The 288,358-nt window shown below is 39.9% G+C and overlaps 1 protein-coding gene, 3 non-coding genes and 2 pseudogenes across 4 annotated transcripts; 2 read left to right on the top strand and 4 right to left on the bottom strand.

Moving 5' to 3' along the window:
• Window positions 1-20,974: 20,974 nt before the first annotated feature.
• On the bottom strand, window positions 20,975-21,081 carry LOC123455496. The gene has a single exon (XR_006633957.1). It is a non-coding gene; the product is annotated as a U6 spliceosomal RNA (small nuclear RNA).
• A 15,577-nt stretch (window positions 21,082-36,658) lies between these two features.
• Tafa4 (TAFA chemokine like family member 4) lies at window positions 36,659-227,836 on the top strand. The gene is made up of 5 exons (XM_012951341.2): window positions 36,659-36,720; window positions 44,066-44,181; window positions 169,023-169,178; window positions 203,162-203,286; window positions 227,690-227,836. The coding sequence occupies exons 1-5, from the start codon at window positions 36,707-36,709 to the stop codon at window positions 227,834-227,836; spliced, it is 558 nt and encodes a 185-aa protein (XP_012806795.2). The 5' UTR covers window positions 36,659-36,706.
• On the bottom strand, window positions 134,894-134,994 carry LOC123455413 (annotated as a pseudogene).
• On the bottom strand, window positions 137,315-137,417 carry LOC123455375. The gene has a single exon (XR_006633864.1). It is a non-coding gene; the product is annotated as a U6 spliceosomal RNA (small nuclear RNA).
• On the top strand, window positions 175,038-178,016 carry LOC123455314 (annotated as a pseudogene).
• A 10,131-nt stretch (window positions 227,837-237,967) lies between the features above and the next one.
• Window positions 237,968-238,074, bottom strand: LOC123455388. The gene has a single exon (XR_006633877.1). It is a non-coding gene; the product is annotated as a U6 spliceosomal RNA (small nuclear RNA).
• Between the last annotated feature and the right edge of the window lie 50,284 nt (window positions 238,075-288,358).

Consider the following 288,358-nt stretch of genomic DNA (forward strand, 5'->3'; position numbering starts at 1 on the left):
AAGGGTAGTGGTGATTACAGAGATGCTGTATAGATGACAAAGTTACCAAGAATAAGTGACAGGTGTGTACTCATGACATGTAGACCACACCCTGTAAGGCTCAGGGAAATTAATGGAAGAGGAGGATGAGAAATGGGGCTATAGAATGCTATCTTCTGTATATAGCACGTCCGCTACACTCATGGACTTATGGCAGATGGTGTTTCCTGTAATGATTGAACCTATCAATATCGATATCTCATCATAGGTGAAGGAGTGGACCACAAGCCCCACATCTTCCAGAGTAAATAGTGGAAGTTGATTTCTGGGAGAGAAGAAATCATATGCTTTACTGGTGTAGCCACCAGAGGATTGCCCATTCTCTAGTAAATAACTTCCCATCCATGATTATGTGAGCAATCCTAGTTTAAATCAGTGGGACAAAAAACATAAACAATGCATAAGAACCTGGAAATCTCAGTAGATTCCCTTTGGACTCCAACCCATGTCTATAACACTCAGATGTGGCAATGCCACTTCTGCCCTAGAAGAATATGAGTGCACGGGTAGAAAGAGACCAGTAATTATGAGAAGGCTTTAAGAAGTAAACACTACAGCGCAGTTAGTGTCATGCAGCTGGGGACACATGGGTAATGCTAAAAATAGAGACACCAGGGGCTGCAGAGACGGCTCAATGGTTAAAGGCACTTGTATGCAAACCCTCCTGTTCTGGGTTTGATTCTCTAGTACCCACATAAGCCAGAGGTACAAAGTGGCCTGTGCATCTGGAGAGCATTTGCAGTGGCTGGAGGCCCTACTGCATCCATTTGTCTTTCTCTACTTACAAATAAATAAACAAATGAAAATATTTAAAAAACCAGAAATAGCTTATTAAGGAAAAGAAAGACACTCCCCAGAATGGAAACAGCTTGGAGAATCGGGCAGGGTTAGAAGCTTCTCTGGTGCCCGCACGCCGGCACGGCGACTCTATTTATGTAGAGTCCCGACTTCTCTGGCACTTTGTTATATTGTGGGATTTTTCCTCACACATTTTCTGTTTTGTTACATATATGCTGAGTGGGGAAGGCTTTCAGTCTTCCTCTGCCATTAGTTTCTTTCATATGTTAATCTTAAAAATTATTTATTTGTGATCTGGGCATAGTGGCGCACACCTTTAATCCCAGCTCTCAGGAGGCAGAGATAGAAGGATTGCTGTGAGTTCGAGGCCACCCTGAGATTACATTGTGAATTCCAGGTCAGCCTGAGCTAGAGTGAGACCCTACCTTGAAAAACAACAACAAAAAAATTATTTGTGTATGTGTGTGTATACATGTGTGTGAGAGCAGGTGTACATGCCATGGCACATATATGGAGGTCAGAGGACAACTTTTGGGTCCATCTTTGTCATTCCACCTCATTCATGTCAGGGTTTCCCTCCATCTTACTGGGCTGTTCTTTCTGCTATGCTTACTGAGAGCTTCTGGAAATCCTTCTGTCTCAGCTTCCCAGCTCCCTTTTAGAGTGCTCAGATTACAGAAGCCTACCATGGCTTCCATGGCTTTACATGGGATCTGAGGATCAAACTCACTCACATTAATCTTGATGGATCTCTCTATGCTGCTCTCCTGGCACAAGAGAGTATGTTTTAAAGCATCATATTGCTCAGGAAAGCATTTGGAAAATGTGGGGACTGCTGAAAGCCTCTTTCATCCTATAGTCTCTTGGACTTAAGTTATATAAACTCCAGAACAAATAAGGCTCTGGGTGGCATAGATAAAATCTACCAAGTACAATCTTGCCCATTCTTAAATGTTCTAATAGAACTTGCTGCAATTGTCAAAATGTTTTAAATCTCTATGTTTATCTACAATAGCCATTAAGCCAACCTCCCTTTTTGGGCTCTGAAATTATTGCTATTATGACTAAGGTGTTAAATTTTAAGCATACTTTATTTTTTTGGTGTGTGTGCATTGTGAACATGTGTGTCTCTGTGTGTGTGTGGCATAGCGATGTGATATGGATATGGCATACACACATATGTGTACAGGTATATATACTCCGTGCATATATTGTGGAGCTAGAGGAGATCATTAGGTGTCTTATTTTCACTCCTCTACCTGTCTTCTTGAGATAAAGTCTCTCACTGACCCAGAGCTGTTGCTATTTTCACTGCAGTCAGCAAGCCTCAGAAATTCTCTGGTCTCTACCCCATCAGACTGGGGTTACAGATATGTGTGGTCATGTCCAGCTATTTATGTGGGTGCTGGAGAAGAGTGGAACTGAGAAGTTCGCAGGCCCTTACGCTTACCTAATAGGCACTCTTAACTGTTGAGCCATCTCCCCAGCCCTTAAGTTTAATTCATTTAGTTTTTAGTTAGTAATACAAGTAGTGGCTATTGTGGTATTGGACAGTATAGGCGGAAAGCATGTGCCATTGTAAAAGGTACAGCCGTTTATATCTTACTAGAGCAGAGATTTTAAGCAGGGGACACAGGAGGGATCAGAAGTACAGTCTGATTTGTTCACTGTGAGGCCCAGAACTCTTTAACTGAAAATGGGGAGATAAAGAAGCAAATGAAAACAAGACGGTGTCATTAAGATTTATCAGTCGTTGCCCCTCCTGGTTGTAGGCTCCTGTCTGGCTGCTCTAGCTGGGGCCTCCTGTCAACTGATGCAGTCCTATGGGGCAGTTCTTTGTAAAGTAAATTGATGGCTATGTAAATACAGCCATTAACCTTAAGCACCTCAGACAGCTCCTTGGGCGCTGCAGTTTTCTTGTCCTTGAAAAGGCTGCTTGATGGATGCCAAGATAGGGAAAAAAAAAAAAAAATTCTCCCCCTTTATCACTGGCTGAAGCAGTGAGCCTTTAATATTATAGGTCAAAGGAGCCCATGAAGTTGAAGGCATACTTGGTGTGAATATATGTACAAATTATTTCATTTCATTTTTTAAAATGTGTGTTGTGTACATGCATGTATGAATGCATGGGAGCACATGTGTGATTGCAGATGCATGTGCGTGTGTGTATGTGTGCATGTGGAGGCCGGAGGCCAATGTTAGGTGTCACTCCTCAGGCATCATCTGCCTCCTTTGAGACAAGGCCTCTAATTGTCCTGGAGCTCACCAGTTAGTCTAGTTAGGCTGACGAGTCAGCTCCCAAGTGTCCTCTGTTATACCTTCCCAGCACAAGGATTACAAGTGCTACCACCGTGCCTGGCCTTTTTCATGGGTTCTGGGGATTCAGACTCAGGTCTTCATGCTTGTGGAGCAAGCACTTTACCTATTGAGTCATCTTTCCAGCTCCTCACCTGGCTCTGTGCAAATTATTTATTTACTTACCTATTGAAAATATTTTTATTGTTTGAGAAAGAGGGAGAAAGCACAAGAGAGAGGGAGGGGGAGGGCATGGGCACACCACCGCCTCGTGCTGTTGCAGATGCACATGCCACTTTGTGAGACTGGTTTTATGTGGGTACTGGGGAACTGAACCCTAGTTGGTAGGCTTTGCAAACAAGAACCTTCAACCACTGAGCCATCACCCCCACTTCCAATTTTTCTTTTCATTTAAAAATTTTTCAATGTAGGGTCTTGCTTTCACCCGGGCTGACCTGGAATTCACTATGTAGTCTTAGGTTGTCTTTGAACTCATAGTGATCCTCCCACTTCTGCCTCCCAAGTGCTGGGATTAAACTGCCCAGCCCAAATTAGTTTTTTAAAATATACAAATCAAATTATAATTTGAAAGCTCTGGTAAAAGGAAGTTTGTGGGAAACATTAAAGCAAATTGGGTTTTATAATTCTTCAGTTTGGTATATGCATTAAAAAATTCAGCATAGGTCATAATTAAATTGTTTATCTTTATTTTTTTGAAAGACACTTTGGAGTAGGGATGAGAGAAGGGAAGGATTATGTTGAAAATCCATTGGATTGTAGGAAAAGCAGAAACTGTATTAGAAGTTGGGTCAAAAGTTAATGTCTTCAGCGGTCCGGTTTTCTCTCCAGTATCATCTGGGGCCTCCATGGGGAGTGTGGTCTACACAAAATGGAGATATTCAACAGGGAAGGTGGGAGAGATGCTGTTTTCCTGTGCCATATATCTTCCTTAGTCCTGGAGTCTTGACTAGGCACAGGCAGATGCCCTGTAGAGTCAGGGCTGTCCTATAGCTTTTGTTACACAAGAATAGCCCTGTGATTTTTAGATGTGTTGAGTGGCATTCCTGGGAAAGCTTCTAAAAGTGAAAGTGGGGCCCCTTCCCCATCTTCCTCTGAAGCTGATGGACTATGAGATGACTCCAAGGGTGAAGGGCAGATGAGAAGATGGGGTGAGAAGAGAAGCAGCTTGTGCTGGTACACAGGTACCAAGAAGCCACCTTTGCTAAAAACCTGACTCCTCACTTGGCTCCACAGGTGCTAACAGCAGGAGGAGAGCCTGGCACCTCTGCCTTCCTTTGTGCCTGTGCCTAGGCTGAAGGCACAGAGAGGTTATTGTCCATAGCCTTTCCTCTTGAGTTATAGATTCAGTAATGAATTCCAGAGCAGCAAAATTTTGCAGGACAAGCCCCTTACCCCAATATGTGGACGATTATCCATGAGAATCAAGCTGCACCCTGGGACAGTGTTGGGCAGCCCCCTGAGGACCCAGGGGTCCACAGAAAAGAAGCAAACATCTTGTAGAAACCTGATTAGTGCTCTCAAAAATTAAGGTAGCTATCAGAGTAATGAATTATAGGACCATTTTTCAGGACCTGAGCTGAGATAGTGATGGATCAATACTGAGGGGCACCATATCGTTTCCAGGACTGCTTAGTTAGGCATACCTCTTGTCCTCTAAGCCTAAACCTCATGTTAATATCCTAAAGACGGGCTCGTGGCTGCTGGGCCCTTTTATTTTTTTCTCTTTCCAAGGTGACGGCACTAGTACATTTCCTCTTTCTGCTTTTCATAATTATTTGTCTCTTTAATTAGTGTACTGGGGACAGGTGACTGAGCTTATCTTGTTGGGGCTGCTTGAACTTGGCTTTTGCCTTAAAAACTCTGGTAACAGAAAAGGAAGGAAAGAAAAAGAAGAGGCTAGGGAGATAGTTCAGGGGGTAAAGTGCAAGCATTAAGACCTAAGTTTGATCTCCAGATGCCACTTGAAAATGATGGGCATGGTGGTGCACACCTATAATCCTAGCACTAAGGATGTGGAGGCAGGCACATTCCAGCTAGTTCAGCCTACCTGGTGAGCTCCAGGCCAGTGACACACCCTGCCTCAACAAAACAAAACAAACGAACACCCAAAACACTAGATGGCACTCCTAAGAAGCAACACCTAAAACTGTCCTCTGGACTCTGTGTATGCACACATGCGCATATGCACCCCCTACATGCAGGCCCACATATGTGAACATGTTATTCATACACACAAATAAAAATGGTACCTGATTTGGCCTGCTTACCCTGAGATTCAAGTTTTGTAAAAAGCCATTTTGTGTAGATGTCTTTGGTTATTTTGTTACTTTCACTGGGCTGAAATGATACCAGCAGAATGCAATGAGTAAGGGTTAGGTCCCTCTCCTTCATGAGCTATTGAGACCAGAGTACTCTTTGGAGTGTTAGATGTATCTGACTTTTGTTCTATGAAACTCAAGTTCTAGGCAAAGAAAGTGCACAATAGGTTTGGAACTGGAGGGCTGGATTCCATATAGGTGCAGAGTGGAGTCATTTCTGGGGAGGATCAAACGGAGATCTTTAGTGGTTCAGGGCCGGAACTGAAGAACAGAGGGCTGGCATGTGGTTGATGGGTAGATTGCTTGCCTATGGATAAGGCCCTGGGTTTGATGCCCAGACTGGAAATTAAAAAAAAAAGATTAACGATTTTTTTTTTTTAAAAAGAAGTGAAGAATGCCACCAAGGGTATTAGATGCCATCAGAGAATTCTCTGAATTGCCAATATGGAAGTTAGTTACAACTCATTCTCAAATAAATTGAAGTCTTATCCGTTTGATATGTTTTGACAGGAAATGTATATTTACTGCCCGAAAATGACTGCAATTGCTGAGCTGCGAGCCACAGTATTTCATAAATGATTAACATTAGACGGAGGCAGAAGGAACCTCACACCTTTCCTTAAACAGCATTCCACAGGAAAGAATTTCTTGCCACTGCAAGGTATTTACTCTATTTCCCAAAGTACACATTTGCCCCTGTAGGTTTTGAACTTGTCTGTCAAAAACTGTTATTGCTTTTGCAGATAGAGAAATAGTCACTTACAATCTAAAGAGATGAGGAGGCAAATTCCACTTATCTTGGTCGATTCAATATTTATTAAATGGGGAAAGAAAGTTCTCTAACACATTTTTTCTTTCTTTTGTATATATCTCAAGTTAATGTTTGGCACAGAGTGGAATTCTGGGTAAAATTTTTAATCTAATATGGATTTTGTATTCAATTAGCTTTCAGTCTGGTGAGGAAATTAGCTCCAATGGAGTTAGAATGAAGCCTATTCCATACAGAAGAAAGCTCATAGAGTGGGCAGGGTTGTGACCATTCATCCTCCATCACCATTTTGAGAGTTAAACTTTCTTTCCAGCTAATTACTACCTCAATTATTTTATATCAGTACATTCCCAATAGTGACCTTAATTGTTTATGTTTTAATGATATAGTAATGGCTCAAAAACCAAAAGATGACTCTACAATTTGTTTTTAAATTTAATTCTAATTTATTTATTTTCAAGGAGAAGGAGAGAGAGAGAGAGAGACGGATGGACGGACAGATGGGGGAAGAGGATGAGAGCAAGGAAATGGCACACCAGAGCCTCTTGCCATTGCACATGAACTCCAGATGCATGCACCACTTTGTGCATCTGGCTTTACATGGATACTGGGGAATTGAACTGGGACTGTAGGATTTGGTAGCAAGTGCTTTTAACCACTGAGCAATCTCTCCCAGTTTACTGTTTAATTTTAAAGTATTTTTTTATATTTATTTGAGAGAGAGAGAATGAATGAATAAGAATGAGTACGCCAGGTCCTCCAGCCACTGCAAATGAACTCCAGTCACATGTGACACCTTGTGCATCTGGCTTATGTGGGACCTGGGGAGTTGAACCTGGGTCATTTGGCTTTGCAGGCAAGTGCCTTAAATGCTAAGCCATCTCTCTAGCCCAAAAAATACCTTTAAACACTGAGAAATCTCTCCAGCCCCTGGCTGTTGCACTTTAATTTTTTGTGATAGAATCTGTCACTGAACCTGGAGTTTTCAATTTTTAGTCAGGCTGGCTGACCAGAGAGCTCCAGTGATTCTTCTGTTCTGCATGCCCCTGCTTCAGCATTGGGGTGACAGATATGCATGGTTACAGCAGGCTTTTTATATGGGTGTTAAGAATCAAACTCAAGTCATCATAATTGTGTAGCAAATGCTCTTACCTGCTGAGCTAATTCCTTGGTCCATTTTGTCTTTTTTGTAGCAAGGATCTTGTTATCATGTCTTGATTGCCATTCAATCAGAAAATGTTATAAATTCTCAGAGCCTAGACACAGATTTTGAGCTTTGGAAAGTTGTAATTTGGACCCAGTGTTAGTCATGGTAGTGTCTGAGAGCTCGCTGTCTGAGGGATGAAACAGTGATTGATTGAATAGCACCATTGGCAATGCGATGATGGAAACTTCATGGAGCAGGGGTTTTCCAAGTTCTTCAGAAAATGGCTATAGTAAATATTTTAGGTTCTGCAGCTGTGGGGTCTCTACTGTAGCCATTCAATCCTGCCAGTGTGGTGGAAAAAACACAAAGGACAATATGTAAATAAATGAATCTGGCCACATTTCAATCAAATTTGATTTATGGGCAGTAAAAATTTGGATTTCCTATACTTTACATGTGGCAGTAAATATTCTTTTGCATGTTTCTCCAACCATGGGAAAATGTAAAAATTACTCTTAGTGTGCAAGTTATTTTAAAGCAGGCAAAGGGGCTAGTTTGTTGTTTGTGCATATAAATCCTCTCCTGGACTGTATAGAACAAGAATGATGACCACTTGACTTGTTCCACCAGCTACTGCACCGATCCAGGGTCTCCTGACCCCAGACTTTATACATTTTCACTCTGGCTCTGTGGTTTTAACCACATTATTATTAAATATATATTTAAAATATTTATTTGAGAAGAGAGAGAGAGAATATGAATGGATATGCCAGAACCTCCTGCCACTGCAAATAAACTCCAGATGCCTGCATCACTTTGTGCATCTGGCTTTATGTGGCTACTGGGGAATCAAACCTGGGTTTTCAGGCTTTGCAAGCACATACCTTTAGCAGCTGAGCCATCTTTCTAGCCCCTTAAATATATTCTTACTGGAACAGATTTTTAAAAAATTTGGTCTTAAATCTAAAACCATCCTATGTATGCAACAGTGAGTTTGATTTTCTGGATTAATGAAATACAGGTGAAATGCATCAGTATTTAGCTTTTAAAACTATGGATTCCTAACATGGAAAATAATTAAACTTTTTTTTTTTTGCCTAAGATTATGTTACAGACACAACACTCTTTTGGAATTCAAAGAAATTCAAGCATACTGTTTAAATAGGTGGTGTTTATTTCTTAAGTATTGGAACTGAGTGAATTTTTATATATGCACACACCTTAAATCCAGGAGTCAGATAGGAGGCAGAATTTACAGCATCTAGATGGTCCCTTATCCCCTCTCCTACTCATACCAACTCCTCTCCAGTGGCCTCTCCAAGATTGGTGACTGCTGTTTTCTGTGGTGGTTTGGTCACTCTGTGGTATTCTGTGTATAAGTAGGCTACTTGTATCCATTCCTACATTGAATAGGATTTTGGCTACTATGCACAAAGAAAGCTGCTGTGACATTCTTATGCATATTTTTGGCAGACATAAGCATGTGTTTCTGTGCATATCTCTTTCTTTTCAGATGTTGTATGAGTCAGGGCTATATTTCACCATCACTAATAGTACAGAGAAAACATAGTCACCACTTATATAGTGCTTATCATGTGCTAAGCACTCTTCCAGATCTCTAACCATATTATCCCATTTAATTGGGATGAGTAGGGTTATTATGTTCATTTCAGAGGGGGTTATAAGAATAGAGAGATGAAGTATCTTGTCAAGCTCACACAAGTAACAGCAAGCAGGGCTTCTCTCGTGGATGGCTTTTGCCAGGCATGGTGGTGCACTTCTTTTAATTTTTTCTCAATTTTTATTAATGTTTTCCATGATTATAAAAAATATCTCATGGTAATACCCTCCCCCTGCCCCCTTTGAAATTCCATTTTCCATTATATCCCTTCCCATCTCATGGCTCAGGGAAATTTTGTGGAAGAGGGGGCAGAAAGAATGTCAGAGCCACATGTTGGGTCATGATATGCAGAGACATTTATCTTACCCATAACTGTGGGCTAATTCCACAATGCACGACCCATATACCTCAACAAGAAGGGGCCAATGGGGAGGGGCTAGGTCATGGATGAGCCTAATAATGGTACCAAACTGACTGTATTTACTGAATACAAAACTAATTAATAATATATATATATATATGTATATATATAGATATATATAAGCATGGTTGAGCATGAACTTCTAAGGAAATGGGATGAGTCCTTAGGACATATGTCTAGGAGTGCTATAGCTGGGTCATATGGTGGATCAATCTTTACCTGTTTTAGGAACCTCCACACTGATTTCCACAATGGCTGGACCAGATTGCATTCCCACCAACAATGTAGAAGGGTTCCTCTGTTTCCACATCCCTGCCAGCATTTATGATCATTTGTTATCATGATGGTAGCCAATCTGACAGGAGTGAGATGGAATCTAAATGTAGTTTTAATCTGCATTCCCCTGATGTAGAACATTTTTTTAGATGCTTATATGCCATCTGTATTTCTTCTTTTGAGAACTCTCTATTTAGCTCCATAGCCTATTTTTAATTGGATCGTTTGATTTCTTATTATTTAACTTTTTGAGTTCTTTGTATATCCTAGATATTAATCCTTTATCAGATGTATAGCTGGCAAAGATTTTTTCCCATTCTGTAGGTTGCCTTTTTGCTTTATTCACAGTGTCCTTTGCAGTACAAAATCTTCGTAATTTCATGAGGTCCCAGTGGTTAATCTGTGGTTTTATTGCCTGAGCAATTGGGGTTTTATTCAGAAAGTCTTTGCCAGGACCAATATTTTGACGGGTTTCCCCTAGTTTTTCCTGTAGCAGTTTCAGAGTTTCAGGTCTGATGTTAAGGTCTTTAATCCATTTGGACTTAATTCTTGTGCATGGAGAGAGACAAGAATCTATTTTCATTCTTCTACAGATACATATCCAGTTTTCCCAACACCATTTACTGAAGAGGCTGTCTTTTCTCCAATGAGTATTTTTTTGGCATTTTCACCAAATATCAGGTGGCTATACCTACCTGGACTTACATCTGGGTCCTCTATTCTATTCCATTGATCTACATGTCTGCTTTTGTGCCAGTACCATGCTGTTTTTGTTACTATGACTCTGTAGTATAGATTAAAATCAGGTATGGTGATACCACCAGCCTTTTTTTTGTTGCTCAGTATTATTTTAGATATTTGAGGTTTTTTGTGATTCCAAATGAATTTTTGGATTTTTTTTTCAATTTCCGTGAAGAATGCCATTGGAATTTTGATGGGGATTGCATTAAATGTGTAGATTGCTTTTGGTAAGATTGCCATTTTCACAATATTGATTCTTCTGATCCAGGAACAATGGATGTTTTTCCATTTCCTAGTGTCTTCTGCAGTTTCTTGCTTGAGTGTTTTATAGTTTTCATTGTAGAGATCCTTTACATCCTTGGTAAGGTTTATTCCAAGGTACTTTATTTTCTTTGATGCAATTATGAATGGGAGTGATTCTCTGATTTCATTCTCTGTATGTTTGTTGTTAGCATACAGGAAGGCTACTGATTTCTATGTATTTATTTTGTATCCTACTACATGGCTGTAGGTGTTTATCAACTCTAACAGTTTGCTGGTAGAGCCTTTAGGGTCCTTTATATATAGAATCATGTCATCTGCAAATAATGATAACTTGATCACTTCCTCTCAAATTTGTATCCCTTTTATGTGTGTCTCTTGCCTTATTGCTATGGCTAAGACTAACAGTACTATGTTAAATAAAAGTGGGGACAGTGGAAACCCTTGTCTTGTTCCTGATTTTAGTGGAAAAGCTTCCAGTTTTTCCCCATTTAGTAATATGTTGGCTGTAGGCTTGTCACAAATAGCCTTTATTATATTGAGATATGTTCCTTCTATTCCCAGTGGTGCACTCCTTTTTAAAAAAATATTAAAAAAATTTTCTTGAGTTAGGGTCTCACTCTAGTCCAGGCTGACCTGGAATTCACTAGGTAACTTCAGGGTGGCCTTGAACTCATAGTGATCCTCCTACCTCTGCCTCCCAAGTACTGGGAGTAAAGGCATGTGCTACCATGCCTGGCTTTTATTTTTATTTTTATTTTTTAAATTTAAATATAATTTAATTTAATTTATTTAATTGAGAGCAACAGACAGAGAGGGTAAGAGGCAGAGAGACAGAGAGAGAGAGAGAGAGAGAGAGAGAGAGAGAGAGAGAGAGAGAGGAGAGAATGAGTGTACCAGGGCTTCCAGCCACTGCAAACAAACTCCAGATGCATGCACCCCCTTGTGCATCTGGCTAATGTGGGTCATGGGGAACCTAGCCTCAAACCAGGTCCTTAGGATTCACAGGCAAGCGCTTAACCACTAAGCCATCTCTTCAGCCCAGCTTTTATTTTTTTATTGACAACTTCCATAATTATAGACAATTACCCTTCCTCACTCTACTTTCCCTTTTGCAACTCCACTCTCCATCATATCCCCTCCCCCTCTCAATCAGTCTCTCTTTTATTTTGATGTCATGATCTTTTCCTCCTACTATGAGGGTCTTGTGTAAGTAGTGTCAGGCATTGTGAGGTCATTGATATCCAGGCCATTTTGTGTCTGCAGGAGCATGCTATAAGGAGTCCTCCCCTTCCTTTGGCTCTTATATTCTTTCTGCCACCTCCTCCACAATGGGCCCTGAGCCTTGAAAGTTGTGATAGAGATGTTTCAGTGCTGAGCACTCCTCTGTCACTTTTTCTCAGTGCACCATGGTGCCTTTTGAGTCACCTCAACGTATCACCATCTGAAAAGAGAAGATTATCTAACCAAAATTGAGTGTAGCATTAATACATAGGTATGAACATTAAGAGAAGTGCTTACTGGGCAGTATGGTGAGCATAGTATATACATTTAGCCAGACACCAGCAGACATAATGCCCCTAAGACTCATGACTACCCCTGTCATAGGTTTTCTGTATCAGGCATGCATTCCCTCCTATGGGACAGGCCTCCATTTCAATTAGAGAGCAGTTGGATTCCCCCATAGCAGATATGCCACTATTGCACCCATTGGTTCATTTGGCCTGGCTGACCAAATTTAAGGTTTGCAGTGTCCACTACTGAGTATCTCCACTGGTGATTTCTCTCTCTCCCATTGAACTGCAGGCAGCATAGCTTTTTCCAGCTTTTTGTCAGCTGGTCTGCATGGAGGAGGCTTTCAGCTCAGTTCCAGCAGGATTTCTCAGTGACCTTGCAGCCCAAATATGTGGAGTTTCTGTAATATGGTGCATGCCTTTAATCCCAGTGCTTGGAAGGCAGAGGTAGGAGGATCACTATGAATTTGTGGCCACTCTGAAACTACATAGTGAATTCCAAGTCAGCATGGGCTTGAGTGAGACCTTACCTAAAACACTAACTACCTAACTACTTAACTAACTAACTAACTAATTAACTAACATAACAGAGCTTGGATTTCTTTCAATCTCTGTCTTTCTGTTCTACCCTGCCTTTAATTGAGACCATCTTTTGAACATTGATCATATTAGGAGCAAATAAATGTTCCAAATGTTCCTTTCATAGGATCACATGCCAGGGAAAAGAGAAATGAGGAACACACACTAATGTCAATTGAACTGTAATTGGAACTCAGATGGTCTAGCTTCAAAGATTCTGCTCTTAACTGTTGTACTAAGTAAAATGAACTCTTCTCAGTCTTCTGCTACTATTCTCAGCCCATCTTCCCCTAGTCTTAGCTCCTTTGCTACCTAGGCTATTAGTGATGCCTCTCTTATATCCCCCTTTCTGATTCCTCATCAGTTTTATTTAGCTACCCTTTTTGACCACCAGGTGTGAAAGGGGCAGAATTAGGTGGCCTTTAGAAACTTGGCTGTGGAGCTGTTTGCCTGGGTTTCTGTGTTAGCTTCAATCCTAGCACTGTGTACCTCTGATGGGTGATTATAACCCTTAGGCATCCTCATCTGTAAGAGAAAGGGAATAGAAGATGAGAAGGAGACAGGGATGTGGGCATCTCACTTAGTACCATGTTTGGTGCAGAAAGCTTTCATTAGGTATAAGCAACCATTGTGTAGATTATTTTGGTGGTTTCTACTCCAAATAAGTGGTGTTAGTACAGTTTAATGGAATGATCTGAAAGTCTCCCTTTGCTCATTCCTGTGGGAGTAAGAGATCCCAAATAAACCCCTAGGGTTGGGCTCTAAAAGTGTAACCTGGCTAGAGAAGTTTGGAAGTAGTTCCTATCCCTAGCACCTTCAGTCATACCAACTCCTGGCATTCTGGGGAAACACCTTGTACCCCAGTAGGACTTAGAGTTTCTTCCTTCCATTTCATTATTCTCTAGGAGCCCCAGATACAACATTCCTAAGATGTTGGAAACAAGGTTCAGGCTCTACCCAGAAGAAAAACTGAGGCTGATCTCTTGGGACTTAAAAGAACAGGCATGTCATGAGTTCAACCACCTTGAGATGACAGAGTTAATTCCAGGTCAGCCTGGACCAGAGTGAGACCCTACCTCGAAAAACAAAACAACAACAACAACAACAAAAGAACAGGCATGAGTCCTGGAGAACTTGAATAGAAGCCAGCTGCACCTCAGGCATGGCAGTTTGCAGCTGAAGCTGTTATTAATTCTCTTTGAATGCAGCAACACTCGCAGATGATGAAGAGCTGATTAACAGCCTGCTGCTAACCTGCTCGTCTGGTCCCAAACACTGAAAATCCAGCAGGCTGGGAGTGGGAGAGACTAGGGATGTGCATTTTGTAGAAAAAATCAAGACAAAAACCCAACATAGTGTCGCTCATCCCATTTTACATTCACGCTTACTGTTTTGCATTTAATTAGTGGGCAGTGGTTAAGTCGAGCATCTCACATTTTGGTTGTGTCCTTGAGCTGTTGTGGGTGGGAGGCAGGCAGGCTTTCAATCACGGCTTTCCCTGCTCTCCCCAACTTTTTTTCTTTGATGTATGATTCTGCAAGCAAATAAAAAGCCCTCAATTTGATGGGACTGTTTACAGTAAAAGGGGATTTTGTTTTTCACATTTTTTCCCCTTGTTGTTTCATGATTAAAGGGTACCTGGGAGATGTAGGAAAGCAAAATTGACTCATAACCTTTAGGAGTGAGTATTAATTTATCTTTGTCTTAGAAAGTGGGAAACAGTCAACAGAAGTATAATACAATGGGCTCTTCCCAATAAGCAGTGACAGTTTCAAGTGAAAAATGGGATAAAGGTGCGGGAAACATTCTGTGAGCTGGACCCAAAGAATGAATGAGAAGGATCAGTGATTCTCTCAAACATAGTGGATGAAACATTGATCCAAGAGGCCCTATGGGAGGGGAATGATGCCCCAGAGGCACGGTGTACAGAATTGAAATGATTTCACAGTGCTTGGGCTGATGATCTAGGTACCAGAGCCCACTGTGAAAACGTGTTACTACTAATAAGGGCTTTGAGCCTAGGCAGCTGCACCTGCAAGCATGTACAATTCACCCCATGCACTTGCCCAAGTAAAGTTTGCAGTGCTTTGTTTTTGTTTTACCTTTTCTGAGACCCTCATAGAATTGAACACTCTCTCTCTAGTTGGATGCAGGTCAACTTGTAGATTGGTGTTTGGTTTATTTAAAAGCCAAGTAGTAGCTGGTGGAGCTCAGCACATAGAAAAGTAAAATATCTGTTGATTGGGTGAGGATTTTGCAATGCAGAGACATGTTCTCTATTAGGAATCCCCCCAACATACAATGTAGCTTCTCTTTCTAGCTTGCTGTATGTGTTTCGCGTTGGCTAAACCCTGTATATAGGTCTATTTCTTTATCTCTGACATGAAGTTGGTCATCCCATCTCCTGTGTGTGTGTGAGAGAGGAGAGAGAATTCCGTTCTCCATCATATTAAACATTTGTTTTAGAATAAGCCTTTTTATTTTTATTTATTTGAGAGAGAGAAAGAAAGAGGCAGCTAGAAAGAGAGAAAGAGAGAATATGTGTGCCAGGGCCTCTAGCCATTATAAATGAACTCCAGACACATGCACCACCTTGTGCATCTGCCTTATATGGGTTCTGGGGAATTGAACCCTAGGTTCCTTAGGCTTTGTAGGTAAGGACCGTAATTGCCAAGCCATTCCTCCAGTCCCAAGGGTTAGTATTTTTAATTTACCTATAGAGAATTTTATTTTGATAATTTTCAAAAAATAGTTATCTGGTTGTATTTTTTTCTGATTATACTTCTGACTTTTCAGAATGGTTGATTTTTATCCTAGCTCCAAGACATTCACACATTTGAGTGGAATGATAGTGATATCAGTTTCCAAGTTACCACTGAGAAGATGAACAGGAGAGTACTGTGCCGTAATGCCACTGATAGCATTCTACATTGCCATAGTCAGAACAAGTCAATCATCTAGAGGAATTTTCAGTGGGTTCCTTAGGTTATTTATTTCATGTGTAGTCTATATTTCTTTATGCATTTGTCTTAGAGCTTTATGAAAAACAGCAAAATGCCTTGCTGGGTTCTAGAAATTGTATCTGTACTGGGTTTTTGATCACCAGTGTCAGCGAGTATGGAAAAAGGGGAAGAGAATTGCCTGGGATGAGTTATTTTTAGTGAATCTATGCTGAGTACAAGACACCATTGGTTCTATAATGCTCTGCCTGAGGTGTTCCCTAATAGTGCATTCTAGGACTTTGTCTGGAATTGATGTGATACTTACTAATCAATGACTGGCAGAACTTGAATTTTTTTCCCTTTTTTATTTGCTGGGACATCCCCTATTCTGGATTCCTCAGGGTTTCCACTAAAGTTCTGGCTGCTTCAGACTTTCTGCTTCAAGGTGGCTGGGGTTTAATTCATCAGGGCCAGGAGCCCCAGCCTTCTTTAGAGGGCAGACTCTCTGACTACTGTGGCCTCTGTTTTGAACCTCAGTTCCCTCTAGCTGCTGTCCTTGCTGCCTTCTATGGAAAATGTCTTGCCTGATGAATACAGACACAGATTGCGGTTGTAACAATTCTACTTGCAGTCATCCGGTAGCTTCACACTGTTCTCCAGCCAGGAGCCCCATGCCTTCTTGTTGGTCTCTTGCTCTGAGCATAACAAAAATAGCCCTTTTGTCATCCTCATTTTCTGCCGGGATTATCTCATTTCAGTCTTTTGCCTTCCTGACACTTCTGAAGCTGGGCGCTTTTTCATTTGAGGACCGAGGTATTATCCAAGCAGATGACTTTAAAAGAGCCAGCTAGATGGAAAGCTATTATATTGAGGGTGACAGTGAGTACATATCTTTCCCTATATCTTCTCTTTTGAAAAAGAGCACTAATTTCGTAGGCTATGTTGAGAATTAGAGGAGGATCAATTTCTCTAAACTTTCTCTCATCTCCACTGCCCCCTCTATTAGCTACAATCATTTTAGTGAAACTCTTTCATGGTGGTTATAATGAACTACTGAAGTGGGATTTTAGTTGGCAGTGAATTCTGTCCAAGATGCAAGGGTTTCTCAATAGTCAGTCTCCAAGCATCTCAGGTCCATCACCAAGGAACATGGCTAGCTCTGGTTAACACTGATTTATCAGAACCCTACAGCTTGGGATTCATAGAAGGACTCTGACTTCAGACCTTCCCAGGTTTAACTTGAGACCATTAGGTCCTTTCCAAATAGTTAACCTCTGTGTGTTTGAATGCCTTTTAAGGAAGTCTCTATCTCAGAAGGCTATAAGACTCAAATTACATTTTAAACACAGTTTTGATGGTAGTTGTTGAATAAAATCTCTCTAATAGCTGCTGTTATTTGCATCTCAAATCCCACAAGGCCAAAAGACTCCAAATAATTGAAATTACAGAGCACTCAATTGCTAAGACTTTCAGTTGAAATGCCCAGTGAAGGAACTATGACGTCAGCACTTTCTTTTCTAGTCTATCAATTAGTGTATCATGGTACAGAGTGTGAGAAGGCAGCAGAGTGGCAGCGCCAGTTGTTGCAATTTGGAGGAGGGATACTTGCCCCTTTGAGGAGCATCCTGTCAGCTGCCTGCTTTCATATCTGGGTGTTGTGTACCTAGGTTATGTGATGTTACTTGCTCACATTAACACATGATCTTTCTCGTCCTTGGTTTGAGATTCTACCTTACCTGCTTTGCCTTGTTTGTTCTGAAGTGTTCTGGGTCCGCAGGAATTTGGGGGTTTTCACTGGCTTAGACCAGTGAAGCTGGAATTATAACTTGGCATGAGGATGCACATTCAAGAGATAGAGAGAACATTAGTTTGCTTGGAAGCCTATTGGAAGCGTAGATGCTATATTTGGTATAGAATTTATCACCATCTGAAAAGGAATCACTGCCGAGCTTCTCCTCCTGAGCAATCAGAGCCCCTGGTCATAGCAGTTGTCTTTTCAGCCCCACCTCAGAGAAGATTACCCTGGTTCACAATCTTTGTGCCTCGGGGCCTTTTCTCAACGTTAGTGCTGTTCTTCCATATGCTCCGGGGCATTCTCATATTACACGCTCTGACTCAGTATCTAACTTCCATTGTCAACTTATCTTCTCTGCCCACTAACTTTCTTCATCACTCATTCTCTTAATTCCTGCTTTTTTTTTTTTTAAAAGTTCCATTTATTTATTTATTTAAGAAGGGAGAGTTGGGGGAGGGGGAAGGAAGGAAGAAAATGGGCATGCCAGGGCCTCTAGCTACTGCAACTGAATTCTAGACACGTGTGCCACCTTGTGCATCTGGCTTACATGGGTACTGGGGAATTGAGCCTGTGTCCTAAGCATCTCTCCAGCCCTAGAGAGGAAGGGAGAGAGAGAGTCAGTTGGGCTTGCCAGGCCCTCCAGCTACAGCAAAGGAACTCCAGATGTGTGTGCCCCCTTGTGCATCTGACTAATGTGGGTCCTGGGGAATCAAGCCTCGAACCATGGTCCTTAGGCTTCACAGGGAAGCACTTAACCGCTAAGCCATCTTTCCAGCCCTAGTTCCTATTTTTAAATCAATACCTGAAATACAAATTTTTCATAGCTATGGGATCTATGAACACTCTCCTGGTCTACGTACTATAGTGTCCCAGTGCCTAACACATAGAAATATTTGGTGAGTGAATGACTTAAAATTCAATGCAGGGAAAGTCACTCTGAAGGAAGAAGCTTACATTCTACATTTGTCTGTGTGTAGTATACACAGCTGGTACCTCATTCCACAGCTCTTTAGTCCCGCTGATTTTAACAAGCTACAATGGCCAGTTCTGAGCAAGATGATTTGTCTCCTATAGTTCTGCTGTGTCTCTTACATTCACCAAGCATCTTCTCACCTTCCTCACAGGGCCTTCTCTTATATAGTGGTGTGCTAACCCAGGAAGAAGGAGAGTTGAAAGACAACTTCCTACAATCTGGAAGTGAAAGCTCCTGAGGGAAACTTTCAGCTTTTGGTGGGGAGGAGCTAGTGAATAAAACCCCACTGGTGGGTGTGGTGGTTTGAGTCAGGTGTCCCCCATAAACTTAGGTGTTCTGAATGCTAGGTTCCCAGCTGATGGATATTTGGGAATTAATGCCTCCTGGAGGGAGTGTATATGTTGGGGGCGGGCTTATTGGTGTTATAGCCAGTTTCCCCATGCCAGTGTTTGGTACACTCTCTTGTTGCCATGGTCCGCCTTCTGTTGGCCAGGGGGTGATGTCCACCCTCTGCTCATGTCATCATTTTCCCTGCCATCGTGGAGCTTCCTCTCAAGCCTGTAAGCCAAATTAAACCTCTTTTTTTCCAGAAGCTGCTCTTAGTTGGGTGATTTCTACCGGCACTGTGAACCGGACTGCAACAGCGGGCCATCCTGGGAGTCATTGTCTGTGTCTCTTTCTCCTCCTTGGAAGCCTTAGTAGAAATCTAGCTGCCTTGCTCACACCAGCAACCTTAACCAAGCATTTGTCTCTCACATCCTTCCCTCAGGCTCCACGTGGGGCGAGGGACATACCACGTCCCCAGTCATGCTAACAACGTTACTTTATTGTTGCTTGCCCTTCATCTTAGACTGCAGACACTTGCAGGCTTTTTCTGACCTTCTTTGCTAACATTGACTTACTTCCTTACTTTCCCTATTTCAGGACAACATGGAGTTTTTTGTTCTTGAATTTCTGGCTGTTGTCATCCTGTAGATCTTAGAAACTTCACCTTCCCTTTCTCATAGCTGTTCACTCAGCAGCCTACTGGCCTCAGATGCTCCAGGTTTCCTCCTTGAGGACAGCCATGGAGTCAAGCTCACGATTGCTTTCCTAGGACCATACGTATGTATAGCACTGCCTCTCTGATTGTACGCTTTCTTTCCAAAGTGCTTGCTTTGAAATAGACTTTCTGAAGGACCTCTCTGGGGATAATGAGACCATTTCTTCATTTCTGCACTTGCAAGTTGGAATACATTATAGTATAGTGGCTGTAAGAGATATTTTAAAAAATGATGGAACTTTTATGTACAGGATATATTGTGTGTTTAAACCTTCTAAAAACCATTCTACAACAGTTTCCTAATGCTTTTGTGACTAGTTTATGCTTTACCTAGAAGTCATTGCATCATCTGTCAGTTGACTTTGAAACTTCTGGCAGAATGGATGGGTTTAGGTTATGTGAATGGGGGGCAAGAGGGAAAGGGCAGCGTGGAGATTGCACATCAAAGGCTTTCAATTCCTAGGATGGAGACTCTTTAACCTGTTCTGTGCTTAATTTACTGTGGGTCTCTGGAGATTTGGCAAAGCATAGGAATTCTTTCAGATTTATTATTAGTATTTTATATTTGTTTTTTTTTTTTCTTATTTTTCTTTAAGGTAGGGTTTCACTCTAGCTCAAGCTGACCAGAAATTCATTACGTAGTTTCAGGGTGACCTTCAACTCATGGCAACCCTCCTACTTCTGCCTCCTGAGTGCTGGAATTAAAGGCATGCATCACCACATCTGGCTGTTTCTTTGATTTTGAGACAAGATGTTACACTGAAGCTTAGGCTGGCCAGGAACACACTGTGTAGCTAAGACTGGCCTCAAACTCACCACTCTGTCTGTCTTGCAGAATTATCTTTTAAATAAAATTCATTGAATTAGAGAGGAAGCCAGCTGTATAGAAATGTAGTGAAAAAAGTATTGAAACATTTTGTGTGTAGAATATGTGTGCTTTGGTATTCATACATTAAAGAACACAGTCTATTTACAGACTCATCACTGTGAGCATAGGGCTCTTAAAAGACACAGATGTTAAGATATTTATAATAAGCTATAATGACATTGAAAATACCTATGATTTCTGTTTGTTAAGGACTATAGGAACTGCTCAATGCCCATGGGGATTGTTGCTCATCTCCCTATTTTTATTATTATTATTTTTATTACTTTTGTTTTCAGTGTATACAGTTAAGTTGGTACCATCGTTAGCCTCCTCCCAGTCCTCCCCCCTCCACAGGGACCCTCCTCGTTGGGGAATATGGGTTGTGCATTGTGGGGTTAGCCATAAGTTATGGGTATGAGGTAATATCTTTGTGTATCATGACCCAACATGTGGCTCTGACATTCTTTCCGCCCCCTCTTCCGCAAATTTCCCTGAGCCATGTTGGGTTCATTTTAGGTCTGCTTCAGTAATGAGGTCTTAGGAGCCTCTGTGTCAAAAATATGGAATGTTTCATGAATTTGCATGTCAACCTTGTGCAGGGGCCATGCTAATCTTCTCTGTATCATTCCTGTTTTAGTATATGTACTGCTGAAGTGAGCACCCTATTTTTTTTCTTATTCTATTTCATGGACCTTCAAATCCTACCCAAAGACCTCAGATTTAGGTTATTCTTGGATTGGCAATTGCTTTTATTTTATTTATTTATTTTGCTTTTTCGGTGCTGGGAATGGAGCCCAAGGCCATGACACTCCACTCTTGAGCCACATCTGTAGCCTCTGGCAGCTGTTTCAGAGCCAATGCTTGAGCCTCTGTTTGCTGGAGGGTAGGTGACCCTAGGTCCACCATCTGGCTCCCTGGAGGGGTTTGGGAAATGGGGACTGAGTGAAAGCTTTGGGACCTTTTCTCTCAGGACTCCCGCCCTTGGGTTTTTTCCTTTCTTTCTTTTTTCCCTCTTTTCTTTCAGCTATTATAGAAATGGCCATTGATTTGGAGAAGCAATGATGTCTGAAATCACTAGTTAGATTGAAAATACTTTGGAAAGTGATGTTACTAACTTGGTTGATCAGGTTTTCCAAAGTAGTATCTGTTTGCTGATGACTGCCACTGTGGACAATGTGGTAGGATGACATTCAGTGCTTCACTGACCACTAAGGTTTTAGTTGGTTCTTGTGCTCCTCTACAGAGATCTACATACACACGCACACGCAGAGAAGAGCAAAGGCAGAAAGCCAGAAGACAAGATGATACCTAAAAATGTTCATTCAGAAAACTAGATGATCTAGATATTAACGAGAAAGCAATTGTGGTTAGAGTTAAAGAGGGAGGGAGGCTTGAACATGTCAGTCACAGACTTCCACTTTTGCATAGTGGAAAGGTAGGGCTGCCCAGTGCCTAAGAAGGAAGATTTAGGAGCATGGGTTCATACCCCAGATCCTTCACTTGGTAGCTGATCTTGGGCAAGTCACATTACTGTCTTGTGTCTAAATTTCCTTCTTTGTGAAATGCAGACCATGATCTCACCTGTCTCACAGTGTGTGTGCCGGCGGGGGGTGGGGGGTGGTGGGGGGTGGGTGGGTGGAGGATGAAATGTGGTAATGAGGAGGAAGCTCTAGGAGCCCAGCCAGGCATTCTTTGGGCTCCAGAAGTGTCAGGACTGTTTTACAAATCTGAAGCAAGTACCCCAAAGCTTCCTGGGGCTGTAGAGATACTCTGTGACTGTGCTGCTCTGTGCAACAATGTTCCCCATCCACTGCTTTTGAGCATGTGACCTGTGCCTAGTGTATCTGATAAACTTGATTCTAAGTTACACTTGGAGTCCACTTAAATTTAAAGGTCTATGCAAAGCTAATCGCTTCCCATTGGTGGCATAGATGGAACTGCTCTGGTGTTACATGTGTGGGTTCAGTATCAATGTGTGGGACTCAGTTTCCCTTTTATGAAATGGGACACTTAAAAACATTTTAACAATTATTTATTTATTTGAGAGTGACGGATAGTCAGAGGGAGAAAGAAGCAGATAGAGATAGATAGAGAATGGGCACGCCAGGGCCTCCAGCCACTGTAAATGAATTCCAGACGCATGCACCCCCTTGTGCATCTGGCTAATGTGAGTCCTGGGGAGTCGAGCCTCGAACCGGGTCCTTAGGCTTCACAGGCAAGCGCTTAACCACTAAGCCATCTCTCCAGCCCTGAAATGGGATACTTCTATTTACATGTGATTACAAAACTCACTCTAGGGAGGCAAGAAAAAGTGACTTTTTGTGTCTGTGAATGTTTGTTCGCATGTAATTTGATGCATATGTGTGTGCATACATACGTGCACATATATGTGGAGGCCAGTGGTCAGCACTGGGTGTCTTCCCCAGTGGCTCTCTGCCTTGCTTTTTTGAGACAGTATTTTCCTCTGAACTTGCAGCTCAGAGATTCAGGTAGACCAGCCAGATAGCAAGCCTCAGGGATCCTCCTATGGCTGCCTCTTCAGAGCTAAGCTAAATTGCAGGTACACACTGCTGGGCCTGACTTTTTGTTATATTCATACTGGGCATAAACTCAGGTCCTTATGGTTTTATGGAAACCCACTGGGCTACCTTTACAGGCTCTACAGTTTTTTTTTTTTTTTGTTGTTGTTGTTTTTTTGGTTTTCTGAGGTAGGGTCTTACTCTAGCCTAGGCTGACCGGGGATTCGCTATATAGTCTTAGGGTGGCCTCGAACTCAACGACAATCCTACTCCTGCCTCCTGAGTGCTGGGATTAAAGGTGTGAGCCACCACGCCCACCTCTCCCTATAGGTTTTTAAAAAGCTAGTGAAATTCTTGTGGAATTTAATAGAAGGCATGCACAGGTAGGGTAAGGGAAGTGTTGGAACTGAAAATAGAATGACCTTCAGAGACATGGGTTGTGTTTTTCCATCTCATCTTTACTTTTTCGGTATCTGAGTCAATCTTGTCTCTGTGAAGTTGGCTTCTTTGTTGCCCTGCATGTGGTAAAGGAGAGATGGCCACCCCATTCTCCCCAAATTTATGCCTTCTCCCTCTCCACAGCTTAATTCAATTCTAAGTTCCAGTAAGAGGAAACATGTGGACTGTGTTGAGTAACACATGGGTGGCTGAACACACTAGCAAATCTTCTGCTATGCACCTGCTGAAGTCAAAGTTCACGGAGGAAACTCACTGTAGTTGTGAACTGGGTTAACATGGAAGAAGGTGTCTTTGCTTAGAAATTTTGTTGTAAGGTAGAAACTATAATAAATCAGATTTGTTAGGAAAAGGATACTAGACCAGACTAAGGTTTTTTTTTTTTTCTTTTCAAACTCATTCATTCTTTGTGTCAACAAATTTTTTTTTTATTATTTATTTATTTGAGAGCGATAGACACAGAGAGAAAGATAGATAGAGGGAGAGAGAGAGAATGGGCGCGCCAGGGCTTCCAGCCTCTGCAAACGAACTCCAGACGCGTGCACCCCCTTGTGCATCTGGCTAACGTGGGACCTGGGGAACCGAGCCTCGAACCGGGGTCCTTAGGCTTCACAGGCAAGTGCTTAACCGCTAAGCCATCTCTCCAGCCCAACAAATATTTTTTGAATGTTCAGTACCTCTATTAGACAGGGTGGTACCTTTATTAGGGCCAGAAGTGAGATATTTGATCTTTGCCTTTGTAAGCTTTAAGTCTTTTGGGAGAAAACCTGCAAGAACATAAAAATGAAATTCTGAAGGATGAGTGGGAATTGACTAGGTGGAAAAGGACAGAATAATGTATGTGGCTTTGATAAGAAGGACTGACCTGTACAAAAATCCCGTGGCAGGAACACTATAGCATGTAATGTTCACATTTCATTGCTTTTCTTCCTTCTTGTCTAATGACCAAATGTGTTTTTAGGTAAGTCTTCTATTTTAATTAAATTTTAAAGATATCATAAATCATAAAAATGACTTTGTATCTTATGTAGTTATTTTATATCACATAGCAGATTATGATAATCTTAGTTTTCACATGTGATTTTGTCACATTGCATTTATTACCTTAAGACTATAAACTAATGTCTAGAGAAAGGATATTGTTCACATTTTTTTTTTTTTTTTTTTTTTTAGTTTTCTGAGGTAGGGTCTCACTCTAGCTCAGGCTGACCTGGAACTCACTATGTGTGTAGTCTTGGCCTGAGTAAGTGAATTACTTATTTTCTCCCGTGTTAAATAAGTATTTAAAGAAAACCAACAAATACTCTGCCACCTTTGCCTTCTAGGGTTGTTCTGCGGACTGAATGACAGGAGAAGTACAGACTGGAGTATACAACTGCTTCACTATTATAATGACAGCGGATGCTTTAGTTCTCTTCTCTGAACTTAAACAAGATGTAAAAATATGTTAGGACTTTTCAGTATTATCAAGGGCCAGTAAATGTTTCTCTGTGTCATATATAACATGTAGATCTTAATTTCATGGAATGTGATTGGTTATTGATTACTGCTCACCAAGACTGATCTCTGTTGATGGTGTCGAACGTGTGTGTCCTTGGGACCTTCCTGTCTTGTCTCCTGTTCACTGTGTCCTCTAGTTCCCAACACAACAATATGTGGTTTTCTGCTTCCTGTCCTTATTAACCTTCAACCAAACCTTACTGTTGCCTCTCCTATCTGTCATAGTCTCTGTTTTTCAGGCTATTAGTTACTGATGTGAAACGTTGCATGTACTTCCTGTGTTGTATAGTCTTGAAAGCATTTTTCTTTTTATTATTTGGAAACAATGCTTGACTCTGAGGTAACCATGTCAAGGTGGAAATTTTTAGTTATAGTCAACAAGTAGGATGGGCACACAAAAGGAGAGAGACAGTGGGGAGAATTATGATAAACTGAATTTTGAACCTATGAGTACATATGATATCTTGTTGTATTTATATCTACTTCCATTAGAACATATTTGAGAAAGCTTTCAAAAGTACTCAATGAAATGAAAGATAAGGAGAAAAAAGGACAAATAAGCATAAGATAGAAGATGAATGGTATAAGGTCCTAGTAACTTACCTAAAATGGACTATCAGTTTGGACCTGATCTTTCTGGTAGCCAAAGTGAAGAAAGAACATGATGCGAAATGCCCATGAAACAAAAGCTAGTTTCCTGGTGCCCATTTTATTACTTTGCCCCCATTTGGAGGGTCTGAGATGTTTAGCAGGGCATATGAAAGGACCTTGGCATAGAAGCCTGGCCTTAGTGGTACCATCTTCACAGACAGCTGGCTAAATCCATCTCCTTGGTCTATTAGGACCTTAGTTGTGGTGGCTTGAATGTAATATGTCCTGGCTGGTGGTACTGCTGAAGATGGTTGAAGAATGTTTAGGAGGAGGACACTTGTTGAAGGAAGTATTTCAGTAGGGGTGAGACTTGAAGTGTTATAGCCAGGATCCATATCTTGGTCTCTCTCTCTCTCTCTCTCTCTGTACTTCTGTTGCCTGGTGAAATAATGTGACCACCTTCTGGCTTAGGCCTGCTATGCCTCCCTCCCATCATGGACTCGACCCTTCAAGTAAGCCAAATTAAACCCTCTTCTTTTCCTAAACTGGTTCTCATGAGGCATTTTGTCACAGCAAGAAGGTGTGCATGTTAGTGTTTGTCAATCAAGTCGTCAATAAAGTATTTTGCTAATTTTTCTTCTCTTGAGGTCTGTGGACTTACTTGTGTGGTAGGTAGGTTTCCTACAGAATTAGTGAAGTGACGGATGGGAGAGTGCCAAATCCATAGTGACTTGCTTCTCCAGTTACTCAAGCACATATGCACCCATTCAGGCATGTGCTCATTCACTCATGCATACACATTATGCACTTACTCGCTCACATGTGAACCTATGCATTCTCTCACAACTCATCCACACACTCACTCACTTCTTCACTTACCCAAGACAGTTCTGACTTTGGAACCTCAGTTTTTCTGTGGCCCTGCTGTCACTATCCTGCTGTTTGCTTTGGACTTCTTCAGCCGTCTCCCAGTTCTGCCCTTCTGCTCCTCATGTCATAGTCCTTACTCTATCCAGAAGCCAGAAGGTTCTTGTGCAAACACAAGTAACTTCCTGTTTCTCTCCTGCCGAAGAGTCCATGCCACATTTGCAATCAAATTCCATCCCTGTGATGGTCTAAGGCTCATATGTGACCTGCTACCAGACATTTTTTAAAAATATTTTTTGTTCATTTATTTATTTATTTGAGAGTGACAGACAGAGAGAAAGACAGATAGAGGGAGAGAGAGAGAATGGGCACGCCAGGGCTTCCAGCCACTGCAAATGAACTCCAGATGCGTGTGCCCCCTTGTGCATCTGGCTAACGTGGGACCTGGGGAACCGAGCCTCGAACCGGGGTCCTTAGGCTTCACAGGCAAGCGCTTAACCGCTAAGCCATCTCTCCAGCCCACTACCAGACATTTTGACATCTTCTCCTTCCTTGATGTTTTGCTCACTCCCCTCCAGCAACCCTGGCCACCTCTCTGTTCCTGGAAACAGTACTGTTGCTTTTTCTTCCTCTAGTGATTACATATAGTTAACTAAGATACTTTTCAGATCCTCAAGCGTCAAGTCCCAGTAGCCTCTTTCCCTCTACTCCCAGACAGACTCCACCACACTTTACTTTTTTCCTCTGTGACTCTCTCAGCATGCACTTACCATATTCAGCCCATTGACCAGGTAGTTTGTCCCTTTGTGCTGAATGTGAGTTTCAGGACACCAGGACTTTGTCTCTGCTGAGTGAACAGGAGACACAATAAGAACTGGCCAAAAATGTGAAGGGAACAGTGCAGAAATGGCCATTAACCATGGAGATGGAAGACCGAGCTCTTCTGCGTGACTTCCAGTACAGCTTAACTTGCTTTGCTTTCCTGTTCCCTGCCTCCACCAAGTCAAGTTAAACCAAAATGAATGCTCCCATAAAGAGATGACCCTCTTTGGAGGGTCAAAGAAATCAACCAATAAACAGACCCTAACCTTTCCAAAATGCCTCTCTTCCTGTCTCTTTGCCTTCATTCTCTCCTGGCTGATCTTTCTATGACTTAAGTCTTCATTTTTATGATCTGAGAAGATACCCTGTTCCCTGGGCTGCTGCATGAATGTGCATCATCTTCAGTTACACCATCACTTCAGAATAGATAAGAATTTGTCTGATTCTTAAACTTCTGGTATGTCCCTGTGTAGTGATTGAATTGCATATGCTTCCAGTACTCACTGGGTGTCTTGAACATGTTTTAATAGTTTAGCAGTTTTGAGATTGTGGCTGGTGTTTTAGAAGAATCAAGTGAGAAATCACAAATAGTGAATCCTGTTATGCTTGTATTTGTTATAGGTAGGGTTCCATAGAAAAAAAATATCACTTCATTTAGAACCTGTTGCTATATTTTAATTTAGTTTTTTTTATTTTACAAGTCTTTTTTTCCCTTTCTTCTTTTTACTTGTTTATTTGACAGAGAAAGAGGGAGGGGAGAGAGAGAGAGAGAACGGGCGCGCCAGGGCCTCCAGCCACTGCAAATGAACTCCAGAGGCATGCGTCCCCTTGTGCATCTGGCTAATGTGGGTCCTGGGGAATTGAACCTGGGTCCTTTGGCTTTGAAGGCCAATGCCTTAACCACTAAGCCATCCCTAGAGTCCTTAATTTAGTTTTTTTTTTTTTGGTTTTTCAAGGTAGGGTCTCACACTTGTCCAGGCTGACCTGGAATTCGCTCTGTCGTCTCAGGGTGGCCTTGAACTCACAGCGATCCTCCTACCTCTGCCTCCCGAGTGCTGGGATTAAAGGCGTGCGCCACCGCGCCTGGCAAATTTAGTTTTTTTTTTTTGTGACACTACTTCATAGTGTTATTTAAGTTGCATCATGTATTCACTTAAGAATTGTTTATCTTGTTTATAAACATAGATTTACTAAAAATTATGTTATACATTTGCTTTAATAAAAACATTAACATTAGCTGTCAATAAACTTTGTTCTTTGCCCACAAGAGGGCACTGTTGTCTAACAAAAGATAATTTTAATGTTAAAAATTTAATAAAGGTTTAGATTAAGCTTTTAAGAACCATTTATCCCACTAATGGATTTAGGTGGCCAGTATTATCTGTGATGGTCTCTGTTTTGCTCTGCCATTTTGTCATGGCTGAAATTAGTGTGAAGATCTGTCCATGAGGTACCTGATTTCCAAGCTGAGTCTCATTATACTGTCCTTAAAATACTTGGTGCATCAGTTGTTATGGCTGGAAGGCACTGTGCTCTCAGCTAGTAGAATTGCTTTAATTAACAGGTGAGGAATTGTGGGGGGGGGGCTTTGTGTCCTTTGGGAGGGAAATTGTAGGTGTTCACTTATTCCTGTATTAACAAAGCATAGTTAAGTCCTATGATATGTAGGGCAATTGCGCTCCAGGTTTAGGTGGCTGAGAAATAAGACAGGGCCACATGCTTTTTTTTTTTTTTAATATCAGAAGATCTGCCTTCCCTTGGTAAGGATCACAGTAGTAGAGGTGCTGTTACTGACATTTATTACAACTTTAATGTTGTGAATCTTCCTTATGTATACATTAGATCATTCCACATGAACACTTTTTAGAATGAAGTTTAACACTCCTCAGCTCATGGATCACTTTCAATGCATTATGTTGGTTATTTATTATGTTAAATAAAATTCTAACCACTCTGTTTTGATTATTTGAAAAATGAAAAAGGATAGGAAAATCTCCAATTAAAAATTAGTCTAATTAAAAGAACCAACACTCTGCAATAAGGTTAATTGGGCCTTGAGAGACCTATGAGTAAACTGCCATTATGGGTCATATTTGCTCAGCCCCAGACCTGGCTAATTTCACTCAGACAGCAAGCTGTGAAGCCAGGCTGGGTACAGCTGAATTGTATGAGTGGTTTTTTTTTTTTTTTTTTTCAAGGTAGGGTCTCACTCTGGTCCAGGCTGACCTGGAATTAACTCTGTCATCTCAGGGTGGCCTTGAACTCATGGCAATCCTCCTACCTCTGCCTCCTGAGTGCTGGGATTAAAGGCGTGTACCACCACGCCCGGCTGGGTTTTATTTTTTATGTAACTTGATAGGTGGTTTTCTCTGTTTTATGTGTTTTGGCCCCTCAGTAAAACATTGTTACTTGGCAATAATTGCTTTTGTACTTTTCATGATCACTTGAAGGCTATATATTTTTTCCTCTTCATTAAGAAAATACATTGTTTGACCATATCTCCATTAGAAAGGAATGTCACTGCCCTGAGGTGAAAATATTGGGGAGTTTGAAGGAATTTCTTATATGTTAAAATGACAGAACATGAACTGTATAGGAACATAGCATGTGTATGTAATTAGCTTGAATTCTCTACCACCAGAAGAGCCTTCTTTTTTAAAAAAAATAAATAAAAATAAAATATATTTGACAGAGAAAGAGGGGAGAGACAGAGAGAGAGAGCATGCATGAATGGGCATGCCAGGGCCTCCAGCCACTGCAAATGAACTCCAGATGCATGTGCCCCCTTGTGCATCTGGCTAATGTGGGTCCTGGGAATCGAACCTGGGTCCTTTGACTTTGCAGGCAAACACGGTACCTGCTAAGCCATCCCTCCAGCCCCAGAAGAGCCTTCTTAAAGAATACCATCCCCTCATTTATTTCTTTTTGATTTTTAAAAATATTTATTTATGAGAGAGAGAGAGAGAGAGAGGGAGAGGGAGGAAGAGAGAGGGAGAATGGATGTGCCAGGCCTCTAGCCATTGCAAACGAACTCTAGAAGCATGCGCCACCTTGTGCGTCTGGCTTGTGGGTCCTGGGGAATTGAACCTGGGTCCTTAGGCTTCACAGGCAAGTACCTTAACTGCTAGGCCATCTCTCTAGCCTTTTTTTCCAGCCCCTTTTTAAAAAATTTTAACTTTTTTCTTGATGACCTCTATACATATAGACAATTTACCATGATCACAGTCTTCTCTCACCACTCTTCCTTTTCCCTCTCCCCAATTCTCCCTCCATACTCCCTTATTTAGATCAGAAGGTACTGATAATGTGTGGAATTAAAATGGCATTCATACAATTCTTTAATTTTTAATAGGTACAGTTATAGTCTTTAATAGCTCATTTTACAATATACCTTAGCATGTTGTAAAATGGTCCAGCAGTAAATTCTTCATTGTTGATTTTAAGTAATCAATACAAAAGCAATTTATGACATGTATATACCACATATTGGCTGCTTTAACATAGGGCTATGACCACTCTGAAAGACAAGGTAATTCCACATATTGTGTGATAACCAGAAATGATAGCTTGACTATCCTGCTTGAAATACATTGGTATAAATGTTGGTAACCTATTAAAGTCGATTTACTTCTATCAGCATATTCTTTATTGTAAGAAGCTTGTTAATGCCTGTTTTCTTTCAAAATAAATTTGTGTGAAAGAGGTTTCATGTATACTTTGGTGGAATAGGAGTGTGTGAATTTCTAAAGACAAGTTCATATAGTTGTGTTATTTAACTAACTGGAAATGGAAACATCCTTCCTCATTTCTGACTGGAGGAGTGATGAGTTGTTCTGAGTAGGCAAATTCCATTTTACAATGTCTGCTGGTTATTGGGAAAGACTTCACTTTCAAAGTCTGTCTTTTCAACTTTGTATGTACTCATAAGACCCTTTTGGGCTCTGAAAACCCAGCTTGCATATATGTGAAACATTTTTCCATTTGTTTCATCTTCTGCTTTGAATTGAAATGATGGTAGAAAAGTGATTTACCATGGATTGAAACTCTTCCAAGTGTTGCCTGTTCACAGCTTTGACTGGAAGAATTATTCCTGCTTGTATCATGATACCCAAGGGGCTGAGAATAGAAGTTACCACACCATCCCATTAAATCCCAGCTCTGGATATCAGGGCTGAACTGGTGGTGATTCTGTAAATAGCTAATGATCCCATCTTCTCTACTGTAGAGCTGATGCAAAATCCCTTGGAGACCTTCTCCACTAGTGGCCAGGCAGGAAAGGCAACTTGGACGGCTCTAAAGCCACATTTTGCCTTGCTGAATTATTGTAAACATGCTTTTGAATTGTACTGTGTTAAGAAGTGAATGTAAGTTGCCAGGCATGGTGGCACATGCCTTTTAACCTCAGCATTCAGGAGGCAGACTAGGAGGATCACCATGAGTTTGAGGCCACTCTGAGACTACATAGTGAATTCCAGATCAGCCTGGGCTAGAATGAGACCCTACCTTAAAAATAAATAAATAAATAAATAAAAAGATGTGAATGTGAATGCATGTACAGACCAAAACATCTGTTTTTTTTTTTTTCCTTCTGTTTTGGTGTTGAATTCCTTCACAGAGGCCAACAGAAGTAATTTAGCCTTCATATATGATGTTTTGGCTCTGGTATATTTCCACTCTGGTATGTTTCCACCTGTTTGGAATGATGATAGCATAAAGCCTCAAGACCTGTGTGATTCTTGTGTGTTTGGCCTCAATAGGGGAAATGACATTAGCTACCTTTTAATGTGTGGCAAACCAGAAACCTGCAGTGCTGTCCTTTGCTAGCTTTTCAAGATGAGACAAAGTTAATTTAGAGATGAACCTTCACAGACTCAGTCTCTGGACCTGCCGATAGCTTTGGTCCAGCTGTCTACAGATTCAGCACAGACTGAGCCCTTAACTTCAGTTCATGATCACCATCTTCAGTTCCTGAAGGATGAATTTAATTTCAGCCTGCCTAACAAAAGCTGGGAAAGGAACTGACACTTTTGATAATATTTCTACTAGAATTCAGACATGTTGTATCTTGGTGCAATGGCTAGAATTAGAATCCTGGCTCAGCCACTAGCCTTTTCATACCATAAGGGATATAAATAAGCCCTCATTTAAAAAATATTTTAGAGCCGGGCATGGTGGCGCATGCCTTTAATCCCAGCACTTGGGTGGCAGAGATAGGAGCACCGTGAGTTCAAGGCCACCCTGAGACTCCATAGTGAATTCCAGGTCAGCCTGAGCTAGAGTGAGACCCTACCTCAAAAAAAACCAAAAACTTTTTAAAAAAATTTTTATTTATTTGAGAGAGAGAGAAAGATGGAGGGAGGGAAGGAGAGAATGGGCAGGATAGGACTTCCAGCTGCTGCATACAAACTCCAGATTTGTGCACCACTTTGTGCATTTGGCTTACTTGGGTCCTGGGGTATCAAATGTGGGTCCTTTGGCTTTGCAGGCAAGCACCTTAATCACTAAGCCACCTCTCCAGCCCAATAGGGTTAGGGCCTTGGAACTTACAGTGATCCTCCTACCTCTGCCTTCCTAGTGCTGGGATTAAAGGCATATGCCACCATGCCTGGCTAATATTTTTAATAACAAGTCAAAAGCAGGAATTGTAAGTGCTGACTCAATATTGTACTTTATTTTAAAAAGTATTTATTTATTTATTTTAAAATGAGACAGAAAGAGAAAGAGAGACAATGAGAGAAAAGAGAGAAAATGGGTATGCAAGTGCCTATATCCCCTACAAAATAACTTTATACATGTGCCACTTTATGCATCTGGCCTTATGTGTATTCTGGAAAATCTAACCTGGGCTGTCAGGTTTTCAAAGCAAAGGTCTTTGACCACTGAGAAATCTCCCTATCTCCTAAGTATTGTACTTTAATCCATACTCTATATTTCAATATCTTTGTTACAGTAATGCCTTTTATGGGTCTTTGAGTGTGTCAACAGTTCATTCTGAGAATGACTGTGTATATAGTTTTCCTTGTTTAAGATCCAGTGTAGGATCCCAGCTACATTTGGCTGGTATGTGTTGCTTTTTTATTTGGAATAGTGTGATTTGACATAGAATTATTTAGTTGCAAATGCTCCAACTATCTGAGTTTCTGATTTTTTTCCCCCACTCAAATGCAGCTGTGAAGCAATCTCTCTTCCCATTAAAAAAGCCATTGGTATATTTCCTCATCATAAATTTTTTTCTAGGATGAAAAAATCATGATGCTATATGGATTGACAAGTGCATGGGTGTGTGACAGAAAAGGTAGAAGAAGTGTTCTGATGGTGCTTATATCTACAGCAGATGACTATGTTCTGAAAGAATAATTCTCTTGGGATTTCACCCCCTAACAGAGAAGGCAGGTAGATCAAGAGACATGAAAGGCACAGCTTCTCTTATTTCCTTGATAAGAAATCAAGGGTAGGTAGTATTCTGTGCCATATAACACAGAACTAAATTAAACTTCTGAAGAAGGGTCTCTTCTGCCTGGCAAACTCAGAGTTTCTTAGTATCTTCAAACATAAACAGACATTCTGCTATTTTGTAGTAAAAAAGTGACTTGTCTCCTTAAAATGTTACAATATCAGGTCAAAGATGAAACATGTAGCCCATCCAAATGTTATCTTTGTTGTTTTTTGTTGTTTTATTTTATTCTGAGAGTGAGCAATCATGTTTTTCAAAACTTTTTTTTTTAAGTCTAGGTGTGGATGGCTTTTGTCATCATTGAGAATTCTGAAACCTCTTTAAAAATAAATGATTTTTGAAGTTGTCTGACAGGAACATTGAGTGGTAGAGTTGGGAAGTGCAGAGAGAGGTGAAATGACAGCAAGTGAATGTTTTGGGTACTGTGCACAAACGTGTGGGCGAGCTTCAACATGGTTTCAGTTAGAAGTGAGTGAGAAGAGTTAAGCTTCCCCCCCCCCAGCAAGTGCATAAGGTGTATTCTGCAAACTGAACTGAATGAATTACTGTTCACCCTAAAATTAAAATTTTGGACCCTTTTTATGGCATACAGAGTATTTTACTGCGTATTTCTTCACTGTTGGAAGTGTTTTTTAATGAGTTGAATAAAAGAATGTCCAGTAGTTTCTTTTGTGTGGAGAAAACAAGATAAATATTAGGCAGGAAAGGTCACTTTTGTTTACAGTATGTGGGAGTTCATTATGATGGGTCCTGATAGATTATGCTATGTAGTTCTTTCCCAAAGCAGGTCATGGCATGCCCTTAGGTGGACATGAGAACATAGATACTTCATAAAGTTGGAGGACCTGGGAGATGAATGTTTTCACGTCACTTCCTACTTCCCACCCCCAGCAACTCATATTTATAACACTGTCCAGAACCCTTTCCATCTGTGGAATGTATTCTTCCAGGCACACCTTTTCTTTCCTGTGGCCTCAAACAATGGGTCTCATGACTTATCACCTGAAAGGTTCCCCAGTCATCTGGAAAGTTTATGCTTGAATTATCATCTAGAGAAGATAGAGGTGTCAGTTGGATTTGGAGGTGGGTTTGGTAATGGGTTCATATAGATTCTGAAGGAGTAAGACTGTATTTCAAAAATCGTTTTAGATGGCTCAGTGGGTAAAGAGCTTGCTGTGCAATCATAAGGACTTGAGTTTGGATCCCCAGAACGCACATGAAGTGTTGGGCATGGTGGCCTATAACTTTGACTCCAGCTGTGAAGAAGTGGAGGCAAGGGGTCTCTGAGACTGAATGGCTGGCGAGACTGACTGAACTAGAACATTCGGGGTTCAGGGGGAGATCTCGTCTCAAAGAATAAGATGGAGAACAAATCTGGAGGCAAAACAGACACTGACTGCTGGACACACACACACACGCAACCACACACACAGGGCTGCATATATACAGGGGTATACATGCACAGACACACACCATACCCATGTGAAAAAGAAAACAAAGATTTAGGTATTTTCAATATAAAATTTGTAAAATATCAACAACTGTTATTAAAGTAGATGATTATTTTTCTCTGACATATTTTACTTTACAGCATGAACAGAGATGTATTCTAGGTTCTATTTTGTTCTTAAGTTGGTTTGGCATCATCATTTGATTATTTTTCTGCAATGCTGAGGACCAAAGCTTGCCTGGCACATGCTAGGAAAGCACTCACCACTGAGCTTTTCCTTGGGTCTTGGAACCATTCAGTTTCTTCTCTTAAAAATGATTAGGTGTAAAAGTTCTTCTTATTTGGTGCATTTTGGGAGGGTGTTGAGTGACAGCTATGTATTCAGAAGTAGTCTTTACATTTTGGTGCAATGAATTATGTTGGAAAGACTTTTTTCCCTCTATTTTTCATTGTTCTGTCTCCATGTTTCTCTACCTCAAGTTGTGTAACAAGGAACCTGAAGATAGTGTGGCATCATCCATAGGTGTCAGTCCCCCAAATTTAGGAATTTAGGGCTCTCTATCTGCTGTTCTGTGAGCTTGGCCAAGTTGTGTGTCATCCTTGGAACTGATTTTCACCCAATGGACAGTGAAATGAAGAAAGTGACATTATACACTTTGAATAGTTTGGGGTCCTTGGCTAAAATCTGAATGCTTTTGCTGCTGAGAACACTTATCTGTTTTTAAAAAATATATATTTGTTTATTTGACAGAGAATTGGGGGAGAGAGAGAGAATGGGTGCGCCAGGACCTCTAGCCACTGAAAACAAATCTCCAGATGTGTGTGCCCCTTGTGCATCTGGCTAATGTGGGTCCTGGGGAATCGAACCTGTATTCTTTGGCTTTGTGGGCAAATGCCTTAACTGCTAAGCCATCCCTCCAAGCCCAACACTTCTGTTTAAAATATATATTGTGTCAGGCTGAGGAAATGGATCAGGGGATAAAAATGCTGCACAAGCTTGATGACCAGATTTTGGATCCCCAAAATCTATGTAAAGCTGGACACAAGTAATGCACACATCTGGAACCCTAATACACCTATGGCAATGGGAAGTGGAGAGCGGAGAATCCCAAAGATTGCCTGCCAGCTAGTCTGGCAGTTGCAACAGAACAACTAGCCAGAGGGACAGAAGCAGCAAAGGCAGACAAAGACACCATAAGATTTTCCTCTTAATATACATGCACGCGCGCGCGCGTGCGCACACACACACACACACACACACACACACACACACACACATATATGTGTATGTATTTGTGTAGTATTAACTAATATGTGGCTGGGTTATGACATAGAAGTCTGCATTTCCCCCGCCCCCAGTACTTTGCCCTTTCACTAAAGCAGAAGTGTTGGCTGTCTGCTTCTTGATTAGAACATTAGGCATCATTGTGCTACTGGAAATATGTTTAATTTCAGCATTAAAATGCTAATTATTTCCTGTTTTTCTTTTCCCTTAAAAATAGGCCTTCCAAGCTACGCTAGGTTTTTGGGGCTGCAGAAATGGTCCTTGGTCTCAACGACAAATGGGCATGTGGAGTCTTTCTGAACTACATTCAGGTATAATTGTATTTCACTGGAGCCACATCTTATGAAGTCTCTAAGGTAAAATGATTTTAATAGATACCAAGTATCTGAGAGTTGATGAACTTTTTTCTTTTCTAACATTTAAAAATAATTTGGGTAACTATTATTTTAAATTTAACACTGTAAATGTTTGATGAACATTATCAAATTATCTTAGTTCATAGTTTTACTAAGCTAACCCTTTCTGAATATGCTATGCTAGAAAGACTTTCATTCAGTTATTGCCAACAGTGATCATTATTTTAAAGAGCTATGCTGATTTTGTTGGTTTGAAGCCCTTTATTTTATAAACTTATTAGAAATATCAAATTCTGTTTTAAAAATATTTTTATTTATTTGTGAGCAGAGGGATAGAAATAGAGATAGAGGTTGAGAGAGAAAGAGAGAATTTGAATGAGACTATGGGCTTCTTGCCATTGAAAATAAGCTGTAGACCCATGTGCCACTTTGTGCATCTAGCTTTACATGGATACCAGGGAATCAAACTGGGCTGGCAGGCTTTGCAAGCAAGTGCCTTTAATTACTGAACCATTCCCCAGCTCAGTTTCTTCTTTTGCTGTACCATATAGTTATTATCTTTAAGTTAGAGTAGGAGACTAGCATAAACATAGAAAAGTAATTAGAAAAGATAACTTTTTGAAATGGGTATGTTACCGAATGACATTTCCACTCAGTCATGAAGGGACACACTATTCTATTGCTTTTCCAGAGCAGTGCCTGGGGTGCAGGTTGGTAGTGTTGGGAGGGACACTGACTAGTTGCGAGAGTTCGTATCTGACGCCTCTAAAGAACATACATCGGTGACTGTGGCATGGTTCCTTTGCCCTTCAGATGGGTCTTCTCTTGAAGATGACTTCCACAGCCAATTCAGCATGGGGCATGTAATTGTTTGTGAAGATGGGTAACAGTGGACACTGAGGCACACTGCCTGGTCCCCTTTAGGAATGAAGGATTTCCCTCAGCAATTGGGAGTTCTGCCATAATATGGTTCACAGCCTATTTTTTGCTCTCAAAATTCCCCTCAACTAAAAGATTGTTCTTCCTCCAAATGCCCCTCTCTTCAGGGGCAGCTCATAGCCAATGGCTGATGAACATGACAGTTTAAGGCCTGGCTCCTCACTCTGACTTAGGAGCACAGTGAGGGTATTTCTGTGCTGTAACTGATCATAGGATTGTGTGAGTGTTTGCTCCCTCCATATGGCCTTCTTTCCTCTATCCTTTTTGCTACCCTCTCCAACACACTCCTTAATAAACCCCTTACAATGTCTGCCTCAGGGTTGGCTTCCTGGGGACTCAACCTTTATAACTCAGACCATTCCAAACATGGTCTCTAAATTTGGTGAAAGCTATGAAGACAGTTTCGGTATGGGACACCAAAAGGTAGATGTAAGCTATATTTCACTTGTAGGTTTGCTAGGGGACAGTATAGCTTACTTGGGGTTAGAAACTCTAAGATGGGTGGGGTGTTGTGAGAAGAAGCAGAGGAGACAAACCCCCAGTAAAGAACATTGTTTAATGTTGCTTAGCTGAGGATGGAAGAGCTGAGAAATCAATAGGGACCGAGGCATGTGGAAACTAGACTGAGAATAAGAAGGTGACTGTCAGGTCAAGGTTGAATCATGTGCTATTAACCAGGAGAGCAAACGCTCCAGGGTCTCAGAAATGTTGCTCCATCTCAGTGCGCAGTGGATATGGGGCCTAGCTAGAGAGAGGTGGTCTGAAGGTCCTTCTGTGGCCACCGATTGGAGAGAGCAGTAGGAGCAGTGCTGTTGCCTTGGATGATGTTTCTTTCCTTCACGTCCATTTTCAGGGATCAAAATCCCAAGATTAACTTATGTTTAGAAACACTGAAATCAAGTACACAGATTGAATGCCTGCTTGAACCTCTGCCGACCAATCTATGGAGAACCTTTTGTGAATGAACTCTTGAATCATGCATGATAGGCAGAATCCTATGTTGGCCCCAAGACTTGCGCGTCTAGTGTACATCCAGTGAAGTTTCTTTCCCTTGGATGTGGGTGGGACCATGGTTACTGTTGAGTTTCTCCTTTGAGCAGCCTTATAGTCACAGGGCAAAGGCAAGGGATTTTGAAGAGATAATGGAAGTCCTAGGTATCTTTGTTTTTAATTCATCAGAGTGAGCTTGTTCTTGGTCCAGTGGACTTAATCAGATGAGTCTTAAAATGAAACTGGGCTTTTCCTGGAGAAACAGATTTGAACTGTGGCAGTGTTGGAGGGTCCATGTGTTACAGATGTGAAGAGTTCCTCAGAAGCCCACAGCATTCTCAACTTACATAGAAACATCACTCCTCTGTGCACTGAAGGACCTATGTGAGTTTTAATTTCTCAGAGCACATCTTCATCTCCTTCACCTCCACGTGCACACATGAAGAGATGGAAGCCTTGGATTTGAAAGGACACAAGAAGAATACTATGTAGACTTTCTCCAAGTTTGAGGTGCTGTTATTCAAATCAATTATGTGATTTAAGGGAAAAAATAGGTTCAAAATTTCATATTTGAGTAATTAAAATTTTTTCATTTTATTTTATTTGCAAGGAGAGAGTGAGAGGGTGAGCCAGGGCCTCTAGTTACTTCAAATGAACTACAAGCTTATGTGCTATTTTGTACATCTAGCTTTACATGGGTAGTGGGAAATTGAATGCAGGTTGTTAGTGTTTGCAAGCAAGCACCTTACTCATTGAGCCACTTCTCCAGTCTCATATTTGATTAATTTTTAATGGAATACTCTTACTCACAGTGTTTTATAATTCTAGTTGTAGGGTTGGGGATGTAGCTTGGTTGATAGAGTGCTTGCCTATCATGCACTAGGCTGTGGGTTTGATCCCTAGCAGTAAATAAAATTGAGAGTGATACCAACACTTATGAGGGGGAAACAAGGGAGATCAGAAGTTCAAGGCCAACCTTGAAAACATAGTGAGTTTGAGGCTAGCCTGGGCCACATAAGATTCTGCCTTTAAAAAAAAAGAATTATAGCTGTTAACCCCAATATCAGCAATTGACCTAGTTGTTACAAAGGCTTTTTCCTCTTGCCCAAGGGTAGAAACATTCATATGGTTACAAGGTGAGCAGGCTGGTCCTCAGACACTGGCAAGTGGTGGGGAGTGTGGAGACGTGTCTTGAGACAACTCCTGCCACTCAGTCTGTTATTGCACAAATGTAAGCCTGGGGTGCCAGGAGTAATTTTCGAGAAGCTTGATTCTAATATGCAGTCTGTACATTTTATAGGTGGTAACAAATTGATGTTAAGAATAGTGCAGACCCAACAAAAAACATGCAGGCTGGACCAAGTTCGTTGGCTTCTAATTGATAGCAGTTAGTGGTCCAAACTGATTCCTTGAAGCTTCAGAACAAATTATCTAATTTAGCAGTCCAAAACAGCTTTAAAACAGTTTAAGAGGCCAAAGGAGGCCCATGCATTGTGCCATCTTTAAGATGGACTTCTTCAAAGATGATATTAGAGTCTCGTGTTGGTCTGACTGGTTCAAAGGCACATTCAATTGCAGATCAATGAACAAGCAACATGACATTTTCTTAAGTTATACCTGATAAATTGTAAGAGCCTTGGGAAGAGGGCTGGGATAGAGCATGTGCCTGGAATATGGTATTTGGAGTACCATGGGGTTGTGATATGGTTGCCCAGAAACATGGAATACTGGCTTTGGTAGAGATAGGCCTTTCTGGGTGGGCTGACAGCTGACTTTCTTAAGGGATTTCCTCAGAAGTTTCTCCCAAAGTGTTACTGCATTAGTTACCTTCTCATTGCTGGGACAGAATACCTGAGAATAATCAGTTTAAAGGAGGAAGGATTTATTTCAGTTTACAGTTCCAGGTTATAGTCCATCATGGCTGGGAAGGACAGGAGCTTAAAGCAGAGCTGGCTACATTCGGCACAGTGAAGAAGCGGAGACCAATGCAGGCTAGCTTTCCTCCTCCTTTAAAATACGATTTTTTTTTTTTTTTTTGAGAGGGATAGAGACAGACAGACAGAGACAAACAAAGAGATAGTGAATATGGATATGTCAGGGCCTCTTGCTTCTGCAAATGAGCTCCAGATGCATGTACCACTTTGGGCATTTGGCTTTATATGGATACTGGGGAATTGAACCCGGGCCATCAGGCTTTACAAGAAAGTGCCTAAACTGCTGAGCCATCTCTCCAGACCCACTTCTTTCTTTTTTATATAGCCCAGGACCTCTACCCATGGAGTGGTGCTACCCACAGTAAAGGTGGGTCTTTATAACTCTATTAATTGAATCAAGACAGTCCCTCACAGGTATGCCCAGAGACTAAACTAATCTAGATAATCCCTCACAGGTTATTCTAGGTCCTGATTGTCGATATAAACCATACATTTCCCCAATGTGTTATGTTTCTATTCTTTCCCCATGAGGGTTGGTATGTTATGTATATAGTTGCCCCTCTATATCTGTGGGTTCTGCAACCTTGGACTGACCAATTGATTAAGGATATTTGAAATAAAATTGCAGGTGTACTGAGCATTGACTTTTTAATTGCTATATTGCTTGGGAAATAATGACAACTCTCTTGTTGTTTTTAATATTATATTAGCAAACATCTAAAGATGACTGAAAGCATATAGGAATATGCAAGTGTAGAGGTTTAGGCAAATGGTGCACCATTTTGTGTAAGGAATTTGAACATCTTCAGATTTGGGTATCTTGGGGCATCCCAGAATCAATCCCCAGAGTATCAAGGCAAGGCTGTATATAAAAGGAAAGTTCTGTTGGCCCACTGTAGTAACTGACACCATGAGCTATGTGCCAGGTAGACCCTGATATAATAGAATGATAGAATTTCAAATTCCAAGTGCTATGACTTTTGTTTCAAAAGCCAATTAAAACTTAATTTTTAAAAATATGTTTTACTTAATTCCCTGATAATATTAAGGTCATAAAATTAAGAGCTAAGTGGATATCCATTTCTTTAAACGTTATTTATTTATTTATTTATTTATATTTGAGAGAGAGAGAGAGAGAGAGAGAGAGAGAGAGAGAGAGAGAGAGAAATAAAGAATTGGTGTGCCAGGGTCTTGGCCTTTGCAATCCAACTCCAGACACTTTTGCCACCTAGTGGGCATCTGCAACCTTGCGCTTGCCTCACCTTTGTGCATCTGGCTAACGTGGGAACTGGAGAGTAGAGCATTGGTCCTTAGGCTTTGCAGGCAAGCACTTTAACTGCTGAGCCATCATTCCAGCCCTGAATTTTTTTAAATTAGTTTTCTATTCAGCTATACAGGCAGTTTGGTACCATTATTAGGCTCATCCATGACCTACCCCCTCCTGATTGGCCCCTCCTTGTTGAGGCATATGGGTTGTGCATTGTGGAGTTAGCCCACAGTTATTGGTATAATAAATGTCTCTGCATATTATGACCAAACATGTGGCTCTAGCATTCTTTCTGCCCCCTCTTATGCAAAATTTCCCTGAGCCATATTGGGTTCATTTTTGGTCTGCTTCAGTGATGAGGTGTTGGGGGTCTCTGAAGCCCTGAATTTTTGATACTATCCTGTTAGTTTACTTTTTATGTTAGAATTAAGTATGACTGCATTGTAAATTGAATTGTCTTAGAGCAACTCTTTTTAAAAAAGAATATTTAGGAGAGTGAGAAAGAGGAAGACACACAGAGAGAGTATGGGTGTGCCAGTGCTTCCTGCCACTGCAAACAAACTCCAGACACATGTGTCACTTAGTGCACATGGGTGCTGGACAATTGAACTTGGGTCCTTAGACTTTACTGGAAAGTACCTCAACTGCTGAGCCATCTCTCCAGCCCCTTTTAAATTTTTTTAAAGAAATTATTTCAGGGCTGGAGAGATGGCTTAGTGGTTAAGACGTTTGGCTGTGAAGCCTAAGGACGTAGGTTTGATTCTCCAGGTTCCACATAAGCCAGATGGCACATGGTGGTGCATGGATCTGGAGTTCGTTTACAGTGGCTATAGGCCCTGGCGCACCTATTCTCTCTCTCTCTTTTTAAAAATTTTGTTTATTTTTATTTGAGAGTGACAGACAGAAAGAGAAAGAGGCAGATAGAGAGAGAGAATGGGCACGCCAGGGTCTCCAGCCAGTGCAAATGAACTCCAGATGCATGTGCCCCCTTGTGCATCTGGCTAACGTGGTCCTGGGGAATCGAGCATTGAACCAGGGTCCTCAGGCTTCACAGGCAAGCGCTTAACCACTAAGCCATCTCTGTAGCCCTGTTCTCACTCTTTCTCTTTCTGTGTCTCAAATAAACAAAAAATAAATAAATAAAAATTATTTCAGGTATCTTTTAAAAATTTATTTATTTTACAGAGAGAAAGATGCAGAGAAAGAGAGAGGGAGAAAGAGAGAGAGGGAGAAAGAGAGAGAGGGAGAGAGGGAGAGAGGGAGAGAGACAGAGGGAGGATGGGTGCTCCAGGGCCATCAGCTGCTGCAAACGAGCTCCAGATGCATGTGCCACCTTGTGCATCTGACTTACATGGGTCCTGGGGAATCTAACCTGGGTCTTTTGGCTTTGCAGGCAAGTGCCTTAAACACTAAGCCACAGTTACAGCCCTTTAAAAAAATCATTTATTCATTTGATAGAGAGAGAGAGGGAGAGAGGGGAAAAGAGAGGGAGAGGGAGAGGGAGAGGGAGAGAGAGAGGCAGAGAGCAACTTTTTTTATATTGTCCATCCAAAGAGAATTTTTTATTTTTACTTTTGCTTTTGTGATAGAGTCTTAATCTCTGCAGCTCACACTGGTCTTGCACTTGGGGGATTACTCCTTGTCTCAGCCTCTTGAGTGCTGTGATTGCAGACATGAGCTCCCATGCCTGGCTCAAGATCACTTACTTTATTTTCAACTGTCCTGCCTCTGTTTCCCACCAAACTTTGGAACTGGTGTGCTGAACTGCGATTCTCATCTTCTTGGGTCTTACTATGTAGGTGGAGAAAGTGGAAGCCCTTGAGCCACTTGTGCACAATTTCTGTAGCATCTTTCAGCCTCAGAAAGCCTGTATACTGTATTTAAACCCACGGTCTACATTTAAAGACACAAGAAACTATGACTGCCATACTTCATCAGGGCAGCTTTAGCTGTCCCTTGGAGACCCATAAGTAGAATTTTCACTTAGGTGTGGTACTATCTTGGAATTATAATTATATTATAATAGGTGTTTATTGAGGACTGAGTGAATGCCCAGTACAAATTGGAGTTTGATCGGCCTTTAGTTTTCTTGGAGGGGAATGAAGTCAAGTATGGACCATCTCCCCAGGAAGTCATCTTGCTTCCCAGGCCCAGGTTTGCTGGGAAGCCAGGCTTTCCTCCTCACCCTCACTGACTAGAGCCTGTTTCTTCCCAGGATGAGAGTCTGTGCTAAGTCTGTGGTACTGTCACACTGGCTCTTTCTGGCCTACGTGTTACTGGTGTGCTGCAAGCTGATGTCTGCCTCAAGCCAGCACCTCCGGGGACATGCAGGTAAGTCTTTTAAGCTCAGTATGCACTGCTGAGATCAATTAATGAGACTCTTTCCAAAGTCCGAGTGCACACGTTGGACAGAGGTCATTGGCAGGCACTTTGGATGGTGTGTAAATACTCAGAGGCAGCTGGAGCTGCTCGGAGCCATGAGCGTGGTTCAATGACGCCAACAACTCGCGCTGGAGGAGCGCCGCCCCGCGCCTCCCAGCTTGTTTTCCAGGTGGACTACGTTTGCAGTGCTCTTTATCCAAGGATGACAGAAAGGTAGCATCTCTCAATATGCGTGTGTGTGTGTGCGTATTTGTGCACCTACTCTTGTAGCTTCTTAGATACAGAAACATACTTTACTGATAAATTTCAGTTGACAGAGGGCTATAGTGAAAGGACCTGTTAGGTAATTTATGACTCTGTTAAGGTATATGGGGTGAAGATGCTGAGTGATTCCCATGATTAATGAGTTAAAAGAAAATAGCAGTGGTAACTTTTGCAAGAGACCCAGGGACCCACAGTAGAATGTGTCTGAAGTTTGTTTATTTACTTATTTATGTGTGTGTGTATGTATGTGTGAGAGAGAGAGAGAGGGAGGGAGAGAGAGAGAGAGATGGAGAGAGAGAATGGGTGCTCCAGGGCCTCCAGCCACTGCAAATGAACTTCAGATGCATGCACCAGTTTGTGCATCTGGCTTACGTGGGTCTTGGGGAATTGAACCGAGGTCTTCTGGCTTTGCAGGCAAGCGCCTTCACTGCGATGCCATCTCCCCAGCCTGTGTGTCTGACACTTTAGCGGTGGGTGGGGAAGAAGCAGGTGGCGAGTTCTAGTGGTTAGCCCGCTCTCTCCTTACACAGCCCAGGACCACGCACTTGCCACCTCAGTGAAGGTGGGTCTCCCCACCTCCATTAACCTAATCAAGATAACCTCTCGTACACATGCCTAGAGGTTAAGCTGAAGATGTCACATATGCCTAAAAGATAATTTTAGAAAGCACTGCACAGGTATGAATTGCCTTAGAAATAATCAGAATGGGCTGGGCATGATGGTGCACACCTTTAATCCCAGCACTCAGGAGGCAGAGGTAGGAGGATCGCTGTGAGTTCAAGGCCACCATGAGAATACATTGTTAATTCCAGGTCAGCCTGGACCAGAGTGAGACCCTACCTCAAAAAACCAAAAAAAAAAAAAAAAAAAAAAGAAATAATCAGAATGGCTACCTCTAAAAATAATCAGCAAATATAACCCTTAAATCATGTGCATTTCAGAAGTATAAGTCCTCTCTCCAATGACCTGTATGTCTGGAAAAGTTCATGAAGTAATCCACATCTAGATAGATAACACGTCAAGCTTTTTACTTCCTTACCCTGAGGTGTTAAGGGTAGCTCTAATTTTAGGCTCAAAATAATTTCTTAAATCTTTAACAACTCAATTTTCCTTCCCCAAGTGACAATTTGAAGATGAGAAAAATAATGATTGAAGTTGGAAAAATCAGCATAAAATCAATACTGTTTGGCTGCTTGTAGAGTGCTCTTAGCTAGCTGGTTAATGTGCCACGTCTTTTTGATGAGTTTGTTTAGGGGGACAGAGTGTTTCAAGTTATTAGTCATGTCTTTGTCATATGCATCTCTCTTCTCAAGGAGATTAAGAGTCATGCGAGTCACCTAGCAAAGCATTTTAGTGGGGATGTCACCGGCAGCAGATTTCCAGTGTTCAAGAACTACGCTGGAGGGAGGTGTGTTGAGAAGTGATTAAAATATGAAGGAAACTGGGTGTGGTGGCTATAATTCTTACACCAGGGGAGGTGGTGACAGGAAGATCAGGGGTTCAAAGTTATCTTTGGCTGTATAAGGAGTTTGAGATCAGCCGGAGTTACAGGAGACCTTGTCTCAAAAAACCAAAAACCAAAGTAAAACAAACTTGAAGGAAACAGAGGCCACCACCATTTTTATCTATGACTGAAGCAGTTACATTCTCATTGCTGGGACAAAACACCAGACCTGAAGCAGCTTATGGAAGGATTCAAGGAGAAGGGGAAGTGTGGTAAGATCAGAGAGCCAAGCATCTCATCTGCACATAGCAGCAGGGAGGAGACAGAGTGAAAAGACTGGCACTGGCAAGCGGGGTTGGGGCATCAAACCCCAAGGCCCACTTCAGGAACACCTCTCCAGAAAGGACCCCTTGTCTAAGGCTCCCCCAGCTGGACATGACGTATGAAGCTAAATCATAAACACTTTGGGGAACATTTCAAATTCAAACCACCATAATGACATTCTTTGGTTCATACATACCTTCAAATTTATGATGTAGAGAAGTCTATCACTAGATCTATTTGTTTTAATTTTTAAAAATATAGTTATTTCTTTCTGAGCAGAGAAAGGGGGTGGAGAGAGAGAATATGAGCATACCAGAGCCTCTTGCCACTGCAGATAAATCTAGATGCATGTACTTAATGCATCTAACTTTATATGGGTACTGGGAAATTGAACTCTGACCAGCAGGCTTTGCAAGCAAGCACCTTTAACTACTGAGTCATCTCCCCAACCTATAAATCTATTCTTAAAAATATTTTTATTTATTTGAGAGAAAGAGGGAGGGAGGGAGAGAGAGAGGGGGGGGGGATAGGGAGAGGGGGGGAGAGGGAGAGAGGGGGAATGAGAATGAGAATATGGGCATGCCAATGCCTTTAGCCACTGCAAATGAACTCCAGATGCATGTACCACCTTGTGCATCTGGTTTACATGGGTCCTGGGGAATTGAACCTTGGTCCTTTGACTTTGCAGGCAAGTGCCTTAAGTGCTGAGTCATCTCTCCAACCCATAAATCTATTTTTAAATGACAGTTTTTATATATTTATATGGTGTATTTTGAACACAATCCCCTATTACCTGCTTTTGTCCCCTGTCCCCCTTCTTTCCACTGAGTACCTCTTCTACTTTGATTCTTTTTTTCTTCCTCTCATCTCTGTGTGTGTGTGGTATGTGAACATGTATGTACAGCTGCACTCAGGCTAGAGAAGAATGTCAGGTATACTTTCTCTTTCTCTCTTCTGTGTATTTTCTTGAGACAGAGTCTATTCCTGGACATGGAGCTGTTTTTATTTATATGTATGTATGTATGTATTTATTTATGAGTCCAGTTAATATTCTCCAGTCTCTGCTGTCCACAGGGCTGGGGTTACAGATGTGCATGGCCATGCGCAGCTGCTTGTGTGGGTCCTGGGGAATCAAACTCGGGGGTCTCAGGCCCTCTCTGACCTTCAAGTTTGCAGCAAGAGCTCTCACCTGCTGAGCCGTTTCTGCATCCCAACAGTCCTGTTTTTAAATCTTTGGAATTTTAATGACTGCCTCTCCACATGTTATCAGTCGTTAAAGGAATCCGGGCTAATTCCTGCCTACAGAGGCTCTGTTTTGACTTGTATCTCTTTTTGATTCAAATTCAAGATATCGATGGACTATTTCATTTGTTGTCTGTTTTTCTATTGGCTTTATTCCTTGTTTAATTTTTGATTTGTGAAAGCTCTTCTAGAGGATTAGAACTATTCTTGATGTTCTTTTCTGCTTCTCTTCCCATCATTCTGTGAGTTTTTTCCTTTTTATTTTTTATTTTTTGGTTTTCAAGGCAGGGTCTCACTGTAGCTCAGGCTGACCTGGAATTCACTGTGTAGTCTTAGAGTGTTCTTGAACTCATGGCTATCCTCCTACCTCTTGTTCTGTGAATTTTTTCTAAAGACCATCAGGAGAAGTAAATCCCTGGTCCTTACAGTGGGATCATGGCATTTTCTTCCTGGTGTTGCACACAGCTGATGGAGAATTCAGGGATTAGAGCAAGTAGGGGCTGATCACATCTTCACCTCCCTGTGGGTGTATTGTGGAATGTCTGGCATTGGGAGTGAGTTGCAAAGAGTATATTCCATGGGAGTATCCAGAAAAGCTCCTGACAGTGTCTCTAGGGCTTTGTACCTGTGAGAAGAGCTATGGCCTCAGGGAAGCCTAGTTAGAACTTTTCAGGTTTTTCTAGTGGCTTAGATTAGGAGAGTATCTTGTCAATCATTGTGTATAACTAGAGATATTTTATAACCCTTTGTCCACCAAGCTGGCCTTTAAGACAGACAGAAGAAGATGGAAGGATTAAAATGACTTTGGGCAATGGGCATTGTTAGTTGTGGGTGAAAAATCTAATTTTAGCTGAACCATAAAAAAGTAGGTGGTGGGGTGAATATGGACAAAGTACATGATATACATGCATGAAAATGTATTAATAAAACTCATAATTGTATATAACAAATATATGCTGAAAACTAGAAGAATAAAAAACCCTGAAGGCAAACAACACTATGAACTTCCACAAAGGACTAGCAGTCATGTTCAACCTTAGGCCATGTATCTGAGCCCAACACACAAATTATAAACTTACTTAGAACATTATGTGTGTGTGTCTGTGTGTCTGTGTGTGTCCTCTTTGGAATTGGATCTTAACCAATCGTTTTTTTGTTTTTCTTTTGCCCTGTAAGTAACATGTTTTGTCCAAAAGAGGGCAGCAAACACAGCACAATGGCACCATGGCTGGCTTGAAGTGTCCACTGGAACTTTTAAAGGGTCTTTTTGAAAATTTTGCCTGTTTAGCCATGGTGAAATTGGATCACAAAGCACCCTATAGTCTTGAACTTTATGCCTGGGAATATATGGGTACTTGAAATTAGATGTTCCCTTTAAAGATGGGCATAGCTACTTTTTGATGGAGGGGAGGAAGTTGGGAACTAGGGTGCCCCTATTGCCCATGTTCGTTTTTGTTTTATTTATTATTATTTTTTTACTTTCTGAGGTAGAGTTTCACTGTAGCTCAGGGTGACAGAATTCACTATGTAGTCTCAGGCTGGCCTTGAACTTATAGCAATCCTCCTACCCCTGCCTCCCGAGTGCTGGAATTAAAGGTGCACCACCACACCTGGCCCATGTTTGTTTTAGTAGTTCCATCTCTCCGGAAAGCTTTGTGACTTACACTATTTTACCAAATGCCAACATGCATGGTGACTACATAGCATATTCTGTTTGTGTGGAAAGATCTAGAAAAATGGGAGCACATGAGGCAAAGAGGAAAGCAAATATTAGATTCAGCCGCATCCTGGTGCTCTGAACTTGTCCAGGTCATGTAACCTGTATGAATATGTTTCATTGTTTATAAAATGAAAAATGAAATGATAATCACACCTAAATCACATCAGCATATTAGAATGACTAAGGAAAAGCAGGTGAAGGGGTTAGCATATAGTAAACACTCTTAAGTGGAAGCCATTTTCATAATTAGAGGCAACCAGATGAGTCTAAAAATCATGCATCCAGGGTGGTTGAATGTTGTGGTTATGTTTGAAGACATATGACCTGTGCCTTCAGGGTTTAAAGATTTATGATCTAAAAGGGAAAGAAGGTTGTTTATAATTGCACTCAAAAGCTAATAAAACAGGAAAGAGGAGTCCTACTTTTTCTCGTGTGTATGTGTGTGGGGGAGGGTGTGAGAGCACATATGTTCATATGTGTGTGGGTGTACACGAGTGTGTGTATGTGTGTGTGGGTGTACGTGAGTGTGTGAGTGCATGTGGAGGGCAGAGAACACTTCATTGTTATTTTCAGGAACACTGTTCACCTCTTTTTGAAAAGGGTCTTTCATTGGTCTGGAGTGTCTAGCCAGCAAGTGCCGAGGATCCACCTGTTTCTTTCTGTCTGTCTTATGCCAAGATTACAAGTATATTACCACAGTAGCTTTGTTTTTGCATGGGTTCTGGGAATGAACTCAGGTCTTCAGGCTTACTTGGCAAGCACTTTACTAAGTTAACTATCTTCCCAGCTCTGAGAGTAGCTTTATTTTAAGTTGAACTCCAACTTCAACTTTAGGAAGAGGAGAGAAGGATTCACTAAACTGTAAAGCAGGGTGACCTTGTGTGAGGTCTGCTGTAGAGAGGGCACCTCGTTCATCCTGGAATTGGGTAGATGCAAAGAATTGTGAATGGTCTGTGATCTAGCTTCAGTCTTGCAGGTGCTGGCCTATGTGGCCTTCATGGTTAGGGAAAAAGGGTGTTAGGTGACTCTTGGTCCTCCCTGGAACCTCTTTGGGATGCAGTCTCTTCTGTGTAAAATGGAGATACTCAAAGAAAATAAAAATAATTCTTGTGGTGTTTACGGAGTCAGTTAGCTGATGCCTGGAAAGTGCTGGGGACTGTGTTGCCTAATAAGTAACACAGTACATTCTAGTCTTCACTGAGTGCTGCTTTGTAGCTCTGGATAGGCATTCTGTTGCTTTCTCTAAAAGGGACAATATGCATGTTGTGATTATGTGTTTTTGTATCTTGAGATAATATGTTGCATGTGTATGGGTGTTCATCTGTGCGTTTGTGAGTTTATATGCATGTAGGCACATGTTGGTGCACATCTGTTTGAAAGACAGAGGTTGACTTCAGGTTTCTTCTTTGATCTCTTTCCATTTCTTTACTGAGGCAGGATCACTCACTTGAATCCCGAGCTCTCCAATTTGACTTGTTCAGCTAGCCAGCTTGTCCCAGGGATTCTCTGCCTCTGCTCCACAAGTTCTGGGATTTCAGTTTGGTTAATTATGCTCATCCAGCATTTATATGGGTTCTGAACTCCAGTCCTCACGCTTGTGACACTTGTGACCACTGAGACATCTCCGAGACATCTTGTGTTATTTTTAATTTAGGATGAATTCTTTGAAAAGGATTTGTTGCATTTAAAATCTGGGCCTCCCTTTTTGTTCCCCGCTTCCTTGCAAATACTCTGTCTTGCAAATACTCAACTTGCAAGTCGAGTGAATTAACTGTTTTAGTTTTCATTTTTCCTATGGGACCTCTGCTTCTTCCAAGGTGATAATTGAATGGTGACATAACATCTATTACATGAGTTTTTTTGGGGGTGGGGAGCGGGTGAGGCTTCACTGAGATGCATTACTTTCAATAATGATAAAACAAAAAAATGATAAAACTGTATGTGTAGACTGCTATTTTTTCTTGGTGATAGCAACATCACTTTCCTGCACTGCCTAAGTTCTGACACTAGGAGGTAGGCCACGCTTAGAATAGCTGAACAGAGCCATACCTATGCTTCTGAATGTTCCGTGGCCACTTTAAGATCAGAAAGAAACAGATGGAATTAATTATACCAACATGTTTTGTTTAATCCCATGGATTGAAATAATTATCATGTAGACATGTGATCAATGTCACTTTTCAAGTAATCAATAACCAGATGCGACTAGAGGCTAATATAATAAATAACATTTGCTAATGAATTGGTTCTTAACATTGCTTTAAGTATTAGAATTACAAAGTATCTGTATCTTCATGGGTGTGTTATAGAGTATATTGTTTGTTCCTCTTCTTTTCATCTGATTTCTCCCATGTTTTATTTAGTTCTTACTCATCTTTGCCTCCTTCTCCTGTCTTTTTTTTGTCTTTATTAATTATGCACTTTACTGTATGAATAAATCGTGTGCTGGTTCCATTCCCCTCATGTTACCTCTTATATTTCCCTCCTTCTCTTTTTCTTTCTCTTTCTCTTTCTCTTTCTCTTTCTCTTTCTCTTTCTCTTTCTCTTTCTCTTTCTCTTTCTCTTTCTCTTTCTCTTTCTCTTTCTCTTTCTCTTTCTCTTTCTCTTTCTCTTTCTCTTTCTCTTTCTCTTTCTCTTTCTCTTTCTCTTTCTCTTTCCCTTCCCTTCCCTTCTCCCTCCCTCCCTCCCTCCCTCCCTCCCTCCCTCCTTCCCTCCTTCCTTCCTTCTCCTCTTCCTCTTCCTTTTATTCTTCTTCTCCTCCACCTCCTTCTTCCTTTTTTTTTTTTTTTTTTTCCCCGAGGTAGCGTCTCTCTCTAGCACAGGCTGACCTGGAGTTCACTATGTAGTCTCAGGGTGGCCTCGAACTCACAGCCATCTTCCTACCTCTGCCTCCTGAGTACTGGGACTAAAGGCATGCGCCACCACACTTGCCTTTTTCTTTTCTTTCTTTTTCTTTTTCTTTTTTTCTTTTTTCTTTTCTTTTCTTTTTTTTTTTTTTTTTGAGGTAGGGTCTCACTCTAGCCCAGGCTGACTTGGAATTTACTATGTAGTTTTAGCGTGGCCTTCATCTCACAGTGATTCTCTTACCTCTGCCTCTGTTGGATTAATGGCATGTATATCATACCTGGCTCCTCCTTCCTTTCTCTCCCTTCCTCCCTTCCTTCCTTCCTTCCATATTTCTCTAAATAACAGCTAAATTTAGAAAAAGTGCCAGGTAAGTTGAGTTTGTAACCTCTAACTAAGTCATAGACAGGGGAGAGATGGCTCTTTTTCCTGATGAGCTATGTGGCCATTCTCTGCAATAGCATATTTTAAAGGAAGAGTCAAGGTAAAATTGTGAGTATATGTGTTAGGAGGTCAGCCTTTATGTCTACAAGTTATTATTTTGACCAATAATGGACAATTGTCCAATGGAATGAAGCCTGTTGATACAGTCTTAATACAACTTTTCCACAAATTTCCCTGCCTTCCTTCTTTCTGCCCTGCTCCTATGGGCAGCATCTTTGATTAGTGTAGATACATTTTTGTGTGGGTACCTCCACAGCAGCATACTAGTATATGAAGAGGAAAAGTGGGGTGGTTTAGAAAGTGTGTGGTTATGCAATGATGGGTGCCTCCATAGGATGGCACATACCTCATCTTCTTGTGGCAGAGGGTTCACACTGGCAAACAGAAGCCACATAACTGTATTGTCTCTGAATCTTGCAAGTTGCAATCCAAGAAACTGTTTTATTTAGTATTGGCCATTATAGGGACCTGTTACTAAAGATGGACAACCACTGATTCAGAAGAAGAAAGACAAGGGAGTTATGGGGGTTGGACTCTAATTCTTGTCAATCTACTGTATGACCCATGTGGTGATAGGTCACCATTTTCAGTGGCACCAAAACCCCCTCCAGAGGATAGGAGGGTTCTCTTCAGTAGGGACTGCTGTCTCCACCTCTCCAGGATTTTGAGAGATTCTGTTGATGGTTTTTGTGTCCTACATAGTTTTACTCTGGTGTAAACTTAAAAAGAAATCTGTGTATATGTATCTGATACGTGTGTGTTCATGTGTGTAAGTACAGGTGGATGTGTACTATGGCATGTGTGTGGAGGTCAGGAGACAAGGCCAGGTTGTTTTGAGGAAGGTTTTTTGTTGTTTGATGCTACCTACATCAGGCAACCTGGCTCATGACCTTCTGAGGAGTCTCCCGTGTCTGCCTTCCATTTCATTGTAGGCATGCTGGGATTATGGTGCTTGCCACTTTGTAGGTTCTGGGGATTCACACTTAGGTCATTGCACTTGTGCAGCAAGTGCTTTACTACGGAGCCATTGCCCCAGCCTCCGGTATCATCTTGATGGGCTTGTGATGAATTCACATTAAATGCGAAGGAACACATTTGAGGTGTATTAAAATTCACCTTTTATTTCCTCTGTTGCAAGTTCATGTCCAGTGCTATTGGCAAGTCTGGCTTTGTGAAATGGCAGCCAAATGAACATGCTTTATTTCGTCATTTTCCACAGGAAGGAAGGACGGTTGTCTTCCTTTGGAGAGGAAATTTCTGCAGTTCCTTACCAAGTGAGCTTTCTAGCTTTCCTACTGGGAAGAGCATCCTTTCCTCCTCCCCATTTGTCTTTGAGACCTAGCAGGCTGTGGCCTTTGAAGAGTTCTCAGAGTAGCTAGAAGACGCTCCTTCCCCTAGGAGTCTCTGCTTTTGTCCTTCAAGCCTCACACTTAAGCTCATCTCAACAAAGCCTCTAATTTGGGGTTTGAAAAATCCTGGGTCAATAACTCATCTGTATGTCAGAGCTCTGCAAGGAATGCGTACTCTCTTTCTGTGTAAGGAAAGTAAAACCACCGGCAGAAGGCAACAGGTAGGTGGAGGTGGGGCAGGAAGGAAAACAAGGCTTTGTGTTTTCCTAAGTGTTGCTGAGATGTTTTAGATATTTTGGCCCATATGGTAGTCTCAAAATAGGATGCTGAAAATAGTATTATTGAAGAGGCATTTAATAACACATTTAAAATGATGAATTGATTGTGGGAAGACTCTGAAGTAGTTAAAAACAATTCGTGTCAGGTGCCAATGATAGTTATGCTTAGGAAATCCCTGAAATCAGGAAACTGAGGCTGGATAGAAAGATAGGGCAGGGGTCCCTCATTTTGGAGCCTGGTTGAAGCCAGAAGAGTTCTTCCTTTCCAGCTGTTAACCTACACTTTCCCATGAATATCGCCAGTCCCCCCACCCTCCAGTAAAAGACATTAGAAACACCTTGTGCAACCCTGGTGGTTCCTGGCTTTAGCTTCTCAGATTGTAACCTCATCCCAGGCACCACAAGAGTCACTCTATAATCACAATTATCACAAAAGAACGAGAAGGGAAAATATTGTACCCTTTTGATATGTGACTTGAAAGCCACCGAAATAATATATATGGCTAATATAGTAATGTGTGTGGCTAATTCCCCTTTAAACTAACACTTGTACGTATCCTATGAGAAGCCATTATTCACGTTTTAGTATGTTTTATTCCTTTCCTGTGAAATTCTCCCATGAGGATCTTGAGTATATCATACTTTCTCTGATTCTCTCAGAGAAGTCCACACTCATGCTCTGTTTTCTTTTACCTCTGGTATTTAAAGTTTATATTAAAATATCTTTAATAAATCCCCCTAACTATGTTATATACTGGCTAAACCTGAAATTCTTTTCTGCACAGAGGCCACAAAACCTATGTTGACCTGCGTTTAGGCCCCTAAAATGTTAAACTCCTCAGCCTGCTAAAGGTGACAATATAGAGCTGAACCTCTGTCTCCTCAATGCTGATGGTAGCAGTAGCCAAGTTAAGAGGAATGCAGCACCTGAATGTGCTGGATGCCTTCATATGGGCTCTGTTTTCCTGCTTCTCACCTGCTATGGAGGAAGCAAAGAGATCCCAGAGCTAGAAGTGAAAGCCATCGAGACATTTATTTCAGGAAAAATTGAATATGGGTGTGACGGTTAACCTCCAGTTGTAAACTTGGTGGGGTTTAGAATCACCATGGAAACAAATCTCTGGTCATGTCTGTGAGGAATTTTCTAGATTAGTAGTTGAGGTGCGAGGATTGACCATAACTGTAGGTGGCACAATCCTGTGGCTGGGTGTCTGAACTGTGTAAAAAGGAGAAAGCTAACTAGCATTCAGCATTCATTGTGCCTGCTTCCTCCATGCTGCTGTGAGGCTGGTTTCCTGCCCCTGCCATGATGGACTCCACCCTCTAAGGCCATAAGCCAGATCTGACTTTTATCCCAATAGCAAGAAGCTGAGTGGTGCATTAAGCATGAAAGGAAGTAAATGCCCAGCATTGTTTTAGCAGGTCTGAGGTCCCCACTGACACTGCGTGTCTACCTTCCAGGGCTGTGGTAAAAATCAGCAATGCAGGGGAGTGGAGGCTTGGAATAATTTGAATTTGGTTGTATGGAAAGAAGTACAATGTTAAGGTGTTTGTCTTTTCTCTAGCACTTTGGAATGTCTAATTTTTCTTTGGGTGGATTTGTTATTTGGAAAACATTTGTAAGGAATGGCGAGGGACCTTTCTTTTAAGAGGAGTTCTGTACATCTGGTTGATTTTAGCTAGAGAAGGGAAAATGTTGCTCTTTTCTGTTCCCCACACTGTGTAGTCCTCTGGTCAATTTGCAGGCTTTCGAGTAAATACATGCTAGTGCAGGGGTCAGTGATTGCTTATTAGGGACCACTGTATGTTTGAGTTGTTGCTATCCAAACATATCTCATAGGAAATAATGTCCCTGTGTAAAGGGAGAAAGGAGCAGCAATCATTACTGATAACTTTGCTACTTGTTGTGATTTTAGGATACTATCTAGAAGGTGGAAGCGTTCATAAAGTTGAGGCAGGGAGTAGGCAGAGAGTGAAGTATGAAAAAGCTTAGTGCAAAGGCTGCAAAGTTAGCATATGAAAGAATCCAGCTGCCAAAGGTAACCCAACCACTGGTGCAGAGTCAAGACACTCTGAAGTGTCTGAAGGTGACCTTATTATAGTACTAAAACACACACTGGGTGGAGATTTAAGGATTATTATAATACTAAAGCACACACCCCTGGGTGGAGATTTAAGATGCTAGTGGGACTGAAGAGATGGCTCAGAGGTGAAGGTACTTGTTTACAAAGGCTGCCAGTTCCCCAGCACCCATATAAAGTCAAGTACACAAGGTGGTACATATGTCTGGAGTTTATTTGCAGTGGCAAGAGCTCTTGGCATGCTCATTATCTCTTGTTCTCTCTGCTCAGGTTTGATGTAGATGCAGCCAAGGGAACTTTAGTTCATAATCAAAATGGCTAGGGCAGTATTTTGGTTTTACAAGCTGTGTGTGTCCACATATGCATGTGTCCATCTGTCTTCTCCCGGAGAAACAAATGTTATGTTTGATCTCTCCAGGCAGAAGCAAGGTCTAGCCTCGTTCTTGCTTCGTGTTGTATTGCTCTTGTGTTTGCTTGCTAAAGAGCTTGATTTCAGACTCCTGGGGTATAGTGTATCAGAATGACTGAGTTGTTTCTGCAAGTAGGTAAAACCCAAATTTGTACCCTAGTAATTTCAGAATTTGTGATTATCCTGAAATGATAGGGCTAGCATTTACCCACGTGCTGTCTGTTAAAAGAGATTTTCTAAACAAATAAACTGCATACATACATTTGCCTAAAAGTTGTTGAATTGATCTCAGGAAATCATTAAGTGTGTTGGGAAGCATTTATTTAACATAACATCAAATGTTTGTGTCTTTGCTATGGAGAGACCTGGCTCTATGACCTTTGGCAAAGTTATTTCGTCTCTTTGAAACTCAGATTATTATTTTTTTTTTTTCCTGTAAATGGTTATAACAATGGCCCTTATCTCAAAGTGATTTTTAGGAGGTGAAATTGTCACATGATTCTATGTGGTGCCATGGAAGGAGATATTCTAAAGAGAACTCTTGAAACAGGGACCCTAAAACAGTGAGTCACAAAGAGCCCCGGTAAGGAAAGACTAAGAGGCCCCGGGCCAGAGCCACAGCCAGAGAAGGGGCCTCCCGGGAAGAGTCCTACAGCTTTGCCTGCGCATCCCACAGCGCAGTGGCCACGTGCGCATTTCCTGGTCTTTGTTTTTTCTTTTCTATAAAATTCTAACATTGTTTCAGGAAAAGTGGAAAGTGGGAATTTTGTCTCCTTGCTTTGGCTAACTATAGATCCATTTTCTTTTACTAATTTCTGTTTCCTAATTTCCTTAAAATGTATGAAAACTAAGCAGCAGGCAGGCTAATGAGACAAAATAAAAGGATTTGATCTCTATAAGTTAATGCAGTTTTTTAGCTTTATATTTAATGGCTTAAATTAATTTATAACTGACATAAATAAACTATACACTCTATATACTCTCTATATATGTATAAAAAATTGTGTTTTAGCATATGCTGAAATCCTGAGATGATCACCATGATCAAAATACATTCACCTTCCAAATTTCTTTGCATCCTTTAGTAATCCATCCTGTTTGAAATATGTGAAGTTTTTTTTTTTAATTTGATTTATTAGTTTTCTTTTCAGTAAATACATATGTGAAGTTTTTCTGGTTTGGGCTCTTATCTACAAAGCTCCTGTGAACATTTTGTGTAGATGTTAATATGAACCTCTGTATCACTTCTCTTGGGTAGCTACCTAGGGAGCAAAGTGGACTGATTCACATGGTAGATATACTTTTTTTCCCAAGGTGGGTTGCCAACACAGTACCATCAACAGTGTGAGAGTTCCGGGTTCTTCTCATTCTTGCTAGCCCTAGGTATGGTCTGTGTCTTTGTTTTAGCAATTTTACTAGGTGTCTAGTGATACCACATGTCAGATTTAATTTGTATTTTTATGACAACTAATAGTGCTGCATGTCTTTGCTTATTTACCATCTGTATATATCCTTTTGCGAGGTGTCTATCCATCTACTTTGGGGCATGATATTTTTCCCAGTAGGAGAAGGGCTTGTGGGGGCATGGGCCAGTGTTCAGGGAAGGAGTCAGGTTGGCTAGGGGAGAGGGGAGATGGGTAAGAATGGGGAGCTCTGAGACTCTAGGTCTCATTTTAGGTCTAACAAGGAGAATGTAGGGTCTCAACTCCCTCTTGCATATCTCATTTTCTTATTTTCTTCAGATGGAGACTATTACTAAATCTGGAGTTTAAATTTTACATGAGCCCCAGAGATCCTCCAGTCTCTGCTCCCCACAGGATTAGGTATGCATGGCCACACCCAGCTGTTTTTGGGGGTGCTGAGGAATCAAACTCAGGTGGACTCCTTAAGCACTTATGCTTGTGTGAGAAGTGATATTAACTGCTGAGTCATCTTTCCAGCCTGCTTAATACCCATTTCAAAATAATATTTTAATGTGTCTGTATAGCTGAACAATGAGAATGTTAACCTGAAAGCTGGCAGCTGTCTTTCTTCTCAGACTCGGACATAGAGAGATCACTAGGACAAATTACTTATTCTCTCTGCATCAGTTTCTGCAGTTGTAAGACACAAAAGTTAGGGTTCATCATTGAATTTACATCATGTGAGTTTTAGAACACTAGGTGTGGAGGAAGATTTTTTAAAAATACGTTTTGTAAAAAATATTTTTTTATTTATTAAAGAGAGAAAGAAAGGGGGAGATACCAGGCACTCCAGGGCTTCTAACCATTACACATGATCTCCAGATGCACTTGCCTCCTAGTGCATCTGGCTTACGTGGCTACTGGGGAATTGAACCTGGGCACACAGGCTTTGTAGGCAAGTGCCTTAATTACTAAGCCATTTCTCCAGCCCTGAAGATTCCTTTTAAAAAATATTTTAAAAGTTTATTTATTAGATAGGGAGAGAAAGAGAGGGAGAGAGAGGGGGAGAGAGGGGGAGGGAGGGGGAAGGGGAGAGGGAAAGGGAGAGGGAGAGGGAGGGAGATTGAGAATGAGACAGAGAATCAAAGAGGTGGGAGAGAGAGAGAATGAGAAATGTGAATGGGCACACCAGGGCCTTTAGCCACTGCCAACGAACTCCAGACACATGTGCCACTTTATGCATATGGCTTTACATGGGTATTTGGGAATCAAACCTGGGTCGTTTGGCTTTGCAGACCAAGCACTTTAACCACTAACTTATCTTTTCAGCTTGGAGGGAGAATTTTATAGGTCTATGAAGCCATGTTGGTATGAATAATTGACTAATTGAATAAAATTCTAATCTATATAATACCATTTTCAAGCATGTGTTAATGGCATTTTGATGGAAAATACAAAGTGACTTAATAGGACTTTTCACTTCCTACTAATGCTGTGGGGATTTATGCTTACATGCTATAATCCAAGCGTAGAATAATGTAATTCTGTCTGATTGGAGCTCTAATGTGGATTTTATTCTTAGTAGTGAAGTGTATTCTCTTTTCAGCAGGAAAACCTCTAGCTAAATGATCCTCTGTTAGGATTTTGTTAATTCTTCAGTTTTAATGAGGCCATGATGAAGCCATTTGTTCAGCAGTTATAGCCAGTGCTAGTTTTGATAGCTATGAGAAGCCAGTTGGGTCAGATGGTTCTCCCTCAAGGAGGTAAATGGCTCCATCCTGCTCCCAGGTGGCAGATGGACATCTTCATTATGCTTATCAGGTTGCTGATGGTTCAGAAAGTTGCATGGGTGGTGGATAGAGTATTCTACCATACAATTAGAAAAAGATATTTGTAGCCCAAACTCCTTTGGAAGGGTCGATTTAGACTTCTTTTATGACTACTTTGTCAATGGTATCCCAGAATACCCAGGTACATGCTAATCAGCTGGTGAATTAGTGTAACTATACATGTGCTCCCTGTAAATGTAAGTAAGTGTAAGTACACATGTGTACAAATCATTTGGGTTTTCAATGTAGAATTTTTATATTTTGTTATATATAGATTTTATATATTTACATTTTATTATATATATTATAGCAGGTTATATTCTTTGATCCCCTCACCCTTGTTTCTGTTACCTTGGGGCCCTCGTCAGTGGGGTTATGGTATTCACTTGTGGTAACTTGAAATTTTTTTTTTTTTTAAATTTAATTTATTAGTTTTCATTTCAGTGAATACAGGCAGTTTGGTACCATTATTTAGGCTCATCTGTGATCTACCCCCTCCCATTAGACCCTCCTTGTTAATGAAAATGGGTCGTGCATTGTGGAGTTAGCCCCCAGTTATTAGTATGATAAATGTCTCTGCAAATCATGACCCAACATGTAACTCTGACATTCTTTCCGCCCCCTCTTCCACAAGATTTCCCTGAGCCATGTTGGGTTCATTTTTGGTCTGCTTCAGTGCTGAGGTGTTGGGGGCCTCTGAGGCTTTGGCTCTCTGATTTGGTAGGAGTTGATTTTTCTCTGCGTTGATCTCCTTCCCCTTTGTGCTGGTATCCGGTTCACAGGAAAACATCACCCTTGCTTATTTCGCCAGTTGTCCTTAGTTTCAGTTGGGCCCCTTTTGAGGTATGTTGGGGCAGCTCTCTTCTTAGGATCTGCATCTATCTGGAAAAGAGAAGCAGATTCTCCAACGGAGAGTAAGTTAGCACCCGGAAAATTGAGATAACACTTGTTTGATAGACAGTTTGATAGGTGTAGGCCCTCTTATACCCCGTGATTGATGGTAGCTTGATATTGTAGAGTGGGCTTGTGTTTGGGAATGGTTCTGACCTGTTTCCCAGCTCCAGCTGAGGGTCTAGTACCACTGAGTGGATCAGTTAGCCAAATCAAGAGCAATTGATTCCTCACCATGGCTGTGTACCACTATTGCACTTGTGTGGGCATCACATCCGGTTATTTGTTGCTAATTAGGTTAAACAATGTGTTGCTTGGACAGATCTTGGTCATTTCCCCCAGTTGCCTATGTAGCACCTTCTGGCACTAGACACGCTGACTGTCTGGGGACTAACTCTCTCCTGGCTTCCAGCCATGTCATTCCATTTTACGTGTCAGCTGTGTATGGAGTCTTCAGCAATAGGGTCTTATCACTGGCCTTTGGTGGGTCATCAGTAACTTGAAATTTTTAATGAAATCAATTTCCTTTGCAATCTACAGAATTTATTCATTGACAGGATGCGTTGTGAGAAGTTTGAAGGTTTCACTTTGACATTAAAAAGAGGTGGATTTCTTTGTTTATAGCTCCATGCTAGGTTACCTGCCCTCAGCAAGTCCCCTAACTCAGTAGGTGATGCAGTGGCCCAAGCATTAAGTTAGTACTTAATTATAACTGGACCAAGTTCCTCACAGGGAAGTGATGATGGTCCTTTCAGAAGTTTCTGTCATGACCTCAAGACAGCAGTGGTGAGCAGCTACCAAAAAGAAGAGGAGACACATGTTAACTACGTGCCAGACTTTGCAGTGTCATTGTTACAGGCGTGAATTGGAGTCCAGCGGAATCTGTTGAAATCTCTAGGTTTCAGGTGTCCTGGGACAAAGAACTGTGCCAGGTGGATATGGTTAGTAATAGAAACAGGTAATTTATTAAGACTGAGAGAGAAACTCACACGAATGGAAATGGGCTATTGAGCTGGGATAGAACTAAGACTCAGCAGCCCCATGCTGCAAGTTCTGACCTCTTGCAAGTCATTTACATAGTATCCACTGTTTCTTGCATTTGTATGTCATAGAATTTTTCGCACATGTTGTATTATTACCTTTAGCTCATATAGAATTTGTCCAGTCCTCAGCCAACTGACCTCTTTGAAAAGTTAGTCTTGATGCCCCAATTTATTTCTTTCTCTTGCCACATTGGGACTTACAGCTTGATCATAAACAACATGGGGTACATAAGTGAAGCTATTTTGAAACCGTTTAATTGCTCCATGACTTCCCAGGAAATCAGATCTCCCTTCATCTTTCCAATCTATATTTCCAGCAGGTGGAAATTTCACAGAGGTCACAGGTAGCTTGCCTTTCTGCTGCCTCCCGATGTCCTTCTCTCAACTTTTATGAAGGGAGAAGGAAGCGAATATTTTCAGAGTCCCAAGGTTGTAGCATTTTCTCTGAAGGCGTTGTGCTGGGCCCAGAGTGGGACCCTTCACGGGAGTTTAAGTCTGCTGTCCTTCACTCTCTGTGTGCCTTGCATAGCTGCTGGTACCTTGGGAGTTTGTATGGCACAGATACTCGTGTCTCTGCTGGCTTTCATTATTGTGTTAAAAGCTATCTGTGCTATTCTTTCTTCCAGGGAACTTATTTCTGAAGGATAAGCATAGGTCTCTTATTTTTATTCCATGAAATAAGATTTTTTTTTTTATTGGTAAGAATAAACAAATATTGAATAAATGTCTGCCAAAGTGCATTTTTTTCAACATATATGTGGGAAAGTGTGTTCAAGTTAGTAAACAATTCACTAAGATTCCACTTGGCTCAGAACATTCCACAGGAACCAGTTCATTATGGAAATTTTGTCATTCTTTTACTAATGGAGACCTAGGTGGCTTCAATTCCCTGCCTTCCCCCAAACCAAAACAACAAAGACCCTGGGTGACCTTCCACACATCTCTCCCTGGATGGACCTCTTTAAGAATTTCTTTGGGACATACAGACAGGAAAGACTGCTGAACTCTGAGGAGGATTTAATGTTACAAAATTCTGGCAGATGGCTGACCACAATGGTCATCCCACATAACAATTCCAGAAGCTGTGTGTGAGATTTCTTCTTTGAAAGAAAAAACTTGGGAAGGCAAATGTTTTTGAAAATAATTTTTGTGCTTTATTTAATTTTAGGGTCATACTGCAATGTTTAACACATGCAATTAACATTAATTTAGAGATCTAGGTGCTGGGTAAGTCTTGTGGACCTGCAAGATATTTAAAAAAATTTTTTTTAAAGCTGGGTGTGGTGGCACACACATTTAATCTCAACACTCCAGGAGGCAGAGGTAGGAGGCCACCCTGAGATTACATAGTAAATTCCAGGTCAGCCTGAGCTACAGTGAGACCCTACCTCGAACCCCCCCCCCCAAAAAAAACCCAGCAACAACAAAAAGAACCAAAAAAAAAAAACCCCACATAGGATTCAATTATTGCCATTATGTATTATGCACAAAAGTTTAGATTCATAACCTAAGTTTTATTTTTTATTATGAATATATTTTGCATGGACGCATTGTGTGTTAGTATCATTGTTTCCCTCCTCCCTTCCCCCATTCCTCTGGGAGCCCTCCTCAGTGGGGTTGCTGGTATTCTCCATGGGTTTGTGGGCTATGAGTTGTAAGAGCAGCTTTCAGTCACTGGGGAGGGAAGCAATGCTTCTGGGTATGCTGTCCCAACCCGTGGCTCTTACAATCTTTCCACCTCCTCTTCTACAAAACTCCCTAAACCATGGTGGGTATATTTTAAGTCTACTTCAGTGGTAGGCTGTCAGGAGCCTCAGGCATTTCTGCTTTGGTAAGTGTTGAGTATCCTGAGCATCTGCCTCCTTCACCCTGGCGCTGATTATCAGACTCACCATGGAAGCAGCACTCTTTGCTCATTTCACCAGTTCCTCTGTGGTTTCACCTGGGCCTTGGCCGAAGTGTGAGAGGTAGTTTATCTCCTCTGGTCTTGTTACTTTCTGAAAAAGAAAAATACATTCTCCAGTGGAGAATGAAGTGAGCACAGGTAAAATGGGATAAGCATTGTTAATTTAGGGACATGTTGATGGATGTCACCCCTCTTTTGGCCAAAGACTTGTGGGAGCTTGTCATTGGAGACTGTGTGTCACCATTGTACTAGAGTGTACAGCTTGTCAGGCTGGTTGATTCTGAGTATCCTTGACCCCTGCTTGTTCACACTGTTGTTGTATACTTTCCTCTTGTAGCTAATGGAGCACTTTCCACCACTTAATGGGCTAACTATTTGAGGACTGGCTCCCTTCCAAATTCCAGCTGGGTCTCTCAGTGTTCTGTGTCAGAAGCACATGGTGTCTTCAGTAACAGGGTCTTACCTTTTTCTTCAGGTGGGTAATTGAGTGCTTTGATAGAAGTCTGTCTTGTTTTGGGGCATAACCTAAGTTTTCTAAGTCCTAATGTGAGGCATGTGAGTGGCAGATTTTTTTGGTGCTTGTACTTGTAATATTAGCCTCTTCTTTCAGGAGCATTCCAAGTATCCACACTTTTGGGTGGTTCTTTCTTGTGAGACCTGCTTCATGAGCTGCAGTCTTGGCACCTCTCTTGCTTCAGGGATGCAATTCAATCCAAGGTTGGCACGTGGTTGGGAACTTCTCAGCCTAAATTATTTCCATTATTTCCTGTGCCTCAGTCCATTAAACAACTTGGTCAAAAGGCCAGGAAGACAAATGACATTCTGGAAATATTATTAGCATTTTGTGTTGAGTGTTAACTACTGTACATTTACAGCAGATTAAGTTTTGCTCTTTCTATTTTTTTATGGACTATTTATTATGACAAGGATTTTGAGACTGAGTTCTGTTAAATAATAAATAGAACCAGCAAGGTCATTTTCTACTGACCAAAGGAAAATTTTACAGCAAAAGATATGAATTAAGAACAGATTAAGCGTCTCTAGGGAATAGAGAGTGAAGTTCAAATTTTCTATAGCTGTCAAGCTGATAACTGCAGTGAAATGTAAGTATTACTAGTGATTGTCACTCTGTATTTCTTCCCACCAAAATTTTGGTTAAGGTATAGCTTGAATCAGAGGTCTCAGAGCGAGAGCTCATGGATAAATTAGGTCTATTGATATTTTTTTTTATATCTCAGTTATATGATTAAAGTTTTAAAACACTTATTAAAAAGTTAATTGTACAAAATTATGGGCTCCATTGGAATATTTTCAAGTGTATATGTATGTGGAAGATTCGAGAACAACCATGGACCTTCATCCTCAGGAGCACTGGACACCTCCTTTTAGACATAGTCTTTTCATTGGTCCAGAGCTTTCCAATTAGGCTAAACTGGATGGCCAGGAAGCTCTTGTCTCATCTTCCTAGTCCTGCCGCCATGCCCAGCATTTTTACGCATGTATTAGGGATGAACTCAGTCTTCAAACATTTTATCCACTGAACTATTTCCCTAGCTCCAATGCTTTTATACATGCATATCACATACTTTGTTGGGGAGCTCTCTTTTGAATTGGCTGCATTGCTTAAAAAATGACAAAATTTCACATAAAAATCTAGATTTTGAGCAACCCTGGGTTCTTTTATTTTACAGCTTTTGCTGTAGTTTACTGCTGGTTGCTTCCCCCAGATGGGGCTATTTTCATTCTCTGTATCACCTACAGGTCTGCTTCCCTCATTTTTGTTGACTCCCTTGACCTGACAGTAGAAGCTACTGAGTTGAAAAGCTTTGACTGAAGGTAAAAATAATAGAAGGTTTTATTTCTTTTCTTTTCTCTCTCTCTCTCTCTCTTTTTGTTTGTTTTTTTGAGGTGGGGTCTCACTCTAGCCCAGGCTGACCTGGAATTCACTATGTAGTCTCAGGGTGGCCTTGAACTCATGGTAATCCTACCTTTGCCTTCCAAGTGCTGGGATTAAAGGCATGCACCACCATGCCTGGCATTTCTTGTCTTTTTTTTTTTTTAAATATTTTATTTTTCTTTATTTATTTGAAAGAGAGAAATAGGCAGGAGGGAGAGAGAAAGGGAGGGAGGGAGAGAGAACATGTACCAGGGCCTCCAGTGACTGCAAAGGAACTCCAGATGCATAAGGTCCCTTGTACATATGGTTTACGTGGGTCCTAGGGAATTGAACCTGGGTCCTTTGACTTTGCAGGCAAGTGCCTTAAACACTAAGCTATTTCTTCAGCCTTGTAAGATTTTATTTCAAGTTTCCTGTGTCTTTATCACTTTATAGCACAGTGATAAAAAAATATAGGCTCTTGGGCTGGAGAGATGGCTTAGTGGTTAAGGTGCATGCCTATGAAGCCTAAGGACTCAGGTTCGATTCTCCAGGTCCCACGTGGAGCAGATAGATGCACATGGTGGCATATATATCTGGAATTTGTTTGCAGTGTCTAGAGGCATTGGCATACCCATTCTCTCTCTCTTGTCTCTAATAAATAAATAATTAAATGAAAATAAAATCTTAAAAAAAATAGGCTCTTGTATCAAACTTGGGAATGGAGTGCTAGGAGTGCTAAAGGTGAGTCGTGTGAATATGGAAGCTACTTAACCTCTCTGAATGTCATCTTTCTGATTCACGTGAGGACAGCAGTGATATCTACTGGGCATGCTTTCTGTGTGGATTACGTTTGCATCTAAACAGATACATGTATGTTAAACTCAGACACATAGAAACCATATCCCACGTAGAATACTCAGCAACTCTTACCTGAGGTCAAAAAAGAATTTTCAATTCAGTTAGTAAATGTGATGGTTAGTTTTGGTTATCATATTGTTGGGCTCTTGAATTACCTATCTCTGTACTTACCTGGGAGGACATTTCCAGAGAGGGTTAATTAACTGAGGAGGAACAAAGGAGGAAGATCTATCAGCATTCTTCTCTCTGGTTCCTGGCCATGGAGGAAAAAGTGTGGCCACTTGCCTCATGCTCATGCCACCATGAGGGATTGTATCTCCTCAAACAACAAAGCAAAATAAATATTTTGTCCCCTTAAGTTGTTTTTGTTAGGTGTTTTGTCACAGCAATAAGAAAAGTAACTAATATAGACAATGAAAGGATGATTTTTTCTTTCCATCCAGCTGAGAAAAGGTAAGAAACATTTTTTCTTTACATAGGCAATCATTAAAATAGCAGGTGCATTGGGTTGATAGCTTTGTCAATCCCCATTTTATCATTAATAGTGACAAAAGGGAAAATTTGAAAGCTAATAGATACTATTCTGCCTTGATATCATCCAAAACAGAGACATGAAGGGATTCTGTGTATATAAAATATGCCAAATATTTCCACAGAGTGTTTCACTCATGAGCACTTTCACAGGAAATAGATCACTTAAAGTGATGGCTTCCTTGTTCCTCAGAGGAAAGAAAAGGGGAATCTCTCTCATTGTAGACTGCCCCTCATTGGAGGTATTGATGAAGAGCCAGAAATCATATTTAAATTATTGGATGAAAGGATATGATGGAGATAAATTGTTCTATTGTTATTATATCTTCTCTTAACTAGGGCCAGAACTTAATGTATTGAATCTCTTCAGCTCATATGACTTGACCTCACTCCCTCTTTTCCTTTTTTTTAAAAAATTTTTGTTTATTTTTATTTATTTATTTGAAAGTGACAGGCAGAGAGAGAAAGAAGCAGATATCTATATCTATATCTATATCTATATCTATATCTATATCTATATCTATATCTATATCTATATATATCTATATATATATATATATATATAGAGGGAGAGAATGGGTACGCCAGGGCCTCCAACCACTGCAAATGAACTCCAGATGCTCCCCCTTGTACATTTGGCTGACGTGGGTCCTGGGGAACCGAGCCTAGAACCAGGGTCCTTAGGCTTCACAGGCAAGCGCTTAACTGCTAAGCCATCTCTCTAGCCCCTCTTTTCCTTTTTTTTCTTTTTAAAGGATGTTATCTTCTAAAGCTATTTTGTGGTGACACAAGATGCTTTCTCTGAGGGTTCTTAATCTCAGGAGCTATATTCAACAAAAGCTAACATTTAAGTTTGCATTTCAGAGTGTATTTCTAGTTAATATACTTTAAAAAATATTTATTTATTTATTTATTAGAGCAAGAGAGAAAGAGGCAGACAGAGAGACGAGAGGGGGTGGGGGGTGGGGGGTAGGTGCACCAGGGCTTCCAGCCTTTGCAAATGAACTCCAGATGCATGTGCCACCTTGTGCATCTGGCTTACATGGGTCCTGGGGAATCAAACCTGGGTCCTTTGGCTTTGCAGGCCAACACCTTAGCCACTAAGCCATCTCTCCAGCCCTCTAGTTAATATATTTAAAAAATAATTTTATTTCTTTGCAGTGGGTTGGGGGTGGGGGAGAGACAGATAGACAGAGATACTGAGAAGGGTATGCCAGGGTTTCTTGCTGCTGTAACCAACTTGATGTCTGTGCCACTTTGTGCATTTGGCTTTATAAGGAACTGGGTAATCAAACCCAGGCTGGCAGGCTTTGCTAGCACTTTTACCACTGAGCCATCTCTCCAGCCCTGTTAACTTCTATGTGGTGATAAATTAGTATAGCAGTTTTAATTTTTTAAAAGCCATTTTTAATTTCAGAGATTGGAAATGATTTTGATGGCAATTAAGAACATTATCTGAATGACTCAGGATTGCCAGCCATGGGTCCTTATTAGTTCTCATCTCATGCATAGCCTTACTTCCTGCTTGGTAGCTGCGTACCTCGGGATATGTTTTGCCATGTTTTCAAGGCTCTGTGTTTGCTTAGTGTGTTGAATGAATCCATAAGCCATGGGATCCTTTAGTAGGAGGGACTCTGGGTCTTTAGCTCTGCCATCTTCTTTGACACAGTGTCACCTATGTAGCTTTGCATTTTCCAACATGGCCATTTGGCAGTATTTTGAGACTTTTCATGATTGGCAGAGCTCATTGAAGGCTAGCATAGACATTCTAGCTGAATACTGTGAACATGTTAAGAATACCATAACACTCACGAACACTAAGTCTAGAAAAGAAGAATGTTAGGGGCTGGAGAAATGGCTCCCTAGATAGGAGCACTTGCCACAAATATGAGGGGATATGAGACCCTCTGAGTTCAATTCCCCAGGACCCACATAAATATCTGGGCATGCATTTATATGTCTGTAATCCCAGTCCTGTGAGGAGCAGAGATTGGAAAATTGAATGAATTTTGTCAGATATTTTGTAGAGAATGGAAATCACTGAGTGTCATGAAAATCACAGTTCCATGTTGAGAGACTTTGAAGGAAGGATGCAGATGAGTGATAGAAACCTACATGATGTTCTCCTATGCCTGTGAGCTCATCTGCATACGCACCTGCATACATACACATGCACACACACAGACTACATACGCAAAAAAGGAAGACAGTGATTAATATGATGACATAAACCCATTCATAGTTTATGGAGGCAGATTATCTACCTTCCATGCTGTCCTATTTGATGTCCCCCTGATCATAGAGGTTTGTTTTGCTATTTCTCATGTTTGTACTGAGGCACACACACTTGATCCTGTGACCTGCTCAGCCAAGGATGCTAAGCCAGCAGGTGACAAATCTGAGGTTCCAGGATTAGCAGCTTCCGTCTAGAGCCCATCAACTTCTGTTTTGTGCCCCAGCACTTTACTGATGATGTGTTTGTTTCTGTATAGTTCTGACTTGGGTTGAATGGTTTTCCCTGTAATGATGGGCACTAGAAGTAAAAGTGGTACTTGTGATATGCATTATCATACTCAGCATCTTCCTCTCAGGGGGTGAGTTTAAAGATCATTTGGGGGTGACTACTACACATAGAGCTTACAAAGTCATAGGTCCTTTATCCTAACATGCTGCCTGATGGATGAATATAGATGGAAGGCATGGTCTGAGTACAGGTCACGAGTAGTTTTTGGCAGACTCTGGAAGTTTTCTCCAAGAAGGAACAGTCAGACAAGGCAAGTGTGTTTAGGAACATCTTAATGTTAGGAGAGTGATGTGAAAAGCTGCCACAGCGACTTGTCTTATTTCTTTGGATCCTATTACCATGGCTTTCTTACACATTGGACTGAAATCTTCTGACACTGAGACAAAATATAACTTTCCTCCCTTAAGTTGCTTATGTCAGATATTTTGTCACAGTGACATGAAAAGTAGTGAGTACACTGATATATTAGACATGGACTTTCAGAATTGCCCTTTTCTATTAGTTAATCCATGGGATAAATTATGACAAGTTACCCTTCTTTAAAAATACCGAAACATGGGGACTGGATAGATGGCTTAGAGGTTAAGGCATTTGCCTGTAAAGCCAAAGGATCCCGGTTCGATTTTCCGGGACCCACATAAGCCAGATTCACAAGAGAGTGCACACATCTGGAGTTTGTTTGCAGTGCCTGGAGGACCTGGCAAGCCCATTCTCTCCCCCGCCTTCTCTGCCTCTTTCTCTCTCTTAAACAAACAAATAAACAAACAAACAAATAAATAAAATATACCAAAATAAAATAAATAAATAAAAAATACCAAAACAGATAACAATGCCTCAAGTATGTAACTCAGTTTTTTCCCTAGGCATAACCACTGTAGTAGACAGCTTCAGGTCACTGAGATGAATTTCCAGACCAGGCACAGGTATGGTAGGAAGGGATTTATTGGAGCTTACAGATCCAGGGGAAGTTCCATAATGTCAGAAGAATCTGGCCTGCTTTTTATAGGGCTAAGCATAGAGAGAAAAAAAAGAAAAAAAAAAAAGCCACAGTACACAACACACTTCAGGAACTCCAGGTACTTTGTATATGTTTAGATTAGAATGTCAAATCCATCACCACACTTTAGGGCTGGACCCTAAGATCTACCCAGTGACACCTCCTCCAGCCAGGTGGTTGGAAGTCCAGGAAGTTATAATAAACTCCTGAATCTGTTGGGGGCATTTATTCAAACTACCACAACCACAGATCTGTTTGGTATGTCAGTTGGTTAGAACTACTGTTATCTGCTTAGTATATAGTATGCAATTTATCCAGGTGAGTCTATTTTTCCTCTGAACAAGCAGTGTGGAGGGACGAAATACAGAGCTGGTAAAACCATCAAAGACCCACATTCTGGCTTCCTTTCTTCCTTTCTGTGGCAAGGTGTCTATAGGTAAGATAGGAATGAGCAAAGGGAAGTGGGTACATGGTAGGCGAGTCTGGCCATTTTTTGTTAGGAAAATAATAACTTTCTGGAAGCCATGTTCACAAAACCAGTTTATATCCATTAGTCAAAAGAGGTCACACAAGTATTGTGGGAAAACTTTTTTTTCTTTCAAGATTTATTTTTATTTATTTATTAGAGACAGAAAGAGGGAGAGAGAGAAAAAAAAAGAATGGTTGTGCCAAGGCTTCTAGCCACTGCAACCAAACTCCAGATGCATGTGCCACCTTGTGCATCTGGCTTACATGAGACCTGAAGAATCAAACCTGGATCCTTAGGCTTCATAGGCAAGTGCCTTAACCACTAAGCCATCTCTCCAGCCTGGAAAAATAAAAAAAGCTATTCTACTCATATACCAAAGTTTTGCCAATTTTAACTATTTTGCATATATGTTAACCTATGTTGTATTGTTCCTTTTTTTGGTAAATCAGAAGTTACAGTTCATAATTGAACTCTGACTGTTGGCTACCTGAGAAACATGTTGAGTTTTTTTTTAAAACTATTTGTACTTATTTTTTTTTATCAAACTCATAATTATTTGCCTTCCTGCTATATTTTTTTAATTTAATTTCATTATTTTAGTGTTTATTGTTTCATATTAAATGTTTTCAGTTGTACCCCATGAATGATGCCTCATATATACTAGGTACTCAGTAACTATTTGTTCAGTCAGTGAATGAGTTCCTTATATGAGAAAGGCATTAGGCCTTATTTACTTCTGTCTCACCAGGAATATAATGTACAATAATAATGACAAAAACAGCTGACAATGATACTTGTTACACTCAAGGAACTGTTTTGAGTGTATTGCAAATGCTAATTTATTTAAAGAGCTTTTGATGTGTAGGTCCCATTATTTTCTTTCTTTTTTTTTAATTTTTAAATTTTTATTAACATTTTCCATGATTATAAAAAAAAAATCCCATAGTAATTCTCTCCCTCCCCCCTGACACTTTCCCCTTTGAAATTCCATCCCATTATTTTCTCCATGTTTAGAGATGAGGAAACTGAGGCATAGTGATTGAGAAGCTAGCCCAGAGTCCTGCTGGCAGAAGTACACGAACTTGAGCAGTCTCTATACTCTTAATCAGCCTATCAGTTTGCCTCCGCCTCTAGTGGGCACTCAGTAAATTGAGATGACTAGCTCAGAGAGGGTTTCATTGTGGAAAACAGATGGTAAGAGACTGGAGGGAGGTGCATAGGGGTGCTTCCTGTGTTGTATAAATGAAAAGTAGGTTAGGAATTGGCAATAGAATAGGCCCAGCCCCTTCTTCCTCCCAGTCCAACTTCAAGGAGAGATGGGATTTATCTGGCATTTCAGAAGAACTTTATTCTGATAGGCAGGAGTTGGGAAATGTGGGGCACCTCATGGATATTAACAAAAAAAATGATATCATGTATTTAAAATATTTCTTAAAATAGACTTAAAGGTAAAAGAAGGAGGAGGTTTATCACTGCTACACTTATATTCAAAACATAAGAGACTTGTGCTTATTAACACAGTTTATTTTTAGAGTTCTAACAGGGAAAAGTTTTCTCAATTTTGTAGTAGATAATCATAATAATCAAGGCTAATAGAGATGAAAATACTGTGACACTCCAACTTTGCATCTGTTTGACATTGAAAACTAGGGCATCATTCACTTATTTGGAAATTATGTTGCTTTGTACATTATTATCATATTCTTGCAAAAGACTCAGATGAATTCCATTTGAATCTTTGCATTTCTATTGAACAACCCTTGGTTTTCCCAAGGAGGGAACCGAGTTTATTAAAGAGGAATTATTTCACAACACTGCTGGCGAACACTCAGGGGCTTTAGATCAAAAAGGATTAACTGGGCTGCTCTTGAATTTGAGATGAAGTGGTGTTCACAGAACTCTAAGATCTCAGTGTTGCTTTCTAGAAAGATGATGCTAACATCAAAATAGTAAAAACAGTGCTTTAGAAACTTCGTTAATGAATTTAAATGACTAATGATTCAGGACTAGCAAACCTGAAAAACATACATTGTGTGTTAAATTTTATACTGATACAAAGCCTTTTCATTTATTTATATTACATTTATTTATATTATATTATTTTACTCAAGAGAGTCAGAGAAAGAGGCAGAAGAGGGAGAGAGAGAATGGGTGTGCCAGGGCCTCCAGCTGCTGCAAATGAGCTTCAGGTGCATGCTCCCCCTTGTGCATCTGGCTTATGTAGGTCCTGTGGAATCGAACCAGGGTTGTTTGGCCTTGTAGGCAAAAGCCTTAACTGTTAAGCCATCTCTCCAGCCCCCTTTTTTATTCAAAGCTTTTTATACCAATCCATGGGCAGCCATTGAACTGGAGAGAGGTGAGAGTTAGATCATTGTGGCCCTTGCTGAAAGCACTGGTGAAGACACCTTGGCTCTGTAGCCAGGGAAGCTTCTGTTTTTCCCTGGGATTAGGTAGACTCATTATTTTGTATGCTTATTAAAGATTACTTAAAAAAAAATCCAGCTCAAAGAAAAGGAAAAAGAAAAAAAAAAATGAACTATTCCAAGAGACAAGGAATGGGAGCTGTCAGTCTTTTGGGGCCTTACATGGTATCACTTCCATAATACATTATTCAGAGCTACTACAGAACCAGTTCAGATTCAAGGGAGGAGATATTAGATCTCATCTGCCACCAGAGAAGTGTCAAAGCATTTGTGACCAGCTTTAATCTCCACAGAGTTAGCACCTTTATGTCAATGTATGGTTAAAACAATTTGTAGGAGGTCTGAGAAGGAAATGTAGTGGTTTAAGCCAAAATTTTCCAATAATCACTAAAGAAAAATCTATACTGGAAAACTATACATGTTTGAATTATTATCAGCAGGAATATTTTATGTGTGTAAAATAGACTTTATTGGACTCTGTTTATGCATATGAGATGTTCCTGGCCTGGCTAGCTGGACTCAAATGGTCGCTCCCTCTCCAAAAAAAAAAAAAAAAAAGAAAGGATAGCTTATGGTAGGTGTGGGACATCTATTTATTTAAGGGAGAAATTTTATTTTTATTTTCCTCCTAGGTATTTTGTGTTTAAATTGGCATGCTCCTTGGTGAACCTGCCTAATGAATTAAGTGGGTTTTTGTTGGGTGAGCTAATGAGGTGGCAAGGAGACTGTTGGCTTCCCTCCACTCATCATGAGCTGTACGTGGTCCTACCCCCAATCATCCATGTGTCAGGATATGGTAGAGGGCTGGGGACCTGGCTTTGGGGCAAACAGTGGCACAGTGTAGGCCTCAGTTCTTCTATGGATGGCAGCAGAAACTATCGCAGAGTTGCTGATGCTGGATATGAAGAATATTAAATGGCACAGGGTATGGTGGATGAGTGGAGGAAGTAATGCAATTAAACATGCCAGCCCAATTTGACTCTTTATTCATTTTTTCTGTATGTATATGTGTGTGGCATGTATGCATATTTGTATGTGTATATGTATAAGTTTACATGCACATCTGTGTGTGTGCACACATGCATGCATGTGGAGGCCAGGGTTGATGTCGGGTATCTTCTATTGCTCTCCACCTTCGTTTTAAGACAGGTTCTCTCATGAAGCAGAGGCCTCAGTTACTCAGCTAGAAAACCTAGCCCACAAGCCCCTGTGATTGTTCTATCTCTACTTTCATAGCTCTGGGATCATAGGCATATGCCAGCATTCCTGGCATCTTGTGTAGGTAGGTACTGGGATCTGAACTTGGGGCCTCATATTTGTGTGGCAAGCACTTAACCCACTGAGCTATCTCCCCAGTCCTTACTTTTACTTTTTTCCCCACTATGTAGTCTCAAGGTGGCCTTGAATTCACTGCGACCCTTCTACCTTTGCCCCCTGACTGCTGGTATTAAAGGCAGGCACCACCACTCCCAGTGAACATTTTGACACCTCACCGTTTCTTTCTTTCTTTCTTTCTTTTTTTTTTTCCCCCAAGGTAGGGTCTCACTGTAGCCCAGGCTGACCTGGAATTCACTAGGTAGTCTCAGGGTGGCCTTAAACTCATGACAATCCTCCTATCTCTGCCTACTAATTGCTGGGATTAAAGGCATGCACCACCATACCTGGCTGATGCCCCCCTTTTAAAATTTATTGATTTTTAATAAAAGGTTGTACACATAGACCCCCTCTCCCCAGCCCCAGTTCTGCTGAAGGTCTTAAGTGGGGTTATTGGTATAAATTGTTGGTACCAAGAGGCCTCAGTCAGTCTCTGCAGTGATGGGGGAAATACAGCGCCTCAGGTTATTCCCACCCACGTTGAGGCTCTTATAATCTTTCCACCCTCTCTTCTGCAATGTTCCCTTAATAGCAGAGGAAGGTGGAGTGTGGGGGAGGGGATACCCAAAACTAATGGCAACATAAATCAATTCCATAGGAACCTTCTTCCAGATACCACTCTACAAGTCATTTTGACTTTATTTATTTAATTTATTTTTTATTGACAACTTCTATACTTACAGACAGTAAACTATGATATTTCCTCCCCCTCCCGTCCCCTTCCCCACTTACCCCTTCACAACTCTGCTCTGTATCATATCCCCTCCCTTTCTCTATTAGTCTCTTTTTAAATTTGATGTCATCATCTTTTTTTTCCTATTAACTTTTTTTTGAGGTAGGGTTCCACTCTAGTCCAGGCTGACCTGGAACTTACTATGTAGTCTCAGGGTGGTCTCAAACTGACGGTGATCCTCCTACCTCTAGCCTCCCAAGTGCTGCGATTAAAGGAATGTGCCACCATGCCTGGATTCTATTGACTCTTGATCCATATTCAGTACCATTGTCAGAGAGGTGAATTGGCCTGCCTGTGGTCCATAGAAAAGCAGTGCGTACAATGAAAAGGCTGCTGCCAGCTTTTCTGTTATTGATTGAAGACACGTGCTTCCTAGGGAGAAAGACAAGTAGGTCACAGGAAACTCCAGTTACCTGTTGTTTTCAAAGAACTGAAAAAGAGCGAGATTATTGTGTTTTATTGGCTGACATTGGGCTGAGAGCAAAAGGAAGAATCTGTCTGACTTGTTTCCTCTTATCCAATGCCTAGAATTAGAGCCATGTGTGGGGTAGAGCCTCAAAATGTGTTGGATATATTAGGACTCCATGTGTTTCACTTAAGTATGGAGAAAACAGGTCTCCACAAATGCAGCCAGACAGTATCATCTGGCATCTAAGGCACAGGCAATGGAGCCAGACTCTGTGTTCAAATCTTGGCTCTGCTATTTCATATGTATTGTGGAGATATCTCAACTATAAAGTGGAGCTAATAATACCAAGCTCTTTTAAAGTATAGTTGTGAGTGTGAAATCTACATTATACATCAGATATAGTAATGGCTATATTAATGGTAGCTATTAGCAGCAGAGTGTATCTTCTCTAGGACCAGTTGTAGTGTGAGTTCTTCACAAAAAGTAGGAACAACAACATTTGATGAATCAACTATGCATGGATTTCATTTAACCTTTGGGGGTCAAGTTCAAAGTAGATACTGACCCTACGGGTGTTGAATGTTTCTACAACATGCTGTGTACCTGGGGAATTAACATGGCCTTCATGACCAAATGATTTCACGCATCCTGTGCACCAATCTGCTAATTCAGAGCAGGTGGCCTTTGAGAAGCAGACCTACCGTCAATTCCTCTAGCAAATCAGCTGGAGGGGACAATGCAGGGTGACAGTCATGCACTGGTGATTTACCTCTTAGGTAGGTGGCTTTGTACTACCAGAGAAGAATAAGGCAAGAACATGGCAATTGTGAAACTGCAGTCTTCATGTACATGAAGAGTCATCCTTGGTGCGTGTGCATGCATCTCTTTAGGATCACCTTCTATTTGGACTTTAATAGATGAAAGCCTTGCATGATGTTGTGTTTTTATAGTAATTACAGTGCCATTATGTTGATAGCAGAAGTGGGGAATGTAAGGCAGGGTACGTTCAGGTTTGGAAAGTAACTTCATTTCATTCTGTATTTTAAAAACTAATAGCAATTTAACAGTGGCAGCTGGTAGTTTATTTAGCGATGGGCAGGGACAATAGACCCAGAGTGGCATATGGCCCAGCTCTTGGCTCCCAAGGGGAAACCACAGACCTTCCTTATTGGCTGTTAAACTAGTCCTTCTTCTGATGGGAAAGTAGTTTTGCTACTGTGATTCTTTGACATGGGGAAGTGTTAGGACTTTATTTTCTTTTTCCATTATCATATTGGGTATTATTTGTGTGTGTCATCAGGCAGTTTCTGTGTCTAGTTATTGATGGAAACTAAGGACGTGTTTTAATTCAATCTTTGTTATTTTAGTGTTTAAAATATTTTCATTTATTTAACAGAGAAAGACACAGAGAAAGATAAGGAGAGAGAGTGAAGGAAAGAATATGAATGTGCCAGAGCCTTTTGCCACTGCAAATGAACTGTAGACACATGCATTACTTTATGTATCTGGCTTTACATGGGTATTGGAGAATGAAACCTGGGCTGTTAGACTTTGCAAGCAAGCCCCTTTAACCACTGAACCATATCTCTAGCTCTTAATTCATTTTTTAAACTTTTATATTTATTTATTTATTAGAGAGAGAGAGGAAGGAAGGATGAGAATGGGCATGCCGGGGCCTCTAACCACTGCAAATGAACTCAAGATGCATGCATCCCTTGTGCATCTGACTTACGTGGATCCTGGGGAATTGATCTGAGTTCCTTTGGCTTTGCAGGTAAATGCCTTAACCACTAAGCCATCTCTCCAGACCCCCTTAATTTTTTTTTTTAATTTTTAATTTATTTATTTGAGAGTGACAGACATGGAGAGAAAGACAGATAGAGGGAGAGAGAGAGAATGGGCGCACCAGGGCTTCCAGCCTTTGCAAACGAACTCCAGACGCGTGCGCCCCCTTGTGCATCTGGCTAACGTGGGACCTGGGGAACCGAGCCTTGAACCGGGGTCCTTAGGCTTCACAGGCAAGCGCTTAACCGCTAAGCCATCTCTCCAGCCCCCCCTTAATTTATTTTAATGGCACATTTAATTTATTTTTTGATTGACTTTCAAATAATTATCTGAACCCCAGTGAGTGGCAAGACCTTGCTTTCTGCCTAGGGAATACTTATCCATCCACTTTTGCCAGAGGGCCTGTCTGCCTCACTGTCTACAACTTTTCTTGAGACTTTAGCTGGAGGGATCAAATTGGAAGGAAAAAAAATACACAATGGCCTTTATATAATAACTTCCATCTGGAAGTCATGGGAAATTCAGAAGAAAGTAAAAAATAATTTTGCTTCTTTCTACAGCTACATAAGAAATCTATATAATGATGGAGCCATTTCTCAGTGGTTAAATGGGCTTTTCTGCAAAGTCTTCTGTCACTAGTTTGCCAGGACTGTGGGACATGTGTCTGGAGTTCATTTGCAGTGGCAGGAGGCCCTAGTATGCCCTATTCTCCCTCCCTCCCTCACAAAATAAATACATTATTTTGAAACATATGTATAAGGGCTGGAGAGATGGCTCCGCACTTAAGGTGCTTGTCTGCAAAGCCTAATGGCCTAAGTTCAATTCTCCAGTACCTACGTGGATCCTGATGCATAAAGTGGTACATGTGTCTGGAGTTCATTTTCAGTGGCTAGAAGCCTTCATATGACCATTCTCTGTCTGTCTGCTTTTTCTCTCTCTGCTTACAAATAAGTATATGGAGCCAGTTTGCCCTTTTATTTTATTTATTTGGGGGGGGGGGAGGGAAAGAAGGGTGTGTGTGTGTGGGGGGGGGGAGAATGGGCATGCCAGGGCCTTTAGACACCATAAACTAACCCCAGATGCATGTGCCACCTTGTGCATCTCTGGCTTATGTGGGTCCTGGGGAATTGAACCTGGGTCCTTTGGCTTTTCAGGCCAGCTTCTTAACTGCTAAGCCATCTCTCCAGCCCAATATTCTTTTCTTTTTTCTTTTTCTTTATTTATTTAAGAGAGTGAGAAATAGGCACGGGGAAGGAGAGAGAGAATGAGTGTGCTAGGGCCTCTAGCCACTGCTAATGAATTTCAGATGTGTGTGCCCTCTTGTACATCTGGCTTATGTGGGTACAGGGGAGTTGAATCTGGGTCCTTTGGTTTTGTAGGCAAGTGCCTTAACCACTAAACCAGCCCCTTCCTTTATTTTTAAAATATTTTTATTTATTTGTAAGCAGAGAAAAACAGGGTAAAGAGACAGACAGAATGGGCACACCAGGGCCTCCAGCTACTGCAAATGAACTCCAGACACATGCACCACTCTTGTGTATCCAACTCTACGTGGGTACTGGGGAATTGAACCCAGGGCATTAGGCTTTGAAGACACGCACCTTCACTGCTGAGCCATCTCTCCAGCCCAAGTGCTTCATTTTCATGGTGGGTCCAACAGTGGCCTCTCAGTCCCCTCCAACTCAGTGTCTTATGACTTCTGTAGATGATGGTCTGTCATTTGGAAATTCTTCTCACTTTGTACAGTTTTTTTCTTGAGATTTTCCTCTTTCATTGTTTCCCCAAACCTCTAGCACCTCTGTTGTAGCAATATTCTGTGGTGAGGATCACTGGATTTTAAAGTTAACTCACCTGATGGATTAGCAGAGGTGGGAAAGAGAAGCCTCAGGGCAGGAATGGAAGCCTGGAATTTGAATAATTTTTTTAAGAAGCAGGGAACACTTAGTATGAAAAGGTATTAATGAACTTGAATAGGTGCTAACTTTAACATTCCATGACTGTTGGAAGCATTTGCATCTAAATGGTATTATCAAATGTTTACTACTTGCTTAATTATTAATATTTGATAGGCTTTATCACCAATTTAATCATGAATTAGTTTTTTTAGATTGTTTCAGTGCTCCCAAATGGCGTTGGACATATTTTTCTACCACAGTAATTTACCATGAATGAGCTTTGCCATACCCAAAAGAGAAGGGCTCATTTCCCCACCCCACTCAAGCCTCTGCTTAAACCTAGCTTCTTTGGTCCCTTTTTGTTAAGCATCCTCCCCTCCTGTCACTTTTTAATTTTTAAAATATTTTTTCTTTGGATGTATGTGTATGTTCACACCAGTCTCTTGCCACTGCAAATGAACACCAGATACATTCACCACTTTTTGTGTCATGCTTTATTTGGGTGGTGGGAATTGAACCCAAGCCACCAAGATTTACAAACAAGTACCTTTAGCCACTGAGCAGACTCAGCCCTTTTTATTTTTTGGGACAGGGTTTCATGTATCTTAGGCTGGACAAAAATTCACATGTAATGGAGGATGACCTTGAACTTCTGATCCTCCTGCCTATGTGTCCCAAGTGCTGATATAACAGGCATGCACTACCATACCCAATTTATGCCGTACTGGGGATCAAACAGGGCTTTATGCTACATAAGCACTCTGTCAACTGAATTACAACCCTCACCTCAACTGTCACTTTCATGGCTGCACTTTGGTCGACCATCCTGGTGATGGGAGGAATCAGGGTAAAGTTTTTGGTAGGAGATACAGGACTTCTTGATGGGGAATTCCTTCCATTCCAATCCATAGTAATTTCCCAAGCTACTAAACACATGGACTATGTAGCCCTTTGTTTGTGTAGTGTATGTTCACCTGTCTGTTTACCCTGTAGTTTCTTACTGTCGAACACCTGATAATGTTGTATGTAATGGAAGCTACAGACCTCTTAGGAGTGTTTCTTGGTAATAATATTGCCTGTGATAGGGTAACAATACTTTTCATGCACTACTGGCATAATGTGAAAGGGCAACTTGAAAGGTATGTTGTAAGCATCATTCAAAAATTTTAAAGGGATATGTGAAGATAACCAAGCTGGAAGCTCTGCACTGAAGTTTCTAGAAGCAAAGATGTGGCTGAGAAGAGTTTGCAGAGACTGGCTTTGATCCAGAGGAAGCCAGGAGATGCCACTGCTGACTTGAGAAGTCATGTAGATTTCTTTAGCATTTCTAAGCATTCTTGCCCCTAGTGACCTAATTATGTCATCTGCCAGCAGCTCAACTTTGTACCTATACAACACTGCCATGTAGCTTCTATGCTTTGTGGTGAAATTTCTTATCAATTTGTTCCTCTTTCTGTTCTACTCAAGCTGTTAACTTGAATGGTGTACCTCAAATAGAGAAATTATAATTATATAATTTTGAGGTTTATTTTTTTCATGGCATTTATTACTTATCACAAAAGAAAGACATTTGTTTCCATGGCATACCTTTACCTCATTCATTTACCCATTCAAGAAATGTTTGGATAGTGGGTGTGTATCAGGTGCTGTTCACATTCTGGGAAGCGGGAAAAAGTCAACATTGAATGATGTGAGGAAAAAAATAGAGTCAGGACTTGGGGGTGCGGGCAGGAAAGGTATGGGGGAAGTAGTTCTCTCAGATAGGGTCATAAGAGAAGAGTTAGCTGAACAGAGATCATTTCATAAAGATATGAGGGTAACAGACACAGTGTTCCAGATGGCCACCTCGCAAGTGCAAAGCCAGTAAGGAGAAAGGAAAGGAAGAGATGGTAAGGGCCAAGGTTCAGGGGAACAAATACTATGCATCCCACCCCGGGACACTGCCTATCGTGTGGACTTTGGCTTCTTCTCTGAGTGACATGAGAGATAGGGAATTGAGGAACAGAAGCATGGGGACTAGGTTTTCTAGAGTGAAAAACTTGCCCAGTGGTCTTTTCCTTTGGCTTCTTTATCTGTTATATATCCACTAAGGTGAGGTTGATACTGTGTAATTAAAATACAATTTATTGGCTAACTGGACACTTCAGTGCAGGTGTTACGTCTTAGAAAACCATGAAAGAAAGTGTGAAGTTTTATACTAGATAATAAGGGAAGGTGTGCCTGAAAAGTATAAGAAAAACAAGTTTAGATATTAAAGGATAAGATAAGGCACATGTGAAATGTCCCAATGATAATAGTCCACAGGGTAACTGCTGTTAGAGCCTGGCTGATTAGAGGACTGAATCCTGTTTCTGCTCTTGCTGGCTTTATGACCTTGAACTCTGAAGCCAGAGTTCCACAATTCTTTGTGAACAGTCATGATATTTGGAAACCCATTGCTATGTAAAGCATTTTTTTCAATGCCTTATGGTAGGAGGAATAACAGTTTCTCAGAGACCTACATTAGAAGCCCTAAAACCTGTGAATATGTTAACTTATATGGTGAAATGGGTTTTTGTATATGTGACTAAGGACCTCAAAATAGGGAAGTGATCTTAGATCATTCTGTTAGGCCCACCATGATTACAATAGTCCTTGCAAGTGAAAGAAGGATGTAGGAAAGTCAAGTCAGAGGAAAAGATGTGGCAATAGAAACCTAGGTGGGAGTGGTATGATGATTGGCTTTGTAGATGGAAAGGACCACCAGACACATCTATATTTTATTTTTATTTATTTATTTATTTGACGGGGAAAGAGGGGGAGAGAGAGGAAGAAAGAAAGAGTGGGCCCACCAGGGGCTTCCAGCCACTGCAAACGAACTCCAGATACGTACGCCCCCTTGTGCATCTGGCTAACATGAATCCTGGGGAATTGAACCAGGGTCCTTTGGCTTTGCAGGCAAATGCCTTAACCACTAAGCCATCCCTCCAGCCCAAGCCACATCTATAGAAGCTGGGAAATGTGAGGAAATGGGTTCTTCCATAGAACTTCTAGAAAGAGTTCAGCCTTGCTGCTAACTCAATTTTAGCCTACTCACTTTTGGTTTTGTAATACAATACGTTTATGTTGTTTGAAGCCAACAGATTTATGGTATTCCTTATGGCAGCAAGTAGAAGTGACTGTTATATATATGTGATATATAAATATATATAATATGAAAATATTATATGTAGCTATAACAATTTTCTTTTTTCCTCCCTAAAAGTCCTTTATTCACCATAAACTTTATTTATTTTATTTATAACTTCCATGATTATAAAAACTATTCCATAGTAATGCCCTCCCACCCCCACTTTCCCATTTCAAACTCCATTCTCCATAATATCCCCTCCCCCTCTAAATTAGTCTCTCTCTTATTTTAATGTCATCATCTTTTCCTCCTATTATGATGGTCTTATGTAGGTACTGTCAGCCACTGTGAGGTCATGGATATCCAGGCCATTTTGTGTCTTGGGGGAGCACGTTGTAAGGAGTCCTACCTTTCCTTTGACTCTTACATTCTTTCTGCCACCTCTTCTGCAATAGATCCTGAGCCTTGGAAGGTGTGGTAGAGATACTGCAGTGCTGAGCACTCCAGTCACTTCTTTCCAGCACCATGCTGCCTTCTGAGTCATCCCAGGGTCAGTGCCATCTGAAAAGAGAAGATTCTCTTCCAAAAGTGAGAGTAGCATTAATATATATGTGTGAACATTAAGAGAAGTGCTTACTGGGCAGTTTGGTAAGCATAGTATATACATTTAGCCAGATAGCAGCAGACGTTACACCCCTAGGGCTCATGTCTACCTCTGTTTTAAGTTTTCAGTATCAGGGATGTATTCCTTCCCATGGAGTGGGCCTCCAGTCCAATTAGAGGGCAGTTGGTTTGCACCATGATAGACATGCCACTATTGCACCTGTTGGCTCATTCAGCCTGGCTGGCAAAATTTAAGATTTGCAGTGTCCACTGTTGAGTATCTTCACTGGTGATTTTTCTCTCTCCCATTGAACTACATGTAGAATGGCTTCTTCCAGCTCTCTTGTCAGCTGGTCTACATGGATGAGGTTATCAGTTCCAGTAGGATTTCTCAGTGGCCTTGCAGCCCAAATATGTGGAGTCTTCAGAAACAGGGGTCTTACCATCTATTCCTGATGGGAAACCAAGGGCCTTGGCAATGGTCTATAATGTTTTGGGGCATCAGGGCCTCCCTGGCCAAAACCACACTGGAAAGTATCCTATTCCTGGCACTGAAAATTTTTTAGCAACAATCTATGGCTCCTGAGTATTCCATTGTCCAAAAGAGTAGGTTTCCATATGATTTATTTATATCCTCTTAGATTTTGATTAGCCCTCCCTCCACCTTTCTATTGCTCAATCTCTTCCTCTGACCTCACTTGGGCTTTTTCACCCCCACTAATCTATTCTTCTACTTACGTATATACAATACCATCTTATTAAGTACTCCATTCCCTTCATTTCTCTTTCCTTTATATCTCTTTTCTAGCTTACTGGCCATTGCTACTGAGTTTTCTTCCTACTCACACAGAAGTCCAGTCATCTGTAGCTAGGATCCACACATGAGAGAGAACATGTGATGTTTGGCTTTCTGGGTCTGGATTACCTTATTTAGTATAATCCTTTCCAGACCCATCCACTTTCCTGCTAATTTCATAACTTCATTTTTCTCTACTGCTGAGTAGAACTCCATTGTATAAATGTGCCTTATCTTCATTATTATTATAATTATTTTTTAAATAATTTGAGGCAATTGTATACTATGTTAATCAACTTTTCATCCCTATGACAAATATCCAAGAGAAGTAGTTGAAGTAGGAAAGATTTGCGTAGGCTCACCTTTTCAGAGGTTTCTGAATCCATTGATTATGGATTCTGGATCCATTGATTATGTCCTGAGGTGCAGCAGCTAGCAGGGCCCTGAGACGGGAGGAGCTGCGCACCTCACTGTGGCCAGGAAGCAGAGAGCCTCTAGGGAGGGGCAAGTCAGGGCCAAAGTATATCCTTCAAAGCCACACCTCTAATGATGTACTTTTTCCAGCTAGGCCCCATCTGTTAATATCCCATTCAGCTGTGAACTCGTCAGTGCATTAATCCATTCATAAAGTCAGCATTCTCATGGTCCATTCACCTCTCCATAGCACCACCATCTGGAGAGTAAGTCATCAATATATGAGTCTTTAAAAAAATTATTTATTTATGGGGGGGGGGAGAGAGGGGGAGGAAGGGAGGGAGGATGGGTATGAATGGGCACACCAAGGGCCTCCAGCCACTGCAAATGAACTCCAGATGCATGCACCTCCTTGTGCATCTGGCTTATGTGGGTCCTGTGGAATCGAACATGGGTCCTTTGGCTTTGTAGACAAATGCCTTAGCTGCTAAACCATCTTCTCCAGTCCAGTCTATGAGTCTTTTGAGGGGAAACTTCATATCCAAATTACAGCACTCAGCCTGTGTGGGCTGGCACTGCTTTACTGGTACATGGTGTGATGGTTGCTTTGTTCTACTTGGGTCCCATTTCTGAGGAATGGAGCCCTTTGGCAAGGGAACCTACAAACCCTTCTTATAGTTCCTTTTCAATTCATAAAATAAAATCAGTAAAATGACAAAGGAAACTGCATTGAAATACATTTTACAAGTAATAAAAAGAAGTATGTGATTCCAAAAGATTGTATGGCCACATCATGACTACTGTAATGCTGAAACAGTGATAAATGAAAATGACATTTTGGCATGTTTTGCAATAGCTTGCATGTGAGAACAGAGTATCTGTAATGTTCTTTTGGTGACAGAAGTACAGGATCTTCTGCAAGTACTGTTATGTTTCATTGTCTGTACTCAGAAAATGCTAGGTTGCATTTAGTGTAAGTGGAACAAAATGGAACCTTTTCCTCACACTATCTCAATACTTGTGGAGACCTTGGGACTCCAGGTATGAATACTACGGAGTGGACTTTTATAAAAATACATGGAAGCATATTGAATCCTTGAGATCCTAATACTTACATTAAGAGCTGGTAGTTGTATTTTATGAATTCTTAAAGGTTGCAGAGGTGATAATATACCTGTTGGAAATAGCAAATGATAGTTCATTAATTGATTCATTTGGGAAAGCTCAAAGCCTTTTTAGGGAACATATCTGATTTTATTTGTGCTGCACAGCTATTTTGTAAATTTAACTTTCCAAGAGAGAAGCTAGCAAAAACAAACAAAAAATGAAGATGAAAAAGGGCAGAAGAAAGGAAGAAGGCAAAAAGAAGGCAATTGTAGGGAATTATAGGGAGGTGAAAAAGTAAAAATAAATTAAATAAATAAAGTTTTAAGAAAATAATAAAATTCCCTCTTTGAGGTAATTTTAGTTTTTTTTTTTTTTTTTTAAATTGAGACAGGCTATCATGTAGCTGAGACCTGAGGATAGTCTTAAACTCACTATGTAGCTGAGTTTGGCCTTGAACTCCTGATCACCACCCCTCAAGTGCTGGGTTTGTAGGCATATACTACCCATCCTGGCCTTCAAAGTAAATTTTAATAATTAATAATGGTTTAGACTACTTTACTGAATAACAATGCTTAAGAGGTTGAGAAAATTATCCTGACCTTTGTTTCTAGCAGTACATATAAGTGAACTTCAGTCAGAGTTCGTAGTAATTTATAAGATTGCATATTAGTGTTCATTTGGTGAAAATTTTAAGCTTAAATATGCCATGTTGATTTATAGATGGTAGGCATGAAAATGTTTATTGTTTTTATTTTTTAATTATTTATTTATTTTATCAATTAGTTTTGTACTCAGTGAATACAGTCAATTTGTTACCATGACTAGGCTCATCCATTACCTACTTCTTCCCCTTGGCCCCTCCTTGTTGAGGTATATAGGTCATACATTCCGTAGTTAGCCCACAGTTATGGGTAGGATAAATGTCTGCATATCATGACCCAACATGTGACTCTGGCATTCTTTCTGCCCCCTCTTCTGCAAAATTTCCCTGAGCCATGTTGGGTTCATTTTTGGTCTGCTTCAGTGATGAGGTGTTGGGGGCTTCTGGGTCTCTGGTTCTCCGATTTGGTAGGAGTTGATTTTTCTCTGTGTTGATGTCCTTTACCCTTATGCTGGTACCTGGTTCACCAAGAAAACAGCACCCTTGCTTGTTTTGCCAATTTTTCTTAGTTTCAGCTGGGGGCCTTAGAGGTATGATGGGGTGGCTCTCTCTTTAGGTTCTACATCTATCTGAAAAAGAGAAGCAGATTCTCCAACGGAGAGTAAGTTAGCACCAGACAAATGAGATAACCCTTACTTTTTTTTATAGAGAATTTAATAGGTGTAGGCCCTCTTGTAGCCATGATTGATGGTAGCTTGATAATGGAGAACAGGCTTATGTTTGGATATGGTTCTGACTTGTTTCCCAGCTCCAGCTATGAGTCCCATACTACTGAGGGGATCAGTTAGCTGAATCAAGAGCAACTGGTTTCCCACCATGGCTGTGTGCCACTATTGCATTTGTGTGAGTATCACGACAGGTTATTTGTTGCTAAGTAGGTTAGACCATGAGTTGCTTGCACAGATATTTGTCATTTTCCCCCAGTCACCCATGTAGCACCTTCTGGCACTAGACGCGCTGACTGTCTGGGGACTGACTCTCTTCCAGCTTCCAGCCATGCCATTCCATTTTATGTGTCAACTGCATAAGGTGTCTTCAGCAGTAGGGTCTTATCACTAACCTTTGGTGGGTCATCAAGTACTCTGACAGAAATCTGTCTTTCTTTTACGAAACCTTGTAGGTCACTCTGATCAAAAGCTCATTGTGGATGATAGCCACATGCTGGTACTGGGAGTTACAGGTCAGTGCCCACTAAGAAAAGGAAGAAAAAATAACTAATATAAAAGAGTTGGGGGGGGGAGGGAGGGAGAGAGGAGGGAAGGAAGGAGGGAGAGAGGAGCTGTAGAAGTTAAGGTCAGTCTTCATCATACCCTCTCCAGTGTCTTGTGGCTCAGGTGTTGCCTCTAAAGGCCTGTTGAAGGTTCAGCCATTTGGTCTGCCTTTTAGGTTGTAGAATTTTATGGTACCATTGCCATTTGGGTCTAGATTTGTGTTTCCCACCCCCTCCATTGCCCTCAACTCCCTCCCCATCCATCCTATTGTCTAGTCCATGAGATGCTTGCTGGGTATGGAAGGCATCTTGGGTAGATTCAGGCTAGGTGCTATAGGTGAGTGAGACTGTGTGGCGATTTTTTTTCTGTGACTGGGTAAATACACTGAGAATGATCTGTTCCAGGTTCAACCATTTTTCCTCAAATTTCATTGTGTCATTCTTTTTTACTGCTGTATAGAATCCCATTGTGTAGATATACCACATCTTAGTTATCCATTCTTCTAGTGATGGACATCTGGGTTGATTTCAGCTCATAGGTATTACCAATTGAGCCGCGACAGTCATGGTTGAGCAAATCTCTCTGGCCTGTGGTTTGATGGTTGTAGGGTAGATGCCCAGTAAGGGAATGACTGTGTCTGTTGGTATCTCTATAGTCATCCTTTTCAGGAGTTTCCATATTGATTTCCAAAGTCGTTGTACCATCTTACATTCCCACAAACCGTGGATGAGTGTTCCAAATTCTCCATCCTTGCCAGCATTTATTTTCATTTGAGTTTTTGACATTTGCTATCCTTACTGGGGTAAGGTGGAATCTCATAGTTGTTTTAATTTGCATTTCCCTGATGATTAGGGATGATGGATATTTTCTTAAGTGCATGTTTGCCATTTGTATTTCTTCCTCTGTGAACTGCCTGTTCAGCTCTTTGCCCCATTTTGTGATTGGGCTGTTTGACATTTTACTGTTTAGATTTTTGAGTTCTTTGTAGATTCTAGAGATTAGGCCTCTGTCAGTTGGATAACCAGCAAATATTTTCTCTCATTTTGTGGGTAATCTATTGGCTTTGCTTATTGTATGCTTGTCTGTAAAGAAACTCTTCAGCTTCATGAGATCCCATTGGTTGAGTGACTATTTAAGATCATGAGCTACTGGAGTTTTGTTCAGGAAATCTTTTTCCATTGCTATATCATGGGAAGTACTTCCTATATTTTCTTCCAGTAGTAGTCGAGTTTCTGGTTTTACATTGAGGCCTTTGATCCATTTGGACTCAAGTGTAGTGCATGGTGAAATGTGTGGATCAAGTTTCAATTTCCTGCATATGGTTATCCAGTTTGGCCAGCACCATTTGTTGAAGATGCTGTCTTTTCTCCAGTGTATATTGTTAGGGCCTTTGTCAAATATCAAGTAGCTATAGTTGCTTGACCCAGAGTCTGGGTCCTCAAGTCTATTCCACTGGTCTATACTGTTTTTATGCCAGTACCATGCTGTTTTCATTACTATGGCTTTGTAATATAGCTTTAGATCAGGTATGGTGATGCCATGAGAGGTATTTCTTTTGCTGAGGATATGTTTGGATATGTGAGGCCTTCTGCCTTTCCATATGAAATTTGAGATCATTTTTTTCTATCTCTGTGAAGAACTCTGTTGGGATTTTAATTGGAAGTGCATTAAATCTGTATATTGCCTTTGGTGGGAGTGCCATCTTTACAATGTTAATTATGCCTATCCAGGAGTATGGGAGGTCTTTCCATTTTCTCAAAGTGTTTTTATGTTTTTGTTGTATAGATCTTTCACTTCCTTGATTAATGTTATTCCAAGGTATTTTATTATTTTTTTGTTGCTATTGAAAATGGGACCATGTCCCTTATTTCTTTCTCTGTGTCTTTGTCATTTGCATATAGAAGGCTACTGATTTTTGTGCATTGATTTTGTATCCTGCTACTTTGCTCTAGGAGTTGATCACCTTAAGGACTTTTGGGATGGAGTCTCTCAGGTGTCTTACATATACAATCATGTCATCAGTGAATAGAGCTAAGTTAACTTCTTTCTTTCCAAATTGTACCCCTTTTATTTCCTTCTCCTGTCTTATTGCTTGAGCTAGGACTTTCAGTGCTATATTGAAGAGCAGAGGTGAGAGTGGAGAACCCTGTCTTGTTCCTGATCTTATGGGAATTCCTTCGGTCTCTCCGTTAAGTATTATTTGGGCCTTAGGAGCTTTGTATATTGCCTTTATTATGGTTGAGATATGAGCCAACCATGCCAATTCTCTCTAATGTTTTGATCATGAAGTGATGTTGTATCTTGTCAAAGGCCTTTTCTGCATCTATCAAAATGATCATGCGGTTTTTGTGTTTATCCTTGTTTATGTGGTGTATTACATTGACAGATTTCTGTATGTTGAACCACCCCTGTGTTCCTGGGATGAATCCCACTTGATCAAGGTAGATAATGCTTTTGATGTGTTGTTGGATTTGGTTTGCGAGGATTTTGTTCGGGATCTTTGCATCTAAGTTCATCATGGAAAGATGCTGGTAATTTTCTTTTCTTGTGGCATCTCTGCCTGGTTTTGGAATTAGGGTGATACTAGCTTCATAGAAGGAGTTGGGTAGCTTTCCCTGTTCTCCTATTGTGTGGCACAGTTTGAGGAAGTTTGGTTTGAGTTCTTGCATGAAGGTTTGATAGAATTCAGCTGAGAAGCCATCTGATCTTGGACTCTTCTTTTTGGGTAGGTTTTTTTTTTTATTACTTTTTTAATCTCAATGAGTGTGCTAGGATCATTTAGGAGATTAATCTGCTCTGAGGTTAGCTTTGATAGATGGTATGCATCCAGGAATTTATCCATCTCCTCCACATTATCCAGTTTTGTGGAGTAGAGGTTTTTGAAATAAGTCCTGATGATTCTCCCAATTTCATTTATGTCTGTTATGATCCCTCCTTTTTCATTTTGAATTTTGTTAATTTGAGGCATCTCTTTTGTTTGCTTGGTCAAATTGGCCAGGGGCTTGTCAATCTTGTTTATTTTTTCAAAGAATCAGCTCTTTGCTTTGTCAATTTTCTTAATTGTTTTCTTAGTTTCCAATGATTTAATTTCTGCTCTGATTTTAGTCATTTCTTTCCTGTTGGAACTCTTTGGGTTGGATTTTTCTTGCTTCCAGTGCCTTTAGGTGGATGGTTACGTTATTGACTTGTGATTTCTCTGTCTTTTTTATGAAGGTATTGAGTGCTATGAATTTTCCCCTGAGGACCGCCTTCATTATGTCCCATAAGTTTTGGTGCAATGTGTTCTCATTGTCATTCAATTCTAGAAATTTTGCAATGTTATTTTTTTTATTTCATACACTATCCATTTATTGTTTAAAAGTGTGCTGCTCAGTTTCCAGGTGGCATTGGGATTCTTGGTGGGTCTTTTGTTGTTAATTTCTAAGCAATATAGCATTGTGATCTGATATCATGCAGGGAATTATGTCAATCTTCCTAAATATGTAGAGGCAGGCTTCGTGACCCAGTATATGGTCTTTTAGAGAATGTTTCATTGGCTGCTGAGAAGAATGTGTAATCTGTGGATTTGGGATGGAAGTTCTTCAGATGTCTGTTAGGTCTAAGTGATCTATGGTTTTGTTGAGCTCTCTTACTTCCCTGTTGAGTTTCTCTTTGGGTGATCTATTACTGATAATGTGTATTGAAGTCCCCAATTATGATGGTGTTGGTGCTTATTTCTGTTTTATTGTCAAGTAGGTTTTGGTTTATGAATTGTGGTGCCCCTGTGTTTGGTGCATACAGATTTATGATTGTAATATCTTCTTAATATATAGTTCCCTTGATAAGTAGGAAGTGACCTTCTTTCTCCTTTTTGATTACTTTTGGTTTGAAGTCTATTTTATCTGATATTAATATAGCTACGCTTGCTTGTTTCTTATTCCTGTTTGCCTGGAATATTGTTTTCCACCATTTCACCCTGAGGAGGTGTCTGTCTTTAGTGGTGAGGTGGGTTTCTTGAAGGCAATAGATTGAGGGGTCTAATTTTTTGATCTATCCTGTTAGCTTGTGTCTCTTGATGGGTGAATTAAGGCCATTAATATTTAGGGTAATACCTGTGAGATTTGATTTGATCCCTGCCATATTGTGATGGTATATGTGGTTTGGTATTTTCATGGACTTTGAAGTTTTTTGTGCCTACTCTGAGTTTGGTTATTGTGATCTGTTTCTTGTAGGCATTTTAGGTTGATTATTTGTTTCTTCCCTGTGGAGAATTTCCTGAAATACTCTCTGTAGGTTTGGTTTTGTGTTATTGTGATTGTAAAGCTGAGTTTTGTCATGGAAAGTTTTTCTTTAACGATCTATTATGAGGGATACTTTTGCTGGGTAGAGTAGTCTGGGTTGGAAGCCATACGTTCTTAGACTTTGCAGTATTTCATTCCAGGCCTTTTAGCTTTCAGGGTTTTCATTTAGAAGTCTGAAGTAATTCTGATGGGGTTACCTTTAAAAGTGGTGTGCTGTTTTTCCCTCGCTGCTTTTAGGATTTTCTCTTTGGTGTCAATGTTTAGAGTCTTAATGACAATATGTCTTAGAGAGTTTCTCCTTTGGTCCAGTCTGTTTGGAGTTCTGTTGGCTTCTTGTATCTTGATGGCCCTTCTTTTAAAGAGACTGGGGAAGTTTTCTTCAATTATTTTGTTAAATAAGTTCTCCATGTCTTTGGTCTGAATTTCTTCTCCTTCTGGTATACCAGTGATCCTGTTATTTGGATGTTTAAGTGTATCCCACAATTCCCTCTTGTTCTGTTCACAGAAACTTTTGAACTTACTGAAAATTTTGAATTCTCAAACTGTTTCTTCTATCTTGTCTTCCAGACCTCCACATGACTGACTCTATTCTTGAGAGCTTCTAGAGAGTTTTGGTCTTGTTCAATTAGGTTTGCATTTTGTACTATTTTTCTATGTATAATTTACATCTCTCTGTCAAGCTCCCTTTTCTGATTTTCTTGGTGCTTCTTGGAATTCATCCTTGCATTTCTTTATGTCTTCATTTAGTATTGCCAGCTGATTTTTGAGGTCCTCTTTTTTTTTTTTTTTTCACTCTCCCTCATATCTCCTAACTGTCTTTGAACTCCTTCCATTTTCTTGTCTATTAGGTCTAGTCTAGTGATGGCAGCATCCACATGAGTATTGGTCCTTTTCTTTTTTTAAAATTAATTAAATTATTTATTTGAGTGGGACAGTCAGAGAGAGAGAAAGGTGGGGGGAGAGAGAGAGAGAGAGAGCGAGAGCGAGAGAGCGCGCACCAGGGCTTCAGCCACTGCAAATGAACTCCAGATGTGTGCGCTGCCTGTGCATCTGCCTAATGTGTGTTTTGGGGAATCGAGCCTCAAACTGGGGTGCTTAGGCTTCACAAGCAAATGCTTAACCAGTAAGCCAACTCTCCAGCCCCTTTGTTGCTTTTCTGCAAGTTCTACCAGTAGCTTGGTCTGGGTTGCATTGCTCCTAGGTTCATTTTGGTGTTCTGATCCTAATGACTCTTCTATGTTTTGATTAGAGATTTTCATTGTATGACTGGATGATCTAACTGGATTTTCTTGCATTTGATTTTTCATGTTATTTGTTTTGCACTGTGGTCTGCCCACTGCAGTGTATGGGCATGTAGGTGAGTGGATCAGCCTGGGCCCAAGCACAATTTGAATCTGAAGCAGCCTGAAGTAGTTGCCAAGCAGCCTGGGCTTTGGCTCTCACTTGCCAAAGCCTCCTGAGCTCCTGCCTGGTCCGGGCACCAAAGCTGCCTGAGCTGTCACGTGGTAATGTGCCAAAGCTGCCTGCACTCCTGCTAGGAGGGACACTGAGGCATCAAGCACTGAAGCAGTCCTAACTGTGGTGAGGTGGAACACTGGGACCCAGAAGCAGTCTGTGCTCCCCTGCAATAGGACAATGGTGGTTAGCTGGCTCTGCAGACAGGGAGGGGAAGGCACCTGAGCTAGTGCAAGTGACAGACACAGTCTGAGCTTGCTTGAGAAGTTGCAGTGGGCCTGGGCTCACCAATGAATGTGCTGCGGCTGGAGCAGTAAGTGGGCAAGTGGGCGGGGCAGGCTAAACTTCCACGAGCGGGGATCTGAGTGGTGGTGCCCTTTGGCGGGGAAATTGATCAAAGGGGCCTGAGCTCCAGTGGGCCAGCAGGCGTAGCCTGGCCAGGGCCACTTGTGGGCAGGGGTAGCAGGGCCATCACCCTATGCAGGGAGGCAAGTGGAACTATGCTGGCCTGGGACCCTGTTCCTACAGTAAGTGCGGGAGTTTCTTGAAGCTGGGACTGTGGGTACAGCGGCTGCTTGGGGTGGGGGGCTACCCTCCCGCGGGGGAATCAGCGATTCCCTGTTTTTTCCCCGCCTGCGCCCTGTGCCCCCCCCCCCCCACTGGCAATCTATTTGAGATTGCTCTCCCCTAATAGGCCCGTGAACCCTTAATGTCTTGCCTTTCTTTCCGGGGGATGTGTGGCAGTTAGTCAGTCACCATCTTGGCTGGAAGTCTATACTCTCTTGTTTTTATTTATCTTCATTGTTTAGATTTTTTTTTAAGTCAGTATTTGTTTTCTTTGGATATTTCAGAACAACAAACATAGCAGCCACAAATAAACAAATAGCTTTATAAAGTGGTCCATACTTACCACATAATAAAAGCAAAACGAATACACTTTTATTTTGTTAACATGGGGCTCAGTGGGATTACAAAATTAATAGTAGCTGAGATTTTCAACAGGAAGTTTCCAATGTGGAATTACTGGAGAAGCATTTGCAAATACCTTTTTAAGTGATGGATTTGACAGTACTGTCCTTTAATGGAAGACAGAGAGCTGTTAAGTTAATACCTTGGTTAAAGCATGTCAATATTTTCTCATTTTACTCTTGAATAGAATGTTACCTATGGGCAAAACACCTGAATGAGTGTAGTCATTGCGAATGGTCTTTCATGGCTCCAGTCTTGTTGTCAAGGTTGAAAATTTAGGGTGGCAGTGGTGTTTGTTTGCAGAAATGGGGCTTTGAAGAACCTATGTCCTTTAGAGGGCACATCTTGCAGGACTTGTTTTCTGAACAGAAAGAATAAAAAACAAAGTGGAAGGGGGAGTGTCTTCATGCCTCATACATCTCTAGTCATCATCTCTTATTGATGCTTGCAGGCTGGGTGTATGTCCTGAGCATTATCTCTAATAGCTCCATGTCTGTACCTAAGTTAACAGCATGCTATGCCTTCATAGTAGTTCACAAGATATTGACTTTTGGTCATGTTTTTCAGCATCAGTGAATATATGGTTACATTATTATGGAATTTAAAAAAGATTTTAAATTGTGGGTATTGACTGTTAAAACAACAGCACGATAGTAAGTAAACTTATTTACTGAATCTATTCTCACAGCATAACCAAGTTCATGGGTCCAAATTGGTACCATTATGTGCAGCACCATAAACAGAGTTTATAATTCCCTGGGCTTGCATCTTTGAAATGAAATTTTTTGCTTCCTCCCCCAAAGTGTGAAGTATTAACATTGTTTCACATTTTCTATATATAATAGTAACATTTTATTTATTTTCCTGAGAAAATTATATATCTTTATAGTATACAGTAGAGTATTTTGTTATATACATATGTCTTAGAATGACTACATTGAGCTATTAAACATATACATTATTTCACACAATTACAATCATTTTGTGGTAAGAACATTTAATATCTCTCTTGGGAATTTTTCAAGTATTCATTTTGTTGATATAGCTGTAGTCATCACTAATGTACAGCTGACCTCTTGAATGTATTTTTCCTGTTGAACTGAAATTTTATGTCTGTCCTTTGATCAATGTTTCTTCAATCCCTTCACTGGAAATCTCCATGCTATTCTGTTCCTATGTCTTCAACTCTTTTTATTAAAAATTATTTATTTATTTGAGAAGCAAGAGAGAAAGAGGGATGAATGGAGGGAAAAAGGGAGGGAGGGAGAAAGAGTGTGAATGGGTATGCCAGGGCCTCCAGCCACTGAAAATGAACTCCAGACGCATGTGCATCTGGGTTACATGGGTGCTGGAGACTCGAACCGATGTCCTTTGGCTTTGCAAGCAAATGCCTTAATTGCTAAGCAGTATCGCCAGCCCTCAATTCTTTTTTTTTATTTTGTGTATAAGCAATATCATACAGTATTCACCTTTCTGTGCCTGGCTTACATCGCTTAATAAAATATTCCTTAGGTTCATCCATGTTACTGCAAATGATTGGGTTTTTTAAAATATTTTTTTCTTCTTATCATTAACAACATATTTTGTATGGATATATCATGTGTCGGTACCCTCTTTTCCTTTGTCCCAGCCCCCATTCCAGTGGAGATGCTCCTCAGCAGGGTTGGAGATATTCCCCATGGGGTTGGGGGTTATGTGTTGTAGGAGCAGCAGTCAGTTATTGGGGGGAGGCAATGCCTCTGGGCATGATGACTCAACCTGTGGCTCTTACAATCTTCCCACCCCCACTTCCACAAAACTCCCTTAGCTGTTGTGGGTGAGTTTTATGTCTACTTCAGTGATGAACTCTTAGGAGACTGGATCTCTGCTTTGGTAGGTATTGAGTATCCTCAGGGTCTGTCTCCTGCACCCTGGCGCTGATCATCAGGTTCAGCATGGAAGCAGCACCCTTGCTCATCTCCTCAATTCCTCTATGGTTTCAGCTGTGGCTTGGCTGAAGTGCAAGGGGTAGTTTATCTTCTGGGGTCTTGCTATCTTCTGAAAAAGAACCAATTCTCCAACAGAGTGAAGTCAGTATAGTTTAAATGGGATAAGCATTATTAATTTAGGGAGAATTTGATGTACATAACCCCTTTTAGCCAAAGAGTAGTAAGAGTTTGACACGGAGAGCATAATTTTTGTCTCCATAGGATTATGATCTGGTTCTCAATTCCAGATATGGGTTCCTTTACACTGAGCAGATATCTTAGCCAATCAGAAAGCTATTTGTTAACTACCAAGGCTGTGTGCCAGTATTGCACTGGCAAGTACGTCCTGTCAGGGTGTTTGCTTCTGAGTAGCTTAGACCCCTGATTGCTCACACCATTGTTGGCCACTTTCCCCCAGTAGCTCATGTAGTGCTTTCCAGCACTAGATAGGCCAGTTGGGGACTGGCTCTCTTCTGGATTCTAGCCAGGTCTCTCCATGCTCTGTGTTGGCAGCGTATGGGTCAGCAACAGGGTCTAATCTTTGCTTCAGGCAGGTAATCAAGTGCTTTGAGAGAAGCCTGTCTTGTTTTGGGGACCTTGTAGGTCTCTCCAATCAATAGCTCATTAGGGGTAACAATGGATTTCTGGTCCTGGGAGTTTCAGGCCAGAGACCCCCCCCCCAAAAAAAATTAAGCTTAGGCTTCATCCCACCCTCTATAAGACCCTTCTTTTCAGATGCTTCCCCCTTACTGTTTTTGAAGGTTATATCTTTTAATCTATCTCCAAGGATAAAAGTTTCTATGGTGCCAGTTTATTTTGGATTTAGTTTTGTGTTGTCTGGGCCTTGAGTTGCCTGTCAGATATATCAGCACCTCTAGCTGGTCCAGGTTAGGAACTGCAGATAAGTGAGACCATGTGGTGTTTGCTTTTCTATAATTGTGTGAGTCCCCTGAATATGATTGGTTCCAAGTCTGTTTATTTTTTTCTACAAATTTCATTGCATTGTTTTTTCTTAGTACTGAATAAAATTCCATTGTGTAAATGTGCCACAACTTTGTTATCCATTCTTCCAATGATGGGTACCTGTGTTGATTCCAGTTCTTAGCTATAATGAATTGATCAGGAGAAACATGGTTGAGCAAATATCTCTTTAGTGAAGCATGGAGCATTTAGGATAAATGCCCAGTAAGTGAATAACTGGGTCTGTTGGTATCTGTATGTTCATCCTTTGCAGGAATCTACATATTGGTTTCCATAGTAGTTGTACAAGTTTACATTCCCAAGAACAGTGGATAAGGGTTCCTCTTTCCCCACATCCTTGCCAACATTTGTTGCTAGATTTTTTTTAATGATCGCCATCCTTACTGGAGAAAGGTAGAATCTCATAGTTGTTTTAATTTGTATTTCCCTAATGGTTAGGAATGTTGAACATTTTCTTAAGTGTGTGTTAGCCATTTATATTTCTTCTCTGAGAACTCCATATTCAGTTCTCTGCCCAATTTTTGGAGTGGGTTGTTTGATTTTTTTTTTTTTATTGTTTAGTTTTTGGAGTTCTTTATAGATTCTAGATATTAGGCTTCTGTCAGTGTTATAGCTGGTAAAGATTTTCTACCATTCAGTAGGTAATCTTTTGGCTCTGCTTTTGGTATGTCTGTCTGTGCAAAAGCTTTTTAGCTTCATGAGATCCCATTGATTGTTTAATTTCCTGAGCTTCTGGGGTTTCATTCAGGAAGTCTTTTCCTACTCCTATTTTTTTTTTTTATTCTGTAGGAGAAGAGTTTCAGGTCTTATATTGAGGTCTTCAAGCCACTTGGACTTTGGTTTTTGTGTGTGGAGAGATGAGTGGGTCTAGTTTCATTTTTCTACATATGGTCATCCAATTATACAACACTATTTGTTGAGGATACTGTCTTCAGAAATAGCTGTAGTTATTTAACCTAAGGTTTGGGTCTTCAATTCTGTTCCATTGGTATATGTTTCTGTTCTTATGCCAGTACCACACTATTTTTGTCACTATGGCTTTGTAATATAGCTTTAGATCTGGTGTGGTGATGCCACCAGAGTTGTTTCTTTAGCTGAAGATATGTTTGGATATCTGAAGCCTGCTGCCCTTCCATATAAATTTGAGATCATTTTTCTATCTCTGTGAAGAATGATGCTGGAATTTTCATTGGTATTTCATTAAATCTGTATATTGCTTTTGATAGATTGCCATTGTCATAATATTAATTCTACCCATGGGAGGTCTTTCCATCTTCTCAAGTTCTCCTTGATCTCGTTCTTGAGGGTATTTTTTTTTTTTTTTAATGTTTTCATGATACAGGTCTTTCTCATTCTTGGTTAGTGTATTCCAAGGTATTTAATTTTTTTGTTTCTATTGAAAATGGGACAGCCTCACTGATTTCTTTCTCTGTATATTTGTCCTTTGCATATAGAAAGGGTACTGATTTTTGTATATTGGTTTTGTATCCTGCCAGTTTACTGAAGTAATTAATCTGATCACCACTAGAAGTTCTGAGATAAAGACTTTCAGGTTACTTATGTATAGGATCATGTTATCTGTAAATAGGGCTGGCTTGACTTCTTTTTTTTTCAAATTGTATCCATTTTATTTCTTTTGTGTGTTTTATTGCTTGGGCTAGGACTTCTCATAGTATGTTGAAGAGCAGTGGTGAGAGGGGGAACTCCTGTATTGTTCCTGATCTTGATGGGAACTACTTGAGTCTTTTCCCCCCTAAGTAATATTTCAGCTTTAGGAAGTTTATAGATAGCCTTTATTGTGTTGAGATATAAACCCTCCATGCCTTTTCTCTCCACATGAAGTGGTGGTGTATTTTGTCAGAGGTCTTCTCTGTATCAGTTGAGATGATCATATGGTTCTTGTGATTAAGTTTATTTATGTGGTGTATTACATTGACTGATTTCCATATGTTGAACCATTCTTGCATCCCTCGAAGGAAGCCTACTTGATCAAGGTGGATAATGCTTTTGATATGTTGTTGAATTCAGTTTGTGAGGATTTTGTTCAGGATTTTTGCATCAAAATTCATCAGGGATATAGGCCTATAGTTTTCTTTTCTTGTTGTATCTCTGAAATGACTGGGTTTTAAAAGACTGAATAAATAACATTCCATTATGTATATATATATATCCCAGAGCTAGGGAGGTAGAGGCAGGAGGATTCCCTATGGATCTCTGACTAGGTAGTCTAGCCAAATTGGTGAGTTCTGAGTTCTGTGTGAGACCCTGTTTTATAAAAATAAGATTAAGAATAAGGAAGACACCTGATGTTGACTCTAGCCTCCACATGCCTACACACATATGTGTATACATGTACATGTGCAAAAATGTATTAAAATTGACATTATACCATTCAAACTCACTGTCATTTATACTACTGATAGATAGTAATCAGAATGCCTATAAAGACTTATTACTAGTTGAAACTTGTACCATATCCCATAGTCTGAGAGCATTCCTAAATAATGATCACTGACTTCAGGTTGATTTCATTGACACAGCCATTGACACAATATGGGGCCATGTGACCTGAGTTAGTCAATAGCATCTGAGTGGAAGCAGCACCTGTATCTCCTGAGTTGGAGTTGAGTTGGAGTTGTTGTGTTTTCTTTTTCTTATGTCATGCTGAGTGGAAATGTTTTAAATAGAGTCTACTCTAATGTTTGTCCTAAAATGAGTATGACATGGAGCCAGAAATATTGTTTATCTGCAGTTGGACACTTGGCATAAGTAAGAAGCAAACTTTTGTTGCAACCTACTGAAATTTTGGGCTGCTTTATATTGCTAAACCTATGGTTCTGCCATATTTAGTTACTGTCTCTAAGTTTTCAGAGGAGGAAATGATCACTGAGGGAGTATGCCTTACCTGCTAAGCCACCCCTCCAGCCCTCACTGAGAGAGTATACATGTGGCAGTTGAGTTGAGTTGAGCCATAGGGCAAAATATAGAGTTGACTATTAGATGTGAGATTGATCTTTGCTTTAGGGAGATTTGAGGAATCAGAGGTGTGACAGTAGTATATGGGACTGTTTATGATTTATTCAGGGTACAAAGTACACTAGTATGGCTAATTCAGAGGGTTAGATAGGTGGTAAATTATTTTTACAATATACGTTAGGTCTAGATTGTGAAGACTCGGTGGCAATATGGAGACCTGGAAAAGTTTTGAAAAAGATGAAGATACTAGTCATGTTACATTTTAGAACTACAATGACAGAACAGATTAGAAATGAGTCATGGGCCAACAGGTACTTTCCAGTAGTCTGACCCAGGGAGTTGAAGGCTATAGTCAGATGGAAGCTGTCAAGGAAGGGCCACTTTTAAGGGCTTGCTCATGTAAGTCAACAATTCTTTCTTATGAGAATGTGTTTTTTCCATAGGTTTCTTCTTCACTGAAACTGATTCCTTAATCCCTGTCTTTTTTGCATATATGTGTGCCTGTGTATTGACATGTTTGTATGTGTGTGGATACACATGTCTGTGTGGGTGCTTATGCATGTTTGTTCATGTAGGTGTGGAGGCCAGAGGTCAATGCTGAGCACCTTCTTCAGTTTTCTCCATCTTTATTTTTTGAGACAGAGTTTCTTATTAAACATGGAGCTTACTGACTAGCTATTATATTTATCCAGCAATTCCTAGGGAATCACCTTGTCTCTGTCTTCCTAACACTGGAATTATAGGCACAGGCCACTGTGCCCAATGTTTATGAGGGTGCTGAGATCTGAAGTTGGGTCCTCAGACTTGTGTGGCAAGTGCTTTACTGACTGAGCCATCTCTTCAGCCCTTACTTTTTTTGAGCAGGTTCTTATGTAGTTCTAGCTAGCTTCAACTTCTGAATAGTTGAGGATGACTTTGAATTTCTGATACTCCTGCCTTCACCTTCTGAGTGCTGGAATTATAAGTGTACACCACCATGCCTAGTTTTATGCAGTTCTGAGGATCAAATACAGGATTTTGAGCATGTTAGGTGAGCAATCTATCAACTGGGCTATATATCCCTAGCCCTAATCTCCGTCTTTTCTCAGTAATTTTCAACCACCTCAAACTTGCCTCTATTCTTTTAATATTTTATAGAAATTCTTTGCTGCTTTAACTCAGATATACATATGATAATATACTTATACATATAACTTAAAAATTCCTTCAGCATAGTTTCTTATCATAAGACACAAACAAAAATAAAGAAAATAATCTATGGTTTGATACGTTAATTCTCTGGCAAAGCATCACTAGTGGACAAAGTGAGTTTATGATCATTTACACAGTAACTACACTCCAGGAATCCATCCACTTGTGCGTTAACTTGAAATAACTCATAAGTGGGCATTTCTTTATGTGGGAAGGTTGATATTTTGAAATGATTGTTCTTTATCTTTGCTTCTGATGGATTATAGTTTCTGCTGTATGAGCTCATCAACTTGCTCATGAATTCACAAAGCTTCACGGTACTCGCTATAGAGTCAGTTTTCACGTGCCACAGTGCCAATTCCACTTGCTGACTGCTTTTGCCCCTCATTCGAAGTTTGAGAAATCAGACAGGTAAGCCAGCTTGGTGGTTTGCGCAGTGTGTGCATGACAAATACACACGCACATGTGCTTGTGTATCTGTATTGTTTTGAGGTTTTAAAAGTCTAGTTCAGCCTGTGGATAAGCTGTGCTTGACCCCTCATAGCAAATGAGGGATAGAGACAATGAATAAGCTGATGGGATCAGCTCTTCATACATGTCACTCAGGTGTAAGTACATTGAACACAGGACTTTATGAGGCTCTTTTTCCTAGTTCTGGCTCCTGGAATAGGTTTTAGTATATGTTGTCATGGAGTAGATGTTATAGTTTATTTGGGTTACTATAGTAGAATACCATAGCTGGGCTTGATAGCACATATTTGTGATTCTATCTCTTGGAAGGCCAAGACAGGATCATGAGTTTGAGGCCTATCAGTTAATTTGAATAAACTATTTAATAGATAAATACTATGGGACAAACTTTGGTGAAAGGTTCAGTTTGCTTCACTTTCTGATTACCAGGATATAAGCTGTACAGTGAAACACCATTCAAGTCACTGGCATATTGCTTTTCTACAGTATTCAAAATGTCATATGCTTAAAAATCACCCCAAATTCAGGACATATATACTCAAATTATTGGTTTTGAATTGTTTTCTAGTAGTTATACAATGCTATTTAAAATGTGTAACTAATCATTTCATGGAATGAAAGCATCAAAGGCTATGTTCTTGGATGTTTTTTAAGTACAGACTCATAGTGTCCTAAGTGGGCTAGACCTTGCTTTCTGTTCTTGGTTTAATTATTCAAATAACTTGCAAGAAAAACAAATCAGAGAAATCATATCTCTGGGGGACAGCCATTGTCTTATATGAGACTTTAAAAAATATTTTTATCATATATATATTTAAGATAAAAATATTTTTAATTTTATATTAATTATATATATATATTAAAATATGTGTATATATATGGAGAGACAGAGAGAGACAGAGAGTATTAAAATATGTGTATATATATGGAGAGACAGAGAGAGACAGAGAGAGAGAAAAAATAAGCATGGGCACCCCTGGGCCACCTACCACTGCAAATGAACACTAGGCACATGTGCTATATGTGGGTTCTGGGAAATCAAACCCTGGCTATCAGGTTTTACAAACACCTCTAGCTACTGAGCCATCTCTCCAGCCCCCTTTTATGAGACTTGAGGGAGATAGTCAGTCATACTTCCTTCTAGTACTAAATCTGTTCAATATTAAACATAGAGGTCAGAGAAGAATCAAGATATCATGTGATAAAAATGAATCAAATATTGAACCTCATAAGTCCTTCTTGATACTTCCATCCCAACCCAGAGATTCTTTCTTGGAATTATCAAGGCTAAACAGATCCACATGACTAATTATGGTCTTCATCATTATCCATGAATGAATGAATGAACACATGAATTAATGTCACAATTATGTATAAATCAATCTTGTGCAGGACAGAATTATGAATCAGGTCATGTCAGCCTCTTCTCATTTCACCAATTAAAATCAAGTCCTTTTTCAATTTGGAGGTATGAGTGAAAGCAAGGACTAGTCTCAACTCAATTCTATAAAAACACAAAGTGGAAGATTGCTTTTAAATTATTCATCCATTTATTTCTACTTATCTATCATAGAATGTCACTGACATTAACAGATAGGTGAATGGATCTCACATGCATTTAATCATTAAATTCTGGTAAGTACAAAATATTACCACCATGGCTACAGAAGACACACAAAATAAGTGATCTTTATAGTTTTTCAGTGAAGGACATTATCAATAACGACCTGTTTTGGGGTAGCATCTAAAATATGCTGAAGACATAGGGAACAAGGAAAAACAGTACAGTGCCTAGAGATAAGTAGCCAGTTATGCTTACACTGAAGTAGACCTTCTCATCAGCAGGCTCCCTTGCATTGCATTGCTCTTATCCTAATAGTAAGCTGGAAGCTTGACAGCAAATTTCCAAAGATGAAAGGACCCAGAGCTCCATTTCAAAACCTAGATTGTGAAAATGTGGTAGTTTAAAGGAAAGGCTAACTTCTTTCCTATGTAACCTTTAAAGAATGGGGTTTCTATGTGTGTCAGTGCTGCATAGAAAAATGTAGGTGACGGTTCAGATTTTCCTCTAGGGTTAGAAATCTTGTGCAAGGGCAGTATTCTCATTTTCCTGTCTGTGCCAGACAGTGCTGTGTGCTGTGTGCTGCCCAGAACTCTGTTTTCTCTGCTCATCAACGCGCAGTGCTTGCAGGGCTTACATATTTATGATAACTTCAGCCCATCTGCTGCTCCACCACTATCAGAGAATCAAGAACAATTTTCAACTTAAACAAGTCAGAGCCAGTACACCAAAGCACTTTCCAAGTATTTATTTTCCAATGCACCCAATTTTGTCCTAAACTACTTTGTAGTATTACCCAGTACCATGCTTTTTTAGAATTCTCTTTCTTGCCACAATTTTTTCCAAAAAATTAGCATACTGCCGTTTGTTTCTGGGCTGTAAACATGACAAAGATTCACTTTGACCTTCTGATTTAGCATGTAAATTAAGACACTTGAAGCAGAAGGCCTCCTTGTTTCCTTCTAGTTCACATGTAATGCCAACAGATTGGTGTGAATCAAAATGGAACACTTAGAAGCAGATACTATTTACAAAATGTCAATTAGAGAAGGCAGAGCTTCCTGTCAAAGTTAGCTAAGTGGTATTACCAATTGAACACTTTATTGCTTAATGCCATCATTTGTAACAGAGTAATAGGTAAAATATAATCTCTGGTTTATTATTTTGAAAAACTTTATGAATACAGATGACATTTAACTTGGGGGAAAAAAAACCTCTGAAAAACTTGAAAGTGGCTGGTTTTCACCTCATACCAAACTATAGATTTCTAGACCCTGGGGAAAATATATGTGGGATTTTGTGTAAAGGATTTGAATGATTTCCAGAGGACTAACTACTTCAAGTGCAAACTGTGGGGCTTTCTTTTCATCTGTGAATAGGATATTTAATTACTTATACCAGAAGTTGGTAAGCTATGGCCTTTCAGCCAAATCTAGCCCGATGCATCTTTAGGTTACACCATGACCTGAGAATATTTTCACATTTTGAAACAGTCATATTTTAATTCTTTTCATCCCCAGTGATTTAAGCAAAGGTCTTGCACATGCTAGGCAAGTGCTCTACCATTAAGCTCTATTTGCAGCCCATAAATGGACATATTTTCAATGATTATTTATGCACCAATCAAATATGCTTCACTTTCTAGCTTATTCCACTAAATCTTAAATATATGTTTAGTCTCTTAAGCAAATAATTTGCCAGTTCTGGCCTATGATGGTGATAAGACTGCCTAATTGAATTGCATGATAGTTGTATCTGATAAAAATGCCTTTCTGAGCCATTTTATGTTGTATCAACACATATCTGCAATTAAAAAAGTATCACCATAATTTGTGCTGTGAATAGAGAAGCCTTAAGCAGTGAGAAGTTTTGTAATCCAAGCTTCCCATATAAACACTAAACACCATGAGCAGAAAACAGATTTGAGTAGTCTGTATATTCCCCATAAAGATCTACTTCATAGCCATGAGGTCATGGTCAGCTAGGCAAAGACAAAATAAGACAAAACTAATTCCTCCTAATGTTTTGGCAAAAGAGGTCTCATATGAGAATTACACTTTGAACTCTACATATCAGTCATAGAAAAGAATATTTATTATATGTCTATAAAAATAAAACTGCCTGGGATGGTGGGTGAACTTTTTTTGTGTGTGAGGGGGATTAAATGTAGAAGTCTTCCTGTGACTCTGCAATCATGTGTGTGTGTTTGCATGTGCCAGTACATGTGTACATGTGTGTATGTAGAGGTCAGAGGACAACTTTGGGTGTTGTTCCTCAGGTACCATCTACCGCTTTTTTTTGGGGGGGGGATGTAGGGTCTCTCACTGGACAGGAACTTACCAGATAGGCTAGACTGGCTGGGTAGGGAGCCCCAGGGATGCGCTTGTCTGTACCTTCAAGCCTTGGGATTGCAAGCATGCACCAACACACTGACTTTTTTTAAAACATGGGTTCTGTACTCAGATCCTTATGCTTACAATGCAAGAAGTTTACCCACTGAGTTATCGCACCATCCCTACCCTGCATGCAGTCTTGATGGTGTTATATCCAGTTCTCTGTACCACCAGTGATCACTAAGGAGAACCAAACATGCATGCAAAGGCAAAGAGCTTCATTTTGGGCTTTAGCTTGGACTCTTGACTTCTCCAGCACAGTGGATCCATGCAGGAGCCCCCAGTAGCTGGAGGGCAGGGTTTTTATAGGGATTTGAACAAAGAAGTAGGGGGTGGTTACATGACTGGTTGGTTTAAACCATAACTGTACTTGTATTTTTTGACTGGCTGGGGCAGAGAGGCAAAAGGGACAAGTCTTGGGCATGCCTGGACATGTCTAGGGGCTGACTCAGGTCTCTGCCTAAGCTGAAATTTGAAACTTGGGCCTAGCTGGAGCAGCACCTTACTGAAGTCTGTCATGGCGCCAGTCTGGTTTCTGGGTCTGTCAATGGGTGGTCATGCACATTAACAAGGGTTCTTTTTCACCAGGCAGTTAGAAAACCCAATTAGCTTTGCAATTGTCAAAGGTGACATCTGCTGTCTTCCCCTTAGATGCTTGCCTCTTGTCATGACTTTAGTAACAAAGTGGATGTCCCATCACTTTGATCTCATAGCTCTTCCTTTTCCGTTGCCTCATTTTCATTTGCATGTTGATTTAATGATGACTCTAACCAATTTTCACATTTGTCATTTCTCATTAAATATGTAGAATGTGCACCTCGCGGAAGAGCTTGCTTTTCTTTTTTGTGTTAAGTTTGACACACTTTCAAGTGCTCCCCGATGAGCATCTTCACTAGCAGTTTCCTCCTTCTGGTACAAAGCTTGGACCAATGAGGAAGCAGGAACAGAGCAGATTTGGTATAAGGGTGTGAAAGAGAAACCAAGCTTTCTGAGGTGGGCAATTGGCTCATCACTCTAGGTCTCAGTTTGTTTGTTTGTTTTTCCATAAGTAAAACTGAGGGGCTCTACTAGATCCACTGCCTGTTTCCATCATTTTGAAAATTTGATTCTCTGAGTTGGACTAGAATGGAGTATAAGGAGAACACTTGTTTATTACTCAGCCTGAAAACACCAGCTGTCAATTTTAGCTCTGAAGGTGAGAAAGGTGAGAAGTCCCTAAGTTAGGATATTGGCAAGGCTAGTTCCTTCTGGAGGCTATTGGATATGATCCATTTCTTTGCCTTTTCTAGAACATTGTGACTGCCTTTGTTTTTCACATTTCTTTCAGCTTTGTTTCTCTCTCTCTGCTTCAGTCTCTCTTTCCTGCCTCCTTCTGAGGATCCAGTGACTAAACTGAGATTGCCTGAAGTCCAGGAGTATCTTTCCTTTTCAGTTTCTTAATTGATCACACTTCCAAAGCCACCTACTCTTTCTTTGCATGTGTGTGTGTGTGTGTCTGTATATGTGTGGGTGCATGAGTGTATGTAGGTGAATGACTGTGCATGTCCACTGGGACACCAGAAGTGGATTTGAGGTTTCTTTATTGCTCTCCATCTTATTCTTTGAGCCAGGGTCTCTTGCTAAACCTAGGGCTCACTGTGGTGGTTTGAATATAATATTCCCCTATAGCTTCATGTGTTTAATTACTTCATCCCTAGAAAAGCTGCACTATTTGGGAAAGTTGTGAAACCTTTAGGAGGTGGAGCCTTGCTGGAAGAAGGGTATAACTGGGCCCGACTTGCTGTTTTTATTCTCTCTGTTTCCACTACTTCTATGCTTATGTGATGATGTGATACAGGCTTCCTGTGCCTGCCATGCTTTTCCTGTCATGTGGACTTAATTCTATGGACCTGTAAGCTGCTCAGCTGCTTCTGGCCTGGTATTTGGTTCCAGTAGCAGGAAAGTAATTGGCACACTCACTGTTTTGGCTAGACTAGTTAGTCAGTGATGCCTAGTCTCTCCTGTTACAATGTATCATTTCCAGCATTTATATGGATGCTTGGGATACAAACTCAGGTCTTCATGCATTTGCACCAAGCACTTTATCTGCTGAGCCAACTCTCCCTCCCCTTACAAATCCCCTCTTACTATGCATTGTGGTTTGAATGTTTACACATTTTGGAAATCTACCTATGGAAAGGGAAATGCTAAGGGAGACACTCTTTTTGCCTACCTCTTCTGCTTCATTCACCATTTCCTCCTTAGATGACTTTTTCCTCTTGGCAAGACTGGTGCTGCCACTAGCCTCCTCCTCAAGGGCACTAACCAACTTCTCCTTTGCAAAAACTTTCTTTTTCTTGGACCTAGGGAGAGGGACAGGTGAGTCTTCCATTCCATTTTCTTGAGGAAAATCTTGGGGCTTTTGTTTCTTTGTCTTTTTGGGATTTTCACGTCTACCCGGTTGAGGACTCCTGGGAGGTAGCCAAGGACCGAGGACCAAGCACACCAGGAATGGGCACATGCTACAACCAGCTCTCTGGGCTCTTGATCAAGCTCTCTTGGCACTTCTCTTGTGCCTCACACTCTTCTGGAGTACAATTGCTGTTTTCTGAAGACGCCAGGGCCAGCACAGTCAGTCGCTTTTTCTTTCCTTCTTCAAGCCTTTCTTCTCCTGGTTCTCCAGTTTTCTGGTGATCTCAGCAGCCGTTTCCCCTGCCAGAACCACTTCCTTCATGACATCTAGATTCTTCCGTGGAATCGCTCCAGTCTCCTAGAATGAGAGCTGCTCCTCAGGTTGTTCCCGAAACTTCTCCCCAAATACACTTGTGGGCACCTCAGAGAAGCAATCAATTCCTGATGTGACACTTCATTTGTTTGTCAGGTATCGGAAGATGCGTCCTTTGTTCTTGGCGGCTGAGGTGCCAGTAAGGGCGGGGTGGAAAACAGTCCATATTTTGATGTGTTGCCCCTTGTCTTTAGGGCTCTGGAGACTTCGTCCCTTTGCTGGGCCCTAGGAATCACTCAGACATCAAGACTAGTCATGGTGTTTTTCTTTTGAGGAACATTTATTTCAATCCTTTTTATATTTAAATTTGCTTTTGTTGTTATAAATTGTTTAGATATCTTGGCTATCTTGTGTCAGAGATGTGATTTGTAAATATTTTCTCCTATAAATTGACTTTTCACCATTGACTGTGTCTTTTATTTACCTATTTATTTTACTTCTTTTACTTTTTGGTTTTTTGAGGTAGGGTCTCTAGCTCAGGCTGTCTTGGAATTCACTATGTAGTCTCAGGGTGGCCTTGAACTGTTGGAGATCCTCCTACCTCTGCCTCCCCAGTGCTGGGATTAAGGGTGTGTGTCACCATGCCAGGCTTATTTATTTTTAAATTTGATTTTAGCTTTTGGAGACAGAACCTCACTCTAGCCCAGGTGGTCATGTAACTCACCATGTTTCCCAGGCTGCTCTCAAGCTCACAGTGATCCTGCCACCTCAGACTCTAACGTCTGGAATCTCAAACTCACAGTGATCCTGCCGCCTCAGACTCTAACGTCTGGAATCTCAAGCTCACAGTGATCCTGCCGCCTCAGACTCTAACGTCTGGAATCTCAAGCTCACAGTGATCCTGCCGCCTCAGACTCTAACGTCTGGAATCTCAAGCTCACAGTGATCCTGCCGCCTCAGACTCTAACGTCTGGAATCTCAAGCTCACAGTGATCCTGCCGCCTCAGACTCTAACGTCTGGAATCTCAAGCTCACAGTGATCCTGCCACCTCAGACTCCAACGTCTGGAATCTCAAGCTCACAGTGATCCTGCCACCTCAGACTCTAACGTTTGGAATCTCAAACTCACAGTGATCCTGCCACCTCAGACTCAGACTCTAATGTCTGGAATCTCAGGCATGAGCCACTACGTCTGGCTTAATTGAGCCTTTTTAATGCATGGAAACTTTCAGTTCTGATGTAGTTCAGTTTATTAATTTCTTCTGTTGTCATCTATCCTTTGGTGTCTTATCCAAACATTTGTTGCCGAATCTAATGCCATGAAGCTTTCTTAGAAGAATTTTATAGTCTTGGGCATTATATTTAAGTGCATTTTGAGTTATGTGGTACATAAATTTTTTTAAAAAGTATTGAGAAATATCCTTGCCCTATGTGTTTTGGAATAATGCATTTCAAACTAGAGGTAAGAAGAGGAGAAAAAAAATAGAGGAATATACTATATATACTACAGTAATATGTCATTTCTTTAAATGAGTCCTACAGTTAGGTATTTGTTCCTCTATAGTTTGTCCCCAGTTTTTCTTTTTTTTAGGTTCATCTCTTTGGCATTGATACAAACACACCACTATAGCCGGCATGTAGTTTATTTAAGGTTTACATAACTTAGCCTGGGTTTTATAAACTTTTTTCCATAGCCCCTTATTTTACTCATGTCTCTTTCCAATTAGTAGAAACTTGTTTAATTTGTCTTAAGCAAGGGGAGAATGTGGTAGGACTTGTGACTACAAAACTAATTCTGGTTACAGCTTGAGCATTGAAGAATAGCTCTGGGATTTAGTTTTTCTCTATTTTTGTCTCTTCGTTCTCCAGTTTGTATTTTTATTTTTAGGTTCCATGTGGTGACAAAATGGTGATGATAACTCAAGCCACATTGTACCCATTTGAGTTTGAGAGCCATGGGACTCAGAAGTAAACCCTAGTTAGTTGTGCACCAGACATTTAAATTAGTTCTAGCTGGGTTCATGAATTCATCACCAAACTGTTCATTGTGGCTGGAAGCAAATGCAAGACATTGGCTGCCTCAGGTGTGATTGTCCAAAAACCTGGAAGGTAGTGGCCTATTGGATCCAATGGACATAGCATTGGGAATGGAGTTTGTACTGAAGGGAAACTTGGTTTGTTCCTGGCATGAAAGATAATGGATGCTGAGTGGCCCCAAATTAACAATTGTTAAAATTGTTCCCATCTAGACTGTAATGCAGAATTTTGTAAAAGTCTAGCTAAGATATTTATCTTTTAAAGTCTTTTCTGTTGTATTCCAAGCACAAACTTATATATAATTCATCCATTATTTATTTAAACAAACAGCTAGAGTATTATTTATCTCTCACACCCTATATGCTAAACATGGATTTATCATTTCTTTCGGTCAACTTACAATGTGTGTATATGCATGTGTGGTAGGTGCATGTATATGTAACATGAAAGTGAAAAAGTTCAATGGCTGGGCAAGGGGATGAGAAAATAGATATATAAGCTTTTGTGTTGAGAGTTGGGTGAAACAGCAAGCATGCAATGCACTGACAATTCTGCTGAGTAGTTCCTTTACTTGTGACAGGCTCAGCTGACTAGTTTGCAGGAATAGCAGGTGATCTGAAGCTTAGTTATTCAGGATGCTTTTACACACACATATATGGTTGGCTGGCTATGCGGTGGTGATGGGGTGACTGCTCCATATTCTTCTCATGTAGCAGGTTAGCTTGAGTTTGTTTACTTGGTTATATAAAGGCAAGCCCCAGAGAATGATCCTTTTCCAAATGTTTGGTATTATTTTACTAGTGAAAGCACATCACAAATCCAACCCAGTTTCATTGAGGAAGAAGAATGACTCTACTCAAGCTATAAATCACATGCAAGGACAGAGCTGAAAGGACGAGTTGAAATTGGTGAAATTTGTAAATGACTATAATGAGTTACTTAGAAGACAGTAATGCCAGGCAGTTTGGCAACTAGCTGAAAGTTGGAGATGAGGAAGAAGGAAATATGAAGCATAGATAGGTAATTGTATATATTTTTAACCAGAATACAGAACTAAATCAGTTAGGATGAAATGCAAGAAGCTATTACTCAGCACTCTATATAGGGGTTTGTACCTGTTAGGTATATATTTATTTATTTATTTTCAAATTTTTATTTATTTGAGAAAGAGAGAGGGGAGAAACATACACACACTAGGGCCTGCAGCCACTGCAAATGAACTCCAGACACATGCGCCACATTGTGCATCTGGCTCACATGGGTCTTGGGGAATCAAACCTGGGTCCTTTGGCTTTTCAGGCAAGCTTCTTAACCACTAAGCAATTTCTCCAGCCCTATATTTGTTTCTTAATTAAGTAAATGTTACCTGCTTGTTTCTGACAATGATGGGGCACTGATTGGACGATACATACAATAGGAGAACATCATGCTTTTCATTTCCTTCACACTGAACCTAGTTCCACACTTCTCTATTCCTGGAAATCCTACTTAAAAATAAGTCTTTAAGTCATGTCCTTCCTTCCCTAATACATTTGATAAGTTTCTATTTTGGGACTTAGCCTTTTTGCTTTCATTTACGTAGAGATCAAAATGTTTTGCACTTCTACTGAGAAGATAAACTATAGTGGCATCCATTGATAATCTCACACTCATCTAGTGAATGAAGAAGATACTCTATGAGGATGAGACCAGGTTTCTGTTGTTTCCTTTCAGCATACCCTCTCCTATACAGTAGGTTTTAAATGTAACAATATTGAAAGTGGAAGCCATAGTTCTTTAGATTTGTACGCTGGACTTTCCTTCCTTGAAAAAGATATCCATGGGTTGGAGAAATGGCTTAGCAGTTAAGTGCTGGCCTGTGAAGCCTAAGGACCCCAGTTCAAGGCTTGGTTCCCCAGGACCCATGTAAGCCAGATGCACAAGGGGCCGCACATGTCTGGAGTTTGTTCGCAGTGGCTGAGGCCCTGGCGCACCCATTCTGTCTCTGTCTGTCTCTTTCTCTCCCTGTCTGTCGCTCTCAAATAAATAAAAATGAAACAACAACAACAACAACAACAGAAAGATATCCAGCAGGGCATGGTAGCGCATACCATTGGTCCTAGAACTCCACAGACAGAAGAAAGGTCGATGTGAGTTTGAGGCCAGCCTGGGACTACAAAGTGTCAGCCTGGACTAGAGAGAGACCCTACTTTAAAAGAAAGAAACAAACAAGCAAACAGAAAAAGATACCCAAACCAAGTAAGGTGGTGTGTGCTTCTCATGTTAGCACTCTGGAAGGTTGGAAAATCATCATGAGTTCAAGGCCAGCCTAGGCTATATAATAAGACCTTGTCTCAAAAAAACATCAGAAAACAACATAAAATCCCAAATATCCAATAGAACATCAGAACACTAGACTCTCCATTTTGTCTCCATTCCTTAATTTCTTAGTAAACTCTATATTTGCCAGAATGGTGTTTTATGCTTATTCCCTCTATCCCAATGTTTAGAAACATTGGTAATATATATATATATATATGTCTCCTTGTATTAGTTTTCTATTCAGCAAATACAGGCAGTTTGGTATCATTATTAGGCTCATCCGTGACGTACCCCCTCCCCATTGGCCCCTCCTTGTTGAGGTATATGGGTCATGCATTGTGGAGTTAGCCCACAGTTATTGGTATGATAGGTGTTTCTGCATATCCTGACCCAATATGTGGCTCTGACATTCTTTCTGCCCCCTCTTCCACAAAATTTCCCTGAGCTAAGTTGGGTTCATTTTTGGTCTGCTTCCTTGATGAGGTGTTGGGGACCTCTGGGGCTCTGGCTCTCTGATTTGGTAGGAGTTGATTTTTCTCTGTGTTGGTCTCCTTTCCCCTTGTGCTGGTATCTGGTTCATCAGGAAAACAGCTCCCTTGCTTGTTTCGCCAATTTTCCTTAGTTTCAGCTGGGGCCCTTTTGAGGTATGATGGGGTGGCTTTCTCCTTAGGATCTGCATCTATCTGAAAAAGAGAAGCAGATTCTCCAATGGAGAGTGAGTTAGCACCAGGATAAATGAAATAACCCTTACTTTTTTTTTTTTTTATAGAGAGTTTAATAGGTGTAGGCCCTCTTGTCATGATTGATGGTAGCTTGATATTGGAGAGAGGGCTTATGTTTGGATATGATTCTGACTTGTTTCCCAGCTCCAGCTATGGGTCCCGTACCACTGAGGGGTTCAGTTAACCAAATCACAAGCAGTTGGTTCCCCATCATGGCTATGTGCCACTATTGCACTTGTGTGGGCATCACAACTGGTTATTTGTTGCTAAGTAGGTTAGACCATGAGTTGCTTGCACAGATATTGGTCATTTCCCCCAGTCACTCATGGAACACCTTCTGGCACTAGATACGCTGACTGTCTGGGGACTGACACACTCCTAGCTTCCAGCCATGCCATTCCATTTTACGTGTCAGCTGCATATGGTGTCTTCAGCAATAGGGTCTTACCACTAACCTTTGGTGGGTCATCAAGTACTCTGACAGAAATCTGTCATTCTTTTAGGAAACCTTGTTGGTTTCTCTGATCAAAAGCTCATTGTGGATGGTAGCCCCATGCTGGTACTGGGAGTTACAGGTCAGTGTCCACTAAGAAAATGAGGAAAAATATAACTAATATATATGAGTTAGACAGAGAGAGAGAGGGAAAGGAAGAGGGCGGGAGGGAAGATGTAGAAGGTTTAGGTTAGACTTGATACTACCCTCTCCAGTGTCTTGTGATTCAGGTGTTTACTGTAAGGGCCTGGTGAAGGTTCAACCATTTGGTCTGCCTTTTAGGAAGTAGAATTTTATGGTACCATTGCCGTTTGGGTCTAGATTCGTGTTTCCCACCCCTTAGATGCCCTCCCATCCCTCCCCATCCATCCTAGTATCTAGTCCATGAGGTGCTTGCTGGGTATGTAAGGTATCTTGGGTAAATTCAGGTTAAGTGCTATAGATGAGTGAAACTATGTGGCAGTTTTTTTTCTGTGATTGTGTAAGTTCACTGAGAATGATCTGTTCCAGGTTCAACCAATTTTCCTCAAATTTCTTTGTGTCATTTTTTTCTTATTGCTGTATAGAATTCCATTGTGTAGATATACCACATCTTAGTTATCCATTCTTCTAGTGATGGACATCTAGGTTGATTTCAGCTCATAGGTACTACAAATTGAGCTGCTACAAACATGGTTGAGCAAATCTCTCTGGCCTGTGGTTTGAAGGTTTTAGGGTAGATGACCAGTAAGGGAATAACTGGGTCTGTTGGTATCTCTATAGTCAGCTTTTTCAGGAGACTCCATATTGCTTTCCCAAGTGGTTGTACCATCTTACATTCCCACCAACAGTGGATGAGTGTTCCTACTTCTCCACATCCTTGCCAGCATTTATTTTCTTTTGATTTTTTAAATTTATTTATTTGAGAGCGACAGACATAGAGAGAAAGACAGATAGAGGGGGAGAGAGAGAATGGGTGCGCCAGGGCTTCCAGCCACTGCAAACGTACTCCAGATGCGTGCGCCCGCTTGTGCATCTGGCTAACATGGGACCTGGGGAACCGAGCCTTGAACCGGGGTCCTTAGGCTTCACAGGCAAGTGCTTAACCACTAAGCCATCTCTCCAGCCCTCCTTTGATTTTTTTTTTTTTTTTGATGTTTGCTATCCTTATTGGGGTAAGGTGGAATCTCATAGTTGTTTTAATTTGCATTTCTCTGATGATTAGGGATGATGAACATTTTCTTAAGTGTGTATTTGCCATTTGTGTTTTTTCCTCTGTGAACTGACTGTTCAGCTCTTTGCCCCATTTTGTGATTGGTGTGTTTGACTTCTTACTGTTTAGATTTTTGAGTTCTTTGCAGATTCTAGAGATTAGGCCACTATCAACTGAATAACCCGCAAATATTTTCTCCCATTCTATGGGTAATCTATTGGCTTTGCTTATTGTATGCTTGTCTGTAAGAAACTCTTCAGCTTCATGAGATCCCATTGGTTGAGTAACTGTTTAAGATTGTGAGCTACTGGGGTTTTATTTTGGAAGTCTTTTTCCATTCCTATATCATGGAAAGTACTTCCTATATTTCCTTCCAGTAGTAGTTGAGTTTCTGGTCTTATATTGAGGCCTTTGATCCATTTGGATTTGAGTGTACTGCATGGTGAAATGTGTGGATCAAGTTTCAATTTCCTGCATATGGTTATCCAGTTTGTCCAGCACCATTTGTTGAAGATGCTGTCTTTTCTCCAGTCTATATTGTTAGGGCCTTTGTCAAATATCAAGTAGCTATAGTTGCTGGACCCAAAGTCCGGGTCCTCAAGTCTATTCCACTGGTCTATGCTCCTGTTTCTATGCCAGTACCATGCTGTTTTTATTACTATGGCTTTGTAATATAGCTTTAGATCAGGTATGGTGATGCCACCAGAGGTATTTCTTTTGCTGAGGATATGTTTGGATATGTGAGGCCTTCTGCCTTTCCATATGAAATTTGAGATCATTTTTTCTATCTCTGTGAAGAACACGGTAGGGATTTTAATTGGAATTGCATTAAATCTATATATTGCCTTTGATAGGATTGTCATCTTCCCAATGTTAATTCTGCCCATCCAGGAGCAGGGGAAGTCTTTCCATTTTCTCAAATCCTCCTCAATTTCTTTTTTGACTGTTTTTATGTTTTGATTGTATCGATCTTTCACTTCCTTAGTTAACGTTATTCCAAGGTATTTTATTTTATTTGTTGCTATTGAAATTGGGACTATGTCCCTTATTTCTTTCTCTGTATCTTTTTCATTTGCATATAGAAATGCTACTGATTTTTGTGCATTGATTTTATATCCTGCTCTTTGCTATAGGAGTTAATCACCTTCAGGAGTTTTGGGATGGAGTGTCTTGGGTCTTACATATACAATCATGTCCTCAGTGAATAGAGCTAACTTAACTTGTTTCTTTCCAAATTGTATCCCTTTTATTTCCTTCTCCTGTCTTATTACTTGAGCTAGGACTTCCAGTACTATATTGAAAAGCAGAGGTGAGAGAGGTCCACCCTGTCTTGTTCCTGATCTTACTGGCAATTCCTCCAGTCTCTCTCCATTAAGTATTATTTGGGCCTGTGGAGCTTTGTATATTGCCTTTATTATGTTAAGATATGAACCAACCATGCAAATTCTCTCCAATGTTTTGATCATGAAGTGATGTTGTATTTTGTCAAAGGCCTTTTCTGCATCTATTGAAATGATCATGTGGTTTTTATGTTTAACGTTGTTTATGTGGTGTGTTACATTGACAGATTTCCGTATGTTGAACCACCCTTGTGTTCCTGGGATAAATCCCACTTGGTCAAGGTGGATGATGCTTTTGATGTGTTGTTGGATTTGGTTTGCGAGGATTTTGTTCAGGATCTTTGCATCTAAGTTCATTAGGGAAATAGGCTGGTAGTTTTCTTTTCTTGTGGCATTTCTACCCGGTTTTGGAATAAGGGTGATACTGGCTTCATTAAAGGAGTTGGGTAGCTTTCCCTGTTCTTCAATTGTGTGCCACAGTTTTAGGAAGATTGGTTTGAGTTCTTCTATGAAAATTTGATAGAATTTGGCTGAGAAGCCATCTGTTCCTGGACTCTTCTTTTTGGGGAGATTTTTAATTACTTTTTCAATCTTCATGAGTGTGATGGGTTCACTGAGGTGATTAATCTGCTCTGAGTTTAGCTTTGATAGATGGTATGTGTCTAGGAATTTATCCATCTCCTCCACATTATCCAGTTTTGTGGAGTAGAGGTTTTTGAAATAAGTCCTGATGATTCTCCCAATTTCACTTATGTCTGTTGTGATCTTTCCTTTTTCATTTTGAATTTTGTTAATATGAAGCTTCTCCTTTTTTGCTTGATGAAATGGCCAGGGGTTTGTCAATCTTGTTTGTTTTTTCAAAGAACCAGCTCTTTGTTTTGTTAATTGTCTTAATTGTTTCCTTAGTTTCCAATTCATTACTTTCTGCTCTAATTTTAATTATTTCTTTCCTTCTGGAGCTCTTTGTGTTGGATTTCTCTTGTTTTTCCAGTGCCTTTATGTGGATGTTTATGTTATTGATTTGGGATCTTTCTGTTTTTTTTTTTTTATTTTGTGCTATGAATTTTCCCCTGAGGACCGCCTTCATTGTGTCCTATAAGTTTTGGTATGATGTGTTCTCATTGTCATTCAATTCCAGGAATTTTGCAATTTCCTTTTTTATTTCATCCACTATCCATTTATTGTTTAAAAGTATGATGTTCAGTTTCCATGTGCCATTGGGATTTTTAGTGGGTCTTTTGTTGTTGATTTCTAGCAATATAGCATGGTGATCTGATATCATGCAGGGAATTATTTCAGTTTTCCTAAATATGTGGAGGCAATCTTTGTGATCCAGTATATGGTCTATTTTAGAGAATTTTCCATGGGCTGCTGAGAAGAATGTGTAGTCTGTGTATTTGGGATGGAAAGTTCTGTAGATGTCCATTTGGTCTATGTGCTGTATGTTTTGGTGAGCTCTCTTACTTCCCTGTTGAGTTTCTGTTTGGATGATCTGTCTATTACTGATAATGGTGTTTGAAGTCCCCAGGTATGATAGTGATCGTGGTTATTTCTGTTTTATTGTCAAGTAGGTTTTATTTTATGAACTGTGGTGCCCCTGTATTTGGTACATACAAATTTATGATTGTAATATCTTCTTGATGGTTCGTTTCCTTGATGAGTAGGAAGTGGCCTTCTTTGTCTTTCTTGATTATTTTTGGTTTGAAATCTATATTATCTGATATTAATATAGCTACACCTGCTTGTTTCTTATTCCCGTTTGCTTTTCTTGATTATTTTTGGTTTGAAGTCTAATTTATCTGATATTAATATACCTACACCTGCTTATTTCTCATTCCCATTTGCTTGGAATATTGTTTTCCACCCCTTTACCCTGAGGAGGTGTCTGTCTTTATTGTTGAGGTGGGTTTCTTCAAGGCAACTGATTGAGGGGTCTAATTTTTTGAACTATCCTGTTAGCTTGTGTCTCTTGGTGGGTGAATTAAGACCATTAATATTTAAGGTAATGACTATGAGATTTGATTTGATCCCTGCCATATTGTGGTTGTAGATGTGTGTTTGTGTTTTCATGGGCTTTGAAGTTTTTTGTCCCTACTCTGGGTTTGGTTGTTGTGATCTGCTTCTTATAGGCATTTGAGTTTGGTTATTTGTTTCTTCTTTGTGGAGAATTTCCTGAAATGCTCTCTGTATTATTGGTTTTGTGTTTATATATTTGTAAAGCTGAGTTTTGTCATGGAAAGTTTTTCTTTAACCATCTATTATGATGGATACTTTTGCCAGGTAGAGTAGTTTGGGTTGGAATCCATAGGTTCTTAGACTTTGGAGAGTTTCTCTCCTGGCCCTTCTAGCTTCCAGGGTTTCCATCGAGAAATCTGAAGTAATTCTGATGGGGTTACCTTTGAAAGTAGTGCTCTGTTTTTCCCTAGCAGCTTTTAGGATTTTCTCTTTGGTGTCAATGTTTAGAGTGTTAATGATAATATGTCTTGGAGAGTTTTTCCTTTTGTCTAGTCTGTTTGGAGTTCTGTTGGCTTCTTATAACTTGATGGGCCTTTGTTTTAAGATACTGGGGAAGTTTTCTTCAATTATTTTGTTGAATAAGTTCTCTATGCCTTTGGTCTGAAATTCTTCTCCTTCTGGTATTCCAATGATTCTGATATTAATTAGGACGTTTACATTTATCCCACAATTCCCTCATGTTCTGTTTGCAAGAACTTTTGAACTTACTGAAGTTTTTGAACTCTTGAACTCTTTCTTCCATCTTGTCTTTCAGGTCAGAGTTTCTATCCTCCACATGGCTGACTCTATTCTTGAGAGCTTCTAGAGAATTTTGGACTTGTTTAATTAAGTTTGCATTTTCTACTACTTTTCTTTCTTTTTTTTTTTTGTTTCATCTGGTAAGCATTCAAACCATTATTTTCCCCTTTTTGTCACTTTTCTTTTTTTTCTTTTTTTAATTTTTTAAAAAATTTAATTTATTAGTTTTCATTTCAGTGAATACAGGCAGTTTGGTACCATTATTTAGGCTCATCTGTGATCTACCCCCTCCCATTAGACCCGTATAATTTCCATCCCTCTGTCAAGGTCCCTTTTCATATCATTTTCTGATTTTCTTGATGCTTCTTGGAATTCATCCCTGCTTGTCTTTATGTCTTCATTTAGTATGGCCAGCTGATTTTTGAGGTCCTCCTTTTTTTCACTCTCACTCATAACTCTTCTCTTTGAACTCCTTCCAAACTCTTATTAATTTGTTCTAGCTTAGTGATGGTAGCATCCACAGGATTATCAGTCCTTTGTTGCTTTCCTGCAAGTTCTATCAGTAGGTTGGTCAGGGTTGCATTGCTCTTAGCTTCAATTTGATGATCTGATCCTAATAACTCTTGTGTGTTTTGGTTAGATGCATTCATTGTAGGACTGGTGGTCCAACTGGGTTTTCTTACATTTGATTTTTCATGTTCTTTCTTTTGCGCTGTGGTCTGCCCATGACAGTGTATGTGCAGGTAGGTGGGTGGATCAGCCTGGGCTCTAGAGCAGTGGGAATCTGAGGCAGCCTGGGGCAGTTGTCAGCAGCCTGTGCTTTGGCTCCCTCTTGCAAAAGCTGCCTATCTACTGCCTTACACGGGCACCAAAGTTGCCTGCATTTGCAAGGGATAATGTGCTAAAGCTGCCTGCGTTCGAGCTTGGAGGGGGACTGAGGTACTGAGTCCTGAAGCAGCCCAATCTCTGGCTGGGAACACTGGGACCCAGAAACAGTGTGTGCTCCCCTGCCACATGAGAATGTAGGATGGCGGGCGTGGCAGACAGGTAGGGGAGGGCACCTGAGCTGGTGCAAGTGAAAGACACAGTCTGGGCTTGTGAGGCTGTTGCTGTGGGTCTGTGCGCGCTGAACAGTAATGTGGGCACGTATGCAGAGACGTTTAGGCTTCCGCATGCAGGGATTGATGGGCATGTGATCAGAGCACAGAGGCGGGCACTGCGGTGGCAGGGGCTCGGCGCGGCTGCGGGGGCAACGGCTATCTGGTGTGAGGGGTGGTCTACCCACCGCGAGGGGATCCAGAATTCCCTGTCGACCTAGAAAATCCTTAATGTCTTGCTTTTCTTTTTCCGGGATTAGCAGCGCAGCTAGGCGGTCGCCATTTTGGCCGGAAGTCATGAAGTATATTTTTAACAATTAATTGTGGGCTTGCTATTGAGTCACCAACATTATTTAAAAATAAAGGCTTTGACTGTACAACATAATAGAAAATGGTTTTCTCAGCTGTATGTATCTTTACTTTGTTCTGTTATACATGCCTTTTTAAAGATGCAACCAATTCCTGTGACTTATAAGTCAGCATTAGTGGTATAATTGGATGTTTATTGAGAAACAAGAGTCAGAATTATTGGGTCATATTACACAATGTGGTTGTATCACGTTTTCTGAAGTGTGGAATACAGCTGCAGGTAGGGAAGCCAGCTCTGGGGTTGTTTTTTCTTTTTGCTTTTCTTTTTTCCTTTTTTTTTTTTTTTTCCGAGGTAGGGTCTCACTCTAGCTCAGGCTGACCTGGAATTCATTCTGAAGTGTCAGGGTGGCTTTGAACTCATGGGGTGATCCTCCTGTCTTTGCCTCCCTAGTGCTGGGATTAAAGGTTTGCGCCACCACGCCCAGCCCAGCTCTGGTTTTTACACGTAGGTCTAAGTGGTTCACAAGTGGAATTAGTGCATGTGTTAAATTTGAAAGAAACATGAGTGAAAAGATAGAGTCGTGGAAAGTGAAAGTATATGGATGTATTAAGGAGCAGGAATGTGGTATGGGAAGGCAGAAAGTGAGCTGAAGGTAGGGTCCATCCTTGATTTTTATGTCACTGAGAGTAAATGTGTTATATTTTCATTAGTGTGATACAACACTGAGACAAACAAGGGTAGGGAGACTCCTGGACCCAGAGGTTTCTGTTTGTGCTCCTGGACACTTCACCATAGTGTGACAGAGGAGACTGCTTACCTCATGCCAGCCAGGAAGCAAAGGACTGTAAGGAATTGAGGAACAAGATATACCCTTCCATGGCATGTTCCCAGTGAACTGTTTCCTCTAGCTCATCCCCACCACCTAGTTTCCACCACCTCTCAATAATGCCGTCAGCTTATGCATCCATCAATGGATTCAAAAGTCAGAATGAATCAGAATTGTTGGCTCATATTTAACCACAGGGTTATATCATGAGTCCTTAGGTGTGGAGTGTATATAATTTCCTTTCACCCCAAGTAATTGTCAAAATAAATGTTTTTAATTCATTTACTTTTCATAAACCCAACAGCCTTTAAAACATGAACTTTTGGGGCCATTTTCTACCCAGATCATGACAGGGAAGGTCTTCAGAGGCAGATGCTAGGTTACTAAATGGTTACTTCATAATGAACAGCATGGAGTTAAAATAGGCAAAGTACTATGGTCTTTATATGCCCTGCAGCTTTTAACATTATAAGGGAGGAAATGAAAATAAGCCTCCCTATGTTTGTGATTAGTTCTTCAAGAAAGCTAAGTAGAAGAGGAAAATTATAGAAGATAATGTGTGTCATCTTTTCTTAACATGTGTTCATGGAAATGGCTGCTTAAAGCATGAGTTCCATGCGCCTTTGCAGTTTTGGCAGGAGATACTAGAATTTTTTACATTTTTAGTTTTTTTTTTTTTTTTTTTAAGAGAGAGAGTGAGATAGAGAAACAGAGAGAATTGGTAAGTCGGGGCCTCAGCTACTGCAAACAAACTCTAGACACTTGCACCACCTAGTGGGCATATGTGACCCTGTGCTTGCCTCACCTTTATGTGTCTGGTTTACGTGGGAGCTGGAGAGTCAAACATGGGTTCTTAGACTTTGTAGGCAAGCTTCTTAACTACTAAGCCATCTCTCCAACCTGATATTAGAATTTTTAAGAGCTTCTTTTATTCCAGGGAGAAGAGTTTGGAAAAACAAGGGGCTGCACAGGTCAGGATTCTTGACACTCCTCAGGGAATGAAAGGTGCTTATATCCCAATGATTCTGACAGCCAGCCTACTTTTAAATGAGTCATTTGGAACAGTGTGTATGTGCAGCAGTTTCACAGTTCGAGTGTCTTGACACATTGTTTTGAATACACCATTAACAGCAGCAAGGCTGCATCTTCAGTTATTGTATGGCACAGCAGGTAAAGAGATGGCATTTGCCTAATCTGGAACCTTTTTTTTTGCACCTGTACTTGATTCATTGTTATAGGATGAATTAAACTTGCATGCATGATATGGTTTTTAAAATCCATAACTCAAGCCCAGCAATAAAAATGGCAGGCCCTTAAAAAAGGCTCAAAGCTTCACTCATACCTTTTCAAAGATCATAATTGTGACTCTCCATGAAGTTCAGCTCACTGTTACAGGAGAGAGCATTGGATAATGTTAAAGGTTTTTAATGGTCTTTTGCTCAAATATAAGCTCAGAATTAAAATGTCATTTTTGCCATTTAGCTTTATGACTAATTATTGCATAGGTAGCAATTGGATTTCCGAATTGGGCTGTCTCCCTATGAACCACCAAATAGGATTGCTTATCTGAAATAGTTTACTATAAAACCAAACCCTGAAATGAATTACAAGCAAGCAATTAAAACAGAGGGCATTTTCAGTAGTGCAGTGGCTGTCTGAGCAGTTATTGGCTGTATATTCTCTTAATTATGCAGTTGGCTTGGAATTTAAAAACAATGTTGCATTCTCTTATTCTCCTTGGTAAATTCTGGGGTCATGCCAGTGGACCAATGGACCATCTTCTTTTTCTATATTGGCTCAGACGATCTAATTTGAAGATCTATCTCCCAGGGTGTGGGATTTGGATAAATCAGTTCCTTTGTTCCTGAAATCAGAGGGTGATTAACTGCCTGAATTTGTCTGCCAAAGTTGAGATGCTTTGTGAAGTCAAGAATAATAAAAGCAAAAATACAGGGAAAATGTAATCCCACCATTACTGACAATCTCAGCCTTGATGTCTCTGAAGCAGGGTGCAGCTGTGCAAGGATAATGAAGAGAATGAGAAGGCTTTTCACCTGCGTGTAGATGGCTATCGTTTTAATAGAAATATGAAAGTATCAAACTCATTTCATTTTAGTGCTTGAGTTTCTGCTTGAATTTAAGATGAAAGCTCTGAGTTTCATTAAAAATGGAAGCTAAGTTGTTGCTATTTTCAGAACATTTCTTACCCATAATAAGTGGCATTCTTTTAATCTAGTTAATTTGAAAACATCTTAGATGAAAATTATTGTCACATGCAGAGCAGTAATTGTAAAATGGCATGGGCAACTTTAGGACAATTTAAGAACTTGGAAGATTTTCATCAGCTAAAATCAGGGCAGGAGATAGCATAAATCAGGTTGTTTTGAAACTCTGAAAGCTTTGAGGGGATTATCTGTGTGGTACGAGTACATCATATTTTGAATCTGAAATAGAGAAAGAATGTTATCCTACTGCTAGAAAAAGTGCTTTATATTTTGGTTCTGATGTAGGGGATATAAGCTTTTCTGAATGCATGCTAGAGGACTGGGGATAGCTTTTAAAAATTCTGATACCCTAAGCTGGGTGTGGTGGCACACACCTTTATTTAATCCCAACACTTGGGAGACAGAGGTAGGAGGATCACTGAGAGTTCAAGGCCACCCTGAGACTACAAAGTGAATGCCAGGTCAGCCTGAGCTAGAGTGAAACCCTACCTCGAAAAAACCAAAAGGAAAAAAACAATTCTGATACCCTTGTTACATCCTAGGCCATGAAATTAGAATATGTACTTTCAAGTTTCACAGTTCAACTCTATCTCTTCCAAAAACCTTTCTTGACTTTTGAGGGAGAAAATGATTGTTAATGAATCTTCACATGCAATCACAACTAATTGTTCCCAATCAAAAATACATGTAAGATTAATAATTTTTACAGTTTCCCTCCACTAGTGATGGTAGGCTATTTTGGTTTACTAACCTTATATCCTTGGGAAGTAGTTTTGAATAATGTGGTATCAGCCCAGAATTTCTTTCTGTGAATCAATGAAATGAGCTAGCAAGAATGGATTTCGATGTATGTTTCTAGGAGAGAACAGTCAGATTACTTTATCATGTCAGAAAGTCTAGAAAATGAATATAATCAGGTGGCAGGCTAAAAAATATGGAGTCTGGCTTTTTTCTCTGAAAGTTTCAGGTTTTAGAAATGGAATCTCTGCCTTGGATGGAGAACAGAGGTATACTATAAGCTTGTGGGTCATGCTTGGCCTGTGAGTTCATATCCATGTCTGGAATATTCCATCAAAGTTCTGATTTGCAGCTTCTGGTCTGTAGATCTCAGAAGCTGCTGCTCCTTATATATATTCCACTTGCTTCTGTGTCCCATGGATATGGCTTCCTTTGTCAGTGGCTTTGTAGTCTTTGAAGCTTCTAAGTGATGCTCCATAACAAGAAATCAAGGCATGGTATACCTCCTCATGAAAACAAAGAAAATTCTTTGCTTTTTATTTCCCTTCAAATAATGGTATGTTCAAAAAAGAGTGAAAGTCCTTTGCTATACTAATTTCCTAGGGTTTCAATAAAAATCTACTGTAAACTGGGTCATTTAAGAGAATAAACATTTGTTCTCACAGTTCTAGAAGCCAAAAGTCCAAAATGAAGGTGTTGGCAATGTCTGATTCTCTCCGAAGCTTCTAGGGGGAATACTTGCTTACTTCTTGCAGCTTCTAATAGCCCCAGGCATGTCTTGGCTCACAGGTACAGCAGTTCAGGCCTTGTCTCCTTTCTCATATGTTCGGTTGGTACACACACGTGTCCTCCAGTGGGAGATAGCTTAACATGTGTGCTGTGCAGTCTGATTGTATGAATCATTTCTCAGTGCAGTGTGGGCAGGTAGTTAGCGTGATGGACCAGATGAACTGAGTGCTAATGTGGTAAGAGATGATTACAGCTATAGTGGCCTCATTTCAGTTATTTACTCTTTATTCCTATTTGGTCACATCTCTGTGAGTTTCTTTTCCAGCAATCACATAGGGGCTTGCCATAAATATTTCAAAAGAAAATTTGTATGTTTAGCAAATGGGCATAGATGTCTGAGAGCCATAATAGCCAAAACTTAGTCGTTGACATGTGCTGCACACCTTCATCAGGACTAAAGAGGCTCCTAAGGGGAAAAGGTTGCAAATGTCCCATTTTGCTTTTGTTACTGTGCCATTGTAACACTCTGCGTCCTGGATAGAATAGTCTAGACATGTCTGATTGGAAGCCATCAATTCAAGTGACTTTTATCTCCATATGAGCATGGCAGTGACGTCCTACTTGAGAATTTACTGTACAATTGTGTCAACTTTTCCTGAGGAGATGAGAACAAAATTATATTCACCCCAGGACAGATCAAAGAAACAATTCCATCCAAGTAGCTTAGTGAACCAGTGAGTTTACTGGGGTTACTCACAGGAGTATAGATGAGGGATTGCTTACAAGAATACAGATGACTCAAAGACAGCTGCCTCACTGAAATATCTACCCAGCACTTGTGTAAAGTCACAAAAGCTCTCCCTGAATCTCACTGTTACAACTGGCGTGGCAGTTGTGCAGGTAGAAAAGTCTCCTCTAGCTAGGAGCTGTTACTGCTTACATAACTTGGGATTTTCTGAATCTTGTGAGTTTCAGGATTTTCCTGAGACTTGTGAGTTTAAGAACTTTTTGAGTCTTAACAAGCTTCTTTTAGGCTAGATAGAATGTTTCAATTCAGAGGAAGTTGCTATATAACAAACCCACATCACTTGAATAGTATTCTGAGCCTAGTCCTCTAACTCAAAGATGAAATATTCTTATTTTATTAAACTATCACTATCCTCACCTTCTCCAGTCTGACCATCTGCCATTTACTTAATATATTTTGAACATTTATGTTTAATGTAATTATGGATATATTTGGACTTGGGTTTCTAATCATATTATTTATTTCCTGCTTGTCACCTCTGATTTTTGTTCTTTTGTTTTCACTTTATTACCTTCAATTGAGCTATGTGAATAATTTATAATATCTCATTTTAATTTACCTGTTGTTTTGCCTGTAACTCTGCAATTTTTTAGTGGTAACTCTAAAACTGTACATAACATTATTCATACTTTAGAGTTAGTAATTTGAAACTTTAAGCACATATGTAAGTCCAACAAGCACATAGTTCCTTTGTCTTTTCCTCTTTTATATAGTAGTTTTCTTATATATTGTTTCTACATATTGAATAATCCTACTAGACAATGTTATAATTTTTGTTTTCATAGTTAAACACTTTTTAAAATTAAGATGCAAGCAACATTATATTTACCTAGACTGATGATGTTTTATGTGTTCCTCTGATACAATTTCCCTTTAGCCTGAAGAATACACTTTAGCATTTCTTATGGAGTGAGGTGGCTATTTTTAATTGTACTTTAATTTTGGAGGTGAGCTGTCACTATGGTTCCAGTGGTGTGTATGGGTATGTGTCCTATGTTTTTTTTTTGTTGTTGTTTTCTAGTGAAAAACAGTTGATTTATGTAGTGGATGTTTCTGCAGTGCATACTATGTGCCTCAACAGCAGGTGAAACAGCCAAGGATATAGCAGTGAACAAATGAGGAAAATATTATTTGCCCACTTCAGCATTAAATTGTGTGAGAAGGAAATAGACAGTAAATAAGCAAGTAGAACATGGTTTATCAGATGCCATTCAGAAAAAAAAGGCAGAAGTCAGAGAATGCTCCCTATACTAGCTTCACTAACGTGTATATTTGTCAGTATATGTTAGTCAACTATATCAGTATATTTGTCAACATAAAAATTATATACATTTAAGGTATATAATATAATATATCCACATTGTAAAATGAGTACCCACCATGAAGCCAATTAATACCAATGGCTTCATAGTTTCCATTTTTGTCTGCACATGTGGTGAGGGTACTTAAATTTTAGTTTCAGCATATTTCAAGCAATTAAAACAACATGGTACAGGCATTAAAACAGACACATAGACCAAGGGAACAGAATTAAAGGCCCTGAAGTAAACTCACACCTACACGGTCAACTGATGTTTGTCAAATGTAACAAGAGTGCATGATGGGACAAGTGAAGTTTCAATGGTGCTGGAAAACAGGATAGTCACATGTGTTAGGGGTTTCAAAAGAAACAGGTCCAATAAAATAAATATCTATTACAGAGATTAGATATGCTTATAGAATATGGGCTGGGCAGTCCAATAACAGCTGTTTTCAGAGAAGAATCAGAGGAGTAGTGAGGAGACCAGTGTCACCAGGGTCATGAGGAAGCAGTGGTGAGGAAGGTGGCTCATGAGTCAAGGCTAGGGACTGTAGTTGATGATTTGATTCCTGTTACATATTACTATGTGACGCCCATCTAGGAAAAACTATTTTATTTTTAAATTTTCATCCTGGGACTGGAGAGATGGCTCAGCCATTAAGGTGTTTGCTGGCAAAGCCTAAGGACCTCGATTTGATTCCCCCAGTACCTACATAAAGCTGGATGCACAATGTGGTGCATGCATCTGGAGTTCATTAGCAATAGCTAGAGGCCCTGGAACCCCCCCCCCCTGTATTTCTCTGCTTTCAAACAAATGAGTAAAAATATTAAAAAAAAGAAATGAAAAAAAAATTAACTCTTCTGAAGTTATAACAGGGATCAAAAGGAACTTCTTGAACCTAAAAGGAATGGATGGATCTTGTCTCTTGAAGAACTGTATGCATTTCAGCCTTCTAATTTTGCAAGACTAAATGGAGAAAGAACATTAAATTACATCCTTTGAGTTTTTGGAGTATTTGTGTGCACACATATGTGCATGTTTGTGTGGATGTATGTGTGTGTACAGATGTGTGTGGAAGCCAGAGGATAATCTTGGGTGTTTGTGGTGGTTTGGTTCAGGTGTCCCCCATAAACTTAGGTGTTCTGAATGCTAGGTTCCCAGCTGATGGATATTTGGGAATTAAGGCCTCCTGGAAGGAATGTATTGTTGGGGGTGGGCTTATGGGTATTAAAGCCAGTTTCCTCATGCCAGTGTTTGGCACACCCTCCTGTTGCTGTGGTCTATCTTATGTTGGCCAGGGGGTGATGTTCCCCCTCTGCTCATGCCATTGTTTTCTCCTGCCATCGTGAAGCGTCCCCTCGAGCCTGTAAGCCAAAATTAACCTCTTTTTCCCAGAAGCTACTCTTAGTTGGGTGATTTCTACCAGCAATGTGAACCGAACTGCAACAGTAAAGTGGTATTGAGGAGTGGGATTGCTGCTAGACACCTGACTGTGTGGCTTTGACCTTTTGGAGCTGATTTTCAAGAGGAATGTGGGAGGATTTGAAACCTTGGCCTAAGAGATGCCTTGCAGTGCTGTAAGTACAGCTTGATGGTCTATCCTGGTCAGAGCTGAAAGACCTGAACGCAGTAAGAGCTATGGACTGTGAGGTTTGGTTTATGAGGGTGAGAAAGAGCTTTGCTTGGACTGGGCTAGCAGTTTGTGTGAGAAGCTTGCTCTTGTGCCCATGTTCTGAGAAGTTGTGCAGGGTTGCTTTGCATAGAAATGAACTGGTGTGTGCAGAGGGATATGGCACACACACAAAAAATCTTTGGGTGAACTTTTGAGACTGGGCTAGCTGACCTGTGCTGGGGCAACAAGAAGAATGTAGACTCTTTAGAAGGGGCCTGAGTGCTCAAGGAGTGTCCTGTTCTTCAAAGTCTGCTTTAATCCCCCCTGGATTAACAAATTGGCACCCTACCTGGTATTGTGGAGTATAAGAAATGCTGGAAAGAGGGTCATTGAGTTTGCAACATGGTCTTTTGTTTTGGAAATGGCCATGGGCAGTGTGAAGCGGGTTTGCTGGTTGCCTGCATAGAGACCCCATGGGGCCATGAGGATGAACCGTGGCTTGCAGTGGAGACCCAGTGGAGATGCCGGGACCATGAGATGGCTGCCAAGGAGCTGCCGGCCCCGATGAAGTTTTCCAGGACTGTGAGTAGCCTAGCTGGAGGGGCGGAATTGTAACGCCAGAGACTTGTTGCTGGTTAGAATTATAGGACTTGAAGATTTGTCACTGGCTAGAGTTGCTGGACTTGAAGCTACAGAGTTTGATGTTTGCCCTGGTTGTTTTAAATCTTGTATTGGTTGAATGTTTCTTTGCTTTACCTAATGCTATCTTTTGCAGTGTGAATATTTATTCTGTGCCATTATGGGTGTTTTGAGGTTATATTTTGGTATTACGGCTCAGTTAAAAGATCTTGAACTATGGGGATGTATGAACATCATTGGGATTGATAAAAAACTATGGGGACTTTTAAAGTCAGACTGAATGCATTGTATTTTACATCATGTATGGATATCAGTTTATGAGGGCCGGGGCGGAATGTGGCGGTTTGATTCAGGTGTCCCCCATAAACTTAGGTGTTCTGACTGCTAGGTTCCCAGCTGATGGCTATTTGGGAATTAAGGCCTCCTGGAGGGAGTGTATTGTTGGGGACAGGCTTATGGGTATTAAAGCCAGTTTCCCCTTGCCAGTGTTGGGCACACCCTCCTGTTGCTTGTCCATCTTATGTTGGCCAGGGGGTGATGTCCACCCTCTGCTCATGTCATTGTTTTCTCCTGCCATCATGAAGTTTCCCCTCGAGCCTGTAAGCCAAAATAAACCTCTTTTTCCCAGAGGCTACTCTTAGTTGGGTGATTTCTACCAGCAATGCGAACCGGACTGCAACAGTGTTACTACCCTTCTGTTTTTGAGATAGTCTCTCATTGGCCTAGAGCTCCCCAAGAATGTTAGACTGGATGAATAGCCAGCCACAGCGATCTGCCTGTCTCTGCTTTCCCAGGGCTGGGATTAGATTATAAGAGCATTGCCGCCATGCACACCCTTTTTTAATTTTTAAAAATCTGGGTACTGGGATTTGAATTCAGATCTTCATGCTTGCAAGGCAAGCACTTTATCAAGTGATCTATCTCAGACCTACATCTCTTGATTTTTAAATTATAAAAAAGACTTTTAGGAGCCTAGAGCCAAATGAAATACTTGTGAGTTGGAATTGAGCTCCAACCTCCTGGATTTTGAGCTCTGGTATTATCACACAGCAACTCCATTCTCTAATCTTTAACGAAAATAGTAAATTATGCATAGATGGCTTCAGCTCTCATTATGTTCTTTCTGCCTTGTTTACAGCTGTAGTCAGAGACTGTGCCTTAGCGGATGAAAGTGAAACATTTTATGTGTAAGCGTCATGGTGTGGAGTGATTAGATGTGACCTGGCGAGGAGAATCATGAGGCTTTGGTTTGCAAGTGTCTCAAGGACGAGTCCCATGATGCCACTAGGCACTGGCCCTCCTCCCTTTCTCACTACATGGTGGCCTTTGGACATTCATGTGACTTTATTGACTGAACAGTTTATTATACTTAGCATAGCTTTCTCCACAGGCTGGTGATATAATTATGATTGTTATCGTCTCCTTATCTTTCTTCTCCCTTTTATGATATGAAAACCTCTATTATAAATATGTGACAATGAGGGCATGTGCTTTTCCTTTTTCTCAGCCTAATGGATGAACAGCTGGGAGTTAATGAGCTTTTAATAGTGAGTGTGGGGGGTTAGTTTGTTGCAGTTCCAGTCTCCCTTGAATACTCTAAGGTCTCATTGTTTTTTTTCTTTTTTTGTTTCCCCTTAACATTAGCTTTATTGATACCTACAACATCTGTTTAAAATTCATTCAGCATGGAGTGGATATATTTCTCTTTGGATCACCTTGGCCTCAGCCGACTCTCCTTTAATTATGAGAGTCCCATGGAACTTCACAGGAGATTTTATGTCTTCATTTTTAAAGGACTTCAAAAATGTTATGTAGGATTAAATTTGTATTCTGCTCAGAAATAACTTGCATGAGCTTTCATATATTTTTCTTGACCCTTTCCAGTTTTCTACTCTAGCCTTAAAGGTAAAACAAGACGAAAGCCTTCTCCCACTAATACATTTTCTTGCAATGCTCTTAGCTTTTATTTTCCATTTATCTTTTCATTCTAAATTAAAATTTCCTCAGACCTATCCACTGTAAATCCTAGGTTGCTACATAATTTCCTATGGTTAAAAAGAAAAAAAAAAATTAGGCTGGAGAGATGGCTTAGCGGTTAAGCGCTTGCCTGTGAAGCCTAAGGACCCCGGTTCGAGGCTCGGTTCCCCAGGTCCCACGTTAGCCAGATGCACAAGGGGGCGCACGCGTCTGGAGTTCATTTGCAGAGGCTGGAAGCCCTGGCGCACCCATTCTCTCTCTCTCCCTCTATCTGGCTTTCTCTCTGTGTCTGTCGCTCTCAAATAAAAAAATAAATAAATAAAAATTTAAAAAAAAAGAAGAAAAAAAATTTGATTGGCAATAATAACTATGCACTTTGTAAATCACCACCTCTAGCTTATGAATCACTTTCTTGAATCTGTATTTTTCTCATCTGCTATTCAGTATTACCTTCTGAAATGAGCTGGGCACATATTTTTACCTTTTTATGTAACAGAAACCAAAGTACATGCATTGTTATCCAAGGTTGAATGGCTATTAAAACTAACACAGAGACGCATGGGACACACGTACAAAGGCTGTAATGCAGAAGTTAGCCAGTGATAACCATTTACTTGGGCCCTTTCTGCATTTTCTCCTCCATATTCAAACTCATCTTTACCTTTATATTTTTTAACTAGTTTTCATACCAAACCACACCTTGCTTTACTTATTTTCATAGACTTGATATTAAACATGTGGCAATAGGCCACATGGATCACTCTTCTGCATTGTGAGGATTTATTGGAGTTTATATCTAGTTCCCTCTTAATGCTCCATTATGTTGTTCCTTATTTTTCAGTATCTTTTGTTTCCCCCAAAACAGGGTCTCACTCTAGTCCACGCTGACCTGGAACTTACTCTGTAGTCCTAGATTTGCCTCAAACTCATGATGATCCCCTACCTCAGCCTCCCAAGTTCTGGGACTAAAGCTGCTTACCACCACAGCTGGCTATTTTTCATTATTTCGGAGTACTCCTTTGAGTAGTCCTGTGCATGTATATTGCAAATAAGCCTATAGAACAAACTCCTGGAAGAATTGATGAGTTAAAGGTTATTTAAAATTCTGGAGGTTGGGGAGATGTCTCAACGGTTAAAGATACTTGCTGCACAATCCTATCAACCCAAGTTTGATACCCTGCACTCCTGTAAAGCCATACACACAGCAATGCATTTGTCTATAATTCCAACATGCCTTTGGCAATAGAAGGTAGAACCTGGAGAATCTGGAAGCTTGTGGGCCAACTTGTTTGGCCTTCCTGTTGGCAAAACAGGAAGAGAGATCCTGTCTCAAAAATGGTAGATGGAAGCAAGGCGTGGTGGTGCACACCTTTAATCTCAGCAGTCAGGAGGCAGATGTAGGAGGATTTCTGTGAGTTTGAGGCCACCCTGGGACTACATAGTGAATTCTAGGTCAGCCTGAGCTAGAGTGAGATGCTACCTCAAAAAAGGAGGGGGGCAGAAGGATAGGCTAGGGATATGCCTCAGTGGTTAAATGTACTTCCTGTGCAAGCAGGAGGACCTGAGGAAGCCCAAAGGCCACCTAAAGAGTTTGGTGTGGCCACATATGTCTGTAACTCCAATCCCATTGGGGATCAGAGATGAGAATCTTCAGACACACACACACACACACACACACACACACACACACACACACACACACACAAGGCAAGCTCCAGGGTCTGATAGAGACTATAGCTCAATTAAGACCTGGTGGGAAGAGTGATATAGTAGGATACCTGATGGTCTGCCTGGCCACTGTAGGCAAGCACACCCCACCACAGGTTAGCATATGGGGTACCACATGGGCATATATATGTGCATATACCCCTCCAAACACAAAATAAAAGGTGGGCCGAGCATGGTGCCACACACCTTTAATCCCAGCACTCGGGAGGCGGAGGTAGAGGATCGGCATGAGTTTGAGGCCACCCTGAGACTACATAGTGAATTCCAGGTCAGCCTGGACTAACACGAGACCCTACCTCAACAAAACCAAAAAAAAAAAAAAAAAAAAAAAGGGGAAAGAGAGGGCTGATACCCTGAGGTTGTCATATGACTTCCATGTGCATAGTGTGGCACATGTGTACCCATATACATACAAGTTAAAAATTCTGGTGCATATTTAAAAAATATCCTAGACCTTTTATTATAATATTTATACAACATAACACTTATAAGAAAGAACATAATTTCCTCTCATGACCTCGCCTCATGCTTGCATTCATAAAGCTTTTGTAGTTGTCGTTCTGACTTATTTTAACTTCTTTTTTTTGTTTATTTTTATTTATTTATTTGAGAATGACAGACAGAGAGAGAGGAGAGTGGGTGTGCCAGGGCTTCTAACTACTGCCAATGAACTCCAGACGCATGCACCCCCTTGTGCATCTGGCTAACATGGGTCCTTGGGAATTGAGCCTTGAACCGGGGTCCTTAGGCTTCACAGGCAAGCGCTTAACCACTAAGCCATCTCTCCAGCCTCAAATTTTGTCTTATGTTTATTTATTTGAAAGTGACAGACAGAGAAAGAGAGAGAGAGAGAGAGAGAGAGAGAGAGAGAGAGAGAGAGAGAGAGAGAGAGGGGGGGGGGAATATGGGCATGCCAGGGCCTCCAGCCACTGCAGACAAACTCTAGATGCATGTGCCCCCTTGATCATCTAGCTAACGTGGGTCCTGGGGAATCGAGCCTTGAACTGGGGTCCTTAGGCTTCATAGGGAAGCACTTACCTGCTGAGCCATTTCTCCAGCCCTTAACTTCTTTTTAATATAATACTTTAATATATGAACATACTGTAAGTTGGTCATATTCCCATTGGGGTATACTCTTAAGTCCCCTTTCCACTGCCCCCCCCCATTCCACTGAGGGTTGTACTCAGAGGGGTTATCAATATATACTGTGCAACTGAGTATACCTTCCTACCCTGTGGCTCTTGTATTCTTTCTGTTCCCCTTTTTTTAATGTTCCCTGAGCCAAGAAGGGGCTGTTTTTATCTCCTTTAATGTTGAGCTTTCAGCATTCTCTGATTTTCTGCTTTGATGAATTTTGAGTCTCCTTAATGTGTACTGCCATCTCCCTGGAGGAGGCTGTCAGGCTAGCAATGAGAGCAGCACTCATGTTTAATTGGATGCTTCATCTGTAATGTTTTCTGGCCTCTGGGGATGTGATACAGACAACAAGCCTTGTGCTGGGCAGTCAGCTTTCTTTTTTATTGTTATTCTGATGGGTCTTGAGTCTTCCTGGTATTTGCTGTCATCTGTAAAGAGCAGATTCTCTAGCCAAGATTGAGAACAGCATGGATCAAGTGATTAACAAAAAAAAAAAAAAAAAAAAAAGAATGCTTCGCAAATTTGCATGTCATCCTTGCATAGGGCCATGCTAATCTCTGTATCATTCTGATTTTAATATATATGCTGCCCAAGTGAATACTTAAAAAAATTTTTTAAGCAGTACAGAGAGAGAGAAAAAAAGAATTGGTGTGTTGGGGCCTCCAGCTACTGAAATTGAACTCCGGATGCATGCACCCCCTTGTCTGTATTACAACATTGCGTGCTTGCATTACTGTGCAACTGGCTTATGTGGGACCTAGAAAGTTGAACATGAGTCCTTAGGCTTTTCAGGCAAGTGCCTTAACTGCTAAGCCGTCTCTCCAGCCCTCAAGTATTTTTTATGTATAACCAGTGAGGTAGTTATGAAGTTTTCTGTTTTGAGTGATTATATTGATTATCTTGGTGAATTATATTGATCTGTTTTTAGAAAGAGGAAGAGAGAGGCAGAAAAAGAGAGGGAGGGAGGAAGAGAGAGAGAGAGAATGGGCATGTGAGGACCTCTAGCCACTGCAAACACATTCTAGATGTATGTGCTACCTTGTGCTTCTGGCTTTATGTGGGTATTGGGGAGTTGAACCTGGATCCTTAGGCTTCACAGGAAAGTGCCTTAACTGCTAAACTGTCTCTCCAGCCTGTTTTTTTTTTTTTTTTTTTTTTTTTTTAAGTAGGATTTCTCATTCACTGAAATCCTCCTACCTCTTCTTTCCCCAAGTGCTGGGATTAAAGGTGTGTGCCACCATGCCCAACTCCCTTGATCTGTTTTTAGTTTTTAATTTTTATTTATTTATTTGAGAGTGACAGAGAGAAAGAGGCAGATAGACAGAGACAGACAATGGGCATGCCAGGGCTTCCAGCCACTGCAAACTAACTCCAGGCACGTGCGCCCCTTGTGCATCTGGCTAACGTGGGTCCTGGGGAATTGAGCCTTGAACCAGGGTCCTTAGGCTTCACAGGCAAGCACTTAACTGCTAAGCCATCTCTCCAGCCCCTCCCTTGATCTGTTTTTAAATGTTGAACCATCTGTGCATTCCTTGGATAAAACATACTTTGTCATGATATATTATTTTTGATTTGCTCATTTTTATAAGTTGAAGACATGCAGATCATTGGTATTTGGTACATTCATAATATTGTGCAGCCACTATGACTATCTGGCTCCAGAATACATTCATTATTCCATATAGTGAACCTCATATTTATTAAAGAGTTATTTTGTGGCTTTTCTTCCCTTAACCTTGGTAAAAACTAATTTGTTTTTATTTATATGAATTTAGCCTTTTCATATAGATGAAGTCATATAGTATGTGCCTTTTTGGTCTGCTTTTTTTTTTTTTTTTTTTTTTCTTTTCAGGACCAATAACATAATGACATATGTCACAGAACTAAGTGAAAAACCCATGTTAGGCAAAGGAGGAAGTGTATAAATGTCTCTTTTGGAGCTTAGAGCATGATGGTGAAAAGGACGGGTTGTTAAAAATTAGGCAAGAGGGAGGAAGGAGGTTGGCAGGACTTGCTTACATTACATATCTGTGCACATCAAGGAAGGACACTCATCCTGCTAAAGCCTGACTTCTTTTTATAAATTAATTTTTATTTTCTATCTGTGCCTCCTGTTACTATATCTTTTTGAGTGTAGCATTTGGTTATTCAAGGAATTTTTCCAACAGTGACAAATTTATTTATTTATTTTTTTAATTATTTATTTATTTGAGAGTGACAGGCACAGAGAGAAAGACAGATAGAGGGAGAGAGAGAGAGAATGGGCGCGCCAAGGCTTCCAGCCTCTGCAAGCGAACTCCAGACGCGTGCGCCCCCTTGTGCATCTGGCTAACGTGGGACCTGGGGAACCGAGCCTCGAACCGGGGTCCTTAGGCTTCACAGGCAAGCACTTAACCGCTAAGCCATCTCTCCAGCCCCACAGTGACAAATTTATTTGCATAAGGTTCATAACAAGTACTTATTCTCTTAATTCACTGTGTCCTATGGTGGCACTTTCTTCTCCATTGTTGATACTAGTAATGAGTGTTTTATTCTCTTTTGCTCTTGGTCTGCCTCGGGAGCACTGATCAGTTTTATTGACCTCGTTAAAGAATAGATTTGTTTCATTGCTGCTTCTTCATTCTTTTCCAGTTTTGATTTTCATTCATTGTGATATGATGATGAATGTTACCATTTGTTTGCACTGGATTGTTTGCTGTTTTCGATTGTTTCTTAGTTTGGAATCTCAACGTTTTGTGTCAGTGGCGACAGTGAGGAAGACACAGCTCTGTCCTGTCACCTGCAGCAGCCTGAGGAGGCCCCTCAGTCTCTTTGGGACCCTGACTCAAGTATGAAAACTTGGCTTTGATACAGAAAATAATTTCAGGGTTAGCCAGTATGAAAAGAATTAGGGTTTATTTTTATTCATTATTATTATTTAAAAATATGGAACCCTTCAGGAATTTGCATGTCATCCTTGTGCAGGGATCATGCTAATCTTCTCTGTATTGTTCCAATTTCAGCATATGTGCTCTCAAAGCATCGCTATTTATTAGTGTTGTTTTGAGTTTAGTATGTGTGATGATGCAGTGTGTGTGCCTTGTGAGTATATGTGTGGGGAATTCTCGTTGTCTACTGTCATTCCTCCACTTGTTTTCTTGAGATAGTCTCTCACTGAACCTGAAACTACTGTTTTTGGACTGGCTGAGCACCAAGGCCCAATGTGTCTCCTGTTTTTGTTCCTGCAAGACTTGGAATTCACTATGGAGTATCAGGGTAGCCTAGAACTCACAGCGATCCTCCTACCTCTGCCTCCCACCAATTGCTGGGATTAAAGACGTTGCACCACCAAATTTGGCTTATGCTCAGCTTTTTACATGGATGCTAGAGATTCAACCCAGGCAGTCTCTGATCCTCTCAGCCTTGCATGGTTGTACAGCAAGTACTGTTAGCTGCTGAGCCATCTCCCCAACCCCAGAGTTTGGGTTTATTAAAAGGTACTTTTAATATAGATTTTGAGCATGATGGTTAACAGAATGAAAAAGGCTTTCAGGAAGAAAGTAAGATGTACCTGAGAATATGGTGTGGGTTTCTCTAAGAAACTCACATTTCATTATCTTTATGATAATCATATGTAGAAGGTTGATGGGTTTTGAAGCTCTTATCCTCAAAAAATTGCTAAGGAACATAAATGAAATTACAGAGGGGTTCCTGTAAAGCACTTGACAGGATCACACTTGGTAAGATAAATGTCTAGATCCCACTGATGCAGGAAGTCAGGAAGTCTTTACTATAAACAAAATTAATATTCTTCTTTGAGATTCCCAAAAAAATGTCTGTGTAAGGAATGAAGCCCTATCCAAGATCATATTAGTTCAGGGCTTAAGCCTGGCTCACTGTAATTTTAACATGAAATATCTATATATGAAAGGAATATTGTCTCTATGTAGGTACCTTTTACAGCAAATGTTAATTGTATTTGAATCTTGCTTCTCAGCTGGCTAGAGATTTCAACCAGACTCTATAGCAGTGGGCTCTTTTCCTTTTGTGTGTCCCCATGATTTGCTCTCTTTTCCTCCCTTGCCTCACTTTGACTTAAGACTTTTCTTCTTTCTGAATATGTGTCTATTTTTATAATTTCCCTCTAGGTCACTTTTGCTGTGTACCATAAATACTGTACTGTTTTAGCCACAATACTTCTAATTACTCTCATGATTTTGTTACTGCATTTGTTAGGATCAGAGCCCAGGCTCTGTCAGCCCTAATAAACTAGGTTCAGCCACCCACCTTCAATAGGCTAATTAAACAGACAAGTAATGGTGAAAAGCAGAGTTGCATTCAATGTGGCCACACTGGGAAGAGGAACAAATAAAGAGGTTCAGTGAATCCCTAAAGTTCATCTTTGGGTTCCTAGCATGAGGTTTAAGGTCAAATTAAAAGGCAAGTATGCATAACTGATCAGTTTTGGTCCCACACATCATTGACCCATTATTGTCTTGGTTCCAATGTTTCTTACAAAGTAGTCTTATGGGTTGTCAGAACTGTATGAAATCATTTTCTGAGACAAAGTCCCCTTCTGGCTGGAACCAGGGTTCAGTCTTTTCTTTCTCTAAGCAAGTGAGACCTGGGGAAATATTATTTCAATATTCTGATAGCTAAAGGAAAGGGCGTAAGTATCTCTCCTTAGAATATCTTTGCTCCTGTTAAGACAGATAACAGGTATTCACACAATTAAGGTTAATATATACTGACCCCATTAAGATGATAAAGTTTCTCTTTTTGCTTTATTTTTTATTTTTTTGAGGTAGGGTCTTGCTCTGGCTCAGACTGACCTGGAATTCACTATGCAATCTCAGGCTGGCCTTGAACTCATGGCAATCCTCCTACCTCTGTCTCCTAAGTGCTGGGATTAAAGGTTGCACCACCACGCCTGGTTCTTTTTGCTTCTTTTTAAAATTGATTCCTCTCTCCCTCCCTCCTTCCCTCCCTCTCTTCCTTTCTTACTTATTTGAGAAAGAGAGAGACAGATAGAGAGAAAGGATACACTAGGGCCCCCAGCCACTACAAATGAAGTCCAGATACATGTGCTACCTTGTATATCTGGCTTACGTGGGTACTCTGGAATCCAAACTTGGGTCCTTAGGCTTCACAGGCAAGCACTTTAAACACTAAGCCATCTCTCCAGCCTTCTTTTTGCTTCTTGTAATAGTACTTTTGTGGAGACTGATTTACTTTGCAACCTGATATTAATATAGTCACTCTAGGTTTTCTTTCCTTTGTATAATTCTCCAACATTTCATTGTTTTGCTTTTAACTACCATATGTATTTATGATTAAAGTTAGGTTTTGATATTTATGAATTAAAAAAATCTTTGTGTTTAGTTTGTATAGATGGTTTACATTTAATATAGTTTTGGACATAGGCTTAAATTGGTCATTTTACTCTTCATTTTCTACTTTTATATTTATAATATTTTAATTCATCTTTATTTTCTATTTTCTTTTGAATTAGCTGAGTGTCTATGATAATATCTCCTGCCACAATTATTAATTATCTATACTTTTAAAATATTTTTATGTACTTGTTTGTGTGCCTATGGATTTTCCAGGGTCTCTTGCCACTGCAGATGAACTCCAGATGGCTTTCTGTGGGTATTGGGGAGCCAAACTCAAGCTAGCAGGCTTTCTATGAAAGTACCTATAACCACTAAGCAATCTCCCCAGCCCCTATGCTACTATTAGTGGCTCTTATACTCTACTATCCAACATGGTAGCTGCTATCCACACATAAGAATACTGCTATTTAAACCACAGTTGAAATTTCATGTTGTTAGCTAAACTAACTACATTTCAAATGAGCATTATTTACACATAGATAGCAACTACCACCTGGATGGTACAGATATGAAACGTTTCCATAATCACATAATATGTTCTTGGATATTGCTGCTTTGAAGTTCAACATTTCAGCAGCATTCTTCACAGAATTAGAAAAAGTAGCCTCACAATTTCTATGGAAGCACAATAGGCCTTGGGGAGCCAAAATTTTCCTCAGCAAAAGGAATTCAAGACAACATGATTTCAAGACATACAATAATAATAAAATAATAAAAACAGCTTGGCACTGACTGGTTCAACATATATAATTCTAACATCTCACAATCTTCCTTCAAATAATATATACTGTTTTTCATATAGTGTAACTTCATTATATTAGCATGCTTCTACTTTGTTTGTTTCTTGGGTTGTATTTTTAAATCAGGGCATTACTATGCTTGTTTTAAGCAGGTATAAGGAAATTAAGAGAAGTATCTTTCTTATTTATTCACATTTGTATGGTTTCTAGCACTTTTAGTTTTCTTGTATAGATCCAGATTTCCATGTAGACTCATATTCCATCTGCCTGAAGGAATTCCTTTGTTATTTTTCTCATTCTGATAATCACTTTTCTGAGCCTTTCTTTATCCAGGATGCCTTGATTTTGGCTTTAAAATCTATCATACAGATTAATATATATTGTGATGTTTTATTATTTCTCCTTAGATTTAATGATGATTTAGTGGTATATTGCTTAATTACAGGTTTTTTGTTTCTGCTTTTCTTATTATTGGTTTCTATTTTATTTAAACTGTGTTCATATAACATTTTCTTTACCATTTTAATACTGTTGAGTTTAAGACTTATTGTCAGCCTACAATATGGTCTGTTCAGATAAAGTTACAATATATGACCAAAAATAATGTTCTACATATATCAATTCCAAACTGGGAGGTGGTATTGGTCTGATGGTGCATTTTGACTTTGAGTAGTGGTTCTGCTAGTTGCCAAGTGGGTAAAATCTCCAAGTAAAATATCATCTCTTCCTTTTATTTCATCACTTTGCGTCATGTATTTTTAAGGTCTTAAGAATACACTCATGGTCTCTTTATCTTTCTGGATTCATTGGTTATCATGGAATGTTCCTCCTTATTCATAATATGCATTTTTTTTGCAATTCACCCTATGTACTCGTAATGCAGTGATTCTAATCATTTTATTCTTTTTTTAAAATTATTTATTTATTTGAGAGCGACAGACAGAGAGAGAAAGACAGATAGAGAGAGAGAGAGAATGGGCGCGCCAGGGCTTCCAGCCTCTGCAAACGAACTCCAGACGCGTGCGCCCCCTTGTGCATCTGGCTAACGTGGGACCTGGGGAACCGAGCCTCGAACCAGGGTCCTTAGGCTTTACAGGCAAGCGCTTAACCGCTAAGCCATCTCTCCAGCCCTAATCATTTTATTCTTATGCTTCTTATTCATGGCATATATTTTTCCAACCATTTATTCAACTTTCCTATGTCAAGTTATAGATACTTTATTTTGCCTATTCTGAAAATGTTCTGTTATTGAGCCCTGAAGTTCATTAGCATTGATTGTAATTTCTAATATGTGTTGGTGTGAGTCTTCTAGTTATTTTATTTTCAACATGGTGTTTCTCTTTTCTGGCCTTCCATTCCTATGTTCTTCTATTTTTGAATAATTTCTGGAGTTCTTCTTCAGTTTTTATGCTGTATTTTACTTATTGTTTTGAATATATGATTCTAAGTTGTTTCTCCATTGTCTCTGGGTCACCTTTTCTTGCTTTCTTATGTTTCTCATCTTCTGTATTGATTGCTGGAAAGTGTGTATAGGACAGGAGACAGATAAGCATTACTCATGATCAGAAGGAGATATATCTCTTCTCTTCAGCCATTAACTTGAATCCCTCCCACCTGAACTTGAGCTGGATACATATTCTGCCATGGATCTCATTGACCCCAGCCTCTCAGAGCCTCCCATGTCCTCAGAAGGATACTTTTGCAACCTTATAGTCAGTGTGGGACCTGTGTCATCAGCAGACTATTTCAGAGTTCCTGCTTCATCCTTAGCTATAGGGCAGGTTCTTTACTGTTGTACTATGGAAGTGTCCTTCCTCCTGGTCCTTGTCATTTCCACTTATTGACTTAGCCTGATTGTTACTAAGTAAAAGTCTACATTGGGAACATAGGTAATTTTTGGCTTCTTTCCTCCAGCCTCAGTCTCAGGCAAGTATGCCATGTCTCAACTTCAAGGAAAGGGCTTTCTTAAAGCTCCTGTTTTCCCCACTTTCCAGCTAAACTTTTCCTTGTGTTTGTAGAGGATGGTGGTTTAGAGAGGGTGTAGGATGCCCTTATCAATGGTAACAGTCTTCTGTTTTCTTCTTTAAAAAACTTTTGTATTTAAAATCTTCATACCTATGCATAATGTATTTTGCTCATAATTCACTCCAGCTACATTATTTTATCCTCCCTCTTTTGTCCCCTTCGATTGAACTCCTTTATCTTTCCAACTAGTCTCTCTTCTATTTTGATTGCTTTTTTTTTTGCTTTCCTCCATCATCCATGACCAAATGTTGATGATCCCAATGTTGTGCATGTCTTGTGGTATTAATGACAGCTGCTGTGAGGTCATGAATGCAATGGCGATTTCATGCCTAGAAGATAATGTCCCAAAGTAGCCCTTTCCATCATAAGGATCTTACATTCTTTCTGCCCCACTCTTGTAATGTTCTCTGAATCTTGGAAGACATGCTAGAGCTGTCTCCCTTAGCACTGGACACTCAACAATCACTTATTCTTAGCACCTTGATGGGTCTTGGGTCTCCCCAGTTGTTACTGCCGTCTGTAGAAAGAAGCTTCCCTGAGCGCCGAGGTGAGAGCGCCACCAGACTATGGCAGACTTCTGCGTTTTATCCTGGCAAAGTGCTGTGAGTGAGCAGGTTTTCCTCTGCCTTCCCAAGAGTTAGATGGTTTTTGTGTGGTACAAGTGTGAGGAGGTAAAGTCAGGAGTTTCATTTCTCTGAAAGCAGTCCCTGAGTTGTATCTGGGACAGCAGTGACATTTGCAGAGTGAAAAGTTCCAACACTTCATTATGCCTGTTTTCTGGTGACAGCTGATCACTGACCTCATAACTGTACTTCACTTTAAGTCCTCTTGGCTCTCATGCTTTGTGCCTGTTATGCCCAGTTCTCGGCATCCCCAGTAACCACCAAGGATTACCAAACACACATGCAAAAGCAAAGAGCTTTATTTTGGGCTTAAGCTCGGACTCTTGAGTGCACCGGCACAGTGGATCCATGCAAGAGCCCTGCGTAGCGGGAGGGCAGGGCTTTTATAGGGATTTGAACAAAGAAGTAGGGGGTGGTTACATGATTGGTTGGTTTAAACAGTAACCAGAGAGGCAGAAGGGACAAGTCTTGGGCATGCCTGGACATGTCTAGGGGCTGACTCTGGCCCTCTGCCTAAGCGAGAATTTGAAACTTAGGCCTAGCTGGGGCAGTGTCGCGAGCACTCTCAAAGATGATTAGTTGAGAGGATTCCGCCCACGAAGGTCAATGATACTCAGACACTGGTATACTTGCAAAGGAGTTTACTGGGATGAAAGTCACACACAAGCAAGTCCAAACTATCACAACTAATGTTATAGCTAATATAATATATAACCAAGTTATATTCATCACTACTAACACAAGAATATTTCTAACGAGTCTAACATGTATACAACCTGATAACGCGAGACTTGGGTTGCGACGTCTCGGGTGCTTTACGACCTGGCAACGCGGGGTCCGTGCTGCGACTTTTTCTCTCGGTTCGCGGTGTTTTCTCGGTTCGTGGTGTTTCAAGCCGAGTCTTGATCGTTCGGACAGCGTGTCGGGCAGATGAATTCGGATCGGTGACGCGTCTCGCGGAGGTCTCGGTCCGGACTGCTGAGTAACCTTTCAGTCAGTTATAGTGTCGGGAAGACTGAGCCAACGGTTGCTGAGCAGCTGGGGTTTTTATACCTTCCACTACTTATCTAGAGTTCCACACACACACCTGCTAATCTCTACTATGTCACCGCACACAGCTTAGTCTTAGTTTTGTTTTTTACAAGCTTTGACTTTGCACTTTTTACTCTCACAACAAACTTGTTTATCCTAAACTGGCCCTGGGCCATATGCTGGTTCTTACATGCTCATAACAGGCAGCATCTTACTGAAGCCAGTCATGGTGCCAGTCTGGTTTCCAGATCTTTCATTCCCCCCTCTACTTGTAACTTAAGAGGACCCAATCTTGGGTCTTTATTAGGGAAGAGGTTGTAAAGGATGGTAGTGGGTTCTTAGCACCATGAGTTGTACTGTGTTAATTTGTTCCCTGACAAAAAGATTAGTTTATTGATTATGCAGGGTCTAAGGGTTAGTAACAGCAAAAATAGTATCAAAAAAAAAAAATAGTATCATAAAAATAGGGGTCCAGCTAGGGCAGAAAGCAAGGTTGTTAAGCATGGGGACCAATCAAACATGGATTCATACCAATTTTGATTCTGTTGTCTAGCTTTAGCCCTTTCCTCTAGTTTCTTGCAGACCATGGCTAAGCTATCTCTAACGATACCTGAATTGTTGGTATAAAAACAACATTGCTCTCCCAGGGCTTGGCATAGTCCTCCTTGTTGTAGGAAGAGTAGATCTAATCCTCTTCTATTTTATAATAACTTTTCAGCCAGTGAATCTATTGACTGCTCTAGGTGATGAATGGACTTTTTTAATTGAGTGAGATCTGAGTCTATAAGGTTACTTAAGGCCTGGAAATTCTGATTTTCCCTAGATAAGACCATTGTTCCAGGGCTGATTCCTGCAGCTATGCAAGACCCAATTAACATTGAAAGAAGGATTGCTGAAGCCCCAAGATCTCGTTTTTTGTCTGTGATGGTCCAGGGCTGTTTCCATATACAAGCTGAAAGGAAGGTCATAAACTTGAGGGAATAGTGTAACTAAAACACACATACTGGAGTCCTGAAGAAATCGTGGGTGGATGCAAGGGGTCAAGCCTGTGGTGCAAGCAAACCAAGTTGTGGTTACAAATGTGTTTAAGGTGAAGGGAATTATTTAGATTTCCCCCTTTCCCTATTACACATAGTCCTTGCCCTGTTACAGCTTGAAGGGTAAGGATAGGAGATTCTCCCAAGAACACCTCAGCAGGCTTTCTGGGGAGATGACAAGTTTCCAACAGTAGTCCAACCAGTATAGTGTGGGGGCCTGGGATCTAAGCAAAGGCAGCAATCCTCTCTGGTGAGGTTAGCAGTACACTTAAGGAAACTAAAGGTGAGATTAAGTAATCTGAATAAATTGCATGCACCAGGGACCTCAGAGGGATACTTGGTTATTGGGGTTGTAATCCAGTTCATGGGGGAGATGGTGCTCAAGACTGAGGTTGGTACTATAGGCTTTAGAATGGACAAGGCAGGAGCTGCTGGTCCTATAGCGACAGGGGGAGGCCCTGTCAGAACAACCTGACTCTGGATCTGCAAGAGGAGTTCCCTATTCTGACTAATTGTATTTTTGTATAGCCTCAGACCCCAAATTTTTCTGGCTTCCCATCCTCTACTTGTTTGTCCCTTTTCTGTTATAGAGATGGAGATTGGGGTTTCTCCTTTCTAGTAATGTTCGATTGTTCTACCAATCAGTATAAGGTCCTGAGTTTTATCTTTTACCCCAAGAAGCGTAAGTTTCACAGCCCCACTTATAGCAAAAGAAATTTTCTGTCCCACCACAAGTTCCATAGTCATTTGTCCCTGGACAAACATAAAATTTGATAGTTGCAAGCTTTTGTTCCTGGCAGTCACTACCACAATTAGCATTGTTCTCTCCAACTTGATATGATGGACAATTCTTATTTTTGTACTCTGGAACTGGGTCTGGGTGTTGCCATATGGAGCTGGCTAGGGCACAAAGATCTTGGTGAAAGACGGGGAAGGTGGTACTTGCTGGGCCAGTTAGTATCAGTGTCTGTACCTCTCTCCCCAAGTCTTGTGGGGAAGTCTTAGGGCCTCAGAGTATCCATTTGGTGGTGACAGCCCAGTGAGGGTTGGGAGTACATACAGTTAGGAGCATGGTTAAGATCAAGAGTGTTTGAGTCTGAGCTTGAGTGGGGTGCTGCATTCCTGGTCGATTTTCCATTGTGGCTTGTACTCTTTGGGTTGAGCCAGGGGACCTGCGGGTCAGATGTGGGTGTGATGGATCCAAGTGGCAATTCCGTCTATCTTCACAGCTGTAGGTGTGGTTAGGATGACGATGTAGGATCCTTTCCAATGGGATTCAAGCATTTCGTGATGGTAGCGATGAACAAACACCCAGTCTCTCAGATTGTAACCATGAGTTGGTGGGGGAGGTCCCATTTTATATATGGCCTTCAGTCGTGGCCATACCTCTTTATGGGTTCTGCTGCCATGTTGAAATCCCAGTCTGGCCTAGTCAAATGGAAGAAGGTATCAATGATAGCCTGATTATTGGTGGGATTCCCATCAGTGCCCGGAACCAATTTTCGGGCTCCAGTCTGGATTCTCTCTCTTTCCTCTGGAGTAAAGAGAAGCTGTAGCAATTGTTGACAATCATCCCAAGTTGGTAGATGGGTGAAAATAATAGAATCCCAAAGGTCAGTAAGTCCCTGCGGTTTTTTGGAAAATTTAGGAGTTTGCATTTTCCAATTATAAAGATCAGTAGTGGTGAATGGCCAGTAGTGAAGTGGATGATTACCATCTTGGTCTGGAAGCTCCGTAATCTCAAGGGGGGAATACTGTGGCCTCTGGGTGTGGGGCTTGACTCTGAGGGGGCCCCACTATGAGTGTGGGGAGGGCTTTGTATGGGTGGAGGTTGGGCTGGTGGTGGCGGGCCTTGAGGATGTGGCCCTGCAGGTGGAGACAGGTTTATAGGTGGGGGAGGGGAGAGGGGAGGGACGATTAGTTCTTCGTCCTGCGAGTTTGGGAGTACAGGATGTAGAGGAGCAGAGGGGAAAGAAGAGAAGGAATCATCTGCTCTCCTGTGTAACCCAAGAGGGAGGGCCTTCCACCAGGTCCCACCAGACCAGAATATAGGGGATTTGGTCTGGGTGGCCAGAAGGTCCCTGAAAGATGTTTTCCTGGACTTGCTGTATGACCGGTAAGTGGAAGGTGTCCTCTAGTGGCCAGATCACACTGAAGGTGGGCCACTTGCTCCTGCAAAGAGGGATGTTTCATTTTCTTTATTTCTACACTGAGGTTATTAGCCCTAATTTTAACGTCCTGAAAGTGGTCCGTCAGTAAAGAAAGCAGGGTAGTCTGCATCTGTCCCATCTGTCCATAAAAATAGTACTTCCAACAAAGAAAAGGAAAAAGAGACAGCAAAAAGTTCAGCTGGCCAGTGACTACAAAACCGAAACTGAGACAGTGGCTTCTTGCCACGGTAGCAACCTGCATTGCCTCTGCAAATCTACCAGGGGAATGAAATCCCCCTCAGGTGGGCCTGGGGCACCCAGGACCAGCCATCCAGACAGAGTGGCCTCCAGGGGTGGAACCACCTAACCACAATTTTCTGATGAAAGGAAGGATTTTTAGGAAAGACAAAACGTACTTGCCAGCTGGCAACCTGAGCTCCATGTGTTGGTGGTCCTCAGGGGTCTCTGTGAGGATCCCAGGACGAGCCTCCAAATGTTATGCCCAGTTCTTGGTGGCCCTGGTAACCATCAAGGAGAACCAAATATGCATGAAAAGGCAAAGAACTTTACTTCTTGCCTAAGCTCAGACTGTTGACTTCACTGCCACAGTGGATCCATGCAAGAGCCCCGAGTACTGGGAGGGCAGGGTTTTTATAGGGATTTGAACAAAGGAGGAGGAGGGTGGTTACATAATTGGCTGGTTTAAACAGTAACTGTACTTGTATTCTTTTGATTGGCTGGGGCAGAGAGGAAGAAGGGATAAGTCTTGGGCGTGCCTGGACATGTCTAGGGGCTGACTCTGGTCTTCTGCCTAAGTGGGAATTTGAAACTTAGGCCTAGCCAGGACAGCGCCTTACTGAAGCCCATCATGGCGCCAGTCTGGTTTCCAGGTCTTTCAGTCCCCCGTCTTTTTCATGGGTATCAGTAGAGGACCTGTCGCGAGCACTCTCAAAGATGATTGGTTGAGAGGATTCCACCCACGAAGGTCAATAATACTCAGATGCTGGTGTACTCGCAAAGGAGTTTACTGGGATGAAAGTCACACACAAGCAAGTCCAAACTATCACAACTAATATTATAGCTAATATAATATATATCCAAATTATATTCATCACTACTAACACAAGAATATTTCTAATGAGTTTAAAATGTATACAACCTGATATCGCGAGACTTGAGACGCAATATCGCGGAACTCGGTCTCAACGCGAGACTCAGTCTGTGAGATTTCTGACGTCACAACCTGGCGACGCGGGGTCCGTGCTCCGACTTTCTCTCGGTTCGCAGTTTTCAAGGCGAGTCTCAGTCGTCTCGGTTGTTCAGACAGCGTGTCGGGCAGATGAATTCGGATCAGTGATGCGTCTCGCGGAGGTCTCAGTCCGGACCGCTGAGCAGCCGTTCAGTCAGTCATAGTGTCGGGAGGACTGGGACAACGGCTGCTAAGCAGCTGGGTTTTTTGTATTTTCCACTACTTATCTAGGGTTGCACACACCTTCTGGTAATCTCTTACTATGTCATTGTACTCAGCTTTTTCTTAGATTTTTGCTTACAAAGGTTGACTTTGCAATTTTACTCTCACACACAAAGAAAAACAAACTTATTTATCTAAACTGTCCCTGGACCATATGCTGGTCCTTACATGCTCATAACAGGACCTTAGGATAGAGTGATTGAAAATGCCCTTGTGTGAGGGGAGGGCTCCCAGCTCACATCTGGCCTTTAGGAAATTTTTAAAATTTCCGTTGTTTTCTCCATTACCTACTTTTATGGCGGTCATTGTTTTCTCTGCTTGCTCTGACAAAAGTCAGTTAGTGTCCTCAGAGGAGCTAGCCATCCTTTGGAATGCAGTTCATCCACATTCTTTGTTGTTCTTTGCTGGTGCATAGAGATTAAACTTTTGTTGATTATCTAGCTTTGTTCGCTGTTGTTACAGTGGGAGAACCTCTCTTGCAGTTTTCTACATCTTAGGTGTAAATGTAGATCTCTAGTCTATATCTCATTTTTTAACTTGTTAGGACCCTGTAATTTTCTTTTTTGCATAAATATATAATTTTCTTTCCTTATGCCTAATTTATGTTTTGATTAGAAAGGGCAATGTAAAATTCTATTATATAAAATGAACAGAAAAGAATCATATTCTCTCTCATATGTGGATCCTAACTTTTAATATTTATGTATGTAAATAAGGGCATGTGAGATGAACAACCCGGAGAGGGGAACAAGAGGTGACAAAAACATGGGTGGGAAGGACAAAATGAAACGGTATGAAGGCTGAAAGGAGGCTGTGTTGACAGGAGAGGAGGAGGGCAGGAAAAGTCAGGAAACAAAAAATAGTTTGAAAGCAACCTTATGAAATTCTTTGCTAATAAAAGCAGATTAACTTAAAAATATGTTACAAATAAATGTTTCTCATAACATGTTTACTTTCTTTGTTTTGTTTTTCAAGGTAGGGGCTAATCTAGCCCAGGCTGACCTGGAATTCACTATGTAGTCTCAGGGTGGCCTTGAACCCATGGCGATCCTTCTACCTCTGCCTCCCAAGTGCTGGGATTAAAGGTGTGCACCACCACACCTGGCTATGTTTACATTTTTTAACTTTACAGTTTAAATTTTCCTATAGCTTTGTATGTTAATTCACACTGATTTCTGTCAGGATTTAGAGGGGTCTACAATAGAAGCTTTGAGACCAGGGTGTGGATTAAATCAAGAATAGTTTATTATCCACTCTCAGCAGAGTGGTGCATATCTACTGTGGACATTTTGGAACAAACCACCACCAACTTGTCCTGGGCTATTATACCTTTTTTGCCTTTACCGTATTTAAATTCTGACTTCCTGCAAGTGTCCCACTTTACCCCCCTATTTGGGGATCAGTGCTAAAGCTGTTATATTTTTCAAAAGTAGAAACGTTTTACAAAGTCTTATTTTTGTAAGTTGGATTGAAAGTACACAAAAGCTGGGCAGAGATGTAGCTTGGTGATAGTGCCTCTGCCTAGCTTGAGTGAAGCCCCAGGTTCAATCAATAACACCAGAAAATTATGATGATAGCAACAACAGCTATGACAAACACAGGCAAATAAAGCAGAACAAACTATAATGAGCTAGCAATCCAAAAGCTATGTTATAATAGGTTTGGCATTTGAGTAGGATTCTGTTTGGAATTTTAAAAAATGAGTGTGATCCCCTGTCTAGTTAAGAATGCACACCAATCACAGGCTGTTTTCCCTGAGTTTTCTTGTTAGAAAGTTATGCCTGGCAAAATGGAAATGCCATCAATAGAGCTTTTATGTAGCAATTGTTTTCTTATACTAGTATAAGCCATGCATGAAAATGGGATTAAAAGAATTTAATCCTTCATTTATGCAGAATTTACTGGCTGCTTTCCATAGGGATATGTCCATGGATAATGGGGTTATGTTCCCCATACTCATGGAGTTTATAGCCTAAAAAGATGGCTAATAGGAAAATATTACTAATATCAATTAAATACTAATAGGACAATAATATGAGATTTCCACTTTTGACTTAGAGCATTTGACAATTGTTAGCCATTATTCTTGCAAGGAGTTGTGTGTACATGTTATGTGTGGATTCATAAGTGAATCTGAAAATGAAACGAATTAAGAGACGGTATGTTTTTTCCAACCTTAAAATGATGTTAATACTACAGGAAAATTTGTAGAAATAGAAAACTTACAGAAATTTACAAATAGTTATCAGTGTAGAGGAGACAATTTATGCATATGTATATATGGAGAGTTTCTGATGTGAGGATGGTTCAATTCTGTTCTTTTTTTTTTTTTTTGTTTTACAATGTTGCAAAAGAGATATATATTCAGGAGAAAGTATACTTTTCTTTGCTGGAGATATGTAGCATCTTAAAATGCTAGGCCTAAGCCAGGCGTGGTGGCGCACGCCTTTAATCCCCGCACTCGGGAGGCAGAGGTAGGAGGATCGCCATGAGTTCAAGGCCACCCTGAGGCTACAGAGTTAATTCCAGGTGAGCCTGGACCAGAGTGAGACCCTACCTCGAAAAACCAAAAAAAAAAAAATAAATAAAAAAATAATAATAATAAAAAATGCTAGGCCGCAGGAACAAGATGCAGCTTATTGCCAGTGTCACAAATGGACAAGCATCTGTGGTATGTGTTCACATGCAAGGATGTACTGCATATGGGTATGTGTATATGATTGTGAGTGTATAATAATGACTTAGCTAACATGTTACAGTTTTGGAAACAACTGGCTGAGCAAGATTTTAACATGAAACTAAATTTATAAAAATCACATAGCAATGCAGTCAACTGCTTAACCTTTCCATAGCCTCCCTTGCGCCATTCTCCAGCTGCACCTACTGTTTTCCTGTTTTTTTTTTTTTTCCCGAGGTAGGGTCTCCCTCTAGTCTAGGCTGACCTGGAGTTCACTATGTAGTCTCACGGTGGCCTCGAACTCATGGTGATCCTCCTGCTTCTGCCTCCCCAATGCTGGGATTAAAGGTGTGAGCCACCACACCCTACTTGTTGGAATTTTATAATAACAGTATTAATAATCAATATACATATATTGTAATTGACATATCAATTTTATGTCTTGTATATTAGATTCCTATTACTATATTATGTTTTCTTTCTTAATTTTTCCTAAATAAAAGTTTTTATCTTATGTACGTTATCAGGTTTTCTTTTCTTTTAAAGATATTTTTTGTTTTGGCATCCTCTTCTAATTTGACTAGTTGCAAAACTGACCCTAGAGCTTTGTTTCATCATTCTTCTAGGAGCATATTTTCTAGCAACTTCCCAAGGAGTTGTATTCATGAAAGTAAGTTTTTTTTTACATGTGTGCAGTATATGTGATGTAGGCTGTGTGTATACATGTGCACATGTGTGGACTTAGATGGAATCTCATGTGTGTTCTTGCAGAGGCCAGAGAAGAATATCATGTCTTGCTGTCTATCATTCACCAGCCTGTTTTTCCTTGAGATGGAGTCTCTTACTGATTACAGAGCTTGCCAACTTTCACAAACCCCAGCAATTCTGTGGTCTCTGCTCCCAACAGAACTGGGTTTACACATGTGCCAGCTGTTTACATGGGTGCTGGGGAGTTAGACTTGGGTTGTCTCAGTCTCTCTAAGGCTTGTATAGGAAGCATACTTAAGTGCTGAGCCCTCTCTCCAGCCCTGAAATTAGTAGCTTTTAAGTTTTAAAACTATTTTATTTTTATTTATTTATTAGAGAGGGGGTGGGGAAGAGGCAGTAGAGATAAAGAGAGAATGGTATGCAAGGGCATCCAGCCACTGCAAATAAACTCCAGATGCGTGGGCCACCTTATGCATCTGGCTTATGTGGGGAATTGAAGCTGGGTCCTTTGGCTTTGCAGATAGGTGCCTTGATCACTAAGCCATCTCTCCAGCCCTGAAATTAATAGTTTTGATATAGGATATGTACTGTTTTTTTCTTGGACTTTGACAGTTTTGTTAGATGCAGAAATCTTTTCTGGAATTTTTGATACTAGTCTTTAGCATACAGTATTATGCTATTAATAAGTGTAACAGAAATATATTTTTTATTTTCCTGCATGATAATATTTCTTGTTCTGGCTTTTCAAAGCTCTCATACTTTGGTTTTCTAACTGTAGCTATTGTTGTTATCCCTGTATTATGAATTGCCTAGATGCAGCCCTGTCCCTCATTGCATATCTCTGAATACTGACTGAATTTAAGGCTTTTTGATCTGGGGCATTTATTATTTCTTTAGTGGTATTTTTCATGATGCCTTTTATAGTTGTTTGTGTTTAAAATAGGAGATTGAGCCATCTGGATTGTTCCTCTTTTCATTTTGCTTTCTTAATTTCCATCTCATCTTTTTTTTTTTTTTTTGAGAAATTTTCTTTAGGAAAATTTATTCAGGTATGAAAATTCATAGCAATACTGTTATATTGTCCAATTGAGTTTTCATCCGAGGACTTCTTAGTTTCTTACATACCTTTTTCTGGAAAATATAGCAGAAAGGTTAATAGCATATTTTAAGAGACAGCATTATTTGGATTTGATATGTGGGGTTTTGCTTTTTTTTTGAGTACTTGATGGATGGCTTTGTGAAACTTTTCCTTATTTATGTTCCTTACACATTATCATAGTTCTGATAAAACTATATATGCTTCTGTGTATATATATAAACTAATTCTTTTTCATGTTATCTATATTTATAATGAGGAAAACATGTAAACAAAATAGCTGACACATGATTTAGTGTTAATCATTATCTTCCACTTCATTTTATTCATTATGAGAACAGTGCTCCATATTAAGGACTCCTCATGAGCATTCTGGGGATCAGAAGTTTTTAAGGTTTGGAATATTTTTGTTTTGATTCTGGAATATGTACACAGACTTCAAAGGGTGAACATCACTCTAATCCAGAAATGTAAAGCCTGAAATGCTCCAAAAATATGAAACATTTTCCATATCAAGTTGGTGTTCAAAATGCTTTGCAAATAAAATTAAAATTTATTTGACTGAAAGCGGGGAGGGGCGTGAGAGAGGAGGAGAGAATGAATGGGCATGCTAGGGCCTCCAGCCACTGCAAACAAACTCTAATTGTATGCATCATCTTGTGCATCTGGCTTACATGGGTTCTCAAGAATCAAATTTGGGTCCTTTGGCTTAGCAGCCAAGCACCTTAACCATTAAGCCATTCCTCCAGCCCTGTCTTTGGAGTTTTATTTATTTATTTATTTGAGAGTGACTGACAGAGAGAGAAAGAGGTAGATAGATAGAGAATGGGCATGCCAGGGCCTCTAGTTACTGCAAAGGAACTCCAGATGCATGTGCCCCTTGTGCATCTGGCTAACGTGGGTCCTGGGGAATCAAACCTCGAACCAGGGTCCTTAGGCCTGACAGGCAAGCGCTTAACTGCTAAGCCATCTCTCCAGCCCTCTTTGGAGTTTTTGATTCCAGATGCTCACACGTCCTTTCTTATTCCTCATATCACAGGTTCATTGACTGTTCCTCTGTCCTCTAGCCTTATTCTGTTTGTTTCCTTTTTATTTGGGAGATTTTATCCAAATGTGTTAGCTCTGTATGAAAGTGTGTAATCTCCACATGTGAACAGAACTTGGTGACCAGTGTGAGGAGATAGAAAGACTGGGGAAATCCTGGGTTCATGGGAAAGAAAAAGATTCTTCACCCAGGAGTCTTCTGAAAAAAACTCCAGCATAATTAACAGTTGCTGTGAATATTGCTGACATAGAAAGAAAACACACACACACACACACACACACACACACATACACACACACACACACACACACACACACACACACACACACACACACAGTTAGAAATAGCATTGAGGGGCTGGAGAAATGACTTAGCAGTTAAAGCACTTGCCTGCAAAACCAAAGGACCTAGGTTTGATTTCCCAAGACCCACATGAGCCAGGTGCATAAGGTGGGGTGCATGCATGTGGAGTTTGTTTGCAATAGCTGAAGGCCCTAACATGCACATTCTCTATCTGCTTCTTTCTCTCAAATAAATAGAGTAAGATAAAATATTTTTCATAAATAGCACTGGACCAGGCTTACTACTCTTGTGTAGGGCCTCATTCCAGCCATTTTCTGGGAATTCTAAACAAAACTGTTGACATTGCAATAAAGATATCCTACTTCTTCCTATTTTCTGGCGATGTAGTGATCTTATCGGTTGTGATCTTGTTAAGTGCACCTTAGGAACTACCTTATGATCTCAGTTAGATTTTTAATTTTAATTTTAATTTATTTTCAAGAAGAGGAGAGAGAGAGAAGAGAGATAGAGAGAGAATGGGCATACCAGGGCCTGCAGCCACTGCAAATGAACTCCAGATACACGTACCCCTTGTGCATCTGGCTTACGTGGGTCCTGGGGAATCGAACCTGGGTTCTTTGGCTTTGCAGGCAAACACCTTAACCACTAAGCCATCTCTCTAGCCCCTCAGGTTTAAAAAATTTTTTTTTGTTTATTTTTATTTATTTATTTGAGAGTGACAGACAGAGAAAGAGGCAGAGGGAGAGAGAGAATGGGCGCACCAGGGCTTTCAGCCAGTGCAGACAAATTCCAGATGTGTGCTCCCCCTTGTGCATCTGGCTAATGTGGGTCCTGGGGAACAGAGCCTCAAACCAGGGTCCTTAGGCTTCACAGGCAAGCGCTTAACCGCTAAGCCATCTCTCCAGCCCTAGTTTTTTTTTTTTTAACAACTGTTTAAAGATAGTAGCTTCAAACCCCACCAAAATCCTACACTTCATTATTATAAAGACAAAAACAAAAGACCAAAAAGTATAAAAAGTTATAGTAAAGAATGTATCTGGGGCTGGAGAGATGGCTTAGCAGTTGAGCGCTTGCCTGTAAAGCCTAAGGACCCCGGTTCGAGGCTCGGTTCCCAGGTCCCATGTTAGCCAGATGCACAAGGGGGCGCACGCGTCTGGAGTTCGTTTGCAGAGGCTGGAAGCCCTGGCGCGCCCATTCTCTCTCTCTCCCTCTATCTGTCTTTCTCTCTGTGTCTGTCGCTCTCAAATAAATAAATAAAAAATTAAAAAAAAAAGAAAGTATCTGTACAAAAACTGTAACTCCGATTCATAGTGGTTAGCCTTGAAATTATTTTCTGCAAGGAAACATGAACCATGAATTCTGGGTTTGCCTGAGTCACAGTCCTTAGAAGATCAGGGGAACTACTTTGGCTGCTGATGGTGACTGTGGGAGCTGTTCCTCTGTCCTCCTTGCTGTTGACAAATAGACTAGCTTCCATGCTTTAGCCCCTTGTCTTGATGTTAAGGTACTTAGAGGTGAAGCATTCTCTTCTCCCTAATGTCTAGTTCTGTCTGCCTTGAGCAATCACTATCATCCACCAGCATCTGTCTTCCAAGAAAACTATTGTGTTCCTCACCTGCAAGTGTTACTTCTGTGCTTTGCTGTAGTGACCTTGGATTTGTTATCATCCTGTACGATAGTTTTAGTGGAGTCTTATAAAAGAGAAATAGAAAAAAAATCAGCATAGATGGTTGTTATGGTATCATCTTTAACTGGAGTTGAAAAATGAAATGTAGAAATTTGGGCCTGCCAAATTTCTCTGAGGTGCTGTGCCAGGTAATACTCTTAACATTTCAGTTCTGGACTTAGATTCTTAATCACATATGTAATATGGTACCAAAATAACAGTTGCAAAAGAGGGTTTAAAAGGCACCTAAATATTGTTTAGGCTGTATAAAATATTATGTAATTCATTGCCAGAGTCTATTTTACTTACAAGTAAAATAGGACAAAATTTCCTAAGGGGAAATGTTAAAAATACAAACCTGCTTTTTTTTCTTCTTCTTCCTTTTTTGGTTTTTCGAGGAAGAATCTTGCTCTACTTTAGGCTGACCTGGAATTCACTACATAGTCTCAGGGTGGCCTTTAACTCATAGCCATCCTCCTACCTCTGCCTCCCTAGTGCTGGGATTAGAGGCATGCGCCACCATCCCTAGCCCCAAACCTGCTTTTTATATTTTAAATGTACATATGTGAATGCACCAGCAGTTTCTATATTACAAGTACAGAGATTTATTTATTTTTGTCCACTGAGATGGACTATGCTTACAAATTTAATAGAAAAACAAATAAGAAATATGTCCAATGATGTGTGAAATATTGAAATCACAAATGCACTTATTGAAGAGGATTGACAAAGACATCAGCCAGTCCTTTTACTAATTTATTAACTAACTCTGTGTTTTACTTTATTCTACATTTAATGTAGATAGTTTTACCATTGTATCTTTTAAAGCAAACATGAGCCACTTCACTTTTGTTTCCTTTACCTTTTGATAAACCTTGCAGCTGTAGGAAAGAGGAGGTCACCAAGGCTCTGATGGCAAGTGTTCCAGGAGGAGAGGAAGTCATTTCTCTGTGTTTCAGAAATCTCCACGGGTAGAACTCCCTACTCCTTAACTCTCTTCTACGTCTTTTCAGAGACAAGGTATTTAGTATGATGAGGAGCCTCTTCTGATTTTCTTTCTGCAGTGGCACAACTGAGCATGAGACCTTTCAACTGCCTGGCAGTGGTCAAACCAAAAATCAAAGGGTATGAAACACCTAGTGTAGCAAGGGTGGGAACCCTAACTCGGCTCCCTGGACATATGTAAATTTCTCTCTTCCCTTAGAGAGTTGAGGGTTTAAGGAGACACTGGACGAAACTTGTTGGGAAAATAAAGAGGGTCCTGTGCCAGGTCAGAAAACAGCATTCATTCATTACCCTAGTTTTCAAAAACATCGAGTATCAATCGGGCGAGAGGGCTATTGTCATGTTTTTTTTTTTTTTTTCCCCCCAGCTTTGGCACCTAGAATGCAATTACTATTTACTTATTCTGTCAATTTTAAAAAAATGGTAGACATAGATGGCATTATGTTAAGAAAGATAAAGGCTATCTGTTCTCTCTTACATGGAAATTGAATATATAAAACTGAATGTTAAATAGTGATTACTAGAGGTTGGAGGCATAGATGTGACTGATGCAGGCTTTGAACATGTGCTAAAATATCACAGTGACCCCCATTGCTATTTATACATGTTAATGAAAATATTATAATACATGACTATGGCTGTAACTAGTGGGAAAGCATGTACTTAACATGCACAAGGCACTCAGCTCAGTCTCAAGTACCAAAACAATGAAGAAAATAAAATGTTTTAGAGTAAATAGTTTTCATTATACCAATGTTAGTACTACTAACATTAGAATAACATTAGTTGCTACTACCAGGCACCATTTTCAGCCTCGTACCTGTGTTACCATTTATTACCACATGAACCCTGAAAGGCTACTATTTTGTGGACATGGGAACTAAAGCAAAGAAAGAGAAGTTATTTGTTGCAAATATCTCTGAAACAGAGATGGCAAAGTAGCTATTTAAATAGAGCCTGGAGATTCTGGGGAGTTTGCCTTAATAATACTTTCCAGTTATCCCTATCATGTTAATTCCCCTCCCCTACTCCAATTGTTGTAAAGTTTTCAAATCTAAAGCAGGGTTGAAATAAAATTATAATGAACACCTTTCTATTACTAGATTTACAGCCTTTTAACATCCTAACTTAGGAGAACCATTAATTCAATATATGTTGTTGGGCCTTGAAAGGCCTGGACGCGAGGCCTAGTGGAACTTCCTGAGCCTAGCTAAAGTTTGGCGATCTGCCTCTGGCCAGCTATGATTCAGCAAGACGCCTGATGGCCTCTGGCCTGTTACTTCCACATAGGAGTTGGAATTCCCACCCGCACGCACGCTTAGAACCAATCATTTCAAAAGTCGCGGTATACTATTGGCCCTTACCTCTCCCCCCATTCTAGAATCCCCACCCTCGTTCTCAACGCTATATAGGCAACCGCCTATAACAATAAAGTGAGTTCCTGCTTCGACAAGACTCCCGGCTTGGTGCTGTGTTCCTGGCCGTTGACACTCATCCTCCTCCTCAACCCCTTGGGAGGAACCAGCAGGCCTGGTCCTTCCTCAGCACTACCTGCCGGGGGAGCCTGGCAATATGTCTGCCTGTCACCCTGTTTTTTTTTTTTTTCTGCATTGTTTGAAAGGTATTGACAAATCACATACATTTCCCAAGAGCAAGACCATTCTCTAAAACAATCTGGATCTGTAATGATCTATATTAATATAAACTCAGAGGCGGAAGTAGTGAAATTATAAACAATTGAGGACAAAAGTCTTGTAATTGACATTTTACTGTATGCCGAAATGAACTTAAAGAGCCAATTTACCACACATATGCACAAATAGATTTTTCAGAAGCTAGAATTATTGTAAAAGGTCTCTTTTGCCCAAATATATTTCCAGTGTGATGCCTTTTAACATGAAGTATTTTACCTCTTTCTAAGCCTGTGAAGTTATAATTACTAAGTAACAGGTAGCTGGGGGCACCATAAGAAAAATCATAGATTGGATGACATAAAGAACAGAAATTTACTTTATCATACAGTTTCTAGAGGCCATAATAATAAGTGTTCTTATTATCATGCTATTATTTTAAATTTATTTTAATTTAATTTTTAATAAGTAGTCTTATTATCACTGCTATTATTTTTAATGCTATATGATTTTGGACTCATAGAAATTCAGTTTCTAGTAAGGGCTCTAGTCACAGCTGATAGTGGCCATTTTTCTGTTGAATGCTCTGTGTCACTTTTTACTTTGTGTGAGCATAGTACTCTCCAGTGTCTCGCTCTTCTTCCTCTTCCCCCTCTTAAATAGCAAACAAAGTAATACCTTCTGTCTTAGCATTTTTTTCACTTAAATTTTTTTTGTTGGTTTTCCTTCCTTTCTTCTCCCCTTCGCTCTCCTGTACCCCCTTGTGCCCTTCCACCCCGGTAGGCTTGTTTCTGTTTTCAGTTCACACATGTTTTATTGCCTACTTCCTCTTTCTTAACACTTTTTACCCTTTTGTGGTCGCCTTTCTGTTTCATAATGTAAATGTAAACTCATATACATAAAAGAGAACATATAATATTTGTCTTTCTTGGTCTGGGTCACCTTTCTTTTTTAATATTTTATTTATTTATTTATTTTTTAATTTTTATTTATTTATTTGAGAGCGACAGACACAGAGAGAAAGACAGATAGAGGGAGAGAGAGAGAATGGGCGCGCCAGGGCTTCCAGCCTCTGCAAACGAACTCCAGACGCGTGCGCCCCCTTGTGCATCTGGCTAACATGGGACCTGGGGAACCGAGCCTCGAACCGGGGTCCTTAGGCTTCACAGGCAAGCGCTTAACTGCTAAGCCATCTCTCCAGCCCTAATATTTTATTTTTAAAAATATTTTATTATTTATTTGACAAAGAGAGGAAGGGAGGGAGAGAGAGAGAAAGAGAAAGGGAGGGAAGGGAGGAGGGAGAGAATGGACAGGCTAGGGCCTCCAGCCACTGCAAAATATCTTCAGATGTGTGGGCCCCCTTGTGCATCTGGCTAACATGGGTCCTGAGGAATCGCACCTGGGAGCTTTGGCTTTGCAGGCAAACACCTTAACTGCTAAGCAATCCCTCCAGCTGTCACCTTTCTTAATTTAATAGTTCCTAGATCTATTTTTTTTTCCTACAAGTTTTATAATTTTATTTTTCTCTGTAGCTAGTACAGCAATAACATGAATGTGATAGTCTCTTTGTGGTAGGATATGGAGTTCTTTGGGTTTACATTCAAGATTCTTAAGCGGGTTCATACGGTAGTTCTATTTTTATTATTTTGATAATATTCTGTACTGATTTCCCTCGTTGGCAGGTAGCCCCACCAACATTAACTATAGGTGGCCCCGTATCCTCACCAACATTTGTTGTTGTCATTAGTTTTCTTGGTGATAGCCATCTTATTGGGATGAGTTGGAATCCTAAAGTAGTTTTAATTTGCACTTTCCTCATGACTAAGGGTGTTGAACACTTTAAAAAATATCTAGTGGCTGTTTTTTTTTGTGAATTATTTGTTCATCAGCCCATTTATTGGTTGGGATTTTCTAGGCTTTAATTTTTCAAAATCCACCCTTCCTTCATTGCGCCCACATTGACCCAAGTTACCATCTCCTGTCCCTTCTGCAGCTCAACCTTCTCTCCCTACTTCCATCTTTGCTCTTTCATTTGTTGTGATCAAAGCTGTCCATTTAAATGTATGTATGTCATAGTAGGTCATTCTGAGCACAAAATACGAAGTGGCTCTTCATTCCCTCTTTGAGGAAATGCCTATGTTCTACAGTGACAGGTTTCTTGTCATCTCCCATTCTTTTCTCATTATCTTCCTGTCACCATCTAATGATGGTCCCTTCTCTAACACAGTTGTTGTTACAAGGGTCTTAACACTCAAATTTTAGCTAGTGAGGTTTTCTCTATTTTAAATCAGCTCTCTTCTGCTTTGTATTTCTTTCATCACCAAAATGTGAAAGATACACAAAGAAGATGACTTTTTTGTCACCTTCATTCAGTGTTATATTTTCATGTACCTGGCATAACAAGAAATTGTAAAACAAATATGAAGTCAAAGCAAATATAATTTTGTCGACATATATAGTAATTAAAGTACCTCACAATATGCATTAAATAACTTAATTTAAACTCCATATATAGAGAACATGAATTGAGAAGCTTAACCAAATTACCTATGGAAGCTGGCATTGTATAACTTAGTTTTTCTGATTCTATAAGTCCATCATTCTTTCCTTTGCAACTATAAAAAGAAAAGCCTCATTCTACCCAGGAGATTTGCAGGGTATTTCCATTTGGTATTGCTGCTTGAAGAGCCCAGACATTTCCTCAACAGCTAGCAGAGAATCTGGCATGAGGGAGAGACTCTATAAGTCCAATTGATGGCTACTAGAATCTTAGCATCTATAGTATGACATTTCTCTCCTTAAATAAAAGCCATTTGGGGTGGGGTTCAGGGAAACTAGTTGAGAATCAGGGAACCACAGCTAGGAAAATTGGGCATGACTGGCACAGGCAGTGGCAATCCACAGTACCCTCTTCTGCTTTCTTGTCATGTAATCTTCCACTTAGTCATTTTTCCTCCTCTGTTCTGCTCCCACGGAGAGAAAGGCTGAGAATGCCACAGAGAAAACCACACTCAAATCAAATCAATACCTTCTGAGAAGATCACTGGAGGGTGAGACTTCTCTTTTCTAGTACTGGGCAGCCAGAAGAAGGGGAAAATTGATTTTAACAATAGGAAAAGTATGTGAGAGAAATAATAGCATGACGAAAGTCATCCTAATCTGATGCCTTCTGTCTCTGTACTGGTTTGTAAGTGGTTTCAACAGAAGTACTTCTGTTTCAGATTCAGTTTGTATTTTATACATTTCACAATTGAAGGACCCTGCTTGACTGGGAAAGATGGGTATTTCTTTTCTGCTGTTTGAAATTTTTCTTAAAGGTATATTTAATAAGGAAAACCTCTGATGTAGTTTGGCTATTTACTCTTCAGATAAAGTTAATCTATCCTCTATAGAAATCCTGAAGCAAACCGGGCGTGGTGGTGCATGCCTTTAATGCCAGCACTTGGAAGGCAGAGGTAGGAGGATCACTGAGAGTTCGAGGCCACCCTGAGACTGCATAGTTAAGTTCAGGTTAGCCTGGACCAGAGTGAGCCTGGACAAAAAAAAAAAAAAAAAAAAAAAAATCCTGAAGCAATAATTTTTTTATTACATGAGTTTTTATAATGCCTTTAATAGTGTCTACATTAACATTGAAGTAAGTGGATAAGTGGAGAAAGGGGCTTCTTATATTTTACAGTCTTGTCAATATTTTAAGTCATTCATTTTGAAAAGAAAATATGCAATCCATGAATGCAATTTCAGGGGTATGGAAAGAAAAAGAGTTTTAAGTTTCCTCACTTTAAGAATATGTTTTATAGAGCATGAAGTCTTATAGTCCTATAGCAGCACACTGTATGTTCTACCTAAGTATGAGTAAAATGAATAAATACCCACCCAACTTCCACGCATAACAAACACAGGAAGAGAAACAATCTAGCAACAGATGTTGCTACCCCAAAACTTTAAATTCCTTTTGAGAAGTTTTGTTGACAACTTCTCACATTTTACATAGGCTTCATGTTTTGTGCTTAATGTTTGCTGTTTTCAGATAGACTCCATCAAAATATTCCTTTTCTATTTAAGGGGAAATACTGCTCTTTGCTGAAAGTGAGATAGTTTTGGGAAATATTAAATACTTGCTTGTGAGTGCCTGTTTTTTGTGTCAGAGGATTGCAAAGGAATAAAGCCATCCTTCTTTTGAGGTGACAGTCCAGTGTCTTCAGAACTCAAATTTCTAGAAACAGTGTCTATGCAGACTCAAATACCATCATCAAGGAGAAAAAGCAGTGAGAATCTGACATCTGTTGTATGAACTGGCTGAGGTGCAGAGACCCTCAGAGTTAAACAAGAAAGAACCTTTCTCCCATTCTTTGTGTGTGGTGTGAATGTCACCTCTTTATAATTTGTATTTATGTGACATTGGACAAATTAATTTTTTGTATATTTTGCTAAGTAGAGCTGGAATAAACATAGTGCCTATCTTATAGCATTTTCATTTGATCAAACAATCTATGATGTTGTCCGTTGTAAAATACAGCACTATTGTGAATACTCCTAAGAATTTAAAGCGATGATGATTATTAGTGTAAGATATTACCTGTACTACTTTCTCTTGGGTAAGAAGATGAAATGATATGTACTTGAATGAATAAAGTACCATAGGTAGTTTTGTATAAATAACTACAACCCTGAACAAAGGATCATGATTATTCAGGGTAGACTATAACAGTTCCAAGTTTGAATAGAAAATGATCTTTTTGCATGTGTGAGTGGCTATTTAAGTAGCAACAGGACACCAAACAAACATATGAATGTCCAAATCAGTTGCTGACTAGTTTGAGAAGGTGCTGGAGTATATTTCTTTCATTTTCTCAATGAAGCTTAGAGTTGCTTTCATGGAGGGCTCTCTAGGATCATTTAATACTCTATTAAGACAGCTGTTTTGCTTGAATGTTTATGTCTTCACATAAAGTATGTATTGCACCCCTAATCTTGAGTGTGATTGTAGCTGGAGATAGGGACTATGAGGGGGTGTTACTGGTTAAAATTAGGTAAAAAGGGAGAGTCCTAATGTGATGGGTTGGCACCCTTAAAAAAGGAGCAATAGTCTACCAGGATTCTACCATCTTCTTTATGAGAGGACATAGCAAGGAGGTGGTTGTCTGTAGGAAGTAAATCACCCCATATCCTTAGTTTGGACTTCTAGCTTTCAGAATTGAGAGGAAATAACAATGTCTTATTTATGATACCCAGTTTATGGTGTTCTATGATGAAAGCCTGAGATGGTAACCCCTGGGGGCGGCTAGTGAGAGATAACTGTAGGAATTCATGCTGATCCCTGCAAAGAACTAATCATTAGCTATCAGGGAATAAGTTACCTCAATGTACTTATTTGCAGTTGGAAACCTCAGACTCTTATCTTCTCACCAACCCTTTCCACCTTCAGTTTTTTGCTTACTTTGTCAAATCTTATGCTACTTTATTTATATTACTTTTTATTTATTTTGACAATTATACAGAAGTACTTGGAGGAGATCAAAACTCTTCCTATGAAATTTAATTAGATTTAATCACTTCTTTATATTTATACTTACCTTTAAAATTTGTTTGTGGGCACATGTATATGCAATGGTACATGTGCACATGTTTGTATATGGAGGCCAAGGATCAATATTAGATGTCTTCCCTATGGGTTACCACATTATTCTTTGAGTCAGGGTCTCTTGCTTACTTTAGAGCTCACTGATTCAAATAGCTAGTAAATCCCAGCGATTCCCCTCCATCTCTGCAGCGCTGGGCTCTTAGGCACATCCAGCATGTTACACAGGCACTGGGGGTCAAGTTCATGCTCGTGTGGCGAGCTTTCCCCGCTGAACCATCGCCCCGGCATTTATTTATAGTTATGCTTGCTTTCTTTGTGTGTGTGTGCATGGGAAAAGAGGTTGATGTTAGGCACATTCCTTGATTGCTCTCTACCTTATTTATTAAGACAGAGTTTCTTACTTAAAACCAGAGTTCATCAGCTATTCTAGCTAGCCAGTTTGCCCCTGGGATCCCCAGTCTCCACCTTCCAAGTGCTAGGGTTATAGGCAGACTGCCATGCTCCCCCAGCGTGTCTGTGGGTGTTAGGGATACAGACTCCAGCCTTCACACTTGCACAACAAATGCCTTATCAGTTGAACCATCTTCTTATCACCACTCCCCCACATTCATCCTTTCTTTACCTAGTAGAGTGATAACTTTCTCCCTGATAGTCTGATTTTTATTGACATTTGTTTTGCCTACAGTGTTTTACAAGTGAAACTGTCTCATTTGTTCTTTGCTTCTTTCAGTATTTAAGATAATTGTGACAAAATTCATAATAGAAGGACTTTTTGTTGGGATGTTTGTGGATACAAAGTTTGCATTGTGGAATACCCTCAGAATAGTTTTATTTTGAAGCACATGTACCAGTAGAAATCTTGCCAAACATTAACCAGCAGGAGTCCTTGGGGAAGCCTGTTTGAGAGAAGATGTGTTGCTTGCAACTTAATTTATATGTAAGTGGATGTATATAAAATCTGAAATCCTGAGCTTGCTTGAAGGCACTTGAGAAGGTGATCCTTCGTTAGTAATCTTGAAATTTTGCATCTACAACCATGTTTACATTGTTTTTATTTATTTATTTTTAACCTTTAGTTTTGTGTGGTAGCCTTTGCCACACAGAGGAACCCTGTCCTGTGTGTGTGTGTGTGTGTGTGGTGGGGGTGGCCTCTAAAATACCTTTGCTTACAAGCTCATATACTTGACTGTTAGTAGAGAATTCAGTTGCTTAGGCCATAGTTAGCCCAGCATGAGGGATGTGATCACTAGGGAATGCAAGCCTCTGAACCTTGCGTGTATCATAGTACCACTTCTGCTTAATGGTACTGGTAATATGGACAAGTCTTGGATCATCGAGAGGGGACTGCACAAAGTTATAGCTACTAGGAGGTGGGACTTTGGGGATTATCAAAATGTCAGCTGCCCCTGTTAACATGTTGATATAAGTCTGGTCAGACATATCCTCCCTTTATAACAGTAACATTTTGAGCAATTCTGCCCTATAAGGTAGAAGTAGTCTCTCAGCTAGAGAAATAACAGTGGTGCTCTTCACTGTTAAACTGAATTTTCAGTAGGTTCTGCACACTCCTGATCATCTTTCATGAATTTCTCTGTGCATTGAGTTAGTTCAGGCCAGTTTCTGTTGTCTTACCATAAGAATCTTAACTGCAAAGATGGACGGCAGTGGAAATGAAAAACACATACACTACTGAAAATACATTCTGGTTGTCTGTGGACTATGAAAATCAGGATTGTCATTACTGGCAGTGGGAGCTACTTGTAGAAGAACCATGGCATTTAGAATTAGATTACATCTGTCTAGACTTGTGGTACAAATGTATGTGCATGCCTACATGTATGTGTATGCATGTACACACACACACACACACACACACACACTTACTAGGCTTATTCAATTACAGGGAACCAGAATCACTCCAGAGTAGCAATGACTAGCCTAGGTACTGAGTTGTGTTATGTCTGGAACTCATTAAAAGTAGTCAAGGCTGCTTGTAGAAATTAGAAGAACTGGTCAAGTAAGAATACCTCAGAAATCGTGGTCTTAAACATAGTAACTTCTCGAAGCATAACAGAGCTCTGTCAGCTTGATTCAGCAGTCAAGTGTGAAGGTTGTCTTCCTGTGCAGATCTGGAATAATCTGCTTTAGAGTCAGAAAATTAATAATTGATTCTGGTAGAACTTACTAATGGATACTAAAACTACTTAATAGGAGGTTGATGAATAAAATGTACATAATTTCAATGGATCTTTTCTTCAAAACATATACTGACTATATGAGAGACATAAAGCATTTCTAATAAAGAAGTACCATGTGATAAGGCTAGCACCATAAAAATGGGCAAAAAGGATATCATGTGTCTCCTGATAAGATGTATAAACAACACAGGACTACTTGTTGGTTTCTCTGCTAATAATGAATGACTTGTCAATGGGAAGCCTCACACAAAACCAAATTGAGGGATGTTCTATAAAATAACATGCATTCTTTAAAAATGTCAAGGCCAAGAAAGAAAATGGTGGAGGATAGATTCTGGTAATGAAATGTGACAACTGACAGCACTACATGCTTCTTTTTAAATTTTTCTTAAAAATTAAATTAAGTTAATTTATTTGTTTGACAGAAAGAGGGAGAGAGAGAGAGAATGGGTGCACCAGGGCTTCCAGCCATTGCAAATGAACTCCAGATTCATGCGCTACCTTGTGCATCTGGCTAATGTGGGTCCTGGGGAATTGAACCTGGGTTCTTTGGCTTTGCAGGGAAACACCTTAACTGTTAAGCCATCCCTCCAGCCCCTTTTTCAATTGTTAATATATTTTATTTATTTATTTGAGAGAGAAAGGAGGAGAGAGAGAGTGAGAGAGAGAGAGAGTGAAGGAAAATGAATGGGCATGTCAGGGCCTTCAGCCACTGCCTCTGGCTTACATGGATCCTTGGGAGTGGAACCAGGGTCCTTTGGCTTTGCAGGCGAGCACCTTAACCATGAAGCCATCTTCTCTAGCCCAGTACATGCTTCTTGTTTAGAGCCAAGTAGAGGGAAACATAGTAGTATTGGGACAATTGGCAAGATTTGGATAGAAGTTATAAATTATATAATAGCATTGTGTCATGTAAAATTTGAGTCTCTAATAAGTGTATAAGAGAATGTTTGCTTATAGAAAAGATGCACTGAAATATTTGGGGTAAATATGTATCAATTTTACAATTCTCAATGGCTGAATAAAAGAATGGGCGAGAGACATTTGAATGAAATGGCAAATAGGACAAGTGTTCACAATGCAAGTCTGGGTGTGAGAGTTGTTAACCTTCTGCTGGTGACGTAACAATGGTTATAAAGCCTCTGAGGGGACGATGTTTGCCTGGGCGTGGCTGGAGTATAAGTAGGGTCTTAGGACCTACTTAGAAATTAAAATCCAACAGGACTGCGTTCCTTTATGGAGATTCTGATGGACAAATCACCTTCAAATCCATGCATTATTTGTTGAATTTATGAGCTTGTGGCTGTAGGATGGTAGCTTCCATTTCATTAATGCGGATACCTCTAACTTGAAGCCAACAATGGTCATGGGCTTGCCTCATGTTGTCAACCTGTCTGTTTTTAAGGCCTCATGTGATTACAGTGTCTCTACCTGGATAATTCAGGATATCCTCCTCTTAAAATTAGTAATTTCCGGGCTGGAGAGATGGCTTAGCGGTTAAGCGCTTGCCTGTGAAGCCTAAGGACCCTGGTTCGAGGCTCGGTTCCCCAGGTCCCACGTTAGCCAGATGCACAAGGGGGCACATGTGTCTGGAGTTCGTTTGCAGAGGCTGGAAGCCCTGGCGCGCCCATTCTCTCTCTCCCTCTATCTGTCTTTCTCTCTGTGTCTGTCGCTCTCAAATAAATAAATAAATAATTTAAAAAAATAGTATTTTCCATGTCTGTCTGTATGCATGTTCAAGTGTGGGTGCATGTGTATTCATGTAGAGCCCAGAGTACAATCTTAGGTGCTATTGCTAACCTCTATTGGGACATGGTCTCTCACTGACTTGGAGCTTACCAATTAGGTTACCGTGGCTCACCAGTGAGCCTTAGGGATCTTTCTGTCTCTGCAACCCCAGTGCTGGGATTATAGGTATGCCACAATGCCTGGCAATTTTACATGGGCACAAGGGATTAATTTCAAACCCTCATGCTTGCAAGGAAAGCATTTTACCTACCAATCTACCTCCCCAACCCCCAATCTTAATTACATCTGTGAACTCCTGCCATTTCATTTAATGTTACATCACCATGAGCATCTTGGAGCCAAACTCCTACCTATCACAAGGCCACAGGAGTTTGCTGTGCACTTCCCACTAACTATGTAAATTTGAGGCTAGATGAGAATGAAATGTTCCATATAGCACTGTGCATCATCCCTATTACTGATGACTTTGTTCCATTTTAACAGCATGGCCTCTGTTTTCTCTCATTATTTTCCAGGCCACCACCAAATCAAGCAAGGCACCTGTGAGGTTGTTGCTGTGCACCGCTGCTGCAATAAGAACCGCATAGAGGAACGTTCCCAAACTGTCAAGTGCTCCTGTTTCCCAGGACAGGTGGCGGGCACAACTCGAGCTCAGCCCTCTTGTGTTGAAGGTAAGACATTTCTGATTAATTTTTCTAGTACTTCAAAAGAGCTGAAAAATTAATGTGTAGAAATCTAGGTTGCTTTGAGATGAGTACCACTTTCAAAAATCTACAAGTCCAAAAATCTCTTGATGAATAAGCTGTCTTTGATAATATCTCACATGAAGAACTAATGGGAGTTTCATTATGGGATACATGCAAATATTTGCTTCGAAGCTGCTTGCTTACCTGTCCCCAAATCTTACTCACACAAAGCAGTTTTTACCCCATAAGCTCTCTTCTCCCCTCCAATCCTTTGTATATACCTATCCTCAATTTTCTTAGGGGTTCTATCATCCTATAATGGATACCAAAATATTTCTGCATGCTCTGGTCCCTTATATAAAAGTGACACAAAATTTTTGTGTATGACATATTCACATCCTCTTGTATATTTTAAAACATCTAATGCCTCTTATAATACCTAATACAATGTAAATGATATGTAAGTAGTTGTGGAACTATATTATTTAGGGAATAATGACAAAGTTGTGCATATTCAGCATAAACACTTCTTTTCAAAAAGAAAATTTATTTAGTGGGGTTGGAAAGTTGGCTTAGCAATTAAAGGCTCTTGTTTGCAAATACTGCTAGCCAACATTCTATTCCCAAACAACTCACATAAACTTGATGCAAAAAGTGGCACAAGTGACTGGTGTTCTTTTGCAGAGAGGCCAGAGATCTTGACATGCCTACAAACACACATGCACAGTCATGCAAATAAGTAAATAAATTAAAAAAAAAAAGTTTACTGAGTACACAATAAGAGGGTCACAGGTTGGGAAGGAATTAGTACCACTTACAGCATAGGGAAATGGGCTTCAGAAATGACCTTTTCCAATTAGGTTGAGTTTCTTTGTGTAAAAGTTCCTGAATGTAATTCAGGCCATGTGAAGGAGTAAAGTCTTAATTGACTGGTGCACAGTTCTGAGAAGTTAGCATAACCCACTGTGCATGTAATTTCCAATTGTGCATCTATGCTATGTAAATCAAGGTTATGCAAATAAGGACAGTTCTGGTCTAAGTGTTAGGGTGGTCACAGGGTGTTGGGCTAAAGCTCCATGGTGCCAGGTTGTAGCATTCCTCAGTGAGTAGTTTGAAATTCTACTTTCAAGCTGGCAATGGGGTCCTACTCCATTTTTTTTTTAAATTATGTACACAGTGTGTATACAGCCATATTGGTACCATCATTAATCTCCTCCCTGTCCTTCCCCCTCCACAGGGACCCTCCTTGTTGGGGAATGTGGGTTGGGCATTGTGGAGGTAGCCATTAGTTATGGGTAAAAGGCAATACCTCTTTGCATAATTATCCAACATGTGGCTGTAACATTCTTTCCACCTCCTCTTCTGCAAATTTCTCTGAGCCATGTTGGATTGGTTTTAGGTCTACTTCAGTGATGAGGTCTTGGGAACCTCTGTGTCTCTGGATATCTGGTTTGGTGGGAGTTGAGTGTTCTTGGTGTTTATCTCCTTCATCCTTGTGCTGGTAACATGTTCACCAGGAAAGCAGCACTCTTGCTCATTTCCCTAGTTACTCTTGGTTTCAGCCCTGGTGAAGTGCAATGGGCTGATTTTCTACTCAGAATCTGCATCCATCTGAAAAAGAGAATCAGATTCTACAATGGAGAGTGAAGTCAGCACCAGATAAATGAGATAACCATTATTATTTTAGAGAGAATTTAATAGGTGTAGGCCCTCTTGTAGCCCATGATCGGTGGGAGCTTGATAATGGATAGTGGGCCCTTTTTTGAATATGGTTCTGACTTGTTTCCCAGCTCCAGCTCTGGGTTCCATTCCACTGAGCAGATCAGTTAGCCAAATCAAGAGCAGTTGGTTACCCACCATGGCTATGTGCCACTATTGCACTGGTGTGAACATTACATCAGGTTGTTTGCTGCTGAGTAGGTTAGACCACTAGTTGCTTGGACAGATGTCAGTCATTTTCCCCCAGTTGCTCATGCAGCACCTTCTGGCACTAGACAAACTAACTGTCTGGGGACTGACTCTCTTCCAGATTCCAGCCAGTTTGCTCCATGTTCCATACCAACAGAATATGGTTTCATCAGCAGAATGGTCTTACCACTAACCTTTGGTGGGTCATCAAGTCTTCTGATAGGACTCTGTCTTCTTTTGGGAAAGCTTGTAGGTCTCTCGTATCAACAGCTCATTGTGGATGTTAACCACATGCTGGTACTGGGAGTTACAAGGAAATGAAGGAAGAAAAAGATAGGTAATATAAAAGAGATAGGGAGGGGAGAGGGAGAGAGAGAGGGAGAGAGATTGACAGACAGGAGAAGATTAAGGTTAGTCTTCATCATACCCTTTCCAGGGCCCTGTGATTCATGTGTTCCCTCTAAGGGTCTGATGAAGGTTCAACCATTTAGTCTGTCTTTTAGGATGTAGAATTTTATGGCACTATTGCCATTTGTGTCCAGTTTTGTCCACCCCCAGCCCCCCTCTTGCCCCACCCTCCCTATTGTCCAGTCATTGAGATGGTTATTAGGTATGTCAGCATCTTGGGCAGATTCAGGTTAGGAGGCACAGATGAGTGAGTCCATGCAATGATTATCTTTCTATGATTATGTTCATTGAGAATGATCTGTTCCAAGTTCAACCATTTTTCTTCAAATTTCATTGTGTCATTTTTCCTTACTGCTGTATAGAATTCCACCATGTAGATATCCCACATCTTTTGTTATCCATTCATCTAATGATGTACATATGGGTTGGTTCTAGCTCTAAGCTATTATGAATTGAGCAATTATAAACATGGTTGAGCAAATCTCTCTGAACTGAGGTGTGGAACTATTAGGGTAAATGCCCAGTGTGGGTCCCTGGTTCCTCAGGGTCCCATTGTGCACTGGCTCCCTGGAGGCATCCAGGCAACTGTGGAGCAGGGTCTTGGGTGGCCTTGAGTGTGGCAGGTAAAACACCTAGTAGGCACTGTCGGAGAGCAGCTTGTTTATTTGTGAAAGAGCAGGAAGAGGTATGGGTCATAAGGGGGTTGGTCAGTACAAAGGTCCTGATGATGCCTAATAAGCCTGGGTGAGCAGGAAAGTGTAACAAGGTCTAACTAGTGGTGGGAAAATGTATAGGGAATGGGTCAGAGGGGTATTGGCTGTGCAAAGGCTGATGGCTTATACCTCATTAACATATAGGGATGTGCTGGACAAGCGTCAAGGTGTCACAAGGTTCTGGGGAAAGTGGAACCTGTCTATCAGGAAGTCCAGGTGTCCTGGATTGGGGGAGGGAGTGGCCTCAATTCTACCGGCCTTGAACCTGAGGTTATTGAGGTCCAGGCTCACTACATCCTTGGAGAGGGAATTGTCTCACTCCTGCAGCCTCGGGACCTGAAGTTGTTGGGGTCTAGGCCAGCTGCAACCTCCTGTGACCTGCAGCCTGTAGCCATGCCTGGAAGCTCAGACTCCCTTTAAACCTCAGTGGCCTGGGGCCCTTAGCCATGCCTGGCAGCTCAAACCCACTTTAAACCCCAGTGGCCCAGGACCCTTACCTGTTCCTGACAGCCTGTAAGGGAATAACTGGGTCTGTTGGTAAGTCTATAGTCAAACTTTTTAGGAGTCTCCATATTGCTTTCCATAGTGGTTGTACCATCTTACATTCCCACCAACAGTGAATGTGGGTTCCTATTTTTTCACATACTTGCCAGCATTTTTTTTTTTTTTAATGTTTGCTATCCTTACTGGGGTAAGGTAGAATCTCATAGTTGTTTTAATTTGCATTTCCCTGATGATTATGGATGGTGAACATTTTCTTAACTGTGTGTTTGCCATTCATATTTCTTTCTCTGAGAACTCCGTGTCTAGTTCTTTGACTTTTTTTTTTGGTTCATTTTTATTTATTTAAGAGTGACAGAGAGAGAAAGACAGGCAGACACACACACACACACACACACACACACACACACACACACACACACACACACACACAGGGGGAGAGAGAGAGAATGGGGTTCCAGGGCCTCCAGCCATTGAAAACAAACACCAGACATGTGTGTCCCCTTGTGCATCTGGCTAACGTGGGTCCTGGGGAATCGAGATTCAAACTGGGGTCCTTAGGCTTCACAGGCAAGCACTTAACTGCTAAGCCATCTCTCCAGCCCAGGTTGTTTGTCTTTTTACTGTTTAAGTTTTTGAGTTCTTTGTAGATTCTAGAAATTAGGCCTCTGTCAGTTGTACAGCCAGCAAAGATTTTTTCCCATTCTGTGGGTCATCTGTTGGCTCTGCTTATTGTATGTTTGTCTCTGAAGAAACTTTTCAGATTCATGAGTTCCCAACGGCTGAGTGATTATTCAAGTTCATGAGCTACTGGAGTTTTGTTCAGGAAGTCTTTTTCCCATCTCTATATCATGGAAAGTCCCTCCCATTTTTTCTTCCAGTAGTAGCCAAGTTTCTGGTCTTATATTGAGGTCTTTGATACATTTGGACTTGGTTTTTGTGCGTGGTGAGATGTGTGGATTGAGTTTAATTTTCCTGCACATGGTTATCTAGTTTGTCCAGCACCATTTGTTGAAGATACTCTTTTTTCCAGCCTACATTGTTAGGACCTTTGTCAAATATCAAGTACCTGTAGTTACTTGACCCAAAGCCTGGGTCCTTGGTGCTGATCCATTGGTCTATACTACTGTTTTTATGCCAGTACCATGCTGTTTTCATTATTATGGCTTTGTAATATAGCTTTAGATCAGGTAAGGTGATGCCTCCAGGGGTTTTTATTTTGCTGAGGATATGCTTGGATATCTGAGGCTTTCTGCCATTCTATATGAATTTTGAGATCTTTTCTATCTTTGGGAAGAACAATGTTGGGATTTTTTATTGGTACTGAATTGAATCTCTATATTGCCATTTTCACAATATTAATTCTGCCTATCCAGGAGCATGGGAGGTCTTTACATGTTCTCAAGTCCTCCTCAATTTCTTTGAGTGTTTTTATGTTTTCATTGCAGAGGTCTTTCACATCCTTGGTTAATGTTATTCCAAGGTATTTTATTTATTTTTTGTTGCTATTGAAAATTGGATGATGTCACTTACTTCTTTCTCAGTATCTTTGTCTTTTTCATATAGAAAGGCTACTGAGTTTTGTGCATTGGTTTTTGTATCCTGCTACTTTACTGAAGTATTTAATCACCTTTAAGAGTTTTGAGATGGAGGTCCTAGGGTCTCTTATGTATAGAATCATGTTGTCTGCAAATAGGGCTACCTTAACTTCTTCCTTTCCAATTTGTATCCCTTTTACTTCTTTTTCCTGTCTTATTAGCTAGGACTTCCAGTACTAGGTTGAAGAGCAGAGGTGAGAGTGGACACCCCTGTCTTGTTCCTGATCGTAATGGGATTCCTTTGGTCTCTCCCACTACATATTATTTGGGCTTTAGGAGCTTTATATATAGCCTTTATTATGTTGAGATAAACTGGCCTGCCTATTCTCTCCAATGTTTTGATCATGAAGTGATGTTATATTTTGTCAAGGGCCTTTTCTACATCTATGGAAATGATCATGTGGCTTTTGTGTTTAAGCTTATTTATATGGTGTATTTCATTGACAGATTTCCATGTTGAACTACCCATGTTCCTGGGATGGAGCCTACTTGATCAAATTGGATAATGCTTTTGATATGTTGTTGAATTTGTTTTGTGAGGATTTTGTTCAGGATCTTTGTGTCTAAGTTCATCAGGGAAATAGGCCAGCAGTTTTCTTTCCTTGTGTCATCTGTGACTCATTTTGGTATTGGGTGATAGGAGCTTCATAGGAGAGTTTAGGAGCTTTCCCTGATCTCCTCTTGTGTGGCACAGTTTCAAAACAATTGGTTTCAGAGCCTTGGAGCGGAGATCCCTAGCGGCTGTTTTCGCTGTGAGCGGAGTCAGACGCGATCCCGGAAGATGGAGGGGCCTTTGTCCGTGTTCGGGGACCGCAGCACTGGGGAGGCGATCCGCTCCCAGAACGTTATGGCTGCAGCTTCTATTGCCCATATTGTCAAAAGTTCCCTTGGACCAGTTGGCTTGGATAAAATGCTGGCAGATGATATTGGTGTTGTGACGATCACTAATGATGGTGCGACCATCCTGCAGTTACTGGAGGTTGAACATCCTTCAGCTAAAGTTCTTTGTGAGCTGGCTGACCTGCAAGACAAGGAAGTTGGAGATGGAACTACCTCGGTGGTGCTACCATAACTGGGTTTATGTGGTGATGGAATTGAACTCCTGGCTTAGTGCATGCTAGACAGGTACTCTACTAAGAGAGCCACATCTCTAGCTCCATTTTATCATTTTTCTTCTTTAAAAATTGTTTATTTTTCATTGGAGAAGAGACAGCCTCTTCAGCAAATGGTGTTTTGAAAACTGGATATATATCTGCAGAAGGATGAAAATAGATTCTTCTCTCTCGCCATGCACAAGAATTAAGTCCAAATGGATTAAAGACCTTAGCATCAGACCTGAAACTCTGAAACTGCTAGAGGAAAAAGTAGGGGAAACCCTTCAACATATTGGTCTTGGCAAAGACTTTCTGAATACAACCCCAATTGCTCAGGCAATAAAAACACAGATTAATCACTGGGACCTCATGAAATTATAAAGATTTTGCACTGCAAAGGACACAGTGAAAAAAGCAAAGAGGCAACCTACAGAATGGGAAAAAATCTTCGCCAGCTATATATCTGATAGAGGATTAATATCTAGGATATACAAAGAACTCAAAAAGTTAAATAATAAGGAATCAAACAAGCCAATCAAAAAATGGGCTATGGAGCTAAATAGAGAGTTCTCAAAGGAAGAAATACAAATGGCATATAAGCATCTAAAAAAATGTTCTACGTCACTAGTCATCAGGGAAATGCAGATTAAAACTACATTGAGATTCCATCTCACTCCTGTCAGATTGGCCACCATCATGAAAACAAATGATCATAAATGTTGGTGGGGATGTGGAAAAAAAGGAACCCTTCTACACTGCTGGTGGGAATGCAATCTGGTCCAGCCATTGTGGAAAACAGTGTGGATGTTCCTAAAACAGCTAAAGATTGATCTACCATATGACCCAGCTATAGCACTCCTAGGCATATATCCAAAGGACTCATCTCATTTCCTTAGAAGTACGTGTTCAACCATGTTTATTGCTGCTCAATATATAATAGCTGGGAAATGGAACCAGCCTAGATGTCCCTCAACAGATGAGTGGATAATGAAGATGTGGCACATTTATATAATGGAGTTCTACTCAGCGGTAAAGAAAAATGAAGTTATGAAATTTGCAGAAAAATGGATGGACCTGGAAAGTATTATACTAAGTGAGGTTATTATTGCAGCAGAATTTCTAAAAAAAATTCAGATGAATTAGTCAAACAGAAAATTCATCCCACATCAGTTATTAGTGGCTATCGACTTGCTTGCAAGGAAGCAGTGCACTATATCAGTGAAAATCTAATTATTAACACAGATGAACTTGGAAGAGATTGCCTGATTAATGCTGCTAAGACATCCATGTCTTCCAAAATTATTGGAGTAAATGGTGATTTCTTCCCCAACATGGTAGTGGATGCTGTATTTGCTGTTAAAAACAGACACAAGAGGCCAGCCTCGATATCCAGTCAACTCGGTTAATGTTCTGAAAGCCCATGGGAGAAGTCAGATGGAAAGCATGCTGATCAATGGCTATGCACTCAACTGTGTGGTGGGATCTCAGGGTATGCCCAAGAGAATAGTTAATGCAAAAATTGCTTGTCTTGACTTCAGTCTGCAGAAAACAAAGATGAAGCTTGGTGTACAGGTTATTATTACAGATCCTGAGAAATTGGACCAAATTAGACAGAGAGAATCAGATATCACCAAGGAGAGAATTCAGAAGATCCTGGCAACTGGTGCCAACGTAATTCTCACCACTGGTGGGAATGACGATATGTGTCTGAAGTATTTTGTGGAGGCTGGTGCTATGGCAGTTAGAAGAGTCTTGAAGAAGGACCTTAAATGCATTGCCAAGGCTTCTGGAGCAACTATACTGTCAACCCTGGCCAACTTGGAAGGTGAAGAAACTTTTGAAGTTACAATGTTGGGACAAGCAGAAGAGGTGGTACAGGAGAGAATCTGTGATGACGAACTGATCTTAATCAAAAATACAAAGGCCCGTACTTTGGTATCAATTATCTTACGTGGGGCAAACGACTTCATGTGTGATGAGATGGAGCGCTCTTTACACGCCGCTCTTTGTGTGGTGAAGAGAGTTCTGGAGTCAAAATCTGTGGTCCCAGGTGGGGGTGCTGTAGAAGCAGCCCTTTCCATATACCTGGAAAACTACGCAACCAGCATGGTAAGAGGAGCTTGCTTTCGAGTGGACGGGAGGTGAGCTTGGCTTGTGTTCGTGTTCCTTGTCTGAGACCTTGCTGTTTCTCCCCAGGGGTCTCGAGAGCAGTTTACTATTGCAGAGTTTGCAAGGTCTCTTCTTGTTATTCCTAACACGCTGGCAGTGAATGCTGCCCAAGATGCCATGGATCTTGTTGCTAAATTACGAGCTTTTCATAACGAGGCTCAAGTTAACCCAGAACACAAAAATCTGAAATGGATCGGTCTTGATTTGGTCAATGGGAAGCCACGGGACAACAAGCAAGCTGGGGTGTTTGAACCCACCGTAGTCAAAGTGAAGAGTTTGAAATTTGCAACAGAAGCTGCCATTACCATTCTTCAGATTGATGATCTTATAAAGTTACACCCAGAAAGTAAAGCCGATAAACATGGAAGTTACGAAAATGCTGTTCACTCTGGAGCCCTTGATGACTGATTTCCCTTTTTATTTATGACAGTATTAGATTCAGTGTCTTACTCATTGAATGTAACACATAAAAGTACAGCAAGTTTTCAAAAAAAAAAATTGGTTTCACTTCTTCTATGAAGGTTGGATAGAATTCAGCTGAGAAGCCATTTAGTCCCAGACTCTTCTTTTTGGGGAGGTTTTTGATTACCTTTTCAATCTTGATGGGTGTGATAGGTTTGTTTAGGAAGTTAATCTGCTCTGAGTTTAGCTTTGGTAGGTGCTATGTGCCTGGGAATTCTTCCATTTCCTCCATATTGTCCAGTTTTGTGGAATAGAGTTTTTGAAATAAGTCCTGATGATTCTTCCAATTTTACTTATGTCTGTTGTGATCTTTCCTTTTTCTTTTCTAATTTTGTTAATTTGAATAGTCTTTCTTTTTTCACTTGATCAAATTGGCCAAGGGTTTATCAATATTGTTTATATTTTTCAAAGAACTAGCTCTTTGTTTCATCAATTTTCTTTGTTTCCAATTCATTAATTTCTACTTTGATCTTAATTATTTATTTCTGCCTAGAGCTTTTTGGGTTGGATTCTTCTTGCTTTTACAGTACCTTTACGTGGATGGTTAGGTTATTGATTTAGGATCTCTCTGTCTTTGTTATGAAGGCATTTAGTGCTATGAATTTTCCCCTAAGGACTTCTTCATTGTGTCCCATAAGTTTTGGCATGATATGTTCTCATCATCATTAATTTCTAGAAATTTTGTAATTTCATTTTTTTGTTTCATCTACTACCCATTTATTATTTAAAAGTGTGTTGTTCAGTTTCCAGGAGCTGATGATATTTCTAGTGCATCTTTTGTTGTTAATTTCTAGCAAAACAGCATTGTGATCTGATACCATGCAGGAAGTTATGTCAAACTTCCTAAATACTTGGAGGCAGGCTTTATGACCCAGTATATGATCTATTTTAAAGAAGATTCCATGGGCTGCTGAGAAGCATGCATTATTGGTGGATTTTGCGTAGAATGTTCTGTAGATGTTAGGTCTAATTGATTTATGATTGTTTTGAGCTCCCTTACTTCCCTGTTGATTTTCTGTTTGGATAATCTATCTATTGCTTATGGTGGAGTATTGAAGTCCCCAACTATGATGGTGTTGTTTATTTCTGTTTTGTTTTATGAATTGTGGTGTGCCTGTGTTTGGTGCATAAAAATTCATGATTGTAATATCCTCTTGTTGGATCATTCCCTTGATAAGTAGGAAGTGGCCTTATTTGTCTTTATTGATTACTTATGGTTTGAAGTCTATTTTATCCAATATCAGTATAGCCACACCTGCGTGTTTCTTATTTCTGTTTGTTTGGAATATCATTTTCCACTCTTTTACCCTGAGGAAGTGTCTGTCTTTAGTGGTCAGGTGGGGTTCTTGAAGACAGCAGATTGAGGGGTCTAATTTTCTGAACCACCCTGTTAGCTTATGGCTCTTGGTGGGTGAATTAAGGCTATTAATATTTAGGATAACAACTGTGAGGTTTAATTTAATCCCTGCCATATTGTGGTGGTGGTTTGGTTTTTTCTTGGACTTTGTAGTTTTTTGTGCCTTCTCTGAGTTTGGTTATTGTGATCTGCTTCTTGTAGGCACTTGAGGTTGGATATTTGATTCTTCTGTGTGGAAAATTCCCTGAAGCACTCTCTGCAGGTTTGGCTTTATGTTCATATAGTTGTAAAGCTGAATTTTAATGTGGAAAGTATTTCTTTTACCATCTATTATGAGGGATACTTTTGCTGGGTAGAGTAGTTTAGGTTGGAAGCCATAGATTCTTAGACTTTGCAGTGTTCCATTCTAGGCCCTTCTGGCTTTCAGTGATTCCACAGAGATGTCTGAAGTAATTCTGGTGGGGTTACCTTTATATGCAATGTGTTTTTTTCTCCCTAGCTGTTTTTAGGTCTTTCTCTTTAGTATCAATGTCTAGAGGCTTAGTGATAAAATATTTTGGAGAATTTCTCCTTTGGTCCAGTCTGTTTGGAGTTCTGTTAGCATCTTGTATCTTTATGGGACTTTCTTTTGAGAGAATAGGAAAGTTTACTTCAATAATTTTTTTTAATTTTTAATTTTATTTTATTGTTTTGGTTTTTCAAGGTAGGGTCTCACTGTGGCCCAGGCTGACCTGGAATTCACTATGTAGTCTCAGGCTGGCCTCAAGCTCATGGCAATCCTCCTACCTCTGCCTCTGAGTGCTGGGATTAAAGGCATGTGCCACCATGCCCGGCTTACTTCAATAATTTTGTTGAATAAGTTTTCCATGTTTTTGGTCTGAATTTCTTCCCCTTCTGGTATTCCCTTGATCTGAATGTTGGGATGTTTAAGGGTGTCCCACAGTTCCCCCATGCTGTGTTCAGAAAAGATTTTGAACTTATTGAAACTTTTGGACTCATGAACTGTTTCTTCTGTTTTGTCTTCTATTTCTGAGTTTCTGTCCTCCACATGGTTGACTCTATTCTTGAGAACTTCCATAGAATTTTGGGGTTGTTCAATTTTGTTTATATTTTCTAGTGCTTTTTAATGTATTGTTTCCATCCCTTTGTTGAGTTACCTTTTCACATCATTTTCTGATTTTCTTGATGCTTCTTGGAATTCATCCTTGCATTTCTTTTTGTCTTCATTGAGTTTAGCCAGCTGATTATCGAGGTCCTCTTTTCTTTCACTCTCCTTCAGATCATTTAACTGTCTCTGGAACCTTCCTGGCTCTTACCTATTAGGTCTGATCGAGTGCAGTCAGCATTCAGAGGATCATCAGCCCTTTGTTGCTTTGCTGCTTGTTCAGGGTTGCATAGCTTGTATCTTCATTTTGGGGTTCTGATCCTATTGTCTCTTCTATATTTTGATTAGAAACATCCATTGTGGAACTGGGCAATCTTACTGGATTTATCGCATTTGAGTTTTCATGTTATTCCTTTTGCAATGTGGTCTGCCCATCACATTGTAGGAGTCTTATTTAATTTAGGAGGAACCTGTAGTCTACCCTTGAAGTGTCTTCAGTCATTATTCCCTTTTATGTTTGCTTCCACTAGGCTTCTGTTGGCAATAGGGCCTGCCTGCTCAGGGGGAAGGAGCCTGGTAGGCTCTGGTGGGGGCCCAGGGACCTCATGATGTGGCTTGTAGTTGTGTGATCAGGTGGCCCTGTTCATGTTGCCAGGGAACAAGGGTTGGGGGAAATGGGACAAAGCAGGCTGGTATTGCAGCTGGACTGTGGAGGGGGTGAGGATAGGAATGTGTGGTGATTCTGCGATGCTGAAGGGCAAAGGGATGGGATAGCGGGTCCTTAGGGACCCTGTAGCAGGGGGTGGATAGGGCTGCTGGGTCCTGTGACAAAGCAGGGTGGTGATACGGGATTGCTGTGGGTGAGGTGACACATGCGTGTGGGGGAGCAGGGAGGTCCCCTGTGGTGCGAAAGCCTAGGGAGGGTGGAACCCTAGCCTGCTGGCCTGGGTCCATCAAGGAGGGGCAATGGTATGTGGAGGTCCCTGGTGGAGGCAGGGGGTGCACTAGCTTGCTAACCTGGGTCTGCTTAGGGAGTGGGACAGCGTTGGTGTGTGGAGGTCCCCTGCGGGAACTAGCCTGCTGGCCTGGGTAGATGCACTGGGGTAGGGTAGCAGCAAATGGGAGGGTGTTCCTGCATGGAGGTCCCCTGGGGGACTGTTAGACTGCTGGCCTGGGTTCAAACACAGGGGTGAGGGAGCAATGGGGTTCTCCTGTGGAGCTCTGTCATGGTGGGAATGCCTGTGCGGGGGGCACTGGCCTGGGTCCACGCAAGGGGGTGGGGTGGGTGGCAACTGGGAAGGCAGTCATCCTAGAGGTTCCCTGAGGGAATGCTAGCCTGCTGGCCTAGGTCCCCTTGCCTAAGTGCAGGGGGAAGCTGTGGCTTGGACTATGTCTAGGGTGGCCGCTTGAGGGGATTGGGGAATGAGTGGGCTACCCCAGAGCATGGGAATTAGTGGACTCCCTGCTTTGCTCCTCTGCACCCTCCCACTGAGATCCATTAGAGTCTGCTCACCTCTAGAATGAACCCAGTGAACCCTAAATGTCTTGCCTTTCCTTCCCCAGAAGATGCAGTGTGGTTAGGCTGATGCCATCTTGACCAGAAGTCCTCCATTTTCTGGTTTACTATTGATGGACTTCTTTCCAAATTTCCACTTGACATAGCCACAAGCCTAATCTTGGAAAATTGAATATTTAGGGCACTTTATGTCTGGAAGATAGCACTGTAAGCAGTCCTTTCCTTCCTTTCACTCTTACCTTTTTTCTGCCATCTCTTCTGTGATGGTCCTTGAGCTTTGGATGGTCTGATAGAGATGCCTCCCTTAGTGCTGAACACTCCACTGTCACTTCTTCTCAGCACTTAGATGAGTTTTAAGGTGGCTTGGTGGTTACCACCATCTGAAAAGAGAAATTTCTCTAGCCAAAAATGAGAGTAGCATTAATATAAGTGTGTAATATATTCATTTAGCCAGATAACTATAGTAGTTTCTCACTTAGGGCTTATGATATTCCCAGCCATAAGTTTTTAGTTGGGTTTTCAGTACCAGCTAGGAATCCCCTTCCATGGAGTGGGCCTCAGGACTAGTCAGAGAGCAGCTGGTTTCCCTCACAGCAATCATGCCATCGTTGCACAGGGCAACCGTGCCCAGACATTGTTTTAAAACGTCACCAGTTGGGTTGGAGAGACGGCTTTGTGGTTAAGGCGCTTGCCTGTAAAGCCTAAGGACCCATGTTTGACTCTCTAGGTCCCACATAAGCCAAATGCATAAGGTTGCACATGTGTACAAGATGACACACATGTCTAGAGTTTGATTGCAGTGGCTGGAGGCCCTGTCATGTCAATTCTCTGTCTCACTCTCGTGATCATAAAAAAAAAAATTGTCACCAGTAAGACTCTCCTTTTGTTCTTTGCTTTTGAAAAATCACTGGTAGTTTGTGATGTTTAGAATATTTTGTTGTACTTGTCCAGACTTATTTACTTAAGAAAGCATTCAGGGGCTGGACAAATGGCTCAATTGCTAAGAGCACTTGTTGCGCAGGCGTGAGGACCTGAGTGATCCCCAGCACCCACATGAAATGTTGGGTGTGACTGTTCATGCCTGTACCCTGGTGCTAAGTTGGGTGGAGATAAGATCACCTGGGGTCCTTGGTTAGTCAGTCTAGCTGAAAAGCAGAGAGCAAAAGTTTCAGTCAGAGAGCCTATCTCGGGTAAATGAGGCAGGGGAGTGATAGAGAAGGGGAATCTTCTCCTTTAGCTTTCATACATGTGTATACATCTGTATACTGACACACATATACCAAAAATGAATAAAAATAAAATTTTAAGAAGCATTTTTCCTTTATCATAGTCAAGGTTTTACTTTGAGCAGTCATCTCTTTTGCAAGTGAATTCACTTGTTTCTGTATTATTGAAAGTTTTTAGGTTAGTAGTAGTGAGTTTTAGGGGTAGCTTTTGGGCAGCCAAAGAAGGAGATAGATTTAGACAGGGCCAACTTTAATACCAATTTCCCAGGGTTTTGGGGATCCTCTTTGATTGGCTAAAGCTGGTTATCTGAATGCATAGCTACCTTCATAGCTCTTTAGGAATACCAGATCAGGATAAAAGTCCTAGTCAAGGGCTTATAAAAATTGTTTTGTAATATTACTAATTATTTTATTTTTTGGCTATCCTTTCCTTCTGGATGTTTCATGTAGGTGGCCACAAATTAATCTGTTTTTGTTATGGTCATTCAAGGCTTCTCAGGAATTCCCATTGGATGTTTCCTCTTTGGTGACCCTTTGCAGAATGCACACTGATTAAAGTCCAAGTTCTGGGGCTTCCATGGCCATTCTGATCAAGAGGATATGTGGCTTCCCAGAGCTGCAGAAACCTTTCATAGGTGTTCTATCATCCTCTTGGACCTGGATGACTTGGCATAGGAGGCAAAAGGTTGGCTGTCCATTTAGCCCCTTTGCCCTCCATGTTTGGTTACTGAGCACCCAGAAGATCAATTGTACCAGACTTGAAGAATGAACAGTGGGTCAAAACTAGCTATTATAACATTTAAATAGATAGGGCTTGGTAAAACAAACAAACAAACAAACACTTTTTAATAAATCTTGATTTTAGTAAGACAGTTTCCTAAGAAGTGAAAAAGCTTGACAAACTGCAGAAAAATACAACTTATTACCTTAGTAGAACATGAAGTATCTTTTTAGGCCTACTATAATGTTACCAATAGCAGTTCAATAGCTCAACATTTAAAAAAATTTTTCTTTTTATTTATTTATTTAAGAGAGGGAAAGAGACAGAAAAAGAGAGAGAAAGAGAGAATAAATAGGCAAACCAGGGCTTCTAGCCACTAACAAACAAACTCCAGGTACATGTGTCTCCTTGTGCATCTGGCTTACATGGGTACTGGGGAATCAAACCTAGATCCTTTGGCTTTGCAGGCAAGCAAACACCTTAACTGCTAAAAGCAATCTCTCCAGCCCCTCAACAACTCAACATTTTAATAAAGCCCCAGAATCTGTATTTCAAACACAAATATTACAATAACATAGGCCAAATGTGTTAGAGTACTGGAGACATTAATTTTTTTGCAAATTTAAATTTGCTGGTTTGTTAGATTTGTTTAAGTTCCTTGACATTATATGTAGGTTTATTTATAGGCCAATTTGAATCAAAACCCTTTTGGGGGGAACTTATCATATAACATATCACATATAACACACTTAAAGGTGGAAGACCAAAACATATATGGATGATGAAAATATCACACCATAGAGACAGGCTAAAATCTTGACAAATAGACAAGATACTGTGCAAACTGCAAAGAATCAACATTATGAACATGCTAAGAAGCTCAGAAATCTTGACATAGAAACCAGGTTGAAAATTTGTATCTCAATGACATAGAGCTTAACCTAAACAATGAGAGAGGTCCAACCAGTAAAAGCAAAAGATCAAAAATGAAGCTTGTTGTGTAGACTTGGGTAAAGAAGTTCTCCAATTAGTGTTACTGGAAAAGGATGAGGCTGAGAGTTAGAAATGAGGTCCATTTATATGGTGAGGCAGGCTTGAGGACATTCTAAGGAATACAAGATGCTTTCTTTCCAGGACCCAAAAATCTAACTTCAGCTCTTTAGAATAAATAAGAGATGAGTCTAAAGGGATTAGAGGGGTCTGCCTCTTGTTGAGACAGACGAGAACATAAGTGTCTGCCTTTTGAAAGGACCTTTAGGGACAGGGCATCCACGAGGGATTTGAGGTGTCCATTTCTGAAGGAGATGTCCCTCCCTGTAAAAGGACCTCCTAGGATGTTTGTGAAACAATGGAGATGCAAATTTTTGAAGAGGGTATCTGTACCTTCAAAAAGATCTCCTCTTGCTGGGGCCAAGTTATGGATCAGGAAGTAACTTTCAGAAAGACCTGGTTTTTGAAAGGATCTTAAGAAACTAGTGTTGGGTTAGTATGTGGGAAAGGGGTGCCTCATCAATCCAATATGGAAGGAAATCCTCAGGTGGATATGATAAATATAGTCTCAGGAAGATCCACCAGGAGAGAAGGATGTGGGGTACCCTGTGGATGATGTCAGGAAGGCCTTTAGACTTTGCTGACATCACCCCAGTCAGAATTCAGAGCCCCAAGCCTTAACAGAGTCCTAGGTTCTGAGCCAGTAGCTGAATTTACACTTCAGACCAGAATAAGAAAAAACAGTTTACCACCCAAAGCATTAGTGCAGATATACTTTAAAACAGATTGCCTGTCTGTGATCTTTTTAATCTGATGATGCTTACCCCATGGATATAGAGAGCTGGGTGAACTCAAAATTGTAAGTGAGTCCTGTTTACTTCATGCTTGGTGCTATACAGTAATATCCGTGTGTGTGTGTGTGTGTGAATGACTGTTGAATGATTGCAGAAGGAGGCCATGGATGGATTCTTTCTGATGCCCCTGGCTTAGTGTAGCAAACACCTTGTTAGAAACAAATACCAGTCTCTAGGGAAAGAAATACACATGTTGCTAACCTTATAGCTGTTGCAAGAACTCCCAGAAAGTGACTATTTCTAAGCTCATGCATCTTTTAGATGTACATTAGAAGCTCAGTGATTAAAACACAAACATGCATATTTGTAACTCTGGATTTTATTTTACAACTGACCTGAATAGCTGACTTAACACACAGACAGACATCCCCACATTTATAGTCTATGAGGTCAAAATGCTAAGACCAGTACTCTCTCATTCACCTTTAAAGCAGAAAAGTTCAAGGATAAAATTTTTAATCTATAATTCCTTATCCCAAATCCTATGTTGCTGAATTCAGGCATTATACAGGTAAGTCACTGACCATCATCCTAGGTAAGGATATTTCTACAGTGCAGTGTATGAATATTTACACAGGATGACATAAACAAGATGAAGATCCTATGCTAATTCTTACAGAATTCTTACAGAAAACCTTTCCTTAGAGCTCTGAGGATTATTGATAATGGATTGTGGGCCTATAAAAGAAGATAAGGATCTTTATCATTTTAAAAACTGACAATTCAAAGAAACTTGCCAAGTTTCTATATCCCCAGCGGGGACCATAGCATTTATTTATCATTTCCACTAATTGATTACAACTTGTGCACATTCTGTTCCCTTGTTGCCTCTTATAGCAGTCTATCTTTTTCCATTCCTCTTTGCTACTTCCACAGTTGAAGGGCCAACATGACAGTTTTCTGTAGCCAAAATAAAGCATCTATACAAACAGAATGGACCTGTCACAGTCATGCTGAAAACCACACTTGAGTGACTTCCTACTGTCCTTCCATAAACTTCAGGTACTTTTTCATGCTTACAAAGACTTGCACAATCTGACTGTCTCAGTTTTCCCTTACAATTCTTCTATACTTTACTTATAGTGTTCTTTCTCTTTCCTGTGTTGACCTTATAAATCCTTATTTTATTCTCACATTTTCATTTTGTTCTTGTGGCTCCTCATGCTTTCAGTTCATGATACTCATTTTGCTTTAAAAACTTGCTGAATGCATGTTCCCTCTTCCTATAGCCTCTAAGTAGCTTGTGGACAGGAATGGTGTTATTTTTACCACCCTGTATTGGCCATGAGGTAGTTTTAGCCCAACAGAGAACTGACTTGTTCTTAGTAATCATAGGTGGTTCCTTCAAGCCAACAAGTAACTACATTGTTCTGAAGGAAATGAAGAATCATAATATAAACTATTTTATGCCCTGTCTAGTCTAAAATCTGGTTTTAGACTAGCTTGTTTTATAAATGGGTAAACTACTCTTTGTCTGTTGCCCTTGGGATAACTGTCAGGTTTTGGAGAATACCAGAGAAAGGGAAATGCTGAAACATAGACTGTTCCTTATAGGCAAAAGGTTTTATTATTGCTGGCATGCAGCAGGGGTAGATGTGGAATCTTCAGCTTGCCTAGACAAAGCCATGGTATATTTTTAAGGCTTCTCAAGGAAGGGATTTGTACCACAGGAAGATGATTTAGTTAATATGTGACAGACTATATGTATTATATTATAGGGGTCATTCTTGCCTCAGGGAAATTGGGCTTAATTAATGTGTGACTTATTTTACATGACATCTCACTTGGACCACTTGTTGTTAAGGACTACTTACCTGGTGAACCTATTTTAGGCTTTCTTGCCTATGTGGAATGACATTTACATTTCCTTTTTTTTTTTTTTTTTTTGGCTTTTCAAGGTAGGGTCTCACCCTAGCCCTTAGCCCTGGCTGATCTGGAATTCACTATGTAGTCTTAGGGTGTCCTTGAACTCATGGTGATCCTCCTACCTCTGCTTCCCGAGTGCTGGGATTAAAGGTGTGTACCACTACGCCTGGCTCCTACATTTCCTTTTTGTTTGTACTTAAAAAAATAATGAGGGATTAATTTATAGGAGAGGAGATGAGGGTGATAAGGGATTAGTGGATATCAAACCCGATTTTGTAGTGTATAGCCAGGTGGAGGCTTTTGGGTTAGAAGCTGGTATCTGTATTTATGCATCAGGAAGATGTTGACTATATGTGTCCATGTAACATGTTGAATGGTGGTCGTGATAAATTGTGTCAGTGGACAGACTAGAGAAGGGCCACTAGATGTAAGAGTCAAAATGTTTGTTGAGGAGTGACAACAGGTGTGAGCCAGGATGAGTTCTGAAGACCATCTGTGCCATAGCTCTGATGACCACCACTGGAACTTTGAAGTTCAGTCGGTCAGCATTTTTGCTAAGTTCCTAATGATGCCAGGTGATCTAAGCCTCTCCTACTTTGTACTATGACCTCTGCCAGGGAATCTTCCTGATCTTATATTCTCATCAGGCTTTGAGAGACCTCATCAAGTTTTCTTGTAATTCCTGTGACTAAGAATAATAGTAGCTGGCTGGGCATGGTGGCCCTCACCACTAATCCCAGCACTTGGGAGGCATAGGAAAGACGATTGATGTGAGTTCAATGCCATTCTGGGACTAACAAGTCTGAACTAGTGTGAGATCCTACCTGTAAAACAAAACAAAACAACAAAAAAAGATAATAGTATTTGTTATTTACAGGGTCAAACCTCCTATTACGGTGACGATACCTTGCATTATACCCATACTCACAAAGCGGAGATTTTTTTTTTTTTTTCAAGATGAAGAAGCTGTGATTACTGTGGCCCAAATATCTGGAAATGAGTTAGAATGTTAGGGTATGTTGTAGCCATCTTCTTGTTACTGGGGCAAAACATCTGACCAAAAAGCAGATAATGGTAGGAAGGTTGTTTACTTTGGTTTACAGACTGAAGGGGAAGCTCCATAATGGCAGGGGAAAAATGGTAGAGCAGGGGCTGGACGTCACCTCTGCCACCACAGGAGAATGAGCCAAACTCTGCCAAAGGGAAGTTAGCTATAACACCCCGAAGCCTGCCCCCAAGAATACACCTTCTCTAGCAAGGTTCTACTTGTCAAATTGCCATCAGCTGGGTGGGAACCAAGCATTCAAAACATATGAGTGGGGGTTGGAGAGATGGCTTAGCAGTTATAGTACTTGCCTGCAAAGCCAAAGGACCCAGGTTTAACTCCCCTGGACCCACGTAAGCCTGATGCACAAGGTGGCACATGTGTCTGGAGTTCGATTGCAGTGGCTGCAGGTACTGGTGCACCCGCTCTCTTTCTATCTCTCTCTGCCTGTTTCTCTCAAATAAATAAAGAATAAAATATTTTTTAAAAACATATGAGTTTATATGAGGAAAAACTTAATTCATACCACCACAGGGTATAAGTCTCAGTACAGTTGTTGGGAAGAAAGAGGTAGGCAAAGCTTCCATGGGGGAATATAAAATATGTTCTGTTCAATGATGAGTGATGAGATAAAGAGAGGAGATGGAATTTGTTTTCTCAGACCGACAATTTGCTGAGTCTACCCCCATCAAAGGTTGAAGAATTACAATAGGGCTGGGTTTTGAAGCATTTTGGAATAATAGGAAGTGTTTGTGTGTATCTAGATGATAGGAAGAGATGGCATCAGGAAGGAAGAAGATCTTTTTACAGGTTTGAGTGGATTCCCATTTTCTGGAAGCCATGGGGAAAGGCTTGGGTACCCCCAACAGTACAGGACCTGGTGGGATTCAAGCCGGTGGACAGGGTGGTTAAATCTAGGTCTTGAGAAATGCACTGGTTGGAGAACTTTCCACTTGAAGTGGGTGAGACTGGGCAGATAATGGGAAAGGTAACCAGAGGCAGGCCTGATGATAATGGTTACAGAGAGGGTTCCAATTTCCCTACCAGGGTGCTTCTGTAGAAATGCTATCTTAAAAAGCCGAGAGGGTAGGGGGTTGGCCTACTAAAGATGCCCAAGGCCGTAAGTTTGGAAAGTTTAGAGATAGTTTGGAGGCCTTGTCAGCAAAAGTGGGTTCCTACTGCTTTTGTGTTCACTAATGTCTATGAATTTACCCAAGTTGGCACAGGGATGAGGGTAGCTATACGTTTTAATGAAGAAAGGAAAGATAGAGCCAGCAGCCATTGGCTAGAGTTGTGTTTGAATTATTAAGCAAGTGATGAGCAAGACTAAAAGTGTACTCTAGATGTTTGGGGTAAGAACCTCTTTAATAGGGGCTGAGTAGGTTAAGTAAAGGAGTAAAGAGGGGGAGGCTCATGCTGTCAAGTAGAGTACACTAGAATTGAAGGAATGAAAGTGAAGACTTTGATTTGGTATGGCCTGACTTTTAAGAGGTCTCCCTATAGTCAACTGTCAGTTATGAAGTCTAGTGGCTGAGGATTTGAATATCTGATATTTGTTATAGTTCTGAGAAGATTACCTGAAGGAAGGTGTGGTGGTTTGATTGAGGTATCCCCCATAAACTTAGGTGTTCTGGATGCTAGTTTCCCCAGCTGATGGCAATTGGAAATTAAAACCTCCTGGAGGTGGTGTATTGTTGGGGGTGGGCATATGGGTGTTATAGCCAGCTCCCCCTTTCCTAGTGTTTGACATACTCTCCTGTTCCTATTGTACACCTTATGTGGGCCAGAGGATGATGTCCACCCCTCTGTTCATGCCATTGTTTTCCCCTGCCATTGTGGAGCTTTCCCTCAAGCCTATAAGCCAAAGTAAACCTTTTTCCCACAAGCTGCTCTTGGTTGGGTGATTTCTACCAGCAATGTGATCCTGACTGCAACAGAAGGCCTCCTCTACCTAGAGATGTATAGGAAGAGGAGGGGATATGGAAGAAAATGATCTGAGATGTATTTTGAATAGGTATTGGAGGTTCCCCAGGAGGTGTAGGTGTAACTATTAGAAGTGTGACTTTCTAAGAGTAGAGCCAGTTTAACCTGGAAAACTGAGTCTAAGAGCTGAGATCCAGTAGGTGTATAGACATGAAGATGGAGGTAAGGGTGAGAGCAGCTTTTTTGTCAATATATATATGTATATATATATATATATATTTATATTTATATATATGTATATATATATATATATATATTTATATTTATGTATTTAGAGATAGGTTATAGTCAATAGTGGTAGAGTTCAATATGACTTGTAGATCTGCCTGCTTTAATTTATTGAGCCATTTCTTGATAGACTCACATGAAGGTTATTTAATGATTTTTCTAGTATCATAGAATCAGTGAGTGATGGAGGCCAATTATTTGGTTTCTGATCATAGTCTAGGCAGCTTCATCTACTAGAACAGTGTGTGGTATTATAAATGTTCTCCCTTAAGAGAATATCTAGATGTTAGGGTGCAAGCAGTAGCCACGTGTGTCTAGTGTGAATTTAAATGGCTAGAAGTTTCCATTGGACAGTGCGTGTTAAGCTTTCTATAATATGTAATTTATGGCTGTAGAAGTCCAATACCCAGAAGGACAGAATTGTGATTGTGTCTTCCTGGTCCTCCACATCTAGCTGTCTGGTAAACATTGAATGCTCACTTATGTTTACTGGATTAAAGTCACTGAGTGGGTATAAGAGTTTAAGCTTTATTTAGGATGTATGTCCATTTTCTTGCCCCCTGGTCTTCTATTTCTTATCTGAATGTTTCCATTAAGGCTTTTTTAGCTTTCCCTGCTAATCTTTATCCTGTAATAATTATGCAGTATCATGCTGTTAATTGGCATGTGGGAAGACCCATTCTCTGCTGATAGTTCTTCTTATCTTATTTGTAAATAAGAATAAAGAGGATCTAAAATATAAATTTCTCTTTAATTTACATTTAAATTAAAAACAAAGGTAAGATATTGTTGGAGCAGGACACTCGTTAATGTTGACATAGAAATTGGAATATCTCTTTTGCATTTTTGTTAATCCTTAGCACAGATACTTATCTGGTATGTTCATTGCTTTTCTGTAAAAAACCTAGCTTTTGTTTGCTAAATAAGAAAAATTAGCTATTTTTACTCACACCCCAAATTTTTGGTTACAATTAGCTTATGAAATCCTCCCTGAATTATTTAAATTCATCTTCAACACACATTTGGGATTTGCAAGGAAGGGATGGGGAATTATTTGGGGCTCTAGTTACTTGTCCCTGAAACAGACAACTGCCTGCTGTAAGAGTCTTCCACTGACAGACGATGACTAGCTTGTGATGGGCACAACATTCTACACATTTACCAAAACACAGCTCTACAGAGACAATGCTGAACGGCTTTATGATAAAGCGGGAGAAAAGCATAGTACAAGGAAGCTTAATTTGTTTTGTCAAAATGAATGCTTTTTAAATATCAGATTTAATGGGCTGGAGAGATGGCTTAGCAGTTAAGCACTTGCCTGTGAAGCCTAAGGACCCCGGTTCGAGGCTCGGTTCCCCAGGTCCCACGTTAGCCAGATGCACAAGGGGGCACACGCGTCTGGAGTTCGTTTGCAGAGGCTGGAAGCCTTGGCACGCCCATTCTCTCTCTCCCTCTACCTGTCTTTCTGTATCTTTCGCTCTCAAATAAATTAAAAAAAAAATCAGATTTAAGACAGATTAATAAGACAAGAACTTTAAGATGGGATACAATTACTTTTAAAGTTATTTTAAAATCTTTTGATAATTTTCCCTTTTTTTTTTTCACTTTTTTGAGTTGTCAGAACTGGCTAAATTAGGGAAGAGGACTATTATTTGGACCATAGGCATGACATTTTTAGACTGTGTAATGAGACAGCTGCTCTCTTTTCTTTCTTTCTTTTTTTTTTTTTAAGTTGGGAATATTCTACTTGCCACTGAGTTTGTGTCAGTGGTGATCTGGTCGATGATAGTGAGGAGTACTTTACAAAAGTCCCTGCGGTTGGAAGGATGTGTATGTTGAGGAGGTTAGTGTATCTACTAAATCTAAACTGAATATCTGTGTTCTCCTCCTGTTCTACATGACAGGGATAGAATGACAATGACACTCAGGTTTTGTTTCCAAGGAGCCCACAATTTACTATGGAAGACAAAGACAAACCCTCATCGGTGAAGGATCAGAGGCAGAACATAGAAAGCGTCAGCCGTGGGCCCTAGTATACTGGCTAGGTGGAGGGCATGAGCATGGAGGGATCAGGGGAACAGCTACACACAGTATGTGAGAATGAATGAAGCAAATGTCGAAGATAGACAACCGGAGACAAATAAAGTCCTGAATGTTAGAGTAGGATTTCCTTGCTTCTAGAAATTTGTAGTTTTTTATATTTTGTTTATTTACTTGACAGAGAAAGGCAGATAGAAACTGGGTGTAACAGGGCCTCTAGCCACTGCAAATGCATGCACCACCCTGTGCTTCTGGCTTTATGTGAGTATTGAGGAATTGAACCTTGGTTCTTTGGCTTTGCAGCCAAGTGCCTTAACTGCTAAGCCATCTCTATAGGCCTTGTTTTCTTTTTTTTTTTTTTTTTCATTTTTTATTTATTTATTTGAGAGTGACAGAGAGAGAGAAAGAGGCAGATAGAGAGACAGAATGGGCGCGCCAGGGCCTCCAGCCACTGCAAACAAACTCCAGACACGTGCGCCCCCTTGTGCATCTGGCTGACATGGATCCTGGGGAATTGAGCCTCGAACCGGGGTCCTTAGGCGTCACAGGCAAGTGCTTAACCACTAAGCCATCTCTCCAGCCCGGCCTTGTTTTCTTAATCTTTCTGTTCATTGTTAGAATTTAGAAGTACACTTCTTACTTTAAAAAGGAATGGGTTAAACTCTGTAAATACAACTGAACTAAGGCAACAACTGAGGCAACTCTTTTAAAGTGACTCCCTTCTTATTGTAATTTGAAGGCTTCTGTACCTAAATTGCTGTAATAATCTGTTTTAATTAATCAAGTGATCCTTATATAACATAACAATATACTTTAGCAAAATAGATATTTAGTCACACTAAACTTATAGCTAGAAAACAACAGGATAGGATATATCAGTACCACAAAACTAGGTGCAGTGAGGGAAGTGTATCCCTCAAATTTTTTCTTTCTGCTTTTGAACTAGAAATTCATTATAGCTTGAAGATGGGGATATTGTGGGCTGTCCTAAATCAGGAAGGCACGAGGCTTTTAAAATAGTTTTATTTTAAAAATAGGAACAATGAGGCATTTTTAGGAAGAGAATATATATTTCTTGAAAGCTTATTTTCCTGTGGAGACATACATGAGGAAAGTGGACAGATGTTGTTGACAGTTATTTTAATAGAATCCTACTTCTGAGTCCTTTGTTTCAGCTCCTAGCTGGGTTCAGGCTGTGCTTGAAGCTTCACTTTCTCACCTTATTCCAATCAGGTCCAAACCTCCTTTGCTGTGAGATCCTTAGAAAACCCTTAATGCAGAAAGGAACTTGCAACATGTATTTTGATTACTATGGTGGCCCCTTTTCTCTCCCTCCTTCCTATATAAACATTTACTATTTATTTTACAGGGAAAATCCATCATAGATAATCTGTTACTGGGGTGTCCTTTCTCACCTTTAAAATTCAATCACAATCCTTTCATCCTGTGGGAATAACCAGCCTAGGTGATGGGAGTTTCCTACACTTCTGTGTGTAATATCAGAGATATGTTATGTTATGTTATGTTCTGCTTTATGGACACACAACACAAATTAGTTCATTGGCAGACTACTGTTAAGAACAGAGAGAAGTGAGTTTAGAGGACAAAGTAGCCCAGAATATTCATGTGCAGACTGTTTGGCAAGGATAGGTCTTCCTATCTTAGTTAACTTTTTTCTGAAGGACTACAAGTGTTTGGTTATCACTTGGTAGAAGGACCTAGATAAAAGACTACCATGTAGTATATAACTTTTAAGAAAACTATTTTATTTATTTATGGGAGAGATATATACAGAGAATGGGCATGTTAGGGCCTCTATCCACTGCATATGAACTCCAGAAACATGTGCTCCCTTGTGTATCTGGCTTACGTGGGTATTGGGGAATCAAACTCAGGTCCTTAGGCTTCACAGGCAAATGCTGTAACCGCTAAGCCTTTTCCCTAGTCCCCAGGATGTAACTTTTATTTTTCTTTTTTTAAAATTAATTTTTTATTCTGCAAGTACAGGCAGTTTGGTACCATTATTAGGCTCATCCGTGACCTACCCCCTCACCATTGGCCTCTCCTTATTGAGGCATATGGGTTGTGTATTGTGGAGTTAGCCCACAATTATTGCTTTGATAAATGTTTCTGTATATCATGACCCAACATGTGGCTCTGACATTCTTTCTGTCCCCTCTTCCGCAAAATTTCCCTGAGCCATATTGGGTTCATTTTTGGTCTGCCTCAGTGATGAGGTGTTGGGGGCCTCTGAGGCTCTGGCTCTCTGATTTGGTAGGCGTTGATTTTTCTCTGTGTTGGTCTCCTTCCCCCTTGTGCTGGTATCCGGTTCATCAGGAAAGCAGCACCCTTGCTTCTTTTGCCAATTTTCCTTAGTTTCATCCAGGGCCCTTTTGAGGTATGATGGGGTGGCTCTCTCCTTAGGATCTGCATCTATCTGAAAAAGAGAAGCAGATTCTCCAACGGAGAGTAAGTTAGCACCAGGACACATGAGATAGCCCTTACTTTTTTTATAGAGAGTTTAATAGGTGTAGGCCCTCTTGTAGCCAATGATTGATGGTAGCTTGATATTGGAGAGTGGGCTTATGTTTGGATATGGTTCTGACTTGTTTCCCAGCTCCAGCTATGGGTCTCATACCACTGAGGGGATCGGTTACCCGAATCAAGAGCAGTTTGTTCCCCACCATGGCTGTGTGCCACTATTGCACTTGTGTGGGCATCACAACAGGTTATTTGCTGCTAAGTAGGTTGGACCATGAGTTGCTTGGAAAGATATTGGTCGTTTCCCCCAGTCGCCCATGTAGCACCTTCTGGCACTAGACGCACTGACTCTCTGGGGACTGACTCTCTCCTGACTTCCAGCCATGCCATTCCATTTTATGTGTCAGCTGCATGTGGTGCTTTCAGCAATAGGGTCTTACCACTAACCTTTGGTGGGTCATCGAGTACTCTGACAGAAATCTGTCATTCTTTTAGAAAACCTTGTAGGTTTCTCTGATCAAAAGCTCATTGTGGGTGATAGCCCCATGCTAGTACTGGGAGTTACAGGTCAGTGTCCCCTAAGAAAATGAGGAAAAAAGGTAACTAATCTATAGGAGTTAGAGAGGAGAGAGAGAGGGAGAAGGAAAGGGGGGGGGGAAGATGTAGAGGATTTAGGTTAGGCTTGATACTACCCTCTCCAGTGTCTTGTGGTTCAGGTGTTTCCTGTAAGGGTCTAGTGAAGGTTCAGCCATTTGGTCTGCGTTTAGGAAGTAGAATTTTATGGTACCATTAACATTTGGGTCTTGATTAGTGTTTCCCACCCCATTGATGCTATCCCCTCCTTCCCCATCCCTCCTAGTGTCTAGTCCATGAGATGCTTGCTGGGTGTGTAAGGTATCTTGGGTAGATTCAGGTTAAGTGCTATAGATGAGTGAAACTATGTGGCGATTTTTTTTCCTGTGATTGCGTAAGTTCACTGAGAATGATCTGTTCCAGGTTCACCCATTTTTCCTCAAATTTCATTGTGTCATTTTTCCTTACTGCTGTATAGAATTCCATTGCGTAGATATACCACATCTTAGTTATCCATTCTTCTAATGATGGACATCTGGGTTGATTCCAGCTCTTAACTATTACAAATTGAGCCACTACAGTCATGGTTGAGCAAATCTCTCTGGCCTGTGGTTTGATGGTTTTAGGGTAGATGCCCAGTAAGGGAATGACTGGGTCTGTTGGCATCTCTACAGTCAGCTTTTTCAGGAGTCTCCATATTGCTTTCCAAAGTGGTTGTACCATCCTGCATTTCCACCAACAGTGAATGAGTGTCCCTTCTTCTCCACATACTCGCCAGCATTTTATTTTCATTTGACTTTTTGATGTTGGCTATCGTTATTGGGTTAAGGTGGAATCTCATAGTTGTTTTAATTTGCATTTCTCTGATGATTAGGGACGACGAACATTTTCTTAAGTGTGTGTTTGCCATTTGTATTTCTTCGTCTGTGAACTGCCTGTTCAGCTTTTTGCCCCATTTTGTGAGTGGAGTGTTTGACTTATTACTGTTTAGATTTTTGAGTTCTTTGTGGATTCTAGAGATTAGGCCTCTATCAGTTGGATAACCCACAAATATTTTCTCCCATTCTGTGGGTAATCTTTTGGCTTTGCTTATTGTATGCTTGTCTGTAAAGAAACTCTTGAGCTTCATATGATCCCATTGGTTGAGTGACTGTTTAAGATTGTGAGCTACTGGGGTTTTTCAGGAAGTCTTTCTCCATTCCTATATCATGGAAAGTACTTCCTAAATTTTCTTCCAGTAGTATTCAAGTTTCTGGTCTTATATTGAGGTCTTTGACCCATTTGGATTTGTGTGTAGTGCGTGGTGAAATGTGTGGATCCAGTTTGTCCAGCACCATTTGTTGAAGATGCTGTCTTTTTTTTTTTTCCAGCCTATATTGTTCGGGCTTTTGTCGAATATCAAGTAGCTATAGTTGTTTGACCCAAAGTCTGGGTCCTCAAGTCTATTCCACTGGTCTATACTCCTGTTTTTATGCCAGTACCATGCTGTTTTTATTACTATGGCTTTGTAATATAGCTTTAGATCAGGTCTGGTGATGCCATGAGAGGTATTTGTTTTGCTGAGGATGTGTTTAGATATGTGAGGCCTTCTGCCTTTCCATATGAAATTTGACATCATTTTTTCTATCTCTGTGAAGAACACTGTAGGGATTTTAATTGGAATTGCATTAAATCTATATATTGCCTTTGGTAGGATTGTCATCTTCACAATGTTAGTTCTGCCTATCCAGGAGCATGGGAGGTCTTTCCATTTTCTCAAGTCCTCCTTAATTTCTTTTGTGTTTTTATGTTTGATTGTATAGATCTTTCACTTCCTTGGTTAATGTTATTCCAAGGTATTTTATTTTATTTGTTGCTCTTGAAAATGGGACTATGTCCCTTATTTCTTTCTCTGTATCTTTTTCATTTGCATATAGAAATGCTACTGATTTTTGTTCATTGATTTTGCATCCTGCTCTTTGCTATGGGAGTTAATCACCTTCAGGAGTTTTGGGATGGAGTCTCTCGGGTCTCTTACATATACAATCATGTCATCAGCAAATAGAGCTAACTTAACTTCTTGCTTTCCAAATTGTATCCCTTTTATTTCCTTCTCCTGTCTTATTGCTTAAGCTAGGACTTCCAGTACTATATTGAAAAGCGGAGGTGAGAGAGGACATCCCTGTCTTGTTCCTGATCTTACTGGCAATTCCTCCAGTCTCTCTCCATTAAGTATTATTTGGGCCTTTGGAGCTTTGTATATTGCCTTTATTATGTTAAGATATGAACCAACCATGCAAATTCTCTCCAATGTTTTGATCATTAGGTGATGTTGTATCTTGTCAAAGGCCTTTTCTGCATCTATCGAAATGATCATGTGGTTTTATGTTTAACCTTGTTTATGTGGTGTATTACATTGACAGATTTCCATATGCTGAACCACCCCTGTATTCCTGGGATGAATCCCACTTGGTCAAGGTGGATGATGCTTTTGATGTGTTGTGGGATTCGGTTTGTGAGGATTTTGTTCAGGATCTTTGCATCTAAGTTCATTAGGGAAATAGGCCGGTGGTTTTCTTTTCTTGTGGCATCTCTGCCTGGTTTTGGAATAAGGGTGATACTGGCTTCATAAAAGGAGTTGGGTAGCTTTCCCTGTTCTTCAATTGTGTGGCACAGTTTTAGGGAGATTGGTTTGAGTTCTTCCATGAAGGTTTGATAGAATTCAGCTGAGAAACCATCTGGTCCTGGACTCTTCTTTTTGGGGAGGTTTTTGTTTTTAATTACTTTTTCAATCTTCATAAGTGTGATGGGTTCACTGAGGTGATTAATCTGCTCTGAGTTTAGCTTTGATAGATGGTATGTGTCCAGGAATTTATCCATCTCCTCCACATTATCCAGTTTCATGGAGTAAAGGTTTCTGAAATAAGTCCTGATGATTCTCCCAATTTCACTTATGTCTGTTGTGATTCTCCTTTATCATTTTGAATTTTGTTAATTTGGAGTCTCTCCTTTTTTTGCTTGATCAAATTTGCCAGGGGTTTGTCAATCTTGTTTATTTTTTCAAAGAACCAGCTCTTTCTTTTGTCAATTGCCTTAATTGTTTCCTTAGTTTCCAATTCATTACTTTCTGCTCTAATTTTAATTATTTCCTTCCTTCTGGAGCTCTCTGGGTTGGTTTTTTTTTTTTTGTTTTTCCAGTGCCTTTAGGTGGATGGTTAGGTTGTTGATTTGGGATCTTTCTGTCTTTTTTATGAAGGCATTGAGTGCCAGGAATTTTCCCCTGAGGACTGCCTTCATTGTGTCCCATAGTTTTGGTATGACGTGTTCTCATTGTCATTCAATTCCAGAAATTTTGCAATTTCCTTTTTTATTTCATCCACCATCCATTTATTATTTAAAAGTGTGCTGTTCAGTTTCCAGGTGTCATTGGGATTCTTGGTGGGTCTTTTGTTGTTGATTTCTAGCAATATAGCATGGTGATCTAATATCATGCAGGGAATTATGTCAATTTTCCTAAATATGTGGAGGCAGTCTTTGTGACCCAGTATATGGTCTATTTTAGAAAATGTTCCATGGGGTGCTGAGAAGAATGTGTAGTGTGTGTATTTGGGAGGGAAAGTTCTGTCGATGTCCATTAGGTCTAAGTGCTCTATGTTTTGTTGAGCTCTCTTACTTCCCTGTTGAGTTTCTGTTTGGATGATCTGTCTATTACTGATAATGGTGTGTTAAAGTAACCCAGCTATGATGGTGTTGGTGGTTATTTCTGTTTTATTGTCAAGTAGGTTTTGTTTTATGAACTGTGGTGCCCCTGTGTTTGGTGCATACAGATTTATGATTGTAATATCCTCTTGATGGATTGTTCCCTTTATAAGTAGGATGTGGCCTTCTTTGTCTTTTTTGATTATTTTTGGTTTGAAGTCAATTTTATCTGATATTAATATAGCTACACCTGCTTGTTTCTTATTCCCATTTGCTTGGAATATTGTTTTCCACCCTTTCACCCTGAGGAGGTTTCTGTCTTTAGTGGTAAGGTGGGTTTCTTGAAGGCAGCAGATTGAGGGGTCTAATTTTTTGATCCACCCTGTTAGCTTGTGTCTCTTGATGGGTGAGTTAAGGCCATTAATATTTAGGGTAATGACTGTGAGATTTGATTTGATCCCTGCCATGTTGTGGTGGTCGAGGTGTGTTGGCATTTCCATGGAATTTAAAATTTTTTCTGTCTACTCTGGATTTGGTTGCTGTGATCTGCTCCTTGTAGGCATTTGTGTTTGGTTATTTGTTTCTTCTCTGTGGAGAATTTCCTGGAATACTTTCTGTAGGTTTGGTTTTGTGTTCATATAATTGTAAAGCTGAGTTTTGTCATGGGAAGTTTTCCTTTCACCATCTATTATAAGGGAGACTTTTGCCGGGTAGAGTAGTTTGGGTTGGAATCCATAGTTTCTTAGAGTTTTGAGAGTTTCATTCCAGGCCCTTCTAGATTTCAGGATTTCCATTGAGAAGTCTGAAGTAATTCTGATGGGGTTACCTTTGAAAGTGGTGTGCTGTTTTTCCCTAGCTGCTGTTAGGATTTTCTCTTTGGTGTCAATGTTTAGAGTCTTAGTGATAATATGTCTTGGAGAGTTTCTCCTTTGGTCCAGTCTGTTTGGAGTTCTGTTTGCTTCTTGTATCTTGATGGGCCTTTCTTTTAATAGACTGGGGAAGTTTTCTTCAATTATTTTGTTAAATAAGTTCTCCATTCCTTTGGTCTGAAATTCTTCTCCTTCTGGTTCCAATGATTCGTATTTTAGGACTTTTATGTGTATCCCACAATTCCCTCATGTTCTGTTCGCAGGAACTTTTGAACTTACTGAAGTTTTTGAACTCTTGAACTGTTTCTTCCATCTTCCACTTCGCTGACTCTGTTTTTGAGGGCCTCTAGAGAGTTTTAGGCTGGTTCAATTAAGTTTGCATTTTCTACTACTTTTCTATGTGTTATATCCATCACTCTGTCAATCTCCCTTTTCACATCATTTTCTGATTTTCTTGATGATTCTCGGAATTAATCCCTGCATTTCTTTATGGCTAGCTGCTTTTTAAGGTCCTCATTTTTTCACTCTCCCTCAAATCTATTACCTCTCTTTGAACTCCTTCCAATATTTTATCAATATGTTCTAGCTTAGTGATGGTCACATACACACAATTATCAGTCCTTTGTTCCTTTCCTGCAAGTTCTATCAGTAGGTTGGTCAGGGTTGCATTGCTCATAACTTTAATTTGATGTTCTGTTCCTAATAACTCTTCTATGTTTTGGTTAGGTGCATTCATTGTAGGACTGGGTGGTCTATCTGGGTTTTACTACATTTGATTTTTCATGTTATTTCTTTTGTGCTGTGGTCTGCCCACGACAGTGTATGGGCAGCTAGCTGGGTTGATCAGCCTGGGGCAGTTGTCAGGCAGCCTGGGCTTTGGCTCCCTCTTGCTAAAGCTGCCTATCTACTGCCTGACAGGGGCACCAAAGTTGCCTGAAATCTGGAGCGGTAATGCGTTCAGAGCTGCCTGCCTTCAAGCTTGGAGGCGGACTGAGTTACAAAGCCCTGAAGCAGCCCAAACTCTGGCTGGGAACCCTGGGTTCCAGAAACAGTCTGTGCTCCCCCACCACAGGAGAATGTAGGATGGCCTGGTGGCAGACAGGTAGGAGAGGACACCTGAGCTGGTGTAAGCAAGAGACACTCTGGGGTTGTGTGGCAATTGCTGTTGGACTGGGCTTGCTGACCAGTAGCGTGGGCAAGTGTGCAGAGTGGTTTAAGCTTCCCCACGCAGGGATTGATCTGTGCGGCGATCTGGGCGCGGAAGTGAGTGGGGCGGGGGGGGGGGCATGTTGCTGAGGAAGGGCATCGGGGCGCAGGGGCGTGAAGGCTATTTGATGTTAGGGGTGGTCTACCTGCCCATGAGGGGATCCTTGATTCACTGCTCCCTTAATGTCTTGCCTTTCTTTTCCTGGGATTTGCAGGGCAGCTAGGTGGCCGCCATCTTGGGTGGAAGACCAGGATGTAACTTTTTAAAAAATATTTTTATTTATTTGCGAGAATAGAGAACGGACATGCCAGAACCTCTAGCTGTTGCAAATAAATGAACTCAAGATGTATGCACCTCTTTGTGCAAATGTATTTACATGGTTACCAGAGAATTGAACCTGGGTCAGGCAAGTAAGCGTCTTAACTGCTGAACCATCTCTCCAGTCCAAGGATGGAACACTTTTTGCTGTCAATACCCCACAAGGAACTTGCAACTAAAGATGTTGGTCATCCACAACATCTAACAGTTTATGGAACATAGCAACTAGCCCACAGTTGACAAAGGTTCGTACATGGATTCTTATCTTTTTGCATCCTGGGGTGAAGATCTATTTTTAATATCCATTTTTAAAAACACTGAAGCTAAGAGAATCAAGATAACTAATCCAAGGTTACTTTAAAAATCTAAAGTTGGTTGGGGAGATGGCTCAGCAGGTAAGAATGCTTGCTGTGTAAAAATGAGGACCGAGGAGGGCCTGACGCGGCCCGAGTTAAATGGCTGAGCATGGAATGGTGTAGCCATGCACATGTGTAACCATAGTCCTGTGGGGAATGGAGTCTAGAGAATTACCGGGGTTCACTGACCAAAAAATATCAGCTCCCTGTTCAGAGAGAGACTCCATATTAAGTAAATACACAGAAGAGAGGTGGAAGGCACCCAGTGTTCTCCTCTGCATATGCACACGACACACACAGAAGCTGAGAGTAGTGACCCAAATTTGTAAGCTCAGCTGGGGAGGCAGAGGCAGGCAGACTCCTGGGGCTTGTTGCCCTATCAGTCTAGCCTACTTGGCAAGCTTCATGCTTCCTCACACAGAAAATCTACAAAGTCGCATATTGAGATCCACACCCAAGCTGCCCCTCCCCAAACACACAAAAGGCCTTGGCTCATACCAACTCTATTAGAACCAGGTAGCCAACATCAAGAAAGGACAACTTTTGTAGATTACAAGGAATCTTGGACTCTTGAAATGTGCTTATTATGAAATAATTCTAATCAACCATTTTTAAGTCAGTGTTCTAATATGAATCGAGCTTGTCTGTCCATGAATAGAGGAGGAAATCATGTGACAAATGCAACTGGCCATTGTTTTCCAGCTTCCATAGTGATCCAGAAGTGGTGGTGCCACATGAATCCTTGCTTGGAAGGAGAGGACTGTAAAGTCCTGCCAGACTACTCAGGTTGGTCCTGTAGCAGTGGCAATAAAGTCAAAACCACAAAGGCAAGTATGGGCAAAGCATAACTGTCCTTTACATCTATGCTGTGCTTAACTTGGCAGGATGGTGGGGGCTGAGGGGGAGTCATGCCATGACAGGAGCCTGCCGAGAAGAGGATAACATTACCTATGTTGATGGACTCTGCCACCCTGTGGCGTCTGCCTTTCAGAACAGTGCATCTGGCAGTGTCACTCTGTCAGGTTTTATAGAGCAGTGATTTGGTGGGTAAACTCCTAGTTTTGGCACAGCCTCTAAATTCAATTCTGCTTTCATGAGCTCAATTTAAAGTAAAAGTTTCAGAGTTGACACAGCACTATGTCAAAACACCATGGTAAGGTTTTACTTTCAAATGAATGACCCAGCTAGAAATACCCATTGTCTTATTGGAGACTTAATGGTTTGTATTCCTTTTCCAGTTAAGCATCCTCCTCCATGGCCCCTTGTGCTAGAAGGGTGGGCCTTCTGCCCAGTTCTTCATCTTTGTCTTCCTATGTCCACTTGGCTCTTGGGACTTTTACTACCAAATCCTTCCATGACCCTACATTCCCATACTTATTACTCCCTTCTAGAATAGACTCTGGATAATGGCTATTACAATCTTTATGACATGTTGCTAATCTACTGGGGAGTCCCCAAGTGGCTTTCAATGGCTCATTGGTGTTTCTTGGTTAATGCCTGTTCCCCAAACATCCTGATGTTCTGTTAGTCTCTTCTACCATGGTGCCTTTGAAATGACTGCTTTCTGTGCATAGATGTTATTCCTACTTTCATTTCTAGTCAATTATTTCTTTAGGGAACTTGTTCCTGATTGCCTTCATGTCCTTGTGTCTCTGAGCTTTTACTATGCCTCCATTTAATATGGATAGCGATATTCATTTGCTCATTACAGCTTTCTTCTGTCTACTGCAAGAGCTGTGATGTCAGGTACCTTGTGCTTATCAAATGCTTTCATAATTATTTCTTGAATACCAATTAATGACAGAGGCCATTCTGAGATTATTGGAGCAAGACAGGCCAGAATGCAGTCACTGTTTGGTTGTGATTTCCATCTGAGCTTTGAACCCTGAGAAGGCACAATATATAATGTCCATCTTCTTGTTTGTTTTTTTTCCCAAGGTACGTTCTCATTCTAGCCCAGATTGACCTGGAATTCACTGTGTAATCTCAGGGTGGCCTTGAACTCACGATGATCCTCCTACCTCTGCCTCCCAAGTGCTGGGATTAAAGGTGTGCACCACCACACCCAGCATCTTCTTGTTTTATTACATTTTCCCTTTCAGGAATATTTTGAATTGTTCACTTTTAGTCAGTGAGGTCAAGTGCAGCCTCATAAAAAGAGGTTTTATAATAAGTATAGGACATAAATGAAATCTTTAACAATAGCTATACTTCAATAAGTTTTGAGTAGTAATTCAGTTGATTAATTTCCTACTGGTTAAAATCATAATGTCACATCAAGACCAATTTCAATACAAATTGAAATTTTGAACTCAATTGTCCTCATTAGTGATATTGTAATAATTAGGCCAATGATTTGACATCTTAGACCTTCCAATCAAAAGGATCTGTGTGGATTCAAACAGTCACAAATCAAATAAAAAGTATTCAAATAATTATATCTATAACCATAACTTGTACAGATTTTTGGCCAGTAGTTTCTAAACAATACACTGCACCCACTATTTAAGTGTATTTGCTATAAGCAGTCTAAATATGATCTAAAACAGGATGATATACATAACTACATGCTATTTTATACAAGGACTTTAGTACACATAGATTTTGGTACCTGTGGGGGATCCTGGAAACATTCTTTCACAGAGACCAAGTTACAACTGTATGCTTTTATATCCATAATGATAGAAATCCATGGAGTTATTTTTAGAAGGAGCAAGGAGGTTATTACTCCCATCACCTCCACCAACATACAGCCACTCCCAGTAAACTTCCAAGCTATATCATCTTAGTGTACTTGGCTTGCCTCAGACGACTCTACAGTTCTGCTCCTGGCCCCCTTTAGCCATTCTCATATAAGTCCTTCCTAAATAACAAAAAAAATTGAAGACTCCCATGAGGTAAGATCTTACCTATATCAGCACTAAAAAAAAAAAACCAACAAAAAACACCTTTCATTGTATTTCTTGTAGACTAAGAAGTAACATTTTGGAAGATTAAATTTGTATTGATTTTTAGATATAAATGTAAAACAAGATTGAATAGAAGCCAAGTGACTTCTGGAAAAGAATTTGTCTAAGTAGTTCTCTTGGTAAAGCAGCTCTCTCTTTTTATGTGTATCCTGAGATGGTATTAGCAAGAAACAAACCTTGTAGGGAATTTTGGCTCTGTGTGCTGGGAATATGTTTGCTCTAGCTAAATGCTCCATAGTAGTGAGATTACATTTAGCACTTGAAAAGTTGCAGGAACATAATATAGTTCCCCAAGCCATCATGATATTTGGGCTGCTTTTTTTTTGTGTGTGGGGGTGTCAGTGGCATGTCACCTGAGAATAATCTGAAAGTCATAAAGCTTTATTTCCTGTATTAAGCCAAGTCATTGCACCTTGAACTGCATAAAACATTTTTATACCTATTATGGATTATATGCACCTAGAAGGTGTTCATTTGGGGAGCACATATACCTTCCCTGGCAGGCCTGGGGTTTTAGAAGCTATATCTTTTCCTTACAGTCGTACTGACCTCACACCACAGAAGAGACAGCAGCCAAAAGCAGAACAATTGCATCCCTGGAGGAGATATTAACTATGTAACAGCATTGTTTCCATTTTCCTTAAAGCGTTCATGCGCAGTAGCATCAAGACACATAGAAAAGCTAAAAAAGTCAGGTTTTCAGTAGTAAGCCACCCATGGCAGAATTTTATTTCCCATTTAAATGCAAATAAGGAGTTAGCAGTCAACTTGAGATATTAATAGCCTCAGGTATAGAAATAAGAAAGGGGGAAGTTCCCTAACCAGTCATCTGTCCTAGTATAAAATATTGGCATTCAGTATATTCTATCAGTATCTGTTGTGAGGGTACAGCTACTCTTTCCTGTAGGAAAATATACTATCACTACTTTTTCTTCTTTTCCTAATTCAATTCTGCGTCTTGCTGTATTCTCCAAGTTGCATACTTATTTCCCATCTCAAGCGGCCAGTGATTGTGATGAAAAAGGCAGAATGTGTGATCCACTGTTCTGCCTAAGGTCCCCAACTGATGATCACATTAATGGTGTCTATCCCCCTTTTCTACCTCCATGGTACTCTCCTTGCCTAGCTGCTTTCTGCTGGGATACCACCATCAGTTATTGGTACCTGGATAAAACATAAACTACGAGCACCTTGAACAGCCCCCTCCCCATGTTAGATCTCAGGCTAGGTACTATAAGCAATGCCCTCCTGCAGCACAGCAGCCTGCTCTCTTCCTACCTTCACAGCTGCCTTCACAAGCTAGCAGACACCCTGCTGTGACAGGGCAGTTCTCCCAAAGAGCTGAGCAGGCTCTCCAGGTACTCTGCCCTAAACTGTCAGTGGCTCCAGGTGACGCATCAGGTACTATGGGAAACACATTAACCAAGTCCTCCTTTATTCAGAGAAAGCGTGGCAGCTTTCACATAGGCCTGAGACACACGTGCCTGTGTCTGCATACCCACCCAGTTTCCCACATTCTCTAAGTCACATAATAACAAATATGCTTCCTTGCAGGAGATTTCCCTTCTTTCCCTAGAAGGCTTTAATAGTATACCTTTGCTCCTTCTATATGGGCCAAGGTCCTGCTTCCAACCCATTACCTTGTTGGTGTTAATAAACCTTTTGACCTCAAGGCTAATCCAACTCAGTGCCCCTCTCTTGAACTTAACCTTATACATCCTATGGCTCCCCTTTTCCCTCTTTTGAACTGCCAATTATTGTCAATGGCATATTAGAGATGACTCCCTCACGCTGAATGAAGTCTTACCTTCCCCAAACCATATAGTCAGGCTTTCACATGCTCAGGGGACCCTGATACATGGGTACAAAACTACTGTTGGCATGCTAAAAGCCTTGCATTCATCAAAATTCAAAAAATGCAATGAATCTTCTGTATGTAATAGGTATAATGATGATTTTCAAGTTCATCCTCTAATTGAGCCATCTCAGGAGGCAAGTGCCTGTGCTTTTAAGTTGCATATAGAAGGTATGAGACATCAAGCCATAGAAAACATGACACCGACCAGTGCTATGTGACAGGCATTGGAACATGCAACATATTTCTATTCACATATTCCCTCAATCCAGCCAAAGAAGATAGGTACTTTCCTCTTCAGTTTATAGATGAACAAACTAAGGCAGAGACAGTCTATTCCATCTCAGATCATGTCTGAATTCATTGTCCTTCCCCTGAAGCCCAACCCTGGGCAGCCCTCGATTTTTATTTTTCTCACATCCTTATCCTAGTAGTCTTACGTCCAGTTTCCCTTTCATTACTTGATTCAAAGTGACCTCATTAAGTTGACAGTCTGCCTATTTTTACAACCCAGAATCGTTGCAGTTGCCTGACGCCTCTTATATTTCCCTCTGCCTAGAAAGTTCTTTCTCCAGTTAGGCCTACTTTTTTCCTTTAAGTGTCTCCCATATTTCTTTTTTGCAGACAATCCTATGTGTACTGTAGTAATCCTCCATGCTCCCTTCCACATATTTCTTCTATCATCCTATTTTCCATTTCTTCATAGCACAAATCACCTTCTCACATTTTTTATTTGCTTGTCAACTGTAGACCAAATCTAGCCTTCTGTGCACTAAGAATGGATTTCACATTTTTAAATGGTTAGATAAAAATCATAAGGAAAGTAGAATTCAAGCACACCTACCAAGGCTCAGGGCAGTTTGTGGAAGACGGGCAGAAAGAATGTAAGTGCCACAGGATGGGAAGGACTATCCACAGACATAGCCTTCTCCACAATGAGTGACTGCTGCTCTCGTGACTCATATCCTACAACTATAGCAATCATACTAAAGATGGCCCTCAGTGGAGGGGGGGTCAGAGAGGTGGGAAATGATGGTACCAGCACATGCTGTGCCAATATGAAGTTTCTATGTAGTAAAAAAAAAAATTAGGAGACTGTTTTTACACAACATGAAAATTACCTGAAGCTCTCATTTCAGTATCCATTGATATTTTGTTTGAATGAAGTGCCCACCAGTTGTCCATTATCTGTGGCTGTAACCATGAATGACATAAAAGCAGAAGGAGTGACTGTCCTGCAAAGCTGAAAATATGTACTATATTTAACTTTTGGAAGAGTAAGTCCTTCAGATCTTAGTAGAATATAAGCTTTGTTAAGATAAGGTATGAGGACTCTGCTATTAAATATTTTAGTTTATTTTAAAAATATCTTCAAAGTTATACTACTTTTCTCCCCTGAGGTGATACATTGACTTTGAAGCCTGATTTTTTTTCCCCTCAGGTCATAAGTAATAAACCTTCATGCTTACTAATGGAAAAAACACAATGACTTTCTTAAAGGATATGTTTCCATTAAATAGAGCAGTTATATCCAATAACTTCTGCTTTTTAAAAATAGGTTAGCTGCATTAAAAAGTAACAAAGGCTAGGTTATAATCTTATCCTACAATGATTCCAATCAGCCTTTATTTGAAAAAAAAAAAATCACTGCTATTAAGAAACCATGCTTAGCAGTCATGACTTAATGAGCAACTTGAGTGTACCTAGTCTCATGGAAAATACCACACTCACAGAATACCTGCCTGCATTGTACCACTGTGTCACGGGAGACTTTGTACATGAGGTCTTTGAATGCAAAGCAGAATTTGATGTGCAGAGTTGGTTTAGTGAGGTTGGTTACAGATAGAGAAATAAACTGATAACTATATTCAAATGATACAGAGAGGACTCATTGGCTCCATGGCAGGAAGGGGTATCTTTGATGGGTATGTGTTTAATATTTTTTGATTTGTTTTAGGTGACACGGTAGCAGAAAGAGAGAAGAGTGATTTAATCTTGGAGTGGTGTGAAGACACAGAGGTGGCTCATATGTGCCATCCCAGAAAGAAAGCATCTTGGATTTCAGACATTTCACATTTGTAATACATGAATTGTAAAAAGTGGCATTTACCTAACTGCCCTGGCCTCTCTGCTTCATGATTTCAGTCCACTGGAATGCAAACACACGCTGCCACACAACTGACATCCTACCTAAATTCCAACAAGGACACACCACAAGAAATGCTGGAGCAACCAGTTAAAGATACCTGAAGAGATATTCAGACCAAGACAATTTGAGTCTTCAGTTTCTACTTTACCAAGGAACATGGATAGAGAGTACAGTAGGTCCTCCGTTGTTCCTCTTCTAATCTTTTTCCTTAGCCATTGTACTGAAGTACTGTGAAGGGGCTTTAAATGATGAGAGCTTTTGACTAACATATGTGTAAGTCCAGATTAATGCACTCAATTAACCTGGTGCAGAAAACTTATTTTATAAACCTTGAAGAATAGGATTCATTACTATGTGTGCATTTGTACTTTTACTTTTGATAATTTAAAATGTTTACCTTTTAAGTTCCATCTGTAGCTTATCAGAAATGCAGTGGAAATATTTCATCCTCAGTATACCATTTTAGTTCTAAGGAAGTATATATATGAATCCCAGTATTTTATAACCAAAGCTCTATCATGACATATTCATGGGCAAAATAAAACCTGTTGTGATTTTTATGGCTTGTGTGTAGTCACACAAATAAATCATGTAAAATATAGGAACAGTCTCCACTTAGATAAAGGGTGATTCCTTAGATCCAGTTTATGTCAATTCTATGAAAACATTCTGTTAAAGTCTAGGAGTCTTTAAATACTGATTTTTTAAGTAACAAAAATGATTGTATCTTAATTTTGTTTTTTCCCTATTTGTTAGCTTTCTTATTTAAATCTAAATCTGAGTAATTTCCCCCTTATTTAATATTCTCACAAGACTGGTCCATATTTTAAATGCATAATACTATTAACATATATGCTACTGTAGTAATGTGAGAGTAGTAATGTGATATGGACTTTACATTTATTAAGAAATACCAGAAGCTTAGTTGTTGTATTAATTACCCCTGTTCTGTCAAAATTATAGGAAAATCAGTTCTGTAAGTTATTTATAATGGTAGCAATTATTTGGTTTTATTCTTGTAGAAGGGATGGAAATAGATGGCACTCATTTACTTGTTGAGTTTTTGTTTGAATTTGATTGTCTGGGTGCCTATCAAAATTGTTACTCCCATATTAATAAGTAAAAATTCATTCTACTGACAGCATGTAAGATTCTGTGATCATTTGGCATCTTAAAATTTTATATTAATATCCTAACCTTGTAAGACTTTTAAATGTAAACATGAAACTGATTTTAAATTTTGCTTTAGGAGTGTGACTCAGTTAAGTCACTACTTTGCTTCCCCAGCCTGTGGAGCAGTAAGGAGAATTAATTAAGAATCCGGTGGGTATCAGTTAGGCTTGGGAATTTTTATTGCCTTTAACATATGAAACACTCTTGAAAAGAGTGTTTTCTTAAAGGAAATTTTATGGTACATGAAACCCAGGTTTAGTTTGTATCTTGCACATCTAATCCTGCATCTGAAAGATCAAGCACTGAAGACACTAATTCATCTTGAGGAATGTTTCTAGGGAATAAGCTAAACTATTCCCAGGGAATAAACTCTCCATTTGGGAAAAAGAGCAGGCCCCAAAGCTGTGATTTCGTACATTATACACACATTTTAGTTGGAAAGCGAGCCCTAAACTAGAGCTTCCTTTCAGAAGCATTTTAATGTTATCATTCCAATTCCTTTCCTATAGGAAAGTAGCTAGGAGGCTTTGCTGTATTTTTACAGAATTTAAAATCAACTTTTCAAGAGAGTTGTGAAGCAGACCTTCCATTTTTCTTTTTTAATATTAAAACACACCGCTGCCCACTTAGTAGTGGATACAGCCTCATTTTAGCAAAACAAGTGACCATCTCAATTTTGTAATTTTCCCTCATATCTATATGTGTTGTTCCAAATGTTTGAACCTCTTCACTCCCTGCCCTTAGAACAAACGTTAAAGTTCAACAAGCACTTAACTAATACCCTATGAGTCCCCTGAATTTTTTTTTTTTTGAGGCAAGTCCAACTGACTGATCTTTCTTATTATGCAAGTGTGTGTGTGAGAGAGAATTGTCATGCCAGGGCCTCCAGCCACTGAAATTGAACTCCAGACACATGCGCCCCCTTGTGTGCATGTGTGACCTTGCACACTTGGGTCACTCTCTGTCTCACTTACAGACGACCTAGAGAGTTGAACATGAGTCCTTAGTCTTTGCAGGCAAGCACTTTAACCCCTAAGCCATCTTTCCAGTCCCTCTGAAATTCTTTATCACACAAATGCATTCCATTTTCTGCTTTGCTTGGGAGATTTTTTTAGTAATATGCCCATTTCATACAGGAGGATTTAAGGCCTACTAATATTAAATTACCAAAACTCACAGAGGTAGTTGTTATCAGAAATAACACAATGAGGGGTCATGAAAAAATATAGGAGATTGTTGACTTAGCTTTGAGTACTTTAAAATAACATACTATTTTGCATTGAAAATACCATGTAGAAAGACTAGCTTTGATATCTAGCTGGGATCCGTTTGCTTCATCAGGGTCAGTTTTGTATATGTCTTGTGCTTGCACTAGTCCAACTCCTGCATGCCTCGCTGCTGTCTTGTAAAGTACCAATAAACTGATATTGGATATCATGATGCTAGCATTTTTTGATTTGGGTCAAATACATATAGCTGAATTTCTGAGTTTAAATACCTGTATTCTCTGTTTACTGAAAGGAGGTTGTGAGTTTTGGATAGTACTACAAACACTGAACACTTTGTGGTTGGACTTGGTTCATTACATGGAATGCTGTACTCTCTAGCCACTCACCTGCTCCTTTGCATGCCAGCTTTGACATGAGGGCAGATACAAGCCAGCATGCAGCAGTGGTATATGCTTTGGTAAGTATGTGCTCCCAAACCCAGAACCAGCATGAGTAGAGTTGGTTAGCTCTCCTCATTTGAATTTTTGCTCATATCATCAAATTTAGGTTTCATATGCAATATTTAGACCAGACTCCTGAGAATAGCAATAGAATGAAGCTTAGGAAAAATATTGATTTCATAGATGGACTCTCCAGGATTGGGGAATGAGTCTGTACACATTATGGGCTCTTGGGAAGCCAGTGAGCAAGGATGAATCCAGTGCTGTCCTGATAATTGCACTCATCATCCAGGAGCTCTCTGAAATATGAAAAGCTCCACAAAGTGTTTTATGCGGGGCTGGAGAGATGCCTCATCAGTTAAGGCACTTGCATCCAGACCCTGACAACCTGAATTCGAGTCCCCAATAACCATATAAAGCCAGATGCACAAAGTGGTGCATGCAGCCAGTGTTCACTTACAAGTGTTGGAGGCACTGGTATGCCCATTCTCTCTGTCTTCTATCTCTCTCTGCTTGCAAATAGATAAATAAAAATATATTTTAAAATTTAGGATTTTTAAAAAAAAAATCATAAAAAGCACATAGGCTCTTTTAGCAAGCTGTGGTTCATAAGTCAAGTCTTCCTTGCCTATTTTGGACATTAAAAATTATCAGAGCCCAGCCTCAAGCTACTTTTGTACCACAGCAGTAGAATAGACTGGCTGTACAGAAATTATCTTACATGCAAAGCTTCAAATTCGACTTCCAGCCAAGATGGCGACCACCTAGCTGCACTCCAGATACCAGGGAAAGAAAGGCAAGAAATTAAGGGCTATCAGGGTCTTTTTGCCAGTGGGAGGGCACAGAGTGGGGAAAAACAGGGAAGCACGCATCCCCGCGGCACCCCGCGCGCCCTGCTGCCCCAGCGCACCCCGCGCAGCTGTGCTCTGACCAGGCGCCCGCCAACCACGCCCACCAGCCTGCTGCACGCAGCGACCTCGGCCTTTGTGCTCTGATCACGTGAGTTGGCCAGCCATGCTGTGCTCGGGTCGCACACCCTCGGGAATAAGAAACAAGCATGTGTAGCTATATTAATATCAGATAAAATTGACTTCAAACCAAAAACAATCAAAAAAGACAAAGAAGGCCACATCCTACTTATAAAGGGAACAATCCATCAAGAGGATATTACAATCATAAATCTGTACGCACCAAACACAGGGGCACCACAGTTCATAAAACAAAACCTACTTGACAATAAAACAGAAATAACCACCAACACCATCATAGCTGGGGACTTTAACACACCATAATCAGTAATAGACAGATCATCCAAACAGAAACTCAACAGGGAAGTAAGAGAGCTCAACAAAACCATAGAGTACTTAGACCTAACAGACATCTACAGAACTTTCCATCCCAAATCCACAGACTACACATTTTTCTCAGCAGCCCATGGAACATTCTCTAAAATAGACCATATACTGGATCACAAAGATTGCCTCCACATATTTAGGAAAATCAACATAATTCCCTGCATGATATCAGATCATAATGCTATATTCCTAGAAATCAACAACAAAAAATCCAACAAGAACCCCAACGCAACTGGAAACTGAATAGCACACTCTTAAACAATAAATTGATAGTGGATGAAATAAAAAATAAAATTGCAAAATTCCTGGAATTGGTTGACAAATCGAACACATCATACCAAAACTTATAGGACACAATGAAGGCAGTCCTCAGGGGAAAATCCATAGCACTCAATGCCTTCATAAAGAAGACAGAAAGATCCCAAATCAATAGCCTAACTATCCACAAAAAGGCAGTGGAAAAACAAGAAAAATCCAACCCAAAGAGCTCCAGAAGGAAAGAAATAATTAAAATCAGAGCAGAAATTAATGAATTGGAAACCAAGGAAACAATTAAGGCAATTGACAAAACAAAGAGCTGGTTCTTTGAAAAAATAAACAAGATTGACAAACCTCTGGCCAATTTGATCAAGCAAAAAAAGGAGACTTGGGCTGGAGAGATGGCTTAGCGGTTAAGCGCTTGCCTGTGAAGCCTAAGGACCCCGGTTCGAGGCTCGGTTCCCCAGGTCCCACGTTAGCCAGATGCACAAGGGGGCGCACGTGTCTGGAGTTCGTTTGCAGGGGCTGGAAGCCCTGGCGTGCCCATTCTCTCCCTCTTCCTCTGTCTTTCTCTCTGTCTGTCGCTCTCAAATAAATAAATAAAAAATGACCAAGAAAATATTAAAAAAAAAAACAAAAAAGGACAGACTCCAAATTAACAATATTCAAAATGAAAGAGGAGAGATCACAACAGACATAAGTGAAATTGGCAGAATCATCAGGACTTATTTCAAAAACCTCTACTCCACAAAACTGGATAATGTGGAGGAGATGGATAAATTCCTGGACGCATATCATCTACCAAAGCTAAACTCAGAGCAGATTAATCACCTCAATGAACCCATCACACTCATGGAGATTGAAAAAGTAATAAAAAACCTCCCAAAAAAGAAGAGTCCAGGACCAGATGGATTCCCAGCCGAATTTTATCAAACCTTCATGGAAGAACTCAAATCAATCTTTCTAAAACTGTGCCACACAATTGAAGAACAGGGAAAGCTACCCAACTCCTTCTATGAAGCTAGTATCACCCTAATCCCAAAACCAGGCAGAGATGCCACAAGTAAAGAAAACCACCAGCCTATTTCCCTAATGAACTTAGATGCAAAGATCCTCAACAAAATACTCACAAACTGAATCCAACAACACATCAAAAGCATTATCCACCTTTACCAAGTGGGATTTATCCCAGGAACACAAGGTGGTTCAACATACGAAAATCTGTCAATGTAATACACCACATAAACAACATTAAACATAAAAACCACATGATCATTTCGATAGATGCAGAAAAGGCCTTTGACAAGATACAACATCACTTCATGATCAAAACATTGGAGAGAGTCGGCATGGCTGGTTCATATCTTAACATAATAAAGGCAATATACAAAGCTCCAAAGGCCCAAATAATACTTAATGGAGAGAGACTGGAGGAATTCCCATTGAGATCAGGAACAAGACCGGGATATCCTCTCTCACCTCTGCTTTTCAATATAGTACTGGAAGTCCTAGCTCAAGCAAGAAGACAGGAGAAGGAAATAAAAGGGATACAATTTGGAAAGGAAGAAGTTAAGTTAGCTCTATTCGCTGATGACATGATTGTATATGTAAGAGACCCGAGAGACTTCATCCCCAAACTCCTGAAGGTGATTAACTCCTATAGCAAAGCAGCAGGATACAAAATCAATGCACAAAAATCGGTAGCATTTCTGTATGCAAATGACAAAGTCACAGAAAAAGAAATAAAGGACATAGTCCCATTTTCAAGAGCAACAAAAACAAACAAAATACCTTGAAATAACGTTAACCAAGGAAGTAAAAGATCTATACAACAAAAATATAAAAACTCTCAAAAAAGAAATTGAGGAGGATTTGAGAAGACGGAAAGACCTCCCATGCTCCTGGATAGGCAGAATTAACACTGTGAAGATGACAATCCTACCAAAGGCAATATATAGATTTAATGCAATTCCAATTAAAATCCCTACAGTGTTCTTCACAGAGATAGAAAAAATGATCCCAAATTTCATATGGAAATGCAGAAGGCCTCACATATCCAAACACATCCTCAGCAAAAGAAATACCTCTGGTGGCATCACCATACCTGATCTAAAGCTATATTACAAAGCCATAGTAATAAAAACAGCATGGTACTGGCATAAAAACAGGAGTATAGACCAGTGGAATAGACTTGAGGACCCAGACTTTGGGTCAAACAACTATAGCTACTTGATATTCGACAAAATCCCTAACAATATAGGCTGGAAAAAAAGACAGCATCTTCAACAAATGGTGCTGGACAAACTGGATAACCACATGCAGGAAACTGAAACTTGATCCACACATTACATCATGCGCTACACTCAAATCCAAATGGGTCAAAGACCTCAATATAAGATCAGAAACTCGAATACTACTGTAAGAAAATTTAGGAAGTACTTTCCATGATATAGGAATGGAGAAAGACTTCCTGAAAAACCCCAGTAGCTCACAATCTTAAACAGTCACTCAACCAATGGGATCATATGAAGCTGAAGAGTTTCTTTACAGACAAGCATATAATAAGCAAAGCCAATAGAATACTCACAGAATGGGAGAAAATATTTGCAGGTTATCCAACAGATAGAGGCCTTATCTCTAGAATTTACAAAGAACTCAAAAGTCTAAACATAAGAAGACAAATACCCCACTCACAAAATGGGGCACAGAGTTGAACAGGCAATTCACAGAGGAAGATATACAAATGGCAAACACACACTTAAGAAAATGTTCATTATCCCTAATCATCAGAGAAATGCAAATGAAAACAACTATGAGATTCCACCTTACCCCAATAACGATAGCCAACATCAAAAAGTCAAATGAAAATAAATGCTGGCGAGGATGTGGAGAAGCAGGGACACTCATTCACTGTTGGTGGGAATGCAGGATGGTACAACCACTTTGGAAAGCAATATGGAGACTCCTGAAAAAGCTGATTATAGAAATATCAACAGACCCAGTTATACCCTTACTGGGCATCTACCCTAAAACCTTCAAACCACAGGCCAGAGGGATTTGCTCCACCATGTTTGTAGTGGCTCCATTCGTAATAGCTAAAAGCTGGAATCAACCCAGATGTCCATCATTAGAAGAATGGATAACAAAGATGTGGTATATCTACACAATGGAATTCTATACAGCAGTAAGAAAAAAACGACACAAAGAAATTTGGGGAAAAATGGTTGAACCTGGAACAGATCATTCTCAGCGAACTTACCCAGTCACAGAAAAAAAATCGACACATAGTCTTACTCATCTACAACACCTAACCTGTATCTACCCAAGATACCTTTCATACCCAGCAATCACCTCATGGACTAGACAATAGGATGGATGGGAGGGCGGGGAGGGCATCGAAGGGTGGAAAACAGTAATCTGGACCCAAACGGCAATGGTACCATAAAATTCTACTTCCTAAAAGACAGACCAAATGGCTGAACCTTCACTAGACCCTTATAGGAAACACTCGAACCACAAGACACTGGAGAGGGAAGGATCAAGACTAACCTAAATCTTCTACATCTTCCCTCCCTGCCTCTCCCCTTCTCCCCTCTATCTCTACCCTCTCTAACTCTTGAATATTAGTTATGTTTTTCCTCAATTTCTTAGTGGACACTGACCTGTAACCCCTACTTCCAGGTTGGGGCTACCATCCACAATGAGCTTTTGATCAGAGAAACCTACAAAACAATGACAGACTTCTGTCAGAGTACTTGATGACCCACCAAAGGCCAGTGGTAAGACACTATTGCTGAAGACTCCATACGCAGCTGACATGTAAAATGGAATGGCATGGCTGGAAGCCAGGAGAAAGTCAGTCCCCAGACAGTCAGTGTGTCTAGTGCCAGAAGGTGCTACATGGGTGACTGGGTGAAATGACCAATATCTGTCCAAGGAACTCATTGTCTAACCTAATTAGCAACAAATAACCTGTTGTGATGCCCACACAAGTGCAATAGTGGTACACAGCCATGGTGGGGAACCAACTGCTCTTGATTCGGGTAACCGATCCCCTCAGTGGTACTAGACCCATAGCTGGAGCTGGGAAACAAGTCAGAACCATACCCAAACACAAGCCCACTCTACGATATCAAGCTACCATCAATCATGGGGTACAAGAGGGCCTACACCTATTAAACTCTCTATAAAAAAAGTAAGGGCTATCTCATGTGTCCTGGTGCTAACTCACTCTCTGTTGGAGAATCTGCTTCTCTTTTTCAGATAGATGCAGATCCTAAGGAGAGAGCTGCCCCAACATACCTCAAAAGGGGCCCAACTGAAACTGAGGACAATTGGCGAAACAAGCAAGGGTGCTGCTTTCCTGATGAACCGGATACCAGCACAAGGGGGAAGGAGACCAACACAGAGAAAAATCAACTCCTACCAAATCAGAGAGTCAGAGCCTCAGAGGCCCCCAACACCTCAGCACTGAAGCAGACCAAAAATGAACCCAACATGGCTCAGGGAAATCTTGCGGAAGAGGGGGCGGAAAGAATGTCAGAGTCACATGTTGGGTCATGATTTGCAGAGACATTTATCATACCAATAACTGGGGGCTAACTCCACAATGCACGACTCATTTACATCAACAAGGAGGGTCCAATGGGAGGGGAAGATCATAGATGAGCCTAAACAATGGTACCAAACTGCCTGTATTTGTTGAAAAGAAAACTAAAATTAAAAAAAAAAAAGATTCAAATTCTTCCTCTTTGACTCACTGCAGAAAATTGCCAATCCTTGTTCTGTACAATGGAATGACTTGACTTTTAAGCGAGTCACTGGAACACTACAAGATGGTAGCAAAAAAGCCCGGGGGTGGGCACTCAAGTACTGAGGGCAAGCAAGGAATTTTGAACATGTATTTCAGTTTCTTTAAGTGGATATAATGATTATCATCTTTTTCTATCTCTACATCCATCTATAATCTTATCTATTCATATGTTATCTAACTACCCACTTATCCAGTTATCTACGATCTGTCTACCTGCCTGTCTGTGTATCATCTATCTCTCTATCTACCTATTATCTCTCTCTCTCTCTCTCTCTCTCTCTCTCTCTCTCTCTCTCTCTCTCTCTATCTTCTATATCTATCTATCATCTGTCATTTATCTCTCACCTGTTTTAGTCCAAGTTCTATAGCTATTATAGAACATGGGTTAGTGTGGATGGGAAAGCTTGTTTATTGTGTCTGCAAAGTCTAGAACATAGTGGTGGTATCTGGCAAAGTTGTCATAATGTGGTGTAAGGTGAAGGGTGAAAGAGATGTTCATTTTCTTCATTTGAAACATCCCCACTCTCTCAGTAACTAAGCAAGGCCTGGACAGCAAGAACTCATCTTAGAGAAAGACACTGATCCTTTTTCATGTGTGAGGGGTGTACGGGACGAAATGCAAGCACTCTACATTTCCTCTTGCAAACCCAACTGCCTCTTGAGGATCTCATCTGCCAATACAACAACAACCAAACTTTGGCACACATTTAGAAGGGGACAAACTATACTCAAATCTCAGCAACCTTATAATTTTGTTAAACAAATATCATAAATTTCACCATAGTAGTTAGAAAAGAACATCTCGGGTTTGGGGGTGGCTCAGTAGACTAGTGCACAATTAAGCATAAGGACTTGATCCCTGGCACCCATGTAAAGTTGGGTATAGTCACACACACTTGTAAACCAAATTGGGAGAAATGTGGACAGAGACAGGAGAATTGCTGGGACTCACTACATAGCCATTTTGATTGAAAGTGCCAGCTAATTTAGTTAGAGATTCCATCTGAAGGAAACAAGCAGTATAGGGGTAGAGGAGGACATCTAATGCTCTCTTCTATCTGCTGTCTGTGTGTGCATGGAGCACGCGCGCGCGCGCACACACACACACACACACACACACACGTGCACATGTGACCATGCAGAAAGAGAAAAGAGCATGTCTTCCCAATGTATGTCTCATATGATGAATGTGTTCAACTTTGAACAAACATAGAATGAGGAATCCTTTCCTCAAAACTAAAGTCTACAGTAAAAAATATGTGCAGCCCAGAGAAAATTGAGGCCAGAGAATACTTGATTTTTCAGCATTTCCTCCTTAAACGAAAACCCTTCAAACTTTGAGAGAGTAAAGGAAAGATAAGCTAGGAAAACAGCTCAGGGAACATTGATTCACATTGTCCCAGGCTGCTGTCAATCTGACCGAAAACTGAAAACGTCATGGCCTATTTCAGAACCAGGCCACTGCCTTGGCCACCATGTGTCTGGGGAAAAGTTAGACCTTCAGTGGAGGGACAGATGGGAACACACGTGGTGTGACAGGTTCAAGACACACACTTACAACATTGTTTAAGTTCATACTGTAGAGCTCTTCATCCCCCTCCAGCAGCCATGTGAAAAGAAATAATCATTTCAAGTAATGAAGTAATCTTGTAAACAGAAACTTCGAACAAGAGACTTGTAAATAATTGATGAACAGTTACTGAAGCACGTTGGGCCGCCCTCTCAGTATTGATTTGGGCTATGAACAAAGGAGAGCTCTGCGAGCTCTTTCACTCTCTTCCTCTTCTATTTGCTGCCGTAAATATTCACAGCCCACTTACATGTAAGAATTTGCAATGAAGCACTCTTACATGCTACATTTCAGTACTTGCTCTCTCTGAAGAAGGTCTCCGACCTATCCTTTAATGATCAACTTTGATTGTTTTTATGAGGAGTTATCAAAATAGTTCAGGATGCTGAATTATTGAGTAACTGTAATTAACAATCAGGGAATGGAAGCAAATGAACTTAGTCCTCTAATTCCAACCTGAAATCCTACTCTCAGTCATTCCTTTTTGATCTTGGAACTTTTCCTGCCTTCTTTAAAGTTTATGTGCTGCATTGCTTCCCTTCATATATATATATAAAGTTCAACATTCAGTGTTGTGTGACTAAGCACCAACATTATAGAAAGTAAAATTATGTCTTTTACATTTTAGCATTGGCATAACTGAAAATAAAACTTTTAAAAGCTTATCTGCAGGGTCAGGAAGATGGATTAGCAGTTAAAGGTGCTTGTTTGCAAAGCCTGCCAACCTGGGGCTTGATTTCCCAGTACCAAAATAAAGGCAGATATACAAAATGGTGCATGCATCTGGAGCTCATATGCAGTGGAATGCTGGTATGTCCATATTCCATCTTTCTCTTTCTCAAATAAATAATAAAAATGATTTTAAAAAATTAGCCATGTTAGGGTGGAAATAGGAATCAGGTTAATACTTTGGACTATTTAAATATCTATGAGTATCATGTATGTGATAGAAAACTGAAACTGATCTTTTCTAACACAGTAAAAAACAAACAAACAAAAAACAAAACAAGAGCAAAACCAGTATGTGAAGGTATTGACAAGTCTTGAAAATGTCAAAATGAGAAAAATTACCTGATGCTGTCATAGGCTGTTTTAATCACTGTCCCCCTGACTTACTCCTGGAGAGGGCAAGGAGCTTGGAAACAGGCTGAGTCTGACTTTCCCAAGGAAAAAGTACATGGCCGAAAGAAATCCAGTACACACTGTGATTTGGTACTGTAGGCATCTGGGCTAAAGTCAGGCACAGTAAGGAAGACAAGAACTTGCATGGTTTTGGAGGCTGTGAGTTCACTTCTGCCTCAACAGACTGGTCTGGAAAGCTCCTTCCCCGTTTGTCACTTCATTCATCTTTCTGGTTCAAAGACAGCTGTAAGCTTCTCTTTTCCCTTCTGTCACAGTTAATACAAAACGAGATCAAAAGTGGAAGACCCTTCAGACTAAGGGGAGAGCCAGGAAAACAGAGCTTTGCAGTATCAAAATAAGTATAAACGTAGATAGATGGAACTACTTAAAAAATAAAAAACTTCATCCATAGCAAAACCACACGTATACACAAAGCTTTAAGCAAAAGATGAATACTTCAATGGAAAAGAGAACAAAAGGTATTGATAATGTATAAAAGAAGCAATATAAAATCCTAAACATTTGCAATCTTTGAGGAGTAGCTGAGATTAAGTAAAATAGTCATTTATATACCCACATTTTCAATAATAAAAAGCAAGATCTTTAACAAGAATTGCAGGAATATAGTATAGGAATATAGGAATACAGTATATTGCACATGAAGCTTTAATAATGTAATAATTCCTAAGATTTCTATTTGTAGGAATTAATCTTAAGAAGAATAAAAACCACTGAATTGTTCATAAGAACAAAAAAATTTTTTTTAATTTATTTATTTGCGAGTGACAGACACAGAGAGAAAGACAGATAGAGGGAGAGAGAGAATGGGCGCGCCAGGGCTTCCAGCCTCTGCAAACGAACTCCAGATGCATGTGCCCCCTTGTGCATCTGGCTAACGTGGGACCTGGGGAACCAAGCCTTGAACCGGGGTCCTTAGGCTTCACAGGCAAGCGCTTAACCGCTAAGCCATCTCTCCAGCCCAAGAACAAAAATTTTTTAAATCCTAAATAGCCACTTCAAGGGGAATGAGTATAATTCCCGTTCTGGGTAAAGTTTAGTCTACCTTTCTCCTTTTGCTAATCAACTACAACACAACACAACACCACAAAACAAATGATTGGTTCAAGCACATAAATAACCTAGTTGGGGACTCTGAAAGGCAGGGAAAAGATAGATTGCTTAGGGATCTAAGGCTCCAGGAGTCTTCTGAGACTGAGATCCTGGGCTTGTTTGCTGGCTAGTTTGGGTGAGTGAGTAATCTGCAACCAAGCAATGACACAAGATACAGAAAAACTGTCTTTTCTTGGTCAAAAGACTAGGGAAAGTATAACTCAGCCTCACAGAAACCTTGAATGAATCCTGTCTATTGTGAGGTAAACATCATGAAAAGAGTCTGTCCCCAACCCTATTCAGTGGATACCACAGTGGTGAATTCTATGGGTGGAATAATTTCTTCAGAATCCTTATTCCCTAGTGTTAAAGTGGTCTACCCCCTCTCTATGAACCTGTGAGGCCTGTGATTCACTGTGACTTCTACTTCTGTCTTACAGTAACAAGGATACGTACCCATCCTTTCTAGATAGAACTTATTTTTTGTGCAGGACTCCTTACTCCAGTCATGAAAATATTGCCCTGTTGTTGGAGCCTATGGGCAGAATTGTGCGTCTCTACTCTTTGCAGGGAGAAACTGACACCCTCTTCTCCCTTGCCGCCGTAAGCACAACACCCCTAACAGTCTCTAGTGAGGAGACGATGCTGGACTCCGGCTGTCTATACAACACACAAGTGGGGGAAAATTAGACTAGCTCTGTCAAGGCTTTAGGAAGTCAAACTGATTTATGAACTGTGACCTGCAAGCGTCAGCTACACATTGTCTAAATAGAAGATTTAAATATGAATTGGTCTGATAACATCACATTCAAAATGTCTAGGACGTGGTTTGAACTGACTCATTTATCAGGAAACAGGCCAAGCCCAACTCAGAAAATTTAGACCTAAAAATTATTTTTTAAATTAGTTTTGTACTCAGTGAATACAGTCAAGTTGGTACCATCGTTAGCCTCCTTCCTGTCCTCCCCCCTCCCACTGGCCCCTCTATGTTGGGGTATATGGGTCATGCATTGTGGGGTTAGTCCTCAGTTATGGGTAGGAAGAAATGTCCCTGTGTATCATGACCCAATGTATGGCTCTGACATTCTTTCCACCCCCTCCTACACAAATTTCCCTGAGCCATGTTGGGTTCATTTTAGGCCTGCTTTAGTGATAAGTTCTTGGGAGCCTCTGTGTCTCTGGATATATGATTTGGTAGGAGTTGATTGTTCTCTGTGTCGATCTCCTTCACCCTTGTATCAGGTTCGCCAAGAAAGCAGCACACTTGCTTGTTAGTCTTAGTTTCAGCTGGGGTACTATTGAGGTATGATGGGTGGTTCTTTCCTTAGGATCTGCATCTATCTAAAAAAGAGAAGCAGATTCTCCAATGGAGAGTACAGTTACCACCAGAAAAATGGGATAACCATTATTTTTTTTTAGAGAGAATTTAATAGGTGTAGGCCCTCTTGTAGCCCATGATTGGTGGTAGCTTGGTAATGGAAAGTGGGCACATTTTTAATCTGGTTCTGACTTGTTTCCCATCTCTAACTATGGTTCCGCTCCACTGAGTGGATCAGTTAGCCAAATCAAGAGCAGTTGGTTTCCTACCATGGCTGTGTGCTACTATTAACATGTGTGAGCATCATGACAGGTTATTTGCTGTTAAGTAGATTAGACCATGAGTTGCTTGGACAGATATTGATCATTTTCCCCCAGTTGCCCATGTAGCACCTTCTGGCACTACACACGCTGACTGTCTGAGGACTGACTATCTTCCAGCTTCCAGCCATGTCATGACATGTTACGTGTCAACTGCATATGGTGTCTTCAGCAGTAGGGTCTTACTACTAACCTTTGGTGGGTCATCAAGTACTCTGACAGAAATCTGTCATTTTTTAGGAAACCTTGTAGGTCTCTCTGATCAAAAGCTTGTTGTGGACGATAGCCACCTGCTGGTACTGGGAATTACAGAGACCTAAAAATTATTGAAAGAATAAATCTTGGGCTGGAGAGATGGCTTGGCAGTTAAGCTGCTTGCCTATAAAACCTAACAACCTGGGTATGATTTTCCACTACCCATGTGAAGCGAGATGTAGAAAGTAGTAGCACACGCATCTGGGGTTTGTTGGCAGCCACTGGAGGCCTTGGTGCCCATTCTCTCTCTCTCTCTCTCTCCCTCTCTTTGCTTACAAATAAGTAAATAAAAATAAAATTAGAAAATAGAATAAAGCCTCATTGGATGAGTTTATTAGGAGAAATGATATGAGATAGGAAACAGTCAGTACTTTAGCAGAACAGTAGGAATTATCTAATCAATTACAGAGAGAAAATGGACAAATAAAACGGGCTGAAACTGTGAGACAATGACAAAATATCTAACCCTTAGGTCCTCTGAGTTCTGTAAGGAGAGGGAAGAGTGAAGAAGATTTTGAAAATAAAATTTTACAAGTTGAAAAAGGTGACTGCCAACTTGCCAAATTTAGCAAAAGACATACTTAACATTTCAAACCAGTGGCTTTAACTGCTGAGCTATCTCCCAGCAACGTATTTAACATTTCAAAAGTATGTCTATGAATTTTAATTATTTCTCTGAGATAAATATGCAGAACTACACTATGGATTTGTATGGTAATTGTATGTTTAACTTTGTAAGAAAACCTGCCAACCATCTCTGGAACTGCTATACCACTTCACGTTACTACAGGCCATTTACAAGACATCCTGTTGCTTGCATCCTTGCTAGAATCTATAATCTATTATTTACACAGCCATGTTCTAGACTGTAGTCACAAACACTGAATTGATGAACACTGAATCCAGGCTCCTAGAAAAAATATGAGGCTGGATTTGAGACCAGCGCTGGTCATAACACTTTCATCAACTAATAAATATATAACCTTGTCTAATCTGTGTTTCTATTTGAAACACTTTACTTAATGTATTGTTATTGATTCATTAATAGTGAACTCATAGCTAGCAACAATGCTAATTATCTAAACAAGCCAATTCTAAGCCACCCACCTCTACTGCCTCATTCCTGAGGAAATCTTTTTTTTAGACTTAAATTTTTTTACTAATTAGTTTTGTACTCAGTGAATATAATCAAGTTGGTACCATTGTTAGGCTGATCCATGTCCTAACCCCTCCCCCTGACCCCTCCTTGTTGAGGTATATGGCTCATGCATTATGGAGTTAGCCCACAGTTATGGATAGGAGAAATGTCTCTGCATATCATGACCCAACAGGTAGCTTTGAGTTTATTTATTTGAGAGAGAGAGAGGGGGGGGGGAAAGAGAGAGAGAGAGAGAGAGAGAGAGAGAGAGAGAGAGGGAAAAAGGGAGAGAGAGAGAGAGAGAGGGAAACACAGAAATAGGCAAGTAGAGCGAAAGAGAGAATGGGCGCACAAGGGCCTCTAGCCACTGCAAACGAACTCCAGACGCATGCACCCCCTTGTGCATCTGGCTTACGTGGGTCCTGGGGAGTTAACCCTGGGTCTTTGGCTTTGCAGGCAAGCACCTTAACCATTAAGCCATCTCTCCAGTCCTCCTGAGAAAATCTTGATGAGTCTGTGGTTGGGGTTTTCTCTCATTCCTACATATACTTCCTGATCAAAATGCCTACACCTTTTACCATGGCCCTGTGATGTGAGGCACTACCCTCTTCTCTTGGGAAATCTAAGTGAAATATTCTTCTTTCAATGACATTGCCCTCCCTCTTACATTAGTGAGGCACCTCCATACATGACAATCTGTTTGGTAGCAATGAGACAGGCTAATTTGCTTCTTTATAGAGATAGATTCACCAGTACGTTTAACTTCCAAAGAGACTTTATTTAGTGCTCTTGAGATCTAACTGACTATCCTAACTCAGAGCAGGGAGGGCAGGGAGAAATGACATAATGTTGTACTATCAAATATATTCTGAAAGTATCCTTAATTTTTTGCCAATGAAGAGTTCACATGTCAGAATGTTTGGAGACTTATATAGCTATGAGAACACACCTTTCACTTTTCCTCTGCTCTCCACAATTCAAGTCCTATATTATTTTCATTGTCACTGAGCAGAAATCCTGGACAACAGAAGGGAACTAATATTAACTGAGCACTCATTGTGTGTGAAGCATAGTGGAGTATTTCACTAGTGTTTTCCAGATAAAAGAGTTGGGCTTCAGACAAATTGCAAAGCCATTCTAAAGATTCACAAATCTGGACCCAGTTGGGATTCAGATCTTTTGACATGCTCCTATCCTTTCCTCTCATATTTGCAATTTGAGAGGAAATATTAGTAAATGCTAATAGGAATCACAAGCCATTCTCCAAATCTTAAAGCTTAAGAAAAAAGAAAAAAAAAACAGAGATAAAGAAAACTTCATCAGGGTGGCAGTAGGGAAAATTAGAAAGAGGTTTAGAGTTTAATACTGTCATAAAATCCTTAATTGCATAAGAAGGTCCAGAACTGGGAATATGTGTTCTTATAAAGCAAATAGATTTAAATGAGACCATCTTAAGTAAAAAATTGATAAGACCCTAAATGATTAAAGCAGTGAGTCATTATGTAAACTATCATCATGAGGACTGCTAGAATGAGGAAGGATGTGTCTTAAAGTTGAATGGAGTACTGTTTCTCTTGCCAAAATGCTGTTTCAGCAGAAAATAGAAGCAAGCAGGATGCTATCAGGTACATCAGGATGTTTTTCAGGAATAAAAGAATGACCAAGCCAAGAAAATGGAAATGTTTTATTTTTGCAGCTATGTGAGTAAAGGCACACTGTTTTCTGATCTGACTGCCAAACATGATTTTCTTGGTTAATTTAAAACTAAAGAAAGAGCCAGGGGCTGGAAAGATGGCTTAGCAGTTAAGTGCTTGCCTGTGAAGCCTAAGGACCCTGGTTCAAGGCTCAATTCCCCAGGACCCACGTAAACCAGATGTACAAGGTGGCACATGCATCTGGAGTTCATTTGCAGTGGCTGGAGGCCTTGGCATGCCCATTCTCTCTCTCCTTCTCTCTGCCTCTTTCGCTGTCTGTCTGTCTGTCCCTCCAAAATAAAGAAATAAAAATAAACGTTTTTTTTTTTTTCTTAAAAAGAAAGAGCCAGAGAAAGGATCTCTTAAGACTGGACCCCTACTCCATGTAATATCTTCCATATTTCTGAAGGAGACTTGAAGCCATACATATGTTTTTAGTAAATGTTTTACATTCTTTCACAGTATTTCTCTATGGATGGATTATTCTCCTCTCAAGATCTGCAAAGGTCTCCAGGTCAGAAAGACAGTGAGTACTGTGTTATCCAGACCAGTATCAAATCAGTTTTAATGACTGTGTTTGAAGCACAGTATAGATATGAGGACAAATGATAAAGCCAACCATTACTTTGTAGCATCCCTATGTATTTCTGAAGTGCATGTTGAGATTTACTGAGTCAAAGAAAAGTCTTTGTTGGGGGGTGTGCCTAATGATATAACTAGACATTGGATCAGTTATATTGGCTTAGTTTAAGCATAGTTTTCATTTCTCTGGGTCAAATGCCCAGGACTACAATCATTTCTCTCTCTTCCCCTTGCTTCTCCTATGTATAGTTCTCCTTCTCTCTGGCTCACTCCTTCTGTTCCCTTTGCCTTTTTTCCCTGTCTCCCTCTCTCTCCACTCCTCCTTGCATCTTTGCTCTCCCTCTTTTATCTACCTGTTTCCCCCACCTGGATTTTTTCTACTCTGGACCATTTCATGTGCCACTAGCAATGCCCATGTAGTATGGTTTCTTTACATTGTCTCAAAGACTTTGTAAATGTTTGTTTCTAAGTCCTGAGACTTCCATATTTAGTCTAGATATATAAATCTTGAAAATGTTTTAAAATGTTATATCATAGATTGTTGTCTTTTTTTAACAGGAAGTTTGATATTTTGATGTGGTCCCAGTTGTCTTTCTTTGCTACATCATGTTTTTTTTTTTTTTTTTTTTTTTTGGTGATGCTTAATGACTTTCAGGAAGACTTAGGACTTGAACTTTCCCCACTATAAATTTTACAGTTTTACATTTAAATCCATATGTGAAGTATAAATTGAGATTCATATTTATTTTTGCCTATGGATGTCCAGCCGCTTTAGTACCATCTGTTAAAAAGACTGTTTTCCTTCCACTGAACTGCTTTTGCTCCATGGCCAAAAATTAATCTGCAATTTGAGTGCCAGTATACTTCTTAGTCCTATTTTCTGCTTCATTTATGTGCCTTTACCAAGAAGTCTTGACATTTTATTTTATTTATTTTATGAGAGAGAGAGAGAAAGAGAGAGAGGGAATGGAAACACAGGGTCTCTAGTCACTGCAAACAAACACCAGATGCATGTGCCATCTTGTGCATTTGGATAACACAGGCCCTGGGGAAAGGAACCTGGGTCCTTAGGCTTAGCAGGCAAGTACCTTAACTACTAAGCCATCTTTCTTTCTTCTTTTCTTAATTTAAGAATTATTTTTATTTTAGATTTTTACCTTTCCAAATGAAGTTTGAATAGTTTTACCTATATTGAGAAATGTATTGCTAGAGGTTTTATAGGAATTGTTTAAACTTGCATATTAATTGTGGACTCAATCTTTATTAATGTACTTCCTTTCTATGAACATGATCTATCTTTCCATTTATTTAGAACTTCTTTGAACATATTATTATGCAGTTTTTAGCATACAAATACTATATGTTTGGATAGTTTTAAACTTAAGTCATGCTTTGGAGGTGATTCTAAATAGTATTTTTTCTTTTCTTTTTTGTTTTTTTGAGGTAGGGTTTCACTCTAGTCCAGGTTGACCTGGAATTCACTGTGGAGTCTCAGGGTGGCCTTGAACTCACGGCGATCCTCCTACCTCTGCCTCCTGAGTGCTGGGATTAAAGGTGTACGCCACCATGCCCAGCTCTAAATGGGATTTTAAAAATGTTTTCTATGTGCTCATTTCTCTATAGAAAAATATAATTGATTTTTACATGGGAATCTTATATCTTAAGTCCTTATTGAACTCTAAGTTGTAGGGGTTTGCTTTTGCTTTTTTATAAAATCCTTGGGATTTTCTACATAAACATTATGTTACCTGAAAAAGGGGAACATTTTCTTCTCTTCCTGTGTTCTTTTTCTTTCCTGGTGCTGTTAACATTTGCAGAACCATGCTGAATAAGAGTGGTGCAATCAGTCAGTTTTCCTTCCTCCTTAAAGGAATGCCCTTGGCCATTCTTCACTGAATATTAAGTTAGCTGCAGGTTAATGGTTATTGTCGTCCTTTAGCATGCTGAGGATGCTAACCCTTACTTCTCTTATTCTGAGACATAACACTTGCCAAAAATCATTTGGCTATAAGACATTTAAGTGCAGTCTCTTTTATTCATGATTTCAGTAGTTTGGGTTTTATTTTTATCTTGGTCAGTCTAGGTAAAGATTTCTTAATATTGATCTTTAAAAAGAGTCAACCTAATCTTATCATTTCTTATAATTTTGTTGATTTTATTTTTTATCTTTATTTTATTTGTAGCCATGAATATTTTGTTCCTTCTGTATGTTGAAAATAGTTTGTATCTTATTGTTCTTTAAAAAAATGTATTTACTTATTTATTCATGAGGTAAGAAAGGAGGGAAAGAAGGAAGGAGAGAGAGAAAGAATATGAATGGGTAAATCAGGGCCACTAGCCACTGCAAACAAACTCCAGATGCATGTGCCATTTTGAGCTTTGGGCTTTATGTGGATAGTTGAGAATCAAGCCCAGGTTGTCAGGCTTTTCAAGCAATCACCTTTAACCACTGCACTACCTCTCCAGCTCTGTGTTTTATTGTTCTTATTAATAGCCTAAGATTATATAGTAACCATATGTTTATATTATTCATTTGAGATCTTTCTTTTTTATTTTTTACAATTTTACATATTTATCTATTTATTTATTTGAGAGAGAGAGAGAGAGAGAGAGAGAGAGAGAGAGAGAGAGAGAGAGAGCGCATTGGCATGCCAGGACCTCTAGCCACTACAAAGGAACTCCAGATGCATGTGTCACCTTGTACATCTGGCTTATATGGGCACTGGGGAATCAGACCTGGATCCTTAGGCTTCACAGGCAAGTGATATAACTGCTAAGCTATCTCTCTCCAGCCCAAGAGAGTTTTCTTTTCTTTTCTTTTTTTTTTAAACACAGATATTTAGAGCTAAAATAGTCCCTAAACTTTTCCTGAAGGTACTGAAATAGTTTAGTCTCAGGAGTATTTCTATGGTGTGTTTTTTCCCTCACTGATCTTAAAATATTTCTCTAATTTACTTGGTGATATGACCTGATCTTTTGACATTTGTTTACAGTCCAAACATATTTAAATTCCCTATACTTTCTTCTGTTAATACTTTCTAATTTCATTTCACGTGGTTAGGGAAATGCATATGACTATAGTTCTTTTCAAATTCTTTAAGACTTATTTTTATCTCCCAACACATGGTCTTCACTGGAGAATCCTCCCTGTTCACTTTAGATGAATTTGTTGTCTGCTGTTGCTGGATAGAGTATTCTATAAATGTCTGTTAGATTAGCTGGCTCATAGTGTTGCTTCAATCTTTAAGTACTTTATGTCTAGTTGTTCTATCATTAACAGTAGGAAATTAGTCTTCAGCTATCCTCTAAGTTTATCAATTTATGCTGCATGTATTTTCATACTGTATAAGGTAAGTATACTTGGTCCCTTCTTGAGAAACTTTTTACCTAAACTGAGTTGCAAACTTTCTACCTTTCTACCTTGATTATTTTGTGTCTTAAATATCAGTATAGCAATATTACAAATAAATTTGTAATTAATTTTCTTTCAAAAGGTAATTTAACAATTAATATTTTACACAGGGTTCAGAAAGCTTTTTATGTATAGGGCCAAATAATAAATATTTAGGATATGTGGACCATGTAGTCTCACTTAAAGTATTCAGTCTCATAATTGCATGGAAATTGCACAGATAATATGCAGATGAATGAGAATGGGAACAATACAGTAAAACTTTAAAAAGTAGACAATGGGCTGGGCTCCACCACTGTGATTTAACAGGGTGGTTTATCAATATTATCCCCTATGCTCCTGTAGGATGTTCCCTTTGTATGATTTCAGTAAGTAATTTGATCTTATGAACTTTGCTAGTATTTTAGGGATTCTAACCTATCAACTCATGATTAATTTATTTGAAAGAAACAATTTTCCTTATTTAATGCCTTTTTTTTGTAAGTGTGAAAATTATTCATGCATTTTCTTTACTAGCTATGTCTGTGTTACAGGAAACTTAAATATTGACATTTGACATATAATGAATTCAAGGCAACATAATATCCTCATCCTAAACTAAAATGATACAATGGATGGAGTCAAATGAGTTATATCTGTGCTCAGAGTAAGTCCCTGCAATAAGAGATTATCCTAAGATCTGTCACATTTGGCTATAATGCCTGATACTCGGGGATGGAAGATATTTGGCAAAAAGAAAACAGATTCAAGCTAGGTGTGGTGGCACATGCCTCTAATACCAGCATTCGGGAGGCAGAGGTAGGAGGATCAATGTGAGTTCGAGGCCACCCTAAAACTCCAGAGGGAATTCCAGATTAGCCTGGGCCAGAGTGAGACCCTACCTTGAAAAACAAAACAAAACAACAACAACAAAACAAAAAAGATTCAAGAATGTTCCTGAGATTTCAGAGCAGGACAATGGTGCCATTCCAACTACACATGTGACAAGATTGAGCTAATGGTTTACTAGCTGTTCAATGATATGGAGCACTCTGTGGCAGAGACTAAATGAATAAAGTAAAGGAATGACAGATTGCTCAGGAAAGTTCTGTTATGAGACAGGTTAGAGCTGCACGAATATCTTCACACCCTCAGAGGAAATGAGAGACAAGGATGCAAGGTATTTATCACTATATTATTATCCCATGGTACCTTTCTTCCAAGAGCCTTGAATTGCTGCCACATTCTTCCTCTGAGGGGAAGTGGAGGAGGAGGTTATCTCAGTTTAACAGACTCAGAAATGATGGCCTACAGCAGCTTAGTGACACACTGGTAAGCTTATTTGCTTCAGCTCTGGAGCTCCTCTTGGGGACAGCTTCCTACACTGCCTGCCTTCAGCTGTGTACTAGCAACAAGTATTTATTGGATTTGGCCATGTCTGCTAAGGAGGATAGAAAGATAATAGCAGCTACTGGTAGGTGCAGGCTTATCCCTTACCAGTCACTATTCTGAGGCCTGTTGTTTCATTCATTCCTTTCATTCATTGCTCACAAATTGTGCTGGGGTGGGTGACAAAGATGAGCTCCATTTTGAAGACGAAGAGACTGAAGCTGTGGGTGGTTAGGGACTTAACCACTCTGAACACTTTCCTTTGTGACGTCAAGCTTCTCTTAAATGCTCTCTGCAGGTCTCCAGCCAAAGCAACTGTTCTAGTCTGCCTGGTAGCTTTGTTTTGTACTAAAACATAGTGCTATTCTGGCTTACTGGCCAGTGTGTTGTGATTCCTACCAGCCTAAACTTGGCTGAAAGCTGAAGAGGTAACTAAATTCAATTGACCCCACATGGTAGCTGGCTTGTCATGACATACACTAATGGCCTAGTTCTTTCGTGCTCCTTCTGCTCCCATCTCCTTCCTCCCATTAACTCCACCAGGGCAAAAAGCATGTACATTTTGTTTCCTGTTAAATATCTAGAATTCTTAATGGGGTTGGTGTGTAACTCACTGGTGCTACTGTCTAAAATTTTTGTTTCTTCTCCTAGGATATCAGAATAGGACTATTCTACTGGACTTTCAGAAGCTACATATGGGCATGTGGTTTGCTTTGGTCTATGAAACAAGACAGTAGAAATGTGCAGAAATCAGTACATAAGCGTCCATGCTACTTTCTCCCTGCCGTAGTGTCAATAACAGCTCTTTCCAGTACATATTAGTTACTTGAAGCTGAATTAATTAAGATTAAAAATAAAAATTGTTCCTCAGCCAGTCACATTAGTTACATTTCAAGTGCTCACTTACCACTGTGACTGGGTACCACTGTGGACTATGCAGAAATTGACAATTTCCTGTGTTGCAGAGAGACCTATGCTTAGAGCTGCTGTAGATGTTAAGGCTGTATGTTTCAGAGTGAGAATTGTATAGAACACAGTCATTAGCCCAACTCAAATAGTGTGTTATATGTCTGAAACATTCTATGCTATCACCTGTAATGTAACAGGCTTATTATTGCAGCAAAAATCAGCTTATTCTGACTGATATAGTTGACTTGAATAAGTGCTAAATTACTTAATTACTCAATATCATTCAGAAGTGATTTTCTCATCTTAGTTTTAATATTTATTTGTATGCAAACAAATAGGAACAAATGTGGGTAAAATCTAAAAGCTAAAATGGTGACCAAGGGAAGATAAAAACAGATGAGAAGGAAGGGGCTTAAGGAAGGGCAGAAGGATAAATATGGCATGTAAACAGAGAGGAGAGGTGGGGATGCCAGGCAGATAGGGGGCTAGCAGGGAGGAGAATCAAATAAAACAAAATATTTTAAAATGCCATAATTATACCTAAAACACTGTGTGCTAATTAAAAATAAAATAAGTAAAGAATACTTTCCTTAATGTGCTTTAATGATCAGTCTATTTAGAAGGCAATTATTCTTAAAAGAAGCCACAGATATTATAGATAAAGTTGCTAGTAGAGAATATCTCTAATTTTATACATCTGTAAGCATCAAGTCTAGTTCTTGGCATGTAGTAGGCATTCAGCAACATTTCTTTTTTTTTTTTAAATAATTATTTATTTGTTTATTTACTTATGAGGGAGAGAGAGGGAGGGAGGGAGGAAGAGAATGGGCATGCCAGGGCCTTAAACCACTGTAAATGAACTCCAGATGCATGTGCCCCCTTGTGCAGCTGGCTTACATGGATCCTGGGGAATCGAACCTGTGTCCTTTGGTTTTGCAGACAAGCTGCTAAGCTGTCTCTCCAGCCACTAAGGACTCATTTTCGACTCCCCAGCAACATTTCTTAACAAGAATGCATAAATAAAAGCAGAGTATTTTGAAATCCCAAGAAAGGACAATGATTGCTGCTTCCTTGCTAGATTCCTTTCTCAAATTCCTTGTTTGAGTTCTAATGAAAGTCATTTCCACAAAAATGATGTAACAAAATGATATAAACACCAGGAGATCATTGAGCAAGATCCACTGAAGTATTCTCATAGGGAAATCCCCACTGTTAATGGTTTATGCCTGTTGATGCTGTTAGTATGGATGCCTATTATTGTCTAATGCTTTATTTACATGTGAGATTATTATCTAACATACAATTTATTATGTTAAACTTAAAAAATTTATTGGGAACTTTTAATATATGAACATACTACAAATTTGTTGTTTTTCCCTCTAGTTACCCTTGTATGTTTTGTTTCTTCCACCCCTCGCCCCTCTGAGGGCCTGCTTTAATGAGATACCAGTAGTTCTTATTAGGGGAAAAGGTCTTATAATTTATTGTCCAAGAGCTTGGGACTATTCAATGAGCCATTTACCCTAAGGACATGAAGGGCAGAGCAAGCACGAGTTTATCTTCCCAGGTGCTAGTTTGAGAGATGTTTGTTTATGTATTTATTTATTTAGGGGAGAGAGAGTAAGAGAAACAAACACACACACAGAGGGAGGGTGAGTGAATTGGCATGCCAGGGCCTCTAGCCACTACAAACAAACTCTAGATGCATGTATCACCTTATACATCTGGCTTTATGTGGGTACTAGGGAATCGAACTTGGGTCCTTAGGCTTTGCAGGCAAGTGCCCTAAAAGCTGAGCCATCTCTCCAGCCAAGAGATGTTTTAAAAATGGACTCCTGAATGTTCTTCAGTCCCATCCTTTAAGCTTAAACTTGATAAACCATAATCTTTAAGAGAAAGCATGGGAGGATATAATTCAATATTCTTAGCATATTTCTAGTGTTATAATTATTTCATGGATGAGAGAGCCATTATCAGATAGGATCCAGATATGTGAAAATTATTCATTTCAGCCAAGCAACCCAGTCCTGTTATAGTTTTTGATGAAAATGAAAACTTACCAAGTTTTATTCCTTCAACTATGATCACTTTCATGGGCAATTGATATCAGCTAGTCCCATTGTGTTTCTAATTCTAGGGCTTATAATAATATTTTTTGGAGCCAAACATGACATAATGCTAGAACTCCTGGAGCTAGAGAAGATGATAAAGTGTTTTAGACACAGCAGGTACTCTGTAAAGTCCTTTATTAAAAAGACTGGCCATACACATGCTCAGAGTGTGATGAATTGTGCAGAAATTAAGACTGACATGCTATGAATTTACAGTGTTAAATTTTTGCTCCTAATTAAAGTAATGGGAATGGCCTCCAAACAGAATCTGGCTTAACCTGGACAAGAATGATTGCATTCCTTAGCACCCTGTGTTCTCACTATGAGAATGCTTGAATTAAACTACCAACTGACAGCAAAGAGTAAGTAAGTGATATGATTTAATTAAAAGCCTCTCTTTTCTGTTCTACCTTGACTTTTATTTCCAACATGAAATGTGGACCTTTCTTTTTACTTTTTTTAAATGTGTGATTAAAGTTGGTAACATAGCTGTGAGTAAACTCTCCCAATAGCCGCAGTGGCCAAATTATAGCCATCAGAAGGGCTTAGGACATAAATCCAATGGTGATAGTATATGTGGTAGCAGTCACTAAGAAAATCTCAAGTATTTTCAGCTAACAACTTAATGATATCTGGGAAACATATTAGAGGACTTGACTTCTTTTGCATGCCCCTTCTTATACAGAGGGAAATCCAAATATATGTTTCTGAAATTATGGTACCAACTCAGAAAGATATATACTATTAAAGCATTTGGAAGAGAAGGGTTGGGTAGTAATGAACACCAGAAGTGGAACACATATGGAACAGAGTTATACAGAAATAATATCTTCAAAATAGCATAGATTATGCAGTTAAACAAATCTACTTGTCTCAGATGTTTGCTTGTTTCATAGTTCTCAATTAGGTCTTTCCCACACTGGTACATATAGGGACATCTGAATGTCTCCATTATCAAACACCTTTACAGTCCCCATATCATAAACTAGAACATGAATAGGATACATGCGCTACTGTCTTCTCCCACCAGTAGATTTAACTCCTCATTCTTAGGTCATTACACCAGTACTTCTTAACAACAAATCATTTACCCTTTTTTTTTTTTTTTTTTTTTTTTTTTTTTTTTTTTTTTTCTATTAGGTTGATGTAAGAGCTGAACAGCTCCATGACTTCTTGCCTGAGGATCTTGGCCAAGTTCTATAACTATGTCCTTTCTGCAAAAGGTGATACATATAACATCTAGCCTCAAAAAATTTCCTGAAGATAAAATGAAGTTACATATGAATGCCTCACATATAGGGTGCATTGACTAAATGTTTGCTATGAATATTTACCATTTTACAATTGTGGTCATTGAGCTGAGATCTGAAACAGGTTGAGCCTGTTAAAACTACATTTGCTGAATTCGGAAATTGGTAATAAAGTATAAAGACATAAGGAGATAGCCATTTCAGGAAGACGAAGAAAGACCCCATTTTTATTCTTACATTTCTCAACAGTTTGTGAGTTAGGATAAGTAATGTTAGAGAGAGGGTACAACAATGGTAGGAAAGAAAAGGTGTAAAAATAAGCAAGAAATTATAATAGAGGGAAATTTCAGAATGCATAAGACAAGAAGCAATAGGGTGCGTAAGTCTAAAATATTCTTAGCTTCCTTCAAACTGGCTAGTTTAATAACAAGTCTACTTAGACCTTAGGTTCCTGCCTAGTCATTTTTAGAATCTTCTTCAAATTCTTTCCTACCATTTTGATTTTAATTGTGTGATGAGCTACATATAAAAATTTCATCTACCCTTTAGTTTTTTCATATTGCCATATGAATTCATACTCCAAGGATGGCAAATGATCTCCATTTACTGGTTATAGCTACTTGCATTCGTAGATTTAAAAAATTTCCAAGTCTATGATTAGATTCTGCAAGAAAGAGTAACTCATATTCTATCTTCCTCAAGCATGGGAATGAGGAGCAGAGGTCTGAATATCCTGTATTACTGTCCCTCTCATGGCCTTTTCCACTGGCATCATTGCCTTAGATGCTTATGAATGCCACCTTTCCTTGAGTGCACTCTTGGGCAAGAACATTTCATTTCCAACTAAGACATCTTGAGGAATTCAGAACAAAAGTCTTTTCTTTCTTTCATCAATAGTTCCACATGAACATTACATGCTGTGAATACTTGGGAATTATATATTGAGTGACTGACATTAGGGACAGAAATTAAGGTGTTAGAGTGAACAATGGGAGGATTCAGGACATTTTTTGCTTTTCTACTAGAGATTTTAGCTTATAAACACACACAATGCAAAAATCTCATCAGCTCCTATGGTATTCCTAAAGAACCTTTCCTTTTTAAAATTTTAAATATGGGATGCTTCACAAATTTGCATGTCATCCCTGTGCAGGGGCCATGCTAATTTTCTTTGTATTGTTCCAATTTTAGTATATGTGCTGCTGAAGTAAGTACAAGAAACATTTTTTAAAGGAATTCATGCATTTCCATGCATATAAAGGAAGACATGTCTGGCACAGTTTGTAGACATTAGTCTCTGAAACACAGAATGACTCAGTTTGTATAGTTCAGCATCATTTTCTCCTGTAAAACATTAGGAATGGCAGGATAGGAACAGCAGACCTTTTGAAAGAAAACACACATCTACTCATCTCCACAGGAGCTATATTGAAAAGGGTGTTCAAAGCCTAGGCTTGGAAAACATCATAGCTTGCTTAGAAAGTGAATGACTACTCGCTGTGACACCATTCAGCAGGCCCTGCTTCCCGTCACTGTTCTCCCTGGGTCCATGAAGAAGCCACAAAGAGCACATGTGGCAGGGTATGCTGACAGCAGTGAGAACAACTACAGAAACCTTAGAGCTGCCTGGACAGAGGTGAGAAAGAGACAGGCTCCATGTTAGGGTGTACAAAGTGAGGGCATATGCAGGTGCAGATCGGATCAACTCAGTCCTCTCAATTTCTCTTGCTAATTTAGATTAAGGCAGAGGTTAACTGAGGAATCTACTTAGATAAGTTACTGAGATGGTGTTTGTTTGGTGGCTTAGGCAAGGGACATTATTGGGAGAACACTGATGTTTACCCTAATGACTACTGAACAAATTTGCAAGATTTTTCATTGTCATTGCTATTGACATGTCAGGCAGAATAAAATTTTTTTTAAGGATTGGGGCTCTCCCGTAAAAGGTAGACATGGTCTGCATCTGTCAGAATCCAGCAGTATGCACTCTGATTTTTTTCCCTTAAGTTTAGAGAGATTTTATTAGATTAAGAGAAAGAAAGGGTGAGTTTAAGAAGAACTTTTGCCCAGGAGTGGGGAAAGCCCCTACTCTGTGTTTTGATAACCTAGTTGTTTAATGTATTATCCAAACTTGCCTGGGGACGCTGTCATCTTTTGTTGGCAACAATTGGACCAGATCTTTCTCTTTTAATTGTCTGAGGTTGAGAGCAGTATCAGATCAACACAGGTTCCTTGATGACTTTGTTTTACAGAATATATGCATAGTTCTTGTGTTTCTCACCCAGAACAGCTTTTAGAAGTTTGAATCTGCCGCAAGTTACATTTTAATGAAAAATTTCTCAAGTATGATAAATATTTGCAAAGAATATAGGACTTGAGCTTTTGAACCTATCAACTTACATTAATCAGAGTATTTTTATATACTTTAAATATTCAAGAACTGGAAAGTACGAGGTTTATATATCATAGCAAAGCTGGTAGTAAATCTAAATTGGAAATGTATCCACATAACAAATGAAGACACAAAAATGTACAATAAGTACATTCCTTATTGTATACTTTTGGGGGTTGTTTAAAATTAGGAGAACAAGGAGAGGTACATACAATGGTTGTTAGATATATAGTGTGTGCTACCTGTCAAAATACACTAGCACAAACAGATTTATGAGGAGGCAAAGCTCACTGCTGTCATCCTTAATTTGGATTTAAAAACATCTTGACTTTTCAATGGAGAAGTGGATAGAATCTTTTGGAATTAATTGAATGCCAAAGCAATGTCAGACACACTGCAATGCAACCTTTCAATCAAAATCTATTCATTACTTCTGTTTGTTTAAGTCAGCTACTACTCTAATATATTAGAGATACTGTGGAGAGAGGAAAATATTGGACAAATGACATTAAGGAATTTCTTCAATCCATGGATATCTTCCTCTAAAACAAAGATAATCATTTACTCATTTTTTTTCCCCAAGTAAAATGTTAATTTAGCAGGACAAGAGTTTGAATAAAACAGTATTAAATGAAGTTCTTATTGTGTGTGGGGTCCATGAAGCACACATTATACTTAGGCTGGGTAATTTAACTAAGTAAGTAGTAATTCCATCAAGTTTTATCATTACATTGTTTTTTTCTCTATCTAAAAGCAAGGGTGTTTCTATGAAACTTAAATTTGTTCTCAAACCCTTGGCAGCTCTCTTATTCTTACAAGTCTTTAATTCTTTTTCATTCTAAAAGAAAGGCTTCCAGGCTGGAAAGATGGCTTAGCAGTCAAGTGCTTGCCTGTGAAGCCTAAGGACTTGGTTCGAGACTCGATTCCCCAGGACCCACGTAAGCCAGATGCACAAGGTGGTGCATGCATCTAAAGTTTGTTTGCAGTGGCTGGAAGCCCTGATGCACCCATTCTCTCTTTCTCTATCTGCCTTTTTTTCTCTTTGTGTGCCTGTCACTCTCTAATAATTTTTTTAAAACGTATTTATATAAAAAAAGAAAAGCTTCCTACTTCATTGAATTAAGCTACAATCTATGGGCTGGAGAGATGGCTCAGCTGTTAAGGCTCTTGCCTACAAAGCCTAAGAACCCAAGTTTGATCCCCCAGTGCCCACGTAAAGCCAGATGCACAGGGTAGTGCTTAAATCTGGAGTTTGCAGTGGCTGGAGGGCCTGGCACACCTACTTTCTCTATCTCTCTTCTCTCTCTGCTTGCAAATGAATGAATGAATGAATAACAACAACAACAACAACAACAAATCCCTCACAACTGTAATCTCTTTGATTCTTTTTTAAAAAATTTTTTGTTCATTTATTTATTTATTTATTTGAGAGTGACAGAGAGAGAGAGAGAGAAAGAGACAGAGAGAGAGAGATTGACAACGGGTGCACCAGGGCTTCCAGCCACTGCAGATGAACTCCAGATGCGTTCACCCCCTTGTGCATCTGGCTAACGTGGGTCCTGGGGAACCAAGCCTCAAACCGGGGTCCTTAGGCTTCACAGGCAAGCGCTTAACCACTAAGCCATCTCTCCAGCCCTCTTTGATTCTTAATGTATTTTGTGGCTTGCTTGATAATCAGGTACCTGAAATTCTAGAATCTTTGTGCTTCAAAAGGTCTTTATATTACCACTCTTATTAGGAAGGCAATCATACATGCATCCATTTCTGGTAAGATTGCCCATTTTGGTCCCTTGAAATCGGTGGGAGATTGGCTCAGGATGCCCTCCTCCCTCAAGATACTCAATTTGAGAATGCTTAAATTCCTTATATAAAATACCACACTATTTGTTTATAATCTATGCAATCCTTCCTTGTACCTTAAATCATCTTTAGAGTACTTATAATACATATTATGGTAGAAAGCTATGAAATAATTATTCTATTATATTGTTTATCACATGGCAGTAGGGCAACTGTATATAATAGTGTATTGTGAAAGTTTTCTTTTCATCATAAAGAAATGATAAATTTGAGTAGACTAGTATGTTAATTTGGAATTAAACATTATGAAAGTTATACATGTATCAAAGTTACATTATACTTCATTAATATATAATTTAACATTTTTAGGTATTAGTTAAAATAAAAAGAAAAATGGGAAAAATCACATAGTAAATTAAGGATAAGATAGCCAAGTTATTTGAGGGATATATTGGTTAAATTATTTATGTTAGTGCTCAAAACATCATATGAGGTAAGATTCATTCAAGTATAAGATTCATTTTATATAAGAGAGTAAATAACTTGTATAAATGAATTGAGCTGGTAAGGGCAGAAGTAGAATTTGAATCCAGGCCAAAATTATACCATAAATGAATACTCAAGATGGATAGAAAGGAGAACAAAACAAGTGCAGAAATGGACAAATGAATAAGGACTATACATAGTAATCAAAAGTTACTGAGTAATTGATGAGAATCTAAGTGTAGCAGCAAGAACAATCTTCTCACAAACAGAAAGCATTTTCATGGTACAGTATGCAATGTCTCTAAGCTGTTATATGGTAACAGTTGTTAAAATGGTAATCTTAGGCTGGGGAGATTGATCAGTGATTAAAGGCACTTACTTGCAAAGCCTGCCAGCCCAGGTTTGATTCCCAGCACCCAGGTAAAGTGGCCTGGTGTTTGGATTTTGTTTACAGTGGCAAAATGCTCTGGTGTGCCCATTTCTTTCTCATTTTCTCTCAAATAAATAAAAAATTTAAAAATATGAATCTTATATTTGTTACTTTAAAAATTTATTAGGAACTTTAATAATATAGGAACATACTGTAATTTGAATATTGTGGTGGTTTGATTCAGGTGTTTTGAATGCTATATTCCCAGCTGATGGAGGTTTGGGAATTAATACCTCCTGGAAGCAGTATATTGTTGGGGTGGGCTTATGGGTGTTATAGACAGTGTTGCCTTGCCAGATTTTGTCACACTTTCCTGTTGTTATTGTCTACCTTATGTTGGCCAGGGGGTGATGCCCATCCTCTGCTCATGCCATCATTTTCCCCTGCCATTATGGAGCTTCCCCTTGAGTCTGTAAGCCAAAACAAACCATTTTCCCCCCACAAGTTGCTCTTGGTCAGGTGATTTCTGCCAGCAATGTGAACCTGACTGCAACAGTTATGTTCCCATCACATTATTCACTTTTGTCCACTCTCCCCTGTCCCTATTTTACTGAGGGTCATTAAATTAAAATTTTCAAGATAAGAACTCTGAACTTTATTCTGTTTGTAGTGAGAAGCAGTATTTTGTGTGTGTGCTCATTGATATGTTTATGCATATATATTATTTTGATTATATGTACCCAACATTACTCTCCCTATCTCTACAGTTTCACTGTGCTGCTTCTTCTCCTCATAACTCACCAGTGGCTGCCCCACAGATGAAAATGACTCCCCCTTCTCCTGCAGTCTTTAACTGTCATTAGCTCATTAGGACAGGAAGTAGCTTCTCAAATGTCTCTCATCCATAACAGAATGTTAGCCCTCATCATATTTAGGCCTTGTACAGTTAACTACATATGGTGTGAGTTCATGATTACAATAGTCTTATCATGTCTACACAGCAGAGTTCCACAGTACTTCTTGTCATGTTCATTTCACTTATTTTTATAAGTTTATGGGAGACACTGCAATCAACAACCACAGGCTAAGGCTAAGGGTCTTGAAACTAGCACAATAATCAAGGTTCTAGGGGAGCATGAGAAAGTTCATAGATGTCCTGGAGATAATGGTCCTTCCAAGAGGGAAGACTATGAAGGCCTCTAGTTTCTGGTAAAGGAAGACTAGCTATCTTATAGAAACATTGTCAGGAAGAATGTTAAAATCGCTCAATAAGTATTAAGTAAGTAAGCACAGATAGAATGTGTGGTAAGAAATAGCAAACAAAAATGGGAAGGCAATCTTAAAAGGCTGAGAATTTAGCAGAGAATGAAACTACAGGCTAATATTACTAGCAGATCTTTTCAAGTAACCATTCAATCTGAAAGGCTCTCAGAGAGTGGCTCAAGGAAATATGGTTTTCTGACAGGAGTTTGTGCACATTGTCCTGGCACCTATTTGGTGAAACTGAACCTGAAGAGAGAAGTCATGAATTATTCATAATGCTATGGAACCCTAAATATTTTTCAAAATAATTTTATTTATTCACTAGAGACAGAGAGAGGGTCTGAATGAGAGAGAGAAGGAGAGAGAAAGAGAGAGAGAAAGAATGAGTGCACCAGGGCCTCTAGCCACTACAAACAAATTCCAGACACATGTGCCACCTTGTGCATCTGGCTGATGTAGGACCTGGAGAATCAAACTGGGTACTTAGGCTTTGCAGGCAAGTGCCTTAACTGCTTAACCATCTCTCTAGCCTGGAATCCTAAATTTTTAAAGGAATGATGAAGTGATGATGCAATAATTTATTTTAATAAGTTTGATAACATAGAAGAGATGGACACAACCTTGAAAGACTCTCACAACCCATAGCCTATAATCCCATGGTGAATACCAGTAACCTACTAAGGAGGGTCTTCAGTGGAATGGGGGCAGGAGGGAGAGGAATGATACCAGCAGAAGCTTTGTCCATACAAAGTTTCTACAAACAACTTTGAAAGATACAAACTTTCAAAGCTAACTTTATAAACACACACACACACACACACACACACACACACACACACACACACTCAGAATAATTGTCTCTCTATATATGAATTTCTATACAGATACTTCACCCCCAGGTAGCTTCAGTTTTTAGAGTTATAAAGTGATTAGTGAAGAAATAATACCAACCCTACATAGACTCCATTAGAAAATAAATGAAGAATACTTCTGAACTTGTTCAGCCCATCATTGACCTAATGCCAAAGCAGGCAAAGATATTAAAAGAAAGAAGCCTAGAGTTGAATATCCCTTAAGGTAAAATACACAAAAATTATGCAATGAAAATTAAAAAAAATATATATATATGTATGTACATATACAATGTATTACAGTCAAGTGGTATTTGTCTCAGAAACTCATGGTTGGTTTAAAATTTGAAAATCAATTAAATTACCATAAAAGCAGAATAAAGGAGAAATGATTTAAATATATGCAGAAATATTTCTGAACCCAACCCAATGTCCATTAATTTCACAAATTCAATGCTCATTCATTATAAAAACTCACTATAAAAAGGTAGTTATTGCAAAGAATTCCTTTAACATATTAAGGGCATGATGAAAAAATATAGGTCACAACCAATGGGTCAAAGAAGAAATAAGGGGCTGGAGAGATGGCTTAGTGGTTAAGCGCTTGCCTGTGAAGCCTAAGGACCCCGGTTCAAGGCTTGGTTCCCCAGGTCCCACGTTAGCCAGATGCACAAGGGGGCGCACGTGTCTGGAGTTCGTTTGCAGAGGCTGGAAGCCCTGGCGTGCCCATTCTCTCTCTCTCCCTCTATCTGTTTTTCTCTCTGTGTCTGTCGCTCTCAAATAAATAAATAAATAAATAAATAAATAAATTAAAAAAAGAAGAAATAAATTAGAAAATACTTAGAGATAAATTAAAATTAAAACACATCATACTAAAGTATGATTCAGGAGAACCTATATGATGAGGGAATTATTTAGATGTAAATGTCTCAAATTAAAAAGTTGAAATCATATACTATACTTTTTATCATAATGGGAAAAACCAGGGGTTCAAGAAAAAAATTTTTAGGAACTATACAAATACTTTGGAGAGATGGATCATTGGTTTAGAGTGCTTGCTATGCAAGAATTAGGACTTGAGCTCATTTTCCAGCACCCAAGTAAAAAGTTTGGCATGGCCATGCATGTCCATAAACCAAGTCCTGACAGAGGAAGGGATAGAAAAATCACTGGGGTTCACTGGTCAGCCAGTTTGACCTAAATACAACAGCTCCAATTTTAGTGAAAGTTATCCTCTCATGGAAACAACATAGAAAAATAATAGAAGAAGATACAAGTTGTTCTCCTCTGTTCTCCACATGCATGCCCACAGGCTGCTCACATCTATACACAAATATTCACATGCTATACATACATGTTACACATACACTCAAGAAATTATACAAATACATGGACATGAACAGCTCATATTTCAATGAAAAAAGGGTCCTCCAAGAAATTAGAAGAGAAATATATAAATGGGCATACACACAAACACACACACACACAAACCCTCATTTTATGAAGTGAAGCAGAATGAAGCATGAAGTTTACAATAATAAGTTCCTACATAAAACAAATAACAACAAAAAAAAGATTGCAAATGACCAGAGATGTTTCTTTAAGACCTAGAAAAGCAAGAGCAAACCAAACTCAAGATTAGCAGAAGGAAATGAAAAGAAGTGATCAGATAACAAATAGAGAGTAAAACCTCCACTGTTCATGGATTTGGAGAATCAACATTATTAAAATGTTTATGTTACCCCACCTCATTTTCAGATCCAATGAGCCCCATCAAAATACCAATGGCATCCTTCCCAGAACTAGAAAAACTAGAGGTATCACATATCTGACTAAAAGACAAACTACAGAGCCTAGTACCTAAATCCATGTGGTGCTGGCATACAAACTGATACAGGTATTGAGGAGAAGGCTCACTTTAAGATCACTTGCTGCAGAAGCACGAGGGCCCAAGAGGGACCAAGACAGGCAGTAGTACCCTGGATATGACACACGTGTCTGTAACCCCAGTCCTGTGTAGTGAGGAGGAGGTGGAGCCAGAGCATCGCTGGGGCTTGCTCCCTAGAATAAATAGCCTCCTCAAGGCAACAGGAAGATGATGGAAAAGAGGATACCAATCTAGTTTGCACATGGATGTGCACAAGGTGCAAACAGCTGTCTGCACAGTGCATATTCTATACGTACACCACAGCACATACACCACGTACTGTACACACACAAAACAAAACAACTGACACACAGAACAATGGGTCAGAATAGAGATCCCAGAATTGGGCAAAAATATCTACAGCCAACTGGTATTCCACAAAGGCATTGAAAACATACACTGGTGAAGGAACAACCTTTCAATAAATGATGCAAACTGGTTATATACAGATATTGACATGTAAAAAATAGTAATTCATGCCTTTCACACACCGCACAAAAAAATCAACTGAAGCTAAGGTGAAGAATAGGACCTGTGAAGCCACTGCATGAACACACTGGGCATACCCTTGTTGGCACCGGCATGAGCAACGATTTTATGGATAGAGTGCCAAATACACAGAAAACTCGTGTGAAAATTGTCACATACTGGGTTATTTCAATCTGAGCAGCTTTTGCATAGCAAACAACAAGGTGAAGAGAACACATGAATGTGAGAAAATACCTGCCAATTATTTATATGACAGATGTTAATGTCCAGAATATGTAAGGAACTCAAAATTTAAGGAGTAAGAATGGTTAAATCATCTGAGTAAATATTTCTCAAACGAAGTAATGCAAATGAACAACAAATACTTGAGACAATGTCTAATCTCAGTACCCATCAAGGAAATGCAAACCCAAGTTTCATTGAGATGGTACCCTATCCTAGTTAGAATGGCTATGATTCAAAAATATCAAATGATGGCAAGCATGTGGACTGAAATAATTCTTTTTAGAGATATTTATTTATTTAGGCCAGGCTCCTCCCTGGCGGGTAGGTAGTGCTGAGGAGGGGCCAGGCCCGCTGGTTCCTCCCACGGAGTTGAGGAGAAGGGGAAATGAGCATCGATCGACTCAGAACCTCTCCTACTCACCAGAGAAAAACCACACTGAGTCAGGAGTCTTGTGGAAGCAGGGACTCACAGGAACTTGCTTTATTGTTACAAGCAGTTGCCTATGTAATGTTGGGGAGGAAGGCGGGGATTTTAGGATGGGGGAAGAGATAAGGGCCAATAGTAAACTGTGACTATTGAAATGATAATTCCAACTCCTGCACGGAAGTAGCAGGCAAGAAGCCATTAGGGATCTTGCTGAGTCCTAGCTGGCCAGAGACAGGTCGCCGAACTTTAGCTAGGCTCAGGAAGTTCCACTAGGCCTCACGCCTGGGCGTCTCAAGGCCCAACATATTTATTTATTAGATTGGGGGAAGAATGGGTGTGCCAGAGCCTCTAGCCACTGCAAATGAACTCCAGATGCATGCGCCACCTGGTGCAAGTGTCTTACATGGGTACTGGGGAAATCGAACCTGGGTTCTTAGGCTTTGCAGGCAAATGGCCTTAACCACTAAGCAATCTCTCCAGCCCCAGGAATTCTTATTAAAAATAATTTTTAAAAATATTTATTTATTTGCAAAGGGAAAGAGAATAAGAGAAAAGGAGAGGTGGGGTGGAAACAGGCACACCAGGACCTCTTGCCACTACTATGAACTCCAGATACATGCAACATTTTGTGCATCTACCTTTATGCAGGTACTATGGAATTGAACTTGAGCTTTGGGGCTTTGCAAGCAAGTGCCTTTAACCTCTGAGCCATCTTTCTAGCCTAAAGGAATTTCTATGCACTGTGAGTAGGCATATATGCTTCTACAAATACTATGGGAAACAATATGGAGGTTCCTTTAAAAACTTAAAAATAGGTCTACAATGTGGTCCAGCAGTCCCACTTTTGAATATATATCTAAAGGCAATGAAATCATCATACTACAGAAATATAGCCTATTTTTACTGTGGCGGTATTCAAGATAGCTGCAGTACAGAATTAGCCTAAGTACATTTCCTAATGAATAGATATACAAAAATATATATATATACATAAACTAGAGTATCACTGAACTACTCAAAATAAAATCCTGTTATGTGTAGCAAAATGGATGAAACTGAAGGCCATGGTGTTAAGTGAAATAAACATGAGAAGAGCCAAGCACTGTATATTGTCTATACTGAGGGGAAGCTAAAAGCATAATCAACCTCAATGTAGAATAATGATTACTAGAAATTGGGAAAGGTAGGTGTGTATGTGATTTCTAAAGAGTGTTTGGACTTTTACTGGTATATGTGTGTATATACATATGGACATATCACACAGAATTCATCAATACCAAATCACTGATAGAATAAAAATAATAAAAAGATAAAAGTTAAAAAATAAGGGCTGGAGAGATGGCTTAGCGGTTAAGCGCTCGCCTGTGAAGCCTAAGGACCCCGGTTCGAGGCTCGGTTCCCCAGGTCCCACGTTAGCCAGATGCACAAGGGGGCGCACGCGTCTGGAGTTTGTTTGCAGAGGCTGGAAGCCCTGGCGCGCCCATTCTCTCTCTCTCCCTCTATCTGTCTTTCTCTCTGTGTCTGTCGCTCTCAAATAAATAAATAAACAACAAAAAAAAAAGTTAAAAAATAAAAGTAGAACTACTATGCAACTCAGTGGATGCATTTTTGAGGATATTTCTGGAGTAGTTAGAAGCCATATATTGACGAGATATTTTCATTTCTATGTTCATTAAAGCATTTCTCATAACAATCAAGGCATGAAAATAACTGGTGTATATTGTGTATAAATAGATGGATGGATAAGGAAAATATGAGACACAGATACATATACTAATGCAAATTCAGCCTTAAAAGAGGAGAAAAGCCTGAGAACAAGACCCTACTTCGAAACAAACAAACAAACAACAACAAAAAAACCCCAAACAAACAAAGAGGAGGAAAGCTTGGTGTCTATGGAAGTAAGGATGAGTTTGTAGGACATTAGGCTAAAGGAAATAAACCAGACATGAAAAGACTGACACTTTATGGGTTCATGTTTGTATTCTCTGAACAAGCTAGATTCATAGAAATAGAGTCTAATAGTAGTTTTCAAGGGTTGGAGAATGTAGGACATGAGAAATGCTGGTTAGATGTACAAACAGTTATAGTAGGAGTAAGTTCTGGAGACAAAATATAGTATACTGATCATGATTACTTATAAGTGCATGAAGTTCTGGTAATTGGGAAAGAGTAGATTTTATAATTTTTCTCACTGAAGAAACAGAAGAGGAGAAAAGACTGACTGTGTGAGGCAATGGCTATGTAGATTTACTTGACAGTAGTTACTAGTTCATGGTGAGTAAACATATCAAAATATTGTATACAATGTATTTGGTATGTATACACACTGTGAACTTAATACAGTTTTTACCTCCCACTTATACCTTAATTCTGTGGAAAATTTGAGTGGTAAACTTTATTTTCAAGAAAAGATCAAACTCTAATGAAAAGGAGAAAAACAGGGAGGTAATGGCATGGGAATTGTCTAATATTTTTTATGACAAGAAAGATATAGAGGCTTAGAGCATGATAAAATTTGAATAGAGAAGGTTTTTCCAAAATCAAGATGTGTATAATCCATTCTCAGTTCCTGCTGAAATTGCCTATATTTTAGGATAATAATACAATAAGAAATCCACAGCATGAATCAGATTCTTTCTGGCAGTAATCAAAAGTTTAGTAACTCATGTGATGCCACACTGGGATAAGTTGGGGAGCTGCTGGGTTGAATATAATGAAGTGATTGATGTCATAGGTGGGATATGTAAAGTCTGTGTGCCCAAATGTCTAACAGAATTGTTTCATCAAATAATTCAGTGACATACAGAGCCTAAAGATTAAGTAGCTGCCAACTGTCCAGCTATTGGTCATTATCCTAAGATTGTGCTTGGAATAGAGGGTGAGAAGAATCCCTATCTTGGTGGCCTGCATAGACCTACCCTTTGAATCTTAACACAAAGAGGGATAAGAACACTATCTGTCAATAGAGATGCTCACCTGCTGTAAAATCCCAGTGGTTGGTAGCAGCACCAGGAAGTGCAACACAGGGTAAGTTTAAGTAATAAGAAGCTAAACCTTGCAGTGGTTGTTTAATTGGAGTCATACTTTATAGGAGAGCAAGAGAAGACCAGTCACTTCAATGGTGAAGGCAATGACTTGATATGTGTGTATAAACTGTGTAGGGATAAAAACTGCAAAAGAAAAAGAATTTTAGACTTCAATGGTTCCACCAAGAAGCAGAAAACCACATCAAATAAATAGTCAGTTAAGCAATATGAAAAGAACAATAAAACAACTGACAGGAAGTTTGAAAGAATTATGATTAAAGAAGATATCAATTAGGATACAAAAGATTTGAGGAGAAACTATGAGAGCTACAGGAAAGAAGCAAGTTTGAATTTTCAAAAATGAAGACAATTTTAGAATAAGAAATAGTTAATAGCCATGCATGGAAAGATTTTTAAATTATGAAAAAGTGCCTTACAAATTCATATTTACTTACAAATCTAGGATAATTACAGAAAATTCAGATAGTGTAATTCATTCAAGATTACCACAGTCACAAAGTATGATGAAAAGCACACAAAGCACTGAAAAGATGATTCAGTGGTTCAGGTGCTTGCCTGCAAACCCTAAGGAGTTGGGTTCAATTTCCCAGTACCCATGAAAAGCCAGATGTACAATGGCACATACATTTGGAGTTTGTTTGCAGTGGCTAGAGGCCCTGGTATGCTCATTCTTTCTCTCTGTCTCTCTTTTATTTCTCAGTGTATGCAAAAAAGTATATTTAAAAGCACACAAAATACTACACCTTACAAAGAAAGAGGGAGAAAATATGTTGGAGAGTCTATAACCCCACTCAATATGTTTTTGGACACATATGAAGATCATGCTATGGAATTAACTATGCCCTTTCAAAACTTACATGCTGAAACACTAGTCACTGATGAAACTGTATTTTTATATTTGGTCTTTGAGAGGTAATAAAGGTTAAATGAAGTCTTGAGGATGAGAACTTAATCCAACAGGACTATTAGCTCTATAGTAAAAGATGTCAGACTGCCCTTTCTCCCTCCCTTCTCCCCTCTTTGATCTCTCTGTAGCACGTGAGGATGCGGTGAGAAGGCAACTGCGTGCAATCAGGAAGAAAGCCCTCATGAAAAGCCGAGCTAGCTTCTATCTTGACCTGGATTTCCGTCCTCCAGAACTGCGAGAAATAAATTTAATTTTTAAGCCACTCAGTCTTTGGTATTTTGATATGGCAACCTGATTAGTACATATGGAAGCCTCCACACCTTTTTTTTTTTTTTAAACTAATATAATACTAGTTCCAAAATAGGCTAGATAATAGCACCAAAAACTTAAAGTAATCTCCTTCTGGTGTAAAAGGAGTGGGATGTGGCTCAGTCATAGAGTACTTGCTTAGCATGCACAAGACCCGAGTGTACCGCCCCTCCCAGCACTGTAAACAACCACAACCTCAGATGGGTATAGTCGCACATGTAGTAGCCCTACAGCTTAGGAGCTAGAGGTAGGAGATTCAGGAGTTTAATACCATCCGTGGCTACATAGTGAACGTGAGGACAGGCTGGGCTACATGAGAGTATATCAAAAAAGAAATACCTCAAAAATGAAACAAACACCTTAAAGGAAAATGTTACCAAATAAATGCAGCAAATGTAGTCAAAGAATTGACAAAATAATGTAGGGCTTACATTGGAGTACTACAATGTTGAAATTTATTTATTTATTTATTTTGAGGAAGAGAGAGGAAGAGAGAGGGAAAGAGAGAGAATGGGCACACCAGAGCCTCCAGACATTGCAAATGAACTCAAGATGCACGTGCCACCATGTGCATCTGGTTTATGTGGGCACTAGGAATCAAACTTGGATCCTTAGGCTTCACAGGCAAGTGCCTTAACTGCTAAGCCATCTCTTCAGCCCTACAATGTTAATTTTATTGATCTAAGATGTATGTAAATAAGTTAAAGCAGGGACTGGAAAACATTCCATGAAAGTCCATGATAGGGCTGGAGAGATGGCTTAGTGGTTAAGGTGCTTGCCAGTAAAGCCTAAGGACCCACGTTCATCTCTCCAGGTCCCACGTAAGCGAGACACACGACATGACACAAGCACACAGGGCCACACGTGCACACAAGGGGGCACAGTGGAGTTTGATTGTAGTGGGCACAGGCCCTGGTGTGCCAATTCTCTCTCTCTCTTTCTCACATAGAAAAGGCCAGTTTCTTGGGATTGCCTTAAAAAAAAAAAAGACCATGTTAGACTTTATGGGAAAATTAGTTTCTGTTGCAAGTATTGAAGTGGAGTTGGAGCACACAAGTGGCCATTCCATGATATATGTGCGTAATTGGATGAGTATGCTTGTGTTTTAATATAACCGTGAGAAAAAAAAACAAGAATGGAGTATACCAACCTCTGGATTATGAAGAAAAGTACAAATATTTTTGTATATTTGCACACTAAAATATTTGATAATGCTGAACATATAATACTGTAAATTGGAATCTCAGTAAGAGAGTGAGCAATGAAATCATTTTCCTACACAAACATAAGAAATATAGCCATTACAATTGGGAAAATAGTCACTGATGTCTGGTATTATCTCTAATATTCAATGTACTGGAAATATTAGCCAATGCAATAAGACAAAAAATAAAGCAACACAATAGAAAAGTTATTTTTCATGCAACACATTTTCCCATCTTAAAATACAAGGTCACTGAAAAATTATTATAATAGACACAGATTTCAACTGTGGTTAAATAAGAATGTCAATATTCCTTTTGTTTATAAAAATTGAAATAATAAGACTACCATAGTAAAAGTTTAGTCATTGAATGATAATGTTACTGAAATTAATTTATTCAAGCACATAATCATCTAACCTGCTATGTATGAGCAAGTAAGAATCTAAATAACATGAAATATTTTTTACTTTTTAAAAACATTTTTATTTATTTATTTATTTGAGAGTGACAAAGACAGAAAGAGGCAGATACAGAGAGAAAGAGAGAGAGAGAGAGAGAATGGGCGCTCCAGGACTTCCAGCCACTGCAAATGAACTCCAGATTCGTGTGTCCCCTTGTGCATCTGGCTAACGTGGGTCCTAGAAAATCGAGCCTTGAACCAGGGTTTTTAGGCTTCACAGGCAAGCACTTAACCGCTAAGCCATCTCTCCAGCCCCAATGAAATAATTTTTAAAAGACATCTAGAAGAAGATAAATTAGGTATTTCAAATTAGAATAGCTTTATTTGGGGGCAAAATATCTAACTTCATATCATGGAAGAAGGCTAACAAAGAGTTAACTGGCTATTGATGGCTCTGAAGAGGAAGCAAGCCCTTCTTAAGCATGTGAATGGTTTCTAGACACTAAACATATTCCTTAGTTTTCTAGTCAAAGGACCCGAATCCTACTAAGTCCTCCGTGAGCAAGGATGTAGATTCTCTAGAAACTCCAGAAAGGAAGGCTGCCCTTCACACACCTGGAGTTTAACCTGAAGAGACCAATGCCACTTAAAAAGATTATATATATATATATATATATATATCTATATATATCATATACCATATATATATTATATAAAATTTATTTATTTATTTGAGAGAGAGAGAGAGAGAGAGAGAGAGAGAGAGAGAGAGAGAGAGAGAGAGAGAATGGGGACGTCAGGGACTCCAGCCACTACAAATGAACTCCAGATGCATGCACTCCCTTGTGCATCTGGCTTACGTGGGTCCCGGAGAGTTGAACCGGATCCTCTGGCTTTGCAGGCAAATGCCTTAACTGCTAAGCCATCTCTCCAGCCTCCAATGCCAATTTTTTAATCTATGGAACTATATGATTTATAAATTTCTATTGAAGCTTTTCTGTTTGCTATAGTTTTACTTTTTTTGGTTTTGTTACTTGTGGATTTTGTGTTATCAACCATACCCACTCCCTCACAAAGCTATCACTGTCATCATTAATGTTAGGACACGCTTTCCTGACATGGTTCCTTTTAAAAGCTATGTGATTCCAGTACTTTCTATTGAAAAGACTATTCTATCTACATTGAGCATTCTCGATGCATTTGTCAAAGATCATTTGACCACACCAATGTGAGTTTATTTATGTGCTTCCAATTTGGTTCTATTGGCCTTGGAGTTTTTACGGCAGCAGCACACTATTTCAGTTACTCTAGATTCATAATATTATTTGAGATCAGGCACTATAATAATACCTCTAGCTTTGTTGTTTGTCTCAAAGTTGCTTTAGCTGTTTGGGGTCTATAATGGCTCAGTTTCAGATAAATTTTAGGATTGTATTTTTTTTCTGTGGCTCTGAAAAACATGGTTGAAATTTGATAGAACTTGAATTTGTGGATTGCTTGGGATAGTGAGGAATTTTTTTTGTTCTTGTTGTTGGAGGGGGGTTTCAAGGCTGATCTAGAACTCACTATGTAATTTCAGGGTGGTCTCAAACTCATGGCAATCCTCCTACCTCTGCTTCCCAAGTGCTAGGATTAAAGGTGTACACCACCATACTTGGCTATTGATGACATTTAAATTTTTTAAAAAAAATTTTATTTATCTACAAGGAGAGAGAGAGAAGAGAGAGAGAAAAGAGAAGAGAAGATATATATAGAGAGAATGGGCATGCCAGGGCCTCTAGTCATTGCAAACTAACTCCAGACATATGTGCCCCTTGTACATCTGACTTATATGGGTCCTGAGGAATTGAACCTGGATCCTTTGGCTTCACAGGCAAATGCCTTAACCAGCTAGCCATCTCTCCAGCCCTTGATGACATTTTAATCATACTAATTCTGTTCCATGAGTGTAAAGTAACTTTTCATTTGTACTTTTTCTCATTTGTTCATCAGTATTTCTAGTTTAGAGTGTTTGGAATTTTATATCCTTGATTATATCTATTTCAAAATATTTTATTCTTTTTGATGCTGTTATAAGTGGGATTTTCTTAATTCCTCAGCTGTTTTCATTGTTAATATATACATAAAAATTATTTTTGAAGATTGATTTTTACATCCTACAACTTTATTGAAATCATTTATTATACTAAATAGTTAAAGAATAATTAACACCAACCCTCATGGTACTTCAAGTAATTGAAGAGGAAGGAACTTGTCCATATTTAATTTACTATGAGTATAATTCTCATACCAAAGCCAGATAAAGACTCAATACAAGCAAAGACCTTAATATAAAACCAGAATGCTGAAAATGCTAGAAGAAAACATAGTCAATACAATGAAAGTTCTACATATAGGTGAGAATTTTCTGAGGACTCCAATAGCACAGTAAATAGTCCTCAAAATCAACTAACGAGACTATATGAAATTAAAAAGGTTACTACATAGCAAAGGAAACTATCAGCATAGTGAAGAGACAGCTTACAGTAAGTGACAAAATCTTATCCAGCTATATGTCAGATCAGGGTTGATATCTAGAACATATAAAGAACTGCAAAATTACATACCAAGAAAACAAAACAGCCAATCAATAAATGGGCTAATGAAATGAATACATAGTTCTCAAGAGATGGTATAGCCACTATGGTAACCAACGTGAAGGCTTTTCAAAAAGCTAAAAATTGGCACTGGATGTGGTAGCACACACCTTTAATCCCAGCACTTGGGAAGCAGATATAGGAGGATCATCATGAGTTTGAGGCCACCCTGAGACTACATAGTGAATTCCAGGTCATTGTGAGCTAGACGGAGATCCTACCTCAAAAAACCAAACAACAAAAATGCTAAAAATTGAACTATCATATGACCCAGCTATACTATTCTTGGGCATATACCAAAAGTTTCTATCCTCTGACAGAAATACTTGCACATTCATGTCTGTTGCTGCTCTATTCACAATAGCTGGGAAATGAAATAAGACTAAATGTCCATCAAGGATGACTGGATTTTGGAAATATGATACGTATATATGATATAATTAATTCAGCTGTGAAGAAAAATGGTATTATAAAAATTTCAATAAATACATGGGTTGTGAAAATGATATGCCAAGAGGATAACCATTCCCTGAAAGAAAGATCTCATGGTCCCTCTCATCTGTGTATCCTAACTTGTTATATCTGTTTGTCTATATGTACTTTAGGAGTGTGAGAGTTGGTATGGGCTATACAACTAGGTAGATGACCATGAGGGAGCAAGAAGCTTTGAGAAATGGGAGGGCATAAGGATGCCTGGGACCTGAAAGCAGAAAGGAGGCTATGGTGAGGGAAGGGCACAAGGAAGGCAAGGAAGAGGAGGGAGAAGACAGTGGGGGTAAATGAAACAACAAAAGTAAGTTTGAAAAATATCATGATGAAACTTAATTCTTTGCAGGCTAATGAAAAATTGAAACCATGTGCAATTGGGCAGGGGAGATTGCTCAGTGGCTAATGCCACTTGTTTACAAAGCCTTCCAGCCCAGGTTTGATTCCACAGCACCCAGGTAAAGCCAGAAGCAAACTGGCATTTGTGATCTCAATATATCTATGACAATGAAAGGTGGAGCCAGGAGTATTCATAGCTCCTGGGCTAGTTAAGTTTGCAATTTGCTTGTGTTTGGCAGTTCATTTGCAGGGGTAAGAGGCCATACCTAGAATTGTCCTCTGACTTCCACATGCACTGAGGCATTTTTGTGCTCAAACACACACACACACACACACACACACACACACACAACAATGTGAAATAGCAAGAATAACAGTGACCAGGTAATTATACTACAGGGAGTCAACTATTCCTAATATATCAACCTTGCTAAACACCCATAGTTCAGGCAAAATAATTGGGAATGAGTAATAGGAAAAAAGATATAAACCTACATTCTAGCAATACTTGAAAGAGAACAGAATTGTGGCAAATTGCATAACAAGGAGAACAAAAAGGAGTAATTCTTCTGTTTCTAAGAAAGCCCTGAAGAAAGATTAACAAATAAAGTGAAGTATTTACATTACCCTGGAATATCTTTTGAACTGTGTAGATTTTTTAAAAGCTCTTCATGAGTTAAAAGTATCACCTACAATGGAACAAAACTCTAGCTCTATGTAAACTGTAATTCACAGTTAGAAAACAGTGAACCACCTAAGATATTTGAGAACAACATTTAAGAAATTGATTTCTAACCAACATTTTATAAAAGAAAATACAGCAAGATAGTCTTACCACCAAAAGTTTCAGGACACAACACATAAATTCTGACACAAAATGTATAAATACATATATATGTACACATACACACATAGAGAGACAGATAGAAGCAAAGACCTTGAAATGTCATTATTTCAGAATAACTAGTACATGGACTCTGGAGAGATGGCTCAGTGTAATGCTTGCTACACAAGCATGGGACCTGGGTTAAGATTTCTAGGACACATCTAAAAGTCTGGTGCAGTGGTGCATGCTTGTAATACCAGCACTGCAGAGGCAGAGACAAGGAATCCCTGGGGCTTGATGGCTAACTAGCATAGCTAAGTCCATGCACTCTAGGTTCAGTGGAAGACTCAAAGAATAATGTGGAAAGCAAGTGAGAAAGCCCCCACTTCAACCTCTGGTCTCTATGTGCACATGCACTCCTCACACCAAATGCGCGTGCACACACACACACACACACACACACACTCCTAGCACAGTTAAATAAGATTTCTAAATGATTACTGTTAATGTGTTCACAAGAGAATAAAAAGTAAAATATTAAGATTGTTATAGAAAAAGTTTGCAGTATTTCACAAAACATCAATATAGTTTACAACCTAAGCTACAACATTTAAACTGAGCAGTGGGAATAGAGAAAGAATAAAAGTGTGCTTATGGTTCATCTATATTTTCAATGATGAAAATTTCTTAAAACAGTTTTTTTTATTTCCTTCTTTTTATATTAAAATCAATCATGAGGAGGCATAGTAGAAGCATTAGGACTTCCATTATGTGGTTAAAATAAAATGCCAGTTTTTTTCTATTAGTCTTCGAAGCAACCCTGACTATATTTAACCCAATACATTGGTTAATGTTTTTATTTCTTTTCAAACTGATAATCACAGTTGACTGTATATCATATTCTCACTGTTTTATCTTAAAACATAGATTTAGAGGGCTGGAGAGATGGCTTAGTGGTTAAGATGCTTGCTTGTTCAGCCTAAGGACCCAGATTCACTTTCCCAGTACCCACGTAAGCCAGATGCACAAGGTGGCACATATGTCTGGAGTTCATTTGCAGTGGCTAGAGGCCCTGATGTGCCCATTCTCTCTCTCTCTCTCTCTGCTTCTTTCTTTTAAATAAAAAAAAATAATTTTTTTTTAAAAAAATGTAGATTTAGGGCTGGAGAAAAGGCTTAGCAGTTAAGGTACTTACTGGCAAAGCCAAAGGACCCAGGTTTGATTCCCCAGTACCCACATAAAGCTGGATGCACAGGGTGGTACATGCAACTGGAGTTTGTTTGCAGTGGCTAGAAGCCCTGACACACATCCATCCTCTCTATTATAAATAAATAAAATATAACAAAAAGTAGATGTAGTGAGATTTTCATTAATCACAAATTATAAAAATGATCTTCAACACGTAATCTTACTTAATTCTCAGTGAAAAGGAAGAATTGAAAAAAAGAAACATGAAGTAGTACTGGAAAACTTGGTAGCTTGACACTGTTCTTTTTTCTTCTTTCAAAGTCAATTCATATAAAAGTTGTATCTCACACCTGTACAATAAACTGAGAGGGAAATGTATATTTAAAACATCTATAAAATAGCAATAAGCAGAGAATATGTGTATGAGGCTTACTGTTTCAGACTCACGGGGACAAAAAGCAGGTGTTTCTGAATGGTGGTAGATTCAGGGATGGATTTTTTAGATAACCCTTTCAAATTGTATAGCTCTTCCAGGAGACAGTTCTTTCAGGAGAAGTGGTTTTTATCTCTATAGATGCCAACTTCTGGCAGTTTTAAAACAATGTAGAGAGCTATATGTGGAGTTTATATAGAACAGAAAACATCATTTAGAGAAGTATCATTTAAACAGTCATCCTTCAGTATCCAAAGGAGATTGATGCTAGAACTCCCAAAGATACTAAAATCCTTAAATTCTTAAGTATCTTCCACAAAATGGCATTATATTTGTATATAAGCAATATACATTTTCTTGAATCCTTTAAATCAGCTTTAGGTAATTAAAATACCTGTAAATGTTATGTTCATAATTGTTACACTGTATAGCTTAGGGAATAATGATAAGAAATTAAGCCTTTGGATTCTTAGTTACATATTCTTTGTTCCCTCAGGTAATTCTGGCCTGTGGCTAGCTAATCTATTTGTATAGAACCCATGGGTATTGTGTCCCAGGTAGGTATATTTTACAGAGGAAAAAACCCTTGCCTTATTCTATGAAAAAAATTGACTTATTTGCATGAGAAGAGTTACTTATTTTGAGACAACTAGACAAGAAAATATTCTGTATCAAGAAAATTTCAAGCTCCTGAGACTTATCCTTAAGAGTCTTGAGTGCTCCATAGTAGATCTAGAAGGCTGACCTCAGCCTTAGAGTTTGAAGGTAGCTTTGTCCAAGTTCTGGAGTCTCTCCGGTGTTATTGATTCCTGCCACTTATTGCTTTTCAGACATCCTCAAGAAAGTCCGTGAGCATATAATGGTGCACAGTAGTAGATAAGAGCCTGAAGGAGGGTATTTAAATAACTTTATTAAAATCTTGATTTGACTGCAGAATAGCTATGTGAGTGGGAGTATCTCTCTGCTCTGTATTTTTTTCTGTTGTAAGGGTTCATTTTTCCTCTCTTTAATAATTTAGGTCTTTATTTTTATTAGTTTTGCTAACATTTTACTAATCTTGTTTATCCTTTCAAAGAGCCAACACTTTCATTGATTCTTTGCATTCAATATACTATTGAACTATAAATGGGTCATTGAAGAAATGTGAAAGGAAATAAAAAGTTCCTAGAATCAAATGATATTGAAGGCATACCATACAAAAACCTATGGGATGCAATGAAGGCAGTCCTCTAAGAGAAGTTTATATCTCTAAGCACCTATATCAAGCAATCAGAGAGACCTCACATAAATAGTTAAATGATAGGATCTTGGAAAAAATAAGGATGCCAAACCAAAAATCAGTAGACTGAAAGAAATAGTGAAGATCAGGGCAGAAATTAATAAAATAAGAAACAACAACAACAAAAAACCTATAAAATAAAGAATTGGTTCTTTGAAAGGATAAACAAGATCAATAATCCCTTAGGGAAACTAACTGAGAAAGAGTGATAGGGAACCGAAATTAATAAAATTGCAGATGAAAAGGGAGGCCCAGTGAAATTCTGAAAATCTGAGGACATACCTTAAAAACATATTCCACTAAAAAACATATATTCCAGTAAAATGAAAAAATATGAAAGAAATTTATGAATTTCTGGATAAATATGACCCACCAAACTAAATTAAGAATAGATAAACCATTTAAGCAGATCTATAGCAAGTAAAGAGAGTGAAGCAGTTGTAAAAAGTCTCTCAACTCCAAAACAATGAATTTAAGTGATTTTCAAAGGACTTACATCACTGCTTCTGAAACAAGTCCATAAAATGGAAAAGGAGCACCACAAACTGCCTCTATGAAGCCACTATTACCCTGATACAAAAATACAACAAGAAAAATGAAAATTACAGACCATTTCTTTCATGAGCTTAGGTGCAAAAATTTCTCAACAAAATACATACACAACACAGGAACACAACAAAAAGATCATTCACCATGATCATGTGGGTTTTATTTGAGAGATGAAGGGATAGTTCAATATTTTCAACTCAACAGATATAATACAGAATATAAATGGATCAAGGAAAAGCAGTCACATGTTCAGAGTCGCAGAGAGGCTCAGCAGTTATAGGCTCATGCTTTCAAAGCCTGATGGCCCAGGTTTACTTCTCCAGTGCCAACATCAAGTCAAGCGTACAAAGTGGTGAAAGCATACTGAATTCATTTGCAGTGGCTAGAGGTTCTGGTACACAAATTCTTTCCCTCTCTTCCCACACTCTATCTTCTTGCACATAAATAAATTATGTTTTTTTTTAAATCACATGTTCATTTCAATAGATATAGAAAAGGCAGGTCCCAAAATGAAAATTCTGGTGCCAGGGTGGGATGCTTCCCAGTGACTTTTTTGGTCAGGGAAGCCCAACATGCCCCCCAAATTGGTTACCACTACCCAGAACTAGATGGTCAGACCCTATTGCTGAAAACAAAACATACTTTGGTTGCAGGACACTAAGAAATCAAGCTGAAACTGAGCTAGAGGCTTCCTCCCTACTGACTAGCTGACATGGTACCGGAAAGTATTATGTAGACTGTTAGCGGAGAAAAGTCACCAACAAACTTAACCAATAGTAGACCCTATGAACTGAGCTATACAACTGTCCAGCCAGGCAAGATGTGCTCAATGGTGCAATAAGTGGCATTACTATTATGGGGTAAACCAATTGCTCTTTGATTGAATTTGAGTCCTACTCCATGAGGTGGAATTCATTCCTGGAACTGAAATATAATCAAAATCCTATGGCTAGGCTGGGCATAGTGGTACACACCTTTAATCCCAGCACTTGGGAGGCAGAGATAGGAGGATTGCAGAGTTCGAGACCACCCTGAGACTACATAGTGAATTTCAGGTCAGCCTGAACTAGAGTGAGACCCTACCCCGGAAAACCAAAGAGAAAAAGAAAAAAAAAATCCCATGGCTAGAGAGGTCATAGACCCTGGAGGGATGCTACTACTCTTGCTTGGCAGTTGTATATGGTGTGCCCATAAAATTACTCTGTTAATATTTATGTTTATGCCCATAGATTAGTGGTGTTCTAACCTTTGGGGAGAGAAGCTTTCCTTTACATATTGTAAAGGAATTTACACTGGGAAGATTCAAAACTCTTCAGTGTTGAAAAGAAGTGATGTACTCAGAAGTAAATAAAACATCTTTATCATATCCTCCATGACTCAGGGAACACTGTGGAAGGAATGGTGGAAAGAATGTAAGAGCCAAAGGATGAGGAGCAGTGCTTTGGAATGATATCTTCTGGACATGAAGTGGTCTTGGCATTCATGATCTCATAGTGACTGTTGTTACTGCACAAGAGCTGCACGATATTGGGCCCATCAACATGTCATCATGGATGAGGGAGAAGGAAAAAAATGACTGAAATAGAAGAGGAACTAGTTGGAAAAAGAAGGGGTTCAATGGAAGGAGACTGGTAGTGGAAGGAATAGAGAAAGTAATTTGAGGGGAAGAAACAAAAGACAAAAAGAATAAAAGCAGGCTGGAGAGGTGGCTTAGCGGTTGAGCGATTGCCTGTGAAGCCTAAGGACCCCAGTTTGAGGCTCGATTCCCCAGGACCCTCGTTAGCCAGATGCATGCATCTGGAGTTCGTTTGTAGTGGCTAGAGGCTCTGGCACACCCATTCTCTCTCTTGCTCGCTATCTACCTCTTTCTTTGTGTCTGTCGCTCTCAAAAACAAACAAACAAAAAAAGAATAAAACCAAACAATGAACAAAATAAAAACCTTCTAATTTGTATGCAAGGGATTTTTAAAATTACTGACAACACCCTACCAGAGAGAGATAATTCCTATTTTAGTGATCAGGAAAGTGAAGCTGGGTTTAAAAAACTTGTTCAAATAGTACATAGACATACACAGCATCTATTCTTTGTCTACCTTATTCCAGAGCTCAATTTTTAATCACCATCACTTATAATTATCTACATATGCAAGAAATTTTGCATATATTACATATCTTAACAAAAAAAAAAACCCACTTCATTAGACAAAGCCTTAATTTTCTTTCTTGGTCTTCATTGAGGCGGTTGTTTGCTGGCACATACAGCTATTTCAGTTATGACAATTATGAGCCTGTAGGGAATCAGTAAATGCTAAAGTTTTTCAAAAAGTGAAATATTATAAAGGGAGTTGCCATTAATTTTAAAATAATTGCTGGTTCCTAGAGTTGTCAGCACAGAGGTACATATATTCTGCCTAATTTGATGGGGATGAACTTCAAAAACAGATTAAATATTTTTTAGTTTTTCACCTCAAATAAAGTTAATTAGCTTGAAATATAGGAGTTGAGAATAAATCACAAATACTGTTATTCCAAAGACATCTACTTTCACTTGATTCTGATTTGCTTGATGTCTTGATTCATAAAAAGCAGTGTCCCATCTGTATGCAAGAGTCACACATTTTGCTCAGAAATACAACTATTATATTTTAGACCCTAGATTATAATTTCTAAGTCTTCATCTGCTATGAATTGACAGCTATTCAGTGATGGCTTGGAGTTGCATGAGTATATACAGCAAATAAGGACATGTGGTAAAACTGAGAAATATCATGAGATCATTGGTGAATAGAAGGATTTTTTTCTTCATTAGACTAAAAGAAGCAGCAAATTCATCTCTTCATGCTGCAATAAAGAATTTAGAGCCTATGAGGTCTTTTCTTGTTTGTGGCTTGGTTATGTGAACTGTGGTTCTCATAGGCCTGAAGGGGACATTAGCATGACCTGTCTGGTGGTTTAATTGTTTTAAGCATGTGCTATTCACATAACAACTCAAATATTTGGGTATTGCTTGTATAAATGAAGTATTTGTTATCAAAATACAATGGTACTTTAAATGACTACGTTTTTAGCACTTTTTCATTTTTAGTAAAACCTCAATCTTGGAGCATGACTAAGAGATCCTGAACAAGTACCAATAGATTTTTTTCTTGGGCCTTTGGCTGGTGTGTCACATACCATATCCTTCCCTAATTGCTCACTCTGATTTAGCATTTATTTTAGTAATCTAAATAATGACTTACTCTATTCATGTATTTGAGTTCCCCTATTAGTATTAATAACTGAATGCTAAATAGAATAATATTCTCGTTTCATCAGTCATACTATATTCCAGATCCACATGCAAAATGCTATAATTTGGGTGCTGTAGTGGAAAAAAAGGAGAGACTGCATAGGAAACTTACCCATCTTTTCCAAATCATAGACTTGCACTGCAGCTCTTGTAATAAAACATTTCTAAACCTGACCAAACCACTGGAAAGAACTTTGTTGTGAAAGGTTGCCTTTGTATCACTTTTCATTTTTTACCTCATTTTATGACAAAAAGCATATTAGTGTCTGAACATTTCACCAGTTCTGAGAACTGTAGCTGTAGGTAGCTCATAAAATGAAAACTGGTGGCTGGTTGGTTTCCTCATTTGCATGTATACCACACCCACAATTGTTTAATTTCCATTGCGTTTTCACATTTCATGCTCACATCTTGCATTTGGAGGACTGGTAGCTAGGTGTGGTAGCTCCACATGAAGGATGTTGATTGTTGGTGGTGAAGGAGTAAAGTATGCTTTGAGACTTGATTGGAGGCTTCTTTGGTAATAAAGAATTGCAAAATATTGAATTATTCTAAAATAATATGTTATGCGTTTCTCCTACTGTTTTCATTTATATTCTGTCTTCCCAAATTCATTTCAGAGAAACACTGAATGAGTTACATCCCTGTACTGATCAGATATTATACTTATGCCCACTCTCTTATTTGAAGTGTTTATAGGGAGAAAATGTGCTCTATCTTGGTCAAATTAACCTGTGAACAACATGGTAACAACTCCAAATGACCTATTTTTTCTGATTCTGCTTCATGGGACAACAAGAACCTGAACATCTATTGCTTAATACAAGGTGCTTCTTGGGCTCAGCAAAGATTTTTTTTTCTTCCTGTAGAATGGACAACAAACCTTTTGATATCTGCACTATCTCCTATGTAGAATGGAATTTATGGCACGTTGCAGAGTCTATTTAAAACAACTAACACATATGTGTCTACACACAGCTTTTATATTAATGGTACAGGAAGTCTAGGATGGAGTAATCAACTTTTGTCAATGATCAAAGAAACACTTCTGATAGATTCCAAGTGGTCATTAGAGTGGTGTCTTAATCCACGGGTACTGTTCCTCCATGTTCTCAAATTCAGGATATCTCCTGAGCTTCTATAATAATTATCAGATCAACAATCTTTTCAAGGGGTGCAGTCAACCTTAGCTGCTGCCAGTCTCTCAAGCCTCTTCTAGAGAACATAACTACCACCCATCTTACTTCTTTACCAGCTGCCAGATTTGTCTGTTGCAGGTAGCTCTTGAGTTATTCTAACGTAATCTCTTACATGCCCACCTGATTTCATTAGTATATGTATATATATACATTTTTCAAGTAAATTTTTTATTTTTATTTATTTGACAGAGAAAGAGGAAGAGGAAGAGGGAGGGAGGGAGGGAGGGAGGGAGGGAGGGAGAGAGAGAGAGAGAGAGAGAGAGAGAGAGAGAGAGAGAGAGAGAGAGAGAGAGAGAGAGAGAGAGGGAGAGAGAGATGGGGGGAGAGGGAGGGAGAGAGGGAGGAAGAGGGGGGGTGGAAACAGGCGCGCGCCAGGGCCTCCAGCCACAGGAAACTAACTTCAGATGCTTGCGCCCCCTTGTGTATCTGGCTAACGTGGGTCCTGGGGAATCGAATCTGGGTCTTTTGGCTTTGCAGGAAACCACCTTGACCGCTAAGCCGTTCTTTCAGTTCATATATTTTGATGGTGTTTATGCCTTAATAATTTGTGTACCACTTTGAACCCCAGCAACACTTTTCTCAAGGTGACCACCCACATAAGTAGAATGGAGCCACACAGGGTTGGTAGTAAACCCACATGTTCCCTTCAAAGTAGTTCCTTGCTTATCAGGAAAGCTCAGAAAGGTTCTTTGTTGGAGTACCAAAGATAGTGAGAGAGCATCCTGCTACTGCAGAATTTCTGAGAAGCTGTGTCTTAAAAAAAACCCCACCAGATCACAAAAGGACTGATGTGTGGGTAATAAATCTTCCATTGTTGAAGAAACTGGTAATTATCCAATGCTAGTTTAAAAGTCTTTCTCAGATCTAGGATTGGACTAACTGTACTGAGGGGATTATATCAGGGAATTTATGCTTTGGATAGACATTAACCTACTCTTTCTCTCAGTGTTTAAAAAAATATTTCAGGGCTGAAGACAAAACTTAGTGGCTAAGGCACTTGCCAGCAAAGCCAAAAGACCCAGGTTCAATTCTCCAGTACCCATGTAAAGCCAGATGCACAAGGTGGTGCATGCATCAGCAGTTCACTTGCAGTGGTTAGAGGCTCTGGCATGCCCATCTTCTCTGTATCTGTTTCTTTCCCTCTTCAAATAAGTAAATAAAATACTTTAAAATATATATTCTAGGAGCCATGCATGGTGACACATGCCTTTAATCCTAGCACTTGTGAGGCAGAGGTAGGAGGCCTGTTATAAATTTGAGGCCAGCTTAGGCTAGAGTGAGACCCTACCTCAATCCCCCAAATCTAAATACTCACACACACACACACACACATTTTCTACCTTGTTTTTTTCTGTTCATGTCCAAACTAATTCCAAGAAAATACAAAGGCATGATCCTTAAAGGAATTATATTTAAAGGCCAGAGGGCAACCTTGTTATTATCCTCAGGAATTCTATCTACTTTCTTTTGAGACAAAGTCTCTCACTGGTCTGCAGCTTACCAATTAGGCTAGACTGTCTGGCCATGTGCCCCAGGGATTCTCCTTCTCTGCCTTTCCAGTGCTAGGGTTATGGAGATATGCCATCACAGGAGACATTTCACTTGGGTACTAGACTGAACTCAGCTCCTCATGCTTGCAAGACAAGCACTTTACCAACTGAGCGATCTTTGAAGTCCTGTGAATTACTCATTGGGAAACAGTGAATAAACTTTTTTTTGTCTCAAAGACAATATCTTACTCTTTTGGATATCCTCCATACAGAGCTGGTAGCATATTTTTTGGGTACTTAATAAACGAGCAATGAATGAAAAACCAGCTGGTGAAAAGAATGCTACACGGACTTTCTCAATCTTAGTGCTTCTGATATTTTGGGTCAAATGATTCCTCACTGTGGGATCTCCTGACCATGGTATGACATTTAGAAGCATCTCTGATCTTCACCCTTCAGATGTCAGCTGCATTTTCCTTACATTATGACAACAGGAAAAGTCAGTAGTCACAACTAAATGGCACCTGTGGGCCAAGTCATTCTCAGTTTGAACTACTGTCATGGATTGACAGCATAAGAGAAAACCTCTAGTACAACATGTAGCACATAATACACATTAGATAAACATTTATACACTGCTGAGAGCATTGTTAATGCTCAAAACCATTTTGCATGTTGAATTTTAAGTTGCCCTTCAGATGAGTTGGAGAAAGCTCCCACCAGAGATTTCCAACTGAAAGGACTATTTGATGGTCCTGCAGGTCTTCTTGTAAGGTTGGGTAATTATTTTCTCCTTCAAAATGGTCATCTGAGTATGAGCATAAGAAAAAAATTAATTTGATTTTCAGCATCCCTAGCAGAAATCTGGCCCTTAATTTTACAAAATGCTATGTGTTATAATTTATCAGTATGATTCCCATTAAATCAGTGGGGACTCAATGAATAAATCCACACACAAGACTTGAAAATGTAACCTTGAATGTCATCCACTTGTTATATTCATGAGAATTATAATGATTGCCTCTACATAGACACATTCCTCTTTTTCCTCCCCTCTAAAAAATTTAAAGTTACATACATGCTTCACAAAAGGAACTTACTTTGTCAAGAAAGCAAACAGAGAGTGAAATTAAAAAGATACTGTTGAAAATGTCACTTTTACTTCATTATGGAAAAGTGGCCACTCCCATAGCTTCAACCAGACAATGGACTTTCTCTGGGGTCAAGGGCAACTAAGGCTGTGTGACTTGAACCAGAAGTAGGTAAGGTTATGTTCTTTCAAAGCATTGCAATATATCAGGTTTTCCTCATGTATCAGACTGAATTGTGTCTTGTGCATAGGCTTCAGAATAATCAGTAAGATGGGTAACAACTCAAATATTCACCAGCCTGCATTGTGCTCACACAACCACAGAAATGGCTGTAAAGGCAACAGCAATATCAACAACAACTACAGTACCATAGAACACCGACTTTACCACAAGCCCTATCACTACCTATTTAGTGCACTTTTACTTATGTTGCTGTGCAGTCGTATCAACCAGAGTTACTCCCACATCACCATGACAACATTGACCATAGCAGTGTACATAGCAAAGGCACTGCTCTCACTCCAGTCTACCACTGCTTCCGGAAAACAGCTGTGCTAACAAACTTACCTAACTTCCCAGACTTCACAAAAAACCCTTGAAGTGGGTATTACAAAGACATGCTTAATTGAGTCTGACCAACGTGCTCTCTGAATAAAACTTTCTGTCCACAGGAGTCCATTCATGATAGGACTCTGGCTCCTGGTTCAGTGAAGTGAGTGCTGCCGTATACTAGCTCTTTCAAGAGGCCAGATGGCCTTGCCTTTACCTTCCCAAAATATGGCATTATTGTGTATAGAATGCAGAGGATGGGTAGAACAATATAGGCCCAGGTTCCTTTGTTTACTTTCTGGGCAGTACAATACTAAATTCTGCAAACTCGTGGCAGAGTAACACTGGATAGCCACATGGATCTGAATGTCCAAAGTCGCCTGGATACACACTGGGACGGCTGCCTGAAGCTGTTGCCCAAGCCAACAGAGATCATTGAATATGTCTTCCACTGGCCAACAGGACAACCTTATGACTTGGAGTCCCAGCATCCACACCAAGGCTTACCATGAAGCAAAGTATTTTTATTTGCACCTTGAATTTTTGTGAAGTTCAAAAGATGAGGATTGTGAAAACTCCTTCAATGCTAACTCAAGATAAAAAGACCGAGGGAGAATTAGGAAGTAGAAACAAGCTCAGGCTTATTTATAAGTGAAAGAATTGTGGAGGACAACAATGTATAATGTGTTGTTTATAATCACATAAAATTGAATGCCACTTATATACCCACTATGAAGGCACTCATTAAAGAATGAGACCTCTCTATAACATGATGCATTGTAGCTTTTAAAGTGACATGTGATTCCATTTTTTGATACAGAGTTATAATTTTATGATCAATGACATAAATTCTTAGCATTATCCTTTAAAAATATCAACATTTCAAACTAACTACAAGGCAAATTTAAAAAATTATATCCAAAATTTAAAAATGTACACAAAAATATAATCACCTCTTGGCAGTGGGGGTAACTAAGATTAATTTTGTATGTATACATTTCAAGTAATAAACACAAACATCAAATGAAGTTATTTCTAATTTGGAGAAATCTGTATGTTCTAGTGATGCAGCCTTTCTTTGAGATTATTTTTCATCTCATGTCAACTTTGCAAATCATCTGTATGTTTAATTTACATGTCACAGTAGAAAACCAGGCCTCATCTTAAACACAAATCTCCTCTCTGATCACCAAGTTATTTGTTGGCTTTGGTTCTGAACAACTGTGGTATCTTATTAAAGTCAAATCCTCCCAGAAGGAGCTGGGCTAAAGCTGGCTGGTATAAAAGGAAGCCTCATAAGTTTTGACAATAGCTCATGTGAATATCACCAGAACATTTGCCAAGCCTCAAAGACCATTATCTCAAAGGAAACAATGCTTCTTTGGACATACACATTATAAATTCTGAGCTAAAAACAATACTTTTTGAAAGCACATAAGTGAACACACAGGCAGTGTGATATAGACAGTACCTCTTTTAGCATGTTTTATGTGATTTCTAGATTAAGTTTTTCCAATCTCCAGGCATGCCTATCAGACCTAATTTGGTTTGCTGGTCTATTTTCTCTATCACTTCTCTCTTTGAGCAGAGTGCATTCTGGGCTCATCTTTTCCTAGAGGCCTGGAGGCATTTGAATAGGATGAGTCAACAAATGAGCTTAATTGATCCTATTGGGCCCTCATTTATGCAAAGATGGCGAGGAGCTGCTGGCACTGTCCTCTTCTGACAATAATAATTTGGAGAAATACATTTTCTTTCCACCTGATTTTCTTTGCTGACAGAATATTCACCTTTGAATTATGCAATGTATACCACTCATTAAATTTTATGAGCATTCACAATTTTAATGGCAAGTTTCCTCAGTTCTGCTTTGTCTTCATTTTAGAACATTACTTGTTAATAGTAGCTGTTCTCTAAAGAGGTATTGCTTTTGAATACTTTCTTTTAGACCCGAATCCCACCACTCACATAATTCTAGTAATGTAAGGCTGAGAAGGAAAATATCCAATTTTAAGAAGATTAAAACTAGCCTAAGGCTGACAAACAGTAGAGAAAATCATTTTTATCAGGTGCCTTGGAATTATCCTTGCCCAGGTTTTCCCCTCAACCATTCTTTTAAGCTGCTGGAACTCAATGACTCAGTACCTTTCCCCAGACCATCATAAATACATTTCTCAAAACAATGTCCAGTGATATTGTCTTGCCAATGCCCCCACCAACTTAAAACACATAGAGAATAGAGTGTTTTCACAATATTCTTGATGTTTGACATGCTTTCTGGTCCTTCACCTGGATAGTTGTTGATGCCTTTATTCCAAACAATGTTTTTGACAAAGATTTACAAAAGATAGTAATAAGGTAAATAAAGCATTGTTTTAGGAGTTGTTATATTGACTTTTAGTATCAACCGTGCTTTTAATTTCATGACCTTCATTATGTCACTCATTTCATACTATAATGAACTTAAATGTTTGTCCCTAAACTTATATGTTGAGGTCCTAGCTCCCAATGTGAGTGTGTTTAGAAATAGGGTACTGAAAAAGGCAATTAAGATTTAATGAGGTCATAAGGGAGGGGCCCCATTGAACAAGACTGATGTTCTTATAAAAAGATGACATCATATGCATACACAGAAGGAAGGCCATGCCACAGCAAGAAGCCAACATCTATAAGCCAGAAAGCATTCTTCACTGGAAACCAATGCTGCTGGTACTTTAATACTGGATACCCAGCCTTCAGGAATGTGAGGAGATAACTTTCTGATGTTTAAGTCTGCCAGGCTATGGTGTTTGTGACAACCTTATTTTCCTATGAAGAACCACCTTAACTCTAGCATCATTGCCTGGAGATCAGGTAGGCTAGTTTTCCCTCGGATTCAGAGATGGCCAACCTCTGAGCAAGGCTTGGCCAATCAGATCACATAATATTCCTTGACCATGGTGACTGCAATGATGCTAGTAGAAATTCTGGGGTTCTCAAAGGGGAAAGTGCGGAGAGGGAGAAGGAGGGTATTACCATGGGATATTTTTTATAAACATGGAAAATGTTAATAAAAATTGTGATAAGAAAAAAAAGGAATTATGGGGTTTCATCATATTTATTGAAGAAGAAAAGCTTTCCTTTTGCTGGCTTACAAATGTTATAATGTGACCTTGCAGCTGTCAGATGTCATCATGAGGCTGCTCTTTACTGAAGAAAATAGAACCAAGAAGCTGAGACACTGAGCCTAATGATGTTTGAAGCCCCAGATCTAGTTATGGAAAGCTGGGAAGGAGTGCTGGGATTTTATTTATAAGAATGAATAAATTGTCTTCATCCAGTGAAGTCTGTTTCTTTTATGTTTTTTTTTTTTTTTTTAACTGGCAACCAAGTAAGTCCTATTTCCAATTTCCTTAAGTATAAAATAAGGAGGTGGATTTGACTCATGGTAAAAAACCTTTGGGATATACTAAATCATGTTAGACAACTTTTTACACCTGTGATAATAACCCATGCTGCTGACCATGTACAATCTCAAAGAGATGTTGACTGCCAATCAAATTTGAAAAATGCAGTAATAACCAGTCATTTCAGGAACCCTCTCTTTGATGAAGGTGAAACTGGTCATAGGAAGAACCTTATCTGTTTGTTAAGACACTGCAGCTTCATCAAGCAAGCCAACTGTGACTTAGTGGATAAAGACAGCATGAAGAAGAAACATAACTAAAAACTATTCTTAAAAATATATTTATTTAATTGCAAGCAGAGAAAGGGAGAGGGAGACACACAGAGAGACAGAGACACAGAGAGAATGAGCACATAGAGCCTCAAGTCACTGCAAATGGGCTCCAGATGCATGAGCTACTTTGTGCATCTCCCTGGGTACTGGCATATCAAACACAGGCAGGAAAGCTTTGTATATAAGTGCTTTTAACTGTTAACTCTCCAGCCTCTGAAAACTGGTTTTTGATGTGTGTGGCCAATTGACTTTGGTGAGGAACTGAGCATTGCATGCATTCCATGATGCACTCAGTTTGAAAACAAAGTTTGGTTTTAGAGACAGTTATAATTCAGGGATATTGACAAAATAACAGGGCTTGGGCCCCAGGGAGCTGTTCTTTGCATGTCCACTCCTAGTCCACCTAGCCCAATTTAAACAATGCTATGAGTCAGAAAAGATAGCAATGGATCTGGTACGCTTGTCATAATATAGCATTTGAATAGTAGACAACCCTTCCAAAGAGAAGTTTTGGCCCAAGGAACTCTATTATTTAATGGGCTTAAAAGATTTAAGTTTCAGAGCCTCTTTGTACAAACTTTATATTAGAAAAAGTAACCACTGGATATATCTCCAGAGAGTCAGGGCTTTCTCCAGGTAAAGATTCAGAGGGGTCAATTTCATCACTAATTAACTGATGATGATGGTGGCCTTGTAGCTTAGGAGGATTATGAAGGGGCTTGGAGTTGAATCTGGAATTACTCAGGTTTCTAGAAGCAACCATTAAGGATTCTTAGTTATTTCCAAAGTGACTCCAAAGAGATGATCCATGACAATGTTTGTCATTCATGGTGTCACTCCTCTGAATGAGATGATGAGTTGCCAGTAACTGGTCATTAGATTCTCTGGGGATTTGAAAATGGAACACAGAACAAGACAGTAACATTGGTCTCTCTGTGTGTATGTGTTTTTCTTTGAACTTGGGGCATATAAATATTAAGCGACATACGTTGATGAAGTTGTCCATGTTATATTTGCATTTAGTTTAGAATTTGCTGAAGGAAGCTCTGCATTAAGACAAAGGAGCCCAGTGTATTTACAAACTGAAGCTCATGATTTCTTTTAAAGACATAGCAAAGATTCACAGAAAGTGTTATAGCAGCTTCTTGAACAGGTTAAGGGCACCACAGCTAGTCAGTGTTAAGGGAAAAGACTATAGTTAACTGTCTAATTCACTTCATTTCAAAAAGTAGCTTTACGAAGTTCTTTCTCTGAGCTCATTCTAGTCTAATGAACTTTTTTTATCTGGAGGTCTTTAAGCAGACAATTCATGAGGCATTATGGATTTTTTTCCCTTTTAAATTCTTTCCTTTTCCCAGTTTGATTGGGTTCTTCCTGGTTTGTAGATGGCTATCTTCTTATTGTGTCCTCAAATGATCCTTGCCAGATGGCCTTCTTATAGGTCTACTTGTTCTATAATGGGAGCTCCACTCTCATGGTCTCCTGTGAATCATTCTCTATTATATCTACTTCTAAGTACAAAACAGTGGGGCTATAGTATCAAGATATGAATTTGGAGAAGGAGTTGGGGAGACAAAAGCATTTAGTTCAAAGCATTGCCCTTGCCTTCCATCCTAATCTTAATTTATGGTCATTTATTCCCTTTTTCTTTTCCAAGTTTTTTTTTTTTTTTTTGCCTAACATCTCTTTGCTAAACTATAATAGGAATTTCTTTTGGAAAATGAGCTGGAATCTGTCGGTCTGCAAGAATCTCTCTCTCTCTCTCTCTCTTAGTTCACACATCAATGTGCCATCATGTTAATGCAGAGAAGGAAGAACTGGGCTTGCAACACTGCTTTTGCTCCCAACTCCTTTAATGCCCATCTCTGGAGACAGTGAAAGTGTGGAGCACCCCCAAGTTCTCCCTCAGGCTTTCCTATGTTTCATCCTAATACATTTTGGGATTTTTGAACCAATAGTAGCTATGAGTAGGATCCACAATTAACTTTACCAAATAAGGAAGTGGGCATAAAGCCACCCAACCCAATTTGATATAAAGCTTTATTTGGCATCTACGGAGAGTAACAGGCTTAGGGTGTTAGCTGGTGAGGCTGAGCAGATTAATAACTTGCCTGGGGTTATGGGCTGAGCTTCATCCAGAAATAAATCCTGTCTGATCTCTTGGTACAAGCCAGAGATTATTTCTTCTAGTCTGGAGGCAAAGGTTTTTTTTTTTTTTTTTGCCTTGTAATTGAGCAGCAAAGTGACTCTGGCCAAAATACATTGTGTGTCTCAGGATTTGGCTAACTTATGAATTAACACACAGGGAAAAGATGACTCGCTCACTATCATCAGAAGTTTTATAATCAAGGACCATATGATATAGGGTTAAAGCAGGAGCTCTAAGACTGAGAAACTTTACCACAGGGGACTTGGAAATGTTTAAAGACATTTTTGCCATAGCACCAGGGTCAGGGCTGCTATTAGGGTCCAGTAGATAGAAACCAGGGTGCTGCTGACCATCTCCACAGTGCACAGGACACACCTGAAGCAAAGAATGGCCAAGAGAGGGGAAATGGCTCAGCGCTAAGGTGCAAAGACCTTCAAAGCCTAACGGTCTGGGTTCAGTTCCCCAACACCTAAGTAAAGCCAGATGCACAAAGTGGCACATACATCTGAATTTTTTGCAGTGGCAAGAGGCCCTGACATGCCCATATTCTCTGCGTGTCTCTCTTTATCTCTTCTTGAAAATAAATAAATCAATAAAAATTTAAAACATACAAAAATAAAAAAGAATTACCTGGACCAAATTGCTAATATTCAAACATCTCAAGGTAAATAATAAGTAGCTACAGATAATACCCAGCCTTCCAGCTGGATAGAATATTTCCTTTGGCTTACACTGGGAGACTCTTTGCAGGCACCACTGCTGGAGTTTGTGGGTCAGGTTTTGCTGCTACTACAACATATTGCCTCAGATGAAGTTACTTAAATGATACTGATCTTGCCTCTTTTCCCTTCTGGAAGTTTTAATGGAGAATCTGTTACTTTCCTTTCTCAGTTTCTAAGCTTCCAGTTCTTGATTTAAGGATGTCTAAAATCTTCCAGGTATATCTGTTTCTCAGACTTTTGGCCTGGCTCCACCCTATAAGGATACTACTTGTGATGGCATTGATCTTACCTGGGTAACCCAGGGCAAAAATTACTTTTTGTGATTCCCTGTTCACACTTTCACAGTCTCTTTTACCAGCCAGTGAAAAGTAATATATCCAAATATATAAAAGGTTAGCGCACTTTTTATCTTGGAAGGACCATAATTTTGCCTACCATACAGTCCTTTTCTTCTGATGGAAGAATTGCAAGCCCATCTATGTTTTTTGAAACCATGCTAAAGTATTGCTCTGGTAATATGACAATAATCAGGATTTTTAAGATTGTAAGAAGACTGGAAAGCTGTTCTATGAGTGGAGCTTCTAGCATTACTTCTTTTTGCATGTAGACCTGTCCTAAATTGAGTCATTTTTCCATATGTGTATATGGGGTGTGTGCATATGTTTTTTGTGTATTCAGATGTATGTAAGCACATACACAGGGGTGTGTTTGCATGTGGAGGGCAGAAGTTGATATTTAATGTCTTCCTCAATTGCTCTATCACATTACTATTATTATTATTGTTGTTGTTATTATTATTTTTATTTTTTAAAAGCATCTTTCACAGAATCTGGAACTCATTAATCGGGCTAGGCTAGCGAGCTAGCAAGCTCAAATGATCTGCCTGTCTCCACCTCCCCAGCTCTATGATTACCGCTTACACGGGGGCTGGGAATCCAAGTTCAAGTCCTCATGCTAGTGTGACAAACACTTTACTCACCACACCATCTCTCAAGCCCGGGAATCATAAAAAAGTGACTCTCTCCTCTTGTTCCCACCATCTTGTCTCTTTGCAAATTATAGGAACACCACCACCATTTTGGGACTAGACACATGTGGATGTCTAATGCTGTCTTGTATCAATTTCTACATTTCAGATGAAACTGATGCTTATACCATAATCAAGTTTTCCATTGCATCTGCATTGATTGCCTTTTTTTTTTTTTTTTGACAGTTCCATGCTTTCCATTGTGCTTTGGAAAGTAAAAGTGGACCCCCAAATGCTAGACATCTTCCCTGGACTAAAGGTACTTAAAATGTATCTGGTTTCATATAAGTAAGAGCTTTGGCAACTAGAAGAACATTCAAGCCAATTGAGTAAACCTCTGTGGCACATATACTCTTTTTAACTTGAGACCAAGCATGAAGGCATGATGATAAATAAATAAATCTTTCTCTTGGACTGAGGACCCAGAAAGGATTTTCCATAATCTTTTCCATTAGGCTATCTTTTCAAAGGTATTTCCCTGGTAGAATAGCTTCAATTTGTCTCAATTTACCAAGAAAAATTACATTTCTACCTAGATAAAACATTGTGCAAAACAAATAAAGTACTACAGTTGAGTTTTTGAGTCTCAGTATTTTACATTTGGTGTCCAGAGTTGTGACCCAGCATTGTGGAAAGTTCGTTGTCTCCCCAGGCCATAGACTACAACCCGAACCCAGTATAAGACCTTCCCCAGCAATAGGAACCTTATAACGTTGTTATGTTGCAGGGTTTGGGATCCAAGGAGGACTGAAATTCTTTAAAGGTTTGCCTATGGACTCCAAATTTTGGGTCCTTATCAGAATTAGCAAAGAATTGAAAACACAGACTCCAAGAAGGAATTATAAATTATGAGGTTTATTTTATGGACCAGTAGGGAAATCCAAGCCAAAAACAGATTCTCCCCTTTCCATTCCAGCTGAGAAGTGGAGGGGAGATTGGGGAAAATCTCCTTCACATCAATGGGGAGGAATCCTCCAGAGAAGGTGCGCGCGCGCACACACCCACCCACCCACCCACCCCGGAATGCAAAGTATGAGAGGCCAGGCCAAAAACTTCCCTCATATAGAGGCTTAGAAAAGACTAAATGATAGTAAAGAACTGATGTACAGCTTAGAGAGATTTTAGCAATGCAAGGAAGCATCCAAGAACAAAATACATGTAGAAAGCAAGAAGGAAAAGGTCCAGGTTAGAAGAAATCCTCCCTCATCCTAGCCAGAATGGAAAGAGGAAGCGCTTATCAAGGCAAGGACCAGGAGGGCCAGACACTAAGACACTAGGAGAATGAAGAGAGAGAGAGAGAGAGAGAGAGAGAGAGAGAGAGAGAGAGAGAGAGAGAGAGAGAGAGAGAGGGGGAGATGGGAGGGAGGGAGGGAGGGAGGGAGGGAGGTAGGGAGGGAGAGAGAGAGAGAGAGGGAGGGAGGGAGAGAGAGGGCACGAGAGCGGGGGGGGGGGCAAGAGAATTTTACACACATGGATTAGATATCCAATTAGGATGAGCTTCATCACCATATTCAAGAATGTAAGGAAGACACCTGATTGGTTGGTGGACTCAAGAGGCTGACTCAGGAGGGGTCATCCCACAGGTACTCACCTGGGAAAACCCAAAGAAGCAGGAAGCACTCCTGAGCTGTTGATTACAGCCATCTTGAATTAGCCTGTGTCAGACATGGGGTCTAGTTCTACCAGGGCAGGCAAGGTGGCATCTCCTTGGGTTTCTGTGCCTGGCTAACTGTGTATAAAAAGCTATCTTGCTCTTATTCTCCTTTAGTTACAGGCTCCTAAATTCAATTTACTCTTGAAAAACACCAACTAGTCCTCTCAGTAAAGATCAGAAGACATATTGGGAAGGAGTAGATGCATGTGGATGGCCAATAAGTGATGGCTAATATGGACACCTTCCCCTTGCACCTCAATTACCAGACATGCTACTTCCACACCCATGCACCAAGTTTCTGTCAGGCTGTAGGCTTATCCTCTATGGCTTCTCATCTCCCTTGTGGCTTGGAAAGAGCTTGATATGTGCACAGGCTACAGTTGATAACACCCATTCACATTTAGAACATCTTTTCCATATCTTTAAATGTAACTCACTTGTCATATAACTGGATGCTATGAAAGCCCCAAGTGCATATCTTTTTGTTTGTTTGTTTGTTTTTGTTTTTCAAGGTAGGTCTCACTCTAGTTCAGGCTGACCTGGAATTCACTATATAGCCTCAGGATGGCCTTGAACCCATGGTGATTCTCCTACCTTTGCCTCCCGAGTGCTGGGATTAAAGGTGTGAACCACCATGCCTGGCTCAAGTACTTACATTTTGGAAGTCAATGGCATTGTGGTTTTGAATATAAATCATTAATGGAGTCATTTTTCCCTTTGGAAACAATCCCTGATTTTCAAGAAACACACTGGGTTGGCCATGCATCCAGATAAGAACTTTTAAAACTCAGTACTCCATCCACATAGTCTTTATTCAGAATCATTTCTCCAAGAGAAAAAAAAAAAAAAAAAAAAGGCCTAAGGAAAGCACACCACTTGGAGAAGGTAGGAAGTCAAAATCCTGGTGTCTTAGTCACAAATGAATCAGGGCTTGCAATTGATGAGACAGCAACTGGTTCTAGCAGACCTCTAAGAATGACCAACCCCATCAATTGATCTGATGGCAACTCATACAACCTTTAACCCTTGGTAGCCCCAACATCTGCAGAATGAAGAAGGCTTTACTGTGGAAGATATGGGGAAAAACAAGCCTGTGGCAAGCAGCTGAAGAGTAGGAATACATGGGAATACTGTTGGAGTCCTTCCAGTGAGGGGAAATGTGAGAAGATTCACAGGTGAGGCTAGATGATAGGAGGCATGAGTGAGATATTACTTTTCATAAAGACGACTTCTTCCCCTTGGCTTGGTGAAATTTGCTGTCGAATTGCAATGATGTGACAGAATTGAAGATATTACTTTTAATCAGCAACAGTTACTAAACACTTAGCTTTCAATACTCATTTCATAGAACCCTCATATCAGCTGCTGAAGAAGATAGTACTGTCTCACTGTTTTACACCTGAGGAATGGAGGCACAAAAAAGTCAAATCATGCCGGGCGTGGTGGCGCACGCCTTTAATCCCAGCACTTGGGAGGCAGAGGTAGGAGGATCGCCGTGAGTTCGAGGCCACCCTGAGACTACATAGTTAATTCCAGGTCAGCCTGGGCCAGAGTGAGACCCTACCTCGAAAAACTAAAAAAAACTAAAAAAAAAAAAAATAAATAAATAAAAAGCTTGTTAAAAAAAAAAAAGTCAAATCACATGCCCCATTCCATTAACAGTTGCTTCATTTTCCATTAATTTTTGTCCCACAATATTTGCTTATACTTATGAGGAACAGTGCAATGTTTTGATTGATGAATATATTGGGTAGTGACCTACTCACATATCCATCACCCTAAACTTTCATCATTTCTTTATGGGTAAATTAATTAATTAATTAATTAATATTGATAAATTTCTTTTCTAACTACTTTTAAATAAGCAACCAAGCACTAAAATATATTAATACCAATTGTAACATGAGACCCTTTGGTCATCTTCTCCCCCCCCCCCAATACCTATGCACTTCAGGCTCTGGGTATCGTAACAACTACTCTACTCTTAGATTCTATGAAACAAGCTTTTCATGTTTTACAGCTAGAATTAGCACAGTCAAGACTCAAACTCAAGTCTGCCAAGTTCATTCCCTGCTGTTATTCAGATAAATAGGTGTCCAAAAAATGGTAGAAATAACTATACAAGAAGTATTTCAGCCAACCAGAAAATCTAATAGAAAGTAATATTATTTTCTCATCGCTCCATTGAAAAGTTTATAGGCAAGATACTCTTGGTTAATCTCTTGGTCCTTCATGCAGATGTTTTTTGGAATGTATATCAACATGCTTTGGAAATGTATGGAAGTATTATATTAGGGCAACTCATCTTATTTTCCACTGAAAAAATATTGAAGCTAATATGAGAAATATGAAAAATAAATTCAGACTCATTGATCCAGAATCTGTCATATATATTTCAGGTGAGGCTTTATTTAAAGACATCATTTCACCAGTTTCTAAACAACTCTCCATCTCTGTGTTCTGACATCTGTGGATGTCAACTTTTGGCACTGTATTCACTTTTAGCAACACTGTGCTTTCTATAATGGCAGCAGTATTCCTGATATAGGGATAGATTCCACTTCCTTACCCTAGGCTTTCCAGGGAAGAAAGTAAGTATTCATCTTTACCAGGACCACTGCTGTTCCCCACAGTGTTTTCAGCATCTTATTTGCTCTGATATGGTTAGGTACTCATTATTGAACCAATCTCTGGGGAAGACTTGCTTAAGTCAGTGAGAGATGAGTGAGGTTAATGCCTCCCCTAGCAAAACGCATGTTTGAGGAAGGTTGAGGGAGGAACTGGCCAATGTGCCAAGAAGCCTGATTCTTGAAGAACTGAGCATATGGATATTGAAGACATTAGTGACATGCTTTAAAGGTTTTGAAACAGGTTGAGATCCCCTAGTAAATCCATGACTGAGGTTAGCATGAGTCTTTGCTGTTACTCTGTGATCGTTTTTTATACAGATAGCTCAAGCTGGATGGGAGTACTTCATTTTCCCACCTCAGCCTCTCAAGTGCTGGGATTATAGGCATGTGCCACCATTCATACCTGGATACCCAGCCTGAAATATGAAATATTTTAGGACATATTCCTGACTTTTTTCTGAATGCTAGCTGTGTTCAAGTAGTATCCTGCTCTATTTTTCTTACTTCTTAAGTAGGTATCATGGGCTCAAGATAAATTCAGTTTCCACTTATATAGCCTTAATTAAAAAGACACCATATAAACAACACTGTGGCAAATATTTAAACTTGTAAAACAATCTAAGCCTTGAAGTGGTGGCCACAGCCCTACTGGTGACTGGGTGTGAAAAGGACTACCACTTCAGAGTAAAGTTTTAGGAAACAGGTATTCTTACCACATAGCCCTGGAGACTCCACCAACTTCTGATCCACTGTTCAGGGCAGGAAGAAAGAAGCTCCACTATAGACAGTGCATGGGTAAAGAGAAAGACCACCGTCTACTGTGTGCATTCATTGTAGTAGTGATCATATTCTCAGGGGCCAGTGCTGGTGGGTCACAGCTCAATGCAGCGAGGGTTGATTGTTGCTCAAATTGGAAGTTACTAACTTAAACCAGGCAAAGACTCAGTTTTAGGAAAGGTCTTAGGGCCAGGAAATCAATAAATCAATAGCCAAGACTCAATACCAGAAAAATTAGAGAAAATGTAAAGGTATGTGTGTGTGTGTTTGTGTGTGTGTGTGTGTGTCTGTAAACATATCCTCTTGCTAAGGTCCAAACACTTCTGTCTCTTAACTTGTATTGTCTCTGTGTCTAAGGCTGAATCTTGCTGGTGGTAGGAATTCTTGCTAAGATACCTTATCCCCCAAGCACTAAAGAAAATATTGCTTGGAACATTGAGTAACTTTGGCTTGGCATGGTTTTCTGTTGAAGGTAATACTCTACAGGCCTACTTTCATATGCCCTGAAATAGTGTCCATCTTTTTATTGGGGGGGAGTGTTGGTGCTAGGGTTCCTGGGGAGGCATCCTCAGGGCCTTAGAGTGGTTAAAGGACAAGCAACAGCAGGGAGGGAAGGAAACATTCTTTTAGTAGGACTAGTATACATGAGTTATTCATTTACATATGAAAAGTCATGACTTCATTTTGGTAAAACCACATGTTAGTATAAAATAGACAGCAGCAATGATGATATCTAGGAATTTTTTTCAAATATCACCATATGCCAGCCACTTTCAAAGTTCACTTTAGCTTTGTCAATGCCCATATAAGAGCGATAAATACTATTATTTTACATATTTCCCAGATGGAGAAACTGAAGCAAAGACACTAGGCTATGCTTCCAAGGACACATAACTAGTGAGTAGCATATGTTGCTTTCAGTCTTTAGGTGGGTATTTCCAAAGTTTGGTAAACAAAAAATTCCTGTGCTGAGTTTTTAAACACAAGTGTTGCAACTTTAAAGAATCTGATCATATCTGTTTGGAATTGAGGCCCAAGAATTAGTATTTCTGAGCTCCCAGGTGATCTTGATGGTGTTTGTTCAAGGGCTCCCCTTTGAAAATTACATTAGCAAGAAAGTCTTCTCTGGAGTTTACAAAGAATATTGGGCAGATTGTCACATGACACTTTAAATTTCATACTTTCTACTGCTGTCCCAGGGTAAGTCCTTATATCAGGCTATGGGTCATTTTTTCTCTTACTGCCCAGACCATGGTCATTCAAACTAGGCATTTGTGGAGCTCTTCCACAGTGAAGGGAAATGTTACCTTTTATTTATTCGTTTTTAGGGCAATTTGCTGCAGTGGTTTACATAGCCATCTGATAACCATTATTCAATGATTTGCTTAAAATTTGCTTTGTATGTATATACAAAGAAAAACTACAAGGCTCTGTGCTGGGCTCCTCCCCGGCGAGTAGATAGCACTGAGGAAGGACCAGGCCCCCTGGTTCCTCCCAAGGGGTTGAGGAAGAGGGATGAACGTTGATGACTCAGAACCTCTCCTAGTCACCAGAGAAGAACCACAGAATGGGGAGTCTTGTTGAAGCTTTCTTGTTACAGGCGGTTGCCTATATAATGTTGAGAATGAAGGCGGGGATTCTAGGATGGGGGAGAGGTAAGGGCCAATAGTAAACTGTGACTACTGAAATGATAATTCCAACTCCTGCGTGGAAGTAGCAGGCAAGAAGCCATTAGGCGTCTTGCTGAATCCTAGCTGGCCAGAGGCAGATCACCAAACTTTAGCTAGGCTCAGGAAGTTCCACTCGGCCTCACACCCGGGTTTCTCAAGGCCCAACAGCTCTGGGGGAAGATGGTCCTCCTAAGATCTCTTTTCCACTTTCTTATTGGGTATATGGCTAGCAAGTTAGATGAATAATTTTCTAGCTTTCCTTGAAGTCCGTAGTGGCTATCTGATTAAGTATTCCTAAGAGAGGTAAATTTCACCTGGTTTTATTTACCTTATGCTTCTTCAGTTCATTCTTTCTATAAGCTGGGGTACAGGCCTGATAGCAGACTTCCTTTGCTCTTAGAAATGGTGACAGTATCTTAGGCTGTCTAGTCTTTTGACAATGTGACACAATTTCGTCTGCATAGTTCATGCTTAAGGTTACATCAAGTTACAAAAAAAAAAAAAAAAAAAGGTAGGGCTGTGGGAGGCAGCTCAGCCAGTAAAATTCTTGCTTCACTAGCATGAGGAGGAACTAAGGTCAGTCTCCAAAAGTCACATAAAAGTACACTGACAATCGTAGTGCTGGGGAGGGAGAAATAGGTGGATCTCTGGGGCTTACTGTCTAGCCAGCCAGTATAACTGAAGAGCTCCAGGCCAATGAGGAGCCCTATCTCACAGAAGATGAATGAAATTCTTAAGGGATGACAGCCAAGGTTGTTCTCCAGCCCCCACAATCATTCACACATGCTTGCATGTGTAATTTCACATGCCCACACGTGGATACACATGCATGCACATGCACATGTGTAAAATTTCAAAAATATCTCATGCTACTTTAAGTAAGGTTATGACTTTGTATTGGGCAACATTCATAGCTCTTTTGTACTCCATGCATTCATAGTCCCTGGTTGGAATAGGGAAGAGACAGAACGGACCTTGATCCCTAAAACACTTTGGAGGTGGACTTCAACTTTCCAAACATTATTTGGGACAGCAACAATTTTAAGCATGTCAGCATATTTTCGGATTTTGTTTCTTTGTTATATATCATCTTCGTCTTTGCAATAATTAACATAAATGACATGTACAGTTAGTTATCTAAAACAAATGTAGGGATAGAGAATTAGCTCAGTTGGTGCAACACTTATATAGTATGCATGAAGTCCCAAATTAGGTCCTTAGCACCACAAAATAAAATAAACACAAAAATAAGCAATAGACCAAAAATAAAAACACAATGAACACTATTATCTCAGTTTTGGGTTGTCATGAATATGAAGCAGCCTAGCTGTGGGCCAAGCTCAAGGTCTCTTATGAGTTTATAGATATGGTTTTGGTTGAGGCTGCAGTTTTCAGAAAGACTTACTGATGCTGAAAAATGCATTTGAAAAGTGGCTCACTCATATCATCATTGGCCATAGGTCTCATTTCTTTGCTTCTCCATAGGGATGCTTGAACCCTCTTTATAATATAGAATTGGCTTTTCTCAGAGTGAGTGACTTGAGAAAGAGGAGGATGGAAACTACATGCCTTTTGTGACCTAGTCTTGGAAATCACATTGTTGGTTTTCCATGAAATCCTGCTGGCATTCCAATAAGCTCTATTTGTCCATTCCTACCAGCTACACTTGTGTGGGAATAAATAACACGTGGGCACAAATGCCAAGAGGAGGTCATGCAGGCCACTGGAGGTCATCTTGGAACAACGTTACTACAAAGCATGCAGGTTCCTTTGAGAAACACTTTTAGTAACATCAGGATGGTGGACACAGTATTCTTTTGATAGTTATGGTTTTAGGGGTGTGTGGACGCATTTGCAAGCATACACATGCTCTTTCTGAAAGGAACCAAACAGATATATAATCAACTGGTCTTTGCAGTGTGACTTAGGAGACTAGGGAATTAGGAATAAAGCTAATCATTTTTCTTGAGGTCTAGGGTCAGTGAAGAGATCTTGCCTCAAGGAAATAAGATGGAAGACCAATAGTGAAGGACACCCAAGGTCCTTCTATGGAAACAGAATGGTTGAGTAACATACCACTGATAGGCAGTAGTGGAGGAAGATTCAAAGCCAGAAACTCATGCCCAGAACATGGAGATCTCTGAGGCTTCTTCTGATGACAGCAGGATTGTTTCTTGTATAGAAGACTGATACAATATATATCCAGTGGGACTTCACTGCTTACTTGCCACTAGGTATTCTGCTACTGAGAGTATTTCTGGATTCCAGCCACTTTGAAGCTATAGAAAAACTAGGTGTTATTATCCAGGGTCTTAAGTAGTTGTAGACATACTTGAAGAGTAGACCGAATTACGTTTTTCATGAAATATTCTCACTCAGAATCAAGTTTCTTTTTCCCTTTAGGACTTGGAACTAGAGCAGAGAGGCACACATTGATTAATGACAAATACAGCCTGACAGAATTGCAAGGTGGGTGTGGCAGCAAAAAATCCTGCCCCAGAAAATGGAAAAAGGAGCAAAATCAATGAGCAAGAGAGTGAAGGAGAGCTGACTCAGGTGGGAAGAAATAGCTTGGTTGTGAGTTACACTATGTTTGGGAGAATGTGAGCTTGTTTTTTAAAAAATGAACAACATAAAAGGAGTCAGAGGAACCTTGACCCTCAAAGAGGAGGATAAAACCAGTGGAAAAGAAAAGTTAGAAGTGGCCAGTAACAAGCATTTTAACATCCAAATGTTTGTAGAATGAAGTAGGTGGATGACTGCAGAGGAGTAAAAGACGGGTCGAGATCTATTCTCCTGCTCTTACACAGATGGCCTTGCTCGTTTCATTGAGAACCGAGGAGCAGTCAGAACCCAATTTCCTAGTGTTTCCATCAGCACCACTACCACCTACCTACATCAACCCTCATTTATTTTCCGTCTCTTCTGGCGCATGGACTAAACTGTCCTCATGCCTGGTTCTTTCGCTGATGTACTTGGTGGTGTCACATCTCACCCCTCACGGACTTCCCTTGTATCTTCCTTCTTTTATTTTTACTTTATAGGATAATTTATAACCATGCTGACAGTATCTCCCTCTTCAAAACGCTAGCACTGAAATGTAGCTCCCTCCCACTCTAACTTGATCTCCTTGCTCCCCTGTGAAGTAAAACTGAGGAATTCGTTTCTGTTTTCCTCTTAGCTCCCATCTACCTTGAAAACACTCCAGTCACACTTTCATCAGGACTATTCCAACCAAATCATTCTTGTCAAGTTAGCAGTGACTCTGTCTTGCCAAATCTAATGATCACTCCTCTGTCCTCATGCCATTTGGCCTCTCAATACAATGATACAAGTAATCATATCTTTTAAGACTTTCTGTATGGGGTTTCTAGAATGTCAAACATACCTGGATTTTTTTTTTTTTTGTCTTCCATTCTCTTCAATTGCCTTTGTTGGATGTTTTTTCTTTTGGCATGTGTGTACAAGATATAGTATGTATATGTGAGTGGTGAATACATATGCATAGATGTACAAATGCATGTATCCCATGTGTATGTGTGTAAAGACAGGAAGGAATCACATGTCCTTTTCTGCTTTATTTCCCCGAGACAGAGTCTTTCACTAAATATGGAGCTCCCCACTTATCAGACAAACTGACTAACCAGGGAGTGTCAACAATCCTCCTGGTTCTGCCTGTTTTGTTTTTTTGTGGTTTTTGGGTATTGAACTCAGGTCTTCATATATGTGCATAAGTGCTCTTACTCACTGAGCCCTCTCCCCAGTCCCTTTTGTTGGATTATTTTCATTATGACTTCTAAAGTTTAGCCTTTGTGCCTTGAACATTTTCTCCTCTGTCTATAATTGCTCCTCAAAAGATATAATCTCAGCTGGGTCTGGTAGTGAATGCCTGTGGTCAGTTACTTGGGAGACTGGATTAGAAGACTCACAAGTTCAAAACCAGCCTGGGCAATGCAGCAAGTCCAAAACTAGTCTGACTTAGAATCTGTTGCAAAATAAAAAGTAAAAAGAGGACTTAGGAATATCTCAGTGATAAAGGGCTTACCTAGCATTAGTGAGGTCCTATGAGCTGGGGGAATCACTTGCAAAGTTTTATCCCCACATTGTGTCTTCTATCCTATCCTCTTCCCTGATCATCATTAGACTCATGTACAGAAGTGCTTCCCTGACAGTGATGTTCCTTTAGCTGTCTACATAAGCACCTTGCAAACTTTTATTTTTTATAGTGGAAATCTCCATCTTATTGCCTCTTTGCTCCCAAGACTGCTCTTGAAAATTGGGTTCTTTGGAAGTAGATTTTGAGTTGGAATATATGGTGTTGAGTAAATTCATGCAGGATCACCATCACTTATAAAGAAAACACAATTAAAAAGACTAAGAAATTTGATGAGATTCATGCCCAATAAAGCTATGGAGAGTTCTGCAGGGTGGGGCAGCCCATTACATTTATTAAGCATAAATGGTCAGGCCCTTATAATAAACCCCACATTATGAATCACTCATTGTACATGGGCTTTCCCTGGAAGATGGGGATCCAGGACATTCTGCAGACAAGTCAAATTATGGAAGAAGTGACAAGATGAGGCTGCAACAATGACTCAGCATCTGTCTCATCACTAGAACCACTTTGGGCCACCAGATACTTTTCTAGAGGATATCACCTTGGCTTCTTAGCTTAACATGCAGCAGTGGCTTATGAATCCAGGTATTTTGCTAATTTGGGATAGCTTTAAAGTGTGCATTCTTTAACACTGGCACACCTTCTACCATTTATTCTTCTGTGGCTATGTTTGTGACTTTCCAATAGCACTGAGTGTTCTAATTTCAAAGATTTCTTTGAGGCCCATTTACATTCCTGACACTGTGAAGGTCATATCTCTAGAAATAAATACATCAGTCTTACATAAGGACAAGCAGAAAAGAAGTGTAAGAAATCACTCTTGTGCAAGGAATCCTATAAGTATTTTCAACTAGAAATGGCTTATAGTTCTATATGCTTGGTTTTCCCCAAATAAGTCCCCTACAAAGACTATATATATATATATATATACACTCATATTTTCTTTTTTTAAAATTTATTTATTTTATTTATTTGAGAGCGACAGAAATAGAGAGAAAGACAGTTAGAGGGAGAGAGAGAGAATGGGCGCGCCAGGGCTTCCAGCCTCTGCAAACGAACTCCAGACACGTGCGCCCCCTTGTGCATCTGGCTAACGTGGGACCTGGGGAACCGAGCCTCAAACCGGGGTCCTTAGGCTTGACAGCCAAGTGCTTAATCGCTAAGCCATCTCTCCAGCCCCTACACTCATATTTTCTTAATGGTGAGTTTTGGGAAAAATATCTTGCCTCATATTCAGTCACATGTGTTATTTGAGTCTATATAAAAACTAGATAGATATTGCTGTCTTAGTGGGTAAAGTAAATCTTACATTATATACTGAATTCAATTCCTCACAGGCCCCAACAACAAAACCACTTTTCTTTGATGCAACAGATCTTGAGAAACTCCTGTATTTGTTTGCTCACCTGTATTTCATTTTCTGCATAAAATTCTTTTTGAGAACACAAGCCCCTCATGACAAAGTGACACACCTTTAATTCAGGACACCAACTTTATATTCCATTATACATGGGCTCAAGAAACCAAATTCATATTTTATAACCTTATTTTTAACAAACCTAGCCTGTCCTCTCTTC

Source organism: Jaculus jaculus, chromosome 16 (genome assembly GCF_020740685.1).
Source record: "Jaculus jaculus isolate mJacJac1 chromosome 16, mJacJac1.mat.Y.cur, whole genome shotgun sequence".
Lineage (NCBI taxonomy): Eukaryota > Metazoa > Chordata > Mammalia > Rodentia > Dipodidae > Jaculus > Jaculus jaculus.

What these genes read in the sequence shown, in the direction of transcription:
- Tafa4 (XM_012951341.2), top strand. An exon ending in GCACCTCCGGGGACATGCAG is followed by an intron (nt 44,182 to 169,022) that starts GTAAGTCTTTTA and finishes ATTATTTTCCAG; the next exon opens with GCCACCACCAAATCAAGCAA. An exon ending in TCAGCCCTCTTGTGTTGAAG is followed by an intron (nt 169,179 to 203,161) that starts GTAAGACATTTC and finishes ATTGTTTTCCAG; the next exon opens with CTTCCATAGTGATCCAGAAG.